Source organism: Chroicocephalus ridibundus, chromosome 8 (assembly GCF_963924245.1).
Source record: "Chroicocephalus ridibundus chromosome 8, bChrRid1.1, whole genome shotgun sequence".
NCBI lineage: Eukaryota > Metazoa > Chordata > Aves > Charadriiformes > Laridae > Chroicocephalus > Chroicocephalus ridibundus.
In genome coordinates, this window is record NC_086291.1 from 53,244,188 (window position 1) to 53,524,879 (window position 280,692).

The 280,692-nt window shown below is 49.8% G+C and overlaps 7 protein-coding genes and 1 pseudogene across 12 annotated transcripts; 5 read left to right on the forward strand and 3 right to left on the reverse strand.

Moving 5' to 3' along the window:
* Nucleotides 1-3,254: 3,254 nt before the first annotated feature.
* On the reverse strand, nt 3,255-32,035 carry LOC134520142 (myosin-16-like; annotated as a pseudogene).
* A 12,819-nt stretch (nt 32,036-44,854) lies between these two features.
* KPNA7 (karyopherin subunit alpha 7) lies at nt 44,855-52,572 on the forward strand. Its single transcript, XM_063343862.1, has 10 exons — nt 44,855-44,920; nt 45,606-45,743; nt 46,279-46,364; nt 47,178-47,446; nt 47,825-47,907; nt 49,096-49,359; nt 49,724-49,957; nt 50,303-50,485; nt 51,212-51,361; nt 52,421-52,572. The coding sequence occupies exons 1-10, from the start codon at nt 44,855-44,857 to the stop codon at nt 52,499-52,501; spliced, it is 1,554 nt and encodes a 517-aa protein (XP_063199932.1). The 3' UTR covers nt 52,502-52,572.
* Nucleotides 52,573-56,707: 4,135 nt separating this feature from the next.
* On the forward strand, nt 56,708-102,700 carry SMURF1 (SMAD specific E3 ubiquitin protein ligase 1). Of its 5 annotated transcripts, none has more exons than XM_063343460.1 (18): nt 56,708-56,948; nt 84,346-84,384; nt 85,055-85,163; nt 85,776-85,909; nt 86,031-86,096; nt 87,045-87,120; nt 87,454-87,707; nt 88,543-88,627; nt 90,951-91,097; nt 92,969-93,173; nt 93,451-93,554; nt 94,298-94,412; nt 95,446-95,624; nt 96,465-96,602; nt 96,979-97,099; nt 98,637-98,838; nt 100,149-100,233; nt 100,987-102,700. In XM_063343460.1, the coding sequence occupies exons 1-18, from the start codon at nt 56,894-56,896 to the stop codon at nt 101,084-101,086; spliced, it is 2,214 nt and encodes a 737-aa protein (XP_063199530.1). In that variant the 5' UTR covers nt 56,708-56,893; the 3' UTR covers nt 101,087-102,700. The 5 variants fall into 5 exon arrangements, with proteins under 5 accessions (XP_063199530.1, XP_063199531.1, XP_063199532.1 ...); XM_063343461.1 differs by having other exon boundaries at nt 100,158-100,233; XM_063343462.1 differs by having other exon boundaries at nt 87,469-87,707.
* Nucleotides 102,701-106,862: 4,162 nt separating this feature from the next.
* On the reverse strand, nt 106,863-110,104 carry LOC134520143 (urotensin-2 receptor-like). Its single transcript, XM_063345139.1, is given in 4 exon segments — nt 106,863-107,113; nt 107,116-107,453; nt 109,672-109,867; nt 109,984-110,104. Coding segments are annotated over 4 exon segments (906 nt in total).
* RNF216 (ring finger protein 216) lies at nt 109,144-191,963 on the forward strand. Its single transcript, XM_063344289.1, has 17 exons — nt 109,144-109,305; nt 125,069-125,197; nt 126,374-126,507; nt 127,568-128,419; nt 130,134-130,210; nt 133,879-133,981; nt 134,866-135,030; nt 136,042-136,156; nt 136,431-136,570; nt 137,572-137,622; nt 138,647-138,784; nt 139,781-139,929; nt 140,389-140,467; nt 175,696-175,793; nt 178,333-178,555; nt 187,592-187,661; nt 188,306-191,963. Exons 2-17 carry the CDS (start codon nt 125,131-125,133, stop codon nt 188,623-188,625), a joined length of 2,781 nt encoding a protein of 926 aa, XP_063200359.1. The 5' UTR covers nt 109,144-109,305; nt 125,069-125,130; the 3' UTR covers nt 188,626-191,963.
* A 1,680-nt stretch (nt 191,964-193,643) lies between these two features.
* On the reverse strand, nt 193,644-205,886 carry FSCN1 (fascin actin-bundling protein 1). The gene is made up of 5 exons (XM_063344360.1): nt 205,017-205,886; nt 197,301-197,457; nt 196,717-196,838; nt 196,248-196,415; nt 193,644-196,144 (listed from the first exon to the last, which is right to left on the reverse strand). Exons 1-5 carry the CDS (start codon nt 205,837-205,839, stop codon nt 195,942-195,944), a joined length of 1,473 nt encoding a protein of 490 aa, XP_063200430.1. The 5' UTR covers nt 205,840-205,886; the 3' UTR covers nt 193,644-195,941.
* A 24,499-nt stretch (nt 205,887-230,385) lies between these two features.
* On the forward strand, nt 230,386-235,116 carry ACTB (actin beta). Its single transcript, XM_063345242.1, has 6 exons — nt 230,386-230,539; nt 231,824-231,952; nt 232,265-232,504; nt 233,035-233,473; nt 233,796-233,977; nt 234,364-235,116. Exons 1-6 carry the CDS (start codon nt 230,396-230,398, stop codon nt 234,505-234,507), a joined length of 1,278 nt encoding a protein of 425 aa, XP_063201312.1. The 5' UTR covers nt 230,386-230,395; the 3' UTR covers nt 234,508-235,116.
* Nucleotides 235,117-240,600: 5,484 nt separating this feature from the next.
* FBXL18 (F-box and leucine rich repeat protein 18) lies at nt 240,601-265,454 on the forward strand. Of its 2 annotated transcripts, none has more exons than XM_063344309.1 (5): nt 240,601-240,743; nt 241,933-242,133; nt 243,032-244,572; nt 247,655-247,873; nt 259,513-265,454. In XM_063344309.1, exons 1-5 carry the CDS (start codon nt 240,603-240,605, stop codon nt 259,667-259,669), a joined length of 2,259 nt encoding a protein of 752 aa, XP_063200379.1. In that variant the 5' UTR covers nt 240,601-240,602; the 3' UTR covers nt 259,670-265,454. The 2 variants fall into 2 exon arrangements, with proteins under 2 accessions (XP_063200379.1, XP_063200380.1); XM_063344310.1 differs by lacking the exon at nt 240,601-240,743 and adding an exon at nt 241,044-241,296.
* Nucleotides 265,455-280,692: the final 15,238 nt, after the last annotated feature.

Below are 280,692 nucleotides of genomic sequence, written 5' to 3' on the forward strand. Positions count from 1 at the left end.
GATCCACAGTTTACTGAAATCAATGGAAGTGATCCCAGCTGACTTGGAAAACTCTAGATTGGACCATAAACCAGGTGGTGGTGTGCTTGCTTAGTACCACTGGACTAGTCAAGGGTATTATCCCCACCTATTATTATGTCAATAGCTTTAGTTCTAATGACACTTCAGGCTTTTATTTCTTCCCTTTAATGGAAAGGGGGTGGCTGTGAGTGTGCTGTAGATGGAAGGTGAAGATATTGTCTGAACATGCAGTAGCTGAAAGCACAAAGGTGGCAGAAGGCTCAGCCTTACTCTGGGAGGAAATGCTGTGCGTTAAATCCACAGCTAGCTATGATATTTCTGAAGTGCCAGTTGTCAGCAGAGTGCCAAAGGAGCAATCTGCTCCGTGCTGGCAACTTTTCTCCCCTCTGTGCCAATTACGAATGCCATTGACTAGCTAGAGAGGGAAGCCAGCCTACTCTTTGTTGGAGGCCTGATAGGTGTGATGAGTGGAGTTGTGTAATAAGTGAAAGAAAGGACAAATCGAGAGGAAATGGAGGAATTCCTCAGTGTGCCATCTGTGATGTCGATTACCAGGGAGGCAGGGAGGAAGTGGATTTCTTCTTTTGTGGATTAATTTTGCCAGGCTGCAATCAGTGAGCTAACACGCATTCTGCTTTTCAGGATCATAAAAAGCAATGCAATAGCTAACATGTATTATTAACACTGTGCTTTCAAATCAGCTCTGGAGAGAAATAATGGAATATATACCTTAAGGTTTCCAGCTACTAACATAAAGGGCAGAAAGGTGAGGAGGTGACTTACATGAGCCGCAGCTTGCTTTGCTCTCTCATCAACTACTCAGTACTCACTGATGATTTCCTCATGCTCATTAGTAGTGTGGTGAAGGTCGGGCTCCAGCTTTCATTTAATACTATGCAGACTAATTCTAGAGGGCAGAAAGAAGTCTTGGAGACCCAGAATGTCTTATCTGCTCAGCTCTTCCATTTGGCTCTCAAAGAGATGATTTGTGCATCACAGTTTTCTATAGAGTTTGTTTTTTCTCTATAAAATTGTGCATTGTTAAGCCAAGTGGGCTTCAGCCCCACTGGATCTGCATTACAAAACAGTAGGACCTGTGTATTTACTTGCATGCTAAATGAGAGCTAAAATGATGATACACCTCTGAGGCAGTAATAGACCCTGTTGTTTATGAAGGCCTTGAGTCTGAGTCTGTTTTTCTGAATTTCTGTGTGCATGGATTTGAGTTTCTATACCAATATCATTTATTTCAGAGCTATGCTGCAGTAGCAGCAGCTGGCTTTAGACCTAGCTGAAGCTGTATTTGATTGCATTCTCAACAAACATAGTCTGCGCTCCACAGCTTACAATGTGTATGTATCTCTCTATCTCATGGAAAATAGGAGCCCCACAGCTCATGTAGTGCTTGCTGTTTACTGATATTAATTATTAGAGGACTGTTGTTGTTGCTGCTGTAAAAATAATACACTTAAAAAAACCCAAACCTCTAAGGAAGGAGAACCACAGAGGCTTTAATAGGAAAAACTGCATTCTAGCAACACGAGCTGCTCTTCAGCAAAACATCGTGTAAATGTGCCATTGCGTTCCAGAATGCTGCACAAGTTCTGTGCTATGTAGATTTTGTATAACAAGTTAAGTTTAAACCCCCAAATTTGGTATGCAGATAGCAGTTCACCTGCTAAAAATGTATCCTTTTATTATCAGTCAATTGGAAGTGAACGTATCGGTTGCATTTTTTTAACCTATTTGAATAAAAGCAACATTTACAACTCGGTTTGTATAACTGATGTCCCATAATTGCAGCTGAGAAATGTTTCTTGTGTTATCAGTCCTTTCCAGGAGTTATACTCTTCTTGGAAATCTTAGCATGTGTGGTCTTTATGAAAAAGAACTGCAGGCTATAATGGTGAATGTTGAAGTAGCTTCTTAAATCTATGCACAAAATGAAATGGCGGGTATATGATTTCATACTGCAATCTGTAACACAAAGATGCTTAAAATTTCACTAAAATGGATCTCGCTGTGGGCTACAGTCTATGGAAGAAATCTGAGCACCATGGAAACAACTAGTAAAATTACAGTTTCAATGGAGGCAGAATTTTACACTGTCCCTTTTAAGGTGGGTTTTTCAAAAGTGCTCAGCACTGTCTCAGCTCTGCCACCATATTTGCTAAAAGCCTTTTCATAGGCCTTGCTAGGAGCAAAGCTGGGCCAAGATGGTGCTTTTTTAAAAATCTTGTTATCAGTGTAAAGTCTCTAAAGACTGAGGTCTTCATGTTCCGTAGAATTATCAGACCTTTCTTATAGACCACTGTTATCCATATTTGGCCTAATCCTGCACTTCTTACCCAGAATTAAGACTTCTTACCCAGACACTTGGATATAAGCTCTCTGACAAGACAGCTGTTGCATAAATAGTTCTACTTTCTCTGTACGTGGACATTGGGTTTATTATGTCTTCTCCATGACCTCTGCTTGCTCCAGGAGTTTGCAAGGGTGCTTGCTGCCTTCCAGGCCGGTCTGCACTTCTTCCAGCTCTGTCTGTAGTGGGCCGAGGCAGCATAGTGTGGTGGTGTGCTCTTCCCTTTTTCCCTCCCCCGGCTCCTGCTCAAGCCATGGCCATCAGCGGGAGTTGTTATGAGTTGCACTTGAACTGTGGGAGATGGCTGGCAACATAACCAAAACACTGTCTGGAGTGGGAACCTAGGTATCTTGTTCCCATGAGAATATGACTATAGGTCAATTATCTTACTCCATAAATAGTGGACAGCCCAAGAGCCCTTTGAGCTCTCCTGCACGGCAGCAGGCTGCATGACAGGATCTCCCCTTGAGTGGGGACGCTCGCTTAAGGTTCTTCTCCTCGAGGTTGAGAGATTCCTTGCCGCAACAGATTCTCGGTAAGTGACTAATAGCATGCTAAACTTTGAAATCTTAGCTAAGTGATCTAAGGATTGATTGCGTATATATAATCCTTTAGACATAAACCGTTGACCAAGTCTGGGACTAGGATTGGATCCAGCCGCACCTCGACTCCTCTCTGAGGAGGAGTTTAGAAAGCAAGGGGGTCCTTTCTGAACCTTGTGACTCAACGGGAGGGTCTCCCTGAGAGCTTGTCTGACCCTGGCCTCTATGCAGTAAATAATCAAGTGTACCCTGGCATCCAATCTCGTAAAACACTGTCGCATTCACTACTAACTTTGTTAAATCACTGTTTTATGTTAATAAACATTTCACTACTCTCTTATAAGTGAAGTTATTCGCCCGCGACACATGTACTGCTCCTGCAGCTCCTCTTCATGCTGGCAAGCATTGTCATCCATTTAGATCCGAAAATTAAAGGTTAATATAAATAATGAAGGGAGAGGAAGCTGAAAGGTGAAGGAGGTCTCTCTGCAAAGCTGTTCTTCAAGGTGATGCCAAATTTAAAAATAATTTAAAAAAAAAAAAAAAAACCAACAAACAAAACCATTGCTGGATCCCAGTATCATGTCTGTCTGTCTTAGGTCTTTGTAGCCACACTGACTTCAAGAGAATTACCTCTGACTGAGACTGATGTAAGTGATGACAAGTTAGGTTTGAATGTGTCTCTGTGTGTGTATATGCACACATGTGTATATAGAGAAAGAGTCTTTGTTGCTACTTTTTAAGTTACTAAAATTGGATTTTTGGCAGCAGTTGTACCACTTTATTCCAACAAAGAGACTAGCCTTTTATTAATTTACTTAGTTTTATTTTGGAAATGAAGAGCCAAAGGAAGCTCCTTAGTTTTACTAATTTCTAGTCCATTTCTTGGCTATCCTGTTCAAACAGCAATTACAACTTCTCTTAAAAGCAGAACATTTTTATTTTAATTACATATGACTCGTTCTTTGGGTTTCTAGTTTGAGGAAAAGCTGATAGTAATGCTTGTCTTGTATAAGCTTTGTTGGAGCTACTGCAGATTGAAATTGATATGAGTGGGAGAACCAGGGCTTTTGAATATAAATTCTCAATTTGTTCAAAATGTCTGTCTAAACAAGAGTACGTAATCTAACGCTTTGTTGCTTAAGCTGTAAAATAGAACTGGTATGCTTTTCCATCCAGGGACCTGCTTCTACCCTCTCCAGTTTATCTGCATGCTGTTGCAGTTTATTCAGTGTCCCGAGAAGCTCACTGTCATTCCTGTTGGTGTGATCCAGTTGCATTTCCATTCTGATCAAGTGAGAGTCCATTGTCTTGAGCCTGAGAGCTTCAGCAGTCCCCTTCGCTTTAGTCTCCAGACTCGCCTGCAGAGACTCAGTTGCCTGCTGGTGATTATTTCTGTGGAGTCCAGTGAAGCATATGGTACAACATTCTGTTATCTTGAGTCTGATCCAGCCTTTATACCAAATTACTGCCCACCAAGTAATAAAAATACAGTAACTTTTCAAACCTGTTTAAAACAGAGATAGCGGTATTTTGCACCAAGCCCTTCATTAATCCCTTCTTTTAAAACATAGGGCAGGGAGAGGCTTTCAAAAGGTCATCTCAAAAATCTACTGCCTAAAATCTGCATCACCTCCTGCTAAACCAGTCCCATAGACAACATGTGACCAGGATGCACTTAACTTCCAATAATGGAAACTCTACAACCTCCAGACAATTTGGTCTAAAGAGTAATTCCCCTTCATGATTATACATCTTTCCCAGTGTCTAACTTAAAACCTCTATGCTGCAGCCTGGGACTTAATGTCACATCATCGCTATACCTGGTTGTTTCAGATTCTTCCTTCTTGTGTTCTCCTGTTGATGTCAGCTTCAACCTGAGCCAGTTTGAGCTGAATGGAAATCAGTTTACTTTCTTCAGCCTGCAAGAAAAGGTGCAACAGATGGACGAATAAATGCCCTTTGGGGGTTAAACATAGAAAAATCCATCTGATGGAATGTGGGTAGCAGCCCTGGCATGCAGTTCTCACATCTGTAGCATTGGTTCCTCCAGGGAAGACTCTGCTTCCTCCAGTGCCACCTGCAGTTCATCCTTCTCCATCTCCAGTCTCTGTCTTTTGCAGCTCGTGAGTGCTCTTCCCCCCCTCCTTAAGCTGATTGATTAGATCCTTAATTTCCTCTAGGGAAGAAAACAGATATTTCATATGATAGGTTTATTTCAGGACTATGAACTTTACCAAGTGCACCAAGCAGATTCTTTGAATGGAAATGGCATGAAATTATTCCAGTCACTTTATATCAGCTGCCCTTTTCTTTTGTTGCTAAATATTATCCTGGATTTCTGAATGAGCCCCACTCGCTGCATGTGTTCATGGAGGTGGAAGAATGAAGCCTATTAAATCAAGAGAAATTTTTTTACAGTTTTTATCCAGCCTTCCCCTTTCCCCCTTTCAGATGGTTGCTCTTACAAAATGAAAACAGGATGCCGCATCATTTCTGTACAGCAGAGTGGGGCGCTCTGCCAGCTGATGTAGGCCAGAGCAAAGGGTTGGGGGAGATAGCCCAGAAAATGCTGGGTCTGTGCCAGGGAGTCCATCACTGTTTTCTGTTGGCTGCAAGGGCAGCAGATTGTAGCATTTTCTAAATATTTACAGTGTCATCTTCCAGTCTCCTGTAAGAGATCAATTTTTGCAATTTACAGAAGTGTTTAAAAAAAAAAAAAAAAAGCCAAGAGAGAGACTCTGAGTAGGAGTTTAACTGACTTGCTCTGAACAGACTCCTGGAGAAGCCTAATCCTCCCCACTAAGGTTAAAGGGAACATCATGTGCCCAGGGCAAAGCTGACCATTGTTAGTAGTCCCCTAAGTGAATTGCTCAGAATTGGAGAGAATGCTGGTAGCCAGAACTGGACCTCCTGCCTCTCATATTTAAGCCTAATGCTGTAACCAGTCTGTTATTCCCTTACGCGGTGCTCTAGTGATGATACCTGGCCCAGCCTGGAGTGGTGATCTCCTAGTACAACGGTGAGTACAACCAAGCTACTATCATGACTGTGTTTTGAAGGTCCAGAAAGGACCTCGATCCTGAATGTTATGCCTGGAGTCGGTGTCCTGGAAGCAGTACACTGGAGCTAGTTACCTTCTTGGGTGATCCGATAGGGGTGGCGTGTGTGTGAATGCAGACTCTGTCATCCCAAGAGCAGAATCTAACCTGTGACTTTAGGTGCATCGAATGTATGTTTCCGGAGAGTGAAAGCATTGCTAGAAATAAGAAAAGTGGAATTGGTATTGGAAGATACCACAAGAGATCATTCAGTAGGAATCAAGGGGCTTATAATTTACAGAGTTTTTTAACATCAAACCTGTACTTACCCTGAAAGGCCTTGTTCTCCTTCATCATAGATTCCAGGTGCTCCAAGGATTCTTCATAGACAGTCTTAAGCTCAAAATTTTCAGTTGTGTACATTCCTTCTGGGAACTATGCACTGTGACCTGCAGCCCTTTGCATTTTTGTTGCCATTCTGCCAGCATCTTATCAAAGGCTCTCTGCTTCTTGTCCAGGGCAGCACAAGCAGCATTGGCCTGGAAAGATAAAGCCAAGCATTCACCGGACACAAGTTTTCTTTACACTTCACTTCTCTGCATGTCCTGCCAGCTAGTCACAGTTAAATTGGCAGCCACTCTAATGACTGGCAGAGTTTCTCTTGGTCACTCTGAATGGATGATTAAAATGTTTACGAGGCTTTCTTTCCTCACCATTAGGATTTTAACAAGATCACCCAGTTCCCATCAGTGTGATAGTCTTCCTTGCTCCTGTGGTTATAATGATGCTGCTGTGGAGCAAATGTTTTCCACTTCAGATATTCCTTGTGCAGATGTGCTGTTAGTAATTGCCTGGGTTGATTAATATGACTCTTTCTATTTCAAAGACAATTCGGTTACAAACAAGATGTTATTCAAGACTATTTTAGACGGTGTTTAACTGCTTGTCATGAAGGAAAAGAATAAAGGTACATTTTTCTTTCCTAGGAGCTTTTAATCACAAATATTCTCCATATCCTTATGATCTGCACATGCGTTCAGATACCATGGTGACAAGCACACCACAGGAACCATAGAATAAAGAACTGCTTCATTAAAGAAAGTGATGGTGGAACAGATTTTCAGCCCAGTAATGTAATGATGTATGTGGGATTTTCAGCTCTTGAGACCCTGTTCTAAAGCCGACTGCAGTCATTGGCAGATACCCAAGGACTTCACTGGATTTGGAGCAGCCTTTGTGCCTATTTTAAGTAACATTTTTATTCAAATGTCCCACAGTTGCACTACTATTCATGCTCTTACACTAACACTAGCAAGAATAGAAATACTAATTTAATGAAGGAGCATTTGTTGCTAGTGTTTAGGTGTTGTTTAGATCTGCTTTGAGTATGGTGGTTAATAACCAGTGGCCAACCCACTGGTACTGCAACACTGAAAAGTTCAAAGCAGGATATCATTATACTTAAAAAGATGAATACCTTGGCTTGCAGTAAAGGAGGGCTTTTGCTTTAGCTGTACTCTTGTTTCTGGAAGTTAGCTAATGAGCTTACCAGAAGCATGCTGTGTGCTTCTAGGAATTAGCTGCAGCTCTCATCTGGGTTTTCTCTTGATGTGATAAATCTTAGCCTTGCTTCTCATGGTCATACAGATTACTTGATGTTTAATAGAGAGATCTTAAAATATTAAGAAATAGGGGACCAGTCCAAAGCTGACCTGAGTTAACAGAAAGACTCTCAGGGCTTCCAGTACCAGGTCTTAGATCTTGCTGGTCAGGCTTGTGCTGGATGTACTCTTGCATGGCTGGATTTCTGGCCTTCTCAAGGTCAACAGTGAGGTCCTCCACTTCTTTCTGAAGCCTCTTCCTAGTTTTCTCCATATTGGCAGCCCAGGCTTTGACTGATTCAGCTGTCTCCTCTGCTTCTTGGAGCCTCACAGCCAACTTTGTCCTGAGGGAGAGAGGGCAGAAATATCCTGGTGAGTAAGTAGTTCATGGAGTGAGGAGTGGTAGGATTCAGGAGCACTCATCTCGAGCACCGTAGCTGTTTTCACCAGTGAAAAGGTGAAATCCTGGCAGCAGTCTCAGAAAAGTGACTGCAAAACCATTACTGGGATGTGGCTGGTGCGGTATGGCATATTGGTCCACAGCTCAGCTCTTTATTGCTGGGTTGTAACCTGGTGATAGACGTTTCTACCTTTTATTAAGGTATCTCAAGGACCTGGATAGTGTCTAAGAGCAAAGTAGCCTCCCTCCTTTGTGAATATCCCTGGAACTCAGTGCAAAGTTGTGCAGAGATGTAGTAGTTTATTCCATTTGTCTCAGATTGTTCAGGTGAACAGTGATGCCTTAACTTTTGTCGCTATTAAGTGAAAGCATCTTTATGTTAGCTCTGTTAGAGACTGCTACAAAGATTGGCTCAACTTCTAGCCTGTAATACCAGATCTCAAGGACTAGATTCTAAGGGATTTAATCTGATTTGATGCTTGCTTTATACTTAGGAAATGCTAGTGGCTTTTGTAAGGCTGCTGGAAGAGTAAAGTCCTTGGAATAAAGAAAGGCTATTCAAATTCAAGCCTTTATCAGAAAGGATCGGTGTTGGTTTTCTGTTGTCAGTGTATAAGTGTTAGGTCTCAATAGTCCCTGTTTATTATTGCAAGTATTATTTTCTTTCTTTTGGCTGGAGCTCTTTGCTTTCCCTCTGTCTTACCAAATTGAGTCCTAACAGATCACATCTATAAGCTGTGACTCAGCAGTCAAACTAAATAATGAGCCTGCCGTAAGTCCCATCCCAGAGTCCCTGAAAGCCAAGTGCTCATTTGGTTTCTTCCAGCTTTTTGGTTCTTTCAGTGGCACCACTCTTGTATTTAGTCCTCCAGATTGTGACTTCAGAATTGAGTTTAGAGACCAGGCACTGCAGTTCAGCTTTGCTGTCCTCCTCTTCCTCCAAATACCCTTTCATTGAGTCCAAATCATGCTTGGCATTGGCCAGGCTCACTTCAGCAGTAGTGCAGGACTCGAGACAGCCCAGCCATTACTAGGCATCTGTCCTACTGGAAGTATGAATGCACTGACCTCACTCCCCAGAGCTGGAGTGTTCCAGTTAACAACTCTGTTTAGGATGAGCTAGAAACATAGAATCATAGGGTTGGAAGGGACCTCTGGAGATCATCTAGTCCAACCTCCCTGCCAGAGCAGGGTCACCTTAGAGCAGGTTGCACAGGAACGCGTCCAGGCAGGTTTTGAATGTCTCCAGAGATGGAGACTCCACCACCTCTCTGGGCAGCCTGTTCTAGTGCTCTGCCACCCTCAAAGTAAGGAAGTTCCTCCTCGTGTTTAGGTGGAACTTCCTATGTTCAAGTTTGTGCCCATTGCCTCTTGTCCTGTCACTGGGCACCACTGAAAAGAGCCTGGCCCCATCCTCCTGACACCCACCCTTTAAGTATTTATAAGTGTTGATAAGGTCCCCCCTCAGCCGTCTTTTTTCCAGACTGAAGAGACCCAAATCCCTCAGCCTTTCTTCATAAGAGAGGTGTTTCGGTCCCCTCATCATCTTTGTAGCCCTTTGATGCACCCTCTCCAGCAGTTCCCTGTCCTTCTTGAACTGGGGAGCCCAGAACTGGACACAGTACTCCAGGTGCGGCCTCACCAAGGCAGAGAAGAGGGGGAGGATGACCTCCTTGACCTTGACCTGCCGGCCACACTCTTCTTGATGCACTCCAGGATGCCATTGGCCTTCTTGGCCACGAAGGCACATTGCTGGCTCATGGTCATCCTGTTTTCCACCAGGACTCCCAGGTCTCTTTCCACCGAGCTGCCCTCCACCAGGTCAGCCCCAACCTGTACTGGTGCATGGGGTTATTCCTCCCCAGGTGCAGCACCCTACACTTGCCCTTGTTGAACTTCATAAGGTTCCTCTCTGTGCAAATCTCCAACCTGTCTAGGTCTCTCTGTATGGCGGCACAGCCTTCCGGTGTGTCAGCCACCGCCCCCCCCAGCTTTGTGTCATCGGCAAACTTGCTGAGGGTGCACTCTATCCCCTCATCCAGGTCATTAATGAATATATTGAAGAGGACTGGACCCAGTACTGACCCCTGGGAAACACCACTCATCACTGACCTCCAACTAGACTCTGTGCCCCTAATCATGACCCTCTGACTTTCAACCAGTTATCTATCCACCTTACTGTCCATTCATCTAACCCACTCTTCCTAAGATTCCCTATGAGGATGCTGTGGCAGACTGTGTCGAATGCCTTGCTTAAGTTAAGATAGACCACATCTACCACCCTCCCCTCATCTATCCATCCTGTCATGCCATCATAGAAGGCTATCAGATTAGTCAGACATGATTTCCGCTTGGTAAATCCATGTTGGGTACTTCTGATAGCTTTCCTTTCCTCCACATGCCTTGAGATGACGCCCAGAATGAGCTTGTTCCATCATCTTTCCAGGGATGGAGGTGAGGCTGACCGGCCTGTAGTTCCCCGAGTCCTCCTTCTTGCCTTTTTTGAAGACTGGAGTGACATCTCAGGCTTCAAAATATCTTCCTGGGCAGGAGCCAAGATTCTGTTCTCTGTACCTGTTTTTTGCTGTACTGCAGTGAATTGAATTGAGTTCATACAACTGAAAACAGAACTTGGCTTGTCACCATCACTGTTTTCTCTCAAACAGTGTTTCAAAAGAATTATGACAGTAAACCCATTTGGTGATTGTTCTGAACACACAGATGATTCCTGCCAGAATTTTGATATACAGGTGCAGCACTAAAATTACTCTTTGGAGATAAGCACAAATTTCCAAGACAGATGTGTCAGGCAGACCTGAAATACTGGTACCTTATGAGCCAAACTTGCGTGATCTATGCAAATAAACTGCTGCACAATCCACTGAATGGACAGTGGACTGAGAATCAAGAGGTGTGTGTTTTGCTCTTCGCTGCTGACTCATGGGAGATGCTGTATCGTATTTTCATACCCATACAAGGCTCACAGCCCCCACACCGCTTCCAAGATCAGCTGGTAACAAGCCCAGAGATTAATTTGGATGAGAAAGTTTTCCTTTGTGAGAGCTAACACAGAAGACTTGTTACTCTGAAGTGAACAGCACGCAAAAGAGCAGGCACTGCATGTCCCATGACAGCAACAACCTCTGTGGGCAGTTGGTGGTCCCCAGTACCTTTGACTTTTCATCCAGCTGCCTCTTGAAGTCATCTGCTTGCAGGCTGAGAGAAGTTTTCATGTGGACAATCTGGTTAAGCCTGCTCTTAGCTTCCCGGTGCTCCCGACTCAGCTGGCTGTTTTCGGCTGTGGGAAAAGTACATAAAAAAGCAGGAGAGGAACTAATTCAATCTGACTGGAGAGAAAGAGAGACAAAGGCTAGAAGGATTGGGCAGATTTGCTAGAGGAGACAGGGCAGGGCTGCCAGCGTTACATGAAATGTAGGGGAAGAGGAGGATCAGAGCGAGGTAACGTTGCACAAAGCTGTCAAGGAATTTACCTTGGAGCCTGATGGCCTTAATTTCAGCTTGGCTCTTCTCTACCTCAGCCAGCTGGGCATTGGCTTCAGACAGATCATCTTACAGCTTGTGAACGTGAGCATCCGAGTTCAGCTGTTAGAGAGAAGTCAGTCGTATGATGCCGAGTAAGGCTTTAAAGGCAAAAATATCCTCCCTCTCTTGCAAACTCAAGTTTATTCCAGTTGCTTGTAATTACAATGGGATGACTGCAAAAGCTAGGGGGAGTGGAGAGTGTCCTCCTCTTTATTGAGGGGGATGCCCACTCCATCAGCCGAGGCGGGCAGTGTTCAGCACCACCTGCAAACAGCTGCTTGCTGGTACCAGTTAGCTCCCACTGCAGAGGGCTGAATTCTGCCTTGCACTGATAGCTGAACCCATGGCTGTATTGCTGGTTTGTTGAGGAATTCCCTGCTGGCCTCTCACCTTGGATTTCTGCAGAGATGCCATACATGCACTCAGCTTTCATGACCTGTTTGTCCGTCTCCAGCTTCGCTTTCACTCTGGATATTCTCCGTGACCTGTGTGCTTCCTGCACAGAGTAGAGCCCATGGCCTGGACCTGCAGGGCTGCCTCCTCCAGCTCAAGGATCAGCTTCAGCAGCCCAGCTTCCCGCTTGCCATTCTGTTAGATTTGAGAAGGGGCCAAGTAGGTGTTGTCAGCTGGGATCCGGCAGCCCTGGAGTCTCAGTAAGGCCCTCGGGGATGCTTTATAAGAAAGGCTTCTGGAAGCTTTTTATTTAGCTTTAATGGTCTCTTTATTTGGGATAAATCCCATCTTTGGTATTAATCCATTAGAAGGTCAGTGGCTGGTATCTTCCAGAAAGATTAACCATCTCTAGGCCTCCTCGCTAAAGCTCAGAGTAATTGTTTGGACTGCAGGCCATGTATTTTCCTTGCAAAACAATAGAAAATACACCTAGCAGTCCTGCCTCCTCTTTTTACTATATGCTTCTGAATTAACAACTTTCTAATGAATCTCTGATCACCTTCCACTCCAACTCTATAGGAATAACAAAGCTCACAGTGAATTTCATGGAGCCTTGGCGCTTTACCCCTTCCAAGGTCTGCAGTGTGAGGGGAAGGTGGGGTAAGGTCTGCAGGATCTGGCCCACTTACGAGCTCAAAGAAGCTGCTGAAGAAGCTTCTCCTTTGGAGACTCCCAGTGATGTTTCTTCTTCCCTGAGGAGAGACAAGATGCTCAGATGCTGGGAAGGTGTCTGACCTGAGCAGTTGTTGCAACATCACCTTCTTCCAGGCAGTCTTCCTTGTTTCTCCACCTAGTGGGAAAGAGGGGAAGAAATTCTTACTCCATGCCAAAGAGCCTATGTATATTTAGAAGTGTAACCATTTTGGAAACGACAGCAGCAAGTGTGAGGCATAATCAGAGAGGGAACAGGAATCCCCCAATGCTATGCTCTGCTTTAACTTGTGTTGCTGCTTTTTGTGTCACTGGACAAGTTCCTTTACCTCTGTTTTCCCACCTGTGCAAGGTGTCGAACAACACTGACCTATCTCCTGAGATGGTTGAGAATTAATTAGCTAGAATTTCTAAAGTGAATTGAAATGGAAATGTTACTTATTATTGATGCTATCAATTCGTATTAGTCATTAGAATGTGTTCAGAGCATTCCATTAAAATATAACTTTTTTGGGACTGAATTATCTTCAGGCTTTTCCATTGTTAATGAATCTGATTATATATTTAACAACCACATCCTGGCGATTTACGGAAGATTTATTAGAGTGGATTCATCCCTCGCTATAGAACTGTAAAAAGTGGATGGGGTGATTTGGTAGCTGAAGGACAGGACAGAGAAATGCCCATTTTCCCTGACCTGCTACTCTCTTGCTCTGTGGAGAACTGCCTCGCCAGTAATTGGCTTCTTCAGAGGTTCCTATGAAAGGAGTAGCGTGTGCGATTTATAACGGTGAGTTCGCTTAGGCTAAAACTAGAGTTCAAGATTGTTGTCCATCTTATTACTCTTTCATGAGGAATTCTGGGTTTTTAATTAGTAGTTTAATGTCTTTAGGGCCTTTCAGAGGTGTAATCACTCCCCTGGGGAGTTTTCTCCTCCTTAGATACCGTTACCCGTGTTCTTACAGCATGCTCAGCTTCCAGGTCTTCTTCCAGCTCCCCAATATACGAGTCTGGAGGGCACACACAAGCATGGCAGTGGCTATGAGCGAGAAATGTGAGAGAATTTGTGGAAATACAAACAAGAATCTTAATTTCTTCACTTCTTTCTCTATATGTCTGTCAGCCCTACTGGATTTTTTTTTGTTATTGTTCCTGGGAGAGATCTACTGGGCATACTCAGCCAACAAAGCAGGAAAGACCTGGCCAGGTGTCTCAGTAGACAACTGATGTTATCTGCAGCATTGTTAGCTTCCTCTATCATGTTAGAATTTGGCCTTCAGGAATATAATCAAGCTGATTTGGTTACTTGGGGGAAATAGAGGCTTGTTTGTAGAAATAGCTGCAGTTTAGGTTTGAGGGTCTTTTTTTTTGTTGTTGTTAAAATGCTGAGTTTTTAGTTAAATATTTGGGCACTGAAATATGTTGGATGAAAGAAATATTTGAATTCAGAATGGTAACACTGTTCATCCTGTGAGCTGTGGACTCATTTCTGGTTTTATTTACCACCTTTCCTTCCATGGTGAGAGGGGGAGTGGCTTCCAGGAGCCTTTGGCATTAATGTGGGTGAAAAGATCTATCGGCTGTCTTTGCTGGCTCCCTGCAAGGAGAAGAGGAGGTCCCTGCAGCAGATCTCCTTTCTTGCAGGCCATAGCAGCATGGCAGGACATCTGCAGTGAGCATACAGTTTCCCAGACTTCAAAGAAAGTGGAGCGTACAGTGAATGGATAATATACAAGACAAGGTGGATCTCAGAGATGGCTGAACTATTGATTCACTGGAAGCTAAAAAGGCGAATGTTTCCAAGCTGAAGGGTTTCACAAGCTCATGGAGAAGTAGTCAGAATCTGCTGCAGAAAAAAAGTCAAAATCTACCTGGGGAAAAATAAATACTACATCTCAGCCAGCTCTCTATTATTTAAGGGTTTAAAGAGTGACAGGCTCCAAACTCCATTTAAAAGGTCTGTATTAATCTTTTATGCCAATTCAGTCTTATCAAAAAGATAAAGCTGCGCAAGCAGGCTACTGTGAGGTAAAAAAAGATAGGATGTTACAGCAAACGAGTTAAGCCAAATAAGTGTTTCTATGCTGTAGTGAACAGGTTAATCTTTGTTGAAAGTGGGTTGAGACAATCTAGTCTCTTGTCTCTAGTGGGGCTGGCAGGGCACTCAAGTCCCCTTTTCCTTTGTGGAAGCTCCTCCTTACCCCATCACTAACTAGTCCACACGTAAAGGCACAAGCACCCCAGGAAGTTGTGTCGTCTGTTTGCAGCTCTGAAGAACTAACACCAGCACTTAATTTTTCTTCTGTCACTTAAGCGTCCCGGTGGCCTTGCTCTGAAGCACAAGTGTCTTGTACTCTCGGTGGAGCACTGTGTTAGAATTTGAATTAGCAAAGCTTGCCAGTATTTATTAATGATTGTACACATTGCCTTAGCTACTTAGCTCTTTAACTAGGTAAATTAGTGGTTTGGATAATATAGAGTTGGAAATTTGTATTCTGGGAAGTTAATTTCTAAGGGAAGGTTTGTCAGAGAAGTGCTGGCAGACCCATCACTAAAGTAGTCAATAGTGACACTAAAATAAAGTTCTAATTTGTGATAATATTTTGCATTTCTAAAACAGCTTTTATCTGGGGATCATAAGGCCTTACATAAACATGAATCACTTAAGCCTCATAACTTCCTGGTGATTATACACTTCTTATATGTGGGTGAGTGTGGAAGATGAATTACAAATATCAGACAATGAGTCAGAGAAAGACACAGGAAACAAAATCCTGTATTTCTGATTCTTCTTGCCTGGTCTACTGAACTGTACTTCTGCTTGTCATTAGGTTGATACCGAAGAGATCAAGGGATGCCTGTGGATTTCCCAGTGACTTTGCAACCAAGTGACTTTTCAGGTGTAGCTAATGCCGTCAGAGCTATGATGTAGCACACCTGCACCCAGTAGGATCCTGTACCCTGGGAGAAATTCTGTTACAATTGACAATTCTTTACAACCTCTTCCAAGTTTGGGTCACTCATCTCATTGAGGCTAGCAATTGTCATTTTGAGGTCACTCTCTGCTTTATGATGAGCCTTTTCTGCCTTGCCATGGATCATCTTTTCTTGTTCCCACTTGTCCTCCAGCAAGTTGAAAAAAGTGGAATCAGTGTGAAAAAGAACTTTGTAACACACATACAGGTGATGTTTATCAGAAGGGCCCAAGATATCAAAAACAGACCAAAGAGGGCCATCTGAAATACAGACCATAGCAACTGCACCTCACCTCGTGCATCTGAGTGGTAGGTTTGCTGCTGTTCTTGTTCAGGTGGTACATCTTATCCTCCTCACCTTTTACAATTTTCTAGGAAGGGACAGAGCAAGACTAGTGCACAGCATTGAGTGAGAAACTAACTCAGACCCAAAGAATAGATTCATCTGAGCTGCCTCCTGAAAGCAGTATGCGCTTCACGTGTGCGTTTTCAATAGGTCCAGAGGAATTTGGTCCAGCATTGACTCTTGCAGAAGAATCCTGCTCACCCTCAGCAATTCACATAGCTCTTTTGGGCAGTGGCACAGATTGGCAACACTTCACTGTGCTGCCATGAGTTAATACCTAGAAAAACACAGCTCCCTTCCTGTTTGTGCAGCAAACTGTAGTCTCACAGTATTTAAGCAAGCAATGTGGTTTTGCTTTTTTTCCTTTTCCCAGCCTGGGAGAATCAGAATGGGAGAAAGTAAAGAGAAATGGAGCAGTTATTTCTGCCTGATGAACTTCCTCTAAAGCCCTCTTTTCCTTTTGGAATTTAGGGACTGAGTCATTCTGAACAGAGAGATCTGAAGTCAGAGTTCGAACTCTGTGGTCTAATGCCTGGAGATGGGAAAGGGAACATCATGCAGGTTTTGTGGATCACACAAGCCATTAGCAGCATCAGGACAAAATGTCACTGGAAGCTTATATTTCTTTAGAAGGAATCTGAGATTCAGTTAATAAATTCTGAGACATATGAGGCATCTGTGAATTTAACATCCTGTGGATGTTAACACTGACTTCAGAAGAAGCAGCAGACAGCCACATGGCTGCTACAGTATGGATTTAAAACTCCTACAATTCCATTAAATAAAAAACAGTTCAGGTGCAGGAGAGGGAAAAGTATTCCCCAGAGCTAGGCAGAAAGGTGTTACATGTCTGTGGAGGGGAGCATTTTATAAGTAGAGATCTACCAGTATTGCCATGTAAAAGTGGGTATAATTAATAAAGAATGTAGAGGAGATGCTGATGTCTTAGGAACATTTCTAGGGATCCCTAGAAATTGATGTGAAATGACCATTACTGTGGGGTAGAAGAGTGAAGTGTAAAATTAAATCCATCTCAGGTTATATGAGATGCTGGAAGACAACCTAAGAAACTCTGGGAGTGATCAGCTGAGTGAATCTGAGCATCCTAAAGGGTCCTCTGACTGGAGGACCTGTAATGGATGTTGGGGTTCATTTCCCTGAAGAATGCGGCAGACAAAACCTTTCTGTCATATTTCATACATGCTTTTCCTTCTTAGTTTTAGTCAAGTAGCCTCCAGCCTTCCCAAGTCACATTTCAGATCACTGAGCTAATCCTCCAGGATCTGCTTACTGGCGCTTGTGCCAGCTCCTTCATATCCAGGATCTGGCTCATTTGGGCCAGGCACTCCTCAGCATCCAACAAGTTCTCTTGTTCCTAATGAAGATGTGGGAATCCAGTGTTCAGCCTATGAAAAGCTGCTACAGCTACTGTCTGTTACGGCAGCAAACTTCCATTAGCAAGAAATACAAGATTTTGCCTCTTCCACAGAGTTTATTAAGATTCCTTTAACATACCTGTTGTTATAGTTGATCTGAATCTCCATGACTCAGGCCATAGCTTCTTAAAGTTAAGCATCAAAAAATCTATTTGTTTATACACACACAGGTCCTTAAAGAAGAGTTTAATTTTAAAAAGATGCCACCCTGACTTGCCATAGATCATGCTGAGCGTCAGTGGTTGACCAGGAAGAGAAGTCAGGACTTGGGACAACAGCTTCTTTGCTCTATCCATGAGGCCTCTCAGTCTCCTTTGTTTTCTAAGGGCTTAACTTTATTTAAGATACAGTCAGGCTGTCTGTGAATCTCATGCATCATCCCCATATGCTCTTTATTCATTCCATATTCTGAAAAGGAGTCTCTTATGAGTCATTTGAGAAAGCCAATGCCCTGCTTAAATGAATACTAAGCCTTTAACCATTGGTAACACTCAGCCTGCAGTTGGATGGGGAGGTCATTCTTCTCCTGGCTGAGGGTGGCTGTCTGCTCTTTTGTGTGTTCTCTGATATCTGGAGGCTTTGACATGATGCTCCTCCCCTCCAATTCCTTCAGTTACATTTTTTTCTCCCGTTGGGCGACGTTCAGCAAAGGCTTCACCTGGAAGTAAGGAGTTCAAGCAATGAGGTTGCTCAAACAAGCCTGTTCTATTATAATGGTCCCTGAAAACCCTGAGGTGGTCCTTTTATTATCAGATTCTAGTATTTTCTGCATACTAGTGGGAGACCTGGTGTTTCCTGAAATGCCTGTTTAGTGCAGAGAGTTTCATATCTATGGTGTGAGTAATACTGCTCCTAGAAAAGGTTGATCTGGTGCGCAGCAGCAGATCCGCATGCCAGCATAGAAATCAGGACTGTATTCCAGATTCTGAACTGATATAAATGCAGAATGATTCTTGTAATGCTTTAGGTTCGTACCAGTCCAAATGGGACCAGAACCCTTTGAAAGCTCTTTCTTTCTAAGGCTATGGAAGTTCATTTGGTTTGCACTGGAGGTGGGAACGTGTGTCCCCAGGTAAAAAGGCAGATTTTGTTTCACCTATATGTGGAAAACTTGCTTCAATATAGTTTTGTTTCACTTAAGCTTGAGTATCTTGGTCAACGCTTTCTTTCCCCTCTTAACAGAAAACCAACTGAATTATCCATCCTGGGACTAATTGAAGAGAGTTGGAGCTGGAACTGCCCCTTCATGATGACAATGTGGTCTTGCTTCAGAGAATTGAACTAAGCAGCTTTGTTTCAGCTTTTAAATGTTAGTGACTAGTGCAATCTTGTAGTCCCATGCTCATAACCTCACCATTTCTCTCTGGGAAGTCCAGGTTTTGAATTTCTAAGACACTCTCTTTCCACTCCCTGGAGGTAGCAGGCTTAGGCTCAGATTTAAGGGCTTTCTCCGTTTACTAACTTCTCTGGCATTGATTTGGAAAGAAATCACTCAGGCCCCTTGCCCTATTAATAATTAACAAGAAAGTCACTAGCTTTCTCAGTGTCTTTACTTAAGTGAACATAGCCATTTATTTTTTTCTCCCAGCCCTTATCTTCCCTGCCCAGACATCCCAAAGTTCTCAGTGCCTGTAATTGCCACTGTTTAATTCTGCAGAACAGGACAACCTCAGAGTATTTTTCTCACCCTACTGTGCAATTTCCACCCTCCCCAGAAAAGCAGCTGCAGAAACTTCTGGACGTTCCTCTGAATTGCCAGCAGGCCTAGTCTGTAGTAAACAGAACACGCGTGTGGCTTAGAAACAATTCTGTTTCCAGGCACTGTATGTAGGGGGACTCATAGGGGGACTCAAAGCGTTCATGCTCAATTGTGCACAGCAGAATGTTGGAGTCAGTATGTAGTCTCAGTCAAATGGAGTAGGCCTCAATGTCCCACAATTTTTTGGCATGCAAGAAGAGTCATAACAGTTTGCTGACATAGGAAAAAGGACAACAGAATTTAATTTGTTTAAAAAATGCTATTGTGGATGTGGAAATTGAAGTTTCTCATGCGCTAGAGGAGCCAAATACTGCTGGAAATATACAAATAAAAATATACAAATAAACTGAAAGTTAATTGAAAGGATGTTTTTTGCCTCCCATATTTCCTCTCCTCTATCCCGCAGCCGCAGATACCATAGGCAGTGGCAGAAAAAATGCAGAGATCAAAACCAAAGTCTCGTGACTCATAAATATATGTATTGTGGTTGAGTTCCAGGAGACTCACTGCATCACCGTGTGAGCTAGGGTTTCTGGACAGAGATAATGCTCACCACCAACTGTGCGGATGCACAGGAGGTAAGGGAGCCACCCAGCCGTCTACCTGCAGTATTGTTCTGCTGCATGGAGCCATGTGGAAAAAGGAGGAAAACTTTATTGCTTTGTTGTGTGCTGGGATGTAGAACTTGGAACTCACAGTTTCATTTCATGGTTCTTGACAGTAAATGAATTACGTTAGTGGTTGGTTTCTAATGCCACCTTGGATTCACAGAGTAGTTTCTATTTTTTTCCCCAAGGATACCTTCTAGCCAGCGTATTTTTGTACTCGATTCTCATCAGGAAACCAAAAGCATGACATTGCGGCATGGTCATGATCTTCATCAAGGTTTCATCTCTCATATCGTCCAGCGTGGCCAGGATCCCAGCACAGAAAAATATGTTGAAAGACAGGAGACTGGTAGAACCTGGAGTTCTATGTAGCATTTGGGACTATGAAACTCTGGACTTGCTGTGCATTAGCACTCAGAAATTAGGATATTTTACTTCTTTGCTCTTTACACGTCAATTTATCTTGTTGTGATCTTGTCTCTTCTCTGCTTACATTTACAAAAAGGATGAAGTTTGGGGAGGTTACGGGAATGGAAGACTAATATTTAGGAATTGGATTCCCTTCAGCTTTAGTGTGGATTTGCCTGGAGTTCTTTAGCCTTTTCTGTGCCCAAGGTGTCTAGCTATAAAAAATAACATTGAGATCATTGTAAGATCTAGCTAAGTGGCATATAGTAAGGCAGGAGTGGAAGTCTTATCCGTGATGAAACCCAAATATACCTTGTGCTCTCTGGTGCCAGGAAATGCACTAAGTAGTTTCAGTGACAAGAAAAAAATAACAGCAGTAATCTTGTGTCTGTTGTCTTTAAAAGTAAGATCAGGGACAGTGTCTGGCCCACCCAACCTCCATCCATAAGTTGAAATTTAAGGATAGAATAGGTTGGAGAAGTGATGAATATTGTGTAATTATTATAAAAGTTGGGAAATGCAGATTTTAGGTTCCTGCAAAGAACAGAATACTCCCTTTTGCATGGCTGTTACAATAGCTACTTTCATTATGTTATGACAAAAACATATGTGCAAAATTAATGATATATGCTGCTAATATTAGACAGCTACAACAGTCTCCCTCCATTTTCCATTCCAGTCTTAAATTGGATAAATGATCAGTTAGTAGGATTTTTGCCTGACTAAGGAATAGTAAAGAGCAAGTGAGATTTATCGCATAGCTTAAGGTGCACTTCATTTGCATTATATTAACTGTACTGTCTGATTAAAAGTCAGTTTGGGGAGCGTGTGTAAGAAAGGATATTATATGCATGAGGAAGTGGGTTGCTGTAGAAACTCTAACTCTGCCGCTATATCTACACCAAAGGCATGCTGAGTCATAACTGCCATCAATTTATTTAGCTCAATTTGGTAGGAGTAAACAGTACTTTGTTATATCCAATTCTGTACTCTTTCTCCCCCAGGTCAGTAGAGCCAAGCAGCAACTCTGATGCCTTCTTACTGTCCACAAACCCTGGAGGGATTATGCTGGGATTCAGGCTTTGGTATCTAAAATGAGAAAGAACAGGTATAATGATATAAGAGCTACAGTTAGCGGTAGCGCAGAAAGGCTAATCGCTGCTTAAGATCTTCTCTGGTTTAGCTTCCTAGCCCCATGGGCATGGCACTGAAATACGAGTGGTAAGGAAGCTTGTGGACATTCCTATCCGTCTGTGCAAAGTGGAAGTTCTTGGAGGGGGGTGCAGAGGTGTTTAGAAGTAGGCATTCATACCCACTCCCTCTGATTGTCCTCATGGACAAGATCATGCACAGGATGCATACTTCTGTCAGCTGAAAAGTGGAAGATGTGCATTCAGTAATAGTGTTGGAATTCAAACAACATGAGTAACTGCCTATTCATAGGAGATTTGTTTGCCGTTTTTTCCAACTGCTTTCCATTACTTGTCCTTCCACTTTATTATATATCATAGGTGAAAAGTTAAGTTGCTCTTCTCTGCAATTCACTGTTTCTGTGGTTGATACTGCAAAAAAAAGAGTTGCAGGAGGCAATGCAGCCTAATAAATAATAGTGCCAATTTGTCGCGTTCCAGATCACATATTTCCTAATTCTTTATGCTTCTGTTCTAATAAACAGAGGTTTATTAGACATCCTGTCTCTAGCCCTGGGGCTTGGAAGCGTCTCTCAGACTAACATTCCCTTGAAGGGGTACAAGGTAGTCTGTGAAGCGATGACCCAACTTCTTTCATTCCTGAATAAAGATCTGCTGTTCGCCAGCCACAGCTTGTGCTGGAGGCACTGTGTGGCTTTGCCTGAGGATTGCTCTGCAGTGCTGCAGACGCCTACCAGACTGTTAGAAGTCCTTTGGAACAACGCAGTGGATGAAATGCGACGATGTGCTGTGCAAAGTGGTCATCAGCTAGTTCAGCTGCTCCTGGAACAACACAAAGAGGAATGGAGTGAAAAAACTAACAGGAGCTACTGAGGCTGGTGAGAGAAAACCTTCTGTATTATAAAGTCATTTGCTTTGCACAGCTGGGAAAAAAAACCCCAAACAAACAAACACACAAAAACAAAAAAAATCCCTGTCTTAACTGACTTAATTTAGCAGTTCAGTGCTGTCTGGATAAACTATTAACCAAATAAAAATATACGTCATTTTACCTGCATTCTGCTTTGGTTTAGAGTTGTCCTTTCATTGTTTACTATCCTAAAGAAATCCTCAAACCAGAAGTGAACATCGTCCTTGGAAAAGAAGAGAAGCTGCATTCACAATATGTTGGCATACACAATTTTTTGCCCTCTAAGTCAGTTTCCTCTCGCTTACACTGGTGCTGCTTTGCCAGTTTAGCATAGGCTGAGATGGAGTTGCGTATGCAGGAAGTAGAAATAAGATCTGACCCTATTTGAAAAGCAGTTTCCTAGACCGCTTCCCATTCACCTTTCAACTGCAAAGTCCTGGGCTGATGACAATCCCAGTAGGCAGCAAGTTTTCCCGGTTGATAGAAAGCTGACATTTGTCTGGGCAGCAGAAGGCCGCTGACTGCCAGGAGGGGATTATGTAGCTCGTCATTAAGCCAGGACTGTGCTCACGCTTCCATCTGTGCAAGTGTGTTTCTGCAGCAGCGCTCAGTTAGTGCCTTCATGAGCAGAGTGAACGGTGTGCACTGTCTGCCTCTCAGTGCTGGAGGGGCAGAATTTTCAACGGCAGAGCTAGATCATCTTTCAGCCCAGAAGAGAAGTATGCAGAGGCAGACACAGACTGTTACCTGGATGAAGTGAGTGTTATAAGGACAGGCTTAATCCTTTCCACAAAAGAATGATGGGGAAGCACTGGGCACCGGAACCAATGACATTTGCTTGCCGACACATTGAGCTGAGAGTATTGATTGCACTGCATAATGTTCACCCTATCTGCAGCCTCCTCCTCTTTGAAGAGGACTCAGAGCAGGGACATACTGGATTTCTGGAGCAAGACCACCACTGCTTCATTCAGGGGATCCCTGTTCTTCTCTGGCCACCCTGTGATATGGTGTCACACTTGGAAAGGAGCAGGGGAGAAGAGGCATGACCAGTTCAGATACAGCAAGAGAATAGCCTGGGAGCAGTGCATGAGAAAGCAGATTTTTGATTGTTAATGCGTGTAGAGAGAGGGAGAAATCCTCTGTGGGTGTAGGGAAAGGAAGCGAGTTAATGCTGGCACAGGAACAGCATTAATGTGCTCCCTGGAGTCTCGGAACTCATGAGGGGCCCTTAGCGTGGAAAGCCCATTTGCCCTGAATAAAGGATTCTGCAGGACTGCCAAAGGAAAGGATGTTGTGGAGAGATTATATTTTTACCTTTTAGGCTCCTACTTTGATATGCTGACAGAGGGGACAATGTGGCTTGTAAACTGGTATAGCCAAGCACAATCAGAACATATTTTGGCACAGTCAAATGTCACTTTCAAAAACCTGCTTGGTAGCAAAGAAAGGAAATAGTTGCTGAGTGTAAAAAAGATAGAGCAAAGGGCCTGTGATTCATGCTCTGATCATGTTCTGTCAGTATGTCTGTGCAGTGGAGTATATGAATAACTGGTGGAGTTTGATAATATGCTTAAATACTGTTCCCGCTGGTAAGCATTAGCATGGCTGCTTGACAACACAGCGGAGAGGCGAGTCACATACACCAGGAAAGGCTACACAAGCTGCAGCGAACTGCAGGACTCTGGCTCTTCCAGCAACATGTAAGCAACAGAAGCGAAAATGAATTTAATCCTTTGGCTGATGTGCCTTTTGGGTAGCTTTCCTACAGGTTGGTGTTGCTAGAAACAGGCCTGGGCTAGAGTTTTTGGGGGTTTGTTCCTTTTCAGAATATCTATAAGGATTATATTTTTAATCAAGGCCAGTGGCAGCATGTTGAAGAGTCATGAAACAGCCTTGCTGTTCTTTGTACGTTAAAATGCTCAACTGTTGCGTCACCGGTCAGACATTTGCACAATCAGTGCTTTCAATTAATCGTTACTGGAAACAATTTCTGAGATGCACATTTCTGTGCAGCAGAGCCAGTCTCTGGCTGCAGTACTTCTTCAAGGCAACAGAGCCACGTTAATTTGCACCAACAAAGTACTTTTCCCAATGCTGCTGTATGATAAAACCATAGAAGTTTGATGTCATCAGTTCATACAGAGGACTTGGCCTCCACGTCTTGCCCTCATGTCTGGCCTTGCTCCATGCATATTCCGGCTTACTCGGGGTTAGAGACAGGGCTATGGCAAAAGCAGCACTGGTCTGCACTTACTGTGCCAACGTAGTGGTTGTTATAGATGGCAGCCTTCACTGGCCATCAGTGGCCTTGGGCAACACACGCACGCTGGCCAAATCCCTCCTTCTGGCAGTGTAGCGCCAAGAGGGCCTTTCTGCTCCAGATTGTTCCCTGCTTTCATCCTGCGCCTGGTGATGCCCCTCTGGAGCTTTCTAGAGTTCAGACCCATGATCTGAGCATTTTTGTCAGCCACTGTTGGAGGGAAGATTACCATGTTAATCTGAGTGAAAGGAAGAAGATTGCTCATTGTCCCTATCCCCTTGCTGCATACTCAGAAAAATGGTTCCAGGCTCCGCTTTCAGGGGCAGGGCAGCTCCCCAGCCCCGCTGGGAGCTCACTGAAGGACAAGAAGGGGAGCAGGTCTCAGCTCTGTCCCTTCACACGCACGCACCCATTCAGCAGGGCTTGCTGGATGGAGCAGGGGCAATAATGCACACCTCAAACAAGGTGTTACAGCTCTGTGTGTGGGCTCCCATATGCTCTGGGAGGTATGTGCCTGTTTGCTCCACCGTGGTTCCAAAAACACCTGCAAAGCAGGGCTGTTCGACAAAGAAGGATCAGGTCCTTAGCTGTCAGCTCCGCCATCTGGCTAGGCCTGCTGCCCTGTGGCAGCTGTGAATGCCAGCTCTGACTCTCAATAGCACATCTGTTCATTTTAGAAAAAAAAAATAAAAATCAGTGTGTTGTTTAAGGTCATTTTCTATTCCCTGGAAACAAGCGTCTGGTTTTAGCAGCTTTTTAATCCTAACGAACTGGCTGAGCTTGTAGCATGCTGGCTTTGTCCTGGTTTGCTGTCACCAAGCGTGAGATCTCAACCTGCCTCCGTGTTGTGCACCGCTGCCTGCTCCTCTCTTGGCTTCTGCTTGAACTTCATAGTGCCCAAATGCATGATACCCCGAGTCAGCTTGGAAACACAGATCCTCTCTTCTGGACTGGAGCCCAGGACATCAAAGGCCACCTGGCAGAAGGGGTACAGACCCACACAAGGGAGTTCTTAATCTGCACCATAAGCTGGAAGCCGGCCCATAGTGCTAAACATCTAAAATAATTTTCCAGCCCATTGAAATTTGACCAGCCGGGTTCCTTCAGACTAGCGTGGGACAGAGTAGCTTAATGTTGCTGTAAACCAACACTCTGCTTTTCTTTCGTATACTGATTTATGCTAGCTAAGAGCCATGGGCTTTGACAGCGGTTGTTCTAAGCGTCTCTGATACCACGAGCAAAATGCATCAGGGATATCAGCTCATTCCACTCTTCACCATGCTTTTTAAAATCAGCAGGACATGAGCAGCAACATCCCCTTATAGCAATTATCCCACCTCTCAGCCAGCACAGATACGGAGGAAGTGCAGCTCTGCTGGGAACATGGTGCTTCGCTCTCACAGTGTGCCCGGAGAAGGGAGAGCGCACGACTCGGAGCATGCCAGAGAATCTTGCAGCCATGATTCGGGACTGCCTGTCTTAGCGGCTATGAAAATCATATCTGCTTTGTACAAAAGGCTTGTTTGCAATGTACAAATCCTGGAAGCTGTAAAATACCAACAGCTGCTGGAAGGGGCACTGTAAGTTCAGCAGCTGGAGACTGTTTGATCTCTCTGTAGCTCAAGTCCTGCTTGTAATAACAGTCTCGGGAGCCAGCAGACATTACCAATAAGCTCTTTTCAGTAACAGATACTCTTCAAAACGATATTAAAAAGGAAAATGTGTGTCAAAACCAGACAAAGGGTCAAGTCGTCTTCTTACAAAAGCTGCTCCTTGAGATTACATATGTATGCGAGATGAACAGGTTTTAACCCATGGTCTCTGCTACAGCTTTCAGATCTGTCAGTTTTCAGGCTTCAAACAAACCCTATAACCAGCTCGTTTGAAGTCCTGCAAACCCCAGGCCATTGAATGTTAACCAGAAACTCCTCCGTCAAGCTCATTTGCTCTGGAGCAGATCTTTTACATTCAGGCTTCATCTCACAGACAATTGAAGAAATCTTTAGGCTATCCCTAGCTGCTCTTTCAGCAGCTTATTTATCCTCAGGTTGAAGAAGCTGAATGTTATTCCTAGGGGAAGCTTGGGCTGGGGCGGCAGCATCCTGTTTGCTGTACTTTCAATTTCACTGATGTTTCTCCTTATTTCAGTGAGAAGTGACTCTTCCCCATCACCCGTGTTGTCTGCTGTGATCACACCTTGGTGGACCCAGTGGTGGTTAGGATTGGGCACAAGAAGCAGTTTCTGCAACAAGAGACAGACCAAGAGGTGATTACGCCATTTGCCATCACTACAATCGAGGCGTAACATGAGCTTTTTAGCTGGACACTGAGGGTTCTTCTAGGTTTCAATTCCTGAGCACGTTTCGAGTGTATCACTTAAGAAAAAAGCCTTTTGTGGGATTTGCTTAGGCTACCTAGGAGATTTTGACATAGCAGCCGCGTCAAAGTATGTGGGATTGAAGACCCAAACCTTTTCAACAGTATTGAAAAACTTCTCCTGGCTGTCTTTCCTGTCCTGAGGAGATGTAAGCAATTGACGTGAAGCAGCTCAACACTTCAGTTTGAAAATGATCATTTTTACCTTAGTGGCAGCCCTGCCAGATCAAGCGGGACCTCCCCATGCATTGATCAAGATAAGGGAAGACAGCTTTCTTTTCTCACTCTGGCCTGCCTAAGGAAAAGTCACTTACAATCCTCTTCTTCCTGGATAATTAGTAGCAAACCCCCACCGCAGAGAACCTATTTCCATCTCTAGCCAAGTGCGGTTCTGGTGAGTAGGTTTCTTATTCCAGAAACAGAGGATTGAGCAGAGATGTGTGCATTAAAGGGAGTGAGTAACACACACAAAGTGCCATAACAGTAAGTTCAGGTTTCTTCTTGGAGAGAATCCCGTGGAAGATGTGATAATCTCTCTCAGCTACTTCCTGGGAAATGACACAGCCCTGGAACACAGAGGGAAACACATCCAGGTGTCGGTAGCAGACAGAGCTTGAAAAATCATGGTCCTATGGATGTCAGTGAGAATTTTGCTTTTGATATCAGTGAAACCGGCATTTCACCAGTGTCCTTTGGAAGTCCTGTGAGTGCAGCAAGAACCACAGTATCTTTCAGAGATACTCTTCAGAGCATGCTTTTAAGCTTCACAACATTCCCACTAGCACAAGTTTTAGCAGCTATTTTGGCAGCTAGTGAAATGGAGGCAAAAAATGCCACGACTCATCCAGATATGTCAGTGCTAGGTTCAGGAACAGATTTCCTTAACTTACCGTACTTCTAAGCATCCTCTGAATTACCAGTGCATGGTTTGTAAGACCGACCTGTGAAATGTGTCCTTATACTGCCCTTTCTTTCTGAGAAGAGCTCTGGAAAAGTTATTTTGTACCCTGTAATCACGCTGTCCGTACCTTCTGTCAGGCAGAAATGTGCTCAGTTTGGCTTCTGGCCTCCACAAAAAACATCCTCCTCTCGGCCTCGCTGTATCAATTCATTCGGCTGTACCAAATCACCAGATCTCACTGGCAGTCCTGGCTGGGCATTTTTCATCCTGCTTCTTAGCTGAAGTCTTCTGTCCATATAGCTCTGCTGGTGAACGTCATTGTGGGAGTTCTTCAGACAAATTTGGGTTGCCTCAAACAACCTTTCTTGCCAATTTTAGTTAGCTCGGGTGACTTCAGGGAGTGCTCATACAATCTCTTCTGCCAGCAGAGCTACAGGGATGGTACAGAAGGACCTTGAGCCAGTGCTGCTGCTTGCACAGTGAAGGTCTGTCCATGCCCTTGCTCTCCAGGCCAGGCTGGAAGAAGAAGCAACGTGCCAGTAAACAGCCTGAAACTTGCCTTGGCCCACTGTCCAGAGAGGCAAATCCAACATATGGTCTCTGGGTGTGATGCAAATCTGGGATGAGTTGAAAGTAGGAGGGATGCAGACAATCCCACATTAAAGAATAACCGGTCCATATGTTTCCTCTCTCCTTTTTCTGTGTGCTAAAGGGCTTTAGTCAGGAAACACGGTGGGGTCTTTTTACCTTGAGAGCTGGGATTTGTGGTTCTCAATTTAGTCTTGGATGCACGTGTGCAAACAAAGAACAATGCACCTTCCCTGGGCAGCTATTTTTAGGGTCTTGGTTGCAAGACAATTATACTGTTGTACTGATGAATGTGAGTAATGGTTGCAATATAATTGTAGAATGAAAAGTGTACAGCTTTTGGGGGAGGCATTGTGTCTTTTATGTGTTCACACAGAGAGTCTCACAGGCAACTAAAGAAAGAAGAAATAAATTTGTCATCTAAAGCACGTAACTTCACTGCAGAAGTAGGGGCAGATTTTGGTTTCATTTACAGCAGTGCAGATCCCTCAAGTTAACAGAATTTATTTCAGGTTTGCACGCGTCTGATGTAATCGGAACAGAGTCCGTTCAACGCAAGAAAAAATCCAAAGCCAAATTAATATGAAGAATTAACTGCGTACTTACAGCTCTCAGTGTTAGCCCCAGCCAGCTTTCCTGTGCTACCAAAGTGAATTCAGATAAATTTGCCCTAGATGAGAAAATAAAAGATGAGTCTGTTAATCAAGATTGCAATATCTGTAGGAAAACAGAAAGTAGCTGAGAGGTTCTGAGCGTTCATCAGGGACAGACAGCATTGCCTGTAGGGGCAAATTTGCAAGTCAGTGAGAGGAAATTTAATCTTTTCAAAGATCAGATCTATAAAAAACCTCTTTCTTCTTGGATTCTGTATTAAGGCTTAAAGAAATCCTCCTTTCTCTGCAGCATATGGCAGAAGTATGTAGCACACAGAAAAAGAGGAATGAGACTTCAGTTGAAAAGCCCAGTGGTTTACATTTTCACTGACAATTTCAAAATTACAAATAATCTGCAAAACATGAAAACACGTTGAATCTTTGCAAAACTAAATAGTTGAAAGAGCATTGATTTGGGGTTGATCAAAACTATATTTTCTTTTGACATATAAAAATATGAAGTCAAAACAAAATCGACTGACAAAACTTAGTTCAAGAAAATGGGAACCAATAATGCTTCCTGTGAAATGTTAGTAAATATAAATTAACTGTAGTGCTTGAGGAAGCATTTCAAAATAATTTTTGTTTTTATTTCTTCTGAGGGAACATCCTTGTATGACCTACCAGTGCCTTATCAGTGAAGGGCAGGTACTTCCAAAATGGGAGGAATTTTTCTTCCTCGTGGTTTTATCATTATCAAGAGTCTTCAGAACAGGATTCATATGAATAATTTGATCTTCCAGGGATTCCTGAAAAAAAAAAGAAGGTAAAAGTCAGCATCAGCAGGATGCTCAACACTGAAGACTTAGGCTTTGAGCACAGCTACTCCTCACCACCCAAAGCAACCCAGTAAATACGTTTTCTGACAGTCATCTCCCACAGAAAGCTGAATTACTGCTGTGAACAGTAATTCCTTTTCAGGTTCAGCCCTACCGAAGGCTCTCTGCAGAGGTCCAGCCTTGGGGATTTGGGGCAGGCAGGAGTCTGACCAATGTCCCCATTTCAAAGAAGCAACACCAAATGCGAAGTGTACGCAGTTTTCAGTGCTTAGTATTTCGGTCTTCCAGAAAAGAGTTTTTGGGATTTGCCAGGATTGAGAGACCCACGGGGGAATGGTAGGGCAAGGCTGGGATCTGCAGGCAGAAAGTGAGGAAAGAGTGAGGTTTATTGCTTGTAGGAAGAGAAAGGTTATTCCAAGGATAGAGGGCAGCATAAGACAGGCTAGGAATGTGTGTGGGGTAGGGACAGCCTCGGGGGGAGAAGTTGTGGAGGAGGAAACAGTCACAGAGGTACAAGCTGAGACATGACAGTCCAGAGCTCTGGTGGGGAGGAAGCTGGAAGGAGAAATAGGAAGCCACCAAAGGAATCCCACAAGGCTAGAATAACAGGATTTTTGCTGCAAGGCCAAATGTAGCTGCTATTTATTGCTTTAAATCCTAAATCGCTTTACTGATCCCCATAGTAGAGTCAGAGAGGAGAGGAAAAACAGAAGGAGAAAGAGAGAAGAGAAACCACTGCCCTCAGCCTTAGAAGCTGCAATGCCTCTGCTGCTTTCTATTTGCTACCAAGCAACGTACTTCTTTGCTATCATGAGAAGAAAGACCAGGTCTCCCTCCCTGATCATTGGTGCTTATGTCCCTTTTATTATTTGGACAACTTGCTCCTCAGAATGTTTTACCCAGATAAAACACTTCTTACTGTGTTTTGTTTTTGCAGGTGGCAGGAAATAAAGTGCTGGGAAATCCCACCTGGCCGAGGATCCCTGAGGCTGCTCTACAGCACTGTTCTCTCAAGAATCTCCACGCTCTCTGCAAACACTGTGATTATTCCTCCCACTGCTATTTATTTCAGTTTCCAGACCACCTGCAAGCCCCCAGAGCTCAGCGTGAGGGTAGATTCATTGCAGCCACAGATCAATATCACACTCTGTTTTATGAATGGGAAAAAAGAAATGCAGGGAATTCATTTGAAGACAGGGCAGGGCAAAGCAGAGAACTGAAATGTCCTGGTGCTTTGCCATTTGCTTTTAACAAGTGACAGACAGGCAGGGAAAAGGGGCTTGGACTTGAGCTGACATCGGAAGATTTAAATCACACACACCCACCCAATTTAGAGCAGCACAAGCTGGCCCTCTGAGTCAGGACCAGATCCTGTCCTGCCATTACCCCATGCTGCTTTGCTATTCCCCTCTGCCCTTTCAAATCGTAGGTCCTCACGTGGGTGTAGTGCTGACATAGGTTGTCCAGGACACTGGCTTTGTTCAGGAAGGTCATGTTTGCCGGGTCATCAATCTGGTTGAACTTGGGAAGGTTCATCATCCACCGTTCCATCCATCTGCTGGACATTCTTCACCATGATGGTCTGCAGTGTTGGGGAACAGGGAGTAGGTGGTGTTATCCTAGGTAGGTCTCCATGGACCACATGGGAAGACACTCTCTTGGACATGCTTCCACTTCAGGTATTGTTCTAGCTGCCACTGCCCCTGGCTGGTGGCCTCAGGAAAGGACTCTCACAAATTGTCTGACCCATGGAGCAAAATATGTAGGGACTCTGATGTGGTTGCACTTCCTCTGGGGCAGCAGGCTACTACTGCTTTCCTGTTGAACCCAGAAAACAGAGTTTAGCTGGTTGATTACCGTCTTCACCGTGACTTTTCAGATTGGATCTCCCCAGCAAGGAACTCCTCTTTCTCATTCTTCACCCAGCAGCATGTCTTGAGGTCACAGGGCTTGTTCATGGCCTCAGTTTTCTCTTTCCCGGAAGCAGCCAGGAACTGCATGGGGTCAGCATCATCCACACACTCTTCCTTGTAAGCATCAGACATCTTGGCTTCTCTTCTAAGCAGGAGGCAAAACTAGAAGGAATGGAGAAGGGGAACAGTGCTTCCCATATTGCTGAGAAAGCACAGATTGAAGAAGCCTGGAATTCCCTGTGGTGCTGTCCTGTTTACACCAGCAATACCTTCCAGTCCCATAAGAACCTGCAGCAGAAGGAACAGGCAAGTCAACTTCCCAAACCTGGGTGGTGGTTTCTAAGAGTGGCCAGGAAGCGAGAGATTAACTGGGGAGAAACAGGGACAATATTTCCACTTTCTCTTCAGCCTTCCTCATTGTCCAGTGCCAGGCTGCGGGGAACCTGCCTGTGTCTGAGAAAGGGGGCCTTTTCATAAAACTGTAAGACCCTAAGGCCTAATTCTGTTGAGGACAGTTCTTGGATGGGGGGTGCCAGTGGGATTTCGGGAACACTGAGGGTGTTGGTGGTTTTCTGTGATTCCCAGGGAAACGCATGAAGTAGCTGTAAGTCAGAGCAACCGCAGAGCTTCTCTCTCCCTCCCTGGGGTAAGGCCAGCCCTGTGCAGGTGCCTCCTGTGCAGTGTGGGCATAGACACTCTTAGCGTGAAAGGCCACAGCAGTGCACAAAATAGCACAGCTGTAAAAAAGGTTCAGAGGAACCTGAAAGGGAGGACCTGGTTCTTCAGCTCCTGTCCTCAGCTGTCAAAACCCACCAGGGTCATCTAGGAGAGTCTGTGGCACCTCCCTTCACATGCCCCTTGGTGGTTTTTCACCTTTGTCACAACCTGAGACCATACCTGTGGCAAAGCCATTCCACAGGAGGGAACAGGGGAGTTCAAGGACATGACTCACGTCCCAAGGCTTTGCATTTTTGGGGACCTGTTTCGTGTTGGGAGCAGGCTACGTCCCGCACTCCAGGCAGTCTTCCTTCCCCCACCCACACATCTGAACTAGCTTTAATGTTGTCAAGGCAACAGTCAAACTGCTGATGGTGAGTAGTCTCTGTCAGTGTCCAGCTACCTAAAGACGTGCCTACGATACCTGCTCGACTTGTTGCTCCCTGCAGAGGCAAAGCTGATTTCATCACTATGCATTACTTAGATTAAAGGGAACACGGGCTATGCTGCGGCTTTGTTTCGCTGTGCGGACACACTGCCCAGGCCAAGGGCTGTTCTGTTCTTTCCACCTCTGCAGCCCCTGTGATGACAGCCCCAAGCAATGCTTTGTGCCAGCCTTGTGAGTCACAGCCTGTCTGCACAGGAGGCAGAGGAGTCAGTCTGGGGTAAGAGGAAGAAACCCCTGGGATGGATGGGGGGCTCTCTGCCAGCGGGGTCTGGTTTTAGAGGCAACTGCTTGGGCTGAGGTCAGAATGGCTTGGCTCTGCTTAGACATGATGACGGTGCTGGCCCTTCTGGTGATCTCATTTTCCCCACCGTCCTCCTGAAAACCTTGGTGGTCTAAAAATATATGTGTGCAAGGACTCCAAGGCGGCAGTGCTGCACCTTTGGAAACCGGTTTTAGGGCTCAAGAAGGTCCTGGTGTAACACTATCAATTGCAGTCTGCTGCTCTGGAATGAATTTCACCCATAAAGCAGGAAGGAGAAACTTTCCTCTCTATTTCCAGTTCTGATGAGGCAGAGATAAGGAACAGCTCAGCAATCATTTCTCCCCTCAATCTGTATAGTTAAATCTGTAGACTCGCTGGTTTTAGATGCCCATGTTTGCAATGTATTTTGGGGAATTGAGTCCGTGGCCCCTTTCCACAGAAGGCTCGGGACTACCCTGTATCTGTCACCTCCCTGAAATCCGCCGACTAGCATGGTCTCCAAAACACATCAACAAAACATTAAACCAAACACCTACAGAAGATAAATGCATGTGACTGAAGGCAGTTCGTACTTCAAACAGAGTTTCTTGGGTTCAGGTCTCAGACCTTTATGGAACTTTAGAGTCTTTATGCCTCTAAGGTGGGGAAGCTGAGGCACAGCATGACAACAACTCAAATCTTCAGAGTTGTGCACCTGTTGTCAGTCTGGTCTTTGGCAGATAAAGTACCTACAAAAAGTCTATTTTATTCTGGCCTAAAGTTAGTAGGAGTGACTGGTGTTTAGCTCCTCTAAAGGCAGCCCTCAGCTGTGTTGTTTACCCAGAGATAATATATGTTTTTAAAAGCTTAGGCATAAAGGTAGTCCCAAAAGCCATAGGTCAAGGAAGTGGTAAGGCCGTGCCAACTGTTGGGCGTGAGTTAAAATTCTGAAATTTCATTTTCCCGAAATCACATGGAATTTAATGAACTTACCGTTAAAATTCCTGTGAGTTCAAATCTACGTGTTATAAAACACAGTGAATGTAGATCCAGATGGGCTTCATATGCACCCCCAGGCTCTGTGCTTTTCTCTTTCTGCCTCTGCTTGCAATTTCTGCCCCACGGAGGCGCAAGGTCCTTGCTGACCTCCACCCCACACCTCTTCCCAGCAGTCACAGACAGCAAGTACCTGCCAGGCGAAACCCATGACCCTGGAAGACGTGTGTTGATAAGGGCTGGCCAGGCTCTTTCGTAGCTGTCCAGAGGGCCTGAGCCAGCGCTCGGGTTTTAAAAGAGACGAGACATTCCCTATCCATAAGTTCAGCAGTCTGTAACGCTGGGAGCCTGATTGGGAAAGCTTTGGTCCCTCAGGAGAGATCAGATAATGCTTTGTTTCGTGGGGATTTCTCCTTGTCTTTCCTTTCCTTATAGGGTGTTTTATGAACTCAGCTGCTGGAGTACAGGGAGAAGCAGCTGAAATAGAAAGACCATCTCATGAAGCCTTCGTTCAAAGTCACATCTTTGGCTGTGCCCTTCTTGCCGAGGCGGACTGGCGGATTTCATCGGTGAGAGAAGCTCATCTTTGGCAGACAAACTGAATCCGCGGCAGGAGCAGCCATGTTGGTGATGGAATTAAAGTTTCGTTTTAAAATCGTTTGTAAGCCCTGTGTTTATGATGAATAAATTCTGTGTTTGCTACAAGCAGAGCAGATGAAGGCTGTTGTTGTGTTACAGTCTGGCTTGTTTCAGTTGCTCAATGGAGGTGAACTGCCCTGAAACAACTGCTTCTGTACGAGCTTTAAGTGTTTCTCTGCTGTATTTGCCTCAGCTGGAGTGTCTGGGATGTGGTTACTCTGCAAGTATTGCCATTGTGGGTGTTTGGGGTGAATACACTTGGGATAGAGTTTCCAAGCAGGAAGATTCAGATAAACATCCGCTTTGAGGTGAAAATTAGAGAGTTAATGTTACACCCACCTCTTGAATTTGTAACTGACTATTCACCCTGAAAATCTGATTCTAAGGACTCGGCATGTTCCGTCAGGAGCAGAATAATACCACAGAAACCGTGGCCAGCTTCAGTCTTGAATATTGAGAATTGTGATTAACTTCTCAAGAATGTATCCGGAGCAAGTCATATTTTCTGGGCTTTTTTAGGTAATTATTTCCATTGAATAATTTTGAATTATTGCATCTGTGAATCCTTGAATCTGTGAATGAAGATGGTAAACGGTTCTCAGACAAATGGAGAAAGACGTGAAATGCATCAAATAAATAATGGGTTCTGACCTGTTCGCTCATGTGTAACGTGCATAAATGTCTGTTTTCGCCGCATAGGAGGAGTGAGCTGCAAAGGGAGCAATCGGATCTCTGCATGCAGCGATGCAGGTCAAAATGGCAAACCTTAAATAGCTACAAGCTCGCTCAGCCCGCGGACAGATCAGCGATGGCTAGAACTCGGCCAAATCGCTTCCTGAGTAACGAGGGTGCCTCGTGCTGAGTTGAATGAAACGTCATGGCAGTTTCCATAGCACAGGTCCCGTCCTGTGTCGTCCCTGGCCACGCTCTCCTCCGGCACATCACCCCGCTCTGTAAATCCCCCCATGACAGCTCAGGTTGGGCTGCAGCCGATCCATCCAGCCACATCCCCTTACAACGATTATATTATCTGGTAAGGAGGTTTTTGAAGGTTCTCTTAGAAAATGGAGACATGTTCTGCAGTGACGTGTCCTGGTAGCGCTGTACAGCGAGCTCTGCGGGCAGCGGATCGTGGGGAGGGATTTGTCTCCTAAGCAGGATGTTTGCCTTCGGTGTGGGCTCCGTTTCTTGCTCTGACACGGATTTCTTCGTCACCTTAGAATGATACTAAGAGTCCAGCCTTCCTGCCTGGAGGAACGATGGGGAGCATAACTATGATTTCCAATCTAGCATAACTAGATTGGAAAATGGTCTTCAGATAAGGGGCGAATCAGCCCATACAATACAGACCGTGTGGCAGAAAGGCTCTGCTCTCCCCCTCTTCACACTGCCAGGGATCCCAGGCCAAACGTGGGAGCCCAAGAGGCCATAATGCCATTCCCAGTTACAGAGGAGGAGGGTGTAAATGGAGGAGGGCGTAAATGGAGGAGGGCAGGGGGAGCAACAGGCAGTACAAGCCCACTGTGCACGGCTCGCCATAGCCTTTGCGCTGTAGTGACAAGCCTTGGAGTGCCAAGGAGCTCGGTTCAGACGCTGAATTTCGGGGCTGCGTTTCAGCAGCAGCAGCAGCGAAGTGATCTCTGGTGGTTGGGGGGAGGAGCGGTACCTGGATCAGAAAGCCCCGCTGAAGGATCACAGAGTTATATAAAAGTCTGGCCCAGGAGACTGCAAGATGGTTTTGCATTTATTAGTCATTTAAAAAAATAATGCTGGTTCTGTAATGAAAGCTGTATCCTCATTCTCAGCTGTTGCCTGTTGCCTGCTTGGGGAGGATCAGTGTATTCCTGTGAGCGCCGGAGGGGTATTGGCTGCACGGAGACACGGCCGGGCTCTAACCAAACAAGGGCAGATCGCAGCTCCTGGGGCACGGAGGGGCTGGCGGGGAAGGTGCCAAGTACTTTCAGATCCCACTAGGTGCTCGGTGAGTCATGGGTCCCGCAGAAGGCAGACTGTGTGGTTACACGATCAAAAACTCTACGGGTAAGCGCGGGCATATGGCAGCAAAGTTCAAGTCTTTCTGGTGTCTAAGTTTTCAGTGCTCAACTTTCCAACTGCAGCACTCTCTTAATGCAAGGAATTACAGAGGGAAAACAGCCTCAAAACTTCTAAAAGTTATTTTTAAAGGAAAAAGAGGGGAAAAATCCCATGAAACTTCTGGCATGTGGCATCAAATCTATCCCATGTAGACCGTTGGCAAGGTTGGGAATTTTTAATCCATAGCACAGACTTTGGCCACTTGAGCTCCTGGAGAGACAGAGCGCTCTGGTGAGTGCCTGTGCCCAAGGTGGACCAGCTGTACAGAGGGCTAAGCCAGCTCTTCCACCAGGGTTTAGCTGTGTCTGCCAACAGCAGAGGAGCATCAACAGTCAGAAAACAGGTCTCTGCCCAGATCTGGAAGGGAGTGGGGACAAAGAGCCCATCGCTTCCTCTCTGTCCTACCTTAGTTCTCCAGATGCGTCTGACACAGAAGTCAGGGGTAGCCAAAACCCTCCGAGCCCACCCTAAACCTGAAGCAGGTCTACAGTTAGTCCTCCCCTAGCCCCAGCCATCAGCTTCAGGGCTCTATGTCTAGTTCTGGCCAAGGACCATCACCAACCAAATCCCCGTGGTTGGCTAGAGACCATCAGGAGCCCCAACCTCGTCCTGGACAGGGATGTCTCCCAGCCCCCAGCTGGTGGGCCAGCGCCAACTCAATTCCAGCCCCTGGGACTCTCCCTGGGTCAATCCCTTCCAGCACAGGCTGGGGGCTTCTTTCCACCCCATCTCTGACTGTCCCACCATCCACCGCCCTGGACAAGGACACCAGTAAAACCACAGCCCTACCCCTCACCACGGGCTATGATGACCACGGGCTCAACGTGGGCAACCAGCAGCTTCATTAGAATCATAGAATCATAGAATCATAGAATCATAGAATTGTTGAGGTTGGAAGGGACCTTTAAGATCATCGAGTCCAACCTTTAGCCTACCCTGACAAGAGCCACTTCTAAACCATGTCCCTCAGTGCCCCATCTACCCTTTTTTTAAACACCTCCAGAGATGGTGAATCCACCACCTCCCTGGGCAGCCTATTCCAATGTTTAATAACCCTTTCAGTGAAAAAATGTCTCCTAATATCTAATCTAAACCTCCCCTGACGTAACTTGAACCCGTTTCCCCTCGTCCTATCACTTGTCACCAGGGAGAAGAGGTCAGCCCCCACCTCTCTACAACCTCCTTTCAGGTAGTTGTAGAGGGTGATGAGGTCTCCCCTCAGCCTCCTCTTCTCCAGGCTAAACAACCCCAGCTCCCTCAGTCGTTCTTCATAAGGTTTGTCCTCCAGGCCCCTCACCAGCTTTGTAGCCCTTCTCTGGACACGCTCCAACACCTCAATGTCCCTCCTGTAGCGAGGGGCCCAAAACTGAACATTAGCAGGTGCGGAGGGAGCTGCTCCCACCGGCTTGTCCCAGACAGACCTCAGAGCAGTGGAGTGGCAGGAAGGAGATGGCACAATGAGATTTAATTACCGGGGGGGACCCCCCTGAAAGCTCATTAGCAAATCAGTGTGTGTATGAGCCGTGAAGCAGTTGAAACAGAGACGAATATCGCCCCTGGGCTTGGCAAAAATTATCTTCAGCTCCCAGGATCAGGTGCAATATGCATGTCCGATCCTCTTTTTAGCATTTCCTAAACACAGCTTTCAAACAAAGGCCCCTAAATACACATTTTAAACAAAGACACTAATTTCTGTTGAAATGCCGTCCTCAGCTGTGATAATCGGAGGCGCCGGAGCAAGGTGAGCATCCGTCTGGCAGCTCTCCCCGCCGAGGAACCACAGGAACAGCACTGCCTGACACACGGGGAAGCTCGTCTCCTCCTCTAATTAAGCTGCACGTGGACTCCCTGACAGCAAAGTGGCATCCAGAAGCTTAAAACACCAGGATTTATTCAGGTTTTCTGGTGTTTTCATGGGGTTTCTCTTCCCTACGTGATTTACAAGGTGCCCCCCTCCTTTAGCGAGTGCCTTAGGCTTTTTCCCGCTAGGTGCCACCTCCACGCGTGATTTACACAAAATTACGTGTTTTTTCAGTAAGCCCAAGGTTTCTCCATCACTCTGTTGTGCCTCATCCCCAAATTCACCATAGATATCTGTTTCAGTTCCTCGAGTTACAGGGTCAGGGACTAAAGGGATAATTATTACTGGGCCCTGTTAGGGGAAAAAAAAAAAAATAAAAATCTGTAAGATTTTTGGTCATAGGTGATTATAGTTTCCGCAGCTGAATAAATCAGTGTCCCATAACTGACGGGGATAATGGATTTAATAAATAGCTATGATTAAGTCTGATGTTATTTTTAAATAATTTCAAAAACTGTTACTCTAATCCCTCCGTGGCTGGCAGAAAGGATGCTGCTTAGAAGTTAAAATTAGTTCCTTAACGTTCAGCCTGGTGTGGAGTTACAGGCCCCCCGGGGCTGTGCTGGTTTTTCTGGGGCATCCACTTACACCGTTTGCCTAATGGACGTTCGCAGCTGGGTTTGGGAAGCGGGAAAGGGCTCCCGCTGCTCGCCCTCTTGGCTCTTCTCCTTCCCAGGGCTCGGGGACCTCGGCGGGAGCTCCCACCGGCTCTAGCCAGCAGATGGGATAATCAGTCGGTGTCACACCTCACGGGCCTACCCACTTTACAAGCCGCCTTCCCGCACAGCAATTCCTTTCTCCTTAATTCCCAGGGAATTCCCAGCTCTGCCAGGCCTCTATCAATAAATATAGATCTCTTCTGTATAATAGCAATGTGGCTTTTTTTCTTTCTTTTTTTTTTTAGCACCTACGTTTCGGAGTGATTCCATTTCTTGGCTGGAGTAAGGCACTGCAGAACGCTTTGCCTTGAAAAGCGCCGGGCAGAGGGACAAGTGTTCTGCTCCGTGTAACCTCATGGAAGTGTTAGGCATGAATAGTGTGTTTGCACAGCCAAATCAAAACTCCCGGCAAACTGGGATCGGGGGAATGGAGATGTCCTACAGGGCAGCGGGCAACCACGGCAGAGTTGGTGTTTATCAAACCCACTGTAATGGGCTAAATCCCCAGGTATCTGGGAGAAAGTTAAGCTGCCTTTAAGACAGGCTTCCCTCCCCTTGGTGCCACCCCACCGCAGAGCCCTGGTACATCCCTGCCATCGATGGCAGGGATGAGGTGCTGGACCGGGACCGGTTTGCCGTAACTGCTGGCAATGCGAGATGCGATGCCGCGCTGCCACCCGCCCCTGGGGACACCTCTCCTCCTTGTCTACCAGCTCTAACGACCCCATGGCCGTTTCAACCAAACTGATGCAAAACCGCCCTTCTTTCTTCATTTTTGTGGGTTGCTTTCCCTTTGAGTGAGCTGCCTGAACCGGCGCGTCCCCACGGCTCCCCGGCTGCAGAGGAGCGGGGCGAGAAAAGCAGGGGAGGGGGAGAAAAGCAGGACCGCTTTTTTGAGGCCGCTACACTAAATTAGGGGAAACAACAAGCCGCACCTTGAGCCTCGGAAAATCCAGCTGCGGAGCTCGGCTTTGCTGCTGGCTCAGCAGTAAGACAGGGATAACAATAAATCCCTTCTCCCACCTTCTGCGTGTCCTGATTAGCCAGACTGTAAGGGACGGGGGGTGTCACTTATTGTGTGCTTGTTTAGAGCCTGGCACCGCGCAGCTCTGATGGCGACTCCAACCCCCGGCTGCTGCACGAACAATAGGGCTGACACGAATCCCACGGCTGGCGGCGGGGGGCGGGGGGTCACCGGCTGCCTGACGTTCGGCCTCCCCGGCAGGGACCGGTGCCGGTTGCGGAGTCAGCACTGCCTCCCCCCCGGCATCCTGCGCCGGGAGGACGCATCCCAACTGGAAACAGCGGAATTCCCAGGCTCCATCCCTGCCACGCTTGGGAATTGCCCCGCAGCCACCTCGGCAGCTGGGTCAGGAACCCACGTGGATATTTCCGTGGTGTTGCTGTAACTAATAAGTAAAATTAATTTGTTGATGTTCACTTAATGGACCAGATTAGAGCTGATGGAGAAAATCTGCTGCCTGGGAGTAGGCGTTGAGGGGGTTGGCAGGAATCCCTACCTTTGCTCGCTCTCTGCCAGGTGAGGTTTTCCTTTCACAGAGACACGGCTCAGACCAGCCGTGGCCATAAAACCTCCCACGATGGAGCCCGGGCTGTCCCTGCCTCGTCTTACCCCACCGCGGAGATCCACGTGCCAACGTCTTTCCTGACCAGTGCCTTTTTTCCGCATGCGGTGAGAGTAAACCTATTAAAGAAACATGAAAAAAAAAAAAAAAAAACAGAGGAGGGAAAATCAGTGCTTTTATCTCAGGGCTTAAAACTGGTATTTTCAAGTCTGCCACCAGTCACCGTCGAGCTCATCTGTGGTGCCCCGGCGGCGGGGTGGGAGAGAGCGGCCGCGAAGAAAAGCCTCCGAACTGGAACCGCAGCTTTTCCTACCTGTCACGCTGCGGATTTGCAGCTTGAGCACACAAGGCTGAGCTCAGGGGACACTGTCATGTAGATTTAGGGTTTTATCTCCTTCCCTCGCCATTCGCTGTGATACCCTCTTCTTATGTGGAAAACTGAAGCGTTCGGGGGGTTTTTTCCCTCCGGCGATTGTCCCCCTTCCCGTTGGGCAAATATGGATCTGCCCGTGTCCTGGGCTCGGGGTTGGGATGGGCTCTGCTCATCCTCTGCCTGCTCCTGGCACCTCTCCTGCCACCAGTGACCGAGGCCGCGGCCGGGGAGGGGGGCTGCTCATCGATTTGCCCGTATTTTTTCTCTCCCCATCCTTTCCCTCCCTGCGCCGGCGGCGACAGAGGGCTGAGCAGGACGGGTCTGATTGTGCTTGGCAGGGGGAGAGGGAACGGAAAGGGCAAAGAGGGAAAGAGCAGCCCAGGATAAGGATAAACCTCCCCGTATCCTGCAGCTCCGGGGGCGAGAGAGCTCTGCAGGCAGAGGAGCGACTCCTGGGGGGTGGCCCAGGCGAGAGGCTGCCCCCGCTTATCTCGGGGCGTGATTTTAAGCCAATTTAATTAAATTGCTTGGCGAGGTTGCGAGGACTCATCTATTTCAGCTTGAGCCAGGCCTGTTTTGATTTAGCGCTGGCTGATTAGGAATTAGCTGAAACAAACGGCTCAGAAAACAAAATTAGAGGGTACACGCTAACTTTTGCACCAGATTAAGTTGAATTAAAAAGCAATTGAAATGTAATTTTCCTGTCTCAAGCAGCCAAGAAACAAGATAATGCAACCGGTGGCACTTGAAGCTTAAAAATCCAGCATTTAGGATTAGCGCAACTGGCTTTTTAATGCCCACGAAAACCAGATTTATCCGAAGGTCTTCTCTCAAACCTCCCCCCATCACCTTCCGCGCAAAGCTTCGTACAACTCATTTCATTTGCCTTGAAAAGGAGAATTGATATGACCCCGGGATTTGAATCCGTGACTTAAAGCAGCCCAGCGTATTTCCATAGGTATTTCTATGCCGGAAAGAGCCGCGGAGCGAACTGGTTGTTCCCTGTAACTCATATAACTTGGTTTGAAACGGCCCCGCAGCCAGCCCCAGCCCCCGCGCTGAATGAATTACTGTGCTTCCCGGCCCCCTCGCAGAAAAAGATGTCGAGGAAATTAAAATCAGGTTTTAATTAAGTGTTTTAATAGCTGCTTTCCCCACCCATTTGGCAAACGCTGCTCCTCCTCTCCCGGTCGGCCGGGCCAGGCCGGCACCTCTGCACACACGGAGGGGCACGGAGCGGGTTTCACGGGGCTGGCTACGAAGGGGGATGGCTTGGAGGGCTCGCAAGAACCAGGAAGCCTTTGGGACTTCGGAGTCCCCCAGACTGCCCGCAGTGCCGTCACCAAGCCCCGCGGCGAGCGGTTATTTTGAGGGCAGGGATGCTGCGGTGCCCCTTGGCCGGAGCGGTGGCACGGGAGGAGGACAAGCCGCCCCAGCGTTGGCGTGCAGCTGGTGTTGGGGCACCGTAAATGCAAACGATCTCTTGACAAAAGCTGCCGGGGACTGCGACGGGCACGTTACGCAGCGTGGTAAGAGCTGCCCAGCAGCTCCTGGCCAAAATCTAAAGGACTCCTGAAGATAACAGGTTCCTCCTGGGTTTCTCTCCATCCTACCTCCTGCCGCAGCCCCCAGGCTCCCACCCGCACCAGCAGCTCCGTCCCTGCTGCTGCTCCACGTTCCTTAATCCTGTCTCACCCCGCTTGGAACCTCCGCATGGCTGATTCCCTTCAGATCCCGCCTGGCTCCGTGGTCCTTGCTAACCACGGGCGGCTGCTCTCCTGGCCTCCATCCCCACCCACAAGGACCTTCCAGCTGTCTGGACAAAAAAGGGCCATCCCCGGACTGCCCATGCCCTGCACAGCAATGGGGAGGCAGCACCCAGACTGTCCCCCACATCACGGGCCGTTGTACGGGTGCAGGATGGCATCTCCCATGAAGGGTCTGGCCACAAACAAGGCCAAGGGGGGGAAATCTAAATGTATGGGGGGGTGAGCAGGGGGGCCCAGGCAGGAGGGCAGCTCGGGAGGGAAGGCAGCACCATCCATCCTCCTCCAGGTGCATCCAGGTAACCGTGACAAAGGAACAGCTGGAGATAACGGGGGGCTGTCCTGGGAAGAGCCAATCGTGGGGGGAGGATGCGGCTCTTTGGGGCAATAAAAGAGGCATTTGAGAGCAATGGGGCATGAGAGAGAGTTGAGGTGAGTAGTTTTTGTCTTCTTTGGGATAGTGGGATCTCTTCCACCTAATGATGAGTTGGATTCTCCTGCCTGTTTGGGGTTGTGCAGCATCTCCTGCTTGGCTGGTGTCAGTATGGGGGTTGTGATGCGCTTCTGCTGGGGCGGGAGAAGCTTCCCCAAAAAGAAGAGGTCTCTTGGGGTGTCACTGCCCTCATCTGTTGGAGGGGAAACAGGAAGGGAGGCTGATGTAGACCTTCAGGCTTGAGCGCAGGGCTTAAGGCTATGGGGGGGTAACTGGTTTGAGCCAAAAGGGGGCTCCTCCTGGTGCCCCTGTGGTCTGGGGGAGGTCTGCAGCTTGGTGGCTGCCTGCTGCGTTGGGGTAGAGAGCTGACGGTGCTGGTATCTAGCCTTGGTTGCTGGGGCAGGAAATAAGGAGAGAGAGGACCAAAAAAAGCCCACTGAAAACTTAAATTTAGAGAGATGGGCTAAGGGGAGCTCTTGGAGGCTGCTCTGAGCCCCAGGTGTTGGCTGTGAGCCTGGAGGGAGGGTGAAGATGTGGCAGCTGTGTGTGTTCAAGCCTGGCTTTGGGGGGCTCTCGGTGGTGTCTGAAAATGTCTACGCTTCTGCTGGGTGGAAGCCTTGCTTTTTCTGACAAAAACTGTCTGTAGGCCCACTCCTGGTCTCTCTTTACTAGGAGAGGTTTAGAAGCTATTTTTACCTGTTGCTGTTATTTTTCACCTGGCAGTCCTTCTGAGTAGCTGGGTTTCCAAGGGGAGCTCTTTGCTTTGTTGAACTCGGTCACTTCATGCCACTGCGTGTGGCCTTGGGCCTTTCCTACGGGGGGGCCCTGGTGCAGGAAGCCAGGCTGGGCTGTGGGGTGGGGGAGTGGGCTTGGCTATGGCTACTTGTCCTTAAATCAGACCTTAAGCTGATGCTTTGGGAGGCGAGAGGCCTTGTTAGGCTTGGGCTGTGTGTCTACATAAACCTAAAAGCCCTGGGATCGAAACTGGAGGAAGGTGGTGTCACTGTAGCCATGAGAAGTGGTGTGTCCGGCTTCTTCATGGCATTACAGCAGCTGTAACTTTTGTAGCCTGGTATTAAGTGGTAGTTTGTGCCTGCGCTTTAGTTTGGTGCCTCAGCTGCAGCGTGTGAGGATCCTACTGAGCTCTACTTAGGGCAGGGGACCTCCAGCATCTCCTCTGCTGGGGAGGTGGGGGGGGAAAATGCGTGGTGCAGGCTGTTGGTGGGAACGTGGGGAGGTCCCAGACCCCTCTGTGGATGGAGGTGGGTGCTGCTGCTGTGGTTGTGACCTGACACTGCTCTGTCCTGAACCCCAAAAGCACGTGAAGGCTTTCAGCTGGCACCTCTCTCAAACCTGCCAAGATGCCAGTCATGAAAAAGCACGGTGAGCGGATGATGAAGTTCAAGAACAAGGGCAAGGACACAGCTGTAAGTACCCATCTCCACCACCCACCTGAGCCATCCCCTTGGGACAGGGGCCCCCACTGGGGCTTTGCCAGTTGGCAGGAGCTGATGCGAAGGCTTCTGAAGGACAATTGCCCCCAAATCTACCTGTACAAGGGAACAAAGGCGGGGGGATGCTCAGATGGCTTTTGAGATGTGGTGTGGAGCTGGCTGGGCCGCAAGGAGTGTGGTGGCACAGGCAAGGGGGACACGGGCTTTGGGTGGGCGGCTCTGAGCTGTGCTGGGGAAGGGAGATGGTTCAGGCCCCAGCCTCCCGAGCTCTCCACAGCAGTTATCCCTGCGGAGAGGGGGCTGGTGTGGGATGTCAGATCACGGGACCTGTCAGCTTGCTTTAAGCCAGTAGAGCTGATGAGGGTTTGCCTTTCAGGTTCAGCAAATCTACTTTTTTAAAAAAAAAAAAACCAACACAAACACTGGTTGCTGCTCATCCAGCTGCCCGTGTCCTTGGGAGGCACTGAGTGAGAGGCTCTACTCTGCCCCGTCCCCTGCGTAACCCCCACACCAGAGCAAGGAGCTGCCCAAGAGCAGATGCTGGCGCTCTGCGCTCCTCTTGCGTGGAAACCTGGGGCAGAGGGTTGTAGAGATGAACCCCTTGGGGAACTGGGTGATGCGGACGCCGGTGGGGTGGTGACCTTCTCCTCCCCTCCAGGCCATGCGGAGGCAGAGAGTGGAGGTGACCGTCGAGCTGCGAAAGGCCAAGAAGGATGAGCAGATCCTGAAGCGCAGGAGCATTTCCTTCAGTTTGATGGATGAGAGTCTCTCTCCTGGAGAAGACAAAAGAGATGAGGTGAGTTCTGGGTGCTCTGCTGCAGCTTGTGCAGTAGGTCTCATCTACTTGGGCTGCTACTGAGCCCAGCTCGAGTGACCTGGGTTAAATAGCCAGTGCCATTCCCGATCGCCATGCCCAGCGTGGGGGAGTGTTTGAGACTGCCGAGCCCTCTTCCTGTGCTGTTTTGCATGGAGACGGTGTCCCATGTGGCTTCCCTCGATGGCAGGTAGAACAGGCTGGTGCTCCAGCTCGCTGGGAGCTGGCGAAGCTCCCGTCTGGCTCCTTGCAGGGTGAGGGGTAATTACCGAGCTCGGAGGCCCATTGTGGTGTGTCAGTGACTCTTTCCGTGCTTGATTATAAGGATTAGTTGCCTCGAAGGCTTCTGTGGATTCTCTTCCTCTGGCTCATCTCGAAACTGCATTGCATAAAGAATAGACACCGCTTAGATATGGAGCGGTGACTGACTCGGGTCTAGACAGCTGATTGACTGCCGAGATTAAACCGGAGGGAGTCCTGGCTTGCATCTGACTCTGAATCATCCCCTGTGACACAGATTATTCCGCTGTCCTTGGAGAAAATCACGGAAGCTGTGAATGGGAGCAACCCCGAGCTGCAGCTGCAGGCGACGCAGGACACCAGGTATGCTGCCCGGCCGCCCTGCGCTGGGAGGGAGGTGGCTGGTGGAGCTGCGGTGGGTCCTGTCAGCAGAAGGCATTTCTTCCTGTTTGAAGAGCTCTCTGAAGACATGACAAAGGGGGAAGGAGCCTGGTAACCTGAAATGCCCTGAGGGACCTCAGCTGGTGCCTGTTTTGTGCCCTGTGTGCCTTGCTTGGCTCCATCTGCAGTGCCTGTGGGGGGGACCGTGTGGTTGAACCTCACCAAGGGGTTGGCTGTGGCTCCTGGAGCTGCCCCCCCCACCCCCGGCTGTGCCTGTGCTGGGGCAGGGACCGTGTTGGCTCCCACCAGCTGGTGAGGTGGTTGGGGAAGAAGCCAAATGCTTGGGCAGGAAAAGGGCTGGAAAGCCTGGTTCCGTAAGGGTCGCTGCTGAGCAGGGCTGTCCCCACCCGGGTAGGCTGCAGGAGGGATCACAGGGTGCAGCAGGGATGTCTCCTGGGGGTCCAGGAGAGGCTGCATTGCTGGTGGTGCTTCCTTGGCTGGCTCCAGCTCCCAGATCAGTGACCTGCCCGTGTGCCAGGGGACCAGTGCTGCTCCCAATGGCTGTGAGGATGGCACAGACACACTGCTGTTGCTCCAGCATCTTCTTAGATGTGTCTCCTGCAGATGCTTCTCTATGGCAACTCCTCTGCCAGAGGGTTTGCTGACATGGGATGCTGCACTAGCATCTCTTATAGGTCCTGCTTCCCCCCCTGAGGCCACAGCCTCGTACCTGGCCACAGGGTTATGGTGTATCATGGCCTCTCATGGTGGGCTGTGCTGTGTGGTCTTTTGCAGAAGAATTCTGTCCAGGCAGAAGGACCCCCCTATCAATCAGATCATCGAGCTGGGGATCATCCCCAGGCTGGTTGAATTCCTGACATATGCTGACAATGCTCCTCTGCAGTTCGAAGCAGCCTGGGCACTGACTAACATCGCCTCTGGCACCTCTGACCACACCAAGGCGGTAGTGGAGGCAGGTGCCATCCCAGCCTTCATCTCCCTCCTGTCCTCCCCACACATGCACATCAGCGAGCAGTCTGTGTGGGCACTGGGCAACATCGCAGGTAAGCGGCGGTCCCCAGGCCTGGGAGCGTGCAGAGGGTTGGTGCCCAAGCCAGTGCTGGGGAGCTAGAAATATTGATGTTCCTCAAGATAGCCTGGTCTCCAAGCTCCTGCCCCTCTTGAAACCCTTTGGTCCCTTCGTGTGGCCTGGCAGCCTTTGAGACTGTGAGTTGGTTAGAATCACAGAATACTTTGGGTTGGAAGGGACCTTTAAAGGCCATCTAGTCCTGCAACAAACAGGGACCTCCTCAACTAGGAGCCCAGTGACCCAGCCCTGGCCCATGGCTGCAGGTCTAATTGTTATTTGATGTTGACTGTCTTGTGACTTGGGCAGATGCAGATATGCAGATGCAATAAACAACCCTCTTTCATCTGTACAGGTGATGGTCCTCTATACAGAGATGCTCTTATCAATTGTGGGGTGATTCCTCCCTTGCTGGCTCTCGTGTCACCTGTAACTCCAGTAAATAACCTTCATTTTCTTGACTTAACAGCTCTTAATCACCTGGGGACTGGGTGAACCACTGGGTGGTCTATCATCTGCCTTAAAAATAACAGCTATTTGTATAACTAAATGAGACCCTGTCTTAAACTGTTTTTAATGACTCTGAGCTGTATGCAAAGCTGGTGGTGCCAAGCAGATGTTCCACAAGTCAATGTGATGTCTTCTAGCCTTAGCTTAGCTTGAGGTGGTCAAAGCTGGACAGCAAGGAATAAGATGGAACTGGTGCTGGGTAGACTCGCGTATGCATGTGGAAGGGCTGAACTTGTCCTTCAAGCTTCCTCCTGCTGCTCTCTGGGTAGCTCTAAACTGTTGGATTTGTGCCTGCCCCACTGCTTTCTTGGTCTCTGGGAGAGAAGGACCTTCACTGGGAAGCTCTCAGGGCTGTAGCAGTGGTACCATTTGCCTCCTGGTTTCCTGCCCTTGGGTGTGGTGGAAGCTGTACGCTTTCTGTAGGTGTTACTATGGCCCTTTAAGCCACTTTGGCCTTCTGTGAGTTTATGCTGCGAGATCTCTTTTTTTTTTTTTTTAAAAAAGGTAACAATAACAAAAGATAACAACCAACTCTTCTGGCTGCTGTGTTCCTAGTCCAGCTCACCCTTGCCTCTTAAGGAGAGAAGATGAAGAAACATGAGAAAACACCAGTTCATATATATGCACCCCTTGGTAGCTGCCATGCTTGGAACGTAGCTCCACTAATCTCCTGGGAACATCCTTACCGGGATGAACTGCCCGAATGATGCAACTTAAACAAATCCTCCCAGTGCCCTGCTCTAGAACAAAGAGCTGCTAATATTTATTAATGCTAATATTAAAAAAAATATTCCTGATCTTGTCCAAGGAATGCTCTGTAATTTGTCATGAGGACCCAGCAAATAAGCTGTTTGGCACCTTTGTTAGTCACTGTAGCTCGTCCCACCACCAGAGATGAAGTTATTGGAACTTAATATTGGGGAGGGAGGGGGTGAATCTACTGTCTTAGTCACTTACTTGTTTCATCTCTCTTCTTCAAATAAGCCTCAGCCCTTATTAAGAAGGCTGCTTCTGGCTACTGGATAACATCTCTGAGCTGCAGGGACCAGAAGCAGGGTGCTACCTCTTCCTCACTTGTTGCTGCAGTGAGGATCTCACACCTCCCTTGTGTTTCAGATTGGGTTCCTGAGGAACATCACATGGACGCTGTCAAACCTCTGTAGGAACAAGAACCCCTACCCTCCCCTGAATGCAATGAAGATGATGCTGCCAGTCTTCCTCTGCCTCATAAAACACGAGGACAAGGAAATAATTTCTGACTCCTGCTGGGCTGTTTCCTATCTGACCGATGGCTCCAACGATCGCATCCAAATTGTGGTGGATACAGGGATTCTCCCAAGGCTGGTGGAACTCATGGTCAGCCCAGAGTTGATCATTATGGTAGGAAACAATCAACAATCTCCAGCCTCTGGTCCCTTAATGTAGGGACATCTGAGGGGAGAGAGGGCATGTTTCCCTAGTCATGTGGCTAATGTGGTCTGCTGTCTCCCCAGACTGCAGTGGTACTTGGTGGTTGGTCAAGCCACTGCTCTGTTCCAGCTTGCTGGGGCCGGCGGGCTGGATAGAGACTGTAAAGCTGCTTAGAGCAAAACAGGAGGACGCTAGGTCTGTAAATACAACAGTAATCACCGATGCTACTTTCCTCATTTGAAGGATCAAGCACTTTGTGGGGGATCTTGCTGGGCTTTCTGGCATGTATCTCTTGAGGTAAGGATTCTCCTCATCTCCTTTAATCTCTGTCTAGACTCCAGCTCTCCGTGCCATTGGGAATGTAGTCACAGGGACTGATGAGCAGACCCAGGCAGCTATCGATGCTGGCGTCTTGGCTGTCCTGCCCCGTCTCCTGCGACATGCGAAGCCGTCTATACAGAAGGAAGCCGCATGGACACTCAGTAACATTGCAGCAGGGCCTAGACAGCAGATCCAACAACTCATCACCTGTGGGTTATTGCCACCTCTGGTTGAGCTTCTTGATAAGGTGAGGGACAAGTGTGGTGCTGCACAAGCAGTGCTGAGGTCCATGAGGTCCATGATGGCTCATTTGTGAAGCACTCAGCCTGCATCCAGGAGCCACCTGAGCAGTCTTTCAAAGCTGTTGAGATCCTTGGGGCAGCCTGGGCACTCGGACTTGTCAGTACACCTGTATGAAAGCAGGGCTTGGGGCTGCTCTTGGCAGCTCTGCCAGGTGTCCACCCATCACTCGGAGTGCTAGGGAAGGTGGGTCAGGCCAAACTGCGTACAAGGGCAATGGCTCTCCTCACCTCATGCTGATCTTGGAGGGATGCTGAAGCTTGGGAGTGCCTTCACTGTGCTGCTTTTCCAGGGGGACTTCAAAGCCCAGAAGGAGGCCGTGTGGGCAGTGGCCAACTTCACAACAGGAGGCACTGCGGAGCAGGTGGTGGAACTTGTCCAGTCTGGGGTACTCAAACCTCTGCTCAACCTGCTCTTGGCCAAAGACAGCAAAACTATTCTCATCATCCTGGATACCATTTCAAATCTCTTCCTGGTAAGTTCTCCTACAATCCCTTACAACCTTTCCCCAACAGAGCAGCGAGGTGTGAGCTGTTGTGTGGTGAAAACAGCATCTCCTACAGCAGCTACTGGTCTTTCAGGAGTAAGAGTTAAACTTCATGTTGCTTGGCTTGTTCTTGGACGGACATCCTTGGGCTGACCAAAGGGCTTGATAAGATTAAGTACCCAAAGTGTTCCTCTTTACCTCCTGTGACTTTTAGTCTCCTTCTGGAGGAGGAAAAGAGGTTTGCAGAGGAAAACCTCCGCTGGAAAAGGGGTTAGTGTTAATTTCCAAGCTGGACAGAGGTGAAGGTCTTGCAGAAATGCAACTGCAGAGAAATCAAGTGGTCCTGGGGGCACTTCAGCTCTGCTCCTCGCCAGTAGATGTCTATGTGCTTCTCACTGGAAAGCCTGTTTCTTGCAGCACCTTTTGCAGCAGTGAAATGGCCTTTGCAAATGAAATAGTGGGTGGCAGGTCACACCTGCTGCTTCTCAGTGTGTGGCTAGCTTGTCTGGTTGGCAGTCGAGCCACTGTGCAGTAATCCCAGCAGGGGTTGACATTTTGTATGCAGAGTGCTCCTGTCCCTGGGATCAGGTGGGGACAGTAAATGCAGGGACTGTGGTCCTTTGACTTGTAGATCAGGGTCATACAGTGAAGAGACTCTCAGACCTACTGCTGATAGAAGGTTATATTTTCCTGCTTGGTTATCTGATGTTACAGACAGCTGAGAAGCTGGGAGAGACAGAGACGTTGTGTCTGCTGGTGGAGGAGCTCGATGGTCTGGAGAAAATTGAAGCCTTGCAAACCCACGACAACAACATGGTCTACCGAGCTGCGCTGAATATCATAGAGAAATACTTTTCTGGTGAGGTATGTGAGCTCTCGCTGTTTCCCATCTGAAAATATGAAGCTATTACACACTGGAATGTAGTACAGACTTTGAGGATGCTGAAATAGGTTTTTGGAAGACACCATCACATGACTAGATTGGTCCTTCCATCTTGTTCCAACTGCTCTTAAAGGTCTGTGAAAGCTCCAAGTTGTCAGCTGAGGAGTTGCACAACAGATATGGATGCCCTGATAGCATCTTGCTGCTGGAATTTAAACTGGCATCAGCTGGAGTTACTGAAGTTGCTGATATGAATACCAAATGTGGAGAAGCTTCCTCCTTTGGAGCTGAGCTAGCTTGTCACTATGAATGGAAGCCGCCTACTCAGCTGATAACCATGCTCAGGTTGCATTTGGATTACTTGACCCTTCTCATGCTTATGAATTTATGGAAAAAGAGAATAGGAGACTAGCTAGTTGTTGTGAGAGTCCCATGACTGTCACAGATGCCATGCTTGGTCCTAGCTTTAGTCTCACAGATGGAGAAACATCAGGGAAGAGGCTTAGCGGTTTGGCGGATCTCGGAGCTGAGGCTCAGTCTAGCAGCAGTAGGGAGCAAATGTCTTAGTCCTTTGCCCAGAACAGGGTCTGCGGGATGTCCCTGTGAGAAGGTGTGGAGGAAGCTCTTCTACACACCAGCACCTGCCTGAGGGGCCGGATGCTGGGGGGACATCTCTCCAACCCAGTCCTAGCTTGGTGCTGCTCCAAGCAGGCTGTTTAATTTGAGTGAGCCCTACCACTCCAGCCACTCTTTTCTTCAGCCTCTGATGGCTGAGCCTGTGGACTTGTCTGCTTTTTGTGTGTGAGACACAGGGATGCGTCAGCTTCAGGGTGCTGTAAGGACCAGGAGGACTTGGTCTGGTCTCCAAGGGTCCTGGTAGAGTCAAGCTGATCTTAACAGCTTGTTACAGCAGCAGAACTCTTTAAAACAAGAATAAAACAGTAAGCTGCTGTAAAAAGCTTCAGGCAAACTCTGGTAGATAAAGCTTAGGTTTATTAAGATGCAGAACCTTTAACTGATGGCTATCAACTTCCTCCTAGGAAAATCCAGATCTGCAGCCTGGGACTGGCCAAGATGGACTATATGATTTCTCAGTGAAGAAGCAAGACTTCAACTTCTGAAGATGAAACACTACATAGCTCCGAGCTGGTGGGTGGAGGTGTTCTGGTCAGACATCCAGCCCAAGAGGAGCAAAAACACTGAGTCTTTTTACTTCTGAAACTTGTCAATAAATTGCACTTCTGTTTTCGTACTTCTTGCCTTTGATATTTTTTTTTTCCTACTCATAAGCTGCTGTTGCAAACACTATAGGCTCTCTTCCATAGCATCTAAGGCCCTCCAGAAATGCATTGGAGCGTCTGGGTGTCTTCCACATGGAAAGTGCAGTCAAACTTTCTGCTAGCTGGGTTAAGCTGCTGGAGACCGGGGTGTTACCACCAGATCCAGCAGGGGCTCAGGGCTTGTGCTGAAACTTCTAGGCTTGACAGCTCTGGAAAGCCGTTCAAGAGGTGTTTCACCCTTCTGTGGGCCAATACACCTCCATGTGAGAGGAGATGCTTCTAGCAGAGAAGGAAATTGGCCAGTGGACGGTGGACCACTGTCGCTCCCCACGGAAGTATCAGGGTCTGGATACAGGAGCTGGTGAGTAAATGCTGGTCCTTTGGCAGCAAGGCTGTGTCAGTTATTGCCATGGGAGATAATTCCCCTCCCACTGCAGCTTCCCAGATGCTATCCGCTAGCCTGGAGCCTATTGATCTGGCCCTTTAATATTGAGGACCTGTATTTCAGGTTTCCGTTGTGTGTCACTGCCCCTTCCTGAGAGGAGTCCTCCTTCTCCCCACGCTCTCCGACTTTGGCCTCTAGCTGCTGCCTGAGCAGAAGGTGAGGATGGAGCTGATGTGTCTCTCAAGTCCAGCTTGCAGCAAGCTCTTTTGCTGGTCCCTGCAGCCATACGTACTGCTCTGCTTGCAATGTGCTGCTGGCAGCTGCTCCATCCTTGTAGTGCTGGTGGGTCGGGGAAGGCTCTGCTGGGACCCTTCAGTCCACAGGGCTTGGAGCTATCGCAAGGGCTTTGCTCCATGCAAGAAGGGGGTGGCAGCTTCCTCCTCCCTGCTGTTGGCAGGGGGTGGTTTGATTCTTCAAAATAACCCGGGGTGGGTTCAGGGCTTTTCTTCCTTGGATGCTGTGGGAGGTGACGGGACAGGTAAACTTAATTTGAAGGGAAAAATCTTCTCTTCAGGAAGCAGAACCTCTTTCTCCACCCTGGATCTGCTCACCAGAGGATTTATGTGTTTCTCCTCTGAGCCACCTAGGAAAGAAGGGAGTTAGGTAGTTAAAGTCTGGTTATGCTCCATACCCTGCAAGGAAGCATGCGCCCTGATCCTGTGTGCCAGAGCTGGGTATCGCTTATTTAATATTAAAATGCTGGAGTTGATGAATTGCAAAGTGCTCCTAGGTTTTTATTTCTTGGATCCAAAGCTATGTACTTTAAAACCACGATAAAGCAATGCCTGAACATGCGGCTGAAAGAAGTGCCTGTGAAAATCCTTTGTTTGTATCCATGGGTTGACACAAAGGGCTCTGGCTCGGCTGCGTGCGCCTTCTCCTCCTCTGCTGCTGCTGACAAGGCTGAGGCGGCATCTGCAAAGGGTCAGATTTCACCAGGTAAAACAAATCTGAGACAGGAGCTTCCTCAGTGTAAATGGAGACGTGGACCGGAGCTGGGGTCCGTGGTCCAGCGCGGAGCATCCCAGGTGGCTTTTCCCACGGTCAGGCAGGACTGTCCCTTATGGGCGCTCGGGGGACAGGGCTGCCTTTGCCGCTGCTCTGCTGACTGAAAGCAAACTAAAAGCAGAAAGGGCAGAGCTATTTGACTTTTTTCCTTCTTTCCTGGACGTGCTGGAGAGGAGCCTGCGGTAGATGGTGTTACGCAGAGCCCTGGGACCAAAGCTGCTCGCTTCCACCGTCGCATCCTTAAGCCACAATAAAATAGCATCCCTGTAGCCCTGAATGTGACAGAGGGAAAAATGTGTCCCTTTTCTTAAGAGTACTGGTGTGTGCCTGCTGTCCTGTGCCGCGGGGCAAGCAGAGACGAGGAGGCGTTTGGGGCGGCCGGAGAACCGGGACTGGTTCCTGCAGAACGGAGAGGCTGCTGCGCCGTGGGCGTGCAAGCGACCTACAGGCATCTGCTTGCCCGGTTAATTGGAGCTGCTCTCCCCTCATCACCACTGGTCCCAGTTGTCCCGCCCGGAGCACAGGCAGCAGCCACCGTGACAATTTTGGACTTTGGTGGTGGTCTTCTGAGGGGTCGGAGCCACCAACTTCTCCCCATGGGATGGGGTCCATGGGGACCAGTGAGGTGAGATGCTGCTGTGCTGCTTCCCCAGAGCAGCTCGATGTCCCTCAACGTGCAAAAAAAAAAAAAAAGTCATTTTTCTAATTAAAGCATCCTGTGTCCTGGCCCCACAGGAGCATGGCGACGGCTGCTTGGTCCTCACATAGCTGGAGAGCCGGAAAAAGTGCTGCCGGTGCCTGTGGTGGCCTGTTTGCCCCGAATTAGGACCCAATTAATTTATGCAGATGGGGCAGGGGCTCTTCTAAAGCGCTTTTATGCCTAATTGTTCATTTCCTACCGCCACGGGTGCACCCTGCAGCCTCCCCGGCACCGCACAGACTCGTTACCCGGCTCTGGCTCTGCAGGAGCGGGTGGAAGAGGGTGTCCCTGAGGCTGCACCCGGGGCCCGCGGGGGCCGGTTTGGGGAGACACCTGAGCCAAAACCTGATGGCTGGTGGGAAGGAAGAGGGAGGGGGATTTTAAGGAAGAATTTGGATGGTGAAAAGCACCGCCAGAGCTTCCACGTCTGCTGCTGCACCTGATGTTGGCTGTAAATAATCAAGGCTTTCCCCTCTTCCCCGTCTCTATTTTGCTTTCTCCCCATAATTTATGGGGAAAAGCTTTTTCCTCCTCTCGCCCCTGGGAAGGGGTGGGCAGAGCAGAGAAATAAAAGCCAGGGATTTACTGCTTGTGCCGGGCCGTGGTTGCCCTCGGCACACATCGAGCAAGCCGCCTGGCCTCAGCCGCTCGGTGTCAAACAAGGCTGGTCCCAAAGGTTTTGCCTCCGTGCGGGGAGCCGGGAGGACACTCGTGTCCTTGGAGGGGTTCAGGATTTAGGGATTTTTCCATCGGATGCGATTTCCTTTCTGGTGGGAGTGGGAGGGCTGGTTTATGGGATGCTTTGGGGGGTTTTTTTGGCAGTTCATAAATCAATAGTTGGGGTTGGAGACGGACCAGGGATGGAGCACGGCGGAGCTGGCGGGCAGCAGCACCTGAAGTTAGTGGCTGTTAGCCTGCCAGGGGGACAACGTGGGGACACGGGGATGTGGGGACCATTCCGGGCGGGTCCTGGGGACCGAGGCGGTGGTCCTAGCTGCCCAGGGCTGTGGGTGTTGCTCGCAGACCCCACATGCTTGATGCACACATGTTCATACGTGTCCCCTTGCCACCTTCCGTGCCACCCTCCATGCTGCGGCCATGTCACCCCTATGCCACCCCCAAGAAGCCTATTCTCCCTCCATGCCATCCTGCATGTCACCCTATACGCCACTGCCATACACCTCTATTCACCCTGCATGTCACCCCCATGCCACCCTGCCTGTCACCCCCGTGCACCCCTGGGAACCCTTATACACCCTCCACGCCAACCCCCTGCCACCCTCATGCCACCCTGCATGTCACCCCCATGAAGCCCTATTCACCCTCCATGCCACCCCCCTGCCACCCTCATGCCACTCTCCCTGTCACCTCCGTGCACCCCTGTGCACTCTCCATGCCACCCTGCACATCGCTCCCATGCCACCCCTGGGAACCCTTATACACCCTCCATGCCACCCTGCTGCCACCTCTCACGCCACCCTGCACGTCACTCCCATGCCACCCCCGAGAAGCCCTATTCGCCCCCATGCCGCACCCCTTGCCACCCCCATGTCACCCCCCTGCCATCCCCCGTGCCACCCCTCTCCCTCCCTCCATGCCACCCCCCGTGAACCCGCATCCAGCCCCTGCCACCCCCATGTCACCCCCCTGCTACCCCCGCCTCCTCCCCCTCGCCAGGGGGCGCTGTCCTCCCCTCACAGCCCTCCCGCGCATGCGCCCCACCCACCCTCCGACCTTCCCATCATGGCGGCGCGCTGCCGCCGCGCCGCGCTGCGCGCTGACGTCACCACCACCCCCGGCGTACGCGGCGGCGGCGGCCGCGGGGGGGGGGGGCGTGGGCGTGGGCGTGGGCGTGGCCAACGCGCTCTCCGCGGCCGGGCCGGGCGGCGGCGGCGGCTGAGGCGATCGCGGCGGAGGCCGGGGAAGGGGGGTGGGGGGTGGGTGGGAGGCTGAAGGCGACGAGAACAAGCGGGCGGGCCCGCATGGGGGGGTTGCGTGAGGCCGCCGGTTGATCTCGGCGTTGCTGCTGCCGCTGCTGCTGCTGCCGCCGCCACCACCGGCCCCCCCCCCCCCCGGCGCGATGTCGAATCCCGGTACCCGCCGGAACGGCTCCAGCATCAAGATCCGCCTCACAGGTAACGGGGCGGCGGCGACACCGTGTCTCCCCCTTCCCTGGGCCTTGGGGCCCGGCTTCCCCTCCCCTCACGCCGCCAGGCCGGGGAGGGGGCGGACGCCCCCTCCCCGGCCTGGCGGCGTGAGGGGAGGGGAAGCCGGGCCCAAGCCGGTGGGCCGAGACGGCGGCGACCGAGCTCCGATCGTTACTTAACTTCTATCCGCCGTTTTTGCACTCCCGCTTCCACCTCCGTGGCCCTCCGGAGCCTTTCTTAATTCTTATTTATTTTTTTTTCCCCTGCCCCCCCCCCCCCCCCCAACCCCGCCGGGGTGGGCTCCTTCAGCGGATGACAGAAATTTTGGGGGGGGGAGGGAGGGCTTTACGAGGGAGAAGGGGGGGGTGTCCCTGTCTGCCCCCTTTTTTTCCAGCAGGTCAGGGCACCCTGCCCCTTCATGGAGTCCCTTCTGCACCTTCCCTGTGTGTGTGTGTATGTGGGGGTCCTTCTGACAGCCCCCCAGCAGGCCAGGGCACCCTGCTCCTTCCTGGGATCTCTCCTGTACCTTCCCAACGGGGGGGGTCCTTGTTTCCCCCCCTTCCAGAAAGCCACAGCGTCTTGCTCCTGCCTGGGATCTCTTCTGTACCTTCCCCTTCGGGGGGATCCTTGTGTCCCGCCCCTTCCAGCAAGCCAGACCACCCTGCCCCTTCCTGGGGTCTGTCCTGCACCTTCCCCACGGGTGGGGGTCCCTGTGACACCCACCCCCAGCAGGCCAGGACACCCTGTCCCTTCCTGGGGTCTCTTCTACACTTCCCCGGGAGGATTTCCAGGACCACCTTTCCTGCAGGCTTTTATAATCTGCGTTGCTCTGCTTTAGTTAATAACACCCCCCCCAGCCTCCCATGTGCTGAGGAGGATAACGTGGTTGCTAATGAGAAAACGTTCATTTAGTTGCTTTTAGCTTTTTTTTTTCTTTAGTGCGTTTTTTTCTTTCCTCCTTCCACGTAACTTGCTCTCCCCTGGCAAATCATGCATTCAACTTTTGAAGTTCCTTCCCTGAGCGAGAGGTGACACCAAAAGCGGTGTGTGTCATGCCTCCTCCTTTTGAGGCCTCTGCAAGGGTGCACGGATGGATAAACCAACTTATGTTGCACCCTGAAAGATCTGGATTAAGTCTTCTGGAAGCTGCTCTGGTCGATGCCGAGACTGCTTCTTTAATGGGAAGAGACACAGTTTCTGCTTCTTGAAACTGCTGTGTGAATTATTAATGAATAAGGTCCAATCCAATCTTTCAAAGGCAACAGGTGGATGCTTGGAAATCTCTCAGGCTGAAGGAGCCACGGTGTTGCTCCGAGTCACTGGCATTGATCTATATAGAGCTTTTTCTGTGGGTGCATAAAACATTGTCAGCTAATGAGAAAACAGCGCTAGTTAAACTCCAGTTACAGGTTAACTTGCTTCTGGCATATAACGCAATCAATCAGAAACAGCTCTTCAAAAAAAATCCGGGGTTTCTTTTAATCCTCTTTTTGATTCTGCACTGCTTGTGCTTTAGAAGACCAAAGTTTGTGAGGATAGTGTAAAGCTGAAAATCCTTTTCTTGGACGTGAGAAGGCTGAAAATATTTTTAGGGTGTATGGATGATGTTTGATCTGAAATTAGTTTTGTGGTGATGTATACTAAATGTCAACTCAGTCATTATTGTGGCTTATTTTTATGCAAGTCAGTCAATAAAAATGCTTCGAGTTAAGTAACTTGCGCCGTGGTCGCAGCCCTTCTGAGCTTGAGGATATAATTTGAATAACAGAAGCTGTTGGTTTTAATTTTAAAGGGTGAGTGCCGCATCAAAATGCTTTTTTTACTTTTAGCGTGCACTAGTCTTCCCTCCTAACTGAGAACATTTTCTGGAAGAGACAGAAGTTTCAGTTTATTGAGCAACTTCATGGATTATTTTTTTTTCACTTTCCTTTTTTAACTATATTGAAGAAATCTCCTGCTTGCTCAAACACATCTTCCGTTTTTACAAGCAGGAAACCTGTGTGGTGTGACAAAAAGTGCTGTATTTAATCAAAAAATAAATTGCTTTGGGAGAGGTTTAGCTTTAGAGTCGTTAGGCAATGCTGTATTCTTGGCTTCACTGGAGACTAGAGTGCTGACTTACCTGTTTCAAATAGCTGTAGCTAGCGTGGCTTTTGTTTTCTCGTCTGTTCTGTTATTGGGAGGTTTGAGCAGATTTAAATCAAGACAGAGGACCTCTCCTGTTATGATTTACTACCTGCATTGTGTTTCCTGTGATTAGAAACCATTTACGTTTTGCACTACTGAAAATAGCCGTATAAATACCACTTAGTCTGAAGGTGCCTGTGAGAGTCGCTTTGTATATGGGAAGTGCACAGTGATAGAATCCTTCATGCTTTTTTTAAAGACACAATTTTTTTTCCTCTTACATTGGAAAGGTATTTGTATTAGCAGCATGTTGGGATTATTTACGTGAATATATCTAAAAGCTCTGGATCCTCTGATGATTATCAGAAGTGATCTTCCAGCTTCTACAGAATGGTGTCAGTCCTATCCCGATACAAATCGTAATGAAGTAAAATGGCAAATAACGCATCCAGTTTAGAAATATATAAAAAAACCCCACAACAACATCAGCAAGTAAGTTGGATGGCAGGCTAAAATGACGTTGCGTGCTATGGATCTCAAACATGCTAATCTCTTGTTGAATCTCAGTTTCTCCAAAAGCCTGTTCCTCTCTTATTTCTATTGGAGCTTTCACCACTGCTGGTGATGTAGGAGCCAGAGATATTCATGGCCTTGTCGCTTGCCGCTTGGAGCGGTTCTAGGCAAAGTATGGTAAAACTTACTGTTAAGTCTGTGGTCTCTTTGTATCCGTACTGTCATCAGGGTAGTGCAACAGTGGCGGAATTGCCAAAACAGGGATGGAAATAATAAAATGATATTGTAGTTGGGATCAGGGAGGGTCAGGGAGGAACACGATCCACAGGCCAGGGGACCTCTGTGGAGCACATGTCCCTTTTTCACTCGTGCACTTCTCTGAAACCTTTGTTTGCTGATGCAGTTGCTGCTCCCTGGGGAAGTTCCAAAGGGTTCATCATCTCCAAGGTTTACACGCGTCTTGCTCATGCTGTTATATCACCCAGAACTACTCGTGAAAACTGCAGTCTCATTGTGCTGGGTGTCAGAGATGTTCCTATTCCAGGTAGCTTGCAGGCGAAGGCTGCAGATGGAATTGGAAAGACTGTGAAGAAGAGGACTACACATGTAACTTTTCTACCAAAAAAAGCTGCAAGTTGTATTCTGGCTTCATCGGTGCTGGCTTTTTCAGCAGGGTCTCAGCTGAGGTGTTAAAAGCTGTCTGGCTTCTGGTGCCATTGTGGAATTGAGAAAAGGCTGGGAAGGAAAAGGCATTAGTTTGAACTTTATGGATCACTCCGTAGAAGGAGCAGGAAGGGGGGAGGATCTCGTGTATTAAGGTCAGATATCCATGGTGAGGGCTGATGGCAAAACCAGTTTCTGTAACAGAAAAGCAGGAGTTGGTATAACAGGCGAATACAAATAATTGTCTCCAAGTGTCTCTCTTAGCGAGGTTCAGAGTGCTCGGGAGTGTAAAAATGCGTTCCTCCTTGGCAGATCTGGCCTGGGAAGATGCTGGGCTGCTGGCTGTTGGCATTGGTGCCGTTTTGGAGCGAGGGTATAAGCGAGAGCCCTCCCAGGTGTGCTGGGAGGAAAGTGCAGTGCCGGAAGCATCGGGGAAGAGTGAGGAAGATGATGGGAAGTGAGTGGATTTTGTGAGGTGAGGGGAGGAGTTGGAGGGAGTCTGTAGGCGACAAGTTTGATTCCTGTAAGGAAAGGTGATGGTGCTCAGCGGCAGCAAAGAAAGGGAAAGAGGAATGAGGTAATGCAGATGAGTATCCTGAATGCCACTTTCAGTTCACTGTAGTCAGCACAGTTTAGGGAAGTCCCGTCTACAAAACCTGACCAGTTAGTAGCTGGTAAATGGGTGGCTTTGGGTCTTTTTGCAGATAAGCATTTGTAATTTAAGGAACACATAAAGGAAAACAGCGACTTCAAGTAGAGAATAAAATATGCGTTATCTTAAGAGCAGTGTTCATGTGGGACTGTTATCAAGGCACAGGTTAAAATGTGTCACAAACGTCAGTGTGTTTTGCTTCCCTTTCATGACTAATGTATCGATCGATGCAGCAAAGTTAACTGACTGATCAATAGCAACACTAATATTGGTGACCTGGACAGTTTTATGTCCCGTGTTCAGAAACAATGAATATTTGTGTAGGGATCTTTATATCGGACATCGTAAATACTTCATAGGCTGTCTGTCATTTTATGGTCGTACATTAGAAAAACTACGGGTTGCGGACTACAAGCACTGGTGCAAGAAGGCAGAAAGGGCTGGCCGGGCAGCCCAGCCTGCCCTGGCATTTGGAATTCAGTATTGAGCTGGTTTCGTGCGATGGGGAACCCGGTGGGGAAGCAGCAGTTTAGTAGCTCCAGTTTATTTTGCATGGTAGTCTGGGAGTATGTCGAAATCTATGTCTCGTTCTTTTCTTCTCGTAAGGATTTTCTCGACTCCACGTCTTCTGGGAGCGGGTTGCCTGGTTGTGGTCGGAGCGCTGGGCTGGAACTCGACGCTGAGCTTCGCCGCAGATTTCCTGTGCGATGCTGAGCGAGGCGCTTGCCCTCTCTCTGCCTCTCTTCCCTATTTGTGTTGTGAAGTAGTAGTGTTTTCGTGAAGGTAAACTCGTGGCTGTTCAGAGGCCCTTGGAGATGGGGATGGCAAAGAGGCTTGGGGCATATAACTAAGGGACTTTAAGGAAGAAAAATAGAATAATCTTGCTTTCATGGGGGGAAGCGCAGAGAGCAGCCTTTGCAGCCAGCCAGCTGGCATCTTTGGGCTGCCGGAATGGGAATCCAAAGAGCAGCCTTTTCCTCTGGGCAGGCTATGGGTAGCGAGTCTCCCTTTTTTGTTTCTCCCAGTAAGTCAAAGCTGTGCCAGCACCATTGTCCTGGTGGAAGTAAATTAAATCTCCAAAAGGAGTTTGTTTGACTATCCCCCTCAGGAAGGGAAAGTAGAAACAATAACTACATTATTCCGAACTTGAAACTTTCTTTTCTCAAATTGAATGTCTTCATATAAAGAAATGCAATTTGGGATGTGGTTGTGCAGTTACCTAATTATTTCTTCCTTTTAATTCCATACTACCCACCAGTCTAGGAACAGTTTTCTCATCCGTTTCCTTAAACGGCTTTATCACATTTCTAAAATTTTGTAGCATCGTACTTTCTTTTTGCGTTGCAAAATTAAGCATCAGTCCAGGGGCACCATAAGAAGTGTTTCCAATTTCTCAGCGAGGAAGTAGATTTTACACCAGGATGCTATGTCTGCCGGGTAGCTGACCTCTTACTGACAGCAACTCAGAAACTGCTAAAACTGCTGCTGTAAATCAAGATATACGAGACCCCTCGGTTGTTTCTGTAGCTGGCTGGAGCTGTGCTTGGTGGGGCACTGAAGGAAGAAGTACTGCATGGAAATACCGCCCGTGCGTGTGTGTGTTTTGAAAGTTTACCTGGATTGCTGCCCAATGTTAGGCAAGTCCAGTTGAGACGCTTAACGTTGGATTAATCTGGTTAGATTACTTGCTGCTATTTATGGTTCTAGAGTTAACTACTCACTCGGCTGCCTTGTTGCTTTGGGCCCTGTTGGTTGAGGTAGCGTGATAAGGCACAGCGGTTTGGAAAAGATGCGGTTAAATCGGTTGGTGTAGCATACTTGTGAAGTTCGGGTATGTACACAGCAGAGCAACTCATTTAAGACTTAAGTGAAAAGAATATCCAAAAAGAAAAAAGGCTAGAAGAGACAGTTCCATCTGCAGTCTTTTTTCCCTAAATTAGGAATTGAATCTTTTTTTGTTATGTTTTTCCATTATGATTCCTCTGGAAATTGTCAAAATGTTACTGTGAAAAGGATCAAATTCTGGAGTACCACTGAAAGCTCTTACCTGTATTAGTGCTTTGATATTTTTCATGAAAACTGATGCTGATTTGTTCTCCCAGAGCAAAACAAGCTTGTATTACCCTGTTACTGAAAATGGTTTGGTTTTTCCTACATCAGCAGTTGCAATAGGGGAAAGGAGTCAGTGAGGTTTTGAGTCTCGAGATACTTGTAGACAACCACCACGTCTCTCCTGTTGTGGATCTGTTTAGGTTTTTGGGCATGTGTCTATGTCAAGGTCTTCCATGCTCTTGCCAACACCAGGATGCCTCCTCCGTTGACGGTGAGAACAGCACTACAGTTGATCCACCTCCAGCATTTTTACCTTGATATCATCTCACCTTCTTTAGCATGTATATTGGAAAGCCTGAAGTTAAGCACGCAGGTGGTTGACATCGAGCACTCGTGTTATGGCTGGTAGTGAGGAAGCGGCACAGCTCTCAGACCATGGTGTTTCAGGTGCTTACAAATGAGTTCCTGCAGATATTGCTGCAATAACGTAAGATGTTATCTCCTTGCTAGTCTACTGGCCCCCGTTGCCAAAAAATTTGTCACCCACCGTGAGAAAACTGGCGGAAGAAAACCCATGCTTATGCTTCAGCTGCTTCAGTGCAAATTCAGCTTCTCCACGTAAGTCTAGCTCCAGAATTTAAGCTAAGATGCTGGACTTTGAAAAGCTGAGGGATGTGCATGTGTTGCCTTCTGTGAGGAGGAGTTGACTTTGGGAGGGAAAAACAGAAGAGAGAGAGAAAGTAGTGATTTCTTAAAACGAGCAGCAAGCTTTGCCAGGGCTTGTTTGTTAGTACAAATCAATTTATAAAAGATTGATTTAAGTATTAATGTAATATAAGAAGAAACCTGCACATATGTTTGCTAAAGAAGAGTCAGTAAGTCCTTAACAGGTTAAGGTGCTACTTGTTTATAAACTTTGTTTCACATCTCTTTGAAGGGAAATTCAGTAATTTCTGAGAGGGGATCCCTGGGGATGTTTTTCTCCGTTTTCCATCTCTGTCTTTCTTTGTGAAAGTCGTAAAACGCAATGGGACGACAGAGCAAAAACGTTGAAAGTTTTTCTTTCAAATATTCTCTTATGAACTGGGAACTACATTGGGAATACGTGGGGGTACAGGAGCTGGATGATAAATTTGACGATACTCTAGTTGAATTGGCAGAATAAGCATGCATGCTGTTTTAGAAAGAATCTCTCCACAGGGCTGTAATAGCTTGATGCCTTCCTCTTCAGTAAGTCATTTCTGTCAAGTTAAAGGCCAAAATTCAAACTGGCTTGTTGTCAAGGACACTAAGCACAGCAGGCAAAAATCCCCAAGGCTACCCAATTCACAGCATAGATAGATAAAGCTGGCAGAGCTTGGTTTACTCTTCCTCCCTTCCCCCATGAAAAATCCTCTTGCCTGGGTTGTTTTGGGGGTTTTTTTTGAGGATATGGACACTATTCTGCATACTAATACAATTTAACAGAAAGTATTTAAATGGAAGGTTTGTTCATCTGTTTGTGGGTAAAACAATCCGTTATTGTTTGGGAGTAATGCTAAAATAATGCACAATCCCTCCCAGTGACTCTGCCGTTCCAGCTGTGCTCACCTCCGCCACAGCTGGAGGGGATTGTCACGGGCAGAGGAGCGGCTCCAGCATCCCCTCCCGGCGAGCACCAGCCCTTTACCTTGGCTGTTGTGTGATGAAGCAGTTCAAATGGCTTAAGCACATAATCCTAAACTGTGCTGTTATAACCATAAGAAATGATGGAAAATCCTGTGGAATTAGGTGTTTGTAATAGCTTTCTATTTTACACTTTGGTTCCCGATTCTCTACTAAGAATATACAGCAGCCCATTTAGGAATAAAGGGCAATGTTAAACCACACTATTAACTTCAAGTGTTATTGACCACTAGAATACTCCAGGAATATTATGTGTCCCTGAATGTCTTCACTAATGTGCCGTTTTAGCCATGGTTGGTTTTTTTGAATGGTAGATGTTTCTTTCCCAATTGATTATGAAGAAGCCCTGCGGAAGAAAATAGCGTGTGATTCTCTTTCTTTCATAGATAACATGGTATTACCTTTTTCTTGCAGTAGTTTTTGCTTTTACTGGTAACCAGTAGTAGGTAAAGAAGTATTTTTTGATAGGATGCAGTCTTTTTTCCCTCAAGTTGATGAGGTCTTTCTCGATACGTTTTATTATTTGGAGTAAAATGGCATTTTTGATATGAGTGAATTAAGAGGAATAGCATTTTTCTTCGACCTTTCAATATGTTTGCATTTTTGTCTTTCATAAAAGTCTGCCTATTTCCTCTAATGGTTAGACCAAAATAAAATGCATATGTTCTTATCAATTTAAAGTTTCCATCTCTTGTTTACTTCACAAAATGGCAAATTAAATTGTCCATGTGTTAAAATCTATTCTTCTAATTAATCTCCCCAATTTCCAGGACACTATATTAAAAGCTCTCCTGTGTATTTTTCACCTTAAAATAAAGGTTAAAAACCCACTGAAGATGCCTTTTCATTTATTTTGAATTCAAGGCAACTGCTAACATCAGTCTGAACTCTTTTTTTTTTTTTTTCTGTGGTCGTGACTTTTCTTCTTCGTGCCCCGAATGTGGTTTGTGTTGGATCCCCAAAGTAAACCGGATGTTACAGCAGAGAAGTCGGTCCCTGTAGTCAGTGTTTTTACATCTTCTAGTACACAGGCTGTATGGCCCAAAAAGTTTCTTGAGAAGGAAACATCTACTGAAATGCGTGTGCTCCACTTTCCTGAAGAGCAAAAGCCAAAGAAAAAAAAAAATCCAGACTGCATATGAAAATTAATTGAGTGTATGGATTGTGCTGTTGCTTTAACATCTTTTTTTTTTTTTTTTTTGACTACACAAGTGCAGAATTTACAAAAGCAAGGAATTTCAATTTGATTAAGACTGGCAGTGATTCATATATTTCCAGGGGAAGCCTTGTTTCTCTATCCTTGCGTCTGGTGTGGCTTGTTGGTTTTTTTTTTAACCTGTGCAGGTAAAATTCCGTGTAGAATCAGAATTAAAATGCAGAGGTATCATATTCTACAAGTGTGAGTCTAATTAGTGGCTGCCTTGGTGTTGAAAAAGGCTTCTTTAGTGTTAACGGGGAGAGAATCCATTAGATTTGGTAAACTTTGGGTTTGGAATTGAGTAGGTGAACGTAAGCTAAAGGTCTGATGTCTTTTGAAAGAAAAATTGGGTGAATTTTCTGGGCTCTGGAAATGATAGTTACTTCAGCGTTATATAGCAGTAGAAATTCCAAGCAGTCTCTCTTGTATCTCTGTCTTAAAAATGTCTGCAGACAGGTAACCATCAAGCTAAGTACTATGGTGAGCATGTTGATAGTTCATTTGTCTGTAAATACCCTTTTAAACAACAGATCAGAGAGAACAGAAATGGTTTGGTGCAAAGAAATAAAAATACAAATGTCTGAAGTGTGGGGGCTTTTGGATTTTGCAGAGAACTTCTGCGTATCTGATTTTTCATCTCCCAGCTATTTCTTACATGAAACATTTTTATACTGTCATCTGCTGATGCATTTAACCCACTCCTGAAATTGTTTTTAACCAGAGTGAAAATACTTCTGTTGGGGGTCCCCCTTCCACAGATGAGTGCTGAAATAAGGTGAGAGAAGGTTACAAGGCATAAGTGAAGTTTGGGAGCTTCGGCAAGTGGCTCAACTGTTTGAGACACAGCATAGCCCACCAGCATGTGAATGTACCAGAGTCAGAGAAGGATCCAAATTGTGAACTTACTCTTTAATGACTTTGAACTTGGTGGTTGTGTGATGTAGCCAAGTTAAACTCCCGTTTAAATCTCTGCCCTTGCACCTTTTCCAAGAGATCCTATAATTCATTAAATACTCCACCGTTAAATTTGCTACTGTAAAAAGCACAGGCTATAGCAATAAAAGTCTGGCTCTTTGTAAGACTGACTTCTGCATATTGTGCAATAATTACCTAAAATACAGTATGCTGCATGTACAGCTAATATGCCGTAATAGGAGCACCTACATCTTTTATTCCTTCTTCCCAAGAATTTTAGGGAATTGACTGCTAATAGACTTTTTTTCGAGACTTATTAATTAGATGTGTCTGTTACAGCACGATAAACCAGCCCAGGTATGAGAGTCAGTTGGCCAGACTGACACCAGCACGTGGCCTCTAGATCTACTTAGGGTAATGTAATCAGTTCCAATAATTGCACTGTCACCAGCTCTTATTAGTAGTGCTTATACCTGGTCTAGTAGCAGACTTAGGCAAACAAAAGAGACATGTAAATGGGTGCTTTTCTGTGTTGTGTTCTTTGGTTTAAAATTAAATACCTTCTCAGAGTTAGAAGGGTCTGTCTGGTAACAGGATAAATACTACTTCAGAATAATCCAACAGCTTGGCTTGGGCTTGCAGTCGCAAGTGACTGTTTTGTTCAATCACAGAAGTAATTTGACGTGTCTACAAATAATGTTTTGATAAACTTCAATAGAAATTAGCAAGCCAGCCATCAAATGGGATTTATAAAAAGTTGCTTGGGAAAATGTGTTGTAAGTAGTCTGCAATTCAAGGCATTTCCTTCGCAGGATGCTTATCAAGTCTGCATGTGCTACTTCCAAATTGAACGAGAGCGTAGATGAGAACTATTTTTGATAGAAGGGAGAAAAAAAGAAAAGAAAGCCCAGTTGGAAAGTAGTACCAGTTTTTCTTTTTTTTATCATTGCCTTAGGATGTAAATCTTACAAGTGTGCGGAGAGAAAACAGACTTTGAAACACCAGAAGGAATCAGATTAATCTGTGATGTTTGAGATGATGCTGGTGGTGTAAACGTGATTGAAATAGTCATTAGAGAAGTGATGAGTGAATATACTAGAAGCCTTTGGATAAACTGACTTCTCTTTTATAGCCCGTATACCAAGTAAAGACAAAATGTCCCTCTTGTTTCTGTGATGTTTCTTTACCAGGGTGGCTGTATCAGGTGGAGCAGCTGCCAGTTTTAAGGACGGTCATGCTTCCAGATGCTGATGTAGAGCACTTTTTGGTTTTTGTTTTTTTTTTTTTGATGATAGCAGCAACCAAAGCCTTGTGCAGGGGGTCCTGGTTGTGGCTGCCAGCCTCTTCTGGGGTGGTGCAACTAAGATCTTGAAAGACAAAGGAGAAAAGGATCCACCAGATATTTTTACAAGGATCTTCTGGAGTAGAAAGCTGATATTAATCAATTTTCTAGGTTTTTGAGGTTTCACAAATCAGCAGTGAAACCTGGCACACGGAAGCTGTCTATAGATTTTGGGAGACAGCACTGCCTTAGTTTCACCATCAGGCTGATGGATAAACTTAAGGGATGAGCTTAATCTTCTTTCCAGAGTACAAAAATGACAGGGCTGAAAATGGGATCGCACCTGTCATTCTCCTCTAACTAATTTTTGGCTCTTCATCTGATTTCAGTCAAGTTTGATAAGGGCAGAGATGTTACAAGTACCGGGTCTCCAAGACTCGTGGAGATGACTAGGAGACTGGTAGAACGAATTCCCCTTTCCGTGGTCCACCGGCGCGGCGAGGAGGGGTCCCCAGTCCCGGTCCCAGCCGTGTGGACAGGAGATGTGGAAGGAGCAAGCTGGGAGAGGGGGAGAGGAGCTCTGAGGTAGGAAGGAGAGAAAAAGACATGTATTAAGTCCACCACACGTCTGCAGGTAAATCAAGCTTTGTGAATTAAACTCCTAATGCACAACTGGACTGAGACTGTTTGGGTTTTGTTGTTTGGTTTTTTTCCCCCAGAAGTTAACAACATTCTCCAGGGGAAACATCCAGATGACTTTATCAAGCACCTGTAATAACACTCCCCACACGTTTGTTTTGACTTAGGCGTTTTGTTTTGCTTTTTAACCCAGATGAAATTGTGCGTTAATTCCTTACACAAAGATTCATCTGCATCCTGTGAGCACGTCGCTCACAGCATCAGCCAATGCATCAACCTCCTACTGGCATTTTTTAATTAAAAGAACAGCACACTATCACTTCAAATTAGTGCCACATAGCTTATTTTAGTAAGGAGTGAAATGGTGTTTAAAGGTTGTTCTCATATGAAAATTGTTTATTAAATTTTGCTGTCTTTTGATTCTATCTCGTAGTTTGTCATTCAGTGCTTAGGCAATATCAGATTCCTAGGTGTGCGAGTCCTGTTAGTGATATGAATGCAAACAAAAAGCTTGCTTTTAATATCTCAACTATTTGATAAACAAGAATCACCTTCTCAAAAACAAACAAACATTACATTATGCTATGGTTCCCACAAAGCACGCGTTTAGCCTGTTTTCAAGTGCATTCCCTGTGTTAAGAAGGTAGTGAAGAAACAGATATTTCTGGGAGCTTCCGTGTCATGAACTGTGAAGAGATGTTTTTCATAGTCCTGTTCAGGGAAATTGTTAGGCCTCCGTTATACTAAATTACTGGAAGATCAAGTAATATATCGAGTGAGAGCTAGCGCTAGTGAGAATTTTCCTCATACGGCGTTTCATTTTATCTGGAATATTAGCAGTGTTAACCATCTGTACGAAATGTAATGTATTGAATCTATTTAATCAATTTAAAATGGAAAACAAACATCTTAGGCTTTGATTGAACCAGCTGTCCTCATGTATTGTTTTTTTTAAGATATTAAATTTTGGGCTTTGGATGTGTTAATATAGTAGTTTGATAAAGAACTTTTTGTCTAGGAGAACTTTCTTCATTTTTTTTTTTGTTGCAGGACCCTGCAGCCAAGTGGTGTCACTTGCATAAAATCCGATGTCTGAATATAAAACATAAATGCTAAGGTTGTATAGGAGAAGGCACAGTATCTTTTCATTCAAGCTCCGGTTTATTTATATAATACCTTTGATAGAGGTATCTCAAAGCAGTAGTGGCATTATAATTTATTGATGTAATAGACACTGACATTTTATACAAGGAAAATAGCAAACGGTTGCTGTTGCAGGCAAAGTGATGAATGTATAATGTTGAGAAAACCGTAACCAAACATCCTAGTCAAGATAGTTCACTAAAACATTTTCATCAAGATCCCAGCCGTTGTGACTGCGGATTCACTTGGTATTAGAAAGGGTGTTTCCTTTATTGAGTGGCTTGCAAACTGTTCTTAAAAAAATTGCCCGGCATGGGGGGAGATCCACATATGTTGCTGTTAAGCCACTGACTTTGCTAAGCCAAACTGACTTCGAAATGAAAGCGTTTAATTTTTTAATTTAAAAAAAATATAGCTACCTGCAGACTTTATGTTATCTGTTTTTGTTCTAAACTGTATTTTTATTCTGCTCTCTGAAGCCAGCCTGTAACTAAAACATTCCTAGCATCTTTTGGCTGGAGATTTAGTCAAGGATGCTTTTCATCCTGCTTTCAAGAAGATGATTCCAGCCTTTCTTGAAGCTGCTCCAAAGGAAATTTCCTTCTGTAGCGGGTACGGTGACAGTAAGGGAAGTCACTGCTTATGGTCCAAAGCCTTAGTGACGTCCTCTTGCTGTTGTCATGTCCTACCATGCTTAATCTGGAAACAAGTGGAAATATTTAATGTAGCTAGACGGTACGAGATAAAGTCTGGAATCACGCTGTATCCGTGTTGTAAGTTACGCTTGAACTCACGCAACTCATGAGTTGGCTGTTAGCAGAATAATATGGATAAATGTTTTATGGGCGCGAAGGAAAGGGCCTGTGTCAATGTCCATCGGTGATAGACCTCCCTCCCCACCTCCTGACTAAATCGAAGGGTGTTTGCCGTCACGGATTGGTTTTTCTTGCTCAACCATAGATTGGCTCTGACCAGTCTGTTTGTTTTGTTGTTCATCCCTGGTGATTGTCAGTAGCGCTGGGCTGAATAAACAGAGACTATTGATCAAATTTGAAGTCATTAACTTGGCAGTTTAAATAGATGCTGTCCTATATAATCAGAACAAGGGAGTAACACATAGGCTGATACGGCTTTATTCTGAATAAAAGCCTTCTTTTCATGAAATCTTGTTTGGTGTTATTCAGCTCTCAGTTTTGTGCCTCCCGTAGGTCACACGAGAATTACACATTTTGCTTAAAATACCTAAAGTGAAGAGGATGGCTTTGCTTGTGTAAGAGAATGATGACCCTGGTATAATGTGGATCTCCTGAACTTTGATACTGATTGGAAATTGTGTTTGGAAGAAGGGGTTGCTAGCAGGAGGTTAATGGTTAACCACATCCAGGTAGAGCATGTTTTGGGGAGGAAAACCGCTCAGCATTACCATCCGTCTCCAAGCGAGCAGCCTTACTTCCAGCCCTGAAGCAGTCGCGGTTTTTGATTGTCCATCTCGCTGCTGCTCAGCTGAGAGAAACACGTGCCTGTTAGATCTGGATGTTTATACTCAAACACGACGGGTGATTAATTATTTCTGAAAGAAGACGTTCCCTTTTAACAGCGACTGCCGTGTGATGTGCCTGTCAGCCTTCTAAATCACGTTTTAGATGGAGCGTGGCCGGGAGAGACGCGGAGTAGTTTGCTGTATGTGTGCTGGACTCCTGGAAGACCCGTTACAGACGACCGGCGGGGTGGCGTGAACACAGCAGCGAGGAGCAGTGATAATCTCATTAATACATGTGCATCGTGCGCCCGCAGACAGCCCAGTGCTCCTGAGTCACACTGCTGCGAGTCCCTCGAGAGCGTGCAAATTCAGCAGTAGGATGCGCGCATATTGACCCACATTTCCTCGGGCAGAGCAGCAGCCACGTGCAGCTCGTTGCTTGGAAATCAGCTGAGAACTGATGTAACTTGGTTCATCCAGCATTTGCATGGGCCGAGCCAAAGTGCTTTTAGGGATTTACCACTTGGGTGACTAATACGTGGTTAGGTGGCTTGTAGAGAGTGTGTGTACGTGCTTCTTGTAGACAAGGCTTGCTGTATAACAATGGCAGCAACAAAAGTCTCTTGTGCATCTTTCTCTCATTGTAGCTTTTAAATAAGACTGGTTATTAAATCAGATTTTTTTCTCCACGTAAAAGCTTTCATACTAATTCCCGGGCAAGTTTGTTACATGGGGATGTTTTTCCTGCAACAGATGGACAAATGACCTACAGAAGGAAATAGTTTCTGCACCGGGGTTAATAGAACAAAAGTAGGTGAATGAATGATAAAAATTTGGCTTCCAAAAGCTATTAATATCTCTGTAATTGCAGTCTTTTTTTGGAACAAGCCTCGCTTCTGCCCTGTTCTCCTTCCCCCTCTGCCACAGCTTCCTTATTCCCGCACACACGCACACACTCTCACCCCCATCCTTCCCCGTTAACTGATGCCACCGCTGTCACCTCCCGCTCCCCACGCGTCCCTGCAAGTTCGGCAGGGCTGGCGCAGGGCCCAGGCTTATAGCCCGAGAGGAGCTGATGGAGTGGCAGGGATCCAGCGTCAGTGCGGGTGCCCTTCACAACTACACCCCTGCGTTCCGGCCTCCTGTGCTGTTTCGTTTGTAAACAAGGAGGGTTTGAGCTGAGCGCTTGAACAAATGGGGGAAAAAAACTGCCTAAAGAAAGTGGAGAGTGATTTGTAACATCTTGGGCGGATGTTGAAAGGGATTATAACAGGCTGAATAATTAAGAAACAAACTACTGAATTTTAGAGTTGAAATTTTCCAGGAATTAAAAACAATATTCTAAAACAGCTGATACTTTATTCAAAATGGGAAGCGATGCTAAGAATTTAATTTGGGCAAACACAATTTTTGGTTTTTTTTTCCTCTTCCTGAATTTAAACTTTGCGCCTTTATTTTAGCTTTTGTATTGGAAATGACTAAAGTAATTTTTCCCTTTTTGTAGCTAAGCACTTAATCAGTCTGAATTATTTTTTTTTTAAACTTTACCTGGACAGTCAAGGTGTCATTTTTCCAGTTTTTTTGCATGCGCCTCTTGAATCGTCTGGAACCTGATGGATGTAATTCGAATATGAAGTGGTAATGAAGACAGAAATGGGTGTGTGGCTGTGTTTTGCCCAATGTCGGTAAGCAGAGTTGCTGTAACTGGCTCGGGGTTAGTGTTCCTGCAGAACACCGGTCCGGCGGTGGTGGCTGCCAGGGCCAATCGTGGGATGTCTGTGCCTGTACCAACACCCAAGCGCTGCTCAGCCCGGCTGAACCAACTTAGAGAAAATACTGGATTGTGCTTTATGTGAAACCCCGCTCCTTTCTCGACATACGGTGTCAGTTGTGTGTGACGAATAAAACCACTCACCTCCTTTTTAGTACAGATTTGCTACAGCAAGGTATCCAGGTGGTATTTTGAACAATTCTCTTTTTTCCTTTTTTTTTTTTTTTTTTACAGTAATAGCTTTACTTGACTGAGTGTTTTTAAATCAAATGCAGTCTTCCCATTTCAGTAATCTGTACTGTCTGTTCTGTATTGACAGCAGCTAAAACCCAGCAAAAGAATGGAGGTTAAAACCGTTCACTAAACATTACACGTACAAGAGCTGGTAACAAGGTAATCATCAAGAAGAGAAGCCACTAGAATGTTTTAATTCCATCTAACTTGGGCAAATCCTACACTTTTCCCCAGAAGACACTAAAGGCAACCTCAGTACTGACATCCAAGTTAGGATCAACCCTTCGTTTATTATAAGCTATTAGGCTATGCCGCTTCTTTCCAGCACCAGCTCCATCTTGATGATCCGTATGTTCATTATCCTCAGGTTGATAACGACAGCCCGGGGAGCTATGGGAAGAAAGAAGCACTTCTGAATGAATTCCAGCTGGTTCAATTTTTGCCTGTCCATTCGCTAAGTAGCCAGGAACAAAATGAACTCATTGCTCTAGGCTTTTGTACGCTGTTAACTCTTCACTGAATATTGACTTTCACCGCCCTGGTTTTTAAATCTGAGCTTGCTCTCGGTCTGTTCAGCAAGTACTACGCCATCTCATCTGTTTGTTATCATGCTTACCACAAAACGAGCAACAGATTTGCGAATAAGGACAGCAAAAGCTGTAAGAGCATGAAAAAGTTTCTTTGGGAGTGAGGCCCGTGGCTTTGAAAAGCTTTATATGACAAAACTTGAGGCTTTTTATGTTTCTACCCAGACATGCCAAAAAGCACTCGGCATACCTCAGTTAAAATACGAGCCCGGAAAAACAACTAGATGCGCAATAAATTAGGGGAAGTTTATAAGTCCTTAGTTAACCTGAGATATGTGGGTTTAAAGCAATGATAGGGTACTGATGCCTTGCTTGAAAGAAAGAATGCTTTTCATTTACTTGTGAAAAAAATTTGGGGTGTTGACTGTGGCTCTTGAAAAGTGATCCAGTACCTGCTGGAATTTGCACTGGTAGTGGTTACTGAAGTTGTTGGTAATGCTAGAAGAGGTGCTTGGTAAGTGTTAGTCTTTGCAGTAGATGTCTAGCAACTGCTTGTTACGAGATTGTCCGATAATTAAAGAAACGCAAAATGCGCCTGAGTTACACTAAACCAGCTCACACCCGGTGCACTGTTTTTCCTGAGGTTTGTTCCTTTTATATATCTAATATTCTATAGGCTAAATTTCTTTTTCTGTGGAATTTCTGTATTGGAGATTCTTCACTTGAATGTTTCTGAATGAATGAAAAAATGTGGGTTCTTGAATATTGTGACCGTGGTGGTCGTCAGTGTGTTATACGTTTAACGGCAACTTCTAAAAATTACTCCGGCAAAGTTTGTTGTTTCTTATTTTCAACGGTTTTAAATATTTTTTTTTCCCATTTTTCCTGGCAGTTCATTTCAACATCAGCAGCGTCCTAGTCACCTAAGCAATTCTCTTGCCACCTTCTTGTTCTTGGTTCGCAGCTTTAGTTTACCACCGAGTTGAGGAGTCCTACTCTGACCGGAGCCAAACCTGTATATTTAGTTTTAAGGCAACGTTCCATGTGAATTGTTTAACTGAAACTCTTCTACTGATACATTTAAGCCCTCATGGGACGAACTAATAGTTTACATAGTTTACAACTTACACATAACTTAACGCCATTCATTTTTTAAATAACAATGTTCTTGGTTTTAAGCAATCTACTTAGGGCTTGATGAAAACCAGACATTAATTCTGCACTGTTTATTAAAATATCCCCAATGGAAAATTTTGTTCTTATAAAGCTGATTTTTGTACGTTATTTAATTGCAGTAAGATATCAAAGAAGCTAAATACTGGTTCTGTCTGGAAAAACAAATCTCAGTTCTTAAATTGAGATTGAGAATGTGTTAAATTGCATTTGGTTTTCCTCCTTTACAACAGTGTTTAACATTCAGATTGTTCTGTTGAAATACTGACACTACCTGTATGTGAAGGGCTGTAAATACCAGCCACTCTTTGGAGATACAAAACATATGTTTTAGGTTTTAAACTGAAAAAATACGCTTAATATTAGCTTGGAAGTTTTAGACTTTTTACTGTTTGACAGAAATTCAGTGTTTCTATTGAAACGTTGCTTGGCTCTATCTAGTCAAACTTTGGCAAGGTTTTCAGTACCGAGGTCTCTGCTTTCACAGCTTTCACGTGTTTTGCAGTGGAACGACAGTCTTTTTTTCTGCTTTCTGCAAAACAGGCAGATATTTTGAGGCAAGACAATACGTATATGAAGAAAGCTGGAGATAATACTGTGTTCGAAAGTACAAAGTCCTGTGTTCTGTTGCTGTCGTTTCAAAAATGTTTTGCTCCACGGACAGGACCCCAAGGCTGGATTTGTTTTAATTATTTATGGTATGATTGCTTGGGCTTTCCACTAATTCTAGGTGTACGGTAAGCATCCGCAAATGTGTTGCTTTTGGTTTTGATTTCTTGTTCTGTACTTTTTCCTCCTTTATAAAGCAGCAGAGAGCAGTTGTGCAGGTTTTCCTCACGGACTTAGGAAATGAATGTCTTGTAAAAGCTTTAAGTCCATTAATTGGATGGTCTTTCGTAAGGGGAGAAAAAAGCTGCTGTTAATACAGAAATGTACTGGTAACTCGAGTCGCACAAACTGGTTATAAAACATACAGTTGTAGTAGTAGTATGGGTAGCCCCGTAGAGTGTATCTGGGAAGAAGGGAAATCTAAATTTCTGTGTTTTATAGTGAACATAATATTTATTGGAAAAGCCTTTTATGTACTGAATTAGTAAGCAAATGATCAGCTGCACGGGAGAGTCCTTACAAGCTTCTGTTTGGTAATGAAAATAAGGTGTTTAACACTTTATACATTTAACTTATGAAAGTGGAGATCAGAGGCATGTTAAATTAAACACACCTAAATGAAATGCTGACGGGGCAGTAGACTGTGCTGCGCAGGGGCTCTCCTTCTCCGTTAGAGGAGTGTCAGCTATTTAATATGTAATTTCTGCCTAAGTAATAGCTAGAGCGTTCAGGGGAGGTGTTCTGTATTTCGTTAGTAATCCACTGTTGTTCGTCTAGCATTTTCCAGAGAAAGAAATCTATACGTCTGAAGATTTGGCCAGTGTTTCTAGACAGGACCTTTTCTTTCCTGGGAGTACAGGAGAAGGGCTGGGTTTGAGCCTGATCCCCAGCTCTGCCAGGGACCTGTTGGGAGCAATGGTGGGTTGAGCACATGGGCCTGTTCGGAATTGACGTTTGTAGAGATTTGAAAAAGGTGCTTTGAAAACTCCCAAGTGTTAAAAGTGCAAAATATTTTTGGCAATCTTAGTAAAATTCAGTTTGGAATCTGAGTTATGAGTGCATGTGGGTGGAGGAACATGTTTTTCATGCTTTAGGAATTTTTTTCCAGATGCTTTCTCAGTGCTTGGGTAACTATGAAAGCTAAGTATTAAGACTTCAGCATGGATTTATTCCTTAGTTTTAATGTAACTCAAGAAAATCGAGCCACATGGTTTCGTGGTGGGTTTTTAACTTCATTATGGCGATGATGTCGCACGGCGCGCGTTGGTGTCTCGTTCAAAATGTGAGCACAAGTATGTGCAGATGAGCCTATCTTGCCTTGAAAATATGAATTATTCAATGCAAGCGTGTGTGGTTGGAGATACAAAAGGTGTGAGGGATGAAATCCAGAATTGTGTTGATCCCCGTAACTACAACCTGCGCAATGGAGCGTGGAGTAAATATAAAATGCCATTTTGTATTTCCAGGAGAAATCTTCTCATTGAGAATGTTTAGCAGTCAGCTACGAGATTGTATTTGCCCGGAGAACAGGATATTATTCTGTGTGGTTTTACCAGCAATTTTGAATTCTTTCCAGATATTTCTATTTCCTACTAGTGTATACAGAAGCTGACACTATAGCTGAAGCCTGAGCATACACTTTGTTTTCAGAGAGTTGGGAGACCGTTTGTGGACACCTTAACAAAGGAAAAGCTCGATGGAATTTGGGAAATCTCTCTCTACAAAATGATTATTCCACTCGGTTGTGATTCTGACAAATGTGTTGGTGGGGGTGGAGGACTGACTTTTAAAAGCCATACAGTGGATATAAATGACTTTATGTTCTGTTAATGTTTTCTCTGGTAAACCTGTGTAATTGATAGGGTGTTTTTTGAGAATGGCTGTAAACTGGAGATAGTAACAACTGACTTACCTCTTGAATTCCAGTTTTCTAAGAAAGTGGTTATGCTTTGAATGTGCTGGGAGACAGTCTGCAAAGAAAAGGTACGAGGAGGTGAGGGAAGACGGTGCTTCAAGGGCATCTTCTTGGTGACAGAGGAGGCTTCGCCAGTTACGGTCTCGCCTTTGCCCTGGTGTCTCTGACGTATTTCTTACAGCTGAGCAGTCGCTGTAGGGCCAAGAAGAACGGTTAGCCGAAGGTGGTGAAGCAGCAGTTTATGAAAGGTTTGCCCAAAAAACCAACCCCTGGAAGTACAATTTGAGTGAGAAATAGGAACTTCATGTAGATGGAATTTGCCTCATGGTAAACGGGGCAAATAAATTCCATGGGCAGCTTCTGCTTCCAGAGCTGAGGCTGGGCCGAGGGCATCTCTGCCAGAGTCAAGCAGTCGGGGGTGCTCGGGGGTGTTATGTGTGTCTAGGAAATAGGAGACTGCAGAGAGTATGAGAAGGTTCTTGGCCTGGATTAGAGGAAGGCATAGCAAAGTCATAAGAAAACGGATGTAATAGCTGGGATTTAATGAAAGATTTAATCTGGGAGGTAGCCTTTATGTCAGGCATTTGTTATGGGTGAGCAGAAGGAGAAGAAGAGAAAGAAAAGTTACTCCGAGGGATAATTGGATATGCTTATTTCCTCTTCTCTGATTTGTGTGCCGTTCTCTGGTTCTGTACATCAGCATTCATTCAGTTTCCTATTGATCTCCCCCCCCCCCTTTTTTTTTTATCCCTGCAAAGTTCTTCAACAATTCCATAACTCCCAAGTTTCTCCAAGATTTACATCTCAATCAGTTCATTCTTAAACTTGCTTTACTAGTCTTGTGTTGCACGCAATCTCAGTTAACTGGGAATTTAATGAGTCCTGTTTTTCCGATAGTCTTATGCTGGTTTTTTTTATGATTTATGTTATTGAGGTCTAAATTGGCCCTTGTTGGTGAAGACTTGCTGTTGGTCAGTGCCCAGGAGGATTTTTCAGTTTGAGTAATTCTTAGGAATCCGGGAGATGAAACTCGTGTTTTGTCAACTTGGTATTGTTTGCAGTACGAGGACTGACTCTCGTTCGTGACGGGTTTCTGCTTAGGTAGGACGGAATTTTGGTTCCTGGCTAAGTAGATACTTTAATGACATGTTAATGGACTAATAAAAATGGCTTTTTCTGGGTGTGTGGTTTTTTGAAGATCTCTTCAAAGTTGTCTAGTGTTTGCAACTGGCTGCGCGAAGCCAAGTTCAACCCACGAGGAAAGCATGCCTTGAAAAGAGGCTTTGATTTTTACTGCAGCCTACACAAAAGGGCCACAAAAAGGCTTCGTGTATCAAATCGAGCAACTCTTTGAGGACTGAGGGGGTTTTTTAATGAAGCATTGCTTTAATCTAGTAGTCAAGGTCTGTTTTAGCATGAGTTCAGGCATAGTCTTCCAGAGTCAGGGCATGATGTATCCTGGTCCTGCAGTCTGAGGGGTCTCGGGGGTTTTTTCATTGGTTTACGTGTCAGCTTGCAAATCTCGTTGGCACCACGATGCTAAGATCGTTAGTGAAGGCCACTCGATGTACACGTCTGTATAAAATTAGTTCCATACAGCTAATTGGTTTATTTAGTAACTGTAACGGAAGACTTCGGTTTTGTTTATCTTTTCCTGCATGCTGGGCGCTGCAGCGATTCAGATTCGGTTACTGAGAAGTTAAAGCAGTCCGTGGATTTATGCATTTCAGTCTCAAGCAGACGGAGAGAAAGACCAAAAGTATTCCTAAAGCAAACAAAATAAGGACTAGAATAGAAACCTTGGCCTTTGCGGTGACAATTTAAACTCCAATTTGTGAATAAAGTGGTATATTTCAGTTCAGTGATGTGGCCAGCTGTAAAGAAACTGCATTTTTACACACTTGGTGCCTTTAGCCATCTTTCCTTTCCCATTAAACGCTTTCTCTTGTACCCTACCAAGCATTAATGATTGTCACCCTTTAAAAATAACAGAACACTTAAAACCTTCATGGGTTGCCTAGTAGTAGAAAATAAAACCAGACATTTATCTGCAGTGAAGTCTCATTTAAAGTTCTGTGCAGAGAAAAGGAACGGTAAGCAGAGTCGTTCGTAAAGGCGCTTTGGAAGGGGTGGCTTGTGGTATTCAGAGTATTTTCCACAAAATACACTGAACCGTTTGGACGAGATGTGATTTCACATAACAGATTCAGCAAAGATTTTAATTGTGGGCCACAGCGCTTTGGGGCGTTAAAGCAGCATGTGGTAAATAGCTGATGTGTGCTTTTTGCCTTTTTTTTTTTTTTTTTTGGAGGCTTTTTTTACACTTCGAGCACATTATTTTTGCTGTGCGGCCTTCTGAGAACTGTTTTTTCAGAATGGCAGAATTTTGCTGTGGAAACCAGCCTGTAACCGGCGTGCGTGAGGATTCCGTCCTGCTGTCGTACAGCAGAGCTGGAGCAGCCCTACCTCCAGCACGGGTTTCCAGCTTCACAAGTCCAAAGTTGGGCAGACTTTGAACCATTAGCAGAAATGTTTCCATTACTTGGGTACATCAAATTTGACCTGCTTTGCGGCCAGTTTTATTTTTCTGTGGTGTGCAGTAACTTAAGTTTCATTTAATGTCAAGATCTTTATTGCTCTCTCCTCCGAAGCCTCATTATTCTTCTTTCCTTCTTGCTTATATCTTAAAACAAACCAGCCAACCTGTGATGCTTTTAATGATTATGCTACATATCTCTGATTAAAGATGGTCTACACAGAAGTAAATATTAAGTAAAGCCCTTTCTACGTCATCAGCCTGCTGGCCTGTGTTTATCTTCTGTCAGAAAGGAAAACGAATGTATCCCGGAATCTGGCTGCCTGTTTGTACAAGCAGAAATGATTAACCTGGAATATCAAAGGGAAGGCCAGAGATGGCTGAAAGCCGTGTTTGCCAGCATCGTTCATTACGACCTTCCCCCCGCTTTCCTAAGGAAGATGTGGACGTACTCCTTGTTTGTCTGGTCTTCAAAATTAACTTGGGTACTAAATTGAAGGCCTTCGTTAGCTCAGATCCTATCCACATGTAAAAGTCCTTATTTTGAGCAAGGAGGCTCTTACCTGTAACTCACAAAGTGTAAATGAATGCAGTCCCAGCTGCAAATTTGCCTGCTATTTTGCATGGGTACGGGCTGGGACCCATGGAATATTTTCACTGCTTACCTCTTTCTTTTTCTTTTTCTTTTTTTTTTTTTCCTTTTTTCTTTTTTTTTTCCCCTAGGTCCCAAAACACAACTAACTAGTTTTTACGCTGAAAACAGCTGTAGCATCTCGGTGCTGCGCAGCTGAGAATCAGCGTAGCATCTCAGCCCGGTGCGGTGGGACGGGGCGTGTTGTGTGTGAACGAACGCGGCGCCCGTGCGGGGCCGGCCGTGCCAGGGCTCACCTGCAGACCGGCCACCAGCCTTCGAGCGAGGAGGAACGTGCAGATGAAGGCTTTGATTTTTGTCGGCTGGTTTTGTTTCCCTGGGGATGCGTGAAATGGTTCCTCGCGCAGGAGGAGGAGGAGGAATCCAGTCTTTCTCTGCCTGCTTCGGGACCGTGCCGGTCCTGCTGCAGAGATGGGTGCCTGGGTGGCGAAGCAGCAGTTTTCTGATGCAATTCTCGGCTGGGTTGTTCAGCCATTGGGGCAGCTCCGTGCTTTCCTTACTACACCCGTCTGTAGTTTGCTCCTGCGGCACCTCCTGAACCACAGCAGATGATTCATTTCTGCTTTGGAAACAGGGTGGACAACCGGGGGCTGGCAGAGGAACCACTCCACTCGCTCAAGTTACATCTGCATCGAAGCCATCCCCAGGGTGAATACTGACTTTGTATAAGGCTCGTCCTTTCTCCGCCTCCTGCCAAATATGCTTTCACGCTAGCGCTTTACCCAGCTGGCTAATTTGGCCTTTGAAATTACCTCAATAATGTCAGGTACTTAGAAAAACATTCCCATCCCTTTATAAATATTACAATCTAGATGTAAAGACATTGTTTCAGTGTTGTTTGGGATCTCTTGTATTTAAAAAAAAAAAAAAAAAATGGTTCCTCAGTGCTGCACAGCAATCCAGAGCGGAGTATAAACAAATACTATGTCAAGCCGAAACAAGTCGGTTGACTTTGAGAAGGCAGAATGTAAATGCCCAAGTCGGGAGAATTAGTGCCTTTTGTAACATTGCAACAAATGCGGGGAGATTGCTCCTGCTGACAAGCCCTAAACTTTCTTGCTTAAAAGAAAGAAAAACGAAAAGGAAAAGCTCTTTCGAAAGAAGGGAAACGGGCAAAGAGGAGGATTGTGCAGAGCTCGTGCAAAGCGCATCTCGGTTGCCTGGTTCGCGGATAAGTGTCCGTCCCGTTCTCCTACACGGCCTCTGATGCGGGGATAAAATTAATAACTTTTTAAGCCTTTGCAGCTAAATCTACCCGAGTTCACAGGTTTTGGGGCTGGAAGCAGGAGCAGTCGGATCCTGCTATCAGGTTTGCCGAAGTCCTGCGGGAGACAAGGCATTTCAGAAGCAAACCTGGCACATCCCCAGCTTTGCAGGGCAGGGAGAGGCTGGCGGCTCCGCCGGCAGGGTTTCATGTCCAAGCCTCCCCTTGCTGACCTTTGTCACCCATTTCTTTACTGGAATTTAGAAATCTATGGCTTTTAAGTGATAGAGCACTTCCAAAAGATTTTTTTTTTTGCTTGAGTGGGCTTAATATGCAAATAGTGGAACAGAGCCAATGGTCCATCTCGGGCAGCCCGATTCTGGAGATTGCTCCATAAAGGTTTATTTCGGCTATTAGCCGCTGTGCCAATATTTTTCTTACAAGAAAGAGTAATGGTTTTTGCGACCGAAAATTGAGGGGTTTGCAGGCTGCAACTGGAAAATTGGCAGCCGTGCTCATCTACTCCAGACTGAAGACCCATGGCAGAGGGAAAAGAGTTAAATGAAAAAATAGAATTCTTCAAAAATAGCTTTAGAAACTTGCGTTGCTAGTTAGCTCCAGAGAGCACACCTGAAACACAGAATAAAGGTAATAATTAAATAGTCAGCCTATATGCAGAGAGTTACAGATGGCATACTTTTCAGGCTCAATAATGTAGTCTTAAAATTTGGGATGGGGGGAAAAAATGAGTTATTTCATTAAAAAAAAAAAAAAAGCAAAGCTCCACCACTTACAGGAACTTTAAAATTGCTTTTGGCTGGGGCTACAACATACACGTTTTGATTTTACCTGTATTTGTTCCCTGTTTTTCCTGGTATTTTTTTTGCTCTGAAGCACTCGCAACAGGAAGAGGAAATTAAAGGTTGCTCTGTCGTGCTTCCATAGCACAGCGGATGGCGGTTCTGTAATCCTGTTTTGTTTCAAATTGAATTGCCCTCGTCCTGCAGACTTTTTCAGTCAGTTGTTAAAATACAAGAGAAGCTTTCTCTGATTATGCAGTTTGCCAATGTAAGAAATAAGTAATTTTTAATCCGTTCTAAAAATAGTTTCCTGGTGCGGCTGCTTTAATTATTACTAAGATGGAGGATTTGTGTATTTTTTTCCGTGAACATCTGGGTTAAATAGTGGACTTCCTTGGTCTGTTTGCTTGGCATGTGAGGTGAGACGGGTTTTACTCTGCTCGCTATATTAGGTGGAGAACATTGCCCTGGAGTTGCGAGGTGTAAAAAAAAAATAAATAAATATATAAAGCAAATATTTGTTCCCATATTTTTGCTACCGCGTCTTCACTTTCCCCAATACAGAGTTAAGGTGAGACTTGAGGGTAAGTCGGGAGCAAGGTGAGACAGAGATGAGAAGGGGTGCCTGCCGGGGAAATGGCCATTTGAGTGTCTTCTGAGCGTTCATTCTCGTCATGAAAGATCAGAACTGGGTGGAAAAGAGACTTGCCTCCAAAATAGTTGGGTCTTCTATAGTTCTCTTCCTCTCTTGGATCCTAGTTTTAGATAAGTTAGAGCTCTAACATTTTCATCTTTGGCTCTGTAGTTATTTTTCCTGGCCTGTTATAAGAGTTTAATGGATACTGAACAACTTGGATTGCTGAGATCGTACTGAGCGGTTCTTATTGAGAAGCAAAATTAGGCTTGTGGCTGGTAATAGACCTAGTAGAAATGGAGATTGATGCGAGTTTCCTGATTTAATTTTTGCTTAAACTACTGGGCTATTTTGTAGAATTGGAGAGAGGGAAATGACGTCTCATTTGTGGCCCTTTTAAAGGAAAACATATTGATGCAATTTTTTTTTCATTCTATTTTTTTTTTCCCCCCTCCTGAGTGAGGTCCTGTCATACTTCACCACAAAACCTAAAGCCTTTCTGCATTTGCAGACTGCTTGTGCTGCTCTAGCACACCTATAGCACTGCCATGCTTTGCTTTGCGATCCATCACGTCCCTCGTATGGGCAAAGAGCAGGAGGTTGCGCCGCATTGGATGGGAAGTAGCGTCGAGGTCTCCTTCAGCAGTCCCCAAACGGTTCTTGGTTTAGTCCTTGTTCTAAAATGGGTGGGTTCTGCAATAACACAACAATATTCTGGTTTAGTATTTGTGTAAGCATGCGGGATAGAAAATTAGGAGGTTTTAACAGAAAGAGACATTCATTAAATCTTCTGTATATTGTAACAATGGAACAAAAGCAAAGGAAGTTTTTTCTTTATTTAAATACATATTCCAGTCACAGATAAAGAAAACAATGCTCGCATTAATTGGGTTTTTTTTATGAATTACGATCAGGTAGTATTGTAGCTGGTATGATTGCCGGAAAGTTGATGTGGTTTTTTATGGTTTTAAGTTTTCTTTATCTGATATTTTGTTTTGCAGTATTATGTGCCAAGAATCTTGCAAAGAAAGATTTCTTCAGTAAGTATGCCCTAATTGTATAACTTTCTGCTCTTGATTAACCAGATTTAGTTTTAGATTGTGCATTACTGTCGTGGCTCATCTGTGTTTGTCATTTGTCCTGTGATTCCATTCTTGCAGCAACATTGCGTTTCTACACGAGTAGACGTTGCCCTGAATTTGATTTAGATAGCGTAGGCTCTAGGGTTGGAAAGACTGAGGACTCAAATTCTAGTTGAAATTCTGGCTGATGAGACCCCAAGCAGGTTGTTGCTCCCAATTCCATGTGTGGGGTACCGAGAACATCCATCTCAAAGACAGCTCTACCTGTAAAGCATTCCAGGGATGAGTGAAGTACCCCAATGCTGCAGGCTCCATATTATGTTAAGGACTGAATAAAAGTGCCTACTTATCAGTATGCCTGGGTATGCACTGTTAAATTAAGCTAGTTTAACCTTTTGTTTTCTAAATTGCACAATTTATGGCGGATATCAATCTGTATGACAGAAGTGCATTATCTAATTAGGAACTCAATTCTCTATTTTGGATTTATTAAAATAGTTTTAGGATAATGGCAAATTCCCTTTCGTGGGGGAGGAGGAGGGAACATGCAGGAGCTCATGATAGCATTATCTTGGAAGAAACAGACCAAAGAGTATTATTTTTTAATAGCACCTTTTCCCTTCCGCAGGACTTCCTGACCCATTTGCAAAAATAGTTGTTGATGGATCAGGTCAGTGCCATTCAACTGACACTGTGAAGAACACATTGGACCCCAAATGGAACCAGCATTACGATCTGTGAGTTGTTTGTAAGGTCATACGTAAAAAATATTCCAGCGATTTATCTAGTAAATGGAATAATGCAAGGGTTGGCACTGCACCTCCGTTTCGCATTAGCAAGAAGAGTCCCATTTGCTGAGGAGAACTGATTTTTTGCAACAAGAAATGACCTGTTAATAAAGGAGTGGTACTTTGCTCTTAGTCGTTTGAATTTGGAAATACCTGTGTGTCAGGTACACGGCACAGCTGCTTGGAGGAAGCTCTGCTGGAGCAGCACAGTCCGGCTTTTACAAAAGATTGTCCTTGTTGTAGTGCTTTATTTCCTTCAAATTATTAGAAACATAAATTTTATAGTTTTGTGCATTAATCAGCTTGTTGCATAGCTTTTTCTGAGGCTGGCTGTAGTTAAATTCATGCTGCAGCGATATCAATTTAACATGCAGTGTGAAATCATAGAGTGGTAATTCATTAATAACATAATTTCAGCTTAAGCGCTTCTGTATTTATAATAAAGCAGCGTGACCAATGTACTAAAACGTGTCAGAATTTGTACCAAATAACACGTAAATGCTGTAGAGTAAAAAGATGTTCTTTTTTCTAAAATGACTCTTCGGATATGTATTTTCCTAGATATGTTGGGAAGACAGATTCCATAACCATCAGTGTATGGAACCATAAAAAAATCCACAAGAAACAGGGAGCTGGCTTCCTGGGGTGCGTCCGACTCCTCTCCAATGCCATCAGCAGGCTAAAAGATACTGGATGTAAGAGCAATTCCTCCCTGGCGCAATCAATAACCTTCCGTGCCTTGGATCTGGGTAGTGAATGCTGTTCCCACCCAGCCCTCCCCGGTGTTTTGTTGATCTTTCCCATTCTCGTTTGCAGACCAGCGTTTGGATCTATGCAAACTAAATCCCACAGATACCGATGCTGTACGAGGCCAAATAGTGGGTAAGAATACTCCCGGCTAAACTTTCATCTGCTTGGGTAAATACACTACACGCACAAATGTATTAAAAAAAAAAAAAAAAAAAAAAAACCAAAAACAACAAACCTGCAGTCATTATTGCTCCCGTGCCTTTTCCGTGTTGTTTCTTCTGACTTTAATGGGATTAAATTGCATAACCTGAAATTTTTTGTTGTACTCCTACGTAGGAGTTTGTTTTCACTCGGTTGGTAGTGGGAAACAATATTAAACGGAGGGAACGCATCTGGCAAGGTTTCTAATGCAGCTCTGGAAGGGTAAATGTTGTTGTGAAACTGATTGCATTTGGAGCAAGGGGACAGGCAATGAAAATCTTCTGTGGTAAAGAGGATCCGGAGGAGTTAAAAGAAATTTTGCAAATTGCTGGTAAAGAGGATCCGGAGGAGTTAAAAGAAATTTTGCAAATTGCTGTTTTAATACCTTCGACTCCTGTAATCCGTTTCTAAATTTCAACAAGGCAGTGCTAGTTTTACGGCTAATTTAACCCATTTTACCACGTTTTGCTGCCCCCCACCCAACCCGAGCTTTTCATTGATACATAAATATATTTGGCAAACCCCAAATTCTCACCGTAATGATGACATCTAGTGGTGAGTCATTTCTTGCCAGCTTACCTTGCTGGATCCTCATGAAACACAGATGTAGAACCCGACACGCTTGGTATTTACAGAAACAGACTCAGCTTAAGTTTTGATGTGGTTTGAAGCCTCTGGTTTCTCGTCTCCATTTTTAGAAAATCAGTAACGCTTTAGGGTTACAGAAGGAGTTTTGGTAAGTGGTGTGCTCTCGTGGGTAGGATGCAGTTTTCCTTAATATTTTACCCTTTATAAATGTGGGTTGTTTGGCTTTGTGTTGTTTTTAAGGGAAGAGTTGTTCTTTTATTATTAATTGTGTTTCTTTTTTTTTTATTTCAGTCAGTTTACAGACACGGGACAGAATAGGTACAGGAGGTTCTGTAGTAGACTGTAGAGGGCTTTTGGAGAATGAAGGGTAAGGATTGTTTTCTTTACACTTAATTAGAAAAATGGTTTATATGTGAAAAGAATTCAATTAACACTAGAAATATTAAATATCAGTGTGACTAACATGTTGTCTGGGAATATGTATCAGGAACTAAGGTTATAGCTGGATACTTTCTTGAAGAAAATAAGCTAAACAGGATAATTTCTATTACCAGTGCTTCTGGCACTTCTCTGAGAAATTTGGGGTATAAAAATATTAAGAAAGTGGCGTATCTTGGGTTAAAAGTTGCAGCACTTAATGGAGAGAGAGAGAGAACAGTTATTTCTGCATTCACTTCTCTTGTGATGGAAACTCTTGAAGTTTCCCCGTTTTCAGAACGGTTTATGAAGACTCCGGACCGGGAAGGCCGCTGAGCTGTTTTATGGAAGAACCGGCACCGTACACAGACACTACGGGGGCTGCTGGCGGAGGCAACTGTCGCTTCGTAGAGTCCCCCAGTCAGGATCAGAGGCTTCAGGCACAGCGACTTCGGACTCCTGAAGTCAGAGGTCATGTACAGACACCTCAGAACAGACCGCACGGTCACCAGTCGCCTGACCTACCAGAAGGCTACGGTAAGATTTTTCCATAAAATTGAACTTTTCCATAAAATTGAAGTGGTTTTTGTTTGGTTTTTTTTTTTTTCAAAAGACTTCAGAGAAAAATGCTCCTGTTTTAATATATAGACGTGGTTTACCTGTTAGAACATGCAGCATCCACATGCATCTAATGGTCTGCATTTTGGAAAAGGAGCTAAGCAGTGCAGATGGGAGTTTGAGATTGGCTAATTAGCAGTTGGCTACGCCAGGATACACTGAGAGGTTGACGGTAAATTAAACATGAGTTTGTGGTATGATGCTGTTACAGAAAATTCACTGCTAATCTTGGCTGTGTATCTAGGGAGAACGAATGTAAAGAGCTCTTTAAACTAGAGCAGTAATGCTATTTTTTCCTTCCCCCTTGGCATGTTGTGTAGGTTTGAGCCCACATTTGAGAAAAGATCAGGAAAATATAAAAGCAACAAAGCAGCCAGTAGTACAGAAGATTAGGGAGGATAAGATTAAGGAGAATGTAAATCTCGGAAAAGAGCACACCAAATCTAGGAGTAAGGAAAGCCAGTTTGGGGGTTTGGGTTGCCTCAAAGTCTAAAAATAAAAATGCAAACTAAAACATACTGGTGCATGGATTTGTGAATTCCGAAAAGAACACCAAAATGTGTAGTCAGAGTAAATTTGTGAAGACAGTGTTTAAAGACAAAACAGTCGATGCTGCAGGAGATCAGGTGGGATGGCTCAAGTACTTTCTCCTACCTCTGACAGAAAGATAATATGCTAATGGCTTTGAATAAACAGTTTATTCAGCTTTTTTTCAGATTTGTAATTAAGAATAATCTTTCTTCCCTTTTCATAGAACAAAGAACAACGGTACAGGGACAGGTTTATTTTTTGCACACACAGACTGGAGTTAGCACATGGCATGACCCTAGGATACCAAGGTACGTGTTTATAGTTATGAAGTCAGGGTAGGATTTTTTTTTGGGGGGGGGGGGAGGGTGGCAGGGAGTTGAATCACTAAGAGCAAAAGTCTATGAAATGCCCTGTCTAAATTTAAAGGGAGAGCTACGAGCAGAGGAATAATTTTGGATCTTTCTCGTTACCTTTTCACCAAACGTTAAGGATTGCTCTTTTTTGAAAGAAAGAATTATCTACTTGTGAAGCATGTAAAACAAAAGGGAAAAAACCATACGTAGTCTTTCAGGAACTCCCATTTGACAATTTCTTCCTAAAATGTCAATGTGACATTTTTTTGTTTGTTTGACTTCGTTGTTGTTGTTTTTTAGTGAAGCCACAGATTTATGAATCCTACCTTATCTTTTTTTTTTTTGGTATGAAAACAGTAAGTGTCTGCTTTCTTAAAGCCATTGTTTCCTGGGTATTGAACTCTTTTAACTTTTGCTCTAAAAAGTGCTCGCTTCTGCATAACTGAAGCAGAGCTTACTTGTCATCTTTAAACTTGAAGTGGTGTTGGGTTTTTTTTATTCTTCAGACCAATGAGTTGCAGCTAGAAAATTGGAATCCTCCACATGATTAATGTAGTAAAGCTGCTTTAAACCTTAACCTGCAGTTAATCCCGGTCTTTGTGACTAAGGTCTGGCGCTTTTCCTTGAGGAGCTCTGAATCCGGGCTGTTTGGCCGGACCACCTGCACACCAGATTCAAGAGTGAAACACAAAGTTTGTAACTCTTCAGCTGCTGCGCTGGCTGGATAATTCATGAATGTGATACAGGATATTAGAAAAATGATATAAAGTAGTGTAGGCAAAAGTGTTGATAAAACCACGGTATATGAAGGATATGAAAAATCAAGTCGAGAGGGAGAAAATAGCTGATGTTAGATTAGCTGGTGTCGTTGGAAGAAGAAATGACAGTGCTCATTCTTCATGCCACTCGTGTCAGGCTTGTGTGCCCAAAGCCTTGTCTCTTCTTCAAGTGATGCTGGTTGGCCTAACGAAAGGCATTGCTGCTTCTCTCGACAAATCTTAGAGCCAGGTTTTGAGGACCAGCAATGTAAGTGGAGACAACAGTGTCTTGTAAGTCACAGGTCGCTCTCGTTTTAGTTAAAGGTGGCTTTCTTACTACCAAGTCGCAGCGCAAAAACCTAACCTTGGCATTTAGCACAGATGTAGGTTAAAACTTGATGTAATCAGATCCCTGAAGTACTTTCAGATGCACAGCTGATTGAAACAAATGGTTACAGCCATAATCTTCTTTAAGGAGCCTAACAAAGGCTTGTCTGTCTGCCCGGGTATCTATCCCCTGCTGGCTTATACTCACTGGGACATTAATGAAGCCTTTGGTGTACAAAGCGTTTCTACCTTTCTAAAAAGGCTCTTGGTTTACTCGTTTATACTGATGCTGCATGGTTAGATTTAGGTAAGGAAATACAGCCCTGGATAACAGATGAATCCGTGCCAGCTGTCTAAAGAATATTTTACTTAACAGTAGCTTTTCTGTCTAAAAATAATCTTCAGGTTTCCCTCCTTCCTTTTTGTGCCGCTCTCAGTGTTTTTCTCTATGAGGTGGCTGGGACCTTAAGCGTTTTCAATTTTCTAGGTGTAAATACATCCCACGTATTGAATTCAAACACTGCCTGAAAGTGAGAGACTACCTTTAGCAGCACTTAAAATGATGCCCAGATTTATCTAGGATGAAAGGGGTGAATGCGTTGGTAAAGCCTTACTCTCAATGATTTATAGGTCAAATAGTTAGGATTGTAACCTTGTCTAACTAAAGAGGTGGAGGGTTTTTTTTAGGTGATTTTAGTATTCGGCTGCCTTAGCCTCTTAACTTACTGGGCATTTGGAGACAGTGGTTGGTGCAGAGGCCTTTGCTTAATCGTTTGGTTTTCTGCACGCGGATCACATTAGTGTTAATGGGAATTTCTGTGTGAAATTTTTGCTACGAAAAAACGTCTCTTCCTCCTTTTGCAGCCCTCAGAAGCTCTGTCATCACCTAAATGATGATGCTGCATATTGAAGTTACTTTTAAGCTGTATGAATTTGTTGTTTTCAAAGCCTTTCCAAGACAGAAGACGTTTTGCTGATTTACCTTTCTGTATACCGTGCATACGCAGGGAGTTGCACTGCTTAGATCGAGGGTTCTAAAAAGAAAGCATTAAAATAGCTGTTCTGTCCTTCCTAAGACTTCCATAGTCTAGAATCACTGAGCACCAAATTCAGTCCCCCCTCTCCCCTGAATGTAAACTGATTTCATCTTAACTTCAGAAGTGCTTTAACATTTTGTTTGCTTTTCTCCTTAGAGACCTTAACAGCGTGAATTGTGATGAACTAGGACCTTTGCCTCCAGGTTGGGAAGTTAGAAGTACAGTTTCGGGAAGAATATATTTTGTAGATCATAACAACAGAACCACACAATTCACAGATCCACGACTACATCACATCATGAAGTAAGAACCTCGCCGGATAAATGATTCATGTCTAGTTTGGGTTCTTAAACCTTTTATTTTTGTCCAATTTTAACTACAGTCTGGGAGTCATGGGGGCTGAAAAGCTGCGTGATAATGATTTGGGGAAGAGATGCAACCGGTGCTGTAGGCAGGGTCCGAGCATTGGTTCTCAGTGCTGGTTTTATCTAACCTTTTCGCACATACTCTTCAAAAATGTTTTTACTGTGCTGTGCAATCCTCCGGTTTAAGGGAGAGTTTGCTTATTTCGGCACAAAGCTGATCTCTTTAAGCTGGTTTGAGAAAATTGCACCAGGCTATGTTGGAGCGAATATGGAGTTCTGGAAATGCTGGGGCGTGGGGTAGAGGGTCTGCGAGGCGGTTCCTCCGCACTCAGCTCGTGCCTCTCTGCTTCAGCAGTTCTAGCTCTGTGCTGGACCCGCGCTGGCTTTGTGCTCCCGTGAGCTCCAGACAACAGGAATATGAAGCCAGCTGGAGTCTAGTTGTGCACAGCCAGCTCGGGTTTAGCAGGATTTAATAAGCTCAAGCTCTGCATCGTGCAAAGGCAGCTGAACTGTTACAGAACTGACCCTGACCCTGGAAGCAGCCTGGCAGTGCAGCTCATGCCAAGATCAGACTTTTTCCTGGATCCGAGTTGTCTGTGCTTGAAGCCAGCTCTGGAATCTCTATATCAAGAAATCATTGCTCCACCACCCAAATAAAGGATAATTGGATAATAAAGGATAAGGATAATTGAATGCACGATACAGAACGCTAACTGTATCCTGGGCTGCATCAAAAGCAGCGTGGCCAGCAGGTCGAGGGAGGTGATTCTGCCCCTCTGCTCTGCTCTGGTGAGACCCCACCTGGAGTACTGCGTCCAGCTCTGGGGCCCCCAACATCAAAGGACGTGGACCTGTTGGAGCAGGTCCAGAGGAGGCCACGAAGATGCTCAGAGGGTTGGGGCACCTCTGCTGTGAGGACAGGCTGAGAGAGGTGGGGTGTTCAGCCTGGAGAAGAGAAGGCTCCAGGGAGACCATATATCCCCTTCCAGTCCCTAAAGGGGCTACAGGAAAGCTGGGGGGGACTCTGGATCAGGGAAGGGAGTGATAGGACGAGGGGTGATGGTTTTAAACTGAAAGAGGGGAGGTTTAGATTGGATATCAGGAAGAAATGTTTCACGGTGAGGGTGGTGAGCCCCTGGCCCAGGTTGCCCAGAGAAACTGTGGCTGCCCCATCCCTGGAGGTGTTCAAGGCCAGGTTGGACGGGGCTTGGAGAGACCTCTAGTGGGAGGTGTCCCTGCCTAGGGCAGGGGGGTTGGGCTAGGTAACCTTTAAAGGTCCCTTCCAACCCAACTATCCTATGAAGCTGCAACTGTTTGGGACAAGTACATCTTTCTCTTAATAACTATAGATGCGGTACTTTTACCGTGTCAAGAATCCCCAGCTTTATTTTGCATGAAGCTGGAATAAAATTCATTGCAGTTGTTAGATAGTTCAATTTATAAAGCTGGTTTTTGTTCCATTGGAGGTGTCTTTTCATGTTATACTCTTGAAAGTTGTCACTACATGGGAGAAATACCACACAAACTTTTTATTAACGGCTCGGTCAGCATTCAGTGATCGTGCTCCACAGCCTTTCACAATGTATTGACATGTGAAAACTGAGCTGAAAATTGCTGAAACTCTTATTATAAATATCTGTATTCCTTATGGTCCTGAATGTAGGGTAACGATGCTATAGAAGTTAGCCAGCTGAATAAACGTATCACTCCAGATTCCTCTTGGAGAAGCTTAATCAGTTCTTCCATCATTGTTTTACATATTCCTTATTGTTAACGTTCCAGGATAAATATTTTACTTTTCTTTCAAAGCCATCAATGCCAGCTAAAAGAGCCCAGCCAGCAGCCCCTGCCAGCTCCAAATGAGGGGTCACTCGAAGACGGGGAGGAGTTGCCTGCACAAAGATATGAAAGAGACTTGGTACAAAAGTTGAAAGTTCTTAGACATGAGCTCTCTCTTCAGCAACCCCAGGCCGGTCACTGTCGCATTGAGGTATCCAGAGAGGAAATATTTGAGGTATTTGATTGACTTTTTACTACTATTACCAGCTTTTATCGCTCAGTAGTTAAGTAAAACTGATCTTTGATTATAACAACTCTGCTTCGTGAAAGAGGTAGTGAAACCCACCGAGTATTAACAGAGCTGTCGTTGGAATTTGCTTTAGATGAGCACTTCAGCAGAATAATGTTTGCTGTAGTTGAGTAACAATCAGTTATTATTACAGTAACGCATCTTCGTAGACTTAATTGTAGGAAGGAAATAAAAAGTCTGATTGTAAAATTACACATATTAGGAATCCTACCGTCAGATAATGAAGATGAGGCCAAAGGACTTGAAAAAGAGGCTTATGGTGAAATTCCGAGGAGAGGAAGGCCTGGATTATGGAGGAGTAGCAAGGTGAGATTTGGGGGCTTGTCTGATACTTTTTAACTGTAAAACTGTCCCGTGACCCGTGCTGTTATCATTCCTTTTCAAATTATCTCTTAATGGTATCTGTTAAGTTGTTTGTGATCGAGTTTATAGCTAGTGGTCGTAGCTTCAGGGTTCACATTATGGTAGATTGGAAAGTGGACACATGGGGTTTAACAGTTGTCCCACAGCCCCCCTGGTGTCAAAGGCTCATACTAAATGACTTGGTATGCCTTGTATTTGGGAACGTTACTGGAATTAATGCCAGATTGAGGTGTTCCTGTTTCCCCTCTTCCCCATAGGTGCCCTGTTTTCATCACCATTACCCAGTAAGCGTAAAAGGCTTGTTTAGGGGTGGGCTGTTCTCTTACTGGAGAAAGTGCTGATGCCAGCAACAGGTTCCAGTTCGCTAAGTAAAGGTCGTCAGCTCCAATTGTGAGGTCTTTCAAGGAGTGTATAGACTTTGAATTGAATATTGAATTTCACTCTCTGATTGATGTTAGTTCCTTCAGTACTTCTAAACTAAACGAAGTCTGCCGATGAGTGGAGTAAGACACTTTACCGGTTTTTAAGCATAACTTTTTGGTCTGCAAATGGAGGGCAGTATGAGGTGATCTGATTTTGAAACAAGCATTTCATAACTGATGACTAGTCTGATGATTCACAATAATTGTGTTGTCTGAAACTTAAGTGGAAGTGTGTTTTTTTTTTCTCTTCTTTCTTTTTGGCAGAGAATGGTTGTATTTATTGTGCCATGAAATGTTGAATCCCTATTATGGACTCTTCCAGTACTCCACAGATAATATTTACATGCTGCAAATCAATCCAGACTCTTCTATCAATCCTGTAAGTATTAACTTCTGAGGGACGTACCTCCTTTAACAGAGGTCCCCTGCAGTTCTTTGTTGTAGCTGTTCTTCCATGGCAAGAGTGTAAACCGAAGGGTAAAGCAGCATAAGAATGTGTTAATGAGTCTTAGAATCATAGAATTGCCTAGGTTGGAAGGGACCTTTCAGGTCATCTAGTCCAATCATCACCCTAACTCTGACAAGAATACAGTATGAAGCAGAGGGGGTTTGTTCTGAAATTAAAAAACATGAGAGGGGAGGGATCCTTTGATAAGTATGTGATTTCTTTGAGACTCCTCAGTGCTGACTGGGATGCGTGGTGACTCTGAGAAGATACACAGAGGTGAAATTCATCTTCACTGTGAATGCGGGCGGCTGCGTAAGCAGCGTTGAATCCTAAGCAGCGTTCACCCCATGACTGTAGGGGCGTCTATGCCTTGCTTGCCCTTTCTCAATAAGCTACTCTGCTCGCTTTTTTTTCCTCACTGGCAGATTTGTATTGATGCAGAACCTGAAAGCAGCAGCAGTTCTGTATTAGGATAGAGGAATTTTTCCTGACGTGACATTTCCTGACATTTGCTCTGTAAGATGGGGAAGATAGATTGGAAGAATCTCAGCCACAGGACTCAGTTTTCAAAAGTCAGTTTATAAGCAACATGAAAGACGTGAAAAAAACTTAGCACATGGCCTGGTTCCTCAAGAGCAAAAGGATTTGGATGGTTAAACAAAGAATAAACTAATTTGTTTGGAATTGTCATATTTTGAATTCTGGGGATTTTCTTTTCACGAGTTTTGCCCTTTGAGAAGTCTAGAGGACTTGCATGCAATTTAGTAGTCAAGTAATTCACAGAGACTTGAGACATTTAATCATTAAATGCTTCTGTTGTTGGTTTTGTTATGAGGAAAAATGGTGGCTCCTCTTGCCCAGAGGGTTGCAGATAACTTGCGCTGAACATACAACTGATGGCGCAGATATAACCACAAGATGTCAGTGTCTTCCCACGGCCTGATTTTCTCTCCTTTCCCTGCAGGACCATTTGTCTTATTTCCATTTTGTTGGTCGGATAATGGGTTTGGCTGTGTTCCATGGACACTATATCAACGGGGGTTTCACGGTTCCCTTTTACAAACAGCTTCTGGGGAAGCCCATTCAGCTCTCCGATCTGGAATCTGTTGACCCAGAATTACACAAAAGTTTAGTCTGGATCTTGTAAGTACTGTATCTATCACTTGTCTCGTGTAGAGAAGATGGGGTAGAGTATGTTGGCAATAGTGAGATAACACTTTACAGAACATCTTTGCAAAAATCTTGTAATGGTGGAGATCTGTACAAAATTATGAAACTACTGTTACTATGTCAAAAAGCTCAAGGTACTCGAGGAAAAGTTCTCGTTGCATACTCTGTGGCAGCTCTCCTTACAGCAGAATAGACACTAAATCACTAATCGTTGGATGGGTAGAATATCACGGTATCAAAACCCAGACTCAGGACAGAGAACAGCCTCCTTCAAAAGAAAACCGACTTTGATTGAAACGGAAATAAATGGAAGTAATTTGGCCTTCTGCATGCTTACAGTTCAGAACAAAATCCAGCATTCAGTGTAGCTTTGGGGCTCTTCAGCACTGCTTTCCACTATCTCAATTTCTTTTCGTAAATGCTGTTTTGAATTTTGTATTTAAAGTTACTGATGTTGTCACTGCGTATGATGTCTTCCGTGCTTCACACTGATACATGACAGCAGATCAGATTATTCCTGTGTATATACGTGTGTGTGTGGTTTTGTGTTATATAGGGGTTTATTAATTATCCTGAGTATTACTAGAATTAGATGGATGACTCATATCTGATCAGGCTCTTCAACATGCACTAAGCTATATAGAAATTGGTGATGGTGGCGATATTCCTCTAGTGCTGTGAAGTGCAGATGGCTAGTTACTAGGTTTATCCTGAAGACTAATTAGTGTTCAAATAACAAACTGTCAGCCTCACCAATGAGAGTTAGCAAAATATCAAAAGTACGAGGTTTACCCTCTGTCTTTCCCTTGCCAGAGAGAACGATATCACCCCAGTTCTGGACCATACATTTTGTGTGGAACACAATGCTTTTGGGCGGATTTTACAGCACGAACTCAAACCAAATGGCAGGAATATTCCAGTGACAGAAGAGAACAAGAAAGAATATGTCAGGTATTGCAGAGCAAAAATATGTCCTGTAAACGTAGTGCAAAGAAAGTACTAAGCAGAGGATGTTTTTAATATAGTGAAACTAATGAAATAAGTATTTTGGGGGGAAATACCGAGTCGTAAATGACCTGAGTGTTTTCACACAATGTGCCGTTGTAAGACCTGGGAAGATGAAGCTGTGAATTGTACTTCGGTTTTTCTGTTGATGGTGCAATAGTTAATTGTTGAGGGAAAAAGAAACCGATAAGCACTTCTTTCATAATACAAAACGTGTGTGTTAAAACAAGCTCCTCTGTACAACCGGCGTTTTCCAGCTCTGCTATAAAAAGCCCGGTCCTGTCTAGCTCATCATCCCTGACTTTTTCTTTCCACCCCCCAGGTTGTATGTAAACTGGCGGTTTATGAGAGGAATAGAGGCACAGTTCCTGGCTCTGCAGAAAGGTTTTAATGAACTTATTCCTCAGCATCTCCTTAAGCCTTTTGACCAGAAGGAACTTGAGGTATCTTTTATCCACATGAAATATTGTTTTATAATTTGTTTGATCCACAATCAAGAACTGATTTAAAAAAAAAAAAACAAAAAACAAAAAACAAACCACACAAGAAAACAGGCAAACAAAAAACACTCCCACAAAACTTATTCCAATTTACATACCAGAAAGCTGTGTATTTGCTTAACCAAACCCTTTTTGGTTTATTCTAGCCATTCTTTGGATTGACGTTATTGAGAGGGCTACTTAAACAGGGAAAGACAAATACAGCATGTCGTTTAACGGAGGACTAATGCTCAAAGCAGGTGGTCTGGGCAGGGAGGGGGCACTGCAGGTGTGAGGAACTGTTGGCAAGACCTGACGTGTTTATCTACCCCAGAACTTTTCTTCAGTAACCATTTCCACGCCTGGCTGTTTCTATATGCACATTGGGCATGGTTTGTAGGAGCGTAGAGCACATAGAAAAGAAATGAATGTTGTCTTCTCGTTTAGTCCTGAGGTGCAGAATGCTACCTCTTAAAATAATTCCTGTTATAGCAATTTTTCCTCTGTTTTCGCCTTTTTAAAAGAATAAGGCAACCTGTGGAATATCGACCGTTTGTGGTATTGGAAGCACTGGCTTTGTGGTAGCCGTTCGTGCATACTGATTAATCCCATGAAGTTACTGCATTCCATTTGCGAGCTGCCTGAAAAGGCAGATTAAAAATCCATTAAATATTCCAATACTCTCTGCGTCACAACAGTCACAACTGTCCTAATAATGTAAATGAGTGTAAGCGGCTGCTGTCTTGGTGGCACAAAAAGACAGCTGCTACATGGTAGCTCCTCATGTGATCCTCAGTATGGAATATTATGGGAAATTTAGAATATGACGCACATTTTGTTTTGAGGGATGAAGTCTTCTCTGTGCCATTTATTTGTCGTTGCCAGGGGAGGTGGTTAGATTCATGGCCAGCAGCGACTTCCTTTTACAGTGTTTTGCAACCTGGTGTCATCTGGAAAAAAGATTGAAGTAATATGTCTGGTCTGTGTCAGAGCCTCACACAAACGGCATCAGAAAACAGATGCAAAGTTTCTGTAGTTTGTTGTGGAATAACAAACCGACTGGGATGTTACCATAAACCGAGCAGGATTCTGTCCTAGTTGGTATTGGCCCCTCTAGGACAAACCTGCATCGGGACAGTGATGCTGCGTAGCGCCGTAGATGTCATGTCGTCTTCCAAGACTGTGCTGTGCCCTCATAAAGACATACTGTACTTCTCAGGTAGGATAGATTTAACAAAACAGGTCTTGAATGGGCTTCTGACTCTCGTTTCTTGTGAAAATTCTGACCCTGGTAAGCGTACTCCTTGGCCAGTTTCCCTGCAGTTTAACTGGAGAGATTCGCTGCCTGTTCCAAACTGGTTTGGAGCGTTTACCGTGCACCAAAAAGGTGGTTCAAGCGCGTAAAGAATGCTAGGCTTTGTGAAATGGTTGGATTTATGTTTTTATAGCTGCAAACTTGAAATTATTCTGAATGTTAAAGCATTTTCTAATCCCTTAACAGCTAATCATAGGAGGCCTGGATAAGATAGACCTGAACGACTGGAAGTCAAACACGCGTCTAAAGCACTGCATGGCAGACAGCAATATTGTGAAGTGGTTCTGGCAAGCGGTGGAAACATTTGATGAAGAAAGAAGGGCAAGGCTGCTGCAGTTCGTGACGGGTTCGACGCGTGTCCCGCTTCAAGGTTTCAAGGCTTTACAAGGTGACTGATGTGGAGGACGAGTTAATCTGTGGGGTGGGAGAAAGAGATAAAAATCGCGTGGTATTTACTAGCCCCTTGTCAAATATCAGCTTATTACGGGATAACTCAAGCACTTAACAAACTTTTTGTCCCAAGAGCAGTTTTACATTTGTCAGCAGCTCTGCTGACGGCGAGCACTTTAGCCGTTGCTGATAGTGATACAAGCTGGTAAATCTGTCATCGTGTAGCACTTTGGTGTCAATATTAGCTTATCAGTCCCCTACAACTCTGTGGACTGATGTTAAAACCATTGCGTGCCCCTGATGATAGAGCTGACTGAACAACTTTTTCACGTGAAAATCGTATTCCCTTCGTTGTTCGGCAACAAACCGTTAGACTTTAAAAATAAAATTCAGATTTTGTCATCAGAAAAGGTGGCAGCGTCCTAGGCTGTCGTCGTGGTTTAACCCCAGCTGGCAACTAGGACCACGCGGCTGTTCGTTCACCCAGTAGACTACAGAGAAAAGGGAGAAGAAGGAAAAAAAATCCTTGTGGGTTGAGATAAAGGCAGTTTAATAGAACAGTAACAGAAGAATTAATAATAATAATGGTAAAAGAATATACAAAAGAAGTAATGCAATACAATTACTCACCACCCAAGGATCGGTTGCCCAGCCCGTGCCGAGCAGTGATTCCTGATCCCTGCCCTCAGCCAACCCCCATTTATACACTGAGCATGACGCCGATGGTATGGAATATTCCTTTGGCAGCTTGTCCTGTCGATGCTCCCTCTCAGCTTCTATCAGAAGCTGAAAAAGTCTTTGACTTAAGCTAAGCATTACTTAACAACAACTAAAACCATATGTGTTATCAACATTATTTTCGTACTAAATCCAAAACACAGCAACTACTGGGAGGAAAATTAACTCTATCCCAGCTGAAACCAGGGCAGTTGGTGTGATTCTCCTGATAAAGTTCCGTCTGTTGGCTGACAGTTAACTGATGTTCAAAGTAAAATATATAGTTCTCTCTTACAAGGAAAATCTTTTTGCACTTAAGTCTTTTCATTTTTGAAAGTGCAACATTGTTAATGTAAAATTTAGCAGCTTTCCAAAATACTCGTCTGCAAATTAATTGTCATGAACAGCCCTGTCACTTCTGCCATCCCTTCATCAGCTGCAAATCTGATCTGCAGATTTAGCCTATGACACACTTGTATTTGCAGCTGGAACGGGGATTTTTTTTCGCTCTTGCCTTTTTATAAGTAGCCGAATCTGTGTGCACGAATGATGTTTTGTTGAAGTGCATTAACTAGAATGTCTGTCTGTAAGGTTCTACAGGCGCTGCAGGACCCAGACTGTTTACCATCCATTTAATAGATGCAAACACAGACAACCTTCCAAAAGCCCACACTTGGTAAGATGAAAACATTCCGCGTTGTCAGTGCTCGCTTTCCCTTTGTCTTGCTTTAAAGGCGTCATCTCTGTTGGTCCCAGCTATGGATAAGGCATGTGATATGCACAGGTGAATCCACGTGTGCTCCGCTGGCTTGGAAATATCCGTACTCTGCAGCCAGCAAAATAATCGACTTCTCTTCGTATAGCTACGTTTGCCTTCTGCACTAGCTGTGGTTTCCGTTTATCCCGGAGTTGATTATTCTGGATAGTGAGATATTTGTAAGTTTATTTCTACATGTTCAGCAAAAGTATTCGCTGAGAAATTACTCACAGCGGTGAGTCCTCGTCCAGGGTTACAGAGAACAGTCGTCCGATGTAAAAGGTAGGAAGAGTGTGCTGTTGGTAGGGCGCAGCACAGAGCTGACCTCTCGTACGGAAGTCTCCCTCTGCCAGAGGCAGGAAATCACTTCAGCAGGGGCGCAGATTGTCTGCAGGCAGAGCGGGGAGCCCGCCCGTCTGAGGGCTTGCTTTACTTCCAAGTCTCCCGCATCTGCCACCTGCCTCCTCCTCCCCAATACTACCCTATTAAGTTGTGCATTCCTGCTGCAGAAGCACGCTTGGGTTTTATCCTGTCTCCTTTGGCCACCAAAGTGGCTGAGGTTTTCTTTGATTTGCGCAAATTCTATCTATACGTAGCTGATCTAGATTATTTTTTTTCCCCAATAAATATTTGAGATGCGTACTCTGCAATGTGTTATTATTTTATCTCTAGCTTTAACCGGATTGACATTCCGCCTTATGAGTCATACGAGAAGCTTTATGAGAAGCTGTTGACAGCTGTGGAAGAGACATGTGGGTTTGCTGTGGAGTGAAAAAGCAACCAAAGGAAACAGATGCTAGCTCATGGACCACCAAATCAAAAGCTAGAAGAGGCTTGCTGCGAACTTCCTGCTAAGCTGTCTGAAGCATCCGAACTCTAGACAACTTAGAGATGGGGCTGTTTCCCTTCCGCCGCTGGTGGATGAGGGTGGGGGTAGGGGCTTTTGTTGGTGGTCTCCAACTCTATTTTCTCCCCTTTGTTACAATAACCCCTTCCCTCTTCTTCCATCCCCCTCCCCATAAAATGAAATACAGCCAAGTTCGGCATTTGGCTTTGGTTACACGGGATATTCTGCTAGATTTGTAACACATATTGTGATAGGGTCAGTGACTTGTGGGTTTTTTTTTAATAGGAGAATCAAAGTGTAATTAAGAATGAGCTTAATTTGCTGAGGACTTGCAGCTGGTAGGTGTACCTGGTTAGTTTGTCTTAAATCAAGCTTGAGCCCTTGTAGAGTCCGGCAGGTGCAGAGTGTCTGACTGGCACCACAATTTGCATTGCACATTTTAAAACACTTGTTTAAAAAGTCAACTTCTAGCAGAAAATACCTCCATATGAACATTTAACTGAAAGGTAAAGAAATCCAAGTTCTGCCTTAGCAGGAAGCTCCCAGTGGAAGCTGTGGCTCACCTTGAGAAAAGTGAAGGAATCTGGGACAGCTTAAATGGTATTGTGTGATTTCTTTTTGGTTGTCCTGGCTGAAATCTAATTGCTTGCACACGAGAACAATTATTTCCTCCTGCAGAATTACTTTCCATAGTTCGTTCAGATGTAAGTACCTCGCGGAGAAGCCTTGTAAGGAGGAGACAGAGGATGAGAACCTCTTCAATCCCAAAGCTGTGATTTCTGTGCCACTGTTTTACCCGAGATGTGTTTGTGTGACTTCAAATTCTGAGACCCACATGGAAATCGCTGAAAGCCAAGTGAACAGAGCGGACTTCTGTTCGGCAGGTTTTGGCCTTGGGAAAGGTTTATTTGGAGGTTGAGGTAAAAGGGTAACTATACAGTGAGTACATTTTAAATGTTATGAAAAGCTATTGAAAGAATTTATGACTTCGGTTCTGTAGGGATAAAAATTTCTCCAGAGAGCCATATAAGGCTATTTTTTCCAATATCTGAAACTAATATTAAAAGGTTTGCTCTCTAACACATTGCTAAAACAGCTTCCCAGGGGAAACAAAAGCAAATCAAATACCTGAATCACTAACATTTTCTTCCAGTTTGCACACCAAGATGAGACAGTATTTTAACAAATAACATGGCTTCAGAAAGACCCAGTTGTCTGTCAAACGTGTCTAAACTTAAGTAAAGCAGACTTGCCTGTATGGGATTTTTTTTCTTTGGCAAGCCTGATTTTTAGAGATTCATTTCTGAAACACTTAACAGATGTTATGCTTATGGAATAGTGCATTGAAATTCAGCTGTGGGTAAGAGATCGTTCTTAGAAGATGTCTACTGGAATACTTCTATTTTGTCTTTTTTTAATTGACTTTGATAATAGCTTTAAACTGTGATAGGACAGAAAGTAGACACTTGTCAAAACCCTGGCATCTTTCTCTGTTTTGTTTTTTTTTGTGGGATATCTTTTTTTTTTTTTCCCTCCATTGACCATAACTCTTGTGATTTGTTGTTGGGAGTAAGGATTGCGTTGGAGGTGTAAAATCGTACCGTGTTGTGAGATTTGCACGGGGTGGCTAACGATGCTCGTCCTCCAAGACTGTACAGGAGAGGCGTGTTCAGACCCACGTTCTCTAGGAATATTTCAGCACTTGGGGACCAGTTTCTGCAGTACTGGTTGTTGGGATGTAAATGAAACTATGTGACTCTTTATCTTTTTTTTTTTTTTTTTTTTTTTTTTTTTTTTTTTTGGAGAAAAGAGAGGAAATGCAACAGTCTGCAGAGAAGCACCTGTACAGTCTTGGGCTGAGCAGAATCCCCACAGCCCTGGCTTTTCGAAATGGCTGTGAAATCGTACCTGTTCATAGAGTGTATTTAATCCTTTCAGTACGTTTGAATGTGCAATAAACCAGTCAGATAGGGAGAAAAGAAAAAAACCACCACAAAATGGATTATTGCCCAAAAGCTTTGCATGCAGTCTCATGTGGATTTTTCACTAAAAGAGTTTAAAAAAAGAGATACTAAAGCCCACTGCTACCAAAAATCCTATCCCGCAAGCTCTACGTGCAGCACAAGTGGCTCGGTAAAAACCAAGCGAGATGAAGGCGAAGGCCCTTGATTTGGAGATCTATAGGTCAAGTAGCTTTATGTCAACGGTGCAGTTGACATAGAATGATAGTTCCTAATGTCTTTGCTAGGTCAGTGTTTTATTGGATGCACAACATAAGAATAGGCAAGGATTGTTGTTTTGAAAAGTCCGTCTGTCTTTTGCTGTATTTAAAAGCCCTTGTCAAGGTACCTCCTCCATGCTGACAGTAACGAGAACGGGGCACTGTCTTTTTGATTATTTCAGTTCTCTTCTAAACAGCTTCACCACCTCTCCCATCGTGTTGTCTTTGCGATTTTGTGCCACTTCGGTGACGATGAAGACATTTTTTTTGTATCGTTCTGTACATGCATTTGAGGCAGGCCTTAAAGCTGGTTGGATGGATGGAGGAAAATAAAAGAACTGAGGCAGAATGGGTTTAAAGCAACGGCTTGTTCTTCCTCTGGCGGGTTCCAAGGCCAGGGAAGGATGAAATGCCGACAAGAGTTCGCGTGGCTTGAGCCGTGGAGTCTCTGAGGGCTCGGGAGCTGCTCGGATAACCTCAGCTGTCTGAATTCGTGTGTTCGTTCCCACTCGGTCTGCCAGCACTTGAACTGGTTGTTACTTCTCAAACTTGCCCAAAGAATAACATGGAGTCTGGTGTTCGTTTCGTCATTTCGTGTTCCACCTTGTACGCGGATACTCTTGGATCTGACCCGAAGGAAATACAAGGTACAGTGTGTCTTTTTGTTCCTGTCCTAAAAGCAAACCTAAAAGCTGGTCCATTGGCACAGCCCTTCAGTGCTTGCCCTGATACTGCTCATCAGCCTATACTCTATGCTCAGGGATGTAGGAAACCACCACTTTGCTCGTGTTTTAAATCGGGAAGAAACGAGACTGTTTTATGAATGTTAGCGTTAACTTGGGCATTAAATGTTAAGAGGAGACCCTGCTTCGGAAAAGGCTGCTCGAAGCTCCAGACGGTGAAATCAGCGTTTGCTCAGCGGTATGTACGTAGTTCAAGTCGAGGTGGTTGTGAAATCCAACAGATTTTGTAAATTAGTGATCCAGCCACCGGGGCCCTCTGGAGCCGGTGCCCAGGTTCAGGGCCGCGTGGCACAGCAAGTTCCCAGAAACACAGTATGGATCTGGTTTTAATTTGTTAATTTTTTTGTTCCTCAACCACTTTATAATGTATTTTTTTAATTTATTATTTTGTAATGTCATGTTTTAAGTATTGCTGCTATCCTTGTTATTCTTCCCACTGTTTTTATTGCAGATTTATTTTGTGAAAGTTGTACACTAATGTTTCATTTTATGTCTAAATCAAAGTATTTAAAGAAATACTAGTTCTATTTAATGTGGTTATGGAACCAGCTGGAATAAACAGTGATTGTATAGTAGGCTGGACCCAGGAGGTCATGTTCATTTTTGTTACATATGCAATAAACTCACAACTTTAAACTCTTGGTGTCTGCTATTTTGTTTATTAAAACATTTATGGAAGGCACGGGAAAATTGATGGGCTCGTAATCGGAGCGTGGTAGTGCTGCGCTTAGCGTTGCTGGAGGGGGGGGTGGAGGATACAGGCAGGGCGCTAATGGCAGCAACCAAAAACAGGATCGCTCTGATGGAAGATGATGTAGCATTACACAATAGTAAGATTTTAAGAAAAATCCAGTTTGTTTGACAGAGGCAGAGCGGAGCGTGGCGAAGCCGTCCTGCCGTTGGCGCTGCTCTCGGCGATCGAGCTTTGCTCCCAGGAGCGGCTCAGGCTGCCCCTCTGCGGGGGGCTGGGGTTGTGGGGGCTGACGCAGGGGACGAGGTCTGGAAATGCAGCTGATGTAACGGATTTATACGGGCTGCCCAGGTAAGGCTTCCTTTCCAGGTAGAACGCTTTGTTTCATTCATTCTTTAACTGATTCATTACCAGCTTGTATCTTTTTCCCTTCTTACCTTATTATTTGCCCTGGTTTTTATCCAAAACCTCAGTTTTCGTAAAAGAAATTATAACACATACCCCCCCCTTAATTACAGTCGGAGAAAGATTCGGTAACGCTGATGAATCTCTGCTTTCCTGGTTGGGTGTTGTTTGGGGTTTTTTTTCCTAATTAGCAGTGTTTTGCAAGTGGAGAAAGACGGATGGGAGTCCGAGGCCGGTGCCGGCAGGGATCGCTCGGTGCTCAGCATCGGTGCGCGCTGCAGCAGAGCCTTCCCGCTCTGAAAGCTGGGATTTCTTTAATCTTGTTGGTTTTTTTTTTTTAAAAAAAGGAGGGATAATTCAATAATGTTTTTTATTCTTTGGATAACTTCCCAATGCGATCGAATGCACTAAGACGCAAGGAGCAAACCAGCGGAGCTGGGTTCGTCCACCCCCTCGTTTCAGCCGGCAGCAGGGGCTGGACGGCTTCTGCTGGAGGGTTTGGAGCAAGGAATGCCATCAGTCCTTCCGTGCTCTGCCAAACGCTGGTCCTTTGCGTTTCCTCTAATAAATACTTCTTGGGAAGCGTTCCTGATGGCTGGTATCCCGTTGGTGTGCAGATGTAGCTAAGAGAGACGGAGGGTTCCTGCAGCCCGCTCCGGTGCCTTCGGTGCGCTGTAGAGGGGCTGCTGCAGGACTTCTGTTTGAAGACCTGATAAAAAAAATTAATATTTCTCTCGAGAAGTCTTGCAGAACTCAAGACTGTCTCTTCGATGGGAGCTTGGCGTACCAATTACATTCCTCAAGTTAAAATTTCCGGTCTCCTCCTCTTGCCGCAGGACGTACAAAGCGCGCGGTGAGCAGGAGCCACCGGTCTCGCGGTGGCGATTTCTCTTCTGGTTTCTGCTGCTGCCCCGGTGTCCCCGTGGCTGCCCGCCTGGGAAAGCCGCTGCCCACCGCCCTCCGCTTTAAAAAAGCGCGGCAGAACGGGTTTTAATTCGCAAGAAAACCTCTTGCTATCTTCTGTTGGTGCCTTACAGCCTGATGCCTGGCTAAAACCCTCCCTCTCGCTTCGCTTTTCAGCCTTTCTTCCCGTGTGGCTTAGGGTGAAACCAAAACCCCCATCAATAATTACAGATTAAATAAATCGGGGGCGGGAGGCGGGGGATGGAGGGCAGGAGGGGAGGATGCTGCCTCTCTTTCTGATCGTGCTAATTTGAAACCAGATCAGAATGGGATTAGAAATGTATAGAACCCCTTCCTGCAATCTCTCATCTACCTGCTGGATGGACGGTGCAAACAACACGCACCCCCACCCCGGTCCTGCGGACCCTCTGCCAGCCTTGGCCGTGGGATTATTTTATTGCTTGGAGAATAAACGCCCCTGACGTGGGACCAGGGCGCCGCTGTGTTACACAGACGTGCAATAAAAGAAAATCCGCCCGGAGAGCTCGCGGCTGGACCTAAGATGACGGGAAGGAGTTCGGCCGCCAGCAGGTTGAGAGGGACAGATGTTTTTCTTGCACCACAACCTGGTTTTTATGGCCTGCAGAAGAGGAAGGATTGCTTCAGGGGCGGGAGCGTCGTGCTGAGTTTGCTGATCTCCATCCCAGACCCAGAAGGGGCTGGCACCCGGAGCGGAGGTCAGGCTGCGGCTGGAAACCATATGGGCTGAGCCACAGCGGTCGCCATGCAGGGAGCGGGGAGAGGAATATTCCTGGAGAGCGAGGGAGACCCTGCCACAACACACTTGGTCACCCCATTGCGGTGGCTGGTGTGCAGGTCGACGAGGATCATGGCGAGGAGGAAGGCCACCAGCCACACCAGGCAGGTGACCACCCACTGGTGGTCCCTTGACCTGCACAGGGTGTCCAGAGGCCTGATGACGGCCACAGATTGGTGCTCGTGATGGTGAGGATGAAGATGCTGGTATGCATGGTGAGGAGGTTGAGGCTGAAGAGGAACCTGCAGCCCCGGTCTCCCAAGTACCAGTCCTGCACGAAGTATGTGCAGACCACAAAGGGGATGGCGGGTAAGTACAGAAGATTGGCTGGGGCCAAGGTGACGATGTACATGGAGATGGGGCACCTTGTGGAGACGGTGACGACCACCAGTGTGTAGATGTTTCCCACCAGCCCAACCACGCACATGGTGGCCAGGGTGCAGCCGAGGAAGGAGGTGACCAAGAGGTCACTGGTGCTTTCTGCAGAGATGTCGGGCTGGGTGGTGACATTTCTGGGAGGGCAGGGCACCAAGACACACGTGGCTCGGCTCCATCCTCCCTTGCCGAGAGCTGCTCCGGGGAGATCTGTTAGAGGAAACCCCGACCTGCAGAAGCGGGAGCTGCCGGCTGAGCTGTCCCGGCGCTGGGCTGGCAGTGGGACAGGGTGGCATCAGCATCGTCATCAGCTCTCTGCTCCCTGGAAAAGCCATTTTCCTTCCCCACGCACAGCAAGGGGGGGACCAGCCTCAGTGGAGGTGGGATTTGTCCCTCTGTCCCCACCAGCCCTTCCCGCTGTCCTGGGCACCTGCCCCGCTCCGTCCATAACGTGTATTGCTGCAGACCGATCATTTTCTATGACATTTGTTTTTAATTACTATTCTTTTTTTTTTATTTTTCTCCATCTCCCGGGTCTCTCCAGGTTGACCTCAGAGGCTTCACGGGAGCGGGACGTGGCCCAGCCTTGCCCTCTCCAGGGGGCTCAGCTCCCCGTAACCAGGTATCAAAGGAGAAATTAATGTAATCAAAAATTCACTGTGGTGTCTTGTCCCCAGAGCTGCTCTGTCCCGTGGCCAGGAGTGGGGGGGGTTGAGTGTTGCTGGATTTTAGGGGGCTTTTGGGACGGGAACCAGCCCCCGCCGATCCGGTGCTGGGAGGGACGCAGCTCAAGGGTCCCAGGGAGGCGAGAAGAAGAGTCCATGGACCGACCCGAGTCCTTGTGAGCAACAACGGGAGACACAAAGCTCCTGGCTTCACCCACACTTTCAGGATTAATTAGCAACGCTGGTGAGGGGGGAAGTGACACCCCCCCACCCCGGCCTGCAGGCGATGGGAGCACAGGGAGCCCCAGGGCTCTGTTCTAGCGCCGCTTTGCACCCCAAAACCGCAATTCTACGCCTCCAAAAGGCCACAGAGCCCTCGTGGGAGGTCACCCCAGGGCAGGGGCGGGGGCTGGCTCCCGGCCCACAGGGGCTGCCGTGTGCCGGGGTTCCCCTTCCAGCAGCTTCACCCCCAGGGTGGGACGGCACCCCCGCACCCCACGGCGGACCTGACCCCCCCTCAGCAGAGCACCCTATAGGGGACCTACACACCCCTCCCCATGGCAAAGCACCCCCACAGGGGACCTGCAGCCCTATAGGGGACTTGATCCTTCCTTGGCAGAGCCCCCCCTTAGGGGACCTGACCCCTCCAGCACAGCAGCCCCATAGGGGACACGCACCCCATAAGGGACCTGAACCCCCCTCGGCACAGCACCCCCATGGGTGACCTGCACACCCCCCCCTGCTATGGTAGAGCACCCCCATAGGGGATCTGCACCCCATAGGGGACCTGACCCCCCCTTGGGGGAGCCCCCCCATAGTGACCTGCACCCCATAGGGGACCTGACACCCCCCCCCCTCCATGAGAGAGCACCCCTATAGGGAACCTGCACCCCCCCCATGGCAGAGCACCCCATAGGGGACCTGCCCCCCCATAGAGGACCTGTAGCGCTATAGGAGACCTGACCCCGCTTCGCAGAGCCCCCCCCGCAACAGGGGACCTGCCTCCCCCAGCAGAGACCCCCCCCTCGGAACCACGTGCAGCTCCTCGCCCCGCCCCTTCCCCTCAGGCCCCGCCCCCTTCCCCCAAACCACCGCCCGTCCGGAAGGGGGCGGGGCCGCCTGGAGGACCGCCCTCCCCCGCCTCTATGGTAGGTTTGCCGAGACGGGACCGCTCGGGCCGCCCGTCTCTCCCTCGCCGCTCCCCGCTCCCCGCCGCTCCTCTCTATGGTGCGGGGCGGTGTGGTCACGTGGGGCGGGCAGGCCGGAAGGAGCCGGGCAGCGGCGGCTAAATGAAGCGGGGCCGGCGGGGCGGCGGACGGGCTCGGTGAGTGCCGGCCGCGGCCCCCGCGAGCTCGGGGCGCTCCCGCCGCCCGAGGAGAGCGGCGGCGGCGGCAGCAGTAGTAGCCGCCCGGCGGCGGGGGAGGGGTTCACGCCGGGGCTCCCTGCCTCGTCCCCTGGGCCTTGCCTGCCCCCCTCCCCCCGGGCGGGGGCTCCGCTTGCCGCCCTCGGCTGGGGTCTTGCCCCGTGGGTTCCCCCCCCCTCGGGGCCGGGTCCTTCCCCCTGCTTCCCTCAGGCCCGGATCGTTCTCCTCCCTCAGGGCCAGGTCCCTCCCCCCGCTTCGCCTCAGGGCCGGATCTGTCCACACCTCAGGGCCGGAATCCCACCCTCAGGGCTGGGTTCTTCCCCTCACTCCCCCTCAGGGTCGGGTCCCCCCTTCCCCTCAGAGCCGGCGTCGTCGTCCCCCCCCACCTCAGGACCGGTCCCTTCCCTCCGCTTAGGGCCGGTTCTTCCCCGGTCCCTTTTCCCCCCGAGGTCAGGGGCCGGCCCCGGTGAGGCCCTCGCCTCCTTCCCGGCCCCGGTGTCCTGCTGAAGTCTCGTGTGTCCCCCTGCCATGGAGGGGTAAAGAGGGTGGGGGGCACCCGGGTACAATTTCCCGGCGCTGCTCTCCGTGGGGTCCCTTCCCCGGCTGGTTTCAGGTATAACCTGGGCTGGGTGTTTATACTCGGGTGGAAAAATAGCGTCGGCTCCGGAGCTGGTGGGGAAAGGCGGAAATAAGCTTGTTCTTCACTTCTGACCCCCGTCTTGTTGTGGAAACACTTGGTGCCGTTGGGACATCTTGACATTTCAGGCATCTGCTGTGGGAGCTGCTGCAGAAAAGAAACCCAAAACACAGCTGTCCTTAGAGTTGAGGGATGTGTGTAAGAGATCCTCCTCCTCTTCCCCTCTCTCTGTTGATTTGAGTGCTAGCTCGGCGTGGTGGGGGAGAGCTCGTTCCCCCAAACAGCTGGAGGAAGGTCAGGTTTTCACGCAAAGTATTTGGAGACTAATGAGCTGTAGCTAACTCCAGCGAGCGTGTGAAGAGAGGAGCGAGAGCTCGCCCAGGCAGCGCTCCCGCACGCCGGTTTGGGATGGGCAAAATGTAGGTCGGCTTAAAAAGTCACTGTTGTCCTGCAGACCCGCTGGCTTTGCAGCTGCGCTCGCCGGAACCCCTGCGCGGCTCCTGGGTGGGTAACGGCCGCTTGCGCCTGCGAATGTGGCCCAGGAGGTTTTTCTTTTCATCTCGCCTCCTCTTTGTGACCTGAAGCGTTGTCTTTGAACGTCTTCTAGTGCCTGACCTTAGAGTCTTATTGAAAAATACTTACACCAGAAACGTAGCTGTCATATGAATAAGTTTAGTTGTCGATGTTTCTATTCAGCTTCCTTACTGCTCGTCAAACAAAGTTCAGTTTCTTACGTGAAGCGTTACTGTTCGGTCACTGGTTTGAGACCTCTGATGCTTTTTAAAAAAGAAAAGCTAATGTTGCTGCTGTGCACTTTTCTTCCCGTTGTCGAGGCTTAATGCTGAGGGACTGTAGCTCGGTTGTCTGTGTGCTTTTTCACAGCGTCTCTCCTTGTGTTTCTTTTCCAGCTTAGTGACTGCCCTACAGAACAGCAGACTCCTCTTGCTTTATTTCGGGCAGCGATCCTAAAAGCAATAGCTAATTGCCGTGGTGGCTGAAAGGCATGGGCAGCATTAGAGCTAAGACCTACAAGCAGATCCCCGTTTCTCTCTTCTGCTATGTAGTGGTTGCTTCCTCTTTCTTAGAATTTCTGCTGTCTCAATCAATGTACTTTGGAGCTGTTGCAGGTTTCCAGCAGTAGCAATGGAGGAGAAGGCAGGAGTCCCTGGTCAGGTGGATAGACAGGACTTTGCATGCTCAGATATAAAGTGGCCTCCCACTTCCAGAGAGGATGGCACGAGAGCTTTTTTCCTTCAGTGACCTTCAGTTTGGAAGGTGAGAGGGAATGTTTGAGATCCACCACTCTGCAGATCCAAATCTGGAGCAGGTTCTGGTACGTCCCCGTCTGGGTACCATGTTGTCGGAGCGTGCAGTGCAAACCCTATGGTGGGACCCGTTTTCTCTAGGACTAGTAGAATTGCAGGGACAGCTTTTAATTACAGAACTGTGGGGTTTACAGCTTTAATCTGAGCTTTTCATTTCTAGGATGAATGCCGTGCAAAAATTCCACTGCCTTACACCAGGCCTTTCGATATTGTAAACATCTTAATAGATTTCATGTGCTGGGTGTCTGCATGGTGTGACTAGATGTTAATAAACAATCATCTTGACAGGAGTTTGTGCCTGGAATACCACGACTTGGGAAAGCACTCAGACCCACTTCCTGAAGATCTGTAGAGACATTCAGCCCACTTGGTAGTGCTGCATTTTGGTAATGAGCCTTCTTCCGTCTCTTTTTCTTTCTTTCCTAGGATGTTTTCCTGTCAGCCTGACTGCAGGCATCCTTCTCAGGCAACTGCCTAAGTCAGGGCACAAAGAACAGTTCCTGGAAGGGCAGCTGGGGCAGGCTTTACTGATGTTAAGGTACATTCTGGTTTCCAGCACAGTGCTGGCAGCCTTTTCCTGGGCTTGTGTTTCAGAAGCTGCCTCGGAAGTCCAAATTCCTGGGTAGTCCATGCTTTGTCTGCCTGAGAATGCAGTGGGCGTTACTGCCGCCGGCGAGCTGCGATCGCTGCTTGTGCTTTGAAATTGGACACAAATTACTAAAAAGACCTGTGGCAAAAATAGGTGGAGCAAGCACACAACTCCGGCGACTTCTGCGCAGCTGGAGAGAGGCAGGAAGCGTATCTCGGGGGCCAGGAGCTGATTAGCAAGCCGGAGTGGCACAAACCCAAGTGCAAGAGACGCGGAACCCTTTGGGTGTTTTTTAGTGCCTGCTGGAAGAAGTTCCCATTCATTATTTTGGAATGGATGTCTTATTTTTATTTATTTCTTTTTAAAGTCATTGTGAGTGGTTTACTGTGTCATAGTGCCGGCAGCTCGGCGCGGCCATGGGCGTCGGGGCTTGCCGCCGGCTGCGTTCTTTTTGGGACAGTCAGAACTGCGCCGCTAATTCCTCTCGTCAGAAACTTGGGTGTTTTTTTCTTTTTGCACGTGGATTTGGTCTGGAGATATTTTAAGTCTCCATTTAAATTATTAAATTCAGACATCTCCTTAACTACTTAAAGGAGGGGTGCTAATGGTCTCAGACATCTGTGTGTGTGCTGAAATAACAGTGTTGTGTGATGCGTGCCTTGGTCGATGGGTGGGCTTTTCAAGCTGCTACATGTAACTTCAGTTTCTCTCAGTAGGGTCTGTCCCCAGTGGGGTAGGTGCCTTTTTTTAAGACAGCGAGCAGCAGAAGACGCGAAACATGGGGTTTACTGGGCACACTAGCTGTCTTCCAGTAGCAGCCCAGGAGATAAGGTTACCTGTTTACTGACGTGGTAGTTTGTGTTTGAAATTGAGCTGAATAACGTCCCGATCAGCATTGGTCGACGAGAAGTAGGGTGGTCTTCTTTTAAACAGGTTACTGGGGACAGGGAAATCTGGGAAATCGGGGAGGGACAGGCAGGAAGAACAGGAAAAAGAGAAAAAAGCCACTTAGCAGTGTCCTGGTGCCACGAATAAGGTATCCTTGCCAAAGCACTGAGATGTGAGATAATAAGGAATGTTTTACTGAGCTGGAATAATCTTGTTCTCAGCAGCCTTTGTGTCGCTTTTATAGAATTTCAGGTTGATTTTGGAATATCTCCGGAGTGATGTTTTTCCTCAGGGTCAGTGCTTAAGAGCTTGCCATGGTTTTAAATTTGTAACGATCCTTGATAAAGCTTAATTGCTGAGGACTAGAAATCGTACAACTTCTGAATGACACCTTTCTCCTAATTACCAGCGCTGCTGTGGTTCCTTCCCTGTGTTCACGAGGGGAATTGTCATTGTCCAATATAAGTGGAAAAAGCGCTGGGCTATGGGGAAAGATTTCAACACCGGGCAGCTGCTACGCCAAGTCCCGATGCCATCTTGTAGTGTTTCTGACCCACGCTGGGGGAAATTTCAATTAAGCGTGGCTTCCTTGCTGGCTTTGGGGGAGCCAGACCTTTGCTGATGCCGACAGTGCCTGTCTGTTCACAGGGTGACTTTTGGAGGCTGTCGTCGTCGTCACTCGTAACGAGAAGCAGAGTTGATGAGTTGAAATAAATCTGGGAGCGTATGTAGGTGTCAGGGTGACCCGAAATGTTTTCAGTTGGCTTCTGAGGACGAGTGCTGTGTTGCTCACACTTGGTCTGCTTACCTCTGTAAGGAGGCCAAGCTACTGTTTGCATTATTTAGATAAACATTTGGACAAGATCTGGAGAGGCACTGTGTGATATTACTCTGTAGTGGAAGGTCATCAAGATTTGTAGAAGCTAGAATCTTTGTTTGGGGAATATAAGGATGGAAAATGGCCTCAAGTAATATATTTTGTCTAAATAACTTCTCACACTTCTGTACTGCTTTGTCAATACCGACGTGCCCTTACCAAGCTGTGGGCGCTGCTGTTACTGTTTCTCAATTGGCGAAAGGAACACAGCAGTTGCCTTTTTGCAGCCTTTGCAAAACCAGAATTAGGAACGGATTTACGTTTCTGCTTCCAAATACCGTCCCGAAGATGTGATGCCTTTTTATGTTGGATAGAGGGGGGAGGGAAACCTCTCCCTGATGCTTCCTGCAGATCCTTTTTCCTTGAAGGTACCTGATGGCCGGTAGCAGAAGGAGAGCCTACCCACACACCCGTGGGAGGTTCAAAATGTTGGATAAACATGTTACAGTGGGATAGCAGAGCGGAACAGGCAGCGATGTTGACAGCTGCCTGCAGCAGAGCGGCGACGCTGCCTGGAAGACTTTCCTCCTCTCCCTGCTCTCTCTGTAGCACGCTGTAATGCGATTTGAGGAAGATGACAGCAGCAGCATAATGGGGAGGCAGGAAAAGAAGCTTTTTCTCCCTTGCAGGAAACCAGCGGCGTAGGGCGTTTCATACCTCCCCTGCTGCTAGGATTTCCAGCTACAGATGAACAAGACAGGCAAGACTCATTAGCAGTAACTTGGCTAGCGTAAATAGTTCATGTCCTCTCTCTATATTGTTAAACCGGAATCCTATTGTAGTGGAGCAGGCTTTATTGTGTATAAACTGGGAGGTGCCCTCGGATCAGCCATGGCTAGCACAGACCAGCCCGCGACAGCTGGGACACACCTCTGACTTGAGCACAGTGTCTGAAGAGCGCTCCTCAGCTTAATGTTTTTGTGTTTGTTTAGCAGTTTGTGGCTGCTTTTACTGACCCTCCGTCCCAGATGGTTAAATAATCTGTTTGATGTTGTACTGTTGCAACACCCGGGAAAAGAATTTATATTCTGCTATGTGAAAGCTTAAACAGTGTTGGACACTTGACTGCGATGACTAAGGGGTAGGCACGCAAATTCGCAGCCTGGAAACAGTCGCATCCATAGCAAATGGACTGACTGCAGCCTGTGTAACCTCTTAGCTGTGGCCTGTAGTGGTTTTCGTAGTCTTGCATATGCAAAATATTCATTATCCTTGGGGTGAAATTTTTAGGTACCTTGCAGTCTCCTAAATCTGTGTGACCGGACCTGGAGAATTAATGTGCAGTGCTGCTTTCCTTGCTTTTTAGCTGGCTAGCCGATAACTCATTCATTTGTGAACTTTAATAGGCTTCAGAAAAGAATCATGCTGGATGTGGAGCACCTCTAAATCTGGCCATGATCCGGTTTCACTGTTACCGGTTCTGATGTAGTGTTGTGCTCACCTCAGATAGATACAACCTCTTTGTTTTTTCTGCTATTTTAACACATTCTGCTTAAACCCTGCCATGGCCTCTGCCACGTGGCGTGGATGAAGTCAGACTGGACAACTGTCATGAGCCTGGAAGGCTGCCCTCGGTTTCTGCCACTGACAGCCCGCTTGCTGGCCTGGAATCGGTTGCCCACAGGGCCAACACTTGGCTGCAAACAAAACCAGACCTGGTTTTACAAAAGCAGTTGCTGGCTGGCTTGAAAAATCTTGTAACAACTGGTTATCTGTGGTGCTTGAGCATAGGACATAGTTTCCGTTCTTCAGACGGGTTGGTGGCAGTCCCTCTTGTGCAGCAGTTTTTGGGTGCAGCTTTTCTTTTTTTACTCTTTCCAGCAGGAATGGGTGCAGAGCATGAACCTGCTGCTCAGGTATTGTGTGTGCCTTACAAGGTTTCTATCAGTATTTTACTCTCTGTAGTTAAGGCAGTTGAAGACTCTTGACTGCAGAGTGAACTTGGCCTCTTGGCTCATTATGGCTTGAAGCCGATTCTTGTATGTATTTAAGCCCTTCAGTTGAATGTGTAAAAGCATCTTTCAAAAGCAGCGTGTGATCTTGGACTAGAAGCACATATAGATTGAGTGCTAGTTAGGCATCTCAGCTGGGGTCGCATAGCGTCAACTCTTAGGCTGCAGTTTAAGATCTTCCCCCTTTTTGCAGTTTATTTTAGCATCCTATTTCTGTTCTCCCAGTTATGCTGTGGTGGATGTGTGAGGAGAGAAGGTATCTGATCTGAATCCTACAAAAAAGTTTTCCAGGGCATTTCTTTTCAAAGCTGTAACAAATGCTGGTGGAGCTCAGTGTGAGAGGAGGTGACAAGCTGCGGTGTGGGAATGTGACCATCTTAAGCAGGTCTTGCTCTGAAAACCTTCTTAACATGAAGCCACAGCTTCTGGCCAGCACTGGCCACTGACCTTGGAAATTATGGCGAATGCAGATGCTTAACGTGGTTCAAAAAAAAGGGTACGGCTGTAATAACCGGAATATGTGACCTGGGAAGTCATTCTTTTTGGAAGTCCCTAATTCTGGGATGTTTGACACCTTGAATGGTTGGTGGCAAACTTTTAAGTCGATACTTCTAAAAATACTGTGCAGGTTGACACAGAAACCTTCCTTTTTGCTAAGGTGGGCTATTGCAATAAGTCGGGTTTTTTTTTTTTTTTTTTTTCCTTCTGTGCCACCTCAAGGTCAAGTCTTAGCTTTTGTATTGTCAGCAGCTTTGTGAAATGAGGTGAGGTGTGCTTTGCAGGCTGCAGCCATCCTTGAAAGCAAAGTTTCTTGTGATGGGTTCAGGTCACACTTAAAATAAAATAAAATTAAAAAATTCCCCTGTTCCTTTCCACATTTGCTCCTGGTAGTGCATTAGGGATTTTTTCTGGAACACAGCTTCCCAAGTGCAGCTTAGATCTTTGTTTCCAGAGCTGGTCTGCTGGGCATCAGCTTAACATCTAGGATGCCATCGCAACCTATTAATCCTTCATGAATTTAAAAGTCCTCTGACTGTTACTGCAACTAAAACTAACTCTTTGTGCTTTCCAGCCTTCTTGACTTCGCTCTGGTTTGTCCCTCGCTGCCGCTTTTAACAGTGTTTTGCTGGTTTTGTGCAGCCTGTCCCTCTTCTTCTTCCTCCCGCTGCCCACCGCAAATAGCTGGGAGCGGAGCAGGCTGCTGGGGGCTCGTCTAGGTGAAAGCCGTGGCCTGTGAGGGTTACTCTACCCAGCAACCTTGAACTCCTTTATTTCCCTCTTTCTTCTCCGGTGAAAAACGGTGCTAGGATGGGAACCTGAAGTCTCCTGCAGATGTGCATCCAACTTGTTAAATAGCTCCTTAAAAGGTTGCACTTGGTTTTCTTTGTTCTGTTATACCTTTTAAAAGTGACACTCGGCATCTCGTAAAAAAGAAAGAGAAAATGAGACAAAATACTAAGGATTTGGAGACAAAATGCTGCGTCCTTTCCCTTGGAGAGCTCTATGAAGCACAAGTAACAGAGGAGCACTCTCATATGTATATCCTGGGGCACGGAGGGCATTTCTCTTGTTCTTTTCCATGTGGCCGCTGGCTTGATGGGGAAGAGAAGACAGTTGCAATTCTTATTATGTAGAGCCCTGGCAAGTATGTGCAGCACCTGGTAGTCCGTGGAGTCCAGCTCTTTCAGACAGCAGTGGGTTTAATGACGGTGCTGCCCAGAGAAAGGAGCCTCTGCCACCTGCTCTTGGGATGCATGTGAGTTCAGGGCAAGAAAACTGGAAGTAAAACTCGCTCTGGAAGTGGCAAAGTTGCAAATCGCATGGTTTCACATGCTCTTCCGTTCATCCCCACCCTTCTGCCACAAAATCAGAGCAAAACAGTTCTTTAAAGTGATGGTTTGGGAGATAGGCTGTGTGCCCAAAGAGGTTGGGTTTGTGTGTACGTGCTGCCGTGGTGAAGTGCTGAGCTGCCAGTGCCTGAATTGTTGCTTGAGCATGAAATGCCAAGTTGGCATCTCTGTCTGTGATGTGGGAGGACCATTTTGGATTTTGGGATTACTTTATATGATCCTGCACATGCCAGAAGTCTGAAGCAGGCAGAGTAGTATCCTTTACAGGAGCAAACTGGAGAGACGCCTCCTGCCCCCCGAAGCCTCGAATTTTCACTTTGTTTTCAAAATGAGCTACTCAAGGCAAGGGCATTAACTCCCCTTTCCAACCAGACTTCTTAAACTTAACTTTTTTTTTTTTTTTTTTTTAGTGCTTGATTTGATAGGGAAAGCAAACGATGGATCTAAAGCTCCCCACCTCTTGAGCCAGCATGGGGGTTTTTTTTTTGCATACATCAAAATTAGCAGTCTCTTGCTGGTCAGAGAGATGTGACAATACGGAGCCCTGTTATTTAGCAGAAGGACTGAGGGGGCGGTTGTGATAAGGCAGTGAAATGTCCAGCAGTTGACCTTGATGCCAGTCGTCAGGGAATAACTTGAAGGCATCAGAAGCTTACAGTTGAGTTGAATTAGTAGTTGCCCATTTTTGGAGAACACGTACATCTGGTTCAGAACAGTTTTACATTTTAGAGAAGAGCTCGCAGAGCAGAGGTAGGTTTTGCTAGGAAAACTGGTGTCATTGTAGGGGGCCAGATGTTAGGTGAGTAAGATGAAACTGGACAGATTTCTTTCCTCGTGTATTTTGTGTAATAGAAGCAATAAAAATGGAGATTGGGTATTTCAAAAAAATATGATTGAATCATACTGTCACCTTAATGGAATGATGAACTGCAAGTGAGGTTAACTGAAAGTCTTGTGATGTACAGACAGTCGAGATGTTTCCTCTAAGTCCTAAGTTGACTTTCAAAATGGGAGAAGTATAGTTAGGGATTTGAACCCAAGTAATCCCTAAAAATCTGCTCTCTTAATTGCTCCTGACTAAGCAATTTACATTAGACCGCAGCAATGACACACAGATGTAGCTCAAACCCTTTTAATCCATAGCCTCTCCTTTCAAAACATCTTCTAATGTGTTCTTGGACACGCAGGTGACTGAGAATTGCCTGTTAAAAATGCACAGCGAAGCTCTGCAGGAAGCTACAGCGCTTGGTCCTTGGTCGAGCCACAAGCAGGTTCTAGTAAAACCAGCCAACCCCACCTTAGCGAACTCGTAGTTTGCTTTTCATCGATGCAGTGAGCATTAAGCACCCGCGGTCATCAAGAGAGCTCCCACCAATGGTAAGCCTTGGTGGAAAGGGCATCGCTTGGTTCAGCGCGTGTTTCACAGTGCGGCTTTTCTCCTTGGGTACAAGACGGTGAGGAATGGGGAACTTCTGTAAGATAACTAAAAGTTGTGGTTGCTGCCAGAGAAGTTTGAAGACTCCCTGTCCCTCTTGTCCATCTTAATAACGTTCTAGCCTGGAGCATTGCTCCTGGAGCTGGTTGGGATGCTGGTGTGGCTGCAGAAATAGTCGGTGCTCTTCTGAGATATTTTCTGCACAGTGCGTGTATTGGCTGTCTTGTACATACGGACAGGTAAACATTCCGGTTTGCTTTACTTGCCACAAAACACATCGGGTGTTACGTTGTCTTATATTTTGGTGGGACAAAATCAGTTCTCTGACTTTCTGTGGTAGAACTGTGTTACCTGTCTCTTAATGGAGAAAAAATTGTTTACTTTGGCCTCTGTTCCTTGATCTTTCTCAGGTCTCAGGAATCCTGTCTTCCCCTTCTTAGAGGGTGTACGTGTCTGTCTAAAATCCTTTGGTAAGCCAAGCCAGCTGCTCATGTCTTGTGAAACATTTAGGGAGTGTTTTAAAACTTATAATCTAATTCTGTTATTAAATGATGTTTTGGTTTGTTGTTCCTCTCCAGCACATACTATGGGTCCAAATATTTGTGGCAGAGCTACATGGGTGCAGTTGTCATAATTCTACCCCCGTTCTGTGCTCCTGAGAGGAGCTTTTGTGTGATAACTGTATCTGGTTGTGCTGTTTTCATAGCAAACCGATGCGCTGCTGGAAACTGGGTGGTCTTGCCTGCGAGGCACTGCTGTCTTCAGGAGGCCAGGGGTAAGGCTTTTTGGTTTTGGCGTGGTTTCCGACTTTTGTCTGAGCAGTGGTTAGCCCTCCGTGCCAGCCACGTCTTAATCTCTGCCTTTATTCCTTTCCGAGGTGCGAGGCACTGGCGGTAGCTGCCTTGTGCGTGGCAAATAGGGCTTGTTTGTGCACGGTGGTTCTCGTCGGGCGTATGATCAGGGGATTTCTAATTTTTGGTTGGGATGATGCCGCTTAACACGATCAACCGCTGTGAAACTCTCCCCGCTTTTGCGAAGTGACTGTTTCAAGGAGCAGCCCCCAGAAGACCGTGAACCCTTTGAAATGTTTCAATGAAATGCTCGCCAGTTAAGTTGGGCTGGTTTATTTCCCTTCTGTTGTGCTGCTTTTTTTTTTTTTTTTTTTTTTTTTTAGGGCTGAATTTTTAGCTTTTCATTTTGCTGGTTGTCACAAGCCATGCATTATTTAAGTAGCTTCTCTTTGTTTTAGCAGCTTGAAAGGAGACAGAAATTCACCTTGCTCGCAGGCTACCAGCAGACACGTTTGCTGCCCGCAGGCAGAAAGTAGGAGTTGATGCTCTTCTGTCAACGTAGGTGAGCAACGGTGGTGTTGCTGTATGGGGGAGAGGCTAAATCACACAATGATTTGATGTTGCTGACATCTCTTTCAAGTTGTTCTTTTTTTTTTTTTTTGTTTTCCCCCCCCCCCATTCGGTTGGGATTTCAATTCCTGCCTCCCCTGCAGTGCTTTCTGTCTAGTCCTGTTGCCTTGAGCTAGAGCCAGAAAAGAGCACTTTGAGTCTAGTCCCGTCTTGGGTACGTGGGAGTTCGAGATTTCAAATGCTATAAGTGTGTGTGTGGGGAAATATATTACACCGTCTCTAGGAGGGGGGTCTCCCCTCGACTGTCGCTTTAAATTCCAGCACTGTCTGAAGATGCTCATTGCAGCACAAACGCGAGGTGGAGGGAGCAGGCTGGAGTTCTGCTCTAATTACTGCAGTCCAGAAGCGCCTGCATATACCGGGAGTTTAAATATATGCACAGTACCGATGCCTGCTATTTTTAGCCTAGGCTAAAAATAATGTAACGTGGTGTTTGCAGGGATTTTAAATGGGTTTTGGAAATCCTTGTGTAAGCATTCTGTGTGCACCTGAGACCTGCTTCACCTCTTAGCAGCTGATCCGGCGACTCGTAGTGGTGGTTGGGACCAGCAGTTTTGTAGATTATATATTTGCGTGTACAAGAAGCTTGTTCGGGAAGTACGTGTGACTTCAGCTGTCGGTGTGAGATCTAGTCAGTTCAGAGAACAGTTACACCTAAGTCCCTGGTGGTCTCTGATTTTTCCGGTAGCTGTTCTGTTTAATGGGTTGTTCTCCTCTCAAGTCGCTGTAGGAAAAAACTTAATGGGGAGGATTTTATTGCCTGTGCAGTGAAACAACTTGTATGTGCAGAGTCGTGATTGCATGGAGTAATATGGGAAAATGGAGGGGAGATTTGGTGGAACCACATCTTCAGCGTGGAGGTCTTCACCGCGCTGTCAGCGGGTGGCTTCAAGGACGTGATAAGAGTTTTGTGTCACCCTTGTGCTGTATAGGGATATGAGTCCTGTTTGTGTGCTGTAGTGCAGGTGGGAATTTTTAAGAAAAAAGAAGGAGAAAAATAAAAAAAGCTTGCGAAGTGTATGCCTGCCTGCTGCCAGGTCTTTTTAAAATAGTTCTAGTATCCTGTCCTGGACTGTATTGTGGAAATGCTGATGGTCATGTTAGAGCTTGGTTATAGGTAGCCTTATTCTTTACCTATAAATAGGCACTGAAATCACTGAGGTAGCATAGGATGGCACTTCTTTCCGTCTGTCTTGCTTGCTTTTTTATTTATGTTGTTTATGTAGGGCAAGACCCTAGGGTGGCTTTGATCTTGTTACTTCACGTTCTTGGCGGCCTGGTGCTATAAACATGAATAAACTTCTTATTCATGCCACTAGATGGAACTGGCCCGTGCTTATAGATATTTGTTTAAACTTGAGCTCTGTATTGAGTATTGACAAAATGAATTGCGAGCTCTCGGTGGAAGCTTGGCTTTTCCCCTCAAAGCAGTGCTTTATTAAGCTGCTTGGGGTTTTATGCAGTCTGTTTTGAAATAGAAAAGTAGTACATTGCCAGTTCTTTCCAGGCTTGGCTGCTTTTTTTTTTTTGTTGTTGCCTTGACTGTGTATTACAGTTAATGCTATTTATTATATTCCTGCTTTTAAACCACCATGACTCTTTTGGTGATGTGTGGGCATCTTTCTCTTGTACAGGGGGGTAGACAGTCTGTTATCCCAAATTTCGTTTCACATTATTTCCTGTACTACTTTCTTGATGCCGAAGGTTGAAGTGTGCAAGTTCCTTTCTATGAGAACCGGAGTTGCCTATGGAGAATACGGTCTTAATGTTAGTTCTGTGGCTTATCCCTTGTTCTTGGATTTGAACAGCTGTAGTTTAGCCAGCATTGGACAGCAATGCACAAAGCACCATTTGAGCTACTTGGGAGAAGATTTTTTTTTTTGGTGACCGTGCCGAGCATTTGCGGTGTTGACCCACCCATGCATACACGCATACCCAGCTCTGCTAATGCACCGCATGCCCCTGTAGGGGAGAAATAATCCGAGCCACTTAGCTTTGCTCAGCGCAGATCCGAGCAGATGCCTGTCTGGCCTCTGTCTGCACTGCTTGATGCTGCGAGGGCTGATTTGTGGCTTCCACAAACGTCCCTGTTCTTCCCCAGCCAGTCTTGGAGCGATCCTTTGCCGTCGTTTCCTGCCAAGAGGTTCCTTTCAGCCTGCATGAAGGCAGCTGAGACGAGGTGGGTGCTAGCTCTGCAGGGGCTGGTGACTGTTGCAGGGAGTGCTTTGTAGGACCGACCTGCTGGGAAGCAGAAGTGGTTGGTGTGGGTATGTGAGCTGAAGAGGCCCGAGTGCCGCTCCTGGCTTTGCTGCTAGCCTGCTTGGTGGCCTTGGCTACGCTGGTCCTTTCCATGCTTCCATTTCTCCGTCTTTTAAACGGCAAGAAGCGTATTGATCTTATTTTCTAAAGTATAAGAGGGCTAAGGATGGAAAAATGTTATGCAGGAGTAGGTAGCTATTCATGAATACCAGGGAAAATACGACTGTAATAATGTGGATGTGACCTTTTAAAAAGGACAGGGGTTTCGCCAAGTATGCTTACAGTGATCCAGCTACTGAGCTGCTGCTCCAGCACCTGTCTGCAATGATGAGATTTCATGCCATTCTGGCAAATAAAGTACGATTTGTTTCTTCTTGATAAGGCAGAAGCTAAAGAACTTCGTGGAAACACTCCCAAAATCTTGCTCTTGAAGCATTTTCAAAGCATCGACGTGCCCATGATGCTCTTGGAGCAGTTTACTGGAAATCGTATGTGCTACTGAGGTTTCACGGTTCAAATATAGGGGTAGTTGCATGTTTGTAGTAATGCTGGTTAGAAGAGGCCTCTCCAGTTCCATAGCCCAATGTCCCGCTCAACTTTGGACCACCACCAGTGCTGGGACCAGGTGAGCGTGGCCTTGAAACCTTTATGGTGGAGGTTCCCTCCGGAGAAGACAGGCACTGGGCCACACTGTTGGCACCCTTGGTGCGTGTTAAGCAAGTGTCCTACCCTGCGAATGGGGAGAATGCTGCTGCCTTGCTCGTTTATCCCGCTGCTCGTTTATCTCACCGCCTACGGTGCAAGGTTGCGGACCGTGTCTGCAGGAGGAAGGTGTCCTCCTGGCCAAAGCCATCCAACTCTCGGTGTTTTCTGTGAAGTGTGGCTTGGGTTTTGCCTTTTTTAGGTGTCAAATTATACTTTTTTGTTGTTGTTGTTCCTATGATTTGATCCTGTATTAAAATATTTTGAAGATGATAACGACTAGTTCCTTGAGGGGGGTATAGATATGGGTATGTAGTATGCATCTGAACTGATCTCTTCATTTTGCTGTCCTAGCTGCAAATCCTGTTCCCTGCAGAGGAGGTCAAGTAGAATTATTGAGGAAGAATTTAGTCTGCTCTTGTGTACAAGCAAACAGGATTTTATAGCAGACCCGCCATTTTCTTCCAACTTATGCATCAGTAAATATTTAATAATACGGATTCCTCCATGCTCTAATAACGAGATGGATACTTCTCAGTAAAAAGACCTGCTTTCTCATTCCCGTGATCAAATTGTGGTCGGAGTTCCTCTGTGTATTCAGCTGCTCTGTGATTGCCCGAGTTGAGAGCTATAAGCTGACAGAGCATAAAATGGAAACCTACTGTTCAGGTTGCGGTGATTCCTCTGATCTCCTAATCCTGTTCGGGAGCTTCCAGCCGGCTCATTGTGCTTCTCTGAAAACAGGTGGGGGTAGCAAATTTTAGTCCCAAAAGCTCAGTCCTGTGAAAGGACCCTGATCCCTGTCGGGCTCTCTCTTTGGTTTGAGAGCAGGTGGGGTATCCAGGAATTTGTACCAAACCCTCATTGAGGAGGGGAGGTGTCATAAATCAGGGAGGTCTCTTCTTTAAAAGAGCAGGTGATGGCAAGAAAGTGTGCTCTGTAAGTGGGACTTGTTCCCGTGCCGGTTCACAGTGCGGGCACAAAACACGCACGTATGTACTACCCTGCCGGGGTGCAGCTTCCTTCTGACGTACCACCAGTGTGGACATTGTGGAAGCGAGCTCTAAGCATCTCTGGGCCCTCTGGAGTTGTGCCTCAGCTTGGTGGCACGCAAAGGAATTAGGGGTTTGATGCCGGTGTCTCCGTTTCAGCAGTGTGGTTCGGCTCCTCAACAGCCAGGCTGCCGGGTCTGACCCGTGACGTTGGCTCTTCACCTCGGTGCCAGCATTTCTGCAGCACTTGCGCGAGGTACGGCTTCATGGCATGAAGGGCAATAGCAGGTGGTTGTAATGACATCCACTGGTACGTTTGAGATGCAGCTTGACACCGTGTTGCCCTCTGGCAGCTCAGGCAAGTGGCTTTTGCTCCTCTCACCAGTAGATGGTGGCAGAAACACCACTATTGAGTTGATGCATCAGGTTTTTGACTTCTTGGAAACGGGGTACGATCTACATACAGGGAGGGTTTGAGTCCTGGCTGGTCAGAATAGCATCTCTCCCCCCTTCCTGTGATTGCATAGCTGTAAGCATCTTCATGACTTCTCCAGAGGCGCCTCTCAGGCCTGATCGCACTCTTCAGTCGGCTGTCTTAACCCTTGGAACAGAATACAACAGAAACATGTCTCTCTGAGGCACTGAGAAGGGGGTCCAGACAAATATCCTCACGGAGAAGCTGTGTTGGGGGAGCCAGGAGAACCCCAAAAACGATCTGGCAGCTTAGTCTTGGGAAAGCCTGATCTGGGTGCTGCTGAGTTTGCCTTACTCTCTCCTGGTTTTATTTTGTCTTGTAGTTCCTCCTGTGAGCCTGACTGCCATGCCTGGGCACTGACGCTTTCGGGTGCAGCTGTTTAAAATGGCAGAGAGAGGTGGAAATGAAGAAGTAACTGACTTGAACAGCTTCCGTGGTCACAGAGGAAAAGGTGAGCACCAATTTGCGCACATTTCCAAAACTCTCTTTGTAAAACTCTGCTTACAAGCAGCAGGATCCATAGATACTGAACTTGCAAGAGTGCTGTTAATGGGAACCTGCTAGTGGTCCGTTTGCGGTGTCATACGCTGCTCTGTTACACTGATTTCACAGCCACCTACAGAAAGTTCTCTCGTTTTATGCTGACATGCAAAATATTTGGCTCTTGTCTTTCTCATGTTGTACTGCCTTAAGGCAGATCGCTAACTTCTTGGGAACAGCATGTCGAGTTATTTCAGCAGATCTGAGGGGCTTGTGGTGTTCCACCCTTTTGAGGACCTCACAGGAGAGCGGCTGGCTTTGCATTCCTGTGCTCACAGGGCTGTGTGCGTTGGCACCCGTTCCTTCAAGAGTGGAATTTAAAGTGATGCTTTCTGTATATGCCTGAAAGGTGATAAATGAATATTGTGAATACTCATGCTAAAGCATAAGCCAAAATGTTGCGTCAAATCGTAGGGAAAGCATGGTAGTATGCTGTCTGCAGTACAGAAACCCTCCCTTTCTGACTGGAATGTCCTGAGTTCCAGCTCAGCAGCATCTGTATTCCACTCTTGGTGAGCCTTGAGGGACGAGGTTGTCATTAAACAGCAGGATTTCTTCTGCACCCACAGTCAGGGCCCTATCCCAGGCCTGCATACGGTGCTCCTGCAAAGTCACGCTCTTTCAGAAAAGAATTGCACAGAGAACCTTATCTCTCCTCTAGAATGCACTGCACATTGATAAAAGAAGATGTATTGTCCCTGAGATAATGAATGTTCAGGACTTCTCTGCAAAAATTAGGAAGTACTCTCTATGTGTCTTGTACAGAATAATTTTTGCAGCAGCTTGACTCATGTTGAAGTTTGGGATAGAAGCATCTCCGCGTCAGTGTCAATGGGTGACTGTTTCATGCATGTGCCTTTGTGGCCTCTGGAGCTGTAGCTCGTGCAGGTGTTTTGCTCAGGGGGCCACAGGAGGTAGGAGTGGCTGTAACAGTAACTGGCAGAGGAACCAGTGACTTTTGAGCGCTTCTTCCCTGTTGTTGCCCTGCAAATGTGAAGATTGATTTTTCAGATGTTTCGGTGCTTGTGCCCTGTAATTTCAGTTATTTACCTTTAGCAAATAGCTAAATTTACTTACTTTACTGCAGACCGGATAAGCCGCGGGGACGAAGGTCTTATCACGATATCAGATTCCTCGGATGAAGAATTACCTTTGTTGTTGGAAACGCCAGCAGAGCAGCAGCACGAGGAAGATGACGATGATGTTGTCATCTTGGCAGAGGTAGCTTTGCATTCTTGTACTTGCCCTGCTTTATTCATGGCCCTTATAGCCAACTCTTACGCAAATATCTGATGCGTTCCTTTGAGAGTCCTGTCCAGTTAACAGTAATTTACTTAGGATGTCCAAAATGAATGTTGAAATCACAGCTTTTTGCTTTTAAGTGTTTAATCATATTTTTGGCCCAGGAGAGGAGAGCTAGGCTGTTAAACTGCATTGTATTTAAAGTTCTACTTAAGGAAGGTTGTAGCTTCCATAAAGTTATCTATCTAAATCCAGAAAGGTGGAGTGCTTCGTAAGAGGTCTTGATGTTCCTTAGAAGGCGGGTTTTCAAAACGTGCTTTGTATGCCTTATATTCCTCTGTGCTGTTTGGATTCTTGTTGGGCTGTTGCAGGCACTCGCATTTTTTGCGCTTTTACGAATCCAGCCCGCCTGATAAGTCTCTTTCCACTGGCACAGAGGAGGGCCAGAGGCTTTAGCTTACCCTGATTATTTTTAAGTGTCCAATTCCATACCTAAGCTTTATTAAGAATATATTCCACTTTTCCGTTAGAGTGACCGGAGGCATTAAGAAAATGGGTTGCGAAGCTGACCCTTCTGTTTCTTAGTTGAAAACAGTTGCAGAGAATTTTCAAACTCTGTCAGCGTATAGCAGTCCTAACCTGCCAGGGGCAAGAACAAGGCCAGAGATTAACATTTTTGAGCTTTTGAGCTTGCATTTGAGAATGCAAATATGCCGTTAGTTCGTTCCTCCTTTCCATACTATTTTACTGGGAGGGAAGCAGGGACTGAGGTGAGCTCAGGCAATTATTCCGGTCTGAAAGTCCTGGGCGACCCCGGTTCTGCCAAATGTTCTCTTAGCGCCGGGGGACAGACTGAGGATGGAGTTTGGTGGAACAAAGATATGTGGGTTGCAGTTTCATGCCTTATTAAGCACCTTGCTAAACAGACTTTTCATCTGTTTTCCATCAGAAATTCGATTAGATGCGAAAGATGATCTGGGACAAGGATTCTGACATGCAGACAAGAACTCCTACTTACTCTTGTCTGTCTTCTTTTTAGACCCCAAAGCATCACCAGCCTCTGCGTCCCAATGTCATCAGACCTGCTGCTCAATGGCAGGGTGCAAACACGGTGGGAGAAGGAGGATCTAAAAGTGCTGTTGGGCCTTTGAGGAGCATATATCTGCAAGATGACAACTCAACTCTGCTCTGCCAGGGAGAGCGGTATAATCACATGGTGGAGAGCAGTGCTGGACCAAGCAGGGATGAGAATGTGAACTTTGCCTTGCCTGGACCATCTGAGCTTAATGGCCCCAGGTTTGAACTTACAAGTAACCAGGAGCCTGGCCCGAGTTTGCTTCCAGCAATAAAGACGAGTCCACAGCCTGTTGTTAACAGAGAAATTATTAGTCTGGAGAATGCAGGCTTTCCACCACAACAGGAAGAAAAGGTGGAAGCCCAGGGATGGCAAGGAGACGACTTGGAGCCAGAGCAGAACCTCAGAGGAACAGCTGCTGCAACTACCACAGACCAGGAGACCCATGAGGACAGACAGATGGATCACCCGTTCTTCCAGCCCTTGGAAGGTGAGCCACATGCTCTAATAAATGGTTGTGCTCCTCAGCAAGGGCAGCCTGAAGCAGACCCAGGATCTTTGAGGGCATATGGAGAGGAGGCTCCTGGGCCAGCCTTCCCACGACCTGAACCACAGCAGGATGGGATTCCAGGTCCCGCTTCACCCCAGCCGGCGCATCCACCAGAAGAAACGAGTCAACAGGCAGCAATAGACAATGAACAGCCAGGTCCGGCATTCCCTGCGCAGGGCTCTCATGAACTCCGCTCAAGTAATGTGCCAGAACAAGGAGCTGCTGGGCAGGACCAAGACCTGACTGCGCTGCTCATCAGAGAGACAGTAAGTATTCCCAGGGCTTGTTTGACTTCAGCGTGCATCTTATTTTCAGGCAGGTTTTTCAAGGTGTGTAGTGTTTCACATGCTCAAAGCACGGCCCTATTGACTTCAGCTGCAAATCCCCATCATTTTGGCTGAGACTCAGCTACGCACCGGGAGAGGAGCGTGCAGTGAACTGTCTTGGAAAACTTTGGTTTGAAAGACTGACCCCAGTGCTATGGTTGAAGTGGTGAGAGGATGCAGATCTTGAGGGAACTATTTGCTTTGGGATGAGCTCTTGGCTAGAGAAAGGCTTAGCAGAACTGATTGCAGGTCCCAAGGGCACAGCGAGGTGAAATAACACAGGTCTGTTCCCTTAAAGGCTACTGCCCTCTCAGTTCTGCTAGTTTGTTTTTGTCTGGCTGATTCCTAACCCAACTCTGTGGAGCTGGTTTAGGAATGGATGTAGAACTAAACCAGCCAAAACTGAGCCACTAAACACTGGCAAAGGGATAGAGGGTGAGGTAGAGAAGGCTTAGGAACACGTGGCTGAGAGCCACGGCTGCTTTCGGCTGACTCTCCTAAAGCAGTGTGGTCCATGGCCACGTTAAGGCCACCGAAGTGGTCAGGGGTAATGGTTGCCCTTGCAGTGTGGATTTCCAAACAGTAGCACTGAGGGATTACTGAGTAAGCAGCATGAAGACTCACGTGTGTTAACTCCACATACTCCTTTCTGACTCTGTGAAAACCAACAACCAAAACAAAAAAAAAGTGGTCATGCCTCACGTGTCTAATGTTTTCCCCTCCAGTGCACGCTCCTCCCCTTGATTGCTAGGGAGGAAGGGTCTCTCTTGATGCCTTACGGAATACTTTTCTGCAAACGAGTGCATTTTCCTGCATCTGTACCTTACACTACCACCCCCATCCCCTCCAGATCTTCCCTTCACACCCCAGATCTGAGGCTCTGTGGGAAAACTGGGGTTGAGGAAAATATTCTTTAAGTAGCAGTCCAAAAAAATTCACTTCTTTCCAAGTAAGACCTTGTTGATCAGCGACATGCTTTGAGATGGGCAGGTAGAGACTCTTGCATTCAGGGTTGCTTGACAACCCTGACCAGTTCAGTCTTGCAAAGCAAAATATCGCATGGTGCAATCGATTGCAATACCTGTACAGAAACCCAACGAGAGAGCGGCAAAGGGTGCTCTTTGCTACGTGGCTAATGCTGGGAGAGCTTTCACAGAGATGCCAGTGAAGGTTTGTTGTCTGTTCTGATCTCATTGCTGGTGCGTCTGGGTGGTTTGGGTGGGTATGCGCATTGTTGGATTTTTTCCTTTTGCTTTGGAATGCTGTATTTCAGCACACAATCTGGAACTCCTTAATCTTCTGTCTGAAGGTAAATATTAGTTTTGCTTGTGTTGCAGATCATACCTACCTGCCTCTCCTTTTTCCAGCCAGCCTGAATCACGTGTTAGGCAGCTGCTCATGGCCATTCATATCACTACCCATGCTCTTCTTGTGAGAAAGAGCTGTTAGCAATCATCCTGTGGAGCAAAGGAAAGCCAGCAGCTTGCAGTATCCAGGCTGGATGGGTACAAATCCTCTCTTGAAATCCATTTTGGCCCGTGTCTCAGGAGTGTGCTGGATAATTACCTATAAATCCCTGTCTTTGGTGCTGTTGCTAGGTTGTGCTACACAGCTCCTCTAATACCTACGTAACCTTTAGCTTTTCCTACTGTAGGAAGCAAGATTCCCAGATGCGAAGAAGGAATATATTGAAGAGCTAATCAGCATCAAGAACTGCTATGACTTAAATGTGTAAGTACAGGGCTAAGAGCCAGGGTGTATCGTACAGCAGTCTGGCTGCAGTCACACTTCCATGTCCTTACCTGCTAATGATGCTGTTCTAGAGCATATCCAGGCTGAGAGTCACCACTGCATTGATAGTGCCAAAGAGCAGAGAGGTTTTTTTTCCCTTCTAGTAGAGCTTTTCTTAAATCCTCTCTAATTCTGACATTGTGATGTAGCTTTTCCGCTTTTAAGATCATTTGCTTATTTAAAGATATCACATATAATTTCCTATTAACTATTACTAGGGTTCTTAAAAAGGGTGACCGTCAGGATTAAGGTATTGAGATGACTTCTATAAAACATAGTACGAAGGTGGGTTGGTGAGTTTTGAGTTGGAGAAAATAGTTTCCTGTCTCATCGTTTCACTGGCGTTTGGCTTTTTCCAGGTAAAGCTGACACTGTTTTGGAGTCCCTTATTTAATGTCATGATGTTGGCTTTTATCCCCTTCACTTAATCAAGTAGCAGTGGTGCTGTTTGAGTTCTCTCACATCACTTTTTGCAGATAGAATAGAGCAAACAGACTCAAGGCCTGGTAGGATTGATTCTAGATATCTGTTGATGGACTGATTTTGGTCAAACTGAGCAGAAATGTGAGCCAAGAAGGGAAGTAAAAGGAGTGGAAAATCAGCATGAGGACTCTGCTTTCCCAATTGCGTTAGGAGCTCAAGAGTACCTTAGTGTTCATCCTGTTTGATATCTCTGGGTGTCATGTTAGAATCAGAAGTTTAAAAATAGTCATTAACCCTACTGGTAATTGCATCATCTCCTTGCCCTTTTGGGTAAAGCTGGCACAGCTGAAGAGTGAAGAATTGTGTGTGTTGGCACCAGCAAAGCAGAGGGGAGAGTGGTTTGAAGTAAATCACTTGTGACTTGTGTCTGATGGTAGGTGGCCCCTTTCTCTGCAGCTGTCACCGCTATCTCAAACACATTGAAACTAGTTATTATGTGATGTAAGAATGAAGAATAGGTGTTGATTGCCAGAGTATTCACTCTATCTTGTATGAATCCAATGCCCTTTCCAGTTAACTAGGGCACCAATTAAGCAGCATTCAAGTGCCTGAAGCTTAGAATTAGTTACTGGACCATAAATAAGTTAACTGGCAAGGAACTAAGGATGATCCCATCCATTGGGCATAGATTTCCTATTCTGCTGCTTTTGCCTGTGTTGTGAAGTCATGTCTCTAAAGTAGCGCTTCTTAGTTAGAAATTCATCAGGCTGCAACTTCTTTCTTGTCTTTCCGAAGTGCTTTCCCTGCAGCAGTGGTGTGGTCAGCATGAGAGAGGCTTTCAGGTGCCCGCACTGTGTACTTGGTGCACCCCGGCTTGGATAGTTGCGTTAGGCGTGTAGAAGACCAGTAGGGCCATTCCATGGGGTGATCGGGCATTGAAATTAGGCATCTGGCTGCGGGACCCTCTCACAGATTGTGTGAAAAAACTCGTTATTGTGTCCTGCAGGAATTTAGCAAAGCCTGATAGAATTAAATCCCACTATTGGCTTCTATGAGTCTTAATGTGTTCCTTCCCTTTTTGCTCCCGAAATCTCTTCTCTCCTTTTGTGTACCACAGACCCAGTGAGATGAAAAGGTGCTTACAGGCTTCCCTGTAGGCCGTCTACAGTGTCTGCTCAGCGGTGCGTTACCCACTTACTGGATGATAAAGATTTCTTCTCCATATTTTTATTCCTTTAACCAAACTATCTTTTGAGTTGTCACTGCGTCTTTTGTATGAGAACAAATGGGTCAAAGCACTGGTCAGCCTCGCTGGCAGGGTCTCTTTTGATCTCCATGGTACGTCAAGCTGAATCAGGCTTGAAATATAATAAATAGGGGTGGCTGGGTTTGGGCAGGGATGAGGCTTTTAACTGGCTCTGTGTCCTGTGGTGCAGATATTAATGAACAGTGCGTGCATTGCGCGCTGGGACCCACTTAACTAATTGTCAGACATTGAAGGTTAACATCTCTGAAAATCCTGAGCATTGGAATGGCAACACGGAGAATAGTTCAAATGTATTCTGACTGTGCCACAGCTGAAACCCTTGCGTTAGAGCTGCAGTGATTCGAGCTCCTTGAAGTTTCTGTTTAGTTGGATTAAAACAGTTATCTCTTAAAAAGGGATTTGGAGGGGGAAGGGGCTGGAAGCTATTAAATGCTTAGTGCCAAGATATTTTGTTGTTTTCTGAAATGATGGTCTTAAAACTTTCAGCTGATGCGAAAGATAAGATGTGGAAGCCCCTCTTAGCAGGGTATCATCTATTCAGCTTTTGTGTGCAGAAGCATTCACACTCAGTCAAAAGCTTCTGGCCCAAAATGTCAATACCTGATTAAACAAAAAGAAATGCCTCTGCTTTGAATGTGAAAGCAGGGCTAAAGTAATCGTGCCTTGATAGTGGGCTAATGCTTCAAGCCAGTTCAGATTTCTTAATTAGGGACTGATTTCTGACATCAGGAATGTAAATTAGCTGCAATTATGGCTTTGCTGCAACCTAGCACCTTCTCACTCAAAAAATTTTACAAACGTTAATTGCTTGTCCGAGCTCTTTTCAGAAGGATGGTATTATACAGCTGGGGAAACTGAGGAACAGCTTATGTTTCCTTGGCCCAGCTGGGCAGCGATGGTTCAGAATAAGCTGTGAAAGTTTGATTCTGACAGGCAGCCCACAGCAAACTTCCCCTCCAAAGGGGCCTCTGAAGTATCTGTGTATCTCTGGCAATGGGGTATGCTGAAACTGTGTGCTAGAGTCTTTTCGAAGCTGAAATACTCAGTTAAACTAAATTTACCTGACGAAGTTATAGTTGTTTGTGATAGGACCTCAGGTATGCTGCATTTGCGGGCTAGGGTGCATTTTTTAAGCAATTTTTAGTGGTTATTTTCTGAATGCTGTTCTCACTAGACCAGTTTCTATTGTGAGTTGAACAATGCTAGTGTGAGTTCAAGCTTTGTTACAATGAAACCTGTATTCAGAGTACATATTGAATGTAAACACAGCTTAAACACATTTCTGTTTCTGTTCTAATGGGAAAGTAGCTTGAGACTGGAGGCTTTAATTCAAATTTGAGTCTGGAATCTTCCATAAAGGAAGAGAGAAACCTTTCACAGGTTTTGTTGGGGGTTGTATGCTTCTTCTTCCATAGATGCGTTTGTAGTAGCTGCAGTAGATGTCAGGCAAGTTTCGGTTAACGCTCTGACTGTTCTTTCTTTGATGGCCTTCATAATGTTCATCACAGAGAAGTGGAAAGTTAGTGCATCTTGACTCTTAGTTGTGCAGCATTTGACGTGTGCTCAAAGGGCTTTTACCCATGGGTGTGAGTGGGGAAGTAAGGCTGGTTGCTCACCTCTGGCATGGAGAGATGTAGGTTGGTTAGTAGCTCCTGCATACAAGCTTCTCTTATGTAAATGTAATTGTTGAAAGACAGATCTATTTGCTTTTCCATCTGCAGTCACGCAGCCGATCATTCTTGACTTAATTCTCAGACACTTACTTTCAGTTTGCTCTAGTTCAAGACCTCTCTTGGTTCTTACAGGGCAGGCTGGCACTTGCCTGCCCAGCCTCGTAATTACAGGATACTAAAAACTGGACAAGCGAGGAATGAACCTGAGCTCCCAAACCCTGAAATAACTATATTTATCTTTTCAGACTTTGTAACTTTCTTCTGGAAAATCCAGATTACCCAAAGAAGAAAGGCAGAGTGGTTTTAAATCCCAGCAGCAGCCTGCTTGCCAGCCAAGACGAGACAAAGGCAAGTGAGAGTATCCTCATCTACAGCATCCCTCCCACCCAGTCTGTTCAACCTGAGCGGATCTTGGGGTGTCTGGTTCTATTAGTGCGTGTTTTGAGAGTGCCTGGTTGAGCCATACCCAGGCATCTGGGTGCATTTAAGATGGTGTTAAATAGCAATAGTTAGTTGTTTGGAAGGTGACTTCCTGTTTTCCTGTTGTGTAGCTGCACCACGTCTGCTCTTTTGCCTTCAGTGAGACCTTCTGCCTTGCCTGCCTGAACATCTGAAGTGTTCATTTTGATGACTAATACAAGAATTCCTTGCTCGTTCTGTTACGTGAAGTAGACTTAGCCCTCAGGTTGCTCTTGTGAGGCCTTTAGGCATTGCCTTTCAGCCTCCTAACTGCCAACCTCCCTACAGCTTCTTGATTTTTTTTTTTGTTTTTTTTTAAGTCCATTTGACAAAAATTCTTAGCCGCTTTAAATATGTTGAAATTGCTGTGTGTGACCTGAGAGAGAGAAATGTTGAATACCTCCTTCTACTCTTGGAAGCATCTCTCAACCTCAAGCCAATGAAGTTGTTCACCCCTTTTAGTAACCTAAACGTATGCTCTAGCTGTCTCGTGCAGCCACACGCAATGGCCTTGAACGATGCGGCGTGGGTCCTGCTAGGAGCAGAGCTGCAGTGTGGGGCAGGTCACCCACACCAGTGCATGCACCAGTGGGCTTCACACCCGCGCTGAGCTCTGAGCTGGTGGTTAGATACGTGCTCAGAACTGGGAGCTGTGTAACCCGAACTTTGGGTGGTCTTGCAGAAGGTCCTGATCACTGAAAGAGTGGTTTGGCGTGTTCTTGTGCGTTCTTCATAGCAACCTTTTTATTATGTATTTCGCATTTTCTCCTCAGGTGCCTAAAGTGGACTACTTCGACTTTTCCAAACTTGCCCCACTCGATCAGCGGTGCTTTATTCAGGCAGCTGACCTCCTCATGGCAGACTTCAAAATGCTGAGCAGCCAAGACATTAAGTGGGCGCTACATGAACTCAAGGGACACTATGCAATCACGCGAAAGGTTCTCCAGTTCAAGTCTGTTTTCTTTCTTACGGTTATCTCCTGTGCCTGTGGGGAGCAGTGCGATGTCTTTTGCCTTACTATACCATCTGCTAGTGTGTGGTTATGGTTTGTTTTTGTTTTTTTTTATAATCTTCCTTTCCTTTTAAGAAGTATTAATCCATTTAGTAGACTTGCAAAATTTATTGGCCGGACAGAATGCTGCAGGAAGTTTTTACTTTTCTCTAATAGGAGAACTGGGGAAGCTCTAGCTGGTTGATGGTAGGTGATGCATTAAACTGCGAAGTGTTCCTGTACGTCGCCGCTGAAGTGCAGTATAATTGCCAGTAAAGCCTAGACATTGAGCTAAATCTTAAAACATTTAACTGCTGCTATTAGTTAACTGACTGCATGTAATTGAAAATAGCCCAAGTCTCACTGTCCTGTTTCTTCTTACTATGACTTGCGGAATGAGCCCTGCATTGCTTGTAGAAGAGTTTCACTGTAACGGAGCTGCAAATACACTTGTTCTGGGTATCAACAAACTGAATGTAAATGCGGCTTCAAGTTTTTGATTTGGATCTACTCCTTTGATACACTCCTCTTGCTTGAGCTTCTTTCTCTACTATTCCAGGACTTAACTAAAACAAAAACTTCTCGTCTCTTCACTTGCTTGATAGAGCCCTGAGTATTTGAGCTTCTTTTTACATTTTTTTTTTTTTTTAAATGAAAACCCAACAACAAAAAGCCAAACCAGCTCTGTTGCATCAGAGTGGATGCCAGCTGTATTAGCGTGAATAGCTGAGGTGGTGTGAAGTGTGTTCAACTATTTTTGTTTCTATGGAACGATTGCTTTATGAGTACATAAAGCAGCAAGGTGAGCAAAGGGAAGAGGACCTCTATTATGGGGTGTTTGGCTTTCCAGCTCTGGATCAGTCTTATGCACATGTTTGTCCTGTGCTTTGGTTTGAAGTATGCGCTTCTGCTTTCTGCCAGGAACAGACCGGATTTAAGTCTGTATGTTGTTTTCTAGGCCTTTTCAGATGCTATCAAAAAATGGCAGGAGCTGTCTCATGAAACCAGTGGGAAACGAAAAAGGAGGAAAGAAATGAATCAGTATTCATATATAGACTTCAAATTTGAGCAAGGTAAATACCAAGCTGTATGTATTGTGCTCTCTGCATTGTTATTGTACGCAGAACTGGCTCGCAGCAGAAAGCGCTGTTCTTGGAAAGGGATGGGGTCCCAAAACAGCCATTTCTGTCACCGTCTGCTGTCTATTTTGGAGATGTTCATTAGTACCTCTGCTTGGTACAGTGCTGTTTGAGATGCTGACGTTATGGTGGTGTGTGCAGGAAGAAGGATTTAAGCTTTGTTCTGGCTGCTCCATCCCTTTTCATGGCGTCTTTAACTCTGCTTTAGGGGATGTGAAAATTGAGAAGCGCATGTTCTTCCTGGAGAATAAGAGACGGCACTGGAGGACCTATGACAAGCGTTCTCTTCTCCCACCGGTGCTACTGGAGCAGGAATTCTACGAGCAGAAAGTTAAAGAGATGGCAGAGGTGAGTGGTAGGAGCTGCTTTGATCTTACGGTGCAAATGACTTCAACTATTGTAGAGATCTTGAGCCTAAACATGGGAATCTGCCTCTTAAAGAAATGCAGAGACTGAACTAAATGTTGAATAGCTGACTACCTTTGCCCCTTTACTGCCTGTTAACACGTATGACCCTTCCCAAGTAACTTGCTTTTGTAGGAAAAAACAAAGCACAGAGTTTTGTATTTACTTACATATATAGCCGCTACTTTTGGCTGCTGAAAACCTTTCATATATCTGCTAATGGCGATGTATAGTCTATGATACAACACTGTTCTGGACCTTTTTTTGCTCCAAAGTAGTTAAAAGGTCTGCCAATGAATTCTTTCCTCTAATTGTTAGTAGCCTTCTCTGCTGCTTTAGGGCTTGTAATTGCAGCTCAGTGTTGGTGGCTAATAATGACCTGGCCCAAGGCAGTCTGTCCACTCTCTCTGCCCTCCACGAGTTGGCAGTCCTGTGTCTCCAGAACATCTTGTCCTGTGCTGGGGACCATGTGTTTCAAAGCGTAACCGTGCAACACCCGCTGGTGTGTTGTTTTCCCCTCGTAGTCTGAGGAAAGACTGAATTCACAGCTCTGCACCTACAGTCCTTTCTAAAGTAGCTTCTTAAAGATCCTTGTGTCGTAGGCAGATGGATAGTGTCTCCTTTTAAACACAAAGCTAATGATCCTTGGGGCTTTCTCTGGAGGGGCCCATTGGGTGAGATCATCTCTGCCCATGGAAACCTGAACCAGCAGCCCCCCGTAATATAAAATCGGTTCTTTGTTCTTGCTGCCTTTGCTTCTCCCATCTGTTTTAGCTGAATCATAAATAGCTTAATGGATTGGAAGGATGGGCTGAGTGATGCTGCAAGCAGACAGTGTGCCTTCTAGGGTGGTTTGTAAGTCTTGAGATAAAGTAAAAAAGCATAGAGGCTGGAAAATTGCTTTATCTGTTGTGTAAATACAGATGCCTGTGTCTCTCTTGCAGCATGCAGACTTTCTTCTTGCTCTGCAGATGAATGAGGAGCAGTATCAGAAGGTCAGTATCTATAATGTGGTTCCTTGAGTTCAGCTTACGTGTAGACACTGTTTTGTACTTAACTATTTCACAGGCTCTTTTGGCTTCTGGAATGGAGCTTTTCTGAAGCTGCATTTGTGCTGTGCTGCTTTTGCTGAGCTGGCACAACCTGCATAGCCTGTGTTGGCTGCCTTTTAGAAAAGGTAGACGAGAGCTGAGTCCAGCAAGCCAGTATTGATGCACGTAATGATCTGTAGTAATTCAGGCAACTGCTGCTTGTATCTTTACCGGCCAGAACAAACATTGCAATAGAATAGTACCAAGTTTGCTCTTGCTACCACCATTATGGCTGTTTAAAACAGATTTGCTATTGTGGGAGCTCTGCCAGCAGAAAGGCCTTCCTCATTTGCAGAAAGGATTCTTTAAAAACCTGAAAATCAGGTCTTGCCCTTCAAACAGAAAGAGAAAAGTTAGAGATCAGTTCAGCAGCTGTGGATTACCTTTTCGTTCTCAATGCCTGTCTCTCTTTAAACTTTGGAGATGATGTGGGACCTTTGAAGAAATGGACATACTTACCCTTCAACAGTGGCGAGCTTCTCCACCCCTGCAGTGAAGAGGCCGAGACAAGGTCTCTCCAGGCAGATGGGTAAATGTTCCTTTAGAGGGCAACCGATCTGGAGCCTGGTTTTCCCATATGAATGGGATGTACTCTTTGCCGCTTCCCTGCGAGTGCAGCTTCCCAAACCCAAGATGCTTCTCTGCCTGTGAGCTAAGAATTATTAAAACACCGTATGTTCCCTAGCCTTTTGGAACCTGTCAAGCGGGACATGTAGATATTAAGTTACTTAAAAGTGAGTTGCTGGTTGTGCTTAGTGAGTTTTGACCAGCAAATAGGATATCTAATGGAACGGTGTCTATCTGTTGCTCGTTTTCAGAATTCATGCTGGCATTGTTTATGGCTTGCCGTTGTGTCTGTCTGTTGCTATAGCTATTGATGTTTTGATGATGATGATGATAATGCTAACACCCCTGTTTATGGCTGCAGGATGGTCAGATGATAGAGTGCTGCTGCTGTTACGGGGAGTTTGCGTTTGAAGAGCTAACTCAGTGTGCAGACGGTCACTTGTTCTGCAAGGAGTGCCTAATTAAATACGCTGAGGAGGCAGTCTTTGGCTCTGGGAAGGTAAGAATTTCCTAACTGGGGAATTTTCCCGACTGAGAAATTTCCCGAGGGGAAAATGGGTAAGCTGCTATTGAGAGATCACAGTGCTGCTTGCATAGTGTTGTTGCTTAAATCAGATGTAACTGAATTTCCCAGGAAATATTTGAATGGAATTGTGTCCTGAAATCCAAATCCAACAAGTCGGTCTCACCCTCAGGTGAAGCCAACAACTTCACAATGGGGTCTTTGCTGAATAAGATTTCAGTTTTGCTAACGTCCATCTTCCGTGCTCGGTGCTTAGCAACTCAGATTATTAGGAAAACTTTCCACAGCGTTCATAGTAACAACGATAACTTATGCTCGTCTGGCTTTTATTTTCTACTTAACAAACCAATGGTGTCTGTACAGAGAACACACTCTTTGCTCTGACTTGGCCACTCTCCTCTTAGCTAAGAGTGTTTGTCCTTCATAATATCACTGTGATCCCAACTTAATTTGTGGGTTGCTTCCTCTATGATGCTACCAACCGTCTTAGTCTCCAGTTTAGTCATTAACCTGCTCTGAGGTGTGCGTACTCCTTTGCCTTGAGATATGATCATCAAACTGTGGGATGCTTTTGTAGTCTGGGATCTATAGTTCATGTAGACATACAAACTGTATTTTATATTGCTGTTGACGAGAATGCAATGTGCTGTTCTTGAGCAGAGTGCTAGCTCTCAGCAGAGACCATACAATAATAACGGGCCGTTAGGTGGTGGCAGTGGACTTGCAGCGAGTGAAGTGTGATCCCAGCTATCAACAGCATCATCGTGTCCAGTGTTTGAGGCCTGATCAGTTTGATTAACTAGTCTTGTTCTTTCCATAGCAAACCTATTCTCTTGCAGGCATCTGCTGACTTAAGCTCTGTTCTCTCTAAGCAAGGCTCTGCACTAAACCAGAATTGGAATTTTTCTGGGTACCGAGTCTTGATTTTTGCTAGTATTGTACTGAAGCTGAGCTCTCTCCTTCCAACCCTAGTCAGAGCTCAGCTGCATGGAAGGCAGTTGCACGTGTTCGTTCCCCACCAGCGAGCTGGAGAAAGTGCTTCCAGAGAACATCCTCTGTAAATACTATGAGCGGAAAGCTGAGGAGGAGGTGGCTGCTGCCTGTGCCGATGAGCTTGTCAGGTAAGTGTCCAGCAGAGGGTGCAGACTACACTTATTGTTGTAGAAAACTGTTCCCTGAAACCCTAAATGCATGCTGACTATGAGATAGGTAGCATTCAAAGAGCTGTATTATAAATTCAGGCTTCTGCCTTCCCGGGTCTGTTTTTATTCAGGTTGGTCTGCCTTTGACTAGGAGCAGATTAAAATTCAATAGACTTGTCTCCCCCAAGACTTGCTTGCCAGCTCTGTGCTGATCCTCTAAATTACATGGTCAAAAGTAGTGCTGAGCATATAATATTTTGATTGCAAACAGGGAAGTGATCGAAGAAATATGAGCAAAAAAGCAGCAGTCAGCACATCCTGGCGGCAGACGTTTGGTTGGCAGCCTTATTAACTACTACATAGCTATTTGACTAAATCTGTTTTCAGCAAAGGTATGTTTTGCGCTCTGCATTAATGGCATCTTATTTTGGGCTGCAGGTGTCCGTTCTGTAACTTCCCAGCTCTACTGGACAATGACGTGAAGCGGTTCAGCTGCCCTAATCCCCGCTGCAGAAAGGTAATTGGGGGATACTTGCCATTTGGTCTCTTCTGGAGTGTTGGGCAGGAGAGCTGGGAGGACAACTCACCCTTCCTGGTGGCAGGTGAATGAATATCTAATGTGGCTACGTGGGGCAGCAGTCAAAGTGTTTGCTGGATCCTGCTGGTATTCTATAAAATTGTGTGGACAGACAGATTTCAGGGCACTATTGATAAAGACAACAGTATTCCCTTCTTTTCTTGGAAGACGTTGGCTAAAAAAGCCTTAGATGCCTTAGGTTGCTGTCTTGCATGTACAGAAATGTTTTAGGTGAGCAGGGAGCTGGGTATTCAAAAGGCATAGAACCAAATTGTAATCCTTTATCTAATGAAACCTCTGGAAAATGAGCTGAAACAACCTTACAAACTATCCTTAAGAGAATTAGTATCTGCTTTTTTTTTATGCTGTCGCCTAAATATAGATTCGGTTGGAAGTGACAAAAAAACTTGTTTGAAGAGCTCACTAAAATGTGTCCATTCAAAGGGCAGAAGATCTTTGTGCTTCTCTCAAAGTTTGCTAATAGCCATAACGGGAGGATCGTCCAGCCCAATGGAGGGATGGAGTGGGGAAAACTCGCTGCTGCTGCTTCTGCACCATCTGTTCTGGGGAAAAATAGAAGCTTAGAAATGTGTTTCCCAGTCTCCTGAATGTATGCAGAACCCCGCTTGCAGCTGGTGCCAGTGAGCCAAGGCCAGTGCGGTGTCAGTGTTTCCCACTGAAGCTACAAGGCGTCTTGCGTAACGTTAGCCACAACAATGAATTCTCGTGCAATATTCAGGGAACTGCCTGTCCCCCGGCAGAGATTTCTGATAATCACTGAAATTCCTCTCCAGTGCATTAACCTTATGCTCGTAGCTGCCATAGCGTTGGATTCTCGTATTGATGCGATACCACTATTTCCCTGTATTGAGAAAGTAATAGGAAGCAAAATTCTTGTTGTTTGGAAAAAATCGAAGTTGCCAGCAGTGAACTTCGCATTCTGTAGTGAAAATTGAACTTACTGGCAGGGCAAAGCTGCTTATGAAAGATGCACAGTTCCATTTTTAGATAGCTAATCTCCATGTATGTTTTGCTAACATCCACCTCTAGCATTTGGGAAAGAAATGTGATTCTGATGGATGATCCAAGTGTCACGAGCAGGGAGGGTCGCGAGTCGCTAGGTGGCAATGTTGATTCACGTTTAAATAAAACTTTTTTTTTTTTTTTTGCAAAAACCGAGTTGTTTTCAAAATGTACATATGTCAGCACCATAGAACAAAATTCGGGCTTGAAGAACATGAACGCTTCACTGTGCAAAATGAATTGAAGCCGCTTTTTTCCCCTTAAATGTGTAATACGGCACAGTAACTGTGGTACGAGGGGTCAGCGCTGAAATGTTCCGTTCCTTCTGGCTTGCTGTTTCATTTCCTTCCTAGCCTACTGCCTGTGTCTGTCGTCCCCCCCGCCCCCCCGGCGTTGCAGCATTCCAGGGGGCTGGATTTCTGGTTTCCTGGACAGCTTGTGTTGATTCATTAGCTGAAAATCTGCTGAGTAGCTTTGTGCTCTTCTTAGAAGTCTTGAACAACTTCAGGATTTGAAGTCGAGGGTTAGGAATTCGGATAGCAGGATGTGGTGTGGTCTCACAGCATCAGCTGCAGTGGTTCTTCATATTGCCGCTATCTTGTCTCTCTCCAGAGTGAAGAATTTCAGTTAATGCTCTTGCTTGCAGGAAACTGTTGCCCTTAGGGAGGAAAGGGCTAATCTGGGGAACTCTACAGAGGTTGGAGAGGATGCATTGGCTTTGCTAGCAGTGCCTCTGGCAGCCTCAGCCGTGGTGATGACTGATCCTGGACGCAGTCCCTCTCTGGTTGGAAGGACGGCGCTTGCACAGCTGAACCTAAAGCAAAGGGAAGTGTGGAAAGGGAAAGGTCAAAATGTGGCTTTCCTGAAACCTCAAGGCTCTTCAAGGGTGGGGAGAGGAGGACCAGATGGTGGTCCTGTTGTGTTTCTGTGCTCCATCACCTGGATCCTTTGTCTTGCTTTGAGAGTTCACGTTGATACTCTCAGGCTTTCCTTTAAAACTTGCAGAGAGGTTGATTCATATTTGGGCTGGCTGTGGAGGTATTGTAAAGTGAGCAATGGGAACCAGCTGGAAGCCTTCATTTTGGCTGTATGTATGTTGGGCTCAATAATAAGAGGAGCTCTAGGCATACCCAGGTCACTGCTTATGCATCTCACCTGTAGTTCCACTCATTTGCACCTTGCAGGGACAAAAATGTGGCTAATTGTAACCTCAGCAACGGGCAGAGCCTTCTGTGGCTGAAGGGCTGCATGGAGAGCATGCAGATGAGCCTGCACCATCTGCCAGGGCCGCTGTGGCTCCAGCTGTGTGGCGTCAAGTTTGGCTTCTAGTTAGGTGGCCAGGGCTTGAATCTTAATATCACAAACTGCAGGGTGGAGGAGAAGTTTAATTAGCCAAGGAGAAACGTTGCCCAAACCACCCAGCGGCTGCGTTCTGTGTGTGTGCAGCCTGAACTGGTGCTGGGGGAGAGGTGGCTTTTTCTCAGACCTGTTTTTGAGGTTTTGCTCTATAACAGGTTACTGAGCGCGCATGGAGCCAGGCTTCCCGGTGACAGGAGGGTTTTCCAGCCTGCTCAGTCAACCTCCATCATCTTCTGTACAGGGATGCCTGCGTAGAAGTGGCGCTGGAATTCCTCATTTTTAGTGATGCCCGTTTCTCCTCCCTGTGCCCCTGACCCAGCAAAGCAAAGCTGGCAATTTCGGTAAAACTTGGGAAGGCGCATGTTGCTTGTTGGCTTGTGCAGCACTGGGAAGTGAGTGTGCACTTTTGCACGTTGGGGGAAGTCGTGTTTCCCACCAGCAAAGGAAGTCCATCCTTTCTGCTCTGCCTCCCTCCTCCCAGGACCTCCTATTGTTGGTGAAGACAAGGCTTTTTGTTCCCGGGCTGCTCGCTGCTCTCCCCGGCGCCGTGCGGCGGGTGGGGGAGATGGTCTCCCCTCTTTGCAGTCTCAGCACAAAGCACTGCAGGGCTTTCAGCCAGCAAGAGATGGGGAGGCGAAAGCTGCCGTTGCCATGGAAATAATGCATGTACGGAGCAGCGCTGTCCCTCTGGTGCTGGAGAGCTCGAAACCCTCAACACGCATTTCATAGCCAGGCCACATTGCATTTCCAAGACTTTTGCTTAAAACTCCTTTGCATAGCTTAAAATTTTTGTTACTTTAGTGTACCGTGTTGTTGTCTGGCTGGATGCAGCGATGGTGTACAGTTGTGTGGTGCTAAGTCACGTCGCCCTCGGACCGGGCAGGTGCCCCTCTCATTTAGGCTCCTTAGTGCTCCCTGTTAATGAGGCTGTGTTCAGGGAGGGGGTTTGCCTGCTGGGAGTCTGAACTGTCACGCTGGAAAAAATGAGCATTGATGTGCCTGTGTCAGATGCAGAAAATCTCCGCTCTTTTTGGCCTTTTTGTCTTCGGGTTAGGCGCTCTGGCCACAGCAATCCTTGTGTCTACTTTTTAATTTGCAGGACTGAGACACGGTGTTTTAGGGGACTTCTTTTTAAGCTGCTAGAATGTCTCAGGATTGATTTCAAGGTGCTGGCTAGGGACAGATGCACCCAGCTGCTTTTAACCTTCTTTTTCTGTTGGAAGTGAGACAGGTTTAAGCTTGTACAGGGATCTGGCTGGCGAGCTGTGTCTGAACACGGCTTGTCTTAGCAGGGTGCTAACGCTACGTCCACAGCCTATGGTAATGAGCGTAAGTCGCGTTGTACGGTTTGCAGCAACTTTGACGTGAGTGGCCTTGCTGGAATAAATTGGTGCATGATCAACAAGATTTAAAATTACAGAAGGAGCGAAGGGGCGTACTGCAGTGCCTGTGATCTCCCTACCCGCTGCGGTAATGGGGCACGCAGCCGCTTGCGATTTAGAGGTAGGTTACAAATGCTTTATAGGTTGCAAGGGGAAATGTTTGTGTATTTGAGTACCCAGCAGCAGGGAATGTGTTCGGGATGACACAGCCTTCCAAGGATGTCATCCAGCACATACCACAGGGCCCGGGACTTCTGTGCTAGAGGCTGGCCCGTTGCTGCCCGGAGCTGCCCTGCCCGACTCCAGATGCGCTGCGGTTTTAGGCTTAAACTATATCAAGATTTGTCACTGGCAGAGTGCGTGTGCAACATGGGAAAAAAAATATTGTTCTGGTTGGAGAAATTGAGCTTGTCCAAAATGCCTCAGAGTAGGATGTGCATATGGAGAATTACTTAATTCTCCTTGTTTTGCAACATGTTTTCCCAGCTGTTGAAGGCTGCTGTCTCATTCAGCTTCCTGACAGCAGCGCAAACATTTGGAAGGTCCCATGGCCCCATCTCATTCTCTGTTCAGCCATTCTTACTGCGGTCCTCTGTGTGCTTTTCCTTGGGCGTACTTATTTGGATTTGATTGCTACTTAGAGCTTACTCCCACAGCTTTAGTGGAGAGCAGAGCCGAAGGTGGCACTCGCCTGTGGCAGACCCCTGTAATTTCTTTCTGGTGACAGTGACCTCAAGGCCCAGTTCCTGGGTTTAAATTCCCATCCTCTGTCTGTGCGAATGCAGCTTAGCAGAATTTGTTGGGATGAGAAAGAAAAGGAAATGCAGTATGGGGGGACCTTGCTACTTGTCTTACTGGGGGGGCTGGAGCACTTGTGCCTGTGCGTGCTTTTGTCCAAAGGCCTGTCTCCTGCTTGTCCAGGCCAGCAGAACAGTCTAAACCATCTTTTAATGACTCTGCCATCTTCTTCCTCAGCGTTGCATCCCTGAAACCTCCTGCTCCGGAGCTCTTGGCTTTCTCCTCCAGCTCAGTGCCTTCGCTGCACCCTTTTTAAAAGAGCGGTGCGCCTGGGAACGCGCTCCACTCTCTTACTGCCAAAACCACAACAAATGGCAAGTTTCCGTCTGTCAGCTCGGCTCAGCTCTGAGGCACTCTGCGGCTGGGCAGGCAATTTTCATTTTTCTTCCATAAAAGGACATTGAAACTGGTTTGCAGCGGCGGTGCTGTGTGCTGCAGGCAGGGCGAGCGGCGATGCTATCGCCGGCAGTATTGCAGCAGGAGCGCCGGTGATTTCCGTATCTCTCCTCAAAGGGATGGGCAGGAGGGAGGGACCAAGGCCGAAGGTGGGGCTGAGGTGATTGTAGGTGGCAGATAAAACCCCTGTAGATTTTATTGCCAAGTCCTAAAGGAAGATAGATAACAGGAGCGTGCTCCTGGTACAGCAAAGCCTTAAAAGTACAGTCCTGTGTAGGAAGAGTGTGTTGAACCACGTGGCCTGTCCCGTCGGGGCGTGTAGGGTCAAAGTCGCATGGGGAGTGCTGAGAGTTGGGACATCTCATCTCCACCTTTATGCTGGGCAAGCTGCTTACCTTTGGGGGGGGCTGCAAGGGGAACAAGGGAAAGCCACGTGCCAGGGGCTCTCCTTGCTTCCCGGGAAGCTGGGTGATGATACCCACAGCTTGTTCCCTGGCTGAGAGGGAGCACCAGGGAAAGCCAGGGACCAGGAGTGAGTTGTCTCCCCTGGGGGAACTCCCGTAGCTTGCTTTTTGGGTGTATGTTTGGTCTGGGCCAGGAGCAGTTACAAGAATTGCGTGATGCCAGCAGCAGCTTGCTCCTAAATGCCCCTTTCCAAAGAGGAGACAGTCATCACCCCAAAATCACTCCTTGCCTTCTCCGTATACCTGCCACCCTTCCTTGGGACACATAGGAAGGGGCTGTAGGAGTTCTGAGAACACCTCACCTGGAAAGAGGGTAGGATTGGGCTGGGTTAATTGCTGGGGTGGGGTGGAGAGACTCCATCAGTGGGAGCTCAGGTGCTGTTGCTTTTACAAGGTCAAGTCTATTTATGCAGTGGTATGTGGAAATGCTTCACTTGATAAATGAGTCTGACAGAGGAGAAGAGGGTGAAGCCCAGCCTGGAAACAGACCTGAGGAAAGAGGTCAGTTTAAATGGGGTATATCTCTCTTAGAGGGTAAAAAAAAGAAAAAAAAGCTGCTGAAAGCAAGAACTCAAACTAGTCCCTTTAAAAATAGACCATGTATGTCGGTGCAATTTCAAGCAACAAAGCTTACTCCTGTGCTTGCTTTCTGCCTTATGTAGCAATATCCATTCAGTGAAAAAGCAATTCTCCCACTGTTTACTGACCAGTGAATACCTCTTTGTCAGGTCCATAAGAGGTAGCAGCACTGTCTTCCCTTCATAGCTTTGTCCTTTGCCAAGGAAAGGTCCGGAGGTAATAAGCTGAACACAACTCCATGTGGGGATGGAAACTTCAGCCTCAGCAGTCTTGTCTCACCGTCTCTCCCTGGGGACAAACATTTAGGCAGAGGAGCCGCTGAGAACGGCAGTGGTGGTCAGTGCAGAAGTACGGTGACAGTGTCTTTGGAGATAAGGTGATGGACTCCGTGGGGAGTTGGATAAGAGCAGCCTGGGCGGGTAGTGCCAGGGTATTAAAGGTCCTTGGTTGCCTCGAACGTGGCAGTCGCCAGAGTGGTCCCGTAGCCAAACTGCCGGGGCTGGAAGGACCCCAAAGGCTGTAGTAGTGCTGAGGGCTGAGCAGGGGCTGAGACCCCACTGCAGGTGAGATGAGCTGTAGGGTTTGCCTTTGCCTCCTACATCCCTTTGAAAGAGAAAGGGAGGAGTGGCGTTCTTCCATCTCACACGGGGAACAAGAGAGGGAGTACTGTAATGCGATCACCCTAACATCAGGGAGGAACCCTAAACCTCTGCACCCGCTGGAGTGCTCGCACTGCTTGATTTGTTTGATTTTTAAATGGTGAAGTAACCTAGTCCGTGTCACTTGTCTGTCCTCACAACAGGTAGTGATGCCACCAAGCTGCCCTGGGGCTGCTGCGGGAGCTCAGTACAGGTACCCACCATGGCAGCAGGGGCGAATTTAAGGTTAAAACTCTGCCTGGTGCTACTTGTATTTGCCGAGCATCAAAGCAGGGTTATCATTTTGCTGCCGCAGTGGAAATGGAGGTTGGAGAGGATGGAAAAAGGCTGTTCCCAAGCCAAATTAAAAACATTGTTCTGACCTTAGTCAAGGAGCTACATCTTCCCTCTCTCTTTCCTCCCCCTCACATTCCTGTCGTAGTAATCACTGATCTCTAACCTCAGCTTCATCTGCCACAGCTAACCAGTTAAAAAATGCTCTTTAAAAACCCTGACTCTCGGCATACACCTCATCGGGCTGTACCTTCGTGTTTCCAGGGCAGAGTTATCTGTGGAGGGGCGTGAGTCAGCAGCGGAGGTTTTGAATAGCATTGTGTCAGGGCAGCTGATGACTGTCTGCTTCGGGCCAGAGCTCTGAGATGGCCTAACCTGGCATGTGGAGCGCAAGGAGGTGTTTTGCTTCTCCTTTCTGTTTGCACATAAACAGATTTCAGCAGATGACACAGTCATCAGACTTCCTGAGCTAATACAAGGCTGCTGCAGACTATGTCCATTTTGGAGGCTGTCAGTAGAGTTTGTTTCCTAATTTGGTCACAGTGTACTCAGGGCTGGCCTGCTTTCCTTTTTTCTCTTTTTTTTTTTTTTTTCTTTTTAAAAACACCCATCCTTTTATATCATTGTCGTGGAGGGGAAGCTGTTTGTATCGGAGAACCTCCAGCTCCTCTCACTTCCTCTCTGCAGAGGAAGTGATACTTGAAAGGTCTCTTTGACAAAGCATTGCAGTTCTGAAGCTGGTCTTTCCCACTTCTTTTTCCTCCTTTGCCACTCTTTCGTGAGCTCATCTCAATGAGCCTGCGGGCTTTTTATCCCTTCTGGGTGGTCATCTGAGCCCTTCGTGCTGGAGGACTTCAGAATAGTTGTCTTAAGTGGCAGAGGGAGCTATGCTGCAGTTAAATAATAACATCGATACGCTGATATATTGGAATATATATTGCGAGGGGGAGAGACTTCTGTGATTTCAGCTAATGGAAAGAGCACGTGCTTTTTTTGTTTCATACATCACTAACAAGAGGCCTGGCACCATGTAGGAAGCTGTAAATGCCAAGCAGAGGGAGAAATAGTGTGGCTGGTCAGCTCTGCTAAATGACCTTTAAAAGTCAGCTCATGTGTCTTGCAAATCCTCAAGAAAACGAGGGAACTGCCAGCCCCTTTAGAAGATGCGATGCCTGCTTTTCGGTGTTGGACCGGAGTCAGCCCCAAACAAGCTGCCTTCCTGGCAGGCGGGAGACAATTTAGTCCTTCCATCATCAATGTGGGTGTTCATTCAGCAGCAGAAACAGCTGAGGAATCAACACCAAACCTTTAGGCTCCTATTTTTCTTTTATTCTGTGCTGGACTTAGCAGGAAAAGGGGTGGTGTTCCCAGGTGATGCAGTTGAGGATGCAGCTCCAGCAGGTTTATTGAGTTGGGGGAGCTTCTGTCTGTGTTGGAGAAGACTCCTTGGCCTTGGAAACACAGGGAGATGCTGGATTACCTACTCAAATCTAGCACTGTTTTAGGTCCAGAGCACATGTCATAAATAGCTTCAGCAGAGGCTCAGGTTAAGGTGCACCAGGAAGAGCTCGATTCCTGGCATTAAAGGTTTGGCTGTAGGTGGGCAGGTACGGGCTGGGCTCTGCTGAAGTTCCTCTGGAGAGAGGAATCTTCGGTGTGCGTCGTGTGTTGGATGCCAGGTTACCACTGACCTCTGAAACATGAGTAACGGAGAAATGGGAACATGAAGTGGTGAGGCAGCAAGTTCAGAGCGGGGGGAAAGGGAAGGTGAAGCAGAAGTTTTCTTCTAATTTAGTAAAAATCACCTCTGTGTGTCATTCTTATTTGCATATTATCTTCTAATTAGCTATGACTGACTCACCCGCCACTTCCACCTGAAAGGAACAATATGTTTTGAAGTACATAGTTTATAATCTCAGTAGGCCAGCATTTCTTCTTTTCCTTCTCCCTCCCCTTCCGGTGCCCCCCAAAATGCATTCTCTTATTGCTTTTAACCTTCAAACCTCTTTTCTTCTGCTCTCTCTCTGTTACTACTCTTGCATTATTAATGGACCTGTAGCAGTCCAGCCAGAACACTGACACTACTAATTACTACTTGTAGCAGAGGAATAAGGAGCAAGAGAGAAACTGGGTCAGGAAACGTTGTCATCATAACAGGGATAGTATCAGAACTGGGGAGCAGAATTCTCAGTGCGAGCAGGTTGGCATTGGGAACGGCCTCCTTCCCCCAGTAACATACCCGTGCACCTTCTCCATGCGCGTCCTCTGTGCTTATTTGCTGCCTGCAGATGGGAAGACCCTCTCGCACATTAACGCAAGAAGGTTAATGGACCTGTAATTTCCAGGAGCGGAGCAATGGAGTGATATGGTGTATTCTGCCTGGTAGCGCTCCAAGCGTCACAAAATTCATGCGCTCTTCATTGCTGGCGCTGTTGTATGAAGCCCCTTCCCTTGTTGGTGTCAAAAGCTCAGGAAGCGTAAGTGGCTGCGTTTATTTTTGCATTCAGGGTAGAGCCTGTCACACTCGATGTGTTCAGATTGTCCTTGGTAGTACCAAGGGCATCCTACAGCAGCAAACGGCTCTCCATGCTCCACGTGAGAGAATACAGCTGCTATGAAATCAGAACCAGAACGTTATTTGGGGGATGCAGCAATTAACCTGTGAACGGCGGGCTGCTGTAGGCATAAGGAATTGCCTGTCTGTCGGGCTTCTGGTTAATGGAGCTGTGCCTCTTCACTCAATTGGGCAGAGCATCCCCGCAGGAGTCCGGCGTCCCTTGGAGGCCTTGTGTGAACAGTTGTGCTGTGGCAGTAGCTTGCTTCTCGAGAGAGGGGCAAGTGTGAAAAGGGAAGTGTCATTTACTGTAAAACATCGACTCTTATGGTAAGTGACAGTTAGAGAAAGCAATCTCTTTAAACGCATGCTGTCATCGTTCTCTTTAAAATAGTTAGAAGAGCTAAAAATACATAAGTAAGCAATAAAACACAAACACAAAATTGATTAGTGCGTGCTGGCAAAAGACTGAAGTCCGACTCCCAAAAAGATGCTTTAAAAGAAAAAAAGACAAACTGAAGCCTAATCTCTCCCAGCGTCACTACACGGTCTCCCCAGTCACAAGCTGGGAGGCTCATAGCAATTTCCTTGCTAGTGATGAGGGGACGAGAGGACATCTCTGGGTGAGGTGGCTGGCTCAAGGTGGTGGACTTCTTAGCCTCTCAGAGACAGGGGAAGGGACTGCGTGTTTCTTCCCTCTCTGTGTGCCAGCATGTGTGACCGCCTGCGCGCGCGTCAGTGGGGTGACACTGCTTGGGGATGAATACGGGGAAGCATCAAAGCCGTTTGTGCTTGGTCCCCGCATCCAGATAAACCAGTAGCCTGCTTCATTTCTGTTCTTGACAAAGCCGGGAGGCCAGCACAACGAGCAGCAGGACTCCCTCGCGAGTCAGATGGTAACGCGCACAAAGCGAGCTGGATATTTAGGCTGGGCAGACTTGACAATATCCCTTTTCAAAGATTATCCTTTAAACTGTCCTAGCCACACACCGCCTTTGGCGCCTGCCTGAGCCTTTTGTAAGGATGAACAGTATTTAAAAGAGCGGCTGGCTACTCTAATCTCTTCTCCGTGGGCTGGAAAATCTATCCTGCTGTAGCTAGCCAACTTTATTTCTCTAACTCATCATAGTAAGTGTAGAGCTCTTAAATCCTGGCTCATATTTTATCTGTGGTCTTGGTGGGGCTGCCTGTAATCTTCAAGCGAGCCCAAAGCAGAGCTTTGCTAGTGCAGCTTAGGGTGTTTGAGGGAGAGCAGACGTTCCCGTTAAGTGGGAGCTGATGATAGGCAGTAATTTCTACCACGTATTTAATAACGCCATTGTGGAGCTGGAGAGGTCTAGAGTTTATGACCCCAGTATTCTTTTCTTTTCTTTTCTTTTTTTTTTTTAAAAGGCAAGTACTGATTTGCCATTAAAACTGAGCGTTGTCAGTAAGGCAAATGCTTTCTCTGTCTAAAATTTCGTGTGCACATATTTAATTAAAAGGCGACAGGGTTAATGAAGCTTTGAGCGCATAAGGCCTCATTCCCTGAATTTAATTTTCTTTAATTGCTCCAGAGATTGAAATTCCCAGCTGTGGTTGTCCCCTAACATGTGAATTAAGGAACTGGAAAGGGACAATTTGAATTTTCTCACTTGGTGCCAGCTTCTTCCTCTTCTACTGATTTTTCATATCTTTGGTTGAAAAAGGATTAGATAAAACACTGACTTAAAGCATTTCTTAGCTTTGCGGTGGAATTGGCAAAGCTGCGAGCTCCCGATACCTTGGACACCGGGAACGAGGTGAAAAACAGGGAGCGTTTGTGCGGTTTGTGTCACTCATCCCTCATGTGTTACAGAAGGTCGAGAGCAAATACGGTTTTTATTGTCTTCCCACCCCAATACCTGCCATCGCGTTCAGCGTCGCTGGGGTGGGGTTGACTGAATTGCGTGCCACAGCCCAAATCAAACAGGCCTTCATTAGCATGCAGTTTTAATTTAAAAAAAAAAAAAAAGGTGTTTTGGGGGTGGATTTCTTGCTTGCTTCCAGGGTCGAGTAGTGGTTTTAGTGCTTGAAACCTCTGTGAGAATCGAGGTCTTTTTGTGATCCTCTCCTGTTCGCTGTTGTGCGAGCTCATAGTCCAAGCTCTGCAAAGCTCTGTAAAAGGGCAGAAATCTAAAATGCAGCAAATCCACGTACCGGCAAAATGATCAGTGATGGAAACAGCCGAGCGTGTTCCTGACTTCATTATAATAAAAACTTACAACCCTTGCTGAATGCCGCTGTATGTGGCACCCTCTGTCTCTGTTTGTGACAGATGCTGTCAAATATTCCAAGGCTACTGGGTATTTTTATGTGTCCTCATGGGCGTGTTGGCAGCTATAGCCTTGACTAGATGGTTAATAGGAAAGAAAGCTACAGAAGACATCAGGGGTTAATTTAATGCACATCTAACATTGGAACAATGGGAGGAACAAGTGTTACAAGGTTTTGCCACAGGTTTGACTCCTTTTGGAGGTCTTAGCTGTTAGAAATCCTTGGGAAAATATGTAGTAGCATCCCTTTGGTCTGGTGGAGGCTTGCCGTAACCAACCCACGCGTGGTACTGATAAATCAGCAGCCCCTACATGATGAGGGCTGTCAGGCTTTCCCAGTAAGAAGCTGGTACGCTGTGGTGTGTTAAGACTGGGGTGCGTCTGGGGGGATTATTCTGGGGGAGCTTGGGAAGGTATCCCATCTCCCCCTGCTGCTGGGGAGGAGGCACCGTGCAGGTACCCGTGCCCTGCCGAGGAGCCCGGGGTGCGAGGGTAGTTTTGGTACCCAGCACCCCAGTGGGTGCCCTCCACATCTGAGCTCTAACCCGCGTTAATCAGCCATATCCATTGAACCTCTGCCTGAACAGATGAATCCATAAAACCACTGGGGTTAAAAAAATTTAATTATTTTCTGGCATTCTTCAATCCTTCCTCATTTCCAGTCAGCCTGCTCATCATCTTCAGACAGAGTCAGCACAAATGCCTCTCTCAAGCTTGCACTTTTGGCCTGAAGGAACCCACCTTCTCTGCAACTACATAACACCTCTCCTGCGCCTTGATGGCTTAAATGACCTCTGCCCTGTTGAATAACTGATGGCCGGCTCGTTGAGCTGGGGGCCAGGAGGTCCAGGGCCTGGCCGGTGTGCGGCCGGTCCTCCCGCCGCGGGCTCGGGGAGCAGAGGTGATGCTTTAAGTGGTCTCTGTGCTGCTACCAGTGTAAACAGAGCAGATGTTTCCCCGAGTCAGGGGAGCATTAATGGAATGCGTCGGCCCCGGCTGATGTAAAACATCGCTGCGAGTTTTGGGGATGAGGTCAGCGGTACGGAAAGCTGATGGGAGTTTAATGGCGAGTCTGCCTCTCCGAGCCGAGGGGTCAACCCAGAAAGCCGCGGCTAATGGAAAGGCAAGTACACTTGTCATAAATCAGTGCCAAAATACTGAACAGGCATAGCTGCTGCTGCATCCCGTGGCCAGCAACCTTTCTGTAACCACCTATTAGCTCTTTGGTGGCTGAGTTCCTCGCCGGGTTCTTGTGATTGACTTTAGAAGGGACTGAATAGAGGCTGAGAACGGAGAGTTTGGGGAAAGCGTTACCTCCGTAGGTTGGGAAAGCCCTGCCGGCTTCCCTGCCTTCCCCCTGCCATTTGCGGGGTCCCATGGCTACTGCGTCCCTCCCGTATGGGAATGGCAGGAGGGCAGCTGGAATCTTGTTTTAAACAAGTTTTCCTTCTGGTGAAAGGAGATGGATCGTGTTTCTGCTGCGAGGTTGCTAGGAAGTCCTGAGGCATCCAGCAAAGCGTCGAGAGGCAGGAGGCAAAGCAGGCTTGGCACTGCTTAGAGATCATATGGTTTTTTTAAAAACAAACAAATCTTGTGTAAAAAAAAAAAAAAAAAAAAAAAAAAAAGGCATTTTTCTAGACAATGAAAAGTCAGTTTGCTCTCCAGACCAACCAACATATTTCCCGTAAAGCTGGACACTGTAATGTACCATTTGCCAACAAGATAAGATGGTCGTATTTGTTCAGTGATTTATCCTCTGTGAAGCTAATCTGAAAGAATGTTTTATTGCTCTATTTATTTTTTCAAAAGAAGCTTCTTTGACCTCATTTTTTGTGTTGGGAGCGTGCATGCCTTTAAGCTAAATCTCAAAGCGGGGTCGAAATTGGGGTCTGTCTTCAGGATTGCTGCTCAAAACACAATATCCGTGGGCTGTTAGTGGCAGAGATGCCATTCAGAAGTCGAGAGGTGAACATCTTTCCCCAAGGCCTTTTCTGTATTGAAAAGCCTCGCCACAAGATCCAGCCTCATACAAACCAACAAAGCCAGTCTGCAGCTAGAAGGGGGTTTTGGTTTGGTTTTTCTTCCCCCCCCCCCTTTCTGGGCCCTCCTTAAATGGCGGAGGTTAAAACAAAGCAGATGCTCTTGGATGGTGTCTCTGCTCTGCGAAGAGGCAGTTGCTGTACGAGACCTTGCCTTGGCTCCTGGCACGTGAAACGAGGATGCTACCTCCTGTTTGCTAGCGGATGTCAGGCTTAATAAAAAAAACAATCTGAAAGAGCCAGCTGATCCCCCCCCCACCCCAAGTGGGGCGAGAGAGGAGTATCGGTGGTGGTACTGCATTACCTCCATCCTAAAGTTTGTGTATGCAATTATCCATGTAAGTAAAACGCGAAAGTGCCTCCTTATGGCACGTTCTCCCCAAAGAAGGGAAAGGATTGCAGCTATCGGAGTGGCCTGCGAAGAGAGGGATGGCTCTTCCAGGTAGCTGGAAGCCGTGCCAGTTAGTGTGTTTGCTGGTAGCCTGCTACTATATTTAGTTTCTCTTGGCCTCCCGACATGAAAGCATTGAACCTTTCTAGATATGGAGATAGGCACAACACCAGCCAGCTCGGAATAACGACTTGCCAGCTTCTCGGCTTTATCGTTGTTGTTTTTCAGCCTTGGTCCTTGCCGTTCCCGTGTTTAGGGTAGAGGATAACGAGATGAGGTTATGTGAGCGAGAGTTGTTTTTGTAGCTGTTCTGTCTGCATGTGAAACCTGGGGTATTTTTTAAGAAAAGCTTCTTTTTGGAGTATATTGGTTTCCTGGGGCTTTAGCCCTTTGTGGTGTATTTCAGGTGTGCAGAGCAAAGAACAGGCGCTTTGCGGGGGTCATTAGGTAACTTTTCCAGTTTTGTACCACTAACAAGCTCACAGATACTTTCAGAGGCCACTTTGGTTTACTGTAAGAGATCCTTGTCTTGAATAATTCTGACCTACCCATGTAATTAAATGAAGCATTTTTTTCCCTCCTGGAACTTCATTCTGGTTGCAGCTGTTGTACAAGCTATAGATTTCTAGATTTGTGTCAGAAAACCATGACTTCAGACCACTGGGATTTTTGTGGGTGGGTGAAAGTGATAACAGATTAATGAGTTTTACTTAGCATCTCCATCTGCCAGACTAAACCATGTTCTGCATAGGAGACTTAACACAGCTGTTTTGAGCTGGTCCTCTAGAAGCAAAGCACCCTTTACCTAGTCAAAGCTGACCCCTGGTCTAAAAAAACAAGCGTTGCACTTAAGGTGGCCTGTCGAAAGGCAGTGCCTTGTATATAATTATATTTACTTTCCTTTTCCTGGTCCAAGCACCGTGAACTCAATGTGTGCAAATAAGGAAAAGCGATGATCATATGGAGAAATGCAGGTGATCCCCTAAGGACCAGGTACAAGCCCCAGGTACTTGCCAAACACATGGATCAGGTTCCTCATCTGAAATTTGAACTCTTATGTATTGCTGTGACACTCGAAATGGCCTTCCGTATGCTCCACCTCCATAAGTAGATAGCTGGTTTTATACTACTTTTTTTTTTAATTTATCTCAGTCCTAACGTGGGAGACTCGTGCCAGAGGAAGATGACTGGCAAGCGGTAGCTGTGCGTGGCCGTATGTGTAAAAGCGTATGTGCTTTCCCAAATTGCGCTTGGCTGGAATTTCTGTCCCTGCAAGGGGCAGCCTTAAAGTCCATCTGCGAGCGGAGCCGGGGTGAGGAATGAGCTGACCTGATCAGGCAAAAGCTGCTGTGCATTAGCCGTAGCTGTTAGCTTTTTTGTTCCCTCCTGTGAGCTCTGAAAGTTAAACGGGAGTGAAGTAGCTGCTGAGTAAGAGACATGTTATCCTTCGCCTGCATCCGTTTATATGTAGCAAGTTGCCATGGCTGAGACATGATCAATTATTGTTATTTTGAAATCAAGGGTTATTCTTCAGCTTTTTTTTTTTTTTAATAGAAATGGATATCTGTCATCTCCAGTATCCAGAAAGTATCTCCAGAAGCGAGTGTTGGTGTTAGCGTGTCTAACATCCCCGCTGTCCCTTTACGCCCTTTCTCTAATTTTTTCATTGTCTGTGAGACTGGATAAACAGCCCCGGCCCTGAGGAGCCCCAAGGCGCTGGGGAGTTGGAGGGTGTGGGGGAAAGGCTGGCCTGGCTGATTTGACTATGTAAAACTGAAAGGTATTTACTCAGCCCATGGGGTGGACTCTTCTTGTGTGTAATGAGTTGTGCAACTGCACAGCTGTACCACAACAGACAGAGGTCCTCTGACTTGTCTCCCACATGGACTCAGTACAACTGCTGGTCAGGAAGATGCAAAATTCCCATGATCTGTATGCACGTGTTGTCCCAGATCCCTTTCTGTTCAGCGTGCCTCTGGTTTATGCCTGGAGTGTCGGTGGGCCTTCTTGCTGCTTTCGACGGGCTTGATGGTAGATGCTGTCCTTAAAATTTGGACTGGATAGTTCTTCTGAGTACCCCACATCACCATGGAGAAGTGAAAGCACTCAATGCAATTGCTAGGAAAGCTGCTGTAGTCCTTGGACTTGGGTGCTGGGGCATGTAGAGTTGGAGAAAGGTCTTATTTTCTTTATATTATGGCATCAATGACACTAAGTGTTTTCTTCTGATTCTTAGTCAAGAATGACAGGAAGCTAGAAGACCCTTAGAAAAAGTTTAAAGTATTCTCTGCAGTCTAGAAATCCTGCCTTACGGTAAGACGTTAAAGCTAACTCTGTAAAGAGAAATGTTATGAGATTGCTTGATGAGTCTGTAAACGTACGTCTTCAGAGATGCACGTAACAAATGTAAAAGGTAGTGATAGGATAGTATTAAAAGTCTAAAAGGCAAAGCTGACTGTGGTTTGAGTCAGCTTGGAGCTTTTGGATCCAGTTGGATATCTTGATTGAGAAGGAGGAAGGGGGGGAGATCGTAGACTTAGTTGTAAATGGAATTTTTGATATAGGGAATGGATGCTTTTGTAGGACCCCCTACTTTAATGGTCACGTTTGGCTGTGTTCTGGGTTGAAGTCTGTCGCTTTAACTTTGTTGCTACAATCCGTAGCCCCACCATCTCAAGCTGTGATTCAGCTGGGTTGTCCAGGCTGAGCCAGCCGAGGTGTGAACAGACGTGGCTGGCCAACAGCCAAGGGGCCGAAGAACTGCGAGGAGTCGTAGCCTGCATTCAATAGGTGATGCTCCCCCGGGGATCGTGTGCTGTGTTAATTAGCACTACCGGGGGAGAGACAACCTTGGCACATGTGTGATTCAAAGAAGAAAAATTTACAGAGGGCCATTAGACGAAGTACCACCGATGGCGCCGAAAGCTCCTGTCCCGCACGGAGCAGCATTACCCTGTCTGTAAGGTGCTTCCTACCTGCCCTCCTCCTTCCTATGCTGGAAACAACACAGGTCGAGTTGGACTTCTGGTGACACCACGGTGGGTCACGCTAATTTTGCTGGTGGAGAAAACTAGCGCTGTCTCGATAATCAGGAGTAAGAGATCTGTATGAAAAGGGCTGTAGGTAATCGCTGTGTCTAAAACTTCACTTGTGGCCTGAACGTTGCCTAGAGAAGCTGTGGCTGCCCCATCCCTGGAGGCCAGGTTGGATGGGGCTTTGAGCGGCCTGGTCTAGTGGGAGGTGCCCCTGCCCACGGCAGGGGGATAGAACTAGATGATCTTTAGGGTCCCTTCCAACCCAAATCATTCTGTGGTTCTATGAACTCTGCAACACAACCTTCATTTTGTCACAGTGCTTTGTTAAACGGCTGTTGTTCCAGGCTGCAGGTAGTAATTTCTGTCCATGTATACTCAGCAAAAGGTTATGCTGTAAACTAGGATTTCTCGATTTCTCCTGCAAGTGAACCCGTGCACGTGGATGTGGACGTGTGGGAAGGTCCTGCTCTGGGTTCTTCTCTGCGCCTTTGTTTGTGACTCTCCACTTAGTGTTGAATACAGATGTTTATGCATATACTTAGAAAAGTCTGGTCTGGAAATAAACTCCTCTTCGCAGCACTCCACCTCCCACTTCATATTTTAAGACTTTTTATTCCCTCATAGTAATTTTCCAAGTGGATTAGCGCAGGTCACCAAGGCATCCGCATCAGTAAAATACAGCGAGATGTTACTGTCATCTCCTGAAACACTCCAGCTCTCCACCCCATTGCTTATCAACCCGCACTCCAGTAATCCTAATAGCTATGTCATAGCAAGATTAACAGAAAATCCAGGCAAATATTTATGGTTCCCTTCAAGGTACGTATTAATCCGAGAATGTGAAGTGGGGTAGATGGTTTATGAGGAGAGCTTGGAAACCTTGCTGGCATGGGCTGAGAAGGGATTTTGCCAGGCTGGGAAGCTGCTGCCGGCTGGGGGAAGCACCGATGCCGCTGTGGCATTGGTGAGGGTGCAGGGGGGGGACACAGGGCGTTAGTGAGGGTGCAGGGGGGGGACGCAGGGGCTGGGTATTCTCCATGTGGAGCATCCCCCAGGTGGGGATGGAGAGAGGAGCAGCTGCGCCTCCCAAAGGGAAAAACAGGGACAAGGACCAGCGTCTTAGTTGCCCTCAGTGCTCTAGCAGCATCGTACAGCAACTCGGTAATGAGAGAAAGGAGAAGAAACATAAAGGCAAAGCAGAGGAGGAGCAGCTTGAAGCTGGAAGAAAGAAGCAGAAGAGCAAGGTGGCATCTAGTAAATGCCTGGGGAGGCGGTGTTGGTTGGGGAGCGATAGTTTTGATCATGGTGAAGATGGGTTCCTTTTTGTCTGTGAGGCTGTGCAGGTTTCTGGAGTTTGGGGAGTGACAGGAGAGGGCTAACGAGGTTCGGCTTCCTCCCCCAGAGTACAGCTAGTCCCAAGATGATCGGGAGCCAGACTCCAGCCTAGCTAACGGTGAGGATACTTTGCTAGTTTTAAAATCCCTGTGCTCATAAAAACGTCTAAACTAAGATTTTAATAGCAGCCTGTCAACACTGACCAGAACCGTGCACTCGGGCTGCTGCCGAGGAAAACGTAGTGAGGAGCGCGGTGGGTGCTGCAGTTCAGGTAAAGCTGGGCAGAGACCAGTCTCCGAATGGGAGAGCTGGAAGAAGAGGAGGAGACTCTTTCTAGCTGTAGCTCTAAACTCTAGGAGATATTTGTAATGTTGTTACTGTGCTATAGTCAAAGAATGCTTTGTGCCCGGTGAGGCTGTCGTAATCGCTAATGCTTATAAATATTGAGCCCTCTTTACCAGAGGGGAAAAAAAGCAGGATTCCTTGTAGTTTGTGTGGGTTTGGGGCGTTTTATTCTTCATCAGCTGCAGAGCCGTGACACCAGAGGGAGCAAGTGAGCCTTGAAATAGTTGCTTTCAACAAAAACCAGCAGCGAATAATCACAGCCTTTGCAAGAGGTAAATTAAAACCATCTCCAGCCTGGGAAACATGCACAGCTCAGCATCTTTCCTCCATAAATATTTCCCTGCTGTTCAGTCTTTGTAACCCCTTCGGAGCCCAGCAGCTGTGCCCTTCCCCGCTAGCAGCGAGCCACCTCCTCGCCGTGTGCTCCCAGAGCGTCTGCAGGGCAGAGATTTTCACCTGTCGATAACTGAGCTCTGTGGCTCTGTCGGACCTTACTGTCCTGGAGAAGTCAAGAAAGGATTGGTATGAAACCAATCTGGCCTCCTTGCCTGGCACTGGGCAGCCTGACAATCCCTATGGAGCAGTTGTTAGCCCTGAAGCAGCAGATTTAGTAATTTCCTTAGCAACCCTTGTGCTTTTCTATTGCTAAAGCAACACTTCGCCTTCGGAGGCGGTTGGTCTCACTGTCTTCTGTCACCCTCTCTAAACGTGGGGGTTGTCCAGGCTTTGCACGCTCATCAGGAGCAGTCAAGTAGCTGGAAGCGTGGGTTTTTAACGTTTGTGTTATCAAAGCTCAGTCCCAGACAGATGATGTTCTTTCCCCACCCTATCTCAATGGCATCGCATCCTTGTCTACACGAGGCATCCGTGGGATTATGCTCCGAGGAAGCTGAGAGCAAGCTGCCATAAGAGGGCTCCAGAGCCCTGTTCTTTGAGCGTGCTCCTTTGTGGAGCGATCTTCTCCTTGTTCTTTACCAGTATGTCCAAGCTGCCTTAGCAAAACCCTCTTACACCTGCTCGAAATATTTATTTTTTTTCCTTGTATTGCTCCAACTGGTTATGAACCTGCTCTCTTCATTTTAACCAGTACAGTTGTACATACTGCAAAAATGCCTTGTAGGAATAAAGCTGATTTCATTGTCTGAATAGGGAAATTTGGCTTAGGAAGACTCCGTCCCTTCTCCTGTTGCAACTATAACCCCTGTTGTAGCTGTGTCTGTACAGCCCTGGGGAGAGGAGGCCTGAGACCACTTTGAGAGGCTCCGTTCATCTGTATGCAGCCTGCTGCCTGCCCGGCTGGTAACGCACACAATGGGACTTGGGGATGGGGTTTGGGGCAGGGGAGGGAGTTGTGTTGCCATGACAATACAAATTGCAACGGATGACTTTTCAGAGAAAAGCATCACGTTTTTCAAAGGAGGGGGGCGGGGAAAAAAAAAAGTCATGTAAAATAATAGGAGTTGAAATATGGTGTGAATTCTAGCTTCAAGTTGATGCAGCTTGCTAGAAAAACGTGGGGCTGGAGGTGCTAATTCTGGAAACGCTCTTCCCCTTGGGGTGTTGAGGGAGCATGAAGAAGATCGTGCAGGAGCCAGGCATCCTATGACTAAGCGTCCAGCAAGTTTTCCATGCAAATATTTGGACGTGCAGTAATGGGTTCCAGTAATAGCTGGCTGCTGACTCGCACCATGGGAGATACTGGGAGAGCGGGGACCGCGCGCTGATAGCGTGCTTACCAGTGAAGATACAGCTGCCAGTCTGGTACGTCAGGCGCGGTGCAGATGGCCAACTATTTATATTTCTGTTGTGCCTAGAGCAGATTCCTCCGTCTTGCCACTGTCTGGGGGAAAGTAAATGTCCCCTGGCAGCCAGAAGCGGTAAGGATGTATTTACAGGAAAGATGCTGAAGTCCAATAGACCTTGTCCTGCTCTAGGGCCTTTTTAGGAATCTCCTTGTTGATCCTGTTTAGGTGGAACGTTTTTAATCCTGCTGTGAATCCTTGTTAGAGAGCAGTTTTGTTTTCAAGCGTGGCCAGAGTAAGATCTGTTTCTGCTTTGACCTGGCGCCTAGCTGAAAGCTTGTCCCTTTTTAACATAGACTTCAAAGACCACAGTAAAACAGGCTCTTTTTTAACTGTCGTTCTCCCAAAATTGTTCACGAGGAGAAACTAAACTTATCCAGTTGCCTGTAATTCAAGATGTGCGGTGATTGCACTGGTGTCACAGCCTGTTGTGTCTTGTTAAGCACAAATAGAAATTCCAAGGAAGGATGAGATAATTAGAAGCAATCCAGTGATTCTTGTGACTGTATAAAAATAACAGGACATTTTAAGGAGGAGTTATTTTTAGCAGCCTCGCGTCAAAAAAGTTTTGTGAGGTTTTGCGTCTGAAAACAGTAAAATGAGGTACTGTACCAGCACTTTTTTCTTTTTTTTTTCTTCATTTCCCCCCCCCCCCCCCCCCCCCCCCGAGTGTGCTAAGGATCTTACTTCATAAAATCAATTGGCTTTGGGACTGGTTGGAGTAGGTGAGACAGCCCCCGGCGTCCTTACAAGGGGACGTCAGCGCCAGGTTTAGCAGGGGGACCCACACCCGGCCAAACACTTAGTGGGCAGTGAAGATCTGATTTAAGAGGAATATGGCTCGAACAATACGCCCAAAGAAACCTTGCAGCCTGAAGCTGTGTGATGTCTATCTGATCTCTATTCAGTTTTGGTGTTTTATTGTGTCTTGGGGAGGGTAACTTTTTTTTTTCTGTTCACCTGTCCTATCACGAGACTCTTCCATAAGATGGGGTGTTTTTCAGGTTTGTTCTGTAAAGCTGCTCTTCCAACGGAGAGGTGCCGGATTGGTGGCCAAAACCAAAAAGTGAAGCTTTTGTGGGTTTTCTGTTATAGTATATCCTCTTTGCACTCCTGAAAAGTCAAGCAGTAATGTTTATATATTAAAAAATGGGGGAAAGGGTTGAGGGTCTCAAGAGCTGCTCGCTCTGGCTGCCGGGCAGAATCCAACCCGCCACACCAAAGCATTTCCCAGAGGTGCTCAGTTGCAGCGTGTGTGTTACCAAAGGTTAAGCTTACGCGCCTGAAGAAGGCTAAATGAGATTGAAAATAAATACTGGAAGTGCTCTTGGGTGCTGTGCTGGTGGCAGTTAGGCTGGAGAGCAATTGTTGACGTTCGGGAGCTGCACAGAGTGAAGCAGCTTGTCCTACGGCCTGGTGTGGGACAGAGCAATATTTCCTTCGGTATAAAGGGGAAGGACACAGGTCCTGTAGTGTTGTCTGGCTCCCTTCTTGCTGAACGTCTTCTGGTTTGAGAGGCTGGTGCTGGGGAGGGAGGATGCACCGGAGTCGTGCGTGTGGGGACCACGGTAGGGAAGAAACTTGGAGACGTTGCGAGTACAAAGCAGTGATTGTTTGACTTTCTCTAAAAAGCCGTTTTAACATAAAGCTCCAACTATGTAGTTTCCTCAGTAATAGCGACCTCCGCCCAGAAAGCTACAATAGATGATGTCTTGGGATCTTAATGTGCCCCACGCTGTCTTTTCTCCCCAAATGGAGTTGTGCAGACATTATCTCCCATAATAAGACTTGACAAACTGAAACTCGGGTTCATTTTTACTTCTGGAGTCGTAATCAGATTTGTGGTTTCCACCCAATACTGCTGCATTGTTTTATGTGATTCTGAAAGTGAAACCGGCGCCAAAGAAAAATGAAATTGGCCTGTCAGCTTTTGGCGGTGGTGCATCTGAAATGCAAGGTGTAAAGTGCTGATGGCAACCAGCGAGGGGTTTTAAGTGCAGGACCTTTTGGCCTTCATCTTGGTGTAAAGGTAAGAGAGTTTGGCCTTCATCTTGGTGTGAAGGTAAGTGAATACTTTTTCATTTAAAAAAAGAAAAAAGCATAAAAGCAAAGTTGCTGTTCCTGAATGAAATAGCTTCTGACTGCTCTTTTTTTTTTTTTGAGCGTTTCTGCGTTTGAGCTCAGGAATTGGGAATAATACCTGATGGAAGAAACTTAGGGGTTTGTTAAGCAAACATAAACATGCCCTAACTAAAAGGCCAAATGCGTTCCTGATTTAAATTAAATTCTCAGCTTGTTAAGCATTGTTTTCCAGTAGATGCGTAGGTGGGGTGGCTTGGAAAGGAGCAGACTGGGGTCTCCTGGTGCAACGATGCATCGTGCATCTGCAACGCCCCCGTGGAGACTTCCCGGGCCACGGATGGGAGCCCGGGGCTGAGCTCACAGAAGGATGCCCGACCCTGCCTGTTTGCCGCTGTCTTTTTTTGATTTCCCTCCCCTTTTGTCTCTTTAAAACGAGACATCTGTGCTCCTCCACAGTCTGCCCTCGTTGCCCATGTGCATCCCTGGCGGAAACGGGAGGAAAAACCCTTTAATCCTTACAGGGGGGACGGCGGTGGCCTCTGGTGTTTCCGGAGTTTTAAGGAAGTCGCTGAAGTTCCTCTTCGTTGACTCCCCTCCGCAGAAATGTGACAGATGGGTCTTTTCCTTTTAAGGCCAATAACGCTGGTTTCCCTTTGCAATAAAATCCTGGGTCAGAAGTGGAAGCGAGAAGTCGGGCAGGGGGAAGGGGCTGGTCTTACCAGCTCCCAATGGGTGGGGATGTGATTTGCGACATAGTAAATTCTAGGCTAAAATAAACCGAGTTACAACATCTACCCGGAGGTGCTGGTTTTGTTTGCTTCAGGGGCGCCTTAGGTCTTCAATCCTGTTGCTTAAGACGGCGATTAGGAATTGTGACTCTCCTTAATTTCGTGGGGAGAAGTTGATCTGGTCCAAACCCGGGACGGTTTTGAGATGGTCTGATTGAGTCTAGGTAACTCTGATTGAACAATACCTGCTTCTTTTTGACAGTCACCTTCAGTCCTTCAAAATGTCTCGGCCTCTTATGGGTGTCTCAGAATAGTTTTTCTTCTGGACCCCAAAGAGCCATTTTCCACAGCAGTTAACGTGGTCTTTGTGCCTGACGCTTGGCACAGGATTCGCTCATTAGCTGAGAACAGGTAATGTCCCTCTGGGTGGTAATTGCCCGTGGTGTTGCTCAGCCAAAAGCCAACTCTGTCAGCCAATAATGTCTTTTACAAATCATCCGTGGCTGCAAATGGTTCGATGAATTTGAGCCTTAAAAGTATTTTTCTAATAAAGTGAATCTCCTGTTTCTTGCTACAAAGTGCTTCATATCCTGTTTCACGACGTTAATGCAAATGCCTCGTTTGGCAATCAGTTAAACTGCTCCATTTTTTAAGTGGTACAGCTCGTGTTTCTCCCCTGCAAAACTTGTTGGCTGACACTTTTTAGTTTTGGTTCGTATTCAGCACTTGAGCTCTGAAATTAAGAGCGGGGGGGAAAAAAAGAGTAACTGGTTAGGAGAGTGTGTTGTGATGTTCCCAGGACTGTCCACAAGCCACCTTGGCTTCCCGTAGCCGCTGGCCTAAGCAAAATGGTTCATTTATGGGCTCTCCTGTTCTTTTCCCTGTCAGGCAGCTGAAAGGCTGTTCTTACCCTGGTCCAGCTGGTTGTTACTTCCCTACTTCTACCTTTGAACGAAAGAATGAGACAGTAGAAGTGAGCGCAGTGGACGTGGGCTCACGCCAACCATCTCAATACGTTACGGATCTCGTGTTTAATTCTAGCTGCCCCTCGCCAGATCATCACTGCTTCCACTTGCGGGTGTATGATTGGGGCTTCTTTTTTGGAGAGCAGTGTTTCAAAGGTCTCCGTTCCTTGGCGGTTGATTATAGGAAGAGCAGGAGGTTTTGCTGACATGGACAGCCTCTTCCCTGGGGTTACCAACTGGTCACTAGGAGCTAAATGTTTCCCCATGTGCTGGGGAAGCTGTTTGGAAGTGGTTTTCAGTAGCATCCGCATATTCTTTGACTCTTAACGATGATGTGTTTGTTATCACTTTTTTTTTTTTTCCTTCCTCTCCTTGTCTTTACAATAGACGTCCCAGGAAAATGAGAACAGGATCTGTAAGCTGCTCTGAGGCTGGGGAAATGGCTGAAACCAGCCCTGTTTCTAAATGCTTCACTTGTGCTGCCAAAATTGTTGATTTAATCTTTTGGTATCACACACTCTGTACTTTTCTGTGGTTCGTACCCCTCTGAGGGTATCGAACTTAATCCTTTTGGAGGAACTGCATGTACAGCTTAACTTAATAATCCATCCTTTTGATAAGGTGACCCCAAAGCACCAGTCGTGATCCTTACCTACACTCAGCCATACCAAAGCACTCCCTACTTGCAGTTCTTCTAATTTATTTCTTACTGTATGAGTGTAGGAGGAGGGAGATGGGTCAGTGTGCAGTAAAGGTGACCAGTGGACCCTCACCTTGCAACAGGAGCTGCATTTCTCAGTGGCCCAGGGTGGTAGGATGATTTTCCTTCTCCTGAACCAGCCAGGATTCTCCCCTCAAAAACTGATGCCAGCGATACAATGTGAAATACTCTGGTTTGTTTTGAAGTTGTGGTTGAGTCGTGGCAGAATCACAGAATGGTTTGGGTTGGAAGGGACCTTAAAGATCACCCAGTTCCACCCCCTGCCCTGGGCAGGGACACCTCCCACCAGCCCAGGTTGCTCCAAGCCCCGTCCAACCTGGCCTTGAACCCCTCCAGGGATGGGGCAGCCACAGCTTCTCTGGGCAACTGAGAAGGGTCTCAAAGGGATCCCTGGAGATGAGGTGGCTTGTGCTTTTTTTAATTTTATTTTATTTTTTTGGCTTTTACAGAAAACAGGCTTGCAAAATCTTGGTTCGTAGACAAGTCATGCCATGCAAGTAGTTGAACAGTGCACTTAATTCAACTTGTTGGGCACTGAAGCAGGGGGAGAAGAGGGGAACTGGTCTTTCTGATCAGCGTTTGTAAGCGTAACAGAAAGGGAACTGCTTGTCTTGGGATTTCACAATGCCGAGGGTTGCAGCGTGCTCTTCCCGTCTCACTTCTGTTGCGATGGGCTGCCTTCTGCGTGGCGCCGGGACCTCGCAAACATTTCAGGGTTCAAGGCATTGGGTTTGGTCTCATTTTCCCTGCCTTTTGCCTGGTCTCACGTGATTGTGCAGAAGCGACCCTGTCTCGCTGGGTTACCAGCTTTTGTTTCAGAGCTGGTGCGGATGGAGAGGCTCCCCTTGGAATTGCTAACTCAGTTTAGCTTCAACGTCCGCAGATCCGAGGTGGTCTTCCTCTTATTCCAAAGTGTTTCCAAGCCCCAGATTTTTCTGTGACTGTTTTAAAAAAAAAAAAAAAAAGTTAATTGAAAGGGATCATATGACTTAAATGAAAATTAAATTACAGATTAAACAACTCTTCTAATTAGAAGACAAATGTGTCCTGAGTTAACCCTTGTTTGGCAGGATACTGCAGCACCTCTGTTCCTATCCTGCCCGTCCTCCCTCGGGGGTTAAGGCGGCTGATCGGCTTTGGTCAAGATTAGGCTGCGCTGGGGGTAAGCAGCCGCTTTGCACGGTGGCTTCTGGCTTCGGATCGCTGTATCCCCTCTGCCACGCTCCTTGCCAGGGCCGGTGGGTTTGCAGGGGGTGTGTTGGGCATTCCTCTGTTATTCCAAAGCCTCCAGGCTGGTATGGTCCTGCCTACAAAATGCCTCCGTTCATTCACCTGGTGGTGGTGCAGTGACCTGCGGGGATGTGACAGCATCCACCTGGCAAGGACCGAAGCCGGTGTTTTCCTCCATTGCAAGGTATGCTTTGGGTAAGAAACACTTCTGAGCACTGCAGCCTGTGCCCGATGGTTTCAGACATCACTTGTTTCACTGAATCTCCTTCCCAGTGTCCCTCTGCTCCCTGCAGCCCAGGGGAGGCACTGGTCTTACCTACCGAAGCTGCAAGGCTGAACAGCCTTAGCAGGGCTTGAAAAACAGTCCCCAAATTGCAGTTATGAGGCTTCTTGCCACCTCTGCACCAAACAGAAACCCAGGCCCAGTTGGTGTTAGGCTGGGTTCATGGGTGCTTTAGATGCGGGAGGGAATGGAAATGTCATCTGAGGGCTCTGAAAGAGGAATCGTTGAGTTGTGGGCACGTCTATTTCCCTGATTAGTTTTCAGTACTGCGGTTGTTTGGTGGCGCATACTCATTTGCTTGTTACCATTTCATTATTTTTTATTTTTTTTTATTATTTTGAACAGGCATCCGAACAGCTTTTGTGGTGTGGGAGGAAATCCAGTGCGTGTCCGTGGTGGAGCTTCAGGTGTAAACTGTTCCATCGCGCTGCGCTTCGGGGTGGTTTTGGCTTTTTAACATCTCTTGCAGTGCTCCTTCTTGATGGGAAGTTTCATCAGGCTGCTGATACAGGCGGCCGGCTTTGGTTTTACCATTAGCTTATTTTAGCGTAGCAAATGAGCTGCAGATGACTCACTGTCACGTTGGTGAATTTGGAAGATGGAGGTTAGCAGTTCAGAAGGCCGTTTCCAGTCTATCTGCCGTAAATACTACAGCTGTAAATGCCGTGGTTACAAGGCTGGCCGCTGTGGCTCTCGCGCTGTGTGGCTCGGTTCGGGGCCTGCAAAGTTCGTCCTCTCACTGTCCTCTTACTTGCACAGAGCTCTCCTGGGGAGCAGCAGGTAAGAGGTAACTCTGTACCACGTAGGCATTGAAACAATAAATCATCTGAACTTACGAGATTTCAAGGAGACCAGGTATCACTTTGCTTTCATTTCTCTTTATCCTTGCCATTTTCCCCAACGTGTTTTTTTTTTTTATTATTTATTTTTTGTTTGATACGGCCAGTTTAAAGCTAGGAGCACCTTACTTTGGGATTTTCCCCTCCTTTGGGTTTAATTTCGGTGGCAAAGCAAACTGTACTTGCCCAGTTTCTGCGGGTGTATTTGTACCTAGATTAAAGCTATTTTCCAGCATAGCTGCTCCACTGAGATAGTTCACCTTTTCCATCCCTTACTGGTGTTATAATGACCTGGAAATGTTAACTTCTGGTGTAGGTAGAGAGTATGATTAAAAAGGCTCTAAATTGCAAATGAAGTGTCTTAATGCTGCTAAATTACCGTCAAAATTGCCATATTGCAGAGCCTCATTAAAAGTGGTCGTAGGTGTGTTACATAAACTGTTGATGGAGGAGAGGACATCTGTAACCGAGCTCCTCCTGTGATCCTTCCATAAGACAATAAAATCTGGGAAACGGTAGGGGGAGAGAGAACCACAAGAAAAACAGGGCAGACCTGGAGGAGGCTTTCTCCAGTTCCTGCCACCCAAAGCCCTGGGGAGGGACTTGTGTCTGGGGTGGGGTGTTGGGGGGGGGATTTGTTTATCATGTGGTGGTGTAAGAGGGAAGTTTCAAAATTAACTTCAGTAATTGTTCCTCCTCTCGGTCTTACAATGCATCGTTAGCAGGTACCTCTGCAAATGAGATATCTTGCTTTTGTTACGCCTTAACCTTTTTGATGTTGGTGGGTGCAACCCCTTGAATAACCTTCCAGAGTTATCCTTTAAAAATCACTGAAATCTAAATTCTTTCCTCTCCTAAGGTCTCTATTGTTTCCGCCGGTTCCACAGTTGTTCCCACTGTTGTTTAGCCCTGCTGGATTCCATCAGTTAGAGTTGCGGCTATTGGAAGCAGCATCCCTACTTGTGTGAGGTGTTTGGTAGGATTAAACGGATCACCTCTTAGATCTCTGCTGAATGGGGTAAGGCAATCTGCACTGCGGGGAGAGGCAAGAGAGTCAGCTGCTGAGTGCTTTGAACTGGGCTGCCAGTATTTAATTATTTACGTTGGCTGGGAAGGCATATAGCTATTATCTGCAATCAGCCCAACAGACCTAAAAACTGGGTAATGACTACAGATGTGTTTCCAGTAGCATGTACTGAATTTCTCTTAACTTTCTGCCCTGGGAAGGAGCAATATGACCTCAGGTATACTGATTTAGACAATATCTTTAGTGTGAGGTCTATGTTTAACCCGCCTTCGTGAAGTGACCAAGGGGTGGTTTCTTCTCCCTGCGCTGCAGGCTGACTCAGGTTGGTGGGTGGCCACCTCTGGGTAGGTCGCGAAGCCAATCCATCCTGGCTGTATCCAAACTTCCCGGCGTGCTGAGCTGGAGAGGTGCTGTGTCTGACATCAGTCTGCCCAGGGTAGGGGACTGCTTCCTGAAAAGTGTTATTTTAGGGCGGAGACCTTATCTTTATGAGAAACGTCTCAGTTCAGGGGAAGGGATCCTTGTGCGATGAAGGAGTGATGCAAATACTCCAGTGCTGACCTGCTGCCTGCAACTTTTGATATGTTCCTCGCATCTCTCGAGTTTGAGAGGAAGCAGCTTTGAAACAAAAATATTTCCTCCAAAACATCCCAAATAATAATAAAAAAAACCCCTAAGTTCTGTACAAGTTCAAAATAAGAGCTGTTTCTCGTACTCTGGTTGCACTATGGTACATGAGGATGAAATCAATGAGCAATTTCTTGTGCTAGCGGGTTTTCCACCTCTGACCAGCCATAGGGTGATAGTGATGCTGAGCAGCACTTCTTGCATGAAGCTGCAGATATTTTTTGCTCTGTAGGTCTCTAACCACTGCACCCAAACCAGCAGCTGATTTGGCCTTTTAAAGTCAAGCTCTGGGGAGGGGACAAACTTGCTTTGGTTTGGTATGTGTGTTTCAGGAACTTCTGAATTACCGATACGAGCTAGTCCTACTGACTCAGGCAAGCGTGGGGTGGGAGTTACAATGTGTTTCTGGTTCTCAGATTCTAATATAGATGACCCAAACCTCCATGGGAACTGGCCTGCCAGCATATCTCTGGTAGCAAAAGGGCATTGAGTACCTCCAGTGTCTTAAAGATGGGGAGGGAGTGCAATATGCTCAATTTAACAAGAACGTGCAAGACGGGAGGAATTGGTTGGGTGCATTGTTTTTGGTAATGATGTCCATAAAGGCTTTAATCAACCCAGCTGGTGGGTGCTGGGTATCAATGCATGTTTTCCTTATCCAGCTTTTACCTCTCCATCACTTGTAGGTCTCTATATTTACACCTTGACATGTTCTTACAGCCTAGTCCAAGGCTTGTGCCTTTGCTTTATCTCTTCCCGCAACCTAGAATAAACCATGGCCGTGCTAAGGAGAGGAGACTTCAGTTTTTCCCGGGTTTCTCTGAGCCTCTCGTCTCCTCCCGTGGGTCCCCGGGCCCGTGGCTGCTGTGTGGCCGGTGGCCGCTGAGCGGCAGCGCTGCCCGGGGAACAGCCCTGCCGGGGGACCCAGCCCGGCTCCCGGGGAGGGGCAGCAGCAAACCCACCCAGCTCCTCCTGGCCCCTCGCTCCTTGCCCCCTCGCCCATCCCGGGCACGGCGGTGGTTCCTCCACGCTGCCTGGATTTTGTGCATTTGGAGTTGGTACCTGCTGCCTGTCTCGCCCGTTGCATGTGGCGATGCCGGCGGCTCCGGGACCGGAGAGCTGCCGCAGCAGTTCGTGCTGGAAGGACTACTCTCCATACTGGGCGGTCGGGTACCTGTGGAGTTGGGGTCCCACTTCCCTGTGCTGTTTGTGTATCTCTAAAGAGGGTCTCGCACCAAAATGGATTGTCTCGGACTGGATTAGAACCTCTTTATCCTCTAGCTTAACGTATAGGAAATCCCAGAAACAGCCCTGAAGGAGTTTGCTCATGAGAGCTTATCCGTGCTTAAAGGTTGCATTCATTTAGCTACTTCTGCATCCATTTTTAGTTAAGGGCAGCGCAGCTTTATGGACAGTGGAGACTTTGTGGGAAGGAAGGCTGTGTGGTTCTTTGTTTTCCCATTAACTCGTCTGGTTGGGAATTGCAGCCCTTTAATTAAACCGGTGCAGTATGGACTGGCCCCGAGGTGCTATTCTAAGACTATTGCGTTCACATCTGCTTTTGGGTAAAACTTGGCCAGTTTGAGGTTAGCCTGCGCTATTGTCTGTCTAAAAGCAGGAAGAACCAGAGAATCGATCACCGGGGCTCCGTCCCAGCGAGCACCGAAGGGATACATGGCATGTTTTACCTCCCTCTCACTCCGAGCAGGGAGCGCAGCAGCCAGTGTCCCCCTGTGTGCCATCGACAGAGACCGCTGGAGTCAGCAACTCGCCCTTCCTGGGGGACACAGGGAGCCACACGGCGCAGCGGCGTAAGGATTTAATTAACCAGCATATGGAGAGCTAAGGCAAGCGCTGGACTCCGCTCAGAGCCACCGCTGAGAGCTGGAGGGCGGTGATGACAGCCCCGTCCATCCCCTGCTGGTGTTTAAGTCGAGCTTCCCCTCCTCCCTTTGCATTCTGCTCAACCGGTGAACGGCTTCGTGTAAACTCCTACAGAAGAAGCGGGCAGGCAGGAATGCCGTGGGCAGTCGGTCAGCGATCTGTGCCTATCATCTGATGTTTTTGTCCATGTGGCATTTGTTTGGGCTGGAACCAGGAAAGCCAGTGCATCTACGTTGCCGGCAGCGCATACGACAGCCTGGCTGTAGCCAAAAGGACGTGGAGGCTGGCAGGGAGAAGTCGGTTATTTGGGTTCCCCCCCACCCCAACCAAGGGCTGGACCTTGGAGACTTATTTTCAGTAGGCAGCAGAGTGGAAAAAAAAGTTTAGGCCGTCTCTTAAAACTGTATAATACACTGCAAATACCAGTAGAAGTGCTGAGGAAGGTGGTAGGTTCCCATAAAACACTCCCATCTACCTTCATCGGGTACAGGGACAATTAACAAGGATGTTTAAGGATTGTGATGCCTGTGCCAAAAGCAAACTGGTTGCCCTTAGCCAAGCTGGCCCTGAGCACAGAAAGCTGTGTATCCGCACCGCTGACCCTGGGAACAAAGGATCCTCCTGAACCCAAACATGTTTGTGTTAATCCCGGCTGCTTCCTGGCGGCCAGTGAGAGGAAACGGAGCCGCTACCTCTAACAGATGTACAGTGAGGAGATTACAGTGTGCGATTAAACACCCTCTCCATCACATCCTCCTCTCCGCCGTCCCAGCCCGCTGCATTAATGGACTGTCCCAGGCCGCCTGCCAAGCTCGGGCAGATGTAACAGGCAGCAGATACTTAATCTCCTGCCTCCATGCCTGGTTTGGAGCCGTTTGCTAATGCCAAGGCTTCTGCAAACACCCTGCCCCTCACCCCAAAAGCCTGGGCTGCGATCGCTGGACCTGCCTGCGAGAAGTGGGCTGAGGAGGAGAGACGTGCAGAGTTCACACCGTCCAGAAACAACAGATTTAACTGAAAAGCTGTTAAAACCTAAAGCAAAACGTGCTTTCCCACATCAGGTACCCCTTACACAAGTAGGCCAGGGTTTGCTGGTGGGTGAGGTGGTAGAGGAGAGGTTGGGCAGGGTCTCGGTTTGGGTGGACGGACTTGCTTCTCGGCTGTTAGGCTTGGAGTAGAAGATTTTGGGGCTGGAAAGGAGACATTCCCTCTTTGTGTGGGTTTTAGGCGCTGCCTTATATTGTGGTAGCCGGTCTTAGTGCCAAGTGCTGCTCTTACAATAGAAATCATCTAGGCTGCTTGCAAAAGCCCAGCCATCCTACTGTCTGTTTAGGTTAATTGATATGGTAATGGCAGAGTATGTTTCTTTATTGAACAAAAAGCTAGTTCTAAAATAAAAGAACCCCCTGTGGAAATTGTAGAGATCAAAATTGTCCTCGCGTGAGATGTGCAAAACCCTCATCAGCCGAGCAGGTTGGATTCGAGTAAGAGCGAAAATTTGAAAAGGTTGCTTTTATTTTCTTGGCGGGGGCTGGGACCTCAGTTATGGCACCGGAGCAGTTGCCTTTGTCTGAACCGTGGGCTTCCTCCCCGCTTTTTGTGCAAAGAAGTTCCTGTAACTGCCAACAATGTGCCATTGTCTTGGGTAGAACAAGGAGAGAAGTCGCATCGAGTTCTGCTAATGGCACATCTATTGTCCGGTTTTTTTCCCCTGCCTCTGTTCTGGAGAGGACGTGGCTTGGTCAGAAGCAGCACCAGGTGACACTGGGAGTTCGGAAGCCACGGGGACATCTCCTCGACGGGGTGCGTTGGAGCAGGCAGAGCTGCCCGTGGGTCTGCAGCTCCCCGTGGCCAATGTGTCTTGGGAGGCATCCCAGAAATGGGCACAGCTGCGATGGCACTGGAGAGGCAGAGAACGCGATACCTCCTACCTCATGCCATCCCAGTGCCTTTGGGAATCTGCCTCTCCGTGCCTCTTCCCTTTTCCTGGAGGTAGGAATTCCAACCGTTTGGCGAATATCAACGGCCTCAGCTCAAGGGAGGGCATTGTTTTCCAATAGCTGCAGCGGGCAAAGCGAGGGTGGTGGCAATAACAAAAGGCAAAAGGGAGTGACTTGGTACGAGAGTATAAGCGGCACCATCTGCTTCAGAAGGGCATCGTTTCTAATTCGGCAGCGAAGGGAGGCTCCTGGAGTTAAGTAATTGGGAATAGTAGGCTCCTGGCTGGAAAGTGTGCCAGCCCTTCTGGCAAAAAGCTGTTAAATCTTTGTTGCTGGCGTGTGAAAGTGGTTGTGTGTGGCAGGGCTCCAAAGACTTGTTTTTAACCCTTGATGTATGGAAAAAAAAAATCCAAAACCTACAGCCCTTTTGGTCTCGGGGATGGCATGTGCCCGGGTGTTGAGAATAAAAGCGGAAGGTGGGTCCTCATTGAGGTATGTGAATGACTCCAAGTCTGATCCTCCCGTGCCGATAACAGACAGACCTGGCCTGGAAACAAACGTACGCAAAATGGTGCCTGTTTTAACAGCTTTAGCAGGAAAACGCAGGGTATGATGAATGATTCATGAGGATCAATAGAACCAAGGCATTTACCGCCCCTTAAAACCAGTGCCTGCCTGCCAACGGGTGCGTTTGCAAGGTGAGAGATCACAAAATCCTCTGCTGAGGTTTTGGGATGGAGTGACACGCTTGGCTCTCCTCTTACTACAGCCCTTACCCTGCAGTCTGCAAACGTGTCTGGCTTTCCAGCCGGGACGAGGAGCCTTTAATTCTCCAGATGAAAGCACAAGCTGTAACGCATCTCCCAGCAAGCACAAATACAACCTAGTCAACATTTTGCACCCCCTCCTAGGGGTGGCTTCCTTGGAAGCTCTGGTCTCCATCCTGTTTGTCTGATTCGCGATCAAAAGAGTTTTGCTGCCTACGTGAGTCTTTAAGCAGTTATTTCTGTCGTATCTCATAGAAACGTCCAATTTCTTCATTAAAATAAAATGAAGGTAATGCAATCAGAAAAGATCTGTCTCTGCAGTTGTCATCCTTCACTGATAGTGCGACCAGAGCTGGGCAAAGCTCTTTTGGGACCTTCTTGGGTGTGGAGGGGACAGGAGGATGCTTCACAGCCATAGGGCTTTTCCTGCCAGGGGAAGAAAGTTGGATTTAAAAGCCTTGAGCCCTAGCCATCCTGCAGATGAAACAGTTGGATTGTGAAACGTGTACTTTTTCCAAGTTTGATTTGGATGTTTTCTAATCTTCCTCAAATTAAAGGAAAATCTCTTGTTTGACCCAAAACAAAATTATGTTTTCTTTGGCTAGCCAACCGAGAAAATCAACTCTAACTCTAGTCTTAGTCCAAGTTCCTTGCCAATAGTGCCTCCACAGCTCTCCCGCTCCACGCAGCTTTACCAGTCCCGGATTAAAGCCTCTTTGCGAAAGAGTTTACAACAACAGTAGAGTTCAGTCACTTGCTCTAAGTTTAGTTCAGCGACTCTGGTTAAATTCATAAATATTTGTTCGTGTTCCACCTCTGTTTTATGGACATTGGTCCACATCCTGCCTTTTTAATCTGTTTACTCGCACAAACTGCTTTAAGTTTATTTTGTGAGGTTTTAGAAAGCATAACATGGATTTGCATGTATGCATGGTGGAGCTGAGTTTTTGATGCAGATGCAAGGCTTCCATCGCCCGCTGAACTAGAAGCCCTTTGTATGAAGGGGAAGGATTTTGGCCAGGAAAGAGATGAACTTGGTGTCCTTTAGCACCGTGGTTTTGTCTCTGTTGTCTCCTTGGGGAGGTAACCAGTGAACCTGGTAGTGTTCCGTGAGTTTTAGCTGAACTAGGATTTAGAAACTCATTTCATACCTAGGTTCTTGTACCTTGGAAACCCTTTGGCTCCTGGTCTTGACAGAGTCATCGTGGGTGGAGGGCAGACCTCTCTACCATCCTCAACTGAGAACCTGCAGCGTGGTGGTGGAAGAGATGGGAATGTTTCCAACTTCTAATGCTGTTGGTGGTGTGCTGGGTCTTCACCTTCTTTAATACCTGTTATCCTCCTCAGGAAACATGTCGGAAGTGCCAGGGGCTGTGGAAGGAGCACATGAACCTCACCTGCGAGCAGCTGGCTGAGAAGGATGACATCAAATACAGGACGTCCATGTAAGTAAACCCCACAACCAGGCAAAAATGGGGAGGTGGATGAGCTTGTAATAGCGATACAGTAGACAGTACACTCTGGTGTGGAGGGGGTGAGAAACTACAGACTCACAGAGGCCCCAAAGTTCTGCTGGGTGTCACTACCTTCTGTCAGAGAGGTCCTAGGGCCATCAGAGCTGAGGGGTCAGGAGGCACCCAGGATGGGATTTCTTTCTGTGAAAGATACTTGGCAGCGGATCCAACTGGTAATTCGAGGACGTGGGAGAGTTGTCACCAGGCCAGCCAGTTCCTCTGGCTAGCCCAGTGTCTCGCAGGCTGGCACCTGGTCCCTCTCAGAGGTGAGAAACCACCATTAGTGTTGCTTTGGGGAGCGGGGGGGGCTGGGGGAGAAGGGAGGTGTTGTGCAGAGGCGGAGAAGTGCATTGACTCACAGTAAGTCATTATTACCCTTTGAAAATCCAGCCTGGTGACGAAGCGGGGTTTGCTCAGCTACTGCTTTCTGGCTTTGTGGGAGGGGATGTGTTTTCTTACAGAAGCTTGTCTCTGTTTCTAACTGGTTTGTAGAAATCGTTACGGAATGGAGTCGCATTTTTAAATCCTGAGGTATAAATCTTGAATGTTTTCCTAAAATCTTACAAAGTCTGATCTCTCCTATTGCTATAGTAAATGGCAAAATCCTCTGTCTTTAGGAAATAAGGGAAGGTTCATCCATGGAGCTGCGTGTCTGGTGCAGTCCGATGGGACTTGCCCATGTTGCCCAATCCTTTCCCCTCTGATTTAGAGTCTGTCTGGCACGAGGAGAGGCTGGAAAGCTCCACCATTGGGAGGCTGAATGACTGTAGCTTGCTCATCCCGCAGTCCCTAATTCAGAACAAAATCCTTTTACACGATTGATATGACCTTTTTTGTCTGCCACTCCTTTCCCTGTAGGAAAGAGGGGTGAGAGGGAAGAGGAACAAGTTGTCGTGTCCCTAATAAGGAAAAAAAAAAAACAGTTTCAGAACCTTTAGCAGGAACATTGCTGTGGATAGATGAGTCTTACTGTCTGATACAATAAAAAGCTTCCTTTTGAAGCCCTGTGTAAGGAAAGGGAAGCACAGCTGGAGTTCAGGGCAAACTTCCTGCCTTGCTCAAAGTTTCCAAAAAAAAAATTCTGCATCAGCAGCATCCTGTTGAGTAGCAGAGGGAAGAGCAGCTGCAGCTCAGAGGAAAGTCAGTCTCAAGTTGGTTTATGGGTTTTTTTTGTTGTTTTTTTTTCTGGGTCTCTATTCTTAGCCTGTCTCCAAACGCCTGGGTGCGGGTCGTGCCTGCCGTAACTGCGGGGGAGCTCTGGGTAGCCGCAAGGCAGCCGAAATTCCCACCTCACCGTTTCCCGCTCCTCCAGTTGTGCTGGCGGAGCGGTTTGTGGGGCTGTGCTGCCTGGTTTGCTGCTGTGATCCTCCTCTAAAGCACCTCCCTGTCGTCTTCCAAACATATATTGACTTTGCAGGTCGGCTGAAGTAGTTGGGTGGAGATGCCTGGCTAAGGAACATCATTCCCCACTGTCAGGTCAGCGCAGCCAGAGAACTGTGCTTCCCTGGATGAAAACACAGTCTTTTTACTCTCCTGTCATCGGATTTCACTTCTAGGTTGTGAATTAAATTGTAACGTGATCTCCAGCGGTCAGAAAATTGGCCCTTAGGATGACAACTTATATTCTTAAGTCTTTTAATTAAATGACCCAGGCTTTCCTCCATTTCTGTGCCAAAACAGTATTGCCACGAGCTGAGCCTTTGCACTGGAGCGCGTGTCGGTGCCAGGATGTCTCATGGGGACAGGGACTCTGCTTTGTCCTCGATTCCCATTTGTGCTCCATTAGAGTAAAACCCGTCTCCTGAACCCTAAAGTAATAACTTCTGGAAAATGCATGTAGGGAATCTTAAGAGAAGGGGGAAAGCCCAGTCTCTGTGGGGAAAGATGTGATTATTTTTCAGTTACTGATTTAAATTTAACAAAAACCAAATAAATGTGGAACATAGCAGCCAGGGTTGGGGTGGGGGGAAAAAAATATATGGTCGTGGCAACTTTGTAGCCGGAGCAACAGGCAAACATAAAAACTAGCTAGCAGATGACAGCCAAGGGTTTGCTTTTCCTGAACTTTATCTCCTGGGCTGTATTTCTCCGCAGCCAAGTCAAGCATCCGTGTGCCCTTTGGCCCGTCAGCTTACAGCTTAAATTCCTCCCAAGCCAGAGCCTGGCGCTGCGGCGTCTTGGCTCGCGTGGAAACCAGGATCGGGTCTGCAGCATGCAGCCAGTGATTGACTTTCTTTCACTTAATTTGTTCTTGAGTTGCCATGGGTTGGCTCCAAGTGGAGCTGAGCCCAGACCTCCTTGGAACAGCGGTGGACCGTGGGGATGGCGTAGGAGGGACGAGGAGGGGGAGAGATGCTGGGAAAGGGGAGGGGGTTAAAGCATCACTGGGATAGTGTAATAGGAATTTTACCGCAGGCTGGCAACTGCAAACATCCCTTCTCTAATTCCTCTCCCTCCTCTTGCATTGCAGAGAAGAGAAAATGACAGCCGCCCGAATTAGAAAATGCCACAAGTGTGGGACTGGCCTAATTAAATCGGAGGGTTGTAACCGCATGTCCTGCCGTTGCGGTGCTCAGATGTGCTACCTCTGCCGGGCTGCCATTAACGGGTACGACCACTTCTGCCAACACCCCCGGTCGCCCGGGGCTCCCTGCCAGGACTGTGCAAAGTGCTCTCTCTGGACAGACCCCACAGTAAGTAACGAAGGACTTTTGTGAATGATTCGCGCCCTGATTTCAATTACCGTTCCATGCCAGCGCATTGAAATACATGCCTTCCACCAGAGGAAAACGACTGTTTTTAGGCAGCACAACTTTTTTCCTTTCCCAAGGCAGCTAAAAAACACACTGGAAGCCTACATCAGCACAGAGTCACATCTGACCACAACTTGGAAGGAACTGCTGTTGCTTTAGGGAAAAACAGCTCCTGTTAGACGAGGGCTTTGTTTGGAAGTGCTCTGAGAGCTGTTCTGGGGAGCGGGGCTTGTGGAAGGCGCTGGTGGGGAGCGTGTGCTGGCACCAGGCTCGGTAGCAGGCGTTGGGATTACTGGGACTCGTTCCTAGTTGTGCAGCTGAGATGCTGGTTGGGACGGCTTTGCGTCTGGAGGCAAAGGGAGTCCCGTCCTTTTGGTGCCCAGATCATTTGCTTGCTCTGCGAGTCCCTTTGCAGAGAGAGAGAGAGAGAGAAAACTGCCTGCAAACAACCGTCCAAAGTTACACTTGGGTCCGTTCTCACGGCTGTTATCAACAACTGCAAAGGGAGAGCTGAAGCACAGTCTGTGCTGTGAGGGAAGCTCTAATAACTTAATACGGCTTATAGCTGTGACGAGCATGGGAAAACTCACTGCAGCATCTCTGTAAATAGAGGTCTTCAATACTAGAAATCCGGAAGGAGCGTAGGTAGGAGCAGGAATTGAATTTCCTGATTTCAGCCATCAGTAGAGCAACGCGAATGTGGATCTGCCTTCCCAGGGCTTGTCTGAGCTTTGTTTTTCCCAACGCTTCTTTGTCTCCGGCTGCTGCGGCTTGCCAGAGGCTGGTACCAGCCCCTCTCTCTGCAGGTGATATGCGCAATTCTGCATTTACATGGAGCCAGGGAAAAGCCACTCTGAATCTCTCCTTCCTACCTGCGGGCTCTTGGGCATCTCCCAGCAGGATCCAAATCAGCGTAAACTTCCTAATCCTCTGCTTTCCTGCCTTTATTCCCTGCCTTATCCTATCCATGCGAGGCGTTAAACTAAGCAGAGACACCTCCTTCTCAGCACCCCTGTGGTGTTTCCGACACCTGGCTACGCGCTTCCTGGATTCCTGTCCCACTCCTCCCTGATTTCCACCAGGATGCGATTCAGGGTTCGGCAGCGCTGGCATCCTTTGTTCCCATCAGGCTGCTGATTGTCCTGGGTGATGGCATTTGTTCAGAGCCAGAGAAAACATGAGGCCTCTCAAAAAAGCTCATACTGTACTTTAAAATAAATAAATAAATAAGCAGCACAAAGAGTGCACTGTCACCAGGCCCTTTCCAGCTCTCTAATTAACCACTGTTGTGGCAAAGAGAAATTTCCCACCGTCAGCAAAGAGCTGGCACTGCCTGCTCTTTTTTTTTGTTGTTGTTTTCCCTTGTGGATGACGGAGCACTGGTGGGCTGGGGAGTTGAAGTTGGGTGACTGACCTTGATGCAGTGCTAAGAATAACATGAAACTCAATTGTTTGCTTCTAAGGCTGAAATGACGGATACCTGTGTGCACTGTCCCTCTTCGTAAGGGGCTTAGTGACACTATCCCAGTGACACCTGGGCGATCTGCGCTCTCGTGTGGGACGTAAGCAGGGGTTAACATGGTAGGTGTGAAGAAGGAGGGCCACAAAAATGATCAGAGGCTGGAGCACCTCTGCTATGGGGACAGGCTGAGAGAGTTCGGGTTGTTCAGCCTGGAGAAGGCTCTGGAGAGACCTCATAGCAGCCTTTCAGTACTTAAAGAGGGCCTACAGGAAAGATGGGGACAAACTTTTTAGCGGGGCCAGTTGCAACAGGACCACGGGTAATGGCTTTAAACTAAAATACAGAAGATCTACACTAGGTATAAGGAAGAAATTTTTTGCGATGAGGGTGGTGAAACACTGGTCCAGGTTGCCCAGAGAGGTAGAAGGTGCCCCATCCCTGGAAACATTCCAGGTCAGGTTGGACGGGGCTCTGAGCAACCTGATCGGGTTGAAGATGTCCCTGCTTATGGTGGGCAGGTTGGACTAGATGGGCTTTAAAGGTCCCTTCCAGCCCAAACTATTCTATGATTCTGTTCTAAGAAGGGGAGTGAATGTGAATCTTGACATGGGGATATGAAAGAGCAAAAGGCTGTTGTATGAGTAGTGTCTTGTCGTTTGTCAGGGATGATGTCCGTCCAAGGGATTACCCCATCCCACCTCTGCTGGATGCTGCATTGGCATCTTCTTGTGCCTTTCTCCACTCCCCTGTTTCCTCTTTTGGCTAAACTTACTCTGTTGAAGTCAGTAAACAGCTGATGCTGCGCGTATAGGAAGAGAGTATCTGTTGTGGGCTTGCACGTGTTTGCAGCCATGCTCTGCGTGCGTGCGAGTACAGGGAGGACAAGACTGGGTCGTCTTGTCACCCATGGAATTAGCAGCCCATCGCTTAGGAGCCGGTGTCCCTCTCCCTGGATTAGGCTTTGCTGACAAATAGGGAGGGCACACGGGTGGCACCAAAGCCCGGCTTCCAGAGGGTGATAGGATGTTTTTGTTCTGATTTCTGATATATTCATGTACACCCTCAACTAGAACCTTCTCCACAGCAGACCAGTGCCGTAGTCACAGCACCATGGTCTTGTCCACTGCATTTCACGGATGTAGACTTCAGCTTTCTGTCAGACCTGGATAATTTCACACCTTTGTGAAGGATTTGGTTTGGGTCTAACTGCCCATTATTTAAGGCAAAATTCAGGTTTCTTTAAAATAGGAAATGTTTGTTCTTTTCCAAATTTTTAACGTTTTCCGAGTCTGAAATGATTCTTGCAAAAGTATAAGTAAACCTATTCATTAGCTTGGGTTAAAAACAAATTAAAGACAGTCCTTTAGGAACTGCAGCATCTGTTAGTCTTTGTCTCAAATGATCTTGAGAGAGTAAAGCAGACGCTTCAAAATTTCCCATAATAAAAGGTTAGTTAAAAATCTTGTCCCTATGCTGTAATCAGCCTCGAGTCTAATTTAAAAGTATTGGTGCATTATTTGCTGGCTCGAAGACAAGCTGCAATCAGGCTGCGGTCAGCAGCTTCCAGGCTGGCGGGCGGTAATCGCTTAATCACTGCGTTTCTTCTAGAGCTAATCGGTGCCCTGCGCCCCTGGAGGGTCCGAACACGGGCCAGGAGCTCTTGTCGCTAAGCTGCTTGGCCAAAAGTCCTCCTGTGCCTTTTCTCCAGCCCGTGCTGGCTTCGGCTCCGCTCGCCCAGACGTTGCTGGCTGCAGGAGGGGCTGATGCAATATTGCCAGCGACAAAGCTCGGGACGCAGCGGTGAGAATTGGCTGGGCAAACAGCAGGCTCTGGGATGCGGGGGCTGCGTTTTCCCTCGTTTCTAAATATCTATAGGAAACCTGGGACTGATGTGTGCTTTTTCGCCGGTTTGTACAAATCCCGTGATGCAATTTGACTCATGCGTTCTGCCTGTTTTGGTAAACCAGGTTCTGCTCTCGTCTGTATTATTTTTAATTTAATACTCATTTTTGGACTATCAATAATACTGCATAGCGGCTTTTTTGGCTTTAAAGTTTAAGATGTTTTCAGTAAACTCTTAAAACACTCCCAAATGCCCATCATTAAAGTTCAAAGTGGAAAACTAATCATTTTAAGGTGCTTGCAATTATCCCTCCTTCTAGCGTTGTAAACAGATGATGTTGAGCGAAGAGTGTGTAAAACTTCAAATGCACTAAGGAAATGCATGAAGTGCAGAGCGCTGCCTTTAGGATTTGGAGGGGGGGGAAGCACCCCTAAATTTAGGGTGTTGCTTGTATTTATTTTTTTTTTTTACCGTGCTATAAAATGCCTTAATCATAAGCATACACTTAAGCCGCGGTATTCCCAGAAAAGCCATCCATGTGGAATGCCTGGTGCTAAAATAACTCTGCGTTTCTGAAAACGCCAGCGGGTGCTTCGTCCCCGTCCTGGCCCCCCTTTTTCCTGCAGCACTGCGGATGCCCCGTCCCAGTTACAGCGCAGCCCGCTTTTATCCCCGGCTTTCCTGCAGCAGGGAGGGACGCGCTGGAGACAGCCCATGCCTGGTCTTGCTCAGCCTCTCCGCAGCTGATCTGGGAATGATTTGAAACAAAAACCCGTAGTCCTTTGGAAGCCTCCGTTGTGCAGGGGGGGGAAAAAAAAAATCATTTCAAGTTTATTAGGAACGGCTGCGGCCACACGTACGTGGAAAAAGAAAGCAGTAAAAAGCCAGGAAAGGGGGAGGCAGTGGTGGCGAAGGCACTTTCTAAAGACAGGGGAGGGGTTGGGCAGCCCAGAAATAGTTACCAGGTCTCTTGTTTTCCCTCTTTCAGGAGGCGGGCAGCCTTTTCCCCGTGACACTTAATAATTAAAGATAACGAGAAGCACACGGTAGATAAAAACAGAGCTTTCAAAAGCTTTTGTGCATGGGACTTTTGTTCTGGGCAGAGGAGGTTTTATTTGGGGGGGAGATTGTCTCTATGTGACTTGCGGAGCTTTTGTCTCCTTTGCTGCTGTATTTTCTTGTTCCCCATGGGCTGGTTGTTTCTCCAGAGGCTTTCCCTGCTTGCAGGGCTCTGCACGGATGCTGGACGTGGCTTCTCCGTACCAGCGTTGCTGAAAGGAGCCTCCCTGCCATGAAAAGGTGCCTCGCTTAGCAACCCAGCCCAGCTCTTTACTTAATCCAGCCACGGACCCAGCCATCCTTTCTGCTGTGATTGGCTCCGTGCTCGCCGCATTCCCTGGATTCAGTGGGAGAGGGCTGAAAGGAAAAGCCTCCTCCACCCCCAGATCCTTTCACGGGTTGGGGATCGCAAGGGCAGGCGCTCAGACTGGTGAATTGTCTCAGGGACGAACATTTTTTTTTTTGGCTACGGGACTGGGGCTGGTTCCTGCAAAGAGCATCCTGCTGTCGGGTTTACAGCGAAGCTGGGTCCTTTTTACCGCTTTAAAATGCAGCTGCTATTAATAACCGCGCTTGCTTTCTGCAGCGTTTGCAGATAAGAAGGGTGAATACGTCTCCTAGATCCTTTGCATTTTTCTCTTGGCCACCTCCCTTCTCCCGTGATGCATCGGAGCTTGGGGAAGGGCCACGCTGTAGCATCGCCCTGCATTTTCTCTCCCAGGAGGAGAGCCAAGTTACAGCCATGCTCAAAAACCACGCGGGCTGGCCAGTGCTGAGACCCCCCCAGGGTCTGGGGGGTTGGGGTGGTTTTTTTCTTTTTCCTTTTTCCTTTTTCTCTCTCTCTTTTTTTTTTTTTTTTTTTTTTTGCTGTAGGCAAGGCAGCTGACAGGAAGATGACTGTTAACTTGACAAGATAAATCCCTTCAATCTGCACAGCCTGCGAACAGGCTATTAAAATTATAATCTAATCCTTTATTAAGGGACTTGAACCCGCTCAGGAAAACGGACACAAGAGGCTTTTGAAATTGTACCGCAGCCTCCACCCCGTGTGACATGAAATGGGTTTTTTTTTTTACCACAACAGCCAGCCATTAGTGCGCTAATGAAAACTTAATTTTTGGGGTGGATGCTTTACCCCTGGATGAGTCTGTCATCTCTCTCCAATTAATTGTGGAATCAAAAAAAAAAACCCAGCCTTTGCTTCCCAAAGAATTAGCGGTGTTTTGCAAAAATCACTATTGTACATGGTGAATATTTGCAGGACTGAGACTCGTTTTTTAATTCTGACCTGTCCCAGTACGATGTGTAATAGCCAGGACTTGTGGCATCAGCTTTCCTTCACAAATATCCTAAAATTACCTTGCTGTGCACATATCATCAAATTTTTTGTTCCATCTGGGATGTGGGTCTTTCGGAAATGTGCAGCACAGTTCAATACCTGCAGTATTCCTCACTTGCCAAATTTAATATCAGCTGCTTAAACAGGAAGGTGCATATCGCGTAGTGTATTTTTGTTCTTTCTGTGTTAATGGATACCAGTTTTTCAGAAATACTGATGCGAAAAAAAAATTCAAGGCAAGGCTTGGTATGTGGGATTACGTATAAATATTTCTTAACCTTCCACTGTGAGAATACACTTTTATCAGCAGAGAAGCAACAGAGCTGGTAACTTCTGTTCTCGGCGATGGGGTTTGTTGTGCCCCTGCTGTGATTTGCAGTCGCAGAACGAGTAGAGGACTCGTCATCCCGATCCGGGTCTGTTCTTGGCAGGTTTTTTTGCATCCAAGGTGTGCTGCAAGGTGTCCCCCCCGCCTTGAAGACTAAGAGTGAATGGGGTTGAGGAGGGATCTCTGTCCGCTGCGTTTGAGGCGATGTGTTTTATGTTGCCCTTGCGAGATGGACGTCGTTTTGGAGAGCTGGCAGATGGGGGTTTGCCGGTCGGCGTTTCCCCGGCGCTCGGGGAGCTGCGGTAATTGAAGCCAGCATCACCTCGGGTGCGCGTGCAGCTGGCTCGCCAGCCCCAGGGGCAGATGGCTTTGTCGATCCGTCATTAGCGTGGAGGTCAGCTGCAGTTTAAACTGGGCGGGAGGCGGGGGGGGCGCAGATATCGAGTAGCCCTGGATGCTGGAGGGTCTTGGAAAGTTGTGTTGTTGATGCGTCCAATTCCCCAGACTGACCGGTATCAACCATCAGGGTTTGCAGGAGCTACAGCATCACGGGTGATGGCGGAAGCATGGTGATGTTCCTGGAAAACTATTTCAGAGGGTTAATCCCAGACTTAGACTAAAATAAAAGCTGCTTTTTTTAAGTTCAAAGGGACTTCTGCATGTTTCTAGGCTTTAAGGTGAGGTTTATACCTTTGTGTGAGGGAAGGAGATAGGGTGATCTTGTTCAGTTGAGCTTAAAATACGGTTCTTACTTTTCATAGAACTAAAAAAAAAAAACCTTCAGGTGCGTATTTTCCAGTAAGCGGCACTAAGATGGGAGAGGCGGCTGCCTCCATTTCCAACAGCATTGCGAAAAATATTCGGTGAAGAAAAATATTAGAGTCTTGAAGCTTTGGGGCCACCCTTGGAGAGCACTGCTCGGGCAGCAAAAGCGCGGAGGATGTTTGGTTGCCTGTTGCGGATCATGCCCAGGTTGTTTTCCAGCCAGGGAATGTCGCAATCTGATACTTGGGGGGTAATTAGAAGTTCTGTTAAAGGCTTGGAAGAGCCATTCTTCAGCGGTTTTTATGGAGATAGATAGGCTGTAATTAACAGTCCGTGGAAGCAGCCCGCTTGGAGGGGAAGAAAAAAAAAAAGCACATCCTGGAAAGTCTTCATTTTAACCATTGACTCACAGAATAATAAAAGGGAGGGAAGTTTTGAGTTTGATGGCTTTCTGCAGATTAAGATAACTTCGTTCTCCCAGGAAAGCCTTATCTGGTGGCAGGAGGAGGGCACATCTTAGCAAGCTTCCCCGGTGTCGCTGCTAGACATGTGCAGGACCGTGAGATTGGAATTGGGAAGCTGGCTAGACTTAAAATAATTTTAACGTAGCTGCACACATGAAGCATATTTCGAATTTAGTCCCAGAACACTCTTCAAAATAGAGGATATTTTCCACATTAGGAGTGTTCAGGAAGAAATTTATGGGGTTTGGCAGCACTGGAATTAGGACGAATAAAACAAAGCAGAGTCTTGCACGTTGTGGGGTACGTGGGGCTTGGGGTTTCCCTCCCGCTCCAGCGTTAGTGCTTGCAGATGAACTGCTGAAGCAAACCCAGTGCTCCCTTGTGTGCAGGCAGGCCCAGAGTGCCTGACGCAGGTGGTGTGTGTCATCATCCAGCAGCTCCTCTTCTTGGCCTTCTTCCCTAACAACAAACATCAAGGGGACGAACACTGTCCAGGAGGCTCAGCTATTCTCATTCCTTTTCCCAAAGCGCCAGGTAGCGTTTCATCCCAAAGGGCGCGAAGCGGCAGCAGGTACAACCCTGCAGAGACCGGGAGGACCTCTGTGGCCATCGCTGCACATATGGCCAGCAGAAGCATCTGCTGCCTGGCACTAAAAGGGAGTTGTTTCTTTAGTTCTTTGGTGTGATGTTTGTTACCCGAATGCTGTTGCATGCTGTGGTGCAGTGAAGAAACTCATTTGTCAGAGCCGTTTGCGGGAGTGGACAGTTGAGGCTGAAGCACGAGTCGGGGTGATTCTCTGGTTTCATGGGGTGATTCTCTGGTTTCAGCGCTAGCATGGCCTTGGGTAAAGCCCCAGAGCTGCCTGGACCATATGGGCTGTCGGTGCCTGTGGCCATCCCTCCCGGCAAGCTTCTCCTAGCTCAGAGGTTTCACAGTCTTCTTCCAGGGCTTTGTCCATCACACTCCCTTGATCTAGTAAAAGGTGTTGTAAATGCCGTCTCTCTACATCCCTGCAGCCACCTGAGGCTTCACTGCGTTGTTTGGTCTCACTGCTGCTCCGTTGGGTTGAGAAAACCGAAGATGGTGAGAGGCAGAAGGGCGCTTTCAGTTTCTGGCTTGTCCTTGTGTTCTTGTCGAGCAGCAGGTCTGAATATTCTTGCTATAACCTCTCCACAGACATTAAAGAAACATACTGCGATTTATGCCCTCCTCGGAGTTACAGATAAGATCTAAATGGCCTCGTCACAGCACCGTTTAGCTACTAGAGCCAGGATTTAAGTTGTGTTAATTCCAGCTGTTGGGCCAAAAACTCTAGAAGTGCTAGCGGAATGTAAATATTTAATAGACTATTGCCATTTAAAAGATTAACAGCTCTCCAGCAGCTCTTCGGGTGGGCGGAGCTGAGTCGTAGTTCTCTGGTTTCCGTCAAGTCAATGAATTTTAGCACTGATCTCCCCGGAAAGCTGAGCCGAGCCTCTTAGTCGTATGCCATAGGGTAGCGGTGGCTCTGGGCAAGTTACCCGTGCTGCGATCCCCCATCGCAGCCGTCATTCTGACTAAACCAAGGTCAACCCCAAACGACGACAATTCGGCTCAATTTGCCTTTTTATTCCCATGCAAACACGTGCTGAAAAGAAAAAGCAGCGTTGAGAGAACAGAAGGTTGCCGCAGCAGGAATTAGCCCACTGACTCTTTGATACTCCTGTGATTTCTAGGAAGACGATGAGAAGATAATCCAGGAGATTCAGAAAGAGGCTGAAGAGGAGCAAAGGAAGAAAAATGGAGGTAAGTTCACAGTCTGTGCTTCGAGGTCAAACTGGGGACATCAGGAGAGCATAGGGTTCCCGGCTACCGACAGGTGTCTGGATCTTCGTTGGATTCTTCCCACGGCCTGGCTGCGTGCAGGCTTCTCCGCGTGTTGCTGTGCTGCACCAAGCATCTCCCAGGTCTTGCTCCAGAGAGAGGTGGAAGCCATCACCCAGTTCCTCCTGGGAACCGCTCTAGCTTCAAAGTGCTGTTACTTGCAGGCTTTAGCTGGGACTGGGGGGAGACACAAGGCTTGTGTCCAGCTATAACCTGGCGCTGGGTGTCATGGATGCACAGACCTGTCTCCTCTCCGCTTGGCAAGGTAGTTGAACCGTAACCTCTGTGGTGGGGGGCACAGGGGCATGTAAGGGGCTGCCCCACACCCCTGCAAAAGGGCACGTTCCCCCTGTGCGGTGTGGTATGGATGAAAGGAGCCAACCTGGAAAGCTGGTGCTGTGTTCCGGGACGGCTGGAGCGTGGAAGGGACAAGCAGTGACGGTGTAAGGTCCTTGAGGAACGTGCTGGGGACAGGGGATGCTGACTGCAAATGTAAGACTATGGGCCAAGCTTGGTGAGTTCTTGTTTGTGACACTGAGCGGTTCTTTTCTCTCCTCCCTCTGCAGAGAACAGCTTCAAGCGGATCGGCCCCCCTGCGGAAAAGCCCATGGAGAAAATCCAGAGAATTGAAGTCATCCCCAGACCTGTTCCTCAGAACCTCCATCAACCCCGGATGCCCCCTTATCCCTTCGTGCACCCTCCCTTCCCCCTGCCCCCTGTCCGTCCCCTGTTCAATAACATCCCCCTCAACATCGGCCCCATCCCTGCCCCCTACGTCCCCCCGTTGCCTAACATGAGGGTGAACTATGATTTTCCTCAGATCAATGTCCAGCTGGAGCACAACTTGCCTATGCACTTTGGCCCTCAGCCTCGACACCGGTTCTGACCTGGTTCAAACAGCACTTGGCGTAGAGTCACGGCGGGCGAAAGCCCCCCCCCGGTAACATCTTCCCCCTCTCTGCTCCTCTCGGTTTAGCCAGCTGCAAGGGGACCTGCTCTGACTCGCGCGTACCTGCACCGCACCCCCCTTTAGGGCTTCTCTCAACCTTTGCAATCCAACATTTCAACCTGTGCTGCACCAGGGCTTGGTGCTGCGTTGCCGGCGTCTCTCCCTACGTTGGGCATCCAGATATTTTTATTTGACAAAGCCTGTTCAGGCAGCTGTTGGGAGGGAAAGCGAGACTCTGTGGAGCGCGGGGAAGCAGCCGTTCCTCGGGCACTTTCCTAAAATCCTGCCTTCCTGCTGGCCGGAGCAGCTGCTGCGCAGGCAAGTGAGTCTTGGGGGAAGGGAGGAGGGATTTGGCACCTGAATAAAACCTTCAGGAACAAGGGAACGGGAGTCAGCTGCCCAGTGAGGCACGAGGCTGGGGTTCCCGTGTTCTCCAGCATCCCTGTAACCCGCTGGCACCTCCCAGCAGAACTAAATTGTTCAAACCCAAGAAAATCTAGCTTTTTTTAGCATTTCTCACTGCGCAAGCGGAGCGAGGGGATGCAGCAGCCATCTCGTTGCTGAGATCTCGGTAGGGAAGCCCAGAACCGTGTTCTGTCTCGGGGCTTTAGCAAGTAGCAGACGACTTGGGCGCTCTCATCCTTGGCCGAACTGAGCTTGCCCCCTTTGAAGGGCTCAGGTTTTCCCCCCGGCCCCACAACCCCGCCGAAGTCATCCCAGATTGCCCCCTGCTTCTGGCAGCGCTCCTCGAACAGCCGGTGGAAGCACCCGCAGACTCATTTGCACCCTCTATTGCAACAACTGCTTGGGCAAATAAATACGCGGTTAGCTGCGCAGGCGGTGGTGCGTGCTGTGTGTTGTGGCAGAAAAATTAGGCAGAAGCGGCGTAGCCGTGCGGGCGGCGGGGAGCCGGGACCCCCCCTGAGCTGAGCCCCCCGCAACCCATCGGGCAGCTGGAGCCTTCTGCTGCTGGAAGCTGGCTGCTTCCGCGGCTGCTTGAATTCTGAAAACGTGTGTTTCGGCTTAATTGACTTTCGGAAAAGCGTGTTTAAAAGGGCAACGTATCGCTGGGCTTAGGAAGCGAGGATTTAGGAAAAGCAAAACTTCCTTGGAAGAAGCCGGGGGGTGCAGTTGCTGGGCGGCGGGAGGAGCGTTGGCACGAAGCCCTTTCCCCGCAGCCCCCGGCTGTGCTGGCTGGTACAGGCCCCCTCTAGAAAAGAAAATGGTTGGAGAGGAAAAAGATCCTCCTCCCAGAAACGCTGGACGAGTTTTCAGCAGCCCAGTTGTGCTGCCGTTCCCCGAGTGGTCGGGTCTGGGCTGCATCCTGCTCCATCCCGCTGGGAACCCGCTCCCTGCGCTTCTCCTCCCGCTGTCCCCCCCCACTCCCCCATATCTGAGCATCCAGGTGTCTTTTGGTTTTATTTGATTTCAGGTAAGCCTCGTGGCTTCTGCCAAAGCCTTGTTCGCAGCTCTGCGTCACCGCCCTGGGCACGGCATCCCCTCCGGCAGGCGGTGGGCGCGGGGCTGTGGGTGGGATGCTCCCGGAGGAGAGGCAGCGTCCGCCGTGGCCAGGGACAGCATCTGGGGACTGTTGTGCCCAGGAGGGTCTCCCAGAGGGGACTTCCACGCGTTTTTGGAGCTGAGTCAGCAAATTTCTCCACTCTGCGGCATCACCTGTGGGTTGAACGTACCCTGCGGAGTGCCGTGTCCCAGCTCCTCAGTGCGGTGGTCTCTCTAGCGTTAATAACCAGGTGGTGTCCCCCTGCTGCTACCGTTTGCTTTTTTTTTAAAATTTGTATTTATTTCAGGAAGTAGTCAGGGGGCTGCAGGAACTTACGGCTTGCTGCTCGGTGGGGTTTTAGCCGGGTTTAAATCCAACCTTGTACCGAGTGATTCCTGCAGTAGCCGGGAGCTGGGTGTCCCGATGGGTTTGGGAAGGGCTGCGTTGGGAGAAAATGGACCCCGGTCAGAAGAAGCGCGGGTGGCTTCCACAGACGGAAAGGGAACCCTGGGGATTTAATAGCCAAGATATCGTGGGCTCAAGGGCTGGCTTGGATGAGGCCTCCAGGCTTTCTAGAGCAGGTGCCTTTCTCCAGCAGCGTGGTGGTGGTTGTCCCCCAGCACCGGGCTGTGCCAAGGGGGGTGAGGCGGTGGCGGTGGGTCGGGCAGCAGGGACACAGCTCGGCTGCTGAATTGGTGGCCCAAACTCTGAAGGAAAGGGGAATTGTCACACAGAGCTCCGTGGCTGGGGGCACGAGCAAAAACCGATGGTCTAATCCCATCTGTTGGCGTGTGTCGAGAGATGGTGGGCGTCAGGAACTCAGCCTTGGCAGAGGGAAGTGCTGGCGGGAGCGAGAGGGATGGAGAAGGTCGGGCAGAGGTGGCGAGGGGAGGTTGGTGTCGCTGCTCCGTCCTCCTGCTTGGGATGTGAGGGTCTTCTGCTGGCGTGGCGCAGCGGTCGCGGTCCTGGAGGAGCCCAGTAGATGCAGGGGGGAGAGGACAGTTGTCACATTGTCCCCTGCAAAACCATGAGCTGATTCGTGTCTGAGAGAGGGGAAACCGGTGCTTGGTCTGTGACGGGGAGCAGCCCCGAGCGATGGGCCGACACTGGGCTCCTGGTGCTGCTTCTCTCCGCGAGAAAACGCCCTTTTCGCCAAAAATTACCCCGCAGCCAAAGCGCGCGGCTGCTCCTCCCCGCTAACCCCGGAGACCTCGAGGTGTGGTTTCTGATAGCGCTCGGGTCTCTTGATTTATTTAAAAAAGGGAAAAAAATACCACGCGAAACTTACTGCGCAACCGCCAGAGCCATCCGTCCTCTCCTCTCCGACGCCTGCGTCCCCTTCTCCCTCCTGCCCCGCTGTCCTCGAAACCGTTTGTCCTTTAGAAGGGGACAGGGAGGCGGCCGGGCCGGGGGCCACCCCGTAACAGGTACTTCTTAGGGTTAATTGCAGTGTCCCGTTTTACTTGCCTTAAAGGTGGAGAGAGAAACTTAGTATTTGCACTTAGCAAAACGTTATATTAAAAGAAAGGAACCCTGTAAAGATGTGCATGTTCTGCAACTTTGTATAACAATAGCCGAAAATAAATAGGTGGTTTATTAAAAAACAAACAAAAAAAACCCCAAACAAACAAACAAAAAAAAAAACAAACTCAAAAAGAAAACAAAAAATATTTTTCTTTACCTCCCGGTAGTAAACTTGTTCTAATATTCTGTGTGTAAAAAGTTCCTGTATTATATTGTAATTTGAATTTTTTTGTAAATAAATTTGTGCACTCCGGCCTTTACTTCTGTGTTTTCGTTACAGCCGAAATGTCTCGTTACAGCCGAAACCTCGTCCTTCCAGCCCGGCCGGGGCCGATGCCGGGCAGGAGCAGGGAGCGGGGGCGAGCCGGCGGGACGGCTGTGCCAGAGCTCAGCCCGCGCGGGTGCAAACGCCGCGAGTTGCAAGGCAAAAACCCATCTGACCCTCCTGGAAAAGCTTAATGCGTTCCACGTGGAAAAGCAAAACGGGATGGGAGAGAAAATGGTTTCCAGTCCCTCCTTTAAATGGAACCCGGGCTGCGTGCGGCGTGGGGGGAAAAAGGATTTGGGGGGGGTGGGTTCCCCCTCGCAGGAGCGATGGAAATGCAGAATCCGGCCTTAAAAGCCAAAGGAAATGTGTGTTGGTGAGTGGGGAGGTGGGAAGGGCGAGGGCAGCAGCTCCGCAGCCCCTTCCCCACGTGGGCGCCCCCGGCCATGCCCGCAGACCTCCTCCCCGCGCCGGGTGTCACATCTGGGTGTCACATCTGGGTGTCACATCTGGGTGTCACATCTGGGTGTCGCGGCCGGGTTTGCTCGTGCCCAGGGGGATGTTGCTGGCGGGGGGGGGGACGAGGCCATCGGAGCTGCTCAGCGTTTCCTGCACGGACTTAATTTCTCCCTGTTTACAGTAAGGAAGGAACATCCTCCCTCCCGCCAGCCGCTGCTGCCCGGCTCAAACCCTCTCTGAAGGTGAAGGTCCCTCCTGGCAACATCCACCCCCCACCCCCCTCCCGGCCCCTACAGGGCCTATGTAGCCCCCCCCCGCCCCCTTCCCCAAAACTTGCTTTTAGCAAACCAGCTTTGGATTTTAAAAGCCAAACAGGAGCCCGCTGGTGAGCTGCGGGGGCCGAGCCGGGCTGCGGGAGGTGAAGGGCAGCGAAAGGGCTGTGGCTGCTCGGGGGGTGGGTGATGGAGGTGGCCCCCGGCCCCCCTCCGTGAGCACGTGCTGCGCCCTGTCTTGGTAACATTGACCCTGGGTGGGCTGGTTGGGCTGTGGGGCTGGTTTGGGCTGTCTGGGGGGCGCTGGGGAGGCATCCTGGACATCCCGGCTCCTCAGGCTGGATGCCATGGTGTGGCCTGGGCTGGGCCCCAGCGGATGGGCTTCCCCCCTCCGTCCCCCTCCATCCCCTCCTGGGCTTTGGGCTTTTATCTTCCCCTTCTCCGTATCGCCAAGCAGGGGTAGAGGGGGCTTATTGCTGACCCCCACCGTGCCACGCACCCGAAAGCGGCACCCCATCCCTCTCCCCTCCCAGTGGGTGCCACCCCCTCATCGTATGGGGGGAAACATCTGAGCCGGGGGGAGAAAATACAGCTCCATCGCAGCGATGCCCGGCCGGAGGAGGACACGGCTTTGCTCCTGGCTGCGAGGGCAGAAGGTGGTTTGCAGGAGAGACGGTTTGCTGGTGCGTCTCCCTGACTCGCGCATCAGTCACCCGTCCTCCAAGACACCCGTGGGCTCGTTAGGGCATCTCGAGGTGACCCGGCCTCCAGCCAGCTTTGCCTTCGGTGGAGATGAGCCTCTTGGTCACCATGTCCTTCCCACCAACGCGGCTCCACAGCCAGCTCAAGCTTTGGGAAGGAGTTGGGTCCCCAAAGGCTCCACCACCCCGAATGCTCCGCGCTCGCCCCGACAGACTACACACCACCGCTCGGATCCGAATGCAGGTTTTATTTTTTATTCATCTTTCTCCATTTGAAGCTATTTTTTTTTTTTAAGTTATACAAATGGCACTTACAAAAAAATAATAATTAAAAAAAAAAAAGAAAAACGAACCCCCAAAAAAAAAGAAAACCGAACAAACCCGAAACTTAAAATTTTTTCAGAGTGAGATGTTTTCAGAGAGTCACGACACCCGATAAGAGGAGACAGGAGAGATGTCGACCTAGTGTCACACAGAAGAAGCCGGAGCGGGAGTTACATGGTTCGAACTGCGACGGGGGACAAGGAGGAGGTGACGCGGGGTCGGGGGGGGGGTGGGGATTGAAGGCCAGCGAAAAGTGTGTGCCAAGTCACAGGGTCACTCAGGGCTTCATCAAGACACTCGGTCCTTCGAGGGGCATCGTGGTCCCCGGAGGTGGGGGGGCTGCGGGCGCCTGGATGTGAGCGCAGAGCCGAGGTAGAGTCCCAGCCGGGGTCCCCTGCGCCGGGGAGGGACCCCGGCCCGGAGTTGTGTCCGTCCCCCCCACCCCGGGCAGGGGACAGGTGGCTCGCTCTCCCGGCTGAGAGTTTAGCACCAAGCTCCTATGGAGGGGGATCCCTCCGTGTGGCTTTAAGGCTGACAAGCCTCCGGCCGTAGGGACCGGCCCCGGTTTGGCACGGCGGCCATGCCGCCAGCACCCTTGGCATGGGGTGGGGGGGGTGGGGGGGGGACCAGCGCTCCCTCCCCGGTGGGGGAAAAGGCTCCTCGGTGTGTTTGCAGGGAGCAAGTACCGGCCCTGGGAAGGCCCCAAAGGATAAAGTGCCTTTCAACACCCTAAAGAACACGTCAGCATCACCCGTTACGAACAGCGTTATACTCTAATGCAGACCTAGTACAGACAACAGCTGGTAACACAGTGCCATGGAGAGCATATATAAATAGAGACTAACAAAAATACTGTTTTGGTCTTTTTTTTTTTTCTTTTCTTTTTTTTTCTTTTCTTTCTTTCCAGTAGGGTTGCGATGGCGTGAGAGCCGAGCCCCCGGGAGCTGCCCTGCTTCGGGGTGGGAGGGTGGGGGGGGGGGAGCCCGTGGCAACGGGCGCTTCCTAATTCAGCATTAGGTGTCGGGTGATTGGCATCACCGCTTCCAGTATTTGATGAGGAAAAAAAAAAAAACAAAAACAAAAACAAACAAAACAAACCCCCGCCGAAAACACCCAAAGGTACTGAGCAAATACCACTGTGCAAAGTTTGCTAAGGAACTTTTCTACTCTGTAAACCAAAATCTGCAGTTTATGCTCCCAGCCACCACCCCGGGGAAGGCGGCCTTGGCCAGCCGGGCTCCTGCGGCGACGGAAACCCGCTGGTGCTGGGGGTGGGCTGGATGAAGCCCCTCACCCGGCACGGGCTCGCTCTGTGTGTGTCCCCCGCCATCCCATCCCAGGCAGGGCAGCGGGACCGGCCTCGGGGCAGACGCCGGCCGGGCTGGAGCCACCGCTGTGGTCCGGGATGCTCCTCCAGAGCCAGAAGCACGAGGAGGGACACAAGGAGCGCTGGGGCTCCATGAGATGAAAGGCTGAAGCTTTCCAGACGGGATCACCCTAAAAAATCATTTCCAGGGGGATTGCGGGGGTGTGGGGGGGGGGGAGGATGGGGTTGGCTTGGTGGCCCTTCTGCGGGGACACGTGCCGGCACTCGGCAGCCCCGTCCCCAGGGATGCTGTGATATGTAAGGTCACCTCTTACGGCTCGGCTGGGGATGAATCCTGCCCCAAAAGCCAGGAGGGGAGAGAAGCTGCCGGGGGGGGCCGGCTGAGCCCAGCACCGTCGCTCTGCCCCTGGTCGGAGCGGGATGGGACGGGACGGGACGGGTGCTCCGGGGGACACTGGCAGCACAGACCCGGGCGGCGCCAGCGCTGATATGGCAGAAGCGAGCGCAGAGGTGATCTTATTCCCTTTTTTTTTTTTTTTTTCAATCAATCAAAGAGAGGAAAATCAACTACCTAAGGTGATGCTCGGGGCCGGGAGGGGGGGTACGGCAGTTTCCAAGCCCAGCAAACCTGGAGGGGGAGGGAGGGGGGATAGAGACAGACCCCTCTACAAAGCTATAGGCAGGCTGCCCCATCGCTTTTCCAGTTCTTACAGAGATTTATGGAGACCCACCTCCCACGTTAACGCACCAACTCTACGGCGGGAGGGAAGGGCAAGCCAGTCTGAAAATCCTTTTACGGAGAGGAGAAACAAAACCCAAAGGAAAAAAGGACGGAGGAGGGGGAAAGAAAAGTTGGCAATGGGAGGTACGCTAAAGTGCATTAATATTCCCAGAGAGTGGAGGCGTCAATGGTGTCGGCGGATGCCTTGAGGACCCCGGCATGGTCGCCCTTCAGGTATTTGCCATTGATTTTGATAGCCACTTTGTTATAGTCGCAGAACTCAAAAAAGAAGTCCACGGGGGTGTCGCTGCTGCTGGTGACGGACGACTCGCTCCCCACCATCCAGTACTTGCCGGTGGCATCTGCAGGCAGAGGGAGAGGGGACAAGGTGGCCTCGTGAGCCACCACGGGGACCCCAATGGCCATCACCCCCCCCCCAGCCCGTACCCACCCCCGGGGACTCACCCTTGATGTTGTAGGCGCCGTCGTTGAACTCCAGCTGGAAGACGTCGTAGGAGGAGCGGTTGGAGTCCAGGGTGCCGGTCACCTTCCGGCACCCGATGAAGCCATGCTCGCCGCGGAGGACAATGATGGGCCTGTTGATCAGCTTCATCACGAAATGCTCCGTCTCACCTGCGCCGGAGGGGAGAGGGGGCTGTGAGAGCGGCCGCGGGGCAGGGGGGGACACGCAGAGCCCGGACCCCGCGGGTGGCAGGCAGCAGTGAGGAGGGTGGGCTTGTGCCCCCCACCCATTTCTCACCCACCCCATCTGTCCCCCCATCTCACGGCACCTGAAACGGTCATTAAGAAAACTGACTGCCTGCATCCCTGAGCATCGCTTGGAAGAGGAGCCTGGCTCGGGGAGGGGACAGGGGGGGTTGTCCATCCCCTGCCGCCCCAGTGCGGGGCGAGGGTCCCGAAGGGGGTCCCTTACCGGCTGTCTCCATGGAGGCCGCCAGCTGCCCGTTCTTCTTCGCCGTCACGTACTTGCCGTTGGCAGCTTTCAGGGTGATGCGCTTGTCGCACCACTCGATGTCGAAATAGCAGCTCGCGTTCCTGCGGGGGCAGAGAGGGGGGTCAGCAGGATGCGACGGATGGGGACCCTGCCAGCGCCACCCCACCAGCTCGGAAAGGGCCGCGGCTGGATCGGGAGACCCCGATTTGATCCATTTTTGCGGCATGAGCCACGTTCGTGGTGGCCATCCCGAGGGGAAGCCCTCGCCAGGCAGGCAGGCAGCCAAACGCGCTTTTGGGGTTTCCGCCCGGCTCTCGGCTAGCACGGGGCTGAACTGCGGGGTAAAGCACTTCCACAGCCCCAGCTGGCCGGGAAGGATTACGTGGCCCAAGGGACTTCCCGAGCATCACGGGCAGCAAGTCCCGACACAGCCCCGGCTCTCCGGGAAATTCACTGCCTTCGCTGGGAAGCGTTCCGGGGTGAGCGCCTCATCTGGAAAATCCCCTCTGGATTCCCCTGGGAGATACAGAGGGGTCCCCGAAGCCCGGGGACGGGGGACTCACTTTGTGGAGGCGGTGGACTGGATGCCCCCGTTGGAGGTGAGGGTCCAGTACTTCCCAGTGTAGGTCCTGAAGGCGCATTTCTTGGTGTCCTTGTTGATCTCCAGCTGGTAGGTCTCCTGGTCACCCTCCTCGTCTTGGTTGGCCGAGAGGTCCATCCCTGCAGGCAGAGGTAGATGGAGGTGGGAGGGCGCCAGGGGGGATGACCCCAACTCACCCCCAGCGGGTCTGGGTGCGGGGGCACCCCAGGGAGCCCAACTGAGAGGGGCTCCCGCTCCCCTGGGTGAGCTTTGGCGACTCCCGAACCCCTCGCACGCATCTCTCCTCTGGCATTTTGGCTTCGAATCCAGGTTTTCGTTTGGCTACTCAAGTGTTAAGGCCATAAACGAGGGCTGGGATGAGCCAAGGCGGCCGCGAGCTTCAGCTCAGGGCTCTCCATCTCCACCACGATTAAGCACCACGCAAAAAACAACTTAGATATTTCATATGGAAAAAGGGTTCTGGTTTTTCTTTTTTCCGTGGAGGTGACAGCCAGGTTATTCAATCCATTAGCAGAGGTGGCCGCACCACCTATGAATCCCCAGCTCGTGGCATGTTTAAGGACCGTGGCACCATTTTTCATCCGTGAATTGTCACGGCCCATCGGGGCGGCGAGGCTTGCAGGGAGAGGAGGTTCAGGAAAGCCCTGGGGCAGCCAAGCCCTTCCCTGGCTCCCAAAAAAACATTGGCACCAGCCCATCTCCTGGCTCTGCCAGACGGGGTGACCCATCCCTGCCCCAAAGGGACGTCGCTGTGGCCATGACCTGGCAGCTGACGGCCATTCCCATCCTGGGCACCGGCCTCAGAGGTGGATGCAGCCAGTCGCGGGGCCACCAGCCACAGTCCTGGGGCCACCATCATCCCCCCTCCCCGCGCCATGTGCACATCCACCCACAGGCACTGAGCCCAAGCAAACCTGCTTAGTCAGGGCTAGCGGGGCCAAATCCTCTCCCCAGCTCTCCAGCTTGGCGGATTTCCGCCTAAAAATACTTTTGGGATGGGAGTCACAAGCCGTCGCCTGGAGCCAAAACGAAGCGGCCGAGCCGGGTTTTGGGGAGGGAGCCGGGCTGCGATGGATGCCCGGCCCCGCTCCTACCTACAGCCACGATGGGCAGAGACGGGCCCCAGCACCACCAGTGGGACACGGGTCTGAAACCAGCGCGAGCTGCCCGGGAGGGGACGGCGGTACGGGCTGCGGTTTAAAGGAACTGGATGAGTTTTTCAGAGCGCAAAGCACCCACGTCCCTCCCCTGCTGCATGGGTGCTACAGGCTCACGTCCGACCACGCACCCAGTCCTGGAAAGGGCACAAAGCGTGCGCGCAACCTTTCCGCCCAAATCTGCCTCTCCCTGGAGGCAAGAGCCTGCTCGTGGGGCTGGCAACGTGTTCAGCCCCACACATCCATCCCAGAGAGGTGGCGGAATCTCCGTCTCTGGAGACATTCAAACCCCGCCTGGACGCGTTCCTGTGCAACCTGCGCTGGGTGACCCTGCTCTGGCAGGGGGCGGGACGGGATGATCTCCAGAGGTCCCTTCCAACCCCTGACATTCTGTGGTTCCGTGATCTCCACGGTACGTTGCCTCCTGGTTTCTCAGCTGCTGGGATTTCGAGCAAGGTCACTGGGAGGGTTTCAGGGACTGCAGCCTTGGTGGCCTTTCTGCACTGAAAAGCCACCAGAGCAAGTCCCACCAGCTGCACCCACCTGGGGAGGGACCAGGTTGCCCAGAGAAGCTGTGGCTGCCCCATCCCTGGAGGGGTTCAAGGCCAGGTTGGACGGGGCTTGGAGCAACCTGGGCTGGTGGGAGGTGTCCCTGCCCAGGGCAGGGCGTGGAACGAGATGATCTTTAAGGTCCCTTCCAACCCAGACCATTTTAGGATTCTATGATCTCCCTCCACACACCAACTACTGGCCTTGGAAATGGAGATGACACCCCCCAGACCCCGCAGCTGGGGCAAACGCAGCTACCCGGTGGCTTCCCATCTCCCCATCTGCACCTCCACACAGGCAGCCACATCCTGTGGTCCCCGGGGAGCTCTGCCTGTCAGTCTCCCACCTTCCCCAAAGGGATTCGGCTTTGAAGGCTTTGCTTTTGTTGGCTGTAATCTTATCTCCCACGCCCAGCCCAAACTGTCCTGTTGGCAGCATCCCCTCTCCCGCCAGGCATCCTCCAGCTCCCGATGGACACGCAGACCCCCCCCCGGGGTATACGGGACAGCGCGGGGGGTGGGGGTGGAGGGGAAGCGGGGTGCTGCACGGCCACCAACCCTGTTCCCAGTGGCTAAGTCCTAGGCTCCTGTGGTCGCCCCACTCTTGCTGCCTCCCAGGGCTGCTGGGGGGCCGAGCCAGCGGTGGGTGGAAACATTTGGTTTTGATTTTGCACCCCCGCCGGGAAAGCAGCGCGGCAGCCGGCTGCTCCAGCCCCTCTGGAGAGCCACAGGACTGCCTGTTTGCCGGGAGCTGAGCGAGAGGTGGGGGGGACGAGGGGCTCTGCGGGGGGCTCTCGGAGAAGGACCGGCTGCGGGAGGGGATGCTGGGGGATCATCCCACCACCGAGGCGGCTGGCACCCCAAAACCTGCTGCGGTTTGCCACGCTCTTAGACAAAAAGCTCCCTGAGCTGCAGGCACCGCCATGGGGAGAGCCGGGAGGGGGATGCTTTGTGCGGCAGAGCAGGATCGCATGGGCTGGAGACGGGGCAACGAGTGCCGGGAGCCTCCCGACACCGTCCCCTCTCCCCCTGAGACCCCCACCACGGAGCACAGCGATCCCCCCCAGCCCTCCCCACCTCGCCGCCACGCCATTGCCCACGCTCCGGCCGTTCTGGGGAGGTTTGGCTTTTCCCGGTGCCTCGCAGGGCCCGGCGGCAGGAGGGTCTCCCGCCGCCCCCTCCCCGAAAGCGGCGCTGGGTTGGGTTACAGCGACTCAGCACAAAGGAATGCAATCACGGCTGCGGCGGGGGGGGGGCTTCAAAGGGCTGTAACCGAGCAGGGCAGGAGGTTTGGGGGGTCAGAGCCGGGCGGGATGGGGGAAAGCGTGGGCTGAGAGGTGGTAGCACCACGGCGGGTCCAAGAGAGATGTCCGTGTGTCCCCACGGGGGAGGACAGAGGCTGTCCCTCCAGCCACCCCCTGCCACCACCCCCGCTCGCTGCAGCCCGGGGCGGTGGCAGGGAGCCGGCGTCTCCCGCAGCGCCCGGCCGAGCCGCTGCCGCTCCAATCACGCTTTAATTACCGCTCTCGGTAAATTCACAGTCTGGAGCCGGCGTGACTCTGCCTGACCTTGACGAAGCTGCTAATTACAGCTGGAGGCGGGAGGGGGGAGGGCGGCATTTCGGGAGGGGGGAGAGCGGAGGCGCCTCTGTGCCCCCCCCCAAATTCCCCGCGTTCGGTGGCCTCCAGCTCTGTCTGCGACACGGGTTTGCCACGGGGGTCTCGGGGGCAATGCAGAGGCTGGAGGCGGGATCTGGGGGGGCTGAGAAGTGTGTGTCCCCTTCCTAACGCTGACCCCCTCCCAAACAAAGCCCCTGCGGCTGGAGGTCCCCAGAGAGGAGAGCCAGGGAAGGGTGATGGGGAGGGGAGCCAGCGCTGGAGCAGGAACGGGCTTCCCGAGTCCTCAGCTGCTGAGGATTCCAGACGCTGCCGACCCCTGGGGTTGGCGGGATGGGTGCCCCATCCCTCGCGGCTCTCCAGCCCAGGGTGGTGGAGGCACACAGATGACAGCGGCCATCCCGGCCCACGCAGACACCTTCACGCACCTCCCAAAGGGACAAGCTTCTCCATCTAAAGGAGCAGCAGTTTGCTGTGGCCGTGCCAACCTCCGTGCCACGGGGGGCTGCAGACCCAGCATGGGGGCAAATAACAGCATGCAGAAGCCTTTCCTTCTACATTAAATTCATGCAGAGGGTGTCCTAGAGCCATCCCGGGATGCTGGCGAGACCCAGTGGGATGCGCTCCATGGAGGAGGCCAAGAGCCTGGAGGACCACGGCCAACCCCTGGGATGAGGCGGCTGGAGCAGCCCCCATGCCCAGACCCACAGGGTGGAGGGGACAAACCCACGCATCAGGAGCTGCCTGTGCAAGGGCTCCGCTCGCTGCCTTTCCACGGCTGGAGCCAGCAGGGCCCGCAGGCAGCTGCCATCCCTGCCCGGCACCGGGAGCAGATGGGAGGCTGCACCTTCCCCATCCCCCACCTCCCCGAAGGCCAAGAGGCTCCATTCCAAAAAAACCCACGATTATGCCTGAAAAACCCGAGCTTGCCTCCCTCCGAGGGAGCACCGTCAGCAGCCCGCAAAGCCCCCGAGGGCAGCAGGGCAGGATTTCAGGTCCTCGTGCCCAGCAGCCGGGGGGGGCTGCACCCAGCTGTGCCCGTGGGGGTCGGGTCCAGCCTCCCCGCAGGTCTCCGGCACCCTGCGCCCCACGCTGCAGCCGCGCACGTGCCCCCACCACTCGTCTTGTCCCCTCCCTGCCCTTCAGACGGGCTTTCACTGCACCCGCAAATAAATCCCAGCACGTTTTTGTCTAAAAGCAACAGCCCGGAGCTGTGCAGCTCCTCTGCTGGGGGTGCAGCTCTGCAGGGGGAGGGGGGGGGGGTGTCACGGGTGGGGGTGAAACACGGATTTCCTGGAAAGGCCATCCCTCTTTCCCTATGGGTTTCCTGTGGCTTCGTGGTATCCCCCAAGTGCCAACATGTCACTCAGCAGCTCCGGATGAAAACCTGAGGGCGATGCAGCCGTGCCCCCCACCCCAGAGCTGCATCTCCCCACCTCACTGCGGCACCAAGATGAAGCCGGGGGGGGGGGGAATTGGCTGCGGCTGCTGCCAGCACCAACCAACCCACCCCATGCCGGGGGAGAGGGGGGGGGCGTCCTGCCCCCAGAGCGGAGCTCCCCGTCGCCAAGCCGGCATGCCCAGGCGCGCTCCCATCACCGCACTCCTCCTCGCTCGCTCGTCCCCCCTCCCCGGACCCCTCTTCCCGAAATGCCTCGCTCCCCGTCGGCCCATCCTCTCCCCCCCCATCACGGGGCGGGGGGGGGGCGGGGGGGCAGGCGGCACACCTCGGCCGGGCGGGGGGCTGGCAGGGGCCCAGCGGAGCGGGGAGGACGCCAGCGCTCTGCCCCGGGGACCCTCACGCCCACAAAGGGCCCTTTGTTGCCGCAGCCGGGGCTAGAAAGGAGCCATTGAGGCGGGGAGGAGGCTGCTTTCTGCTGGCAGCCCCCCCCACCCCCCACCCCCCCGCCACCCGTCTCTGTTTGAAGGTGCAACGGGGAGATGGGGGCTCTCACAGAGCCCCCCGGGGACCCCGTCCTGCGGCTGGAGGCAGGGAGAGGTGCCAGGGCCAGCGCAGGGCTGGCACCCACCTCATGTGCCCCCCCCCCCGCCTCCGGATTGTTGGAGTCGTGGTCCCCAGTGCCCTGCGTGCAGGGATGGGCGACGCCGGCCACCCCAGGGACAGGGAGGAGGCTCCCAGCCAGGAGCTGACTCGGCACTCGTGGGACAGGGCTGTCCCCAAGGCTGGACCAGCTCCAGCTCCCGGCGGGGGGAAGCCACAAAAGCCCCGTGGCCCCCGTCGCCGTCCCCCTCATGGGTCAGGAGGGGGAAAGCCGCCGCCATCCCCGCTCCCTCCCCGACTCCACGCGGGAACGAGCTGTCTTTTCCCACGAGCCGCAGCCGCTCCCTGCCCACATCCCGCATCCCACATCCCGCGTCCCCGGCGGCCTCCGGCGCATCTGCCAGCAGCGCGGCGTTATCAGCTCGGCAGGGGGAAAGGGCTGGCTGGCTGCAACCGCTTCCTCCGGCGCCTTCGTTTTTTTTCGGCTGCCTTCTCGGTAACCTTGGGACAAGGCCCTTTCCCGACGGGAAAAGGGAGGGCGAGCCCTGGAGAGCGGCACCTCCCGGGATCTCCCCGCTGCTAGGCTGGATAAACCGAGTGGAAACGGCTTCTTCAGCCAAAACGGACTGAAGCGAGGATGTGCAGCCCCAGCACACCCCTCCCCAGCGTGTTTTGCTTGGAAAGGGGCCGGGCACAGCCCAGAGCCCCCCTGTTGCTGGGGAGATTTGTGCTTTCCACCCCCCCCCACCTTCCTACCCCCTCCCCATCCATCCCAAGTCACACAAAGCCGGCGGGTCCGCCAGCAGCGCTCCCTGCCCGCGCCGTGGGGTCCCCTCGCCGCCCCCGCCCCATCCCGCACATCTCCCCCCACATCTGCTTTTCCCATCTCCGGTGACAAAGGGCTGCAGCAGCCCTTCCCCCACGGCGCTGCGGCAGCCTCCCGCCATCGCCATCACCATCCTCCTCCTCCTCCTCCCCCCCGCCAAAACCCCTGCGCCTGGGCAAATAGCCCCCCACTGCCCATCTTTGCAGGCATTTTTATTTTATTTCTTTTTTTATTTTCTTTTAAGGGGCTGCTTTGCAGCGCGGGATTTGCCCTCGGGAAGGAGGGAGGCAGCGAGCTCGCTGCAAGGAGCTGCCCAGGCACGGACGGGGTGGCGGGGGGGGGGGAGCGGGGAGTTAAGCTGCAACCTTGAAATATTATATATACACAAAAAAAAAAAGAAGAATTCCCCGCTGCTCGTTCCTCCGGGCGCTGCAGCAGCCAGACGTGCTCGCACCCATCCCGCACCCGGCGTGTGCCGGCCTGACTCGGCAACGAGCCCCGGGGCCACCACGCCGGGCCGGGAGCGGCGGGGGGGGCTGCACCTCCAGCATCGCCCTGCCTTGCAGAGCGGGGACCCCCCCCGGCCTCCAGCGAGCACCCCTCAAGCTGGGGGTGGGGGGCGTGGGGGGGTGCAGGCTGAGTGCTGGGAGAAAGGCGGGCGGCCATGTGCCCGGGGAGCTGCGGCGGGGGGGGGACGGACACGCGATGCTCGGGGAAGGGGGGATTTGGTGGAGGCTTTGTTGGGTGAACAATGGGGCTCCGCAGGTAGGAAGGCGACAAATGGCAGCCCTGCCTCCTTCACGGCAAGGGAAGACCCCATCCACACACACCCCCCCCCAGCGTCCCCCCCTCCATCCCTGCACCCCAAGGCAGGCCCCTCACCATTCCTCCCCCACCCACGGCGCCCTGCGGAGGCGATGCTGGAGGGATGGGGGTGCTGGAGGAATGGGGGCCCCCAGGCAGGCGACGCCGCAGGGATGGGGGTGCTGGGGGGGGATGAGGGCCCCCCAGGCAGGCGATGCTGAAGGGGGAAGGGAGAGGGATGTGGGAGGGGTGCGGGGGGACGATGATGGAGGGATTGGGGGAGGGACCGCGGGCAGCCATGCTGGAGGGGTGCGGGGGGGTGTCCTGGGGAGATGGTGGCTTCAGGGGAGGGGTGTAGTGAAGAGGGGCTCAAGGAGGGGGAGAAACCCTAAAGAGGCGATGGCAGAGGGATGCAGGGGGACACCCCGCGGGGCGGCTGCTGCAGGGAGGCAGGGGATGCTGGAGGGACGTGAGGGGGCTGCCGGGGGTGGGGGGGCAGTGCTGCGGGGGGGCACGCCGGGGGGGCGATCCTGGAGGGATGCAGGGGGCGCGGAGGATGTGATGCCGGAGGGATGCAGGGGGGGGCAGCTCGGGGCGGGCGACGCCCGAGGGATGCCGGTGCCGGAGCGATTCAGGGGCTCACCCCGCGGGCGGCGACACCCCAGGGACTTAGGGGCGGCCGAAGTGTGTCGTGTGTCCTCCCCCCCTCCCCCATCCCCTCGTACCTTGCCGGGTGGAGACATTCCTGTCGTTGCCGGCTCGGAGCACGACCTGCGGGCAGCTCTGCTCGAGGGCGAAGAGCTCGTCCTTGCCCACCTTGGTGCTCTTGCCCGCCTTGAGGGTGCCGCTGGGTCCCGAGGGGGCGAGGTAGCGACCCTCCCCGTCGCGAAAGGCCACCTTCCCGCAGCGAAACTCGAGGGTGAAGGCGGTGCCGGGCTCGGCGGCGGGGACCAGGCGACCGTCGCAGCGCAGCAGGCGGTGGTCGCAGCTCTGCAGGCTGTACCGCTGCTCCACGAAGAGGAGGGTGATGAGGGCATCCACCCCCCACGGCACGTCGCGGTCCACGGCCAGCTCGTCGCGGCGGGGTCCCAGGTGGGCGTAGCGCTTGCGGGCCAGGCTGTAGAGGTTGGCCTGGGGATGCATGGCCAGGTGGACGCTCCATTTCTCGGTGGCCGAGACGGCGGGGGCGAAGCAGGAGAGCCGGTCCTCGGTGCCGCCGAAGAAGCGGCGGTGGGGCTCGGACTGCAGCGACCAGCGCCCGTCGCCGTGAGCCACCACCAAGAAGCGACAGTCGGGACCCGGCTCCTCGCTGTCGCAGCTCACCCGGCCGTCCTTGTCGGCCGCCAGGTACCGGCCCAGGTGGCTTTTGAGCAGCACGGCGCTGGAGTCCTCCCCGTCCTGCTCCAGCGTCCAGATCTGCTTCTTCTTCATGCTGGCGGCCGAGGCGTTCACCTTGAACCCGAAAGCCTCCGCCGTCAGGTACTTGTTGCTGCAGTTGATGAGCCCGAATTGGATCTGCACCGGCTCCGCCGTCCCGTTCGCCGTCATCCTGCCGCCGCCGCCACCGACCGCCGCTGCCGCCGCGACCGCCCCGACGCCGCCTTTATACCGGCGGCCGCGGCACCGCCCCCCCGCATCCCCCCCCCCCCACCACCACCTCCCGCCCGCCCGTCGGGGCCGCCCCCCCCATCCTCCGCCGAGACCCCCGCCCGCCCCCTACGAGCGCCCCGGCACCGCCGATGCACCCCCGCCGCCCCCCGCATGGCTGCAGGACCCCTCCCGGGGCAGCAAGAGCCCCCTTGGATTGCAGGATCCGCCCCCCCCCCCCCCCCATAGCGAGACCCCGCTGCATTGCAAGGCCTTTCCCTGCATTACAAAAGCCCCTTTGAATTGTAGAACATCACACACACACACACACCCATATTGCAAGACCCCCCCACACTGCATGGCAAGACCCCTCCCTGCATTACTGGAGCCTCCTTGAATTGCATGACACCCCCACACACATTGTGAGACCCCACCGCATTGCAAGAATGCCCCCCACACTGCAAGACCCCCCCCCTCCTGCAATGGAAGACACCCCCCCAACCCCCCATTTCAAGACTCCTCTCTGCATTGCCAAAACCCTTGGCGTTGCATAGCAAGACCCCCTTGAACCTCAGGACACGCCCCCCCCACTGCAAGAACACCCCCTGCGTGGCAAGATCCCACCCCACATTGCAAGGCCCCCTATGCATTTCAGCATCCCCCCCCATTATAAGACCACCCCCTGCATTGCAAGACATCCCCTTGAACTGCAAGTCACCTTCCTGCGTTGCAAGACCCCATCCCATTGTAAGACTCCTCCTACATTGCTGGACAACCCCCCCCCCGCACCCCCTCTGCCCCTCCGGGGCTGTTTTCCACACTGCAGGGCTGCAGAACAGAAGGGGAGAAGGGTGAAAGCTGCCATGGCCCCCCGCCATCTCTGAGCCACCCCAGCGCCCCGTGCCAGGCACCAGCGAGGCTGGAGCGTCTGGGTCCTGGTGAATCCGAATTCCCCCAAGCAAAGCCAGAAGCAAAACGCGGGCACCCCTGTGCAAGGGCAGGGGGCAGATTTTGAGGCCACTTCTCGGGGTGTAGGTGAGGGGTGAGGCCACGCTCCGGTGGCACGTACACCAGGGATGACCCTAGGATGGGACACAGCCTGGGCACAGCGCAGGGAGAGCTGCCTGCGCTGCCCAGGGGTGCTGCCCGCTGCTCCTTGGGGACAGGGACACTGCCCATGTCTATAGCATGGAAACGGACACAGACGAAGAGCAGCACGGCTGGGGTGGCAGATTTGAAGGCCCCCGGCTGCTTGCAGGGAGGAGCCGACTGGGGGAAAACAAACTGTTTGCTGGGGAAATGAGCAGAAACAGAAAATTGGAGAAAGAGGGATAGGAGGGACACAGGGGCTGGTTTTCGGGCGGATCAGGGAGCCGAACCGCCCGTCCCCCCCGGCAAAGCAGGGCACGGGAAGGGCTGGAGCGCGGGCACGGTGCGACAGCCTGCACTCAGGGCTGGCACAAAGGCTTTCCCCAGGCTCATCCCCCACCTGGGGCAAGACCTCATCCAGCCCCCATCTCCCCCAGGCCCTCCAGGCTCCACTGGTTCTCCACTGGCTGTACTGGTTAGAGCCCTCACTCCACCTCTGGGCTGCCCCACAACCATCCGCCCCTGCCCCGGGGTGGGGGGATGGCACAACCGCCCCCAGGCGAACCTGCCAGCCATGGATGGGGTTTGTTTTCCTGGATGCCAGACCCGCTCCGTGCTCGCGTTTGCCCTGCAAATCCGGACAGACCGACAGACAGACAGACCTTTTGCAACCAGAACTAACCCCACCGCCTCTCAGCCGGGCTGGGACCCAACCTCCCCCAGCGTCAGCGAGGCAGATCCAGGTTTTTCTTGCAAAACCCTTTTTGCTCCTCATGCTAAAAGCCCCCCCCCCGCCCCCGCGGCGTTAGAACCCGGCCACGAGGCCGAGCAGCTGCCCAGGGCCTACAGCTGCCGGGATCTGCCTTCTCCTGCCGCAGCAGGCAGATGGTGGCGAGGCTGAGAAAGAAACGGCTTTTCTGCTCGACAAAAAAAAAAAAAAAAAAAAAATAGCAGGGGAAAAAAAAAAAAACCACAACAACCCACCCTGTTTTCTCCCCCACGGGCCAGCAGCGCGGCGTGGATGGCTGGCACTGCCTGGCTCAGCAGGCTCTGTGCCTGTACCCTCTGCCTGGGGGGCAGGGGACGGGAGAGCCCCAAACGCTGTCTGAGATGTCCCCACATGTCACTGTGGTGGCAAAGGGTGACCAGTGCCCCCCGGCCTGGGGATGCAGTGGCCAAAACCTGCCTCCCGAGCGCATCCGTGCGTGCCGGGTGCGCTGGAGTGGTAAGAAAGGCGCTAGGTTTCCCTCTCTATATTGCATTTCCCGTCGTCTTTGCAAGCTGCCGTGACTTAACGCTTCTGAGGTCACCCCCCCGCAGCCCTCCCACCGCCGTTCCCGCAGGAGACCCAATCCCTGGCGCACGGCATCCATGACAAGGGCTTTCCGGAGCGTGGCCGTGTCCCCTCCGGAGGGGCTGCGTGACTCATCCGCTGGGATTTCAAATAACCCCGGCTCCAAAAAAAAAAAAAAGGCAAAGAGAAAAGGAGCCCCGGTCATGGAGTGACCCTTGTCTTGCCTGCCTCGGGCACAGAAACGCCCCCGGATTTTCATGCTTGCCTGGACGCTTTTTGTTGTAGCTCGGCTTCATTTGCGAGCGGTGCTGAAGCTTTTAGTCGGGGTCGTGAAATCGGGCTTGAACACAGGGCTGGTGGCCGGGGCCACTGCAGGGAGGGCAGGTTGCCGGGCACGCTGGCTTGGTGCCACCAGCAGGCACAGGGGGCTTGCGGGAGGGCAGAGAAGGCAAACGCGGGGTATGGCAATGTCTGGGGAAGGCTTATAGGGGTGCGATGGGTTATTTCATCCCTATGTCCCCCGGGAGGGCAGTGGAGCGGTCGCAGGGCAGCAGGAGATGTCCCCGGGCGAAGGGGCAGGGTGGCACGAGGGGACGGAGACGGAGGCACCAGCCCGAGGCGCAGCAGCCGGGAGATGCTGTGGGCTGCGTCCAGCCCGCTCCTCTCCCCCGGCACACGCAGCCCATCGGGTCACCCTGTGTCACAGGGTGTCTGGAGCTGGTGCCACCAGGTCACCCCTCGGAGCACGGCTTGTCCTCTGCCTTCAAGCCACATCGCAGCTGCCGGCCTGGCCTGAGCCCTCCTCGTCCTTGGTGGAGCGATTCCGGGGGCTCGCTGCAAGGAGGCTGCTGGCGGGCTTTCAGCAGCACAGGGGACGCAGGCTGGCTGATGGCTGCCTGCCTCCCCCGGGGCCCCTGCGCACTGCGAACCCCAGCTCAGTGTCACCGGCATGAGCAGACAGATGTCGACGTCCCTTGTGGTGGTGCCAGGGGCTGGGAGATGGCCAAGGCTGGTGGCCCCCGGCACAGATATCCCCTCTCACCCCACCGAGAGGCTCAGCAGAGCTCAGGGACCAACATTGCCGGGCCACCACTACCTTTCCAGCCACCTCTGTCCCCATGCAGGACAGGGCTTGGTGACAACAGGAGCCCTGGCACAGGATGGGGTGACCTCGTGCAGCCCAGCGGGCTCTGCTCTGGTGGGATAAAGGGCTTTGCCAAAACCACCCTGCGATCGGGGACCACCGGACCGGTGCTGGGAACAAGCCCCAGACGCAGACCCAACACCCCGGCCAGAGGCTGCGTGTCCCCAGGGTCCCCGACGCATCCCTTGCCGCTGCTGGGGGCCACGGGGGACACCCCAGGGTGCCTGGCTGCCCTGGCTTCGCTGCCGTATGCCGCCAGGCAGCTCAGCAGAGGTTCTCCGGCAGCTCTCCCGACAGTTGGCAGGCGCCCCGGCCTCATTAAAATTGTATTAGGCAGTATTTAAAAAAAAAAAAAAAAAAAAAAAAAAAAAAAGCAGCAGCACCGGGGAAAACAAAGGGCAGCCCTAAGAGAGGGGCTCGGAGCAGCGCTCCGGGGGGGAGTTTTCCCATGGGATGCTGCCCCAGGGGGGTTTACTCAGCCCCACCACCCAGGAAGCGAAGGACGGTGGTGGAGCATCGTCGGGGCTCAGACGTGTCCCCTGTGTCTTGTGGCCATCAGGAGCGGTCATGGTACCCGTCGTGGCGCTTGCTCGGTGCTTTATTAGCTGGGTTTATCCTGTTAGCATAATTGCACCCAGAGCACAATAAGGGATGGAAATGCTTGAAGCGCCCCGTTTAAAGCAGTTTGGGTGTTGGGCAGAGGCAAGACTGAAACAAACGAAGGAAAAAATACAGACGGGAAAGCACGTACGACCGGACAGTCCCGGACCCGGGTTGGGACTTTGTCCCTCGCTTCCTGCTGGAGCTTGTTTTCTGGTGTGGTTTTTGCATTATCAGAAACGAAGCCGAAAACCTGCCCCTTCCTCCAGCTCCCCCCGAGGACCCCGCGGAGGTGGGATGGAGGCCGGACCCCGGTTCATACGGCAGGAGAATGAGTTTTATCGGGAAAGCTTAAAAGACCTTTTGTGTAGCAGTTCTTAACCTTGGTGGCGGGGACGGTGCTCTTTGTGCCGGACCCGGCGCCCTGCCTGGTCCCCGGGGGCTCTGCCGGGGCGCCCGTAGCCCCGTGGAAGTGCCCAGGAGCAGCAGAGGAGAGACACGGGGCATTTTGTGGGCCAAAATAATCATGTAGCTTTCCAGGATGCTTTCCAGCCTTCCAAAAAGAAAAGAAAAAAAAAAAAACCCAAACCAAAAAAAAAAACAGGAAAAAGGAAAACAAAATAGGGATGTGTCCATTTTTTTGCTGCCCATCCTGCAGCAAAATGCGGCACGTTTTTGCAAGCGGAGGGTGTGAGAGCCCTGGGGGCTTTTTGTAGTCCCTTAGGGGGAAAAATAAGCCGCTTCCCTGTGATGGTGGCATGTTCCCGGGATGTGGCAGCCGCCCAGCCGTGGCACGCGGTGGGGGAGGCTCTCGCCGGCCGTCGCAGCGTGTTTGCCTCTTGCTGGCCGCCCACGCGCAGCCCGGTGGTGAATTTTGGCCCCGAAACCGCTTCAGAGGAGCCTCCGGCAGCGGGCGATGCTGGCTGCCCTCCTCCCCGGGCTGCTCCGGTGCGGAGGTTTCGGATGGGGCCAGGTTCATCCACGGTGGGGGGAGGGTGATGCCGGGGGAAGCCATGGTGGTGCCGCTGCCCAGGGGTGCGATGAGCGCGCACGTGCTCAGCTCTCACCTCCACCTTGCCCCCATCCGCGCAGAAGCCACAGCCACGACCCAAACCGGGGGGGGCCGCGAGGAAGACTTCAGCGCCAGCCCCATCGCCCGCCGCACATCCCCGCGTTCAACTCCCCGCTGCAGCACGGAGACAGCGTGTTGGAAGAATTTGCAGGGAAGAAGAAAGTGTGTTATCAGCATCTGCCCACGCAGCGCTCCAAAATAACCCGGCCCCAGCCGCTCGGCAGCGCCAGGCGGAGCAGGTGACTCAGCTTGTGACAGCAGCTCCTTTCTGCTCCGATTTTCTCGCTCGGTCATGCCCCGATCCATGTTTCCCCCTGTGCCTGATGCACGGCCCCAGCGCCACCTGTGCTCATGCCAAAGGGTTTGGTGGGCAGAGGAATGGTTGAATTCCCAGGGCACGGCCACCCTCTCCAAACATGCAGCGTGCCGTAGAGCTGGTCTGAGCATGGCTGGGATGGCGGTCCCCATCCCCGGCACGACACCGCTGCCATCAGATACTCCGTCCTTGCCTTGGGATGGTGCATCCCAAAGAGGACATAAGAGGGATGGAAAAGCCTTGGAGCAGCTGGAAATGAGTCAGGCAGGGAGGGACATCAGGAATGGGGGACAAAGTGAGCAGGCCAGGAGGAAGCTGCCCGGGATGGGGGATGAAGAGGAGGAGGTGCTGACTTGTGTTTTTGTGTTTGTTATCGCCCCAGCGTCCCGCTGCGGGCTCCAGACGCAGCTTTGGGATGGGTGCATGGGCACCCTTTGCAGGATGCTGTTGCAGGGGGCTGGCACTGAGACCCCCGTTCCCTCGGGAGCTGCATCCCATGGGTGCAAACCCCTCCGGCAAGGTGAGAGGGCTGGGGCTCAGCCTGGAGAGACAGCGAGGCCAAGCCCCAAAAGCAGCAGGAAGTTTCCCCCAGACACCCCCGGAGCAGGGGGGGGGCATCTCTTTAAGGAGGAGGGAACAGGAATAGGAGCAGTAACAGGAGCCAGCTGGGAAGCCCCGGGGGATCCCTATAAAGGGCTGAGAGGGGTGGGGGCAGCTCTTATGTTCTGTGGCTTGGAGGGGGGGTAAGGTGAGGGGGTTACTTGATTCCTTGGTGGCAGAATCAGGGCATGCCAGGGTGGGATGCGGGGCATGCACCCGTACCTGCAGGAAGGGGCTGGCATTTTGGCCCAGGGAAGGGGCTGGAGGCAGTGGTTTGAGGATGGGGTGTGGGGGGGGTCAAACCTCCCTGCCCAGGCCACAGCCCCTGCCAGCTGTGCCTTCCTGGGGCCGGAGATCCCCTTCCAGATGGATAACTCCATTGTCAATGGTGAAAAGGGTCCATTAGCCAGGATTAGGAATGGGACATTTGGGGATTAGCCCAGCACCTCCCACCCAGCCCTCCCCTGCCTCCTGCGGAGCTGGGGGGGGCCCATCTCTGCCTCCTTGGAGGCACCTTGCAGATGCAGATGGGAACGGGGCTCCCGTTGAGCAGTGGGGCTGAGAAAAGGGGGAACTGGCAGAAAGAGCTCAATCGGGTGACTTGATATCCTGCTCCCCATCACGTTTTCTGATGTGCTTGCAACCCCCCCCCTCCCCCCCCCAGCAGCAGCACTCCTTGATCAGGGGGTCTGCAGCTCATGGCACTAGTTGGTAGCCAGTGCAGGAGACTGTGCCACCTTGGCCACTGACCTGTTGGCTACTGGAAGGCAGGACGGACCCTGTGGGGCAAGCAGAGACCTCCCTGCGCTTTCTTGGGGCAGGTTGTGCTTCTGTAGGGTTGGGGGCAGCTGCAGGCCAGAGGTGCAGGAGGGAAAGGAGTGTTATCCAGGACCAGGAATTCTTGCAGCCCCTCATTTCTCTCCTTAGGTACATCCAAGCCCATCTCCTTTTAGTGCCTGCGCATCTTTACAGGGCCCCAGGGAGGCTGGAGGGAGTTTTGCACATGGGGAAACTGAGGCAGGGGACCCCAGCCGTGCGTTCCCTTGCCATCTGGCACGTGGAAAACCACATCTGGGATGAAAACGGAGTTTGTCCTTCCTGCAGGGTCTGCGAGGAGAGGTGGTAGGGTGGGGGGGGGACACACACGCAAAACTTGGAGCCTTTTGTTGAATTGTGTGTGACTCCCCGTGTGCTCTGCAACGAGGTGCTGGATCCCCCCACCCCCACCCCCCCGGCTCGGCAAACCCAGGGATTCCTGGTGTGAAATCGGTGGCGATGGGAGCGGGGGAAGGTGTGGATTTTCGCCTCCCCCACCCCTCCATCCCACCGTTGCCTTCGCTTCCCATCCCAGGGGCTGTCAAGCCGGCTTTACCCGCAGAGGGGGAAACCGGGCCGGGGGGGGGGGAGCTTCTCGGCGGGCCGCTGGCCGGGCTGGCTGCAGGGAGGCCCCCGGGAAGGCAGGAATGCGGGGCGGGGGGGCGGCCGCTGAAACCCAAAACCTCCGCGGAGGGGCCCCGGGTCTCGGCATCCGGCTGCAGCCGGGGGCCCCGCCGTGCGGGGCGGGCGGGGGCTGCAGCACGGCCCGGCACCGGGCTCCGCGCCCGCAGGGGGGACCGGGATGGAGGGCGGGGGGGGGGTGGGTGTCCGTCCTCGCCTGTGCAGCCCCCCCCCGCTTTTAGTGAAGGTGCTGGTAACCCCCTCCCCAGCCCGGGGAGAGTTTCCCGGCTGGAAATGGAGGTGAGAAGGAGAATAAACCCCGGGTGATGTGGGGCTGGGGGGAGTCTGGGGGGGCCATAGCGATTCCCCGGTCCTGGGCATGTGTGTGCGCCCAAAAAAGTGGGCTGGAGATTGGGTTTTCGGCGTTCTGGAAAAGGCCGTGGGTGCCCTGTGCGGAGCCACCCCCAGGGGCACTGGAGGGAGAGGGGGTGGCACAGAGACCGCTGTCACCTTTGCAGGACAAAGCAAAGGCCTTCGGTGGGGAGCCCGGAGCTGGGTGAGGTCCGTGGTCAGTCCCGCTGCAGCATGGACCTCGGTGCCTGCAGTTCCTTCTGCAGGGTGTGTGTTGGGACGCACGATCTCACCCGCAGCGTTCACCTCCCTGCGTGCAATTCCTTGTGCAACACGTGTGTTGGGGGGGGGGGGTGATCCCCTGTGCAGCACGCACCTCTTTGCAACGTGCATGTTGGGGTGTGCAATCACGTGTGCTGCCTGCACGCAACTCCTTGTGCAACATGCATGTAGGCGTGTGCAGTCCCACGTGCAGCGTGCCCGCTGGTGCACGCGGCTCCACGCGGGTGGGGATCACGCACACCAAGATGCATATGTGCAGTCTGCACCTCGGTGCATGCAGCTCTGCACGCAGCGTGCATCTTGGGGTGCGCAGCCTCTGCGTACAGCACGTGTCTTGGCACACGCAGTCCTGCATGCAGCGTGCATCTTGGGGTGCGCAGCCCCTGCATGCAGCACGTGTTTTGGGGCACACACAGCCCTGCGTGCGGCATGCATGTTGGGGTGTGCAGTCCTGCATGTGGCGTGCATCTTGGCACATGCGGCCCTGCATGCAGTGTGCGTCTTGGGATGCACAGCCCCACATGCGGCATGCATTGTTGCACATTCAGCCCTGCACGTGGTGTGCGTCTTGAGGTGCGCAGCCCTGCATGTGGCGTGCATCTTGGGGTGCGCAGTCTGGCATGTGGCGTGCATCTCAAGGCGGGAGCATGGCCTGGCATGCAGCATGCGTCTTGGGGCACACTCAGCCCTGCATGCGGTGTGCATCGTGGCACATTCAGCCCTGCATGTGGCGTGCATCTTGGGGTGCGCAGCCCTGCATGTGGTGTGCATCTCAAGGCGGGAGCATGGCCCGGCATGCAGCATGCGTCTTGGGGCACGTTCAGCCCTGCATGTGACGTGCATCGTGGGGTGTGCAGTCTTGCATGCGGCGTGCATCTCAAGGGGGGAGCATGGCCCTGCATGCAGTGTGCATCTCTGGGGGTCCGCAGCCCTGCATGGGGTGTGCATGTTGAGGTGCACAGCCCTGCATGTGGCGGGCATCTTGGGGTGTGCAGTCTGGCATGTGGCATGCATCTCAAGGCGGGAGCATGGCCTGGCATGCAGCATGCGTCTTGGGGCACACTCAGCCCTGCATGCAGTGTGCATCCTGGCACATTCGGCCCTGCATGTGGCGTGCATCTTGGGGTGTGCAGTCTTGCATGTGGCGTGCATCTCAAGGGGGGAGCATGGCCCTGCATGCGGCGTGCATCTCAAGGGGGGAGCATGGCCCTGCATGCGGCGTGCATCTTGGGGTGCGCAGTCCTGCATGCAGCATGCATCTCTGGGGGTCCACAGCCCTGCATGTGGCGTGCATCTTGGGGTGTGCAGTCTGGCATGTGGCGTGCATCTCAAGGGGGGAGCATGGCCCGGCATGCGTCTTGAGGTGCACAGCCTTGCATGTGGCATGCATCTCAAGGCACGCGCAGCCCTGCATGTGGCGTGTATCTCGGGGGGGCGCACGGCCCTGCATGCGACGTGCATCATCTGGGGGAGCGCAGCCCTGCGCGCGGCGTGCGTCGGGGTGCGCGGGGCCCTGCTGCAGCGCTGCGCAGTGCAGTGTGCATCCCAACACTGCCACCCAGCAGCCCTGCCGAGCTCTGCAGCGCGTCGGACGGGTGTTGCAGCTTGTGGAAAGCCTTTGCGGGGTGGACAATATGGAGACGAACAAAGCCCGTGAGGGGAGGGAGCGTGGAGGAGGCTCTGCTGCCTGCCCAGGCCCCGCAGGGGTGTCTGATCCCCTCTGGGGATGCCGCATCTCTCCAGGAGCGGATCCCTTGCTCTCGTGCATCACTTGCAAACACAAACCAGGACTCGGCAGCATTCCGGCAGCTGGTGCTGCAGGGTTTGAGTCCAGGATGGGAGGGAGCATCACAGCATGGGGAACTGGGTGCCCCAGCGCCGGCTGATCCCCACCAGTGAAGCCGGGGGCTCGGTGCCGCTGACAGCAGACTCCGGCCTCATCGCTCGGGCGGGTGCGTCTTGCGCTGCGTTCTCACAAAGTGATGGTGTAACCGCTCACTCCGTCACCGCCTGATCCAGATCCTGGTACCCAGCACAGGGACAAGAGAGGCTGTGGGTCCCCCAGACCCTCGGCCCCACATGATGCTCTCAGCGTCATCCCCACTGCAGTTCCCTGCGGGGGGGTGGGATCTGGCCCTGGCACAGACCTGATCACCCTTCACCAGAGCATGCAGAAAAAAATTCACGAGAAAAGTACGAACTACCCCAAAGCAGCCCTGCCCACCCCTCGGGGTTCCCTTCAGCCCCGGGACACTGCACTCCCCGTGTCCCCACACGTGCCTTTGATGCTGCAGGACGTCACCAGAACATTTTCCCAGTCTTTTATTGCTGGCGTGAATCATTTACCAGGGCGGGCAGGCTGCCTCCTAACAGCCGGTGCCAGCGGAGCATGGCCAGGATGGGGGCGGGGGGGTCTTGCTCCCCCAGCGAAGCCGAGTCGGTTCCTCTGCCCCGTGCGGGGAACTGGTTGCAAAAGGAGATTTTAGGGGACAGGGCTTGGCTTTAGGTCAGCGCGCGGCTGAGGCTGCTGCCTCCTGGGGCTGCCCATCCAGGGTGGATTTATTTAGCCAGGATTTGGGGAAGCTCTGGAGCGAGAACCCGGCTGAAATCCCGCTGCCGGGGCAATTGCAGGGTGGGTTATTGCCCCTTTGCTTTGGGCTCCCCATGAGTATTTTGGGGTGTTTGGCCCATTGTGTAGGTGGGGATGTCACCACCCCCATCCCTTCCCATCGCCCTGGGCGGGGGCAGGCTCTGGACCACAAGGCACTGTTGTCTCCCTGTGGTGAGGTGACAAGGGATGCGCAGGTGACAGGGCCACCTGGACCAACACCAGGGCTGCCTCCTGGGGCGATGGGAGAAAACACCGCTTCCTCCTTTGTACCCCAGGGCATTTGCTCCCGTGATGTAATCCCAGGTGGATGTGTCACATGGGCAATCCCTGTCAGGGATGAGCTGAGCTGTGACAGTGCTCAGCCCCAGTCGCTTCTCCAGGGCTTGTTAACCCCCCCTCAGTGTGGCGCCGGCGCTCAGCCCTGCGTCCTCCGTGGGGAAATGGAGGCAGAGCCGGGGCTGGAGGAGGTGGCATGGGGGGGGCATGACCTGGAATGCCCCATGTCCCGCTCTGGGCATGGCTGGGGAAGGATGGGGCAGCTTGGGGGTCACCCTTGGAGCCAGCCCAGCACCGGGATGGGACCAGGATCCTGTGGGACCCTGTGCTCTGGATGGACTTTATGTTGACGATGGGCTCTGTGATGCCTCTCCCATGGGCAGCAAACAGGCTTCACCCACCAAACTCCAGGTGGTTCAAGGCGCTCCCAGGTGCGTTTACACTTCTGTGCCTGTAGACCAAATTCTTTGCATAAAGTGAGAATTCGGTGCCTGCCCGACTGCGGTACTGCTGAACCAGGTGCCAAGCTTCCTGCTTTCCCCAGGCCTGGCCCCAGGGTGTGGATTTTCCCCCTCCCTGGACCTCGCGCGGGACCACGGCAGCATCTCCTCGAGTCCGGTGGTGGCCATTGCCAAGCCCAGCACGTCGCGGCCGGCGCAGGGTGCTTTTGACACAGGGTTTGCCGAGGCAGAACCGCTCCTCCCTGTCCCCCCCGCGCGGAGGGGAACGCGGGGAGGAAATTGCTGCTGACGGAGCTGCAAACGCTGCTGGACTGGGGATGACTAAGTTTGGCAGTGCTACCTGCCGGCTGTTTTTCCTTTTATGGAGGATTCGAGCGAGCCGCTGGAGCAATTCTCCGAGAGAACCCAAAGGGATCCACCCTGACCTTGGGGACAGGCACCGCTGGGCTGGGGACAGGGTGGCTGCGGGTGGCAGGGGAGCAGGGTGGGTGGCGAGACGCCGGGGCAGAGTGCGGCCCGTGGAGGTGGGGATGGACCCCTCCTCCTCCCCGTCCGGATGGGGCACCCAAATGTTTTCACTTTCTTTTTTAAGGAGCTGGACTCTGGCCCCGAGCGGAGGCTTGGCCCGTGGTGCCAGCCGGGGCCACGGCTGCCAGCACCTGCTGTGCCACCCACCCTCGAGGCCACTGCTCTGTCCCATGGCCAGTTTTCCCGCGGGCTGGGGGTCCTGCGGGAGCGATGGGGAGAGAGGATGTGGGGAAACGTGTCTCTGCACGGGGACACGTCACTGCATGGGGACACAGCTGCAGGGCTGGGGGCATCATCTGCAGAGGCACACGTTGCTGCAAGGTGATGGCATTGCAGGGGACACATCGCTGCAAGGGGACGCCTCTGTGGGTGGTCTACAGGGCCAAGGTGGAAAGGGGGCAGCCCAGCCCTGGAAAGTCCCCAGCTGGTGAGAAATGCAGAAAAAGAAAAAACAAAAATAGCACCTTTCCTGCCAGCGGCCGGGGTGGCTTACGGGGCTTTGGCTGGGCTCCCCTGGCACGCAGGGTGGCTGCCCCTGTAGCCCCCAGCCCGCGCCAGGGGGCCGGGACCAGGCTCCTCACGTTGTGTCCTGCATTCTTGGCATTATTTTCCTTTTTCCTCCTCCTCCTCCACCCCGGGGACGGGCTCTCAAACCTCTCCATTTATGGATAGGAGGGTAGGTCAAGTGGGAGGGTGGAGGGACGCCTGGGTCCCTGGGGAGGGACGGGGGTCCCACGTGGGGGACAGGGGCCACAGCCATCCCTGGGGGTCACAGGAGCGATGGGGTGCGGAAAGTTGGGGGACACCCAACCCTGGGACCCTCATCGTGATGCACTGTGCCACTGGGACCCCCATCCAGGGTGGTGGTCGGGGTCACCCCTGGCCCCCCCAGGGTGCTGGAGCACCCTGAGCTGCTGCAAGCGGCTGGGGAGAAAACAGCCCCTGAGGGTGGGGAGGGGTTTTTCCGCTTGTTTTATCATTTTATTTTGAAGCTAAATACTGCTGCTTTGGGGGCGAGGCTGCAGCAGCCACCCCCCACCCCAGGGCAGGGGGGAGGCTGGATGTGTCGCCAGCCCCGGGCCACCAAGTAGTCACTGGGGCAGGGTGTGATGACTCCGAAGCGGCTCCGGATGATGAAATGTCCTGATTCATTCGAATCATTAATATTAAAAAAAAAAAAAAAAAAAAAAAATAGTCTGAAGCAGCAGTGACTCAGGCAGCGGTACCCTGCCATTTGGTGGGGACGGAGCGGCTGCTCGGGGTTAGGCTTTTGGGGTGGATTTTCCCCCGGTCTTTAATAACACCTCGGGGTGTTGCTGACGGCAGTGAGCTGGGCTGGAGGCCAATACCCAAGGAAATGTGCTGCTGGGGTGCTCTGCCATGGGCGGCAGGGCTGGGGAGCAGGGACGTTTAAAGTGGGAGAACACGAGAGTCCCCCCAGCCCCGGGATGTGGCGGGTTGTCACCAGGGTGGGGAAGGACCTCGGCACCTTGTTGGGAAGGGTGAGATGGATGAGCCTCAGCTGTTCTTTGGGGTCTTAACAAGCCCTGCAGCCCCCCCTCAGCCAAAACCCCGTCCCTGTGGGCTGGGGGGCAGAGGGAGGGACCTGGGGACACATCCCTGCACCCCGCGGGGGCCCATCGTCCCCTCCCTGGCTCCTGGCTGACTCAGCCGGACGGGATTCCCACAGTTTCCGTCAGGTGCTGCCTGGAGTAAATGGGGAAGAGGTTTCACAAGCCCCAGTAATTAATGCTAATTACAGAGCAGCAACATGGGAATCATTTCTTCCCCAGGTGTCCTTCCAAAAATGGCTTTCTGCAGGTGTGGCACCATCCTTCGCTTGTCATTAGACGCTGCTCCGCCTGGGAGAAGGTGAGACCTTCGAAGGCTGGGACTGTGGGAACGGTGTGACGGCGGACGGTCCCTGCAGCCCCGCAGGCTCCTGGCCCGGCTGTGGCTGCTGGCAGCCGCCTTTGGCTGAAGGGCAGGGCTCGCTCAACCCCGGGTCAAGACAACCCATGGGGAAAAAAAAATACCGCCCGACCTCCTTGAGTAGCATGATTGCTCCTGGCAGCCACCGGCAGGAAAATAAAGCCGTGGAGAAGGGTCTTGGAATCCTTTTTTTATGGCTTGGTTCAGCCACCTGCATTGGAGGGACAGTGAGGTCTTCCCAGGACCAGGAGCTCACACCAAGAGGGGCTGAGCTTCTCTAAGGCTTCAAAAAGAGAGGATAAGGGGGTTTAAAAAACTTTTTTGACTTTGTTTTTCTTCTCCTCGCTGGGCTGGTCATGCTCAAACCCCCCATGTGTGAAATATTAGAAATAAAGCAAGGGTGGAGGTGGGCTGGGAGCTCCAGACCAGGCTGCGACGGGCTGGAAAAAGCTTCACCTGCCTTAGAAACGTGCTGAGCATCCCCAGCGCTCGGGCTGCAGGGAACCTCCCCTTCCTCTTATCTGCCTGGAGAAAAGAAGTTAAAGGAGACACAACTTGGTGAGGTGGAGAGGAAGGGACCAACTTGTCCTCCCTGGCCACAGGGAGCGATGGCAGAAATCCTGGGCTGAACTGTCGGCGGCAGAGCCGCGGGCTAGAGGTGAGGAAACCCTTCCCGTGCAGACTGTGGGGTCTCCGTCCTCAGAGCCTGATTTTCTGTGATTCTTCTGCAAGATTGAGCAATGGGAAGCAGCACGGTGAAAATCAACCACCCCGGACAGCAAAGTGCTGGATGGCTGCGGGGATCGACTGCTCCGCTGGTCTCCCACAGCCGCGCTTTGTTGCTTAAAACTGGGCTTAGAATTACAGGATTTGGGTCATTATCCAACAGGGATGGTTGTGTCCTATTTAACTTAAGCCTCAGGACTTTTGAGGCAGAGGGAGATGAAGGGGCTGGTGCCTCCCTACTTGATGAAGAAGAGCATATCCCAGGCTGGAAACATCTCTTATAACTTAGGAGTGGAAACAATCTCAAAAGGCTCAGTTGAAGCTCACAGGAGAGGAAATCAAACGGGATTAAATCCACCCAGAGCCAGTTTCCAGGTCGTTTCCATACTTCTTCTCCAGGAGGAAACACTCCCACATCCAGGGGCTGTGGGTGCTGCGACTGCCCGTGCCCCAGCTGGCCAGGGTGGGGACCCTGCGACAGAGCGTGGCCGGTGGGCCAAGCTTCATCCCCACCAGGCTGGCAAGCTCGGAAACCGGTCCTGGCGGAGGAGAAACCCATCTCCTCTGAGTGAGAGCTGCAGGGAGGCGACTGTCTGCGTGGTTTTTAAATAATCGTGACTTTGCTGAGATTATTTTTCTTTTTGATGTGTGCAGACTTCTCCCTCTGACTTTCCCTTTGCAGATTTTTCCCTTGCAGCAAGGGGAGTCGCTGCCTGTATCCCAACAGACGGGTCTTCTCCTGCTGCTCGGTCCTTGCTCCCGCCTGAAGATGGGGCGGAAAAAGGCAACGCCAAAACCCGCGCTGCTGCCTGCGAGCCAGTTCCCCCAAGGACGGTTGCTTTAATGAGATGTCACAGCTAACGAGTCTGCTGGCAGAGCGCTTGTGGAGAAACGTGCTGGGAAATGGTAACGCGGCGAGTTTTGGCGTTGGGGCCACGCTGCTTTCCCAACTGCCTGCCCCATCCCAGAGACGTGAATCCATGGGAGAAGTGGGCGAAGGACCTCGCTGTCCACCCCAGCATCAGCCAGGAGCATCTTGCTGGCTGCCTGCTTGCTGTCAAGGGTGGGATTAGACTAAGTACAAGAAATATGCTCATCCCCCCCCAAAAAAATGGGATGGGCAATAAACTGGCCAAAGCAAATATTGGGAGCTCCCAACACACCGGGCACCGGCGCAGGGTTCATTAGGTGGGACTGGTGATTTATGGGAGGAAATTCATGATGCTGGTGGGCTCGTGCTGCACTGCAAGGGGCCCCCCCTTGCCCCCAACCCAAGGGAGAACATCAGCCTTGCAGAGGGTTGGCCTTTAGGGGCAACCTGGGAGTTTGGGCGGCACCTGGAATTCCCTAGGAGATGGGTGAATATCCAAGCTCCTTTCCATCCCAGTACATGGAGACTTCAGGAGCTCAGAAATGCTTTCACTGCTGAGCATGGAAGCTGATATGCAAAACAAGCAACGGGGGGTCGGGGGGGGGGCTCTTGTCTGTCATTCCTCGAGCTGATGTGCAAGGGAGGGGAAATAGGAAGACCTTTTCCCTCCCCGTGCCTGCCCTGGGAACAGGGGTGCAGGATGATCTGGGATGCAGGATGATCCCAGGTGCAGGGTAGTCTGGGATGCAGGATGATCTGGGGGTACAGGATGATCTGGGGGTACGGGGTGGTCCAGGGTACAGAACGATCCGGGGGTGCAGGATGATCTGGGATGCAGGATGATCTGAGCACCCGTCCCACGGGATGGCATCCCCACCGCTCGGACAGGGCAGAGGAGGGAGGGGATCGTTTCTAAGGTGAATCCTGGTGAATTCAGGGTTTGCGAGGCGATGTGGGGGGGCGGTGGGCCTCAGCTGCTCTCTGGTTTCCGGTTTCCGCTGCCTCTTTCTCCGGCTGGTTACACACAGACAGGGCCAGGTTTTGCCATTTAAGGCTTATTTCCCAGGCCGGGGGCTGTGCCGAGAGCTGCTGGGTGGGTCGGTCCCATGGCCACTCTGCGTTAATTAAAACGCGTGGCCAGAGAGGGGTGGGTGCTCGCGGGCGAGGAGGGGGGACCCTCGCCATCCTGACCTCCCTCCTTCCCATGTCTCCTCCTTTTGTCAACCTCCGCGGCAGAGGAAGACGCCGAGGGAAGGGTCTGGGTTGGGCTGTGGAGCAGTTTGCCTTGTGTTGGATGAGCAGGAGAAAACCCTTCCCGGAATCCGCAGGGTCCAGGCAGGGGGCTCTGGTCCCCTTGGGGCTGGGTGAGCAGCCCCCCGACCCACCCTGAACGGGGGACCTGGGCTGGGCGGCGCTAGGGTGACACAGGGACACCCCCTGCCCTGCCAGGCTGTCACCAGGACTGAGCCCAGGCTGTGCAGGAGCTGCCCCGTACTCGGGGCTTCCTCATTCCCGGCACCGCAGCTGATCGCTGCGTCTTCCTCTTGCTTGTTTCCCCCCCCCCCCCCCGCCCCCGCCTCCCCCACACCAGCTCCGAGCTCTTGCAAAACAAGAACAAGGGCTCCCAGAGCGTGAAAGGTGCCGTGCAGCCATCTCACGGCCATGGGGAGTGGTGTGGGGACCAAGGAGGCTCCAGGATGGGATTATCTCCTGCAAAGCCCCTGTAGGAAAATCACTCCGTGGTTTTCTGCCTGCTGGCTTGCCTCTTCCTTGGGCCAAAAAGCTGTAGAGGCAGCAGCCACGCTTCATGTCTCAGCCCATTTTCTGTCTAAGCCCCACTGTGGCCCCTGTATCTGCTTGGCTTCCTCTGCAGCTCTGCTGCCTCTGGTGCTCCAGCGGTGGAGGAGGTCTGGAAGCCACCTCTGCAACCCCCACACGGGTCCAGCTCCAGCACGGGGAAGGGAAGAGAGCGGGAATATGGATATCTTAACCCAGTTTCTTGTTAGGGGCCAGAGGAGGGAGGGATGTGTTCATACACCATCCTGCATGTGCGAGCAGGGGGTCCCTTGGGGCAGGCGGGGAGTCCCCAGGGTGGTGCCACTGCTCTGGTGAGTGCCGCCTGCGAGCTCTCGAGGTTTTAATGGGACTTAAGTGCATTTTTCAAATATTCTCGGAACCGATAACACCTCCAGCACCCCAGAGGGGCTCAACACCCGCCTGTGCCCGCAGCACCCACATGGGACAGTGGAGATGGCACCCAAGGGTGGCAAAGGGACCCTGGTGCCAGGCGAGAGCAGAGGTCTGCCGTCCTCCTCCTCGGGAGCAGGGCGGACCTGACAACTCACAGAACCACCCGAGTCCCATCACACTTTCTCCTTTCGGATCTCCACCCCACGGACCAGCCCGCGGTGGGAAGAGCATCAGGGTGTTTCTGCAATCAGAGCTGGTGAGGAGCAGGCAGGGCACCTGGATGCGTCAGGGAAGTGACAGTCAGCACATGGCGCCCATGGCTTTGGTTTGCCTTTCTCTCGAGATCTTATCCCCTGCCAGCAGGAATGTGTGAAATGAGCCAAAGCAAGCACACGCGGAAACACTGTCTCGAGTGAGGGATGGAAATTTTGGGCTGAGGGGGTAATAAAACGCGGCGGGGATGGGTGCCTCCGCACACAGGCTTTGTGGTGGTGGTTTTCTGTCGTGCTCAGTTTGTGCGCGGAGTGGTCTCCAGATGATACCGGAGGGATGATGCCGTTGGAAGTTTGCCGGTATTGGCAAAAATTGGCTTGCCCCCGGGTTTGCTGCTGATCTTGGCAAGAGCCAGAGCAGAAGGGCTGGCTGGGAGCGGCATCGCCCTGCGGAGCACACGGGCTCTCCCCTTCCCCTGCCGACTGCCTGTCGGGAGCGACGTCACCCCACTGTTATCCCTGCCATGGGGACCAAAAACGAGCCCGGTCTGCCCAGCACTGGGTGAAAACCTCCCGGTCCTCCTCCCCTGCGACCGCTCCCCAGGGGGGAGCCAAGGTGGGGGGAGATGGACGGCAGCTGGGTTTCTTTTCTGGTGGCTCTGGTGAAAGGGCCAAGTGCTCCGTACGGGCCAAATCACCCCTGAGGGTTTCTTAAACCCAGAGGAGCACGGGGAGTGGATGGGGCATTGAGGTCCTGCTCCTCCACCACCGACTCCCCGCCTGGGGCGAGCCGTGTGTGCCAGGGCTGGGCACCGGCTGCGCAAACAGAGCCGGGGGGGGGGCCAGCCCGGGCAGGGCTGGGGCTGGGACGCGTGCCTCCGCATCCCTCCTTCGAGGAACGGGCAAACCCCACCCTTCCCCGAGCATCCCTGCGCCCGCGGGCAGGGAAGCTGGGTGCGGGTCTGGGACCGTCGGGGGGGTGGGGAGTCCCCGTCGGTGGGCGCTCAGGGCTGCCCCAGCAGCGCAGCAGGGCTGTCTCAGACCCCTCTCTTCCATTTAACCACTAAGCCAACGTGACCCCCCCATTGCTGGAGATAAACAGGGATGACACCCCCAAAACCCAAAGCAGAATTGCGTGCAGAGTCAGAAGTGCTGTACATTACCTGGCCCAGGTGGGAGAGCCATCCCAACCTGGAGCAACGGGCATTCCCGCTCTCTGCTCTGTTTCCCACACGGAAAATGAAGGCAGTGCTTTTCCCTTCCCTCTCTGAGGTGGGACAGGTCACCCCTGCCAAAGGCTTGAAGCCCCCGGGTGGAAAGTGCCGTTAGCCCAACGGAGATCAAAGCGAATTTCCCGGCGTGCCTGGGTAGCCCAGGATCTGTTTCATTTCCTAGGTACGGTACAAGCGGAAAACTCCATCCAGCTGCCTCCCTGCCTTTATCGTCAGCCACCGAGAAAAATCAATTCTCAAAGTAATTAAGAAGCAGCTGAAAATACACCATACGGCTCGGCATAGCGCCATGTAACACGTGTGGGAGCCTTTTGGCGGGCCAGGTAACCGAATCCTGGGGAGCATCCTTTGTGGGAAAGTCCCCTCCGGGGCTGCATCCTGGCAGAGGAGTCATTCAGTGCTGTTTGGGAGGCGATGTGAGTGGGGTGAGCAGGGCCAGAGGGACGGGACTTGCAGAGAAAGCCCAGGGAACATCAGCTTTTTCTCTTCCCCTTCTGTTTTTAGCTGGAGGAAATACCCCCCGCAGCTGACGCCAGGCCAGGCTGGAGGGACGGAGCTGCTCGGCCGCTCTCAATCCCTGCGGAGAAGCTCTCCACAGGGGGAAGAGGCCAGCGTAAGGCTTAGCTTATACCTGTCCCATCACTGTGGGACAAGTGGACCCCAAAGATATGCGTGGTGGCCAGGAGGGCTGAGGCTGGGAGCCCGGCTGGCATTGCTCCGGGGGTCTGGCCGCGCCGGTGTAATCTTGCTGTGCTGGGGAATGACCTTGGGCGGAAAACAATTCAACGCTTGGGCCTCACCGGCTTTTGCTGTCAAGGTCAACCAAGACAGCACCAGCAGCGCATTTAACCAGTGGGGGAAGGGAGGGTTTTGCTCTGCTCCGGCCGAGGCAGCTCAGCCCGGGGAGGTTGGGAGGGTGGCATGGCTGCTGGGGACCAGGATGGAGCTGGGCAGAGGATGCCCAGCCCCGGCACCAGCTGCTTCCCCGGCTGCCTGCACGGCTGGGAACAAAGCCCTGGTCTCCTGCTGCCTGCGTGGGCTGGGGGATCCTGGGGCCAGCATCACGATCTGGAAATGCCAGCGCAGGGACCAGCCCTGGGGGTACGCTGGAGAAGGAACGGAGGGCACGGAGAGATGGGGCTGGGGGCAGCGAGGACAGGCACGGCTGGGGAAATGGGGGGAGAAAAAACACTGCTCAGGGCTTCAACCCTTCCAGCAAGGTCCTGTTATCAGGGACAGCAGGCACGTGTCCCCTTCTACCGCCTCCAGTACCTGGGCAGGGCTGTGCCCTTTCCAACAGCATCAGCAAAACCTGGCACGGGATGTCTATCGGTGGCCCAGAGATGGAAAGCGATGAATTTATACAGTTTCCCAGCGTGATACAATATAATGATTTATCTCCATTGTGGATGGATGGGGGAGATGCTCGATGCACCGCGGACACAGTGGATTGGGGGAGAATGGTCCCTTGCACACGGAGGTCCGCAGAGGGAAAGGCTTTCATCTCTCCCTGCAAAAGGCACTGATAAATCGGAAAGAGCTCGAGGATCAATACAAAGGAGCAGGAACCTCGGGGAGGGATGTACGAGAGCGGGGAGTGATGCTTAAAGGGGGAGAGGGGAGTCTGCAGCTCGTTGGAGATGAGCTAGCATCGGGAATGCAACACAACCAGTCGGAAAAATTTCAGGGGGGGGGTGGGTTCTTCAGGGTTTAACGCTGAATGTGGGACACATAAAGGGAGACGTGGGGACTGCGGGGAGGCCCCCAAACACCTCCAAAGGGGGAGATGGGCCTGGGGTTCCTGCTGAGATTCCACCTCCTGCAAATTCCCGTTGGAGCTGATGGCTGCAAGGAGTGAAGTGAAAAAGAGGAAGGCGCTGGGATGGTCCCTGTGCAGGCGAAACAGGGGATGTGGCCAGCAGCTTTCCCTCTTCCCCCCTGGGGAACGGGAAGGGAGGGGAAAGGCAACGCTCCGAAAAACCTCCGTGATTTTTGCAGGAGGGTGATTTAAAGCGGCTGGGCTGATTTCAGAAGTTTCCACCTCTTTTCCCATTGTCACAACGGCAGGAGGGAGAGAACGGAGGCCCGAGCGCATGGCGGGGGCAGCGATGGAGGAGCTGGCACTGAAGGGGATGTGCAGAAATTCAAGCCAGCCCCAAAAGCTGCCAGGATTATTTCCCCCCCCTCCTCTCCCCAAAAGCGTGGCAGATGCTGTGCCCGCATGGGCAAAGAGCTTCTGCTCTAAGGGAAGGGCTGGAAAGGACAGCTCGCGTGTTGTCCCACAAGTGCAGAAATTCAAGCCCGGCCATATCAGCCAGCGAAGGGCAGGCGGATCCTCCCCTGGATAGTTTTGTCCGGAGCTGGGGCGAGTCGAGTGCCAAGGACAAGCAGGGAGAAGTGAAGCAAAACAAGGAAACTCGGGAGCCTGCAACGTGTGCCCCAGGGTAACACGGCGGCCAGGGAGCTCTTTGCTCAGTTCCCCTTTCCCTCCTCTCGGCTCTTGCGACACCCCAGGAGCTGATGGGAGCAGCCAGCTTGGTCCCTCACACCGTGCATGGGCTGGGTGGTGAACACGGTGACTGGCTGGTGGCTTCGCTGTTAAAGTGGCTTCAGGCTGGGAGGAAGCGGTGGCCCAGCCGTGTGCTGCGGGCCACATCCTGCCCTCCCCACCGAGGCCAAATCCCACTGCCCCCTCCAAAGCCAGGAGACGCAGAGCTGGTGTTACTGCCCGCCGGATGCTGGCGGATTGATTGCTTTCTGATTCAGTCCGATAATCAAGAGACGCTAATTGCCCGGTAATTCCCTTCCCCACTTAATGGGTTGGCTCGCATCTGTGGCTCCCCAGCCCCGTTCCACCCGACCAGCTCATGGGGATGCAGCGGAGCATCCCATCCCTTTGATGCACGCCCCATCCAGCTGGCTAAAACCCCTGTGAGCCGTGGTGGCCTCCCCACCTGGTCCTGAGCTCCTGCTGACGTTGCCCATCCCAAACCCATCACCCCAGTGCTATCGTAGGACGTTTTCCTGCTGCCGTTTCCTGCAAAGCCCTTATCAGCGCGTTCGTGGACGATGCTTTACGCCCGCAAGGGCCGTCAAGGCTGTACCCATGCCTTGTGGCTCCCCTTATTTGACGTATAATCTTCTAATTAATAATCAGCCTTTTCAAAGTAGAGCGCAAACATTAATTAATTCCTTGTGAGGTAGGTAATTACCAGTGATGACTCCCATTTTACTGCAAGGGAAGCTGCGATACAGAGATCTCGCACGATCCACCCGAGGTGGCAGGGAAATGACCGTGCAAAGGCAGATCTGTGGGTCCCCTTCCACCAAGGGCTTCCCGTGGGGACAGTCCCCATGTGCTGGACTATCTCTGCTCCATTGCCATGGCCACCTCCAGCGTGAAGGGGATGGCATGGTCCTTAGGTGGCCTGGCAGGGCAGGTCCATTACTATGGCCACCATCAGTGTGGAGGGGATGACGTGGTCCTAAGGTGGCCTGGGTGGGCAGGTCCATCACCATGGCCACCTCTGCCCTGAGGGACGAGGCATGGCCCTGGGGCGGCCCAGCAGAGCCCACGGGGCTGCTGTCTCTCCTCTCCACGCCATCCCCTCCGAAGCACCCATTTGGGAACACCCGTGGTGCTGGGTTTGGGGGCACCTCCAGCAGCTCCTGGGCAAGGTGCTCCTGGGGAAGGGAACGCCATCCCAGGGAAAAGGGCTGCTCCTCGTGTCCCCATCCATGCACACTGTCCCATCTCCTCCCAAACCTCCCCCCCCCCCCCCAGGTAACTGCAAATCTCCATCTAGCAGGCTTTTGCAGGTTCCTCCTGCTGCTCTGTTCCTTTCTTTGTCCTGCAGCAGGGAGTGATGCTGGGGGGGGGGGATGATAACACCTGGGTCCCCCCCTCGGCCCGATGCCCTGCTGGGGAGGGCAGCTGGCAGTTTGGGGAGGGGGCCCATCCTCCAGGCCCCATCCTCATCCTCATGGTGGTCTCTGCAGCTCCCCGGTGACAAAGAGATCGCCGGCATGGGCTGCAAGACCCCGATGGCAGGTCCGGCTCCCCCAGCCCACCCCCCCGGCGATGCCGAGCAAGGGGTGTCCCACGGTGAGCAGGCATTTTTAGCATTTTTTCCCCCAGATCTTAACCCCCGCCCCCCCCTTGCTGTTTTCAAACCGCGGAGATTAGACATGCAAGGTCCCCACGCCAAAGTCTGTGTTGCTCCCAACCAGCAACAGATTGCGAGTGGCGGCGGCTGCTGCTGGTACTTTACTTACAGGGCTGCTTAATTAACTTGATTAATCAGCCCGTGTTCGCGCAACGCTCTGGGGACACAAATCCCCCCTTGTCGCTGCTGCTCCGCGGACGCTGCCCTCGCCTTTATTTCACGCCGCCGTGTGCCGGTGACAGCCGGAGAGGGGGACTGCAGAGCGGCAGCTCGGGCAGGAGCCACGTCTCCTGCTCCGGCAAGATTTGGGATCAAAGAGGAAAGAAACAAATATTGCCCAAAAGCGAACCAAATCGCTGCTCCCGCCCTGACCCCCGCCAGGCCGGGGCAGGCCGGGGAGCGGGGTCCCCAGCCCCAGTCGGGGCCGATGGAGCAGCTCCTTCTCCCGGGTGCCGCCACCACGGAGGGGACACGGCCTCTCCCGGTGCCCGGCGGCGGCCGCCACGTTCCCCGGGCGGGTTCAAGGGCCGCCGGCCCGGCAGGAGCCCTGTCACCGCCGCCTGCTGACATCAGCACTGAACTTGGTCCCCGTTCGGGGCTGGGACCCACTGGGGGTGACTGGTGTTTCCCCCCCCCCCGGGGGGTGTGCAGGTGATGGGCAGCGCTGCAGGCAGGAGCAGGCAGGACTTCCCCCCCCACCATCCACGGTGCCCCCGGGAGTGCCCCCATCCCCTGCCGTGGGGTGGGGGGGCGTACACCCCCCCCGGCTCCCGCACAGCCCGGGGGCGAACCCCGGCCCCCCCACCTTCCATCCGCGGGGCTTTGTCTATGGGTCGCGGCGCTGGGGGGGGAAGCGACACCCGGGGGACCACGGAGGGGGGCAACAAGCCCCGTTCCCCAGAGTGAAAGCGGAGGGGTGGGGGGGCTGCACCCCACCGGTTTGTTTTGTGTGTGTCCCCCCCCCCATATTATTTCTCTTGGGGGGGGGCGCTACCGCGCGCGCCGGGCGGGGCGGCGCGCCGGCGCGCGGGGAGGGGAGGGGGGGGGGGAGAAGGAGGCGGGGCGGCACGAGGCGGGGAGGCGCGGCGGGGACCAATCAGAAGGGCGCGCTCCGAAAGTTTCCTTTTATGGCGAGGCGGCGGCGGCGGCGGCCCCATATAAAGGCGGGGCGGGCGGCGGGCGGCAGCCGCCGCGAGCTCTGCCTGCCTCCCTCCGCACGCCCCGCTCCCGCCAACACCGCCGCCTCGCTCCGACCGCGCAACTCCCCGAAGGTGAGCGGTGACCGGCACCGGGGGGGGGAAGGGGGCTTCTCTCCGCCGTTAAGTCGTTGCTGTTATTAATATTCGGTTAATTAAGGTGATGAAGAGGTGGCGGGGGCGCCCTCCCGGGCGCCCTTTGTTTGCTGGGGGCGGCGGGGCGCCGTGCGGTGTCGTCTTGTATTGGGTGTAGAAGGACGTGGCGGTTCAATGGGGGTGCTGGTTGGATGGAGGGGGTTGCCCCCTTGTCGCCTGTGGGGCTAATCCGCCTCCTAAGAGGATTTGGGCCGGGGCGAGCGAGCGGCTCGGCTATTGTGCCCGGGGGGGGGACGGGACGTAATGGGGTGCGGGGCTTTGTCTGCATCGCGGTGTCCCCCCGTTCACCCAGTTCTGAAGTGGGGGAGATATGAGGGGGGGGGGTAGTTCACGGCGCGGCCGGGCCTGGGGGCGTTGTCCCCCGCTGGGGAGGGGCGCGGTCCCCCCCCCCCCCCCGCCGGGGAGATGCGAGCAGCCCCGGTGGGTTTTTTTCTCGCAGGGGAAGGGGGGTGGCACCCCCTCCCGAGGGGGGAACTGTGGAACAAAAGCTGTGTGCCGAGGAGTGTGGGGGGAGAAGGGCAGAATCCCCACCCCACCCCCCGTGCGTGTACCCTTCTGCAGGCGGGCTGCTCGCTCCGGCCACCGCCTGGCACATGTGCCGGCAGCTGCCGTCGTCCCCCCCCCTCCGCCGGATTAAGCCCGCGGCGGCGGAGCTGAGGCAATTAATGGCATAAAACCCTCGGCGTTAATCCCACCCGTGCCGCCGCTCTTCGCTGGGGCTGAGCCTTGGCTAGCGGGCTGGGCGAGGTGGCTACTGCCCGCCCCTCCGCGGCTCCTCGCGGAGGCCCTTTGGGGCTGCGGGAGAAGCGGTTTTTCTGGGGGGCTGTGAGAACCCTTTTTTGGGGGCTGCCCGAGCCGCTCCGCAGCGGGGCGAGCGGGGTGGGTGACCCGGAGCCCGAGGGGGGGCGCTGGGGCGTGGCTGCCGCGTCCCGTCCGCTCCCCCCCCCCCCCCCTTTCCTCCCCCGAAAGCGGCGCGCGCGCTCCATCCATTGCCTTTTATGGTAATATCACGAAGAGGGCGGCGGGGACTTCCTTTGTCCCGAATCGGTGAACGGGGGAGGCGCCGCCCCCTCTGGCGGGCGGCGGGAAGGAAATGGGTGGGGAAGGGGCCATCGCCTGCCCTTCCCCTTCCCGGCGGGGACCGCGGTGTGATCCGGTGGTGATGCTCATGTCCCCGTGTCCCCCTTCTCTCTCCTCCCGCAGCCAGCCATGGATGACGATATCGCCGCGCTCGTCGTTGACAATGGTTCCGGTATGTGCAAGGCCGGTTTCGCCGGGGACGATGCGCCCCGTGCCGTCTTCCCGTCCATCGTGGGGCGCCCCAGACATCAGGTAGGCGGCTGGGGGGCCGTTGTTGGGGAAAAAGGGGGAGTTTTGGGTGGAAGCGGTTCCCCTAGAGGCATTGGAGCTTCAAGAAGCCCATTTATCTGACTTGATAACCCGAGAGGCTTCTGCGCTGCAATACAGCTGGTGGGGAATATGGCCTCCTGCAGAGCTTTTGTGCTGGAGCAGTTGGCCAAATGCCTTTCCCAACAGAGTGGGAACAATAATAAAAAACCCATCTTTGGGGAAAAGCAGGTTGTTGTGTCCCCCCAGTGTGACTTGCCCTTCATCAGTACTCACTGCCTGTTCTTTGTTGTGCAGGGTGTGATGGTTGGTATGGGCCAGAAAGACAGCTATGTCGGTGATGAAGCCCAGAGCAAAAGAGGTATCCTGACCCTGAAGTACCCAATTGAACACGGTATTGTCACCAACTGGGACGATATGGAGAAGATCTGGCACCACACTTTCTACAACGAGCTGAGAGTAGCCCCTGAGGAGCACCCTGTGCTGCTCACAGAGGCTCCCCTGAACCCCAAAGCCAACAGAGAGAAGATGACACAGGTGTGTAAAACTCCAGAGCTCGGAGCTACAGCAGATGTTGCTGCGGGCCAGCTCTCCTCTTCCAAGTTGTCCTCTATCCTCCTTCACCACTCTTCTCCCTTTTTGCCATCTTTACAGGGTTTTCCTTTCCTGACCTGAGTCTCCTCTTTGCTGGACCTTGACAGGTTTTGTTTGCTCTTCTAAGCTGGCTTTCTCTGAGACTGAACTAGCAACTTGTCTAACTGCTGTTTCTGACTAGCCACACTAATCCATTTACCAGCCCTGAGTGACTGTACTGTAGTTAACTTGGCATTTGTTTTAGTCCTTGCTGTGACATGTGGATGGGTCTGTGGTGGTGCTGGTGTCCCTGCTCGGGCTCTGACCTGTCAGGTGTGGGTGGAGCCCAGGCAAGATGAGCATGGACTTTGAGGGGGAGTGAAGTTCTCTTATCTAGGGACAAAAGTAAAATTACTTGCATGGACTTTGTGTAGACCTGTAGTGAGAACCCTGGTTTCGGCTCTTGACTCAACCCCCTCTTTTTCTCTCCCTAGATCATGTTTGAGACCTTCAACACCCCAGCCATGTATGTAGCCATCCAGGCTGTGTTGTCCCTGTATGCCTCTGGTCGTACCACTGGTATTGTGATGGACTCTGGTGATGGTGTTACCCACACTGTGCCCATCTACGAAGGTTATGCCCTCCCCCATGCCATCCTCCGTCTGGATCTGGCTGGCCGTGACCTGACGGACTACCTCATGAAGATCCTGACAGAGAGAGGCTACAGCTTCACCACCACAGCCGAGAGAGAAATTGTGCGTGACATCAAGGAGAAGCTGTGCTATGTTGCCCTGGATTTTGAGCAGGAGATGGCCACAGCTGCCTCTAGCTCTTCTCTGGAGAAGAGCTATGAACTCCCTGATGGCCAGGTCATCACCATTGGCAACGAGAGGTTCAGGTGCCCTGAGGCCCTCTTCCAGCCATCTTTCTTGGGTAAGTCCAACTGTTCCAGGAGACCCAGTGGTCCCCCCAAGTGTTAACTTTCTGTAAAAGGTAATGTAGAGGCCATGGCAGCCAGTTACCATATTATTGCTGGTCCATGGCAAGGTCTGTCCTGTCCTACTGGTTAGCCTCACTTTCCCCAAAGCCTAAAGCTGTTTGAGGGACTTGAGGCAGTAGAACAGGAGGTTGAGCCTGTCAGAGCCTTGGCTTTGTAGTGCCTAGCCACTGAAGGGACTGCTGGTCTCTTGGTTGCCTCAGGCTTCTTTGTCTGTCTCTGAGCCTTTGCTGACTTGAGACTGCTTTGTCCTCACAGGTATGGAGTCCTGTGGTATCCATGAAACCACCTTCAACTCCATCATGAAGTGCGATGTGGATATCCGTAAGGACCTGTATGCCAACACAGTGCTGTCTGGTGGTACCACAATGTACCCTGGCATTGCTGACAGGATGCAGAAGGAGATCACAGCCCTGGCACCCAGCACAATGAAAATCAAGGTAGGATTGGAGTCAGGGAAGCTCTTGGTGCCCCTGTTTATGCTGAAATGCAGAGTGGGTCGGGGAGGAGGGTAAGCTAAGCTCCTACTAGAGAAGATAGAAACCGTACTGCTGTGTCTGGTGCAGCTGTAATGGCCTTGCTCTGGACAAGATGGCATCCACCCAGCCATAGGAGTAATGGGATTAGTGTAAATACACTGGCTGCAAAGCGAGGAGGAGGGAGGTGGGTGTGTGTGAGGTTATGTCTTCAGCTTGTTTTTGAACTTCATGGTATCTCGGCCAAGGCTAGATAAGGGAATTGAGCAGCTCTGGCTTGCAGGGCCATGCGTGGGCAGTGAGGGGAGTGTGACGCTGTGCACCTGACCGATTCTTCCTCTTCCCTGCAGATCATTGCCCCCCCTGAGCGCAAGTACTCTGTCTGGATCGGAGGCTCCATCCTGGCCTCCCTGTCCACCTTCCAGCAGATGTGGATCAGCAAGCAGGAGTACGATGAATCCGGACCCTCCATTGTCCACCGCAAATGCTTCTAAACCGGACTGTTACCAACACCCACACCCTTGTGATGAAATGAAACCCATAAATGCGCATAAAACAAGACGAGATTGGCATGGCTTTATTTGTTTTTTTTTTGGCGCTTGACTCAGGATTAAAAAACTGGAATGGTGAAGGTGTCAGCAGCAGTCTTAAAACAAAACATGTTGGAGCGAACGCCCCCAAAGTTCTACAATGCATCTGAGGACTTTGATTGTACATTTGTTTCTTTTTTTAATAGTCATTCCAAATATTGTTATAATGCATTGTTACAGGAAGTTACTCGCCTCTGTGAAGGCAGCAGCCCAGCTCGGAGGGAGCCGATGCCAGTTTCTGGTGTTAGGTTATAATTGCTTGTCTGTAAATTATGTAATCCAACAAGTGTCTTTTTGTATCTTTCCGCCTTAAAAACAAAACACACTTGATCCTTTTTCTCTTCGATTTGTCAAGCAAGCGGGCTGTGTTCCCCAGTGATAGATGTGAATGAAGGCTTTACAGTCCCCCCGCAGGGTCTAGGAGAAGCGGTGCCAGTATGTGGGGGAGGGAGGGGCTACCTGTACACTGACTTAAGACCAGTTCAAATAAAAGTGCACACCATAGAGGCTTGACTGGTGTTGACTGTTAATTTTCTTTCTTCCATGCTGCTTTTTTGACAGTTACTACGTGCTCCGATCTAGCCTTGCCAGGCTGCACAGATGAGCTATCTGACTGGGGCTGGTGCTGTGGGCTCTCTGGTCTACAAGCCAGATGGCTCGTGGCGATACAGTGGGGAAGAGCTGAGCCTGCCAAACCTGCAGGTCTCTAAGGCTGGAGCTCTTCAGATACTGCCCCTGCGTGCAGTCAGGAGCTGCTGGAGGAGCTGGGCTTAGTGGGGATCCAACTGCACCTTCTGAAATGCTGCCCTGTGTGTGCGTGTCTCTCCTCTGCAGTGTGGTATGACTGGCTTTGGCCTCATGAAATCAGTGGTGGTGGTAAGGCCCTTTTGGCTACTCTGCAGCCCTCCTCCATAGCCCATGGGGCACTGTCCCCTCTTCTCCCTGTGCCGGCTGCCTGAGCTTGTCTGTCCTGCTGGTTTGCCCTGAGTTCAGGCTGTGCAACTCATGCTCTCTGGCAGGCCCCTTCCTGGGTGGAGTGGATTTCAGGTGAAAGCAAGAGAAAGTCTTCTCTGAAGTGGAAAAAACTGAGCAGGGCCACCAGGCTGTTAGACGTGGCTGGGCAGGGGTGGGGCTGGGAAAAGGGTGTGGGGAGGGAAGAAGCTCTTTGCGGGGTGAGGGACAGCCACAGCTCCAGGACTTGCTGTGGGCGGTGCAGGTACCTGCCTCTAGCCCAGCCTCTGCCAGGAAGGAGGTTTGCATGGCTTCTCAACTCTGTCCCCATCCTCTGCGCTTCTGAGCCTTCTGTCACACTTCAGCCTTGTTTGATAGATCAAGTTCTCCAGTTTCATGAAAAGGAGCAGCCACGGCAGGGATCCTCGCAAAGCTGTGCTGGGAGCTGAGATCCTGTTGGGCACAGCAAAGCCTGGAGCTGCTGCTGTGGAAGGAAGGAGACAGAGGGGACCAGGGAGGGCAAAGCCAGGTGACACCGCAAGTTGCCAACTCAGGCAAACCAGACCTTGGAGCCCTGCTCAAAGAGGTGCTGGCTTCCCAAGGCTCCTCCAAGCTGCCTGTCTTTGAAGAGCTAATGGCTGTGATTGTGTCATGCTCACAGCAGATGAAAGGCAAGGAACAGGCTCCATTGGCTCTTTAATCCTCCTCCTGGCCTGATCCTGCTCCGGCATCACTCTGTATTCAGGGTGGACCTGCCGGTTTCTGCCCTTCATCTCCCCAGCATCCCTCCCGGCTGCCCTGGGTGCAGTAGGAGCCTGGCAGGGCTGTAGGAGCAGGCGTTGGGCTGGGCAGACAAGTTACTGGAAGCACCAGTTTGCAACAGAGGAGGCGAAACAGGTTGGTGCAAGGCCCAAACTGGGCTTATAACCTGAGGTCTCGGGGAAATGGAGTGAGGAGGAGGCAATGGCAGCTCCTAGGGGGGGAGCTGGTGGAAGTGGGGCAGGAAAAAGGCCGGGAGGCAAGAAGAGATGATGGCAGTAAGGAAATGGGGTGCTTTTCTTCAGCCTTCCCTGAAATGGTCACTGATCGTGGTGGAAAAATGTGTTGAGACACAAAAAAAACCAGAAGAGATGATGGTGGCGGTGAGAGAGAAACCACAGAGCAGCAAAACGCCGAGGCCGAGAGCAGCTCAGGTGGGCAGCGTGTGGGCACAGGGAGAGGGCGAGCGATGGGATGGTGCAGAGCCACCGGGCGCAGGGGAGCCCAGCTGATTTTCATGCTCCAGAGCGCAGCAGACGAGGCTTTCTGTTAGTTAGCACTTCGCAGGGTGTTTTTTTTTCTCCTTTCTTCCTATTTCACTTGCTGTTCAGGCAACCAGCCCCCCAGTAAAATGAGGCTGAGCCTTTCACAACCCTTCCCGATGCCTCTCCGACGCGAGGCCACGGCACACAGGGCTACTCTGCAGGCTGTTCCAGCAAGGCTCGGTTTATTCCTCCTCTGGGCCATTACATGCTGGAGAAAAGAATGCGGTGCCGGGCAGGGAAGCCTGCAAGCATTACTCACTGCTCCCGACTCCAGCGAGCAGGGGGGAGCCCAGGGTGGTTTCCTCTCAGGAACACCAGGCGCTGGAAGATGGGGGATTTTTTTAAAACTACAGTTTATCCATGATTGCGTTTCAGAGGGCTTGGTTCGCCCCTCGCTGTTTCACAGAGGTGGGGAAATGCCGAGGGGCCTGTCACGGGAAGGGCGGTAGAGGAGTTGGTTCAGCCGTCTCCTGGCTCTTGAAGCCACCAGCAATGGGCAAGACTCAAAGGAGATCTGTAGGGAATAAGCAGTCCCCTGGCTACCACCTCCTCTTCCTCTCCAGCACACAAATAGCCAGGGGTTGTGGGGGGACTAGGAGGTTTAAAATGGCCACCCTGGGCCAGGCTGAGAGTGTCCCCCCATCTGGCTTAGTGTCGGTGACATATTAGGATTTCTCAGGCTGCAGAGACGGCAGGACCCAGCCATAGATCCTTGCAAGACACCCAGCCCTTTCTCACCTCCCTTGAGCTGCCCGAGGGGAGCTGGCTCAGCTAAAGGGAGCTGAGCAAACACATTTTACGCCCTTTCTTCCCCCAGTGCTCCCAACTTTCGCTCCTGCCGGAGACAGTCGCTGGCACTTTACCTGCAATTAGCTGGTGACCTGGAAAGTCACCTCGCTGAGCCGCTTATGGAATCAAGCCACTGCCAGGAATTAGTGATGTCCTTGGCAAAGGAGACAGTAGCGGCTCTCAGGATTTAGCCCTGAAGGGCCTCATTGTCTCTTAGCTGTATCAGGGAGTGTTGACCAGAAATGGTCCCTGGCTTCGGGGGGGTCCCGTTCTCTCGTTAGTGAGCGTGTGCTGCTTCAGGAGAGGTGCCAGCTGGCTGCATGCAAATGTCCCAGGAAACCCCAGAGCATTCAAACAAAACTGGCCTCCTCACAGAAGTCCCCTCCGAGGGTGCAAAGCGTCAGGTTCAGAAAATGGGCTTTCCAAGGTATCAGTTCATGGGTGGGACTATGGGTATCGTTCATGCTTGGGGCAGGAGGAGTCCTGGTCTTTGAAGTTGGTTTTTGCAGAGGGATTGCTGACCTGGAGCCTGCCCTGACTTGTATTATACCCATCTGTAATCTACTTTAGCAGGCCTTACTGTATTAAACCGCATCAAGTATTGAAAAATCACTTACAGCACTGGAGCTAGCAGTTCACCCAAGCTTACCAAGTGCTCTGGCCATTGTAGTCCAGCTGGGCTTTAGTCATGCTGACAAAAAGATGAGATGTCCAGACTGTATCAGTCTTAAGAAAAATCAGAGGAAATGACCCAAGACTTTGCAGAGGGAAAAATATAAAATCGCCAGGTCAGCCAGACCTTGAAGAGTTAAGAGATTTTTGTCTTATATGGAGCAAAATACCTTGATACTAGCATTAATTTGTTTGTTTGCCCTCCTGGAATGGGACAGGATGGTATGTGCCCGCCTTCTTTGGGCTAAGAAAACTGTGTATTTGTCACAAGATGAACAAAGTCTGCCCTGAGATGGCCCAGCCCTGAACTGAACCCATCTTCACAGAAGGGCCCTAAGTACCCAGACAGAGAAGAGTGCTCCTGAAGCGAGGCGCAGCAGGGAGGGTTTCTCCTCTCACCGTCTGGCCACCTCCCAGCGACCATCAAGAGAAATGACAGAGTTCAGTGTAGCTGTTCGTTTCCTTCCTCTTTTACTGCCCATCTGATGTCCCGCTGCTGCCTTGTATTCAACCTCCATGTCTTATCTACACCGCCACGTTGCTCATTTATTTGGTGGACCATGAGTCCAAGTGCAACTCTTACAAACTGCTGCGAGCCCAGTTTCTCCTCGGGAGGTTCTTATACCTGTCTCTGTTCCCAGCTCTTATTCAGGGTTGTCTGGGCTGGAGGGAACCTGTGGCTAGCCCAAACACAGGCTGCTCCAGCCGATCTGGCTCTCTGGGCAGGGCTTTTACTCTGCTTACGGGCCTCGCTGGTGGTTTTATTTACCATTTGCATTGGAAATGCAGGTTTCCTCCACCCTGGTCTCTGCTTTCCCTGATGACTGCAAATATGGTAGGTTGGTATTTTTCCTAGATGTCAAACAAGTCAGTCTTGACTGAAGGGCCCCCGGATTTAATTTGTCATTACCTTCTATTTAAGTGAAACACATGACAAACAAAGTAGGTATGGATTCTCTTACTGAGGCTCCCCCTAAGGAGGGGGGGAGCCCCTAAAACTAAGAGGGGTTTTCCTCTTCAACTCCAGAGCCTTCTCACAGGCTTAGAATCAAAAGAGGTAATCAAGACTTGAGGCACCTGATATTGCTAAGCGAAACCCCCAATCTACCCCTAATCTAATTCACGGCCTTAAATGGCAACAATCAAGTAGGAAGAAAGCAGCAACCTATTCATCTTCCTTTGTGGGTCATCTTTAAAACACATTTTCTATGAACAAAATTCCCGAAGCATACACGTAACTGGAAATTCCAGCGCTCCGGTCCTGTCTGTACTTGAGATTTGGGATGAGGAGCTAATAGTAGCAGTGCTGAGCCAGCTGCTCCCCGTGGACGCTGCTGCGTGCAATGGCTGAGCTCGCAGCAGCCCTGGATGACTTCTGCACGTCCCTCTGTGCATCAGCGAAGTGAAGGATCGTATCTCCCACCTGCAGCCAAAGCTAGGATATTTAGTCTGGTTAGAGCCCAGATTGATGATCATTGCATAAATGGCCAGTGAACCTGAAGCTAATGGGTTTATATTTAGGGTTTTCCTGGGAGGAACGAGGTGCTACCCACAGCCCCCTTGTTAGCACCAACCCCTTCAGCACTCATGGGTGTCCTATCTTCCACGCCCCGGCTTCTTCCAGCACGCAGCATGAACCGGGAAAGGATATTTCTCCCAAATGCTCTGACACTCCCCAGAAAACCAGGGTGCCAATGCCACGAGTGCCCCGGGGGCCGCACAACAGCCTGGCGGGGGTGTCCCTCTGCTCCCCCTCAGTCACCTCACAGGCTGTATAAATCCTCACAGAGCGGATTTGCATTTTTGGAGCCGACTCAGGGCTTTGTGGGGTGCGGGCCTGGCGTGAGTCAGCTGCTGGGGTGGCAGAAGGCCCGTGGCTGGCAGCCACCGAGGGCGGAGGAGGCCGAGCAGCCGTTCGCCTGGCTCCTGCTGCCTCTGATGCCTCAGCACCGGTGGCCTTGGGGCAGAGGCAGGGGAGCCAGGCTCTCTGAACAAGCCAGATTTCGCCTCCGCACCCGCTCGGGGCAGAGAGCTGCCGCCTTCAGAGACGGCTAAACTGTGAGGGGGCGGCACAACTGAGACGGGCGTCCCAATTCTGTGTGATTTTGTGTGAGTCTGTGAACATGGACCCGCCACTCCCATCATGGCGGCGCCGCTCTCAAGATGGCGCCGAGCGCCGGCCGGCGCTCACCCTCTCCTTCCCGCCGGGCCACGCTCAAGATGGCGGCGCGGAGCGGCCGAGGGGGCGGTGGTGGGGGTGTGGCGAGCCGCGGAAGCCGGGTCATGGCAGCGCCGGAAGAACCGTGTGGCGGCCGGGCCGGCGAGGAGCCAGGCCGGGACGCGGCCGGTTTGAGCGGTGCCTGGGGGAGGCGGCGGCGGTGGCGGCGGGACCGCGCGGCCGCCGCCATGTTCCGCTGTGGAGAGGTGAGCCGGGGCGGGGGAGGCTCTTCCCGCCCTCCTCTCTCCTCTCCGCCGCGGCCGTTAGCCGGGGCTTGTCCTCCACCACCGTCTCCCTCGGCTGGGGCTGGGGGGAGCCGCGCCCCGCTCTGGGATGGGGGAGAGGCGAGAGGGGCTGGAGCCGGCCCCGGCGGCGGTGAGGGGGCTCCAATGGCGGAGGTGGGGACGGGAGGTGCCGGTGGCCACTCTCCCCGCGGGGCCGCCCGGCGGCGTGGGGAGGGCCTGGGGAGCCGGTTCCTGAAGCGGGCCTGCCGTCATCTAACGGGGCTGGGTGCGGGGGCCGAAACTGGCCTTCTCTGGGGTGCCTCGGGGGGAGGGTTAGAGGGGCTGTGAGGTGGGACCAGCTCCCCCCTTCCCTCTAGGGGATGCCATGGCCTTAAGGCCAATTTGAGCTTTGCTAAAGACCCAACCACCCCCCGGAACTGCCGTTATCACGGTGGGGTGGGCTGGGGGCCATATCCTGTCCCTGACACCCCTCAAGATGGCGAGGACCCCGTCGCCTTCTTCTCTGGCCATCCCGGTGAGTTTGGGGTGACTCTTGTCATCCCCCAGGGTCACAGGAAGGGAGCGTGGGGTGGAGGAGCAAACAGGCTCTCTTGTCCTCTTGTCATGTCGGTCGTGTGGTTCATATGGTTAAAGCGTAAGAACTATGGGTGATACGATGCTGACTGCAGTTTTGTTTGTATGTATGTGTATATGTATATACATATATATACACACACACACACACAGAGTTATATAACTCTTAAGGTTATTGAAGCGGATGGCACGTAGAGGGAAGATGTAGAAAGAGACTGCTGCGTTATATTTAGAAAAGAATCAGGGACAGTCAGTTTTCCAATTGCAAAGTAAGTGGCCAAAGTGGAATGAATGTAAACGTTTTTCTCCTCATTCTAAAGGAGCCAACAGTAAAAGATCAAGTGAAGGCATTGTGGCTTTGCGTGATGGTTTGCACTACCTCCATCTTGTCTTCTAAGGGGAAGATTTTGGTTTCTTCATGCAGATGGAAGCACTTAAAAATCCAAGCATTTCTGTTTTGTCTCACTTTATAAATCCTTATGAGACTCGGGTCATCTGTTTTCTCACAAGCTTTGCTGAAGTTTCTCACCTAGTGGTTGTTCTTTTTTTCTTTTTCTTTCCACACCCCCACCCCCAGGAGATCGTAAGTGGGGAGAGCGAAGAGGAAAGTAATGGCGTCAACTTGATGGAGTTCTCAGATGAGATCCTTTTGCACATCCTCAGCTACGTCCCTTGCACAGACCTTGTCCTGAACGTCAGGAGAACCTGCAGGAAACTCGCAACGCTTTGCCTTGACAAGAGCCTAACACATACAGTTTTACTTCAGAAAGACTATAAGGTGGGGAGAATAGCTTGCTTCTTCTGTTAGCTATGAAGAGAAATCTGACTTCTGAAAAAGTGCCAAGAAATAGAACTTTGCAGTGTGTCTGCATAAGTGAACTGCTCTTGAACTCTGAAACCAAATAAACAATAAACTGTTTTATAAAAGCATTTGTTTTCCAGAATGCTTTGTTAGAACAGCTCTGTGCTCCCTTAGTTATATAAAATACCGGCAGTGAAAACTATCTTCTCTGTGTTTCTGGAAGCTAAAATGAAAGTAAGCGTGACTTTCCATTTGTAGCTGTGGTTGTGTAAAGTTACCATTTTCTCAAAATACATTTTCTATGTTGTTGTGCAAAAAATCCCTCTTGTGCGTATTGCTGTCAGGCATGCAGTCAGCTAAGCCAGAAATTCTGTATGTGTTATAACAAAAATAAAACTCGGGAATGAAGGGTGATACATTTTATAAGGACTGTATCACCAAGTACAGGCAAGGGGAAGCCTCTCTTACTCATTTCCAAAAGAGGAAACTGGATGAAGGAGAATGGAAATGTTCTTCTTTCAATTTGAGTTTCCCTAGATAGCCAGTTCTGCTGAAATAGCTTTGCTGTTAGAAAATGGAGATGGTCCTCCAGTCTGCTATCAATTGCTGACCGGATTTGGCCTCACAGTCCGTAATGCAGAACTGCACAGATTAAGAAGCTAAAGGAACTGTAATCTTAAGAGTCCAAAGCATGGCAGACTAAGCCAGCTACCAGCAGTATAATAATTCTTAGACTGTGCTAGCGTCCCGAAACCTTTGGATGAGCCACGTAATCTAAGTGCTAACCACTCTTATCCCCATCGTCAGATGGGAAACTGAGTCAGTGCACACCATTGCCGTATATCTCATTGAATGTGGTTTTGTTTGAGTACAGGTAAACAAAGACAAAGTGAAGCAACTGATGAGGGATATCGGAAAAGAGATTTACCAGCTGAACATGGCTGGGTGCTATTGGCTGCCCAGCTCCACTATCGATCATGTAACACGATGCAAGAACCTGGTAAAACTGAACTTGTCTGGGTGCCACGTCACCTCTCTCCGTCTCTCAAAGATGCTGTCCACGCTCCAGCACCTGCGCTCCCTGGCGATAGATGTAAATCCGGGTTTCGATGCCAGTCAGCTAAGCAGTGAGTGTAAAGCCACTCTTAGCCGTGTCTCGGAATTGAAGCAAACCCTTTACACACCGTCATATGGTGTCGTTCCGTGCTGCACTAGCCTTGAGAAACTGTTGCTTTATTTTGAGATCCTTGATCGCTCGCGAGAAGGTTTTATGCTCTCTGGGCAGCTAATGGTAGGTGAGAGCAATGTGCCCCATTACCAGAACCTGCGCGTCTTCTATGCCAGGCTGGCTCCTGGCTACGTTAATCAGGAGGTGGTGAGGCTGTACTTGGCAGTGCTGAGTGATCGGACACCTGAGAACCTTCACGCCTTCCTTATTTCTGCCCCTGGTAGCTTTGCGGAGACGGGAGCCACTAAAAACCTCCTGGACTCTATGGCTCGAAATGTACGTCTGGATGCTTTACAATTGCCCAAAGCCTGGATTAACGGCTCTGGGCTCCTGCAACACTTGAAGTTCAACAACCCTTTCTACTTCAGCTTTAGCCGATGCACCTTATCTGGTGGTCACCTGATCCAGAGGGTTATTAACGGTGGGAAAGATCTTAAAAGCTTGACCAGTTTGAATCTCAGTGGCTGCGTTCACTGTCTGGCTCCGGAGTCCTTGTTTCGAAAAGCGGAAGATGACATTGACAGTAGCATTCTGGAAAGCCTGGTAGTGTCTTGCTGCAACCTGAGACACCTCAACCTCTCTGCAGCTCACCATCACAGCTCAGAAAGCATAGGGAATCACTTGTGCCAGCTACTGTCCAGGCTAAAGCACCTGCTCTCGTTAGCGCTACCGGTTTGTTCCATCACAGATGTTGCTGCAAATGTGGAAAAGCCTCCCACAGCGTCTAATTTGGTGCCCCAAACATTTGGAAGGAAAGTTCGGATTGGGATACAGACATATCCGAGGAACTTAGCGGACCAGGCAAATCAGAAGATAGAGTCTTCGGTATTCTGGGCTCTGATGGGAAGCCTCCGATTTTTGGAAACCTTGGAAGTAATTGGGTCCAGTTTTTCCTCTGCCATGCCCCGCAATGAGCCAGCAATTCGGAACTCGTTGCCTCCTTGTGTCCGGGCGCAAAGTGTGGGGGATTCCGAGGTGGCTGCCATTAGCCAATTGACTTACTTGCAGAGCCTCACCTTAGCACAACTGCCAAATATTCTTACTGGCTCTGGGCTTATTAGCATTGGATTGCAGTGCCAGCATTTGCGGACTCTTTCGTTGGCCAACCTGGGCATGATGGGGAAAGTGGTCTATATGTCTGCTCTCATGGACATGCTGAAACACTGCAAGTGTTTGAGAGATCTCAGGTGAGGGGCTGCCATTGAACATCTCCATTTTGTTTGTGGATCTCCAGAAATGTAGTGCATGGGTTGTTGTGGCTAGGGTGAAAACTGCAAGTGTTCCTGTTCCGGTCAAAAGTAGCTGCAATGTCTTGAAAACTGGATACTTTCCTTCCTGACTTGCGGAGAACGGGAAGGCATTGCGTGCTGTCCTTGAGGGCTCAGGATATGCCCTTTAACCAGTGTTTTAAGAGCAAAAAGTCTCTATGTTGCAACTGCCTTCCTTTTAGATAAGGAAGAGTGGATGCTGCATATTTGGGAGCTAGCAGCCTGTCACGGCTAGGTTAAATACTATATGTACTATATGCCTTTGCTGACTTTTTGGCTTTGTATACACGTACATCTCTTAAATTTCCAGGAAGGAAGAGACTCCTACAGTGTCTAGATAATGTAGAGATCTCCTCAGATTTCCCAATGAGGCGTTTTGGTTTTGTAGTACAAACATTTTTTTTTCTGTTGTATTTTTTCTGCTTTTGGTTTGTATTACAATCTTGACGCTTTATTTTTTTATTTCTTTTTCTTTTCTTGGTAATATATTGGAAACATTCCACATTTAGACTTTGCCCTGTTGGTGTGCCTCTCCTGGTAGGATTTAAAAGATCCTGCCAAGGATCTTATCCTGAAGGGTGCATAACGGAGCTTCACAGTAGCCAAAATGTGCTTATGAAAGCAAAGGGCATGAACCGTGATGGTTTCCTTGCACTAGTCCACATAAACACAAATGTTATTATTTTAGAAAGATTCTTTTATTCTTCTTTTATTCTTCTTTTTTTTCATAGAATCTTCATGGTGGGAAAAGACCTTTGAGATCATCAAGTCCAACCATACACACACACAAAAAAAAAAACCCCACACCAAAAAAACCCCACACAACCCCTACAATCTCTGCCACTAGAGCATGCCCTGAAGTGCCAAATTTAAATACCTCTAGGGATGGTGACTTCCCCTAAATCAGCTTCTGTTGGTGAAACTGCTAGACCTGTCAGTCCTCTTGTCATTCCTTGTTCCCAAACTGGGGCTAAAATGCCCAACAGTAGCAACAGCAAGGTTACTCCCATGAGCACAAAGACAGTTAGTGTGACTAAAATCATTGCTCATCAGCTGAGACTGGTGTTTGTCTGCATGTTCCTGATCCATTGCAATAGTGAAGGGAGCCAGGGTGGCTAAAACACCTTAGGAAGGTTTTCATTTTCCACCACTTCCCTTTTATAACAGGCAAGGAGCATGCTGGTCTTTCATCCAAGGGATGGCAGCTATTGGAAACTCAGTTGCTTAATGGCTTGGGTCAAGTGAATGTATGTTTTAATCTTCAGGAGACTAAATAGCCATGGAAGAACTAAGATGTGGGGACGGAGGTTTGGGTGTGCAGTGTTGCTTCACTCATTCTGGGCACTGTAGTTTTCAGAGGCTTTGAAATGGAGGCCAAGAGTGATTAAGATGAGAGGCAGCGTAGAGCCTTGAATAAAGGATGAACAAAGGTGTCTCCTTGTAACAGCTAGGCGTTTTGGTGTAAGCTGTCATTGTTCTTTCTTGGGTAAAGTCTAAGGTTTTATATAGGTTTAAGAGGATTTTAATGCTTAGCATTTCCTCCTGATAATGTAGTTTCCTTTTCATTTGACTAATTCTGTGCTGCTTCTACCCTTTTTTCCCCCTCCCCATTTTCCAGGCTGAGAAACTAGTTTAAGGGGATTTTCCAAAGCAACATTGTCATCTAGCGAGTGAAAGGCAGTATTGCAAGTATGGCTGTCGGGTCACAGAGATTAACCTAGAAACCTGCTGAGAGGTTGCAGGGGCTTCTGTGCTTTTTGTCTTGAAGTTACAATGGACCAATAATGCTGTTGAAAAATTGGAGAGGCTTCACATTTTCTTAATTTTAAGCTGTTACCCAAAGCACTCACGGGCTGTTAGGATCTCTTCAGGCAGTGTTACCTGACCAGCAGTCACAGGCTGAGACTCTAAAACAGAATTTATCAATTAACAGGATTAAGTTGCTGAGATACCCCCGCGTACTACAAAAGCCTGTGCAGAGATTATCCAGATCAGGTTGGGACATACAGCTTGTTATCACCTAATGGATTAACCTTGGAGCTCTTGGCCTTGCTGACCCAATGACTGCGATTCCCAAGTGCTCCGCGGCCCTGTAGGAAACCTGCACTAAGCAGACGTACTCTCCTGGTGACACCAGCTCTGAGCAGGTTCTGCTTCTTGCAGACTGGTTTCTGTGAGGCATTCATCCATTTATGCTGCTAGTTAAAACATGGGCCCCTCGTTGGTCAGGTGTGGCTTCACCATGTCACTTTGTTGTCCTGCTCTGGGCTGTGATGTAAGATTGTGGATAGACATGATAAAAAAAATCCTGCCTCTCTTCTCTGCGCCAAGTGTTTAAGATAGAGGTTGGATTGATGATGGTTCTTCGTCCTGTGGGATAGCAGTAGCTTTGATCCTTTGCCATCCTCTGACCAGGGAGGGCTGGTTGTGGTCACTCTGTTGGCTCAGAGGCCCAAGTTCTGCATCACCATGTGTGCATTGTGAATTTTCCATGCCCGCTCCTGTCTAGGCAGTAAACTGAAGATGACCAATTTGATCAGGGTTTGGTGCATCGGAGCAGTAAGTCCCTAAATACCCATCAACTGCTCGGTGGATGTCAGGTAGCAAAAGCCAGGCTGTGCTTTTCATAAGACCAGGATGGATCTGCTGGTCAGATCTAAGGCCCAACATGCTCTGTGGAAAACTTGTGAAACCAGGGTTACTCCCTGTGGGCACTGGAATTCTGCAGTTTAAGGCCTTTCTGCCTATGTGTCTCCTTGCCCTTCAGCACACGTCGTTCAAGAGTAACTAGCAAGCAAGAGGTCTGAGCTTGCAATGTCGGGTTTGTTATGCCATACTGCTGGCACGAGCAGGTAGAAGGTTATCCCATGTGTAAGTGACACAGGCAGTAGGGGACACTGGTTGCTCCGTTTGCTGGGTCCCCATGAATGTGCTGTCTTCCCTCTTGTCTTAAAGCGGCCCAAGCATGAATTGCCCATTGACTTGTTTTTGTTTATTGCAGGCTGGAACAGCCGTACTTCTGTGCGGGCGCCCAGTTCTTCCAGGCACTGAGTCATTGCTCCTCTCTCCAGCGGCTTTGCATCGTCTCCCGGAGTGGGACTCTGCAGTCTGACGCAGTGATGTCATTCATGGCCAACTGCCTTGAGGTCATCATGTGCCACATGTTTATGGGAGAATCTCTTACCGTTTGCAAAAATCTCCAGCAATCTATTGTCCGGAGGTGAGTGCGGAAAGGGGCTGATGTGGGATTTCTGGAGCTGTTGAAGATTTATCTCCATTTCCTTGCTTGCCAAGGTTTATATGGCTTGGAGCACTTGTTCCAAGAAGCTAATAGGTACTGTGTAACTGCTTGGCACATGAACTAGCCTCTTATTTTAATAAGAGTGAATAAGTGAAATATTTGAAGGTATTATATGAATTTTTGATTCCATTCCCACCCATGTTCTCTGCAGTGCCGTTGGCTGAGGTGAAGATCTGGATGTAAAGCTCCATCATAAATCAAATGACACTTTTTGTGTAAACAAAACATCTGCCGACATTTTAAGTACTGAGAGATTTGACCTTGAAGCTTTCCTCCTTTCCCACAAGTGACTAAGATAATTCTCTGTCCTCTAATCACTTGTAAATGTCACTTACTGATAATCCCCTGGCAGCGCAATTCAAAGCCTTTAAAGGGTTGTTGTGAAGGGTTTTTCTTCGGGGGGTGTGTGGGGGGGAGAATTGGTACAAACTGCCTTTGCACGTTTGGCAGTTCTTAAATGCATTTTGCTTGGCCCCTTGCAGTGTTCTGAGGCTCACGTGGTGGGAAACGTTTGTGTGTGAGCCGTGAATTGCATTTGAAAAGAGAGCTTTTAATTACGCTTGGCATTTTGAAATCTTCTAATAGTGGCAGTCATCTTACAAAATATTTCCCATGCAACAGACTTTCCATTATTTTTTTTTTCTATAAGGCTTTTTCTCCGCCTTCAGTCTGTTTTCTTTGTCACCTACTGTTGCTTTGCCCTGTTAAGCTCTAATAAAAATTTCAAATCACACGGCATTATTACTGCATCCTAAAGGGTGCTCCTCCCCCCAGCCTTTCTCCAGCTTCAAACTGACTTATTACACTTGGCTTGTTTCCGCGGATCAGATCCAGAAGCGCCTATGACTATATTAGCTACCTACCCAACTGCTCACGAGATTGTTTGTTACTGCCTCTAAAAGGCTCAGGGTCCTTCTGGGAGAGTAATTGTTGGAAACGTCTAAGTAAATTCCTTGTGATGTGACAAGGATTCTTTGAGTTTGTTTTTCACAGGGCTTCATATCTGTAAAAACATTTCTTGGTGGATTTCAGTTGTGCTTTGGGGATCTTCCGAAAGAACCAAGAATCTGCAGTTCTCATTTTTTATTTTGCCCTCCCCTCTGAGATGCCATTGCAGCATTGGCCAAAATTTTAATGTCCACTTACTGAGCGGAAATATGCTGCTCTGCAGTCTTTTCTCCCTCTTTTTCCTCTGTTGTGGATGGATTCTCACTACGTTCTGTGTACCTCTTCGTAATTTAAACCCTGGGAACTTTCCAAAGAGCAGTTGGTGCCTTGTGGAAATGTTAAAAACTATTTTTAGATTTAGCAACAGTTCTGGCTGTCATACTATTTTTCTTCTTTTGTGTTTTATTAATAGAGACGTTTGTATGAAAACAGGTTTTTTTGAAGTGTTTTGGTTTTTTTTTTCCCTGAAGAGAGCATCTGCTCCTACTGCAAATTCTACACCTGAAGTCATAATCCTCTATGACATTGTAATTGGTGGCTCTGGAAACGATTTTGATGTCACGTAAGATTATGACTTCAGGAGGAGGATAAACAGTGGGAGCAGATGCTCTTCTAAGCAACAAAGATCCCGTTCTCGTGCAACTGTCTCTAGTAATAAAATGGAAGGAACAAAATACAGAAAATGATGTGTAAGCAAAGCCTGGAGTCTTCCACGAGCCGTCAGTGAGGCTTTAACCACGTGATTATTCCAGTGATCCCATTCTCATCCTTGCACAAATGTGCCTTCAGATGGGGTCAAGAATTGACTTTCTCTTGACTGCATTTTGTCTACTACTGCAAGGGCAACGAGACGTGCAGTAAAATCCGTGTGTGAGCTAGTTCATTGCTTAAACCTGTGGATAAGGCCCTAATTCATACAGCATGGCTTCCTCTAAAAATGTGCAGCTAGTGTCTCTTTAAGCCAAGTTTTAAATTGGAAGAGCCCTTTAGGTAGCAACTTTGAAGTTATATATCCTTGTGCCAGAATGAAATACAGTAATTTTTTTCTTTTTTTTTCCTCCTTTTTTTTTTTTTTTTTGGAATGTGCAGATATGCTGCGTGTGTGGGGAAAACACGGAGAGTAGAAAACATGGAGAGTTGGGTGGGAAGGAGGAGGCGAGAGCAGGGGAGGCAAGGCTGTGAGCCTTTCTTTTTTGCTCCCTTTCTTGAGCTGGGGGAATTCATCCATATTCCTTGGGGTTAGAGTTCCTATTTTAGGGTTATGGAGACGGTTTTGTTTAGGCTGACAGCAGCCAAGTGATTGCTGGTTTTGAACGGGGAGACGGGGCAAAAATGACTCTTATTCTCCCAGTGCCTTTAAAAAGAGAAGAAATGTGAGTGGGAACTGGAAAGGTAGGACTGGGCACGTACCAGTAGTTTGCTGCAGGTGGTAGAGCTGGGAGGGCTTGAAAATGTGATCTCATGTAGCACGATCCTTTTTCAGAGGTGGATGCACGGGACGGTTTGGATCACAGAAGAGGCTGGGGCAGATTTGGGGAGAACAGACTGGTTTCAGCTGCCAAACTGTACTGGAAGATGGTGTATATACAGGGTGTGGTGATAGGAGCCTGGGTATTAAATCTCCTGCACCACACCGACGGCTTAAAGCCTGAATTGGTTCTCAAGCTCTTCCCTCAGCTGTAAAATAAGGATAGTATTATGTATTTCTGTTCTACTGGCCCGACAAGAGAGTTGTTTTCATGTCTGTTAGTCTTGTGACAGCTCTAAACCAGGCCCTGTGGTGTCCAGCTTTCTTGTGGGCAGCTTTCTGGTTAAAGTTTGCTGCTATTTGGGACGGATTGGTTTACGTATTTAAGTCATTAAAAGCCTCTGATTCAGTTCTGCCTCTTTTGCAATGAAACACATTGAGCAGAACAGCACTCATCTGGAGCCCTCATCAGCAAACAAGAGGCTTGCAAGGGCAAGGTCTCCTCTGAGCTTTAGAGAAGACTGTTTCCCTCTGGGCAGATAAATCATTGCAGTGTTTTTCTTTATTCTTTTTTCTTCTGTGCGAATGGGAGGGGTAATCTCCTTTATGGTTCAGGGAGATACTCTGTGCACGTAAAAAAGGCGTAGTGGTTAGAGTGGGAGATGTGGCTTGAGTGATCATATCCACGTCCCTGATCTTCCTCAGATTTCACATGTGACAGTGGTCTAGTCTTAGTTTCTCTGTAAAATGACATTTTTTTTCCTGTCACATGGTGCTCAGCTGCTGCCACGCTTCAGATAGTAGCGGATCTAACGAAGACAATGTTTTCCCTTTTACGCTTGCACCCTAACTTTGCCAAAGTGCTTAGCTCCAAGCGCGTGTTCTCTTTGTTTAAATAACTCTTCTGTTAAAACCACTGCAGCGGTAATTCCAGAAACACTAAAATACCACAACTCCTGGACCCACGGTCATAGGTTCAAGTGTGACCCCAGACCTGTTGCTGTACAAAGAGGCTTCTTTGCACAACAGGGAGAGTTGCTTCTCCCTTTTAGGCTGTGCTGGGATTCTTTCTAAAAGCTTGGAAAGAGCCGATGTGTCCAAAGCCCGGGCCGGGGGGACAGGGTGTGCTTCCAACAGCCTTCCCCGAGGATTTCCACGCTGTTATTCTGTGAAATAGTCAGTAGATGGAGCTGTGACCTATGGAAGGTGTCCCACTGCTTACTGATGTGTTGCATGCTAAATAATCGTATTTACACGCCTGTATTTCTCTGCCCCAGAAATCTTGCAGGAAAAGAATTTGGATGACTTCAGGACTGCACAGCTACATGGCGTGGTTAGTGGGCACTTGACAAACACGCAGGAGAAGTTGCTTTCCTAGTGAAGCTTACCAGGCTAGAAGAGGGGATAGGAAATACTTTGGCAAATATCCCCTTGGCCTCAAGGACAGATTTTATTTTCCAGTGTGTTCCTTTAGAATTGTGTAGGTTTTAGCTTAAGTGTTTAGATAGCTCCTGTCATTCTAATGATTTCAAGGACTCAACACCACCAGACAATACAAGCCTGTGAAAAGTCCTTGGAAAAACACCTTGGAAAAGATCAAGAAAGCAACAGTAAAAAAAAAAAAAAAATACAAACCCAAAGCAAAACAAAAAATCTCTGAGAGCGTGATGTCATTAGGGATTCTTCATACATAGGGGGAAAGTATCAAGGCATAGAGGTAAGCTGTGATTTATAGAAATGCAATCCAAGTTAAGCTGTGGTAGAGAGCGTGGTCAGGAAGCAAAAGATTGTGGTGCAGCTGAAGTGTGTTTTGGGGTGGGGAGTGGTAGCTGGGTTCAGCCGCTCGCATCTCCCAAAAGCTCTGTTGTCATCTCCTGGGGTCTGATAGCTGCTGGGAGAAGGTGCAGGGGGCTGGGGCTGGCTGCGGTCCTGGTGCAGCATCCCCAAGAGCTGCAGGGTGGGGAGTGGGGGGCTGGCAATCCTAGCTCAAGCTCTCTGCCCCTGTTCCCCTAGGCACAGTGGCTACCTGTCTCCAGCAAATGGCTTTGCAAAGTGACTGTGCAATTCAGATGACTCTGAGGGTTAACCAGTGCTGGAAAATGTAAAGAATTTTACTGGTTTAGGGCATTCTGCCCGTTCTGGGCATCCAAGACCCAGAGAAAGAGAAACACTGACTTAACCTTCCTTCTTCTGCCTGTGTCAGGTATCAGCACGCTTAGTTTGATGTGACTTTCACAATAGGGCTCCTGCCACTTTCCAGGAATAGCATTTTAGTCTGAATTAGATCTTAATATTAAAGCTTCTGTAGCATTGCCTAAATTTCCCCGTGCTTGTTATTGTCCTTTTTTTAACATGAAACTCTTAGATGGATCTTACCTTTTCTTAAACTGCTGATTCCAGTGGCCCTGTGTGGCTGCGAGAACCATGATGCTTGCTAAAGGGATGAAGCACCCTCCTGGGATTCAGTTGCAGAAACAGCTTCCAGGTGGGAGCATGGGTGTGAAACCAAGAATTTGGAAAGTGCTGAGTGAGTCAGTCCCTCTCCTGGTGTTTAGCACAGGACTGAACTATCACAAATGAATTTTTGCTCACCTCAGAGCTAAGCGTTCCCCCCTCCCCTGTTGCTATTGCCCTGGATATCCCTGCAGTATTCCTCTTGCCTGGATTCTCATTGTGGGATCAGCCTCAGAAAAGCCCTTTTGGATAATCCTTTGCTGTTAGATTGGGTGGGAGGGGGCTGTTAGGGCAGTGAGTGAGTGCAAGATCATCTCTGAATTCAGCAGAGTCCTCCAGCGTCCCTCCTGCACTGCCCACCTGACTGCTGCAATTGTATCGACACTGCAAAAAGCTGGTATTAGCACCTAGGGCTTATTTGAGATTTTCAAGCTGTTTTTTGCATCCCTTCGCCACCTTCGCTTCCTTCTGACCTTGAAAAAGTCCCTCTCGGTACACTGCTGGCTTTCCTGGATCCCAGAGCCAGCATGGTAGCTGCCAACCCCACTCCGCTAGCCTAAGCATGTTGTGGGCTCAGGCCCTGCGTCTGATTGCAGAAGACTTAATGTATCGCTAGGCTGGTATAGTGAATCATTAGCATCCTGTTCCAGCTTTCATTGTCTGTTTCATTTCCTGCTCTTAGAAACCCCTGAATCATTCTGTCACAGACTGAATAACAAACTGCATCCTTGTCAGCTCGCGTTACCCAAGAATTCCTTGTCGGGCTTGGCGAAGGCTGACTGCTTGAGGTGTGGCCCGGACACCTTTGCTTCTACCAGGGATGTTGTTTATGGGTGGGTTCAAGTACTTTACAAGCCACCATGGCTTGTGGGACTATCCCCAACTTGGCATATTAACGTACCTTCGTTTTGGGGGGTACTAACATACCCTTTTCTTAAATGCATTCCTGTGGTTGACCCAAATGGCTTGTTCTAACTGCTAGCTCATGTGTTTTGAAGGGAACTCAGTCCTGAAACCTTCCTTAGTGAGTAGATTGGTTTGTGCATGAAATAGATTTCAAGGAGTGTCCTCCTCTCTCTCTTGGCTGAGAAATAATAGTGGAATAGTGCTGTCGTGCTTTCTCTTCATGAGGGTGTAAAAGGCTGAACGGAAGCATTAACTGCAGCTTTAAAGCATTTCCATAGTAAAATAAATCTAATTGAGCAGTTATTGCAGTAGCTTTTTAATTTGTGGAAGAGATTAGGAAATAACTTTCAGCTTGCTCTGGCAGAGCACTCCCCTAGGACGTGTCCTGGGCGCTCTGGCATCGCTCTTTGGGTTCTTATTCCCTCCCCCTCTAATTGTTCGGTCACATTTGACTGATGCAGGGCTCCGCTGGCAAAATAATGTAAGAACTTCAATCTGCGAGTGTGTTTGATATGATCCTCAGTTCACGGGAGAAGTAGCAGAGTGTCATTCATGCCTTACAGAGAGAAACCACAGTAGGGAGATGTAACTTGCATCTACTCGGGATGAGTCTGATGTCTATTGCTTCTTCCCCATGACACGATGCAGTGGCAGAGGATGCTGCCTTGAAGGTAATGGGAGAGTTGGCAGTGTTGTGTGTGAGTGACTTCCAGAGTCCCATCTACGTCCCTTCGTGTCAGGGTGGAGGCTGTAGTGATGGGACTTAAGGTGCGGGGAAATCGCAGGCATCGGGAAAATGTCAGTTTGTGTAGACAAGAGAGGATGGAAGACACCCTTAAAGGAAAACACTTCATGGAGGAAATGTCTCATTGTGTGGAGTTAAGAGCAACCTGAGGAATCACAACAGCTTTCCTTGGGAACTTTTGAAGTCTGTTTCTGAGGTTAGAAAATGAAATCTGCTCAGCACTGATACTCTGGCAGGGTTGGAAGTGAGAATGGCACGAAGGGTCTGCTTTAAAGGCAGTATGTGGGGGGATGAGTGAGGGGCAAGGGTCCTCCCTGCTCACGGAGGAAAGGGCCTGGGGGAATCCCACCCACAGTTTCTTTGGCGTGGCTGGAAGATGCTCTGGAGAAGCTTTGTTTTACGCTACTGTAGAGAAGGACAGCTTTTGCTGTTCCCTGGTACTGAGTTCAGGGAACAAATTTTGCCTTCTTGAAGAGATGAGAAAAGTGTGTGTATGTATGTTGGGTCATGCCACTTGTCAGCTGCTCCAGCTTGTCCTGGCACTTCCTCTGTTCCACCGTGCCATGCTTCAGGGGTGGGAGTTTCCAGCCTGGCTCAGGTATGCTGGCTGAAGCTTTCAAGACAGATGCCACATTTGAACTTTCATATGTGAGCGAGTCTTCCAGCAAAAACAAACTTATGCTGTGCCTGGCAGAGGATTAACAGGGTTTTTTGTTCATGTGGGTAACATGGCAAAAAGTGAGTCAGTCTGAATTCTCTTCTCTTGGGAAACTTGGAGGGGGGAGAAGGTGTGTGACTGCATTGGTTTGCATTTCTGAGAGTCCTGCAAGCCAGAGGCCACATCTACTCTATTCCCACTGTGTTCTGTTCCCCCAAATCAAGCCTCTCCTGGTTTCTGCTTCCTTACTTTCCTTGTTTAGAGCCTCTTTTCCCATAAGCTCATCTCAGTTTGTGGAGTTAAAAAACCTGGCCTTGATCCACTCCTGATACACCGTATTTCCTCATTTTATCTGGTGTGTGCTGCTTTTGTTGCCAGTGCTTAATTATACCACCTTGTGTGCCCTTATTCCTGCTTGCCAGCTTTTGTGAAGTGGGATGTGCTGAAACGTCTGAATTTGGCTTAGGGCTTTTCTTTGGTTTCTCTGGAAATCTCAAGGAGAAATACATTGTTCAGTCCCAAATAGTGCTTTATCCTTTCCTTACAAGTAACAGAAGGTAAGTTTGAACAGCTCCCAACGCAGCAGAGGTGTCGTCTTCTGGGGTCTGTGGTGCAGAGAGTTAGTAGGGCATCATCCATCGTTATGGGTTGGTTGGTGAGCTTCTCCTGTGGCTTTGGTCTGCCCTTTAGCTCTATCAGCAGGTGGAGTCCTGGGGACTCCATGGCCTCTAAAGAGGTATGTCTGAAAACACACACTGAGAGTGTTTGCCGGGAGATAACTGCATTCCAGGGAGTGACTCTTTTGTCTTGCTAAAATCGAGGAAATCTGATCAAAGTGCAGCCTTGCTTTTAGACTTTTTCTTTCTTTTTGACTTTGTCCCTGACCTACATATTGGATCCCGCCACGCTGGTTGGAAGCAATTGAGACCGTAGTGTTAGGCTATTTACCAAGCTGTTCACTTGAAAATAACCTTACTGTGTCCAGTCCACACCTGTTCTGGGGTAATTTTGGAGGCAAATAACAGAGTGCCATTAACCCTTTCAGCCATGTGCAACCCGTTCAAGATCTAACTGTAGAGTGAGGTTACACCTCTGCTGATGCCAGGAGGAATTTGTACCACAGGGTGGGCTTCACTGGTCGTTTCCCAGCTCTGTGGATGATTCCAGCCAGCTGCTGAAGCCAGGCTCATTATGTGTCCACATCCAAATGAGGACACTTCAGAGACATCCTTGTAAGTGTTCCCGCTGGGTGGTTGTTGGTTTGGTGTTGAGTCTGCTGGACCAGAAGCTATACTGGAAAATATGTGTGGGGGGGTATTTTCTTTGTTATCCCAGTGGTTGTTTCTGATTAAAGGATCTGTTTTGAAGGGGCTGCTAGTCAGTTGCCTAGAAAACTTGCTTTCATTTAATTAATCATGATGAGTTTAGTCTGGAGGTTTTGTAGGAGAGAGCAAGCAAGCATATCCTTGGCTTCTTTCCCTTGGAAAAAAAGCAGGGTTTCATGTCTGAAACTGCAGCTCTTTTGTCTCCCCAGGTCAACATCCTTCTCTGTCCTTCGGGTTTTAATTTTACAAGCCATGCGCTTGCAGAGGTAGATCCAGTTTGAAGTCCATCCAGGTGTGGAATGAGGAAAGAACCGTCAAGAAGATTACAGGAGCTATTCTGCGACTCATTAACTCAATCTCTTCCCCTTCTTGTTATCTCCTCCCCATGCCTGGGGCCTTTTGAACTAGTGCTCTAAGTGCTTCTCACTCAATCTAGCCCACCTGGACAGGTGTATGAAGAAAGGAATTGCCTTCCGGGGAAGGACTAAAAGAGCATAGATTGCAGAGGGAGTCTGCTTTTGGGAACTGCTAATCCCAGTTTAACATTATGACAGCTGCTCGTTAAAACCAGGGTGTTTTTTAACAGGCAGTTAAAGGAGAGGCTTTGCACGCACATTTAGCTGAGAATAATAGTGAACCATGTGCATTTGATTTTTTTTTTTCTTAAATCACGCAAATTGTACATGGAAAGAATTCTCCGGCGTCAACTTGCTCGGGTATGGAATTTACAAGGTTTGCAGTAACATACAGTTTCCTGTTGAGGGGGGGGGAGAAAATTACAAAGCTTTCTTTTTTTTCTTTTTCTTTTTTTTTTTTTTTTTAAGATCAAGTTCAAACCTCTCCTATAAATCCAGCCTCTTTGGAAGGTATACTTACTGTGTTGGGGATTTTCAGTTGTCTTGGTGGCAGATTGTCATGTAAACTTGTCTAGGTTCTTGTTTTTATAGCTACATGTAAAGGCTGCTTATAAACTACAATTTTGTATATGGTGAGAAGGCAGCATGCAGATCTAATTTGGGAGAGTCTACATACAAAGAAAGAAGCAAAAGGTTTCTTTGCCTTGGGGAGATGGCTGTTTCTTCCTAGCTGAACTTCAGTAAACTTGGTCTATTAACATGATTTTCTCTGCAGGACTGTGGTGTTGGATAAGAAACGTGAAGAGCTGAGGCAGAAGAGGAACTATCAAAGAGCCATTTGCTGTATTTTATGTAATTTCACTGCAGACTTTACCAACCGCCTCCCAGATCAGTGGTTATTTGCTGGTTGATTTCTTGTAGGCAGTGCTGTGGAAGTAAGAAACTGCCCAGATCCTACACAAGTCCCCAGATCCACTCAAGGAGCGGTGTCCTTTTCTGACAGCCCTTAGGCATGAGGCATGAAGGGCAGATCTGTGATGCAGAAAGATATAAAATTGCCCCGGGTAATTTCGTTGCTGGAAATCCTTACTCCTGCAGCTACTTAGGTTCAGACAAATTAATTTAACCCACCAGGACTGAGCAACTAGCCTTGGAATGGGAGTTTCTCTGCTATGTTTTTGGCAGTTCCACTCCACATAATTTGTGGATGGGAATATCCTTTCTGTCTCCCGGGAAATGCCAGGCTCTGGTGTCCTTTTCTTCAGCTGGCTGTATTGCTACCTGGGATTTTCATGTGTGTTTCCAGCAGCTGAATCTCCAGCCGTTCCCTCTCTGTTTGACTGAAATCTGGCCGTTTCAGAGCTAGAGATGAGCTGTGAATTTTCCAGACGTGTATCTGTATAAGAGAAGTTTGTTGAGCAGTGAACTCCTCTTTTGACCCAATGCAACTTGGTTCAGCCTCAAGGGACTGATGCTGCCAGTTTGACTCTGCCTCCTTTAGAGTGATAATGAACTAGCCCTTGTCACACGGTTCGGAGGAAGCATCTTAGTGGCGTGGGGCTAATAGTCAAAAGTCTTCTAATCTTCAGGGTGTAACTCTTAAGCTATAGCATAACTTCCCTTTACCTCCCAGCTTTAAAAGACTGAACTCCTGTTATGCTACACTGAGTAATACTATTTCTCTTCCCCCACGTTCTCTTACTCACCAGGTTGCTATCATGTAGAGTACTTGCTGATGGAGACTTGGACTCTTTTGTATGGTTCTTTTTACGTTGTATAAATGGCTTTAACTGTTGCTGTTCTCTTCCTCTGCTCTGTAGTTATAACCCTGCTGCTCCTCTCTCATGTTGTCGTGTCAGGCCTCTCGCTTGCAAGGTCTGGGATGTGTGCTGGAAGGCAGACCCACTGGTGTGATGTTGGCGAGAAGAGCTGGGAGGGCAGGAGGAGAATGCAGATTTCTCGGAGAGGGGACCAAAAGACTGAGGCTGTAGATTCAGAAACTGGAACCCAAAATTCAAGTGGCAAACAGGGATACTTGTGCGTGTTTCTGTTAGGGCAAATTCCTGTGGTGCCAAGACAGGTTTTCTGCGACTTGGATTAAAAAGGAGGCTGCAGTGCGTGTGTGCGTGTGCACACACACTTAAATGCTTATCTGCAGATCTGAGCTTTCTAAACTTGCCTGTGCTCTAATTGCAGAGTGTAGACTCTGCATGCAGAACAACCCAGCCCGAAGTGATAATCCCAGGCTCAGCCCCGAGGGAATGACTGGCACTGCTCTGCCCTGATTTTCTTAATGGCTCTGCAACTTGCTGCTGGTTTGTAGGTGGTTTAAATTGTTATCTCTGAGCACCTTGCTCAGCTTGGGCAGATCTCTTAGGATCTCTGGGCCTCTAAGAATACCTGTATGTTGTGATTTATTTATTAATTTTGTAAAACTTCTTCCTCCCTCCCCATGATAGGCCCAATTTGAGCTTGTGTCAGGTGGACAGACTCGCTGAAAAGGGGTGCAAGCCCAGCCTGCACTCCCTGCTGACACACAGAGAGGGGTGGGAGACCTTGACTTCTAGCTGCCCCTCCTGCCTCCTCTGATCAACCCTTCCTTGCCCCCACCGCTGCATGATCAATATCCATGCAATCCCCTTCTCTTGAACTGGAGAATCTGTATTTTTCCTCAGCTAATAACCTGTGTCTGATTTAGTTTCCAGGCGGACCGCCCTGCATTAAATGTCGTCATTTTCCCTCTGCTTCATGAGGACTTGACAGAGGTCATCAGAGATGTCCCCATGCGGCACTTGGATGAAATTACCTTGTTTAAAAGCAGAGTGGCCGAGGAACCTCCCAACTTGTGGTGGTGACTGCCACAGCCTGGAAAGGACCGTCAGCGTGAACACGTGAAATGGCTTCTTGTTGGCCTGGATTCCCCATCTTCAGCTCCTGGCCACCTCACTGGATGCTGTACAATCACTTTAAATAGGTTCAATTGCAAAATGAAAAAAGCTGGTTCTTTGCAGTGGGGAAACATCTATTGGATATTGCTTGCATCTGAAAAGCCTGTCTCAAAGGCTTCTGGAATCTGATGAGTATTTCCTTGCGGTTAATATGAATTGTTTTGTTATTTTACTGAAGTTAAAGGTAAGAGAAACTGACTTAACGATGCTCTTTCCCCTGTGTCGCCTGGTGTATTTCCTAAGGGCCCCTGTGTACTTTGGCAGTGTACTTTGTGATATTGGTGGAAATCATTCTTTGCTTTGGTCTATTTTTGGCAAAGTAGAAAGCCTAAGCCAGCTAAGAGGCACAAAAATGTGTTGCTCGGTTGAAGCGCATCACATCTTTTCTATGTTACAAATATGCATTTGTAGTCACATACATGCTATCACAGATATTTGAAGGGTTTTTTTTTTGATTGAGAAGTACTACAAGGACTCTTTTTTTATTTTTGAATAACAAAATAAGGTCATTGGCACCTTGACCATGGTATGTTCTTGCTGATGCCCTTTCCATCGCTCTGGTGGAAGAAGTTCTCAGCTCTTTTGGAAATCCTTGTCCTAGGGTAGATGGTGCCTCCGGTGAATAAGTTGAGGCTCAGATCTGATTTAAATGCAGTCTGTCTTGCAGTGTAGATGGGAGTGTAGTGTTCCAGTTCTGTCCTTAGATCCCATGCCTTGAGCTCATGCTAATTTTAGAGATGTTATGAAGTATTTTCACAGTGTGATTTCAGTCAGCTTCTTTGCTCTACAGAACTTCCTCAGGCATCAGTAGTGGTCTGGATCACTTTCATATTGCCTTATTTACTGAGCACTTTTGAAAGCATCAGACAGCTGTACCAAAAGCTGAGTTATGAATACCTGGAGCTACGTTTCTGGGTGGCAGTTGGATTTCCCTTCTGCTGGAGTATTTTGTGGTTGCGCACTGGGTCTGTCTTCTGCAAAACAGCAATCAAACAGAGCTGTCTAACTTTTCCACCTAATCACTCCCTAACGTGTTGAGCAGTGCTTTTCTGGGGAGGCCCAGTGTCATCCAAAGATGATGTCCCCATCTCCTTTTTGACATTTCTACACAAGATGCCATCTCCCAAATGGTGTTCTGCCACCAATTGTTCATAGGAAGCCTGGTCTGGTGGGATAGATTTGAAAGCAAAATGCATCTCACAGCTTTGGAGGACTTTCCCTCCTTACTTCCCTGTCAGTCAGTTGTGGACTTGCCTGGAAATCTGTCTTGCTGGTGTGAATCTTGAGCCAGACTGCGGTAACCCTTATGCTCAGATAGGTTACGGTGTTAACGAGCAGGTTAACGTTAGAATTCTACTAGCACAAGTCTGTGCATTGCTAAAACTAACCCCTACATGCGTTTGCTGTCTGCCCTGAGTTTCTCTCCCTTCCCCACAATGGTCTCTGGGTTCAACTGGTAACAAGGTGGTGAGGCTGGCTCGTGCTTCTCCAGGAACGGCTGCAGCTGAGCCACGATCGCTCCTGAAGTATTCGAGACTCTGCCTCAGGTTAGACACCATGCGGGTGACAGTGAGGAGCTGGTGCCCTGTTCTTGGCATCCTGCCACTGTTTTCTCTCCTGCTCTCCCGGCGAGGTCATTCTTTCTACCTCTTGTCATATTACTCGCCTGTTTGAATCCCTTTCTCCCTCTGCAACATCTTTCTTCTCTCCTCCTCCCTCGCTTCAGCAAATCAGATGTCCTTTTCAGCAGAAACAGGAGCCGCTGCTCTGTCCAGTTCAAGCCACTTCAGCTCTGCCTAGTTTTTGTCCAGGTTTCTTTCTTAGAATAAATAGTGAGGGTTAGGCAGCAAGCGTTTGCAAAGCAGCTTTCTCTTCCTTGTTCCTCCTAGTCTCAGAGCAGGGTAGAGGGAAGGCTCAGGGTATGGAGCCAGCTCTCTAATGCTTAATGTTGTGTCCTGTGGAGGGATCCCAATGTTTGGTACCTGCTGTAGGAGTGAGGCCGTTCCCACCCTTAGCAGGGATTTTCCCTCCACATACACACAGTGGCATGGGCAAGAGTTTGGCACAACCGCCAGTTCGCCTGTTCCTGTCCAGCTGGGGGACAGTGGTATGCAGAAAACACCAGTTTCTTAATGGTGGTGTTAACCCTTTGCTCTTGGGGATTAGAGTAACCTGACGAAACGTGCTATATTTACACCTTTTGCTTGGCAAAGCGATACCCATCTGCCTCGTGTCTTGCTAGATTGGGGCAGACAATCAGGCATGTTTTATAATGCCATTATTCTGTTGCCTGGAGTATGATGTTTAGACATCTGTATTCACACAAGCAGGTCAGAAGTCCTGATGCAAACACTACCAGTTATAATCGGGGCTAGGAAAGGTCACCCACAGGTGATAAAGATAGCTAAAAACTCCTTCCACCCCTGACTCCCCAACCCCGGGCCAATGCTTGATATCTCTACTACAAATCCTCTTATGGTGAGTGAGAATTTCCGCTGCTTCTGCACTCCAGGCAGGATTCACCAGATGTTAATAATGTGCTTATTTTCTCTAAGTGCTATTTTGGCATCGGTGTTAATTACAATTTATATTCTGCAACATTTACACTGGGAAAAGAACCCACCCTAATAGTCCCCAATTGGCAGAGCCGGGCTATTAAACATAGCACCATATGTTCTGAGCAGAGCAATATATGGGACTCAGAGCCCACTCAGCCCTGAGTCTCCGGCGTGCAGCATTAGAGGAGGAGAAGAGAACGGAGAGAGGGGTGTTTTGTTCCTAGCTTTTATTTAATATGAAATTCCCCCTCCTTTTCTTTGGCCTCTGTCCCTGTCTCTCCAGAAATCTCCCTCCTGCTATCTATGAGCATCTAATGAGGTGATCTCTGAGCCTGCTGATGCCACTGTCCGTAGTCTAAAATAAATGAATTCAATTACAGAAGGTGCCCTTCTCACAGGGTCTGCCTCTGCAGGATTCCCAGTCCCTGCTGGCGTGTTTCCTGCTGTGCTCCAAATCAGACCTATGATCTTTGGGGACTGCAGAAGAAATCTTTGCTTTGACCACCAATGAGTTGTCCGTGCTTCTCTGGGAGAAGGATATTCTGGGACAAGTGCCATTAGTGGGTAAAATCAGAAGTTGTTTGCTGCTTTGCTAATGTCCAAAGTCATACATTTGGTTCCTGCAGGCTGGGAGGGTCTAGACCTGAAGAGTGACGATGGTTTTGGTGTGGGGAATTTGGTGGGGCTGTCATCAGTGTTTAGAAGGACTGTAGGTTAAAGGATTGCTTCCTCAGCTGTTTTGTGAAGCTGATTTCATGGTCTCTTTAGAAAACAGCAGCGTAGCTACTGCTTGGTTTGGAAAGAGGGCTGTACGGCAGCAGCGTCTCCCTTCAGGAGAGCTTGGACTGCAGTCGCTCGTCTGTCGGGGGGGTGGTTTGGCAGGAGGAGAAGAGATGGGAGTGAAAGGAGGCAGGGCAGGAGTGTGGTGTGGACCTCGAACTGGAAGTCAGACATGCACTCTGAGACTTGGCCTCAGTTTCCCCACCTGTGAATGGGGAGGAGGGCTCACCTGCCTCCCACAGTGGACTTTGCAGGGGTGCAAGATGCTCTCTCCCAGCCACCCCCCGAGGCAAGGTGGTGCTCCCCTGGGAGGAGAGGGCAGGGCTGGGGCTGCTAATGCAGGGTGACGGGTAGCAGAGCAGCGGTGCTGCTCGCGTTCATTCGCATGACTGCCGCCTCCTGTGCTGAGGCACGTGAGACTCCCAGGGGAGCAGCAGAGGATCTGTCCCTTCGCTTTGCTGATCTTCAGAGGCGTGAAAGTCCTGGGGCGATGTACAGAAACGGAACCGTACATTGTGTGGTGCTGGGTGCTTTCTCCCAGCAGCCTTTTTTTTTTTTTTTTTTTTTTTTTTAGCATGGGGTATCTCCCCGCAGCTGCAGAAATGTGGGGCTTTTCCGTTTGCAGAGTTAATCGATGCAGAAGGGTATATTTGTCAACTTAAGGGAGATGCAGTCCCACCTTGGCCAGTCCCAGCGGAGGGTGTCCAGCCAAAGCTCCTTGCCTGCAGAGAGACCTGTGCGGGGAGCCATGCTGGGTGTTGCAGAGGCAAATCTCCTTCCATTGCAGCTCTCCTGCCTCTTTGATTAGATGCGCAGGCAGCCGGGGTACTCTTGCAGGAGAATCATTTCCATAGAAACCAATTGGGATGTTGTACGGGGAATAATGATTAATAGTGAAGGGATGTTGCCTCGGGCCCTTTTCATTTTTTAGGGGGCAGCAAGGGACAAACCGGAGCACAGGTAGGGGGACAGGGAGGCTTGAAAACTAATGGAAACCATCCCTTCCATTAATTTCCAGGGCAGCTTCCCCCCTCTTCTCTTCCTACCCTGCCCCCCCCGCTGCTTCTCAGCTTTCGTCAAATTTTCAAAATGGCTAACCTGGTTAGAAATAATCATAATAATAAAAAAGGATGGATGAGGTCTGACTGCTAACATTGTTGCTGTTAGCAGCAGGATTTCAGCCATAAAACATGAAGCAAGGGAGGCATTGACCTTTCCGCTGTTTGAAATGAATGGAGACATCAATATCTATTGTTTTGTGGCATTGACCTCTGACGCTCTCGTTTCGCCCTCCCCTTTCTTTTTTTTTAATTTCCCCCTGACACTCGAGGAAAGGGGTCAGTTAGTACCATCTATTGATCCCGATCTTACTTGGTGATAGGGAAATAATTAGAATTTTAAAGATCTCTGCTGTATGCTGGCGAAATACGTACACAGACGTGCGCTCTAAGCCCCCGCTTCCTGCGTTGCATTCTCCCCCCTTTCTTGTGGAGATTCAAAGCTCTGAGATCTGAAGGAAGAGAGATCAATATAGGTTTAATCATGATGGGGTTTTTATTTCAGTTTTTTAAATGGTAAAGTGTAACGTTTTATGTTAATGTTGTCGGAGTCTGGCTGCCTGGTGCCTTGTTTTATTTATTGTTTTAAGTAGCCCCTTCTTTTGTGAACTTCATCTATGTACAGAGAATGTGAAATCAGGCATTGCTAATTAGCTGTATGACAATTAAGTAATGTAGCACAAAACCATTAGGACACTGGATTTGTTTTTGAAGTTTGTCCTTTGAAGTGGAAGCTGCAACTCCCTGCCCAAGGCTGCTGGGGAAAATGTTTTTCTATCAAAACTTTCTTTGAAAATAAAATGTCAGTGTAAGAGTCCCTATTTCTGTCGTCTCTCCCTATAAACAGCGGGTGGAAATTGTTTCTCATTGTAAAAACCGCTGGCATTGATAGAAAGGGGAATTCAGAAGAGCATTAAAATGGGCAGTTGGTCTCCAAACACCCTCGGTTCTGGTAGAGACGTTACCAAAACTGCTTGTTTAGCCTCTTGAAAGAGAACGGTGCTGCTTTAGGAGAGAAGACCCAGGTCACAACCACCGCCCTGGAGATGGCAAAGGGAGGTGGCCCTCAAAACTGTGGGTTCGCCTCTGATGCCTCAAGTGCCATCAGGATGCGGCGCAGCCTGGTCGCGAATACCAACAAGCTCCTCGGTTTGGGCTCCTCCATCTGTGCACTTGTTTGACACTTGTGTTTGCATCTGGCCCTTTGTTCTAGTAGTGAGTCGAATTCTGAATGTGCAACTTTCATGTACGCTGGTGGCATGTAAAACTTCAAATAAAGAGTGAAACTGATTTTGAACCCGGTCCCTTTTGTCACCTCCTGCCTCTTATTTCCCTTTAAAACCAAAGCCCAAAGCCATCCTCCTCAGAGGCACGCTTTGCTGTCGCGTTTCAAGTTTAAGCGATGTGATGTGAGGTGCTGCGGCGAGGCGTGTGTGGGCAGGGACGTGCCTGGGTGTAGCTCCAGTCTGGACTGGGCGCCGTGGAGGTGTCACCCGCTGGAAGTGCTGGGGTGAGCGGTGCTAATGGGGTTTACAGCCCTGTTCCCCCAGGTCTGAGGTTTGAGGATGCTGTTCTGTGCACCTTGGTGCTTGTGGCCGTGGGCTCAGCTGCGCGTTAAAGGAGGAGCTACGTTGTGTTTAGGGAATGCTTTTCCTCCGTGGATTTCCGAGCACTCAGCTCCTGAGCTGTGTCGCTGTGGGACACAACAACCGTTATCCCTGGGTAAGTGAGCCAAAGAGACTTGCGGAAGGTCCCTTACTCTGAGAAACTCCAGGCGACAACCTATGCCTTGCTCTGACCGCTCCAACCCTCGGGTGGCAGCCTAGACCTGCACCCCTTCTTTGCACAAAGCCAAGAGCCAAAATCGAGGGTCTAGTTAAATGTGAACTGGGGTGGCCAAAATCCCGTTAAAGCACCGTGATTGCATGGACGTAGGTGAGCTGGGCTGGCTGAGGCTATGGGAAGGGGAAGCTGCTATGGTGGAAGTGGGCAGCAAGGGCTGCTCGTGATGAAGGGAAAAACTCTGCAGGCATGAACCTGCCCCGGCAGCAGCCCTTCTGCCCTTGCAGCCATGGCATGGCGTGCTTTCCTTGGATCCTGGGGGCCTGCGGTGGTGGCTGAAAGCCTATTGCCACCAAATATTGAAGGGGTGGAGGGGAGTGGGATGGTTGTGCTGGACCGCAGCCCTGTGCACAGTACAGCTGGGGCAGCGCCAGCCCTGGGCTTGCCTGTGTGGAAAGGCTGACCCATGCTAAAGAAAATATGCATCCTGCTGAGCTGTCTCTTGTGTTCCTGTTTCTAGGGTGCAGGACAGCGATAGATCGGGAAACCGGGCTTCGGGTACTTGCAGCATCTACTTTGGGTTAAAAAACCCACAAAACGAACATGCAGGAGGAACGGCTTGGTGGAAAACGATGCAGCTCGTGTACCCACGTGCCTAAATCAGCACATCCCAGGTAAGTGAAGCCATAGGAGATCACTCAAAATTGATGCGTGATCAGATTTTAAAAGGTGGGTGAGTTGTGGTGGGACTGCAGCAAAGCACGTGGGCTGCAGTCTGCCCCCGCAGTGATCCAAAGTCCTGGACTGGGTTTTACTTCAGAGGGGATCACGGGCTACCTTGTTTTTCTGTTCTGGCAGGTCTGCTCAACAGGGCACAGAGCGGAGACCCTCCCTCCGTCCCTCTTTACGCTTGTGTTTAAGTTATGGATTTTATTGTTCCAATAACTTTTATCTAAACGTGGTTTTGGGGGAGGGAGGAAAGAGATAAGGAGGGAGGAGGCTGAGGAAGGAATGTGCTTTTGGACTCTGCTGAGCCTCCAACTTATCACCAGGGCTTGCCGTGGGGTTTCGGCGTTAATGATCCCAGAGGAGAACTTAACGGGGAAATGGCTGAAAGGGCCGTGGTTGATACCATACGCTGGTGGGAGGAAACCCTGGGAAGGCCCGTGCGCAGCAGCCCTCTTCCCGTTTGGTACTGGTCTTGTGCCCTCTGCCAGCTTATCTGTTGGCAAGGAGGGACATGGCTTGGGTTCCAGGAGGGGGAACTGCAGCCAAGGTTGAGCGTGGGGCAGAGCTCAGCCTGGCAGGGGGAGAGACCTCCCGCAACCGCTTGGGTGTCTCCGTGTGCTTCTGGTTTTGCCCTCACCTATACGGCCATTTTTGGGGCAAATGGAGTGTTGATCTCTGCAGGGAGAGGGGGCAAGAGACACTTGTCCTTGCTGTGGGGAAGGAGAAGGCTGGGCAAGTGCCTCAAACTGGGTCCTGGCAATCCCAGATGTGTTTAAAGAGAAGAAAAAATGAAATTGGGAAGGGTAGTGGCTTGCAGCATGGGTTTTCTCTCTCCTTTCCTGCCTGTCTCCCGATGCGGTGGATGACCTCCCCCTCCGGAGATGCCCAGTAGTCCCTGGGCTCTCGAATCTCGAAGAGCTTTGGTCTAGTGGTGGCTTGCGGATGTGCAGACCTCGGAAGACAGTTCCCAGATCCTTGTCACCCTCCAGACCCAGCTGTGTGGAGGGTGGGAACTGCTGCTGGACAGCAAGGCTGTGCCTGCCTTTGCCGTGCGAAGGGGACAGGAGACCTTGTATGTGCAGGTCTGGGTCGTTAATGATTTCCTCCGCCTGAGGAAGTGCTGCGCAGTGCGGGCAGCAGCTGTCCCCTGTTCCCTTCCCACCTCTCTGCATCCCTTTTCTGTCCAACCGGCTTTTTGCTGCCTGGTTTAATGGGAGTTGCTGGGAAAGCAGCTCTGCAGCCTGCGCCTGTCGGGCAGAGGGTCAGCCTGGGGGGCCGATGCAGCTGCAACGTGCGCTTGGGGTGGGAAGAAGTCCTGGAGATTCAATGAGGGGCAGCAGAAAAGGCATGAGAGCAAAGCATCTTTAACAATATTTCTAGCCGTGGAAAGAAGCTGGCTGGAAGTTGTAGTTAAGGGTTTGGGGAGGACATTTAAATGGACCGGATGATCCACTTCTCTCCTGCCTGGAGATCTGGGCCACTTCTCTCTTTGTAGAGCCTCTTGCTACTGGATACCTGAGCACCGCAGGCCAAAATGGAAAGCGTGGATGAGCGCTAATGCTGCCCTCTGGGCTGGTCCACCTGATCTGGTTCTCATAGCCCTTATCTCCTACCAGCTGCTCTTCAGCAGTCAGTGCATCTTGGGCAAGAGCACCTCAGAGGGGGCAGGTCTGCAGGGTGGTGGGTGAAACACCTCTCAGACCCTCATCTGAGCCTACACCGCTGAATGCTTGTTCTTCCATCTGCTGCGACCTTGTCTGGGAGGTCTGTAGACCTGGGATGGCAGGAGGAGAGGTCCTCCGGGTCTGTGCTCTGAGTGTGGCATCTCGCCCCTGGATCAATTTGGGAGCAGCTCGTGCCTCGCTGGCTCCAAGGTGGAGGATGAGGAGAAGAGAGTATGGGGGAGAGAGGCCAAATCGCTCCACCTCCCGGAGGGTTCGTCTGTGGCTGCAGGATGCAGCTGACAATTCCCAAGGCACTAATTTTGTGCTTGCTACTTCCCAAGCCCCAGAGATAACCTCTCCCCGGGGGCTGACAGGCGAGGCAGAGGTGGAGGACGTGTGCACGAGTGAGAACCTGTGTGTGAGCGAGGTTCTGGTGCTGGGATAGGTGGGAAGTCTTGGGAGGGAGCAGGAGGAGAGGGGAAACGGTGTTGTCAGGGCATGGACAAGCTGTATCCCCCATTCAGTCCCTGTGATCCAACCGCTTTTCTGCTGTCCCTGTGGGACACGTGACGGTTCTTGTGGTGGTGTGGACTGTCCCACCAAAGAGAGATGTGGAGTGGGGTGGTCCTGTAGTACCACCCTTTGGGGCTGGGCGCCATGGTGGCTTTCTGGTTGTCATCGGAGTGGACTCCAGTGTTCTATTCCCATTTCACTGAGCTTGAATCTTCTTTCTGGTGTGCCAGCGAAGGGCTACATGGAGGGGGAGAGCCACAGCGGGTGGAGAAGAGGAGGAGAAGGATGATTTTCTTCTCTCCCATATGAAGCACGGACGGATGGAGAAGTATTTCTGAACAAACAAGTCTCTCATCCCCATCTCCTGGAAGCTGCATTATCAGAGTACCATCGCTGTCCTCTCTTCTCCTTCCCCCTGATAAACAAGAATTAAAAATACAACTAATAAAACCCTTTTGCTTTCTCTAGGAGGAGGGAAATAAAAAAAAAAAAAAAAGAGCCTTGAAAATGCTAAAGGACATAAAGGGCATTCATGAAAGGGTTGGATGGTGGTTATTGCAGCAGGGGGAAAAACAACATTATTTCACTGTGCAGATAAAAGGAAGTGGAAAAGCAGCATATTTATAGCTAGGGAGCCTGGATTCCTTGTTAAGCCGCTATTATCAAATTAATGTCAAAATGCATCAAACAGGCACGAGTGTTCTGGGCCCCTTATGCAAAGTGCTTGCAAATTGGTTACAAATACATTTGTTTACAGGGTACGAGGCAGGAGCGAGCTAATTAGTCATTGTAGCAGGGTTGTTTTGTGTCTTTTTTTTAAATTTTTTTGGCAATTACACAAACAAGCTGTTCTGGAGTATAAATACGCGCTGTGTTACAGTCCCTTTAAAAGGGAATCAAATAGGAACCGCGGGATGCGGAGGGCTTGACGTGAGCGGCGTGGAGCTCCGTTGCCTCTCCTCCCTGGGCTCCGCTGGGAGCTCGCCTGCGGGAAGTGGTGTGAAAACCCATCTGAGAGCGTCGGGAGGGACAATTCGTGGGTGGAAAGGGAATGGCTGGTGGTTTTTGGGTCCTCTGGGGGGGCTGATAGCTGCCCCTCATGGATGGGGATGGCTGTAGCTGCTTCAGATAGCTGAGTTCTTCAGATGCCACGAGGTTGCGGCCGTGTCCCATGCTGGGGACTGGCCCTTTCGACAAGGGACCTGTTAAGGTTCCAGCTGCCCATCAGTATCCTAGGAATTCACTTTGGTTCTGGGATATTTTTGGGTGCTTTGGCTGTCAGCAGCTGCCAACTCAGGTTGTGCGGCAGCTTGTGCCCAGCCAGTGGGTACCAACAGGGTTTTCGGGGGATGCTTGGACTTAGAGAGCATCCCATGGCTGGGGGATGGCATCCACTTTGCATGAAGAAAGGAGTCTGGTGTGAGCTCCCCCAGGTGAACAAACATGTCTTGGGGGCTTCTTTAACCAAACCATGGGCTGTGCCTCCCAAACCTGTTAATGAGGAAGCGAAGCAGGAAAGCTTATCTGATCCTCAGCGGTGGGAATGGCTGGGGAGGGGAATTAGCTTGGGGGGCAAATGGAAATTTCCCGCTGCCCTAGATCTTAATGCCTCCCGTTCTGGGAGTAAATCACACCTCTGCCACTCAGGGAAGCTGCTAATTGAATCTGCTCTGGTGGGGGAGGATAAAGCCAAGGGGGTTTTATTACCATTATTATTATTTTTAATTTACTAGGAAAAAGAAAGGAGAGAGGAAGAAACAAGTTGTTGCCCCTCGCGTGCCGGAGGCCCCAACATTTCTTGGCAGAAGGTGTGCAAACAGCCCTGCAGCCGCTTCTCCGTTCGGATTAGTTTCTGGTAAATCTGCCCTTCAGGCTGGAATAACCCTTCTGAGCAGGTCCTGTGCTACCAGAAGTGCTGGGAACAATGAGTTTAATGCCATCGTAAAACCCTACTGTGGTTTCCATTCCCTCGAGGCGGGCAGTGACCGTGCAGGATGGCTGCGCTCAGCATGGCTTTCGTACTGGCACTTCCCGGCCAGCAAAGCCTGGGGTGCATCAGATCCCTCCATGGTGTTGATGGAGCTGGGTGGCTTCCCAAGGTCCCTTCTGGGGTCGGAGCTTTCTTCTCAGAAGCCCATAGGCTTGGTAGAGCTGAAGGGACGTGAGCCTGGTTGAGCTCCACAAACCAGGTTCCTGATGGTAGTTGATAATCCCAAGTGTGCTGAAGAGGTATTTTGTGTCTCCAGCCTCCCAGCTCTTCGTGGTTTGCAGATGTTGGGTGCAGCCCATCACTAGGCTCATCTGGGTGGGAAGTGAAGGCCACAAAGCATGGTGGCGGAAGGCAGGGCTTTTACCAGCCTCTTGCAGAAGCTCTGATGTTTGCACCAGGTTTTATTCTTTTAAAACCTTTCTCCGCACCTACGACCTCCTTTTCAGTCGTACCTTCGAACTCCAAATCTCTCATTTCCACTTTCTTTCTTCTCTGGTTGACTTTTGCAAGCTCATTTGCCATGAGGAGGGTGACCGGCTCCATCAGGATCAGGGTGTATGATTTTGAGGAATGTTCCCATTTCCAGCGTAATCCTACCCCTGCCCTACAAGCTCTGCAGGAGCACGGCTCAGCTGGTCAGCAAATGTGTGAGCAGCCTATTGCAATCAGGCTTTAACTAGGCGCCCAGTTGTTTTAATCAGAATGTGTCTCTCTTCATTTATAGCTGGGGTCAAGGCTCTGATTTGACTGTCGTCTCCTGTTATTGCTGGTGACCACGTCGGGGGAACGGATCCTGCTCCGTTTTGAGCAGTTGGGTGTTTCACGACCTGCTTTTCTTATGCAGGGCTGTGCTGGCGTCTCCTTGGGAGATGGTTGGGAGCAGACTTCAAATTCCCATCCTCTTTAAGTTATGCTGGTTTGTACCTTTCTTCTTGGATCAGTGCTGACCTCCAGCTGGAGAGGTCTTCTGTCCTTCTCAAGATTTTACTCCCCTTGAAATATTTGCCTTTCAGATAAATTCCCCCAGTGTCTGGTCTAATAGTTCTTGTATTCCTCTGCCTTTACTGAAAACACTTCTCAAATTTAAAATTGCACTTGCCTTTTCACCCATTGGTGTCTCTCGATCAGCTCCTGATGTCCCAACACACCTGGATCCATCCCTACCTCACTACTTTCCATGCAGGTTGCCGCCTTATATCCAAAATTGTCCTCGCCGAGTGTGTCACCTTCCCCATCGTGCTGCTGGTGGCCATCTTCCTTCCATCATGCTGCTCCTCAGGGCCACCCTGTTCCCAGGGGAAACCAGCTTCTCCTTCCAGAGCTGCTGCCATAGACATTTCTTTTTGTGCCAGGACTGGTTGTGATCCCAGCGCTGATCTTCCTTCCTCAAAAAAGTCAGGTGGTGCTGGAGAAATCCAATATGATCTTACTCTCTTTGGGTGTAGGTGACAACATGTTGGTCCCACGTGTATTTTTGCTTTACACAGCGTCTCTCTAAATGGACTTTAGAGCCTCAGTTTACTACTGACATTGGCCTAGTGGTCTTCCATTTCTCTGTTGAGTTGCTTTCTCCTTTCCTAATGACAGGGATGGTGTTTCCCCTCTTCCTGTGCTGTGACACCACTCACATCTTGCTAACACCGTCTATCAAAATCCTGCAGTTCCTTGAGCTGGTTCCTTCAACACTCTGGGCTGGAGGTGGTCAGATCTTCTGCACGTCTCCCTTACCGAGGAGGGTCTTCTGTGTCTGTACCACCTTCTCTGGGCTGCAAGATGCCTGTAGTAAGAGCCAGCTACTCCTGATGGCCAACACACAACTTGCAGCTCACCCCGGTGAGGGATGTGTTGGTGACTGGATGCCTGGATGGGGCTGTGTTAGCAGGTGGGCTCAATGCACGGACCCTGCGCTGGATTGACCACAGGAATCCAGCTCTGTTTACAGTCTTGGATTAAAAAAGAAATCATTAAAAGACTTGAAGAAAAGCTTTAAGTGTATGTGACTCAAAGGGTTATAAGTTACAGCAGACCCAAGCGAAGGTGGTGCAGGCAGCCCTCCTTGTCTTGGCAATAGGCCACAATCCTTCCTTACATTACCAGGAGACCCAAAATGCTCAGGGTCTTCCCACTGCGCTGGTCCTCTGGGAATGCCATGGTGACTCCTGGTTTGCTTTCTCCTTCCCTGGCCACAGCCCTGCCGACGCCAGCATCGCCCAGTGCCTGGATCAGATGAGGGCAGCTCAAGAACGACAAACGGCCGAGCTGTGGTGAGCCCCGTGTGCTGGTGCTGGTCGGGGCAGCGGGGAGAGCTGGGCTGGAGGGATGGGCAGTGCGTGGAGCATCGCTTGGTCTCCCGGATGCCACAGTGGGCAGGTTTGAGCATTTTCAGACACTCTGATGGTGATGTTTCTTCCGTGTGCACAAACCTTGGGATTGCAGGCCACGGCCAAGTCAGTGCCTTCTGCTCTCGAGGCAAGACGCAGTCTTTGATGCGAACACCTCACAAAAAACCTTGATTTACACTGAAATGAGCCGGTGGCTTTAACCCCGGGGCTTCTGCGTTGGCGTGTTGAAGGGTGCGTGTACACACACGCAGGCACTTTCCTGCCTCTGGGCGAGGATGAGAGAGCAAACATGTGACAGATGTTAGTCACTGCTGGCGGTGGTGGGGATGCTTCGGTGATGAGCACGCCAGGAGGACCTGAGCGGAATAGTGCCTGGGTAATGAGTGTGGGAGGGAGGATGGGAGCGGGGCAAGGGGAGGGTGTTTTGGAGTGGATGAGTTTTTGTTGTTTTCTGCTGAAACCTGTGGATTCCCTGGGGTGGGATGGGGAAGGCTGGGAAGTGGCTCCAGGTGGCTGGAGCTGCAGAGCCTGATGATTTTGCCTTGGTGGGATGGGATGATGGGGCAAGGCACAGACCTATGCTTGATTTTTCTTCTGCGCTGTTAATTAACATAGCGAAGGTGAAGTCTTTCTTGGAGACATGGGCACGAGCATGGATCAGTGTGGCAGTGACTTCCAGGCTGCCTTTTGAACTGAAACCCTTCAGTTGCCAAATGTGCCCAAAATACGCAAGGACCATACTCGTTGTGTCCTTGGACGTGTTCCTCGATGGCCTCCTCTCCCATGTCCAGAGGGGACGGCAGCGCTGCCCTTTGGTTCTGGCTCCTGTACCCACCAGAGAACAGGAGGTTCCCGTAGGATTGAGGTTTCCAAGGCTTCTTAAACTCTTGCAACCAAGAGGGAAACATCACAGTTCTCCGGTCCTTGTGCTTCTTGAGCAAATGGCCAAAAAATGAGGAGTTTCGTCCAGGCTGAGGGACTGCGCTTGAGTCCCGGCCATCGCCTGCCCAAGGGGCAGGAAGGGTGTGGAGATACGGGGCCAGACCCAACACCGTGGCTGGGGGACAGCAGGGGCACGCAGAGGGCTTGGGGACATGCCGAGGGTTTGCTCGGCTCTGTTCTCAGCCCGGAGCTGGTGGTTCCCCCACGGGGGCCATGGCAGCGGCGATTCCCCTGACCATGGCAGCGAGTGCCGGGGTGGTGCGAAGCTCGGCAGGCGCGGGGTGCTCGCTGCTTGTCCGATAAGGCTGCGAGTGCTGCTGGCAGTTAGTGTTAACCTGGCATCCTCTTCCTCTGCCCGGGGAGGTGTGGGAGGGCTGGGGGGGACCCCCGTGGCCAGCCCGAGGGCTGAGCCAGGCTGGGGCGGCAATGTGGCCTCTCCTGATAAGCCTCTCCGTTTTCTGTCCCTGCAGATTTACAGCCGGGGAGGGGGGCGGGGGGTGCCGTGTTTTCGGCGCGGTGATTTATAGCGGCTCGGGGCGGCAGCTGCTTCCCTCTCTGGCAAGGTCTCGGTGGTTGCACCGGGTTTTACGGCTGCCGTGACTAAGCCGTGGGCGAGTTAAAAGCTCAGCCAAGGTCACTGCGTGGTGGGACACAGGTGGGAGCAGGTCCCTTTCAGCCGTGGCTTGGAGAATGTCCCCATCTCAGCGCGGGGAGGGCTGGGGCTGTCAGCGTCCCCAGGGAGGGGGCCGCCTCGGCTCTGCCACTGTGCAGGGCTGGCTTCGTGGCAACAGGGATGCTTCCAGCCCTCCGATCCCCCACCCCATGTGCTGGAGGCTGCCAAAGACACAAGTGAGATGAGTTTGAGGTTCTCAGCTCTCAGACCCATGCAGGAGGTGGGGTCCCCCGCCAGGAGCATCACCACCAAGCGGTGCCTGTGCTGCCCGGTTGCTTTTCCACGCGTCCCTTTGATGCAGACCGAGCAATGCTGGGAGGGATGAGCTGTGGCAGGCGAGGAGGAGGAGGATGAAGAGGAAGGAAAGGTCAGATGCCATCACCGCTCTCACTTCCACGCGCAGGCTCCTGCCCGGGTGAGCTTCCCAGCTCTTCTGGTTTGTTTTAGAGGCAGCGCGGGGGCCCCAGAGCCCTGCAAACCCTTCGCACTCCGGGTTTTATTGGCATGTGGAAATAGTTTTGTCTGGTTTCAGATCTGGCTGATCACTAACCTTCCCACCGCCCTCCCCCCAAAAAGGGCTGACAACCACGGGCAACTCAGCCGCGCTCGTCTTCCTCCCTCTTTCTTTTTTCTCCCCACATTGTTCTCCGAAATGCCAGCTGCTGCCTTTCCCCCCCCCCGCCTTTCCTATCCTTGTACATCAGCTGGGAAAGAATTATCTGGTTTTTGTATAGAAGCTCTTTTGTGGGAGGGTTGTACTTCTCCCCCCCGTCCCAGGGGTCTCAGGGTGCCTTGCTGTGCTCCATCATCCTCCTCGGGGCTGTGCAGGGACAGCAGCAATGAGGCAGCCCTGGGCACCCTCGCTGTCTCCCCCGGGCTGGCGGTGGCGGAGGGGGAGCCTTGGCAGAGGCGAGGGTGCCAGCATCTCCAGAGCCCTTGCATTTCCTCTCCAATGGAGAAGCCTGGCAGATCCTGGGGGCCAGAGCCGCCACATTCCTCCCTTATTTATCTCTGGCGAAGCGCTGACGTGGGGCATTCCTGGCGAGCCGGCTCCCGTGGGATGGGAAGGGATGGGATGGGGCAGGTCTCCTCGGGGCTGTGGGCTGCTCTCCCATATACTGCGGGCTCCTTCCAGGACGGTGTGTTTATGTGCCAGAAGAGCTACCAGGTGCCAACCCCCATCCTGGATGGGATCCCCCGGGACCCCGCCCTGGAGCGTCCGCCCTGGAGGGGTCTGCAGGGGGGACCCCAGCCCCGGGAAAGGGCTGAGCCGGGCTGTCCCTGGCTCAGGCGGTGGGGTGGATGCCAAGGTTGCTTCTCTGGTTGCTTTGGGTCTTGTCCCCGACCCTCTCCCCAGGCAGACGTCCCCACCACCACAGCTTGTGACGCAGCTTTGTCCTCGCTCCTGGGCAGCCTTCCCGGCAGCCAGCACCAGAGCAAAACCACCAACCCTCCAGGCGGGGTCTGGGTGAAGATATTCAGACCTTGGGCTCAGGCTGCCCAGGGTGATGTCGCAGCCCTGGTGGGTGCAATGGGAGCCTTGCAGAGAGGAAGAGGAGGAATGGTGGTTTCAGAGGAGAAGATGTGGATCGTGTTTGGGTAGTTGAGAAAGGAAAAGTTGGTAAGTGGGAAGGACCCTGAGCAAGCGTGATCCATGCGGGATGGAGCAAGGAGGAGTCTTTGGAAATGGTTATCCATCTTCTTGCTGATAGGAAAGCCTCCTCCTGCCGTCCGCCTGGAAGGTCCTGCTGGATGCATGGGTTGACCACGTGCTTTGGGCATTCTGGCTTTGTCAGCAGTAGACACATAGGACACTGAGCTCTGGACACCCCTCTGGCGTGGTAGGACGTGATCTCAGGAGCTGGTGGCCATTGTACCAGATGGCACACCAGGAAAGATGGATGCCCCTGCTCATCCTGCAGTGGGCTCTGGCGAGGAAGGCTGCTGAGGTAAGTCCGTGCTGGTGCCTCCTTTGTTTGTCCTTCAAAGAGTACCCTGGGGAAAGGGGATACAGCCAAGGGCAGCAAGACCAAGCAAGCACTGGAGATGCATGACCCAGTGACCTACTTGATGCCTGAAGAGATGCTTGGTGTGAGCTGGGCAGGGGGTCCCCAATGTCCCCACGCACCCTTCCTGGCCGCCGGCTCCCCTTCCCAGCGCTCAATGGCTTTTTCTGCCTCCGGTCTTGCCCCCCAGCCCCTGCCCCATGAAGGCACCTGGGCAGCTTCAGCAGGGAGGAGGAAACTTTCCCGGACTTCCCAACCTGAGCCCTGGGGTCGTTCCCTGTGCCCAAATCTCCGACAGGGATGCTGGCTGCCGCTCCTGCTGGATTACTGCCACCCCTGACAGCGTGCGGCGTGTAATAAATGGCTCCCTCATCAAATTGGGCTAAATGGCGTGGATTAACTCGCCGAGACCATCTGTCCGAGCTGTCCCAGCTGAAATGGAGATGACTGCAGGCTGAGGAGCGCTTGCCTGAACGTCCTGGGAGCTGGTGGGAGCCAGGTGAGGAGCAAGAAGAGGAGGAAGGCAGCGTGTGACACACTGAGAGAGTCCCTTCTAGGCGGTGGGAAAACCCTCCCGTGGGCTTCGTCCTCCTTTGGGTGGGCTCTGGCAGCCCAGAAAGCACTTTGCATTGATCTGGTACCTCCTCCTTCCCCGTTTGCCTCTCCAGGAGACCGTGCCTCCGAGTTGGCATCTCCCTGGGTGATCGCTTTTTTTTCTTTCTTTTGAAATAATTTTAAATACATGACCGGCAATTCAAGAGAAAATAGAAGAAATGCTTATTATTGCTGAGGACCTCAGCCCAGCCGGGGGAGATGTGTTCCTTTTGTGTGATGAAACATCCGTCAGGGAACAGTCATGCAAATTTCTTTTGCTTTTCTTCTCTTTACCTATTTCGTTGATCCGGAGCCTATTGCAGTCGGCTCACGGAGCGAGAGGTTTGTTAATTCAGGAGCCTTGCAAAGCCTTGCTGGGTGGAAGATGGGAGTTTGCTGAAGCTCCTGGCTCGAGGATCTCCATCTTTTGTGCCGTGAGAGGGAATGGTGACAGCATGGGCTGGGACACCAGCCCTCCGAGCGAGCTGGGAGAGGTGTCTGCTCTGGTCCCTGGGCACCGTGAGCTGCCGTGGTGCCCGGAGTGGCCCTGGAAAAGTAGGAAATTGGTCACCAGCTCCGCCAAAGCTGCTCTCCACCCCGGGAAGGGACGAGGACCCTTGGTCACGCTGCTGGGACAACCACCACCAGCCCCGGAGTGCTGGGTCACTAGCCCCAAGGAGCCAGTAAACGTGAGTTAAACCCTTAAAATCATGAGATGGACTTAAAAAACCCCAACTATGAGTTTATAGTTGTTTTTATTATTATTCTCAGTCTCTTCAGTATGTCTGGGTGTTTTCAGGAGTCACCTGCCAAGCTTTTCTCTGCGGTTGGGAGGTTCAGGGTCCTGTAGCTTGCAGTGGGGTGGGTTAGTGCTGTTTCGTGTTGAAGAGAGGGGATTCCAGCCCAAATGCTGGCTGAGCACCCATGGCCACGTCTCGGGAAAGGTGGCAGGCTGTCTTGCGTGGTTTGAGTCTTCTCCTTCATCAGTCTCTTCTTCTGGGAATGAGGAGCAGACGGAGCTGCCTGGGTAAGGGCCTGAAGCTGATGTGGGGGGTCTTCTGCTCTGGTCAAGGGGAAAAGCCAAACCTCTGTTCTTCTGGAAGAATTGCTTCATCACTCAAGAAAATGTCTTTTTTGCTCGAACTGAGTATACTGGGGGAGTTTTGCCCCGCAGGCCCCTCTCTGTGTGTCTCAGGACAGCTCTGGTTTGCATGCGGGGGGCAGGGACCGAGCCCTGGGGCTGGTGACTCCGGAGGAGTTAAGACGCGTGTGGTGTCCCCACCGCGTGAGCTTGTGTGGCTGCAGAAGAGCCACCGAGCAGCCCTGCTGCTGAAGGAACGGGGGAGACACCTCATTAAAACAATTTCAGAGATATTCATCCAAAGAGAAATGTGAATTTCTTTTGCTCGCGCTGTCTTTCCTTCGGCGTCCTCTTCTACGAATCTCCCAGCAGATGAATTTGCTGGTAGGAAACAGAAAACCCAGGGATGTCCAGGGGCTCTTGGCTGGAAGTGGAGCTGGGTGGTGGAAATCCAATGATCCGGTGCCTCCTCTGCATCCATCCGCTCGCTTCTGCATCGCCTCCGGGGCCTGTTGCGGCCCTGGGTATTTCTTGCACTACAGATGCTAAATAATCATAACAACACCGTGTCTTCCCGAGCCGCGGACTCACCCTGACGATGATTTTTCCTGTCGTTTCAGGTATCGCCTCCTTTCCCCGGGCTTTTCCTCAGCCCAACGACGGCTTGTCTGAATAATTCAACTAAAAATTCAGGATCGCAAATAAATATGGGATAATTGCTAACAGCTCGCAGACAATCCGCTGCCAGAGGAAGGCTAAACTCCTGGTGAATTATTTATCCGCTATGAATTATTCGCTCAGCCCCTGTTAGGGAAGAAAAGCTCCTTCCCAACCTTTGCCTGCCAAATGGCCTGGGCTGGGGGCAACTCTCCTGGTGCTGACTGACTCAGCCCTTTCCAGGTGGTTCTTGGCTCCTGATGCCTCCTTGCCTGCATCTCTTCCTGCCTGCATCACCTCCTCCCTGCCTGCATCACCTCCTCCCTGCCTGCATCTCCTCCTCCCTGCCTGCATCTCCTCCTCCTGCATCTCCTCCTGCCTGCCTGCCTGCACCTCCTGCCTGCCTGCGTCTCCTCCTACCTACCCCCCCTGCCTGCACCACCGGCAGGGAAGGGGCTCTGGGGGGCTGACTCCCGCCCCACATGGTTCCTCAGCTCCTCCAAGGCCCCACGGGTGTGGGGCAGAGGAGTCTGTGTGCCAACCCCTGGGGCTGTGGGGACCTGACCCCTCTTTTTCAGCTTCCCATTCCCCGTGGCGTGGCCAAGCCCTGGCGTGAGTCCCCTCGGGAGGTGATGGCATCTTTCTGATGGGCTCTTGCACCCTGTGCAGGAGGAGACCCTCCGAAGCAGCCTGCCTGCAGGATCAGTGCCCCCTCTACAGCCCGTGCCCCTTAGGGAGAGTTCTGGAAAGCAGCAGGTCCTTGGGAAAAAGGCAGCTCAGCTCCGGAGTGCTGCAGCCAACGCTGAGCCGGAGCCCGTCCTCCAGCAGTAGCACTGAGGAAGGTCTTCATCTCTGTGTCTGGTGCCACATATGGCGCTGCTGAGTGTTTTCAGCGTGTGGAGAAGCTCTGAGTAAGCGTCTCCCTTTCGGGGGGCAGCGTGGGGGGACCCCACGGCAGCTCCAGCTGCGCTGCGGGTGCCTGGGAGCTGCGCGGCTCCTACAGCCTTGGGTCGCACCCGCATCCTTCCAGGGCAGGTACGAGGGTCTTACTCCCAAACCATCCCGTGGCTGCGGAAATACATCTCTCCATGGCGATCACACGCTGCCTCGCACTGGGAGAGATGGAATGGGGTCCCTGGGTGCTCTTCCCACTTATGAGCCCTGGAAAGAGCTGCCCCGGTGTGGGGATGGAGTCAGGGATGGAGTCAGAAGAGGGATGCGGGCTGGAGGTTTCCTGCAGGATGCTTAAATGCGGTAACATTGCGAAACGGTCCGTGATGAAGTCTCTCAGCCTTCGGGCTGACCCAGGTGCGTGGGAGCTCTCCCCTGGCCATGGGTGATGGCCTCTGGGGAGCAGGACTTGTGGGCATCCCGCTGCTCATTCCTCCCCCCGGGAACACAGATAGAAATTGCCCTCAGAGGTGAGGAGCCGCCTGCCTGGGCTCATCAATCTCCATTTGCATCCAAAAGAAGAAGAAAAAAAAAAAAAAAAGATTTAGGAGAGAGATCAATATTCAAAGAGCCTGTCTTTTTTTTTTTTCTTTTTTCTTTACGTGCTCCT

Bases quoted from the DNA above. Each gene is read 5' to 3' on its own strand.
- KPNA7 (XM_063343862.1), top strand. From the start codon at position 44,855: ATGCCAGTCATGAAAAAGCACGGTGAGCGGATGATGAAGTTCAAGAAC. The intron at 46,365-47,177 runs GTATGCTGCCCG...GGTCTTTTGCAG, and splicing joins CAGGCGACGCAGGACACCAG to AAGAATTCTGTCCAGGCAGA. The intron at 49,958-50,302 runs GTGAGGGACAAG...CTGCTTTTCCAG, and splicing joins TGGTTGAGCTTCTTGATAAG to GGGGACTTCAAAGCCCAGAA.
- SMURF1 (XM_063343459.1), top strand. From the start codon at position 84,276: ATGATTGCCGGAAAGTTGATGTGGTTTTTTATGGTTTTAAGTTTTCTT. The intron at 84,385-85,054 runs GTAAGTATGCCC...TCCCTTCCGCAG, and splicing joins TGCAAAGAAAGATTTCTTCA to GACTTCCTGACCCATTTGCA. The intron at 87,121-87,453 runs GTAAGGATTGTT...AAACTCTTGAAG, and splicing joins GGGCTTTTGGAGAATGAAGG to TTTCCCCGTTTTCAGAACGG.
- RNF216 (XM_063344289.1), top strand. From the start codon at position 125,131: ATGGCAGAGAGAGGTGGAAATGAAGAAGTAACTGACTTGAACAGCTTC. The intron at 136,571-137,571 runs GTGAGTGGTAGG...TCTCTCTTGCAG, and splicing joins AAGTTAAAGAGATGGCAGAG to CATGCAGACTTTCTTCTTGC. The intron at 140,468-175,695 runs GTAATTGGGGGA...TATCCTCCTCAG, and splicing joins CTAATCCCCGCTGCAGAAAG to GAAACATGTCGGAAGTGCCA.
- FSCN1 (XM_063344360.1), bottom strand. From the start codon at position 205,839: ATGACGGCGAACGGGACGGCGGAGCCGGTGCAGATCCAATTCGGGCTC. The intron at 197,458-205,016 runs GTACGAGGGGAT...CTCTGCCTGCAG, and splicing joins GAATGTCTCCACCCGGCAAG to GGATGGACCTCTCGGCCAAC. The intron at 196,839-197,300 runs GTGAGTCCCCCG...CTGCCCCCGCAG, and splicing joins CAGTCCACCGCCTCCACAAA to GAACGCGAGCTGCTATTTCG.
- ACTB (XM_063345242.1), top strand. From the start codon at position 230,396: ATGGCGAGGCGGCGGCGGCGGCGGCCCCATATAAAGGCGGGGCGGGCG. The intron at 230,540-231,823 runs GTGAGCGGTGAC...CTCCTCCCGCAG, and splicing joins GACCGCGCAACTCCCCGAAG to CCAGCCATGGATGACGATAT. The intron at 232,505-233,034 runs GTGTGTAAAACT...TTCTCTCCCTAG, and splicing joins ACAGAGAGAAGATGACACAG to ATCATGTTTGAGACCTTCAA.
- FBXL18 (XM_063344309.1), top strand. From the start codon at position 240,603: ATGGCAGCGCCGGAAGAACCGTGTGGCGGCCGGGCCGGCGAGGAGCCA. The intron at 240,744-241,932 runs GTGAGCCGGGGC...CCCCACCCCCAG, and splicing joins CCATGTTCCGCTGTGGAGAG to GAGATCGTAAGTGGGGAGAG. The intron at 247,874-259,512 runs GTGAGTGCGGAA...TGTCTGATTTAG, and splicing joins CAGCAATCTATTGTCCGGAG to TTTCCAGGCGGACCGCCCTG.